Here is a 212,148-nt window from a genome sequence, read left to right on the forward strand (position 1 = left end):
TAATGTAATCTAATGTAATGTAGTATAATGCATCTCAGGGACATACAGTATATGCCCCTAACCTGTTTTAAGATCCATAACACATTTTGGCAGGCTTTGTATGTGTGTGGTTGTGGCGGAAAGGAAAATTAGCATGTAATCTTAACCACAGCTAATATCTGTAATGGTTTGAATATACCACCTGGTGGTGCTCATGAAGAGGCTATCTAACAGAAACAATTTACCCTTGTAAATTGAATATGAATGAAATACAGATGCCTATAATTTTTTAAACACAGCACATTTGATTAGATGCAGGTCTATTCCTAAATGGCAATTGAAAACATCGGTTATTAAAGAGCAATTGTGCAGTGATTCAGTACAGAGTGAAGGTATGTGAGGTGATTTGCAGCAATCACCATGAAAACAAACATATAAATATAAACCATGTTACATTTTGTACAATGTTATTATACACAATAAACCTGTCTGTCCGTTTGTCTGTGAAATTGGAAAAATGAATGATGCATATATATTTTTTATTTTTGGAAATGATGTCAATTGTCAAAAATACATTCCATCATCCATTTGAGCTAAGTAAGAACATGAAGTTATTCTTACATAGCTCATGATATAAATGTTATGATTCACGTGAAATGTTAATTAGTGTAATTGTTTTACCAGCACCTTGTCTTTGGTAGCTGTAAACTTGGAATTTGGACACTAAGAGTATTGGTATTTTACAAGACTCATTACAATCATGTATTCTATGTCTGTTTACGTCCCTTTCTTTTATCAGTTATTTGTCCCAACGGAATAAGACTGCCATCTGCTGAGGGTTCTGTTTCACCACAATACTTAGTACATTAAGAAAGCATTTGACAGCACTGCAATTGTGAAGATATTTGATAACTTTAAAAATTTTAAAGTGGAATTTAACTTGCTGCTGGTTGCTACATTGTAATAGATTTACAAAAAGAAACAGAATTAAAGAAACCAGTGTCTTGACTCTTGCATACAATCAACTTCTTGCATTAGTTAAAACAGGCTTTAAAAAGTAATGAATTAATGTATCAGATTCGTTTGGATTAGTGGTTTTCCTGGCCCCTGCATCACTCTCTCCTTCTCTCTCTCTCTCTCTCTCTCTCTCTCTCTCTCTCTCTCTCGCTCTCCCTCTCTCTCTCTCGAATATATTGAATATAAGTTATACTTGCTTAATAAATTATTAATAACTGTATCATACTTAATTACACTTTCATCAATGTGTTATTAACATAACATTGCCCATGTGGCCCGATAAAATAAAAATTAAACTCTCTGCATAAAATAACAATTGTGAATTTTGTAACCTTGTATAACATATTTCAGACCCTGGCTTTCAATAACACCTAATATTTATTGATGTTGGGCTAAAAACTAAAATGGTTTTCACTTGAAAAAATATACAGGTATTCATAATTTATGAAGCATTATTAATGATTCTGTATTATAATGTGTTACATTAAACTGCATTTTTGGTGCTAGAAAAAGAAAGTACAATTATCTTATGTCTAAAGGTCTTATTTATAAAGGGTATGAAATCATGATACTGTATACTGTATGGAGACCACAAGAACTCCTTTTGCCACAAAATAACTGTAAAAGAACCTGCAGCACTTGGAGGCTATATATAGAACATGGAAGCTATTTACACTTTTTAGACATAGTCCCCCAATTTCAAGGCACCGTAATGTTTGGGACAAATGGCTTCACATGTGTTTGTTATTAATTAGTTGTGTTCAGTTGCTTTCTTAGTGCAGGTATGAGAGACCTTTCATTATCTAGTCTTTATTTGAGGCTTTTGATTGCTTTTGGAGTCTGTTACTGGACATGAGGACCATTGTTGTGCTAGTGAAAGTCAAGGAAGCCATGATGAGGCTGGGAAATATCAGCAAAATAGGACAAATCTTCAATAATGTTACAAAAATCAACAGTTTTGATCATCATTAAGAAGAAAGAGCTCTCTGGGGAGCACTATAATCACAAAAGATGTGATAGGCCAAGGAATACCACTACAGTTGATGACAGAAGTACCCCTATTTGCTAAGACATACCTACAACTGAGAAATGGACATGGTATGCTATTGCAAAGGATGTATTACTGACAATTGTAAAGAGCTCAGCAGTGTGAATTCAAGAGTCTGCTCGCTCAGTCCATCAGCAGACGATAGATGGGCTGTCTCTTGTGACAGGCTGTTGTGTTGGGAGGTGGGTTTAACCTGACGGAGGGGTGTCTCTCCCTGCTATTGCAATAGATCAGAAATACCATGCAAGGCACCACACAGCACTGCAAATGACATCCCTGAACTTTACACTGCATCATTTCCACATAGCAGATCCTTTCATCCAATACAAAAAACAGAGCAGTATTCTTAAATAAAAGAATCAGTAACTACAGGAAACTACACGAGTTTTGTTAAGATTATTAAATAGAGTTTTTAATAATACTAATGTACTATTAGCAAACATAGTCAATTATCCTGATGAATGCATTCAACTAACCTGGCCAATATTATGTCAGCAAATATGACTAACCTGACAAGACTTTTAAAGTTGCTTGCTAGCAAATGTGTTTCTTGTGTTTTATTTGTTATACAGTAAGCCAAAGTGGCCATTACCAAGAATTGTTCTTTGGAAGCATTAAGAACAGAAATAACTTTACTAATTACCCAGGTGTCACTGATTTGGTTTATTATTATTTATTTATTTTTACGAAGGTGGGCAGCGGTTTAAATCAAGCCAATGACGGGAATGAAATTGGGCCTCCCAGTAACTACCCCTGAACATTATAATTCTTTTTTTAGTTATTTTTGTTTTTTAAACAAGGGTTTTTTTTTTTGGGTACAGTACAGTAGTGCTTTTTCGGGGGAATATTTTAAACGACCTCCTCCTCAGCCCATAAAGAATCCTTGATTTTCCTACCGGCGAATGAGGTAATAACGAGGCTCAGATGTGGCTGCGGCTCTAATGAGAAGCACATGTCTCGGCCATCGGGGGGCGGTAAAGGCCACTCGGGAATGCTTGAAGTTATTAATGGCAGTGAAATTTATGCTTCCTCCTGTTTTCCCAATTAGACGTAGGGTTTTTTTTTCTCTTCTTCTTCGGTTTTTTTCTTCCAAGGTCCATTTGCTCACATCTGTTTCCAATCTCCCCACGCGTGATAATTTGGCCCGGGGAGTCTCGGCTCTCTCCGGCGTCGTCCTCCTCCTCTCCAAAAGAAAGGGTTACGTAACGGGTCACTCCGCGCATCTGATAACGGATGGATTTATGGCGGGTTTTTTTTTCGTTTTTTTTCGGAGGGGAGTTTGTTCCTATGTTTAAGTGCGCTTTGTTTCTGTTGTAGGTCAAAATGACCCCCCTCCCCTCACAGCAGCTCAATGAGAAGGATTTGGTTTTTAAAGGACTGGCTGCAGGGCATAAGTGCAATCTTCTTCCTTGGAGAAAATACAAACAAACAATAAACATTTTTCTTGCGTAATGGCTTATTTTTTCATCTCACTGCTATATTAATTTCTTAAATGGCTGAAATGGATCACTTCCATTGGCAACTGTGTTGGATGATGTTGGTGCAACTTTCTGTGTAGGCCAATAATTGGCATGCATTAAAATGGATATTATTCTAATATATCTTTATTTATCTTCCTCCAGTCTAAATTTTTTTGTTCAAAAAAAACTTTTTTTAGTCATTGTAGAATTTAATTTGTAACATTTAAAGACACCTTCTCCATCTGTCCTTTTGATGTGAAAATTGAACTTTTATACGGATGTTTAAAAAAAAAGGTCTTCATCCCCAATCCCCAATAGAAGCTGATGCTTATGCTTATATTTTTCGTTTTTAGCAAAGTCTTAATCTATGAAGCTCGCACGTGAATGGAATTAAAAAGCGACAGTGACAAAATCATCTTTATGACAAAAGAATGGCCATTCATTTTTTAATTTTTCCATTTAAATATTTGACCCCCCCAACCTAAGAGACACACACTGTGATCTGCAAATACATGAACAATTTCAACATATATTAAATATTATATCAGTAATTAAATTCAGAATCCCAGTTTCCTTCAACTCAGGAACCAACTCAGACAACTTGACCTCTGCATAGCCGCTTTGACCTTCATCACTGTCGAGTGACAGAAAACATACCTATTGAACTACACCTTGGCTCATGTAACAGCAAAGACTAAACATTTCACAATACTTTATCAGCTGTACCTATGTTAAATCCTATTTCCCTGAACAAATTTGCTTTCTAATAATGTTACATTTTCCTATTGCACCACTTTTATACAGTAAAATGATGTACTGACTGCTAAATTCTGATGAGACCCTGACACTAAATGTAAAATGCAAATATTTGTCAATGACTATTTCTTTACAGGCTGTCCACAGAGATTCGGCTTCAAAGCATAATGAAACATATTAGCAGAAGCGAGATCCCATCTTCTTTGCTCTCTCAACCAGGAAAATCTGAGTTTCATGATTACAGTATAGCTCAGTCCCGGCCCTGCTCATCCTACATATTGACACTGACAATGAGCTAATGATATAACTGAACCAAAGCCACTCGCCTGATTGGCACCAATTAGGAGCACAAGGTCATGGGGTTAAGAGGGTTTTCCTGGTTGCCCTTTCTGTGAAAACAACTTTGTTCATTGTTTGGATCTTTAAAAAACTTGTCTACTTTGATTAGGTGAAAATGTCATCCAGATGCTAGGGGAAAAAAATAGTATTTTAGCTGCTTAATGACCTGCGCAATGGGGGCGAGAGTGACTGAAGACCCAATTAGATGGGGGAGTGACATGCGGACCACAGCAAGGCCCGAAAGTGAGCAACGGCCCTTTTCGGTCCATACCTGTAGTTCAATGTCCAGAATTCAAGATTTTATAATTCTACAGTTCTAACTAACACTGACAGAAATGAGTGTCAAAAATATGTGGTTTATAGGGGACTAAAAATAAGTGTGAAGTTTTACACAAAAATACAGTTTAAAGGGATGAATAAATGTTAAATTTAAAAGGTCGTATCTGCCTGGAGCCCAATCACTTTTGAATCTTTGAAGCTCAATATCTCGAATCGACTCAGAACGCAGATGGAACCTTATAATTCCAAGGTCATGAGTTCCCAGGGAATGTAAGGTTCCTGGACCCTCCCTAACCCCCCCTCCACCTCTGACTGTGGGATACGGAGGGCAGATGAAATGGACGCACCGGGGAGGAGCCGGTCATGGGGACACATTCCTCCGCTGCGGAGAGGTCCTGCTGTAATCACTCAAAGATGTCGGAGGGTGGAGAGGTGTGCGCTGGGAGGGGGGGACGTGGGTCGGGGTCTCCCGTCGCTGGTAAATAACTAAAATCAGGTGCCAGAGAGTCTAGACGCGGTGATTTCTGGGGCCTGGGACCCTGGTATCTGATACCCAATAAGGGACCTGTCTGATTGCTGGCCGCGGCCTCTTCACAGTCCGCGCGGCCTTTTAATGCCTTCCTGTTTAAGGTTGAATCAGCCGCCGAGCTCGACGGATCTTACTTACAGCCACAGCGGGGCCCCTTGTTTTCAGCTGCACGTTTCCAGCATCACTTTCTGATGTTTCGCCTCTTGCCAGGTAGTGCCTCACTGTCCCAGGGGGGTGAGCAGCCAGGGGACGTCCGTTCTGACGTTTTTGTTCTTCCATGTTGGCTCTTATCCAGCCACATTCACCTTCATATTCTACCCCAACTGTGACAGCGACAGATGCTCTGTTTCAAAGTAATTCTAACACCTCTTTTTTAGTGAAGGACATGACCTGTTAATAGTCTTATTTATAAACCAAATGTGTATGTTATATGCAGTTTAGTCTCATTACCATTGACATTACCAATATTATTACCATTGTTCTCTCCCTCTGCACCTCAGTGCACATTCTGGCACAAAATGGCTGCCGTTGCATCACCCAGGTGGGTGCTACAGATTGGTGGTGGTTGAGCCGAGTTTCCCCCTCATTCCCTGTAAAGTGCAATAAGTACTAGAAAAGCACTATATAAATGCAATAATCTATCTATCTACTACATCTAATTACTTTCGAATTGTTTTGGCTGGGTCCAATATGTAAATATGGGGAAACAGTTCATTTTCAGTAGGTAACATATGTTATGTTGTAACCATGTCATAGATAAAATATTATGTTCTTACATAATTCTTCCGCTGGTTTGGAATGCCTAGTCAAAATTTCAGGCCTGCCCCATCACCAACCTCCATGGTAGAGCAAAGATCAGAAACTAATTCATATCCACACAAACCAGGTGTGGTGAGTTAACTGTTTAATCAAGTGATTTCATTGATAAATAAAGTGCTGAGCAACAACAAAAACCTGCACACCCTGCAGCTCTTCAAGAGTAACAATAAATATCACTGATATTATTTATTTCAAGTGTCAAATCCAGCGCTATACGCCAGATCTGAAATAAGTCTCTGTCTGTTTACATAACTGGGTGACCCCCCCCACCACCCCTTCCTGTTTTTAAGGTGGTGAATGAGATTTTATGTAACACTGTAAAAATAATTGTTTCCTTTTCAAATGTTCAAAGGCTTAACCCTAGTCATTTGATGTATGTTTATTGGCTTATTCGTAAAAAAGTGATATTAATTAACTTTATTCATTTATAAAAAAGATTCCTTGACAAATGCAATATCATTTGGTTTTCAGTTGTATTTACTGTGTGTTTCAGAGCTGGAATTAATATGATTCTTTCTTCAAGGTATTTTAGTAACAAAAACACTCCACGGCCATCCTGTTTTGTGACCTCTTGGAACAGCCAATAAAACATTTCCCTCGAGGGTTCCCCTGGGTGTCTTTCACAGATTCTGTGAAATTTGATTTGTCTGAGACTTTGAAGCAAAGAGGAAAGGTGAAAAGTATTCTGAATAATGTAAAATAAACAAGTTATGGATTAGATTAAATTTGTAATAAATTGTATCTCTTGAACTATTCATTGGGGATGTTCAAAGAATGAGGAGTTGTTTTTGTTTCTTATATGTACAAATAAATGTGGATTTATAATGGATACCCATAGGCAATTTTGGGGATAAAATTCTTCTTGTCTGGTTTGTGTGACCCACCACTGGCTTGTGGCACAGTCCTTCCTCTGCTGGAAAATGCTGAATACTGAATACTGAAAAGAATTCAGCAAAACCTAACTGTTTGCAGAGTATAGGGAATAAGCAAGGAATGCTATCTGGCCACTCAGAAAACACAATAATATCAGAACCAAAACCAATTGAATATGAAAAGACTGACTATTCCCTAGAATGCCATGATATCATCACTCATATCTGTTATATCAAAAGCTAATTTATGGATTGCTTTTTTGTATTAACATTATGATGTCTTTATAGTACATTTTTCTTCTTGAAACAGTGTGATTACTCTACCAGAAACATTATTTGCAGTATGATTGGGCTTTAAAGACATTCTGGATATTAGCTGCAAACTGGCATTTCATTTTTATGGAAAAGTGCCAGTCTTTTGCTGTCCTTTCTTCAGCTGGAAATGATGTCCCAGAGGGAAAGATTAGAATGAGCCAGGAATGGAACTGAGAGGAACTTTTTTTTATTAAAAAAGATGGATGGTTAAAAGTACAGTCTTTCATGGGGCAGAGTTAGGTATATGATTTTAGATTTGTGTAAACCAATACTTTCATGAAATGTAGGCTTCTCACGGCAACTACCTTGAACAAATACCAACCCCCACCAAAAAAACCCTTGACCGCTTCAATATGCTTACTTTTATGGAAAAAGGCATATGGCTGCTGTACTGTGCTGTTCTGTATTTAACTTAACAATAATAAATCATGCCATGTTGTCAGTCTTGTCTTTAATAGGTTATCAACTGTATTTGTTCCCAGTTTACTTGTACTTCAGCAGATAGGTACTGCACATTTGACACAATTACAGTAGCTGAAGAGTGGTCACAATGGTGGTAAAGGTGATGAGATAAGCCCCTGCTACTCCTAACCTTTCACTGGAAACCATTTTGCGATTTGGGGAGGCATCTTTATGTCAATACACAATAATTTCCCAGTAATCAAATGTTTTTGTCCTTTATCGACCCCTGGTGGCTGGGCAAAGACCAGGAGACAAACACCTTGAAGCTCCTCAACCATTAGTGGTATGTTCACCACTATGCAAGCATATGTGCAGTCAGAGAATGGCAAGCGTCTCCAGCTATTTAACTGGTTTCAGCTTAGTGAGCAATTAATGGTAATACAGGCAACACAATATACATAATTGCTGATGAATAATTTCAACTGGGTCCTATGGGGAAAGGTTTAATTTAATATGGCTGCATATTATGTTGTAACCATATGATAGAGAGCAGGTGGGCCTGGTTGTTATCACCACTGGAGGAACAGACGACAGGTCCGCAGCGCGGCTTTAACCTGTAATGCTGCCACAGTCAGACAATCCAATCACAGTCTAACAGGTCTGAGAAATGCATGCTGGGAGATGGCAGGTTTCATTCTTACTGTGCCTAATGGCATGCTCTCTGCACAATAATCATTTCCATGGTGGAATAACATTAGTGTGCATTGGCAGTGTCTTTTGTGTACTGTATGTGGCTGCCCGCTGCTGACTGTCAGGTCCTCTCTCAGGCCTTAACTTCCTGTCCGGATGATTAATCTGTAGTGCTGGCCTCCTGACACGCGGCGGCTCTCAGAAAAGCCTAATCTCCCTGGAGCCTCGGAGTAAAGAAAGCAGGGCCTATTTTCTCAGCCAAGCGCCGTGGCAGGCTGCTGGATGGGCCCGTGTTTGAGTTAGCCGCGGAGCCATGGGTGAGACGTGGGGGTGCCCCGCGGGGCCCTGGGAAGGGGTGCGGGGGTGATTCCCCTCCTGCGGCCGGAGCGGACCTGCCCTCCCCCCTGCCGACATGTCTCCAAACAAAGACTCCCGCGTGGAAACCGCCAAGGTGAACCTCGGCCCACGCTGGCGGACCCCCGAGGCCGGCTTGCTGTCAGTTTGGTCTGGGAGCTGGGATCTGGGATGGGGGTGCGTTATGGGAAAAGGGGAAGAGGAACAGAGAGGGACTGTGTTGGGCCTGTTTGCCTGGGTGTTGATAGCACTGAGGTCCGCAGATGCAGACACAGAGGGATTAATTCATGAAATATAAGCAAGATTTTCTTTGAAGGGAAAATATAATTTTATTTTGCTGGGGACCACCTGGATCTTGGTTAGTTGTGCTCCTGCCATTGCCCTTGACCATGGTACTGGTAACTGAATTTGGTCTCTGGCACTGCACTGTGGCTGCTCACTGCTCCTAAGTAACTAGGATGGGTCAAATGCCATCCCATGGTACTTTCCTTCCCTCAGTGATGCCTGGAATGCAGCAGGTTCAACTCAGCCAACCACAGATGATGTGTACATACTTTTTCGCATTCAGTTTTTATTGAATGTAGTTTTATCAAATCTATCTGTATCCACACTATGTTACTGAGCAAGCTAGTGTGTTAATCTGTTGCTATTGAATTTTCAAGTATTAAAAGTTGGAGCCTTCCAGGATTCCGTGAGATAAGTGCCTTGGGCATCAGATGTGGAGGACAAATTACCCCATGGGGCTCAATAAAGTGTCTTATCTTATCTCAGTGTTTACATTCAATACAGTCATCTGGCCGTTCCATATATCTGTGGTGATCTCATTTCCACTGCAGTAAGTATTGCACTCTAGGCATGAAAGCCAAAATATTGTCACTAATTTTAGTTTAAATTATTTTAAAATTTCCCAGTAAATTATCCCAGCATTTCATTCTAACCTTAAAATTCATCTTAATTTCCGCTATCTTGAACTTGTCAGGTCGTAACACATAGACTGAATTAATTTGCTGTTCTCCTTCATGTGCAACGACACATAATTGGAAATGTAGGTTCAATTTGTCTTATTTATTGTTCAAAATCACTTTTGTGTAGATAAAGGCCTCGCTGAAGAATGTTTGGCAGGCCTGTTTGTTTTGGCAGTGTTTGAGAGCAGATCATGTATGGATGTAGTGTTGCATGTCAAAAGCTCTCTGTAGCTATTTGGGGTTTGGATTGCCAAAGAAAGAGAGAGGGCTTTTTCCCAAGCTCTTTGTAAGTGATACATTTCAAATATACCCAGAGAGCGCAGGGAATTGGGTTCCGAAATGTTTCAGTTTGACTGGTAAATGCCAACCGGCTGGGGTTAAGACAATAATCAGAAAAGAGCCAGATCTTTTCTTTTGATTTGTGTGAAACATGATGTGAACAAGGATCTCTTAAGCTTTCATTCGGAGAAACACAGTTCTTCTCATAAACAGATTGACAGTTATTTCATGAATCACAGTGGTAAGATGATAGACGTTTATAATATAAAAATAAATAGGCTATAACCACTATTTACATTTTTAAAAGATAAGGAATGACAGATTATGTCAGGTCTCTTTTATGCCACGTTGCAAATTATGAACATTTTAATCTCATTTTGATTTCCTGGTTCAGGAAAAATAGCCAAAAGTTTCGTGAAATCAAAATAGAAAGATCTGTAAAGTGATTTCCCCTTAATTCTGCCTACAAACCTTTAATGTAACAGCTGAAAAACAAGAGCAAAGGTCTCAAAAGGTTTTTTTCAAAAGGTCTAAATTTACATAATACAACATATTAACAGTGGGGATTAGGGACCTAACTTTTTCATACACAATCGACACTGAACTCAACACTTCAATACTATACATGAAGGGTCTGCATTACATACAGTCATAACATGCCATGGTCAGAAAAAAGAGAAAGAATATGTTTATTTGATGAACAACTTGGCAAATATTTTTCATTGAAAACCCAATAAATATTTTTAAATGACCATGAAGTGCAAGATGGCTACTCCAAATAGACAGTGATTAAAGATTCCCACCTTGCAAAGATGCCCAACTGTACCCTTTCCCAGGTCTTTTCTGGGTTAGGGGAGATTTAACAGGTAAAAAAAGCAAAGGAATCCATGTGCGTTTTGACAGGCCGTCAGGCTTCGACAGAGGTCCTTGACAGGAGCTGGGCTGCTCACCATGTGTCCAAAGCGAAGGAAAAGAGGGGGCTGAGAAAACACCACAGCGCAATCAGTCAAAAGGGACCGAAAAAAAAACGACTCGCTGTTGATTTAGTGCCGTAAAAGTGGGCCATGTAACCTGAGAGGTGACAGGAAGGGAGATCAAAGCAGTTACGGGTGGGGGGGTAGAGAACAAGGAAAGGCTCAGGCCTCTTTGTGCACTAACGCTTGCTCCACAACATTAAAATGGAGTCCAGTTAAAAGGTATAGTCCGTTTTTTATGGGCTGTTGACCCTCTCTTGTCCCTGTCTGGCTGTGGTGGTAAGCCACCAACACTGGGGTCCCTTTGTCCTTCAACCCCCCTGTGTTTAGTGGTTTTAAGGTGCTCTGGAGGACAAGGTGACAGGCTGACATTTAATGGCTTTGGTCCTAGACTTTTATGTCATGGTGGATGGAGGTGCCGGCAGGATGTTTTCAGACACATAATGAAAACCAGAAAATTGGGCCAAAAATATTTAAAAAAACACCAAGATAGATGGGGGGGCATTATGTCATTACTTCAGATATTGAACTTGTTGATCATTTTTGTGATTACAAAATCCAACCATAAGCATGGGAAAAGCCAAAGAACAATCAATTCAAAAGACAGATGGTAATTGACCATCACAAGTTGGTAATGGGTACACCTCATACCTACTGTGAAATATGGGGGTGGGTCATGCTTTGGAGATGTTTTGCTGCAGTGGTCCAGGAGCACAATTTAAGATCAATGACACAATGAATTCAACAAAGTGCCAGAAAATATGGCAGAGAATCTGGTTGCCTCTGCTAGGAAACTATGTCTTCGTTGTAGGTAGATTGGCGAGTGGCACAATGACTCTAACATACTTCAACTATAATCCACACAGAATTGGTTAAGTAAAAACAACAACCATGATCTGCAATGGCCATCTCAGTCTCAAGACATAAATCCAATGAAAGACCTGCAGTCTGAACTGAATCATCGATATCGATGATTATGAAATATGTTTTTGAAAAACAGTATTATTTTTTTGAAAAACAGACAAATGGTTGAGTCCATTGAAACTTTGAATAAAGCGCACTACTTTAAGCATGTTAGAAAATAAAGCTTATGCCAATAACTGTATTATTTTTTAGTTTACAGCACTTTTTGTGCATATTTATCAAGGGTGCCAATAATTCTGGATTCCACTGTATTGCACTCAAAACAGGCATTGTAGGTATGCTATAAAGTGCCGTGAAAAATGTATATGACCCGTTTCTGATTTTATCTACCATTGCATATTTTTCCACACTGAATGGTTTCAGATCTTTAGACAAAATGTAATATTATGCATTACATGTCCTCTTAGTAATCTTGATGAAGAAAAATGTCAGTTATGTTACAGTACATCTAGCTACATAGCCAGTGAGTTACATATACCGCTAGCCACAATAAGACTATTAGGCTGTCAGTTCCAAACTGTTACTACCAAAATAAAGCAAAATTCTGACAACAGCTGACACCTCCATCTACGAAATTTAGACTTTCTTGACCAAACTGTATATTTCTATAAATGTTGGTAGCTACTTTGTAACATTAGTTTGGCTCAAAAATGGAAAGAAATACTGTAGATAAATCAATAACTGTTTGGTGCAAATTGTGTGTTCCTCTCTGCTTGCATGTGTTTGTTATCTTTACCTAAAGATGTATATTTAGATTCTGTGCCCCTGGAGAGTAGCAACCCTCTTGCTGTGACTGTGTTAGTGTCTGTTCCACATCTGCTGTCCACCAAAGGCCTCGGACCAGAACCAGGGTGCAAGGGCAGGGACCCCAGCAGCCCGTGTGATCTACCAGGGCAATGAAACAGGAGCTTTTTTTAACCTGGAAATGAAAAGTGCTGTGACAGCGTTGGCTGTCCGATAGGAACAATACATATTTCCTGCCCGGGCAAGAGGCACCATTTGAACAAATTCTGGCGGGCGCGTGACGAATAGCTGGAAGTAACTCTGGCTAAAACCAACACTACAGCTGCGTGAGAGCATAGGGGTAAAGCAAACAGCTCATATTTTAGGAACTACAGGCCCTAACCGTTGGAAGCTGCTAAAGAGAGAGCGGTTCGATGAGGTTGAAGTCGGGTGTTGAGAGCATCTGATCTATTGCCTTGGCCACTCTCTACAATTGGGCAGATTCTGGCTCCTGATTTTACAGTCTCATTTAATGATCCCCATTGATTGCCAATACTTGTGGCGGAACTGAAAATCTGACCCCAGTTTACTTTCCGTGGTGTAACTGAAGGGCCACTTGAGATCATTGTGAGGCATCCTCGTTGATGATTGGCAAATGCACGGTTAATAAAAGCCTCATGTGCCTATCTGCAGGATAGCACCAGTGAGAGATATGCCTTTTTTCTTGAGAGATGTGCTTGGTCCCCTGCCATTCTGTGAGGCATGAAATGTGGAAAATACTGTGGTCACTGGTTAGTAGGCGAGTGACTCAGAGAAGTACACCATGTCAGCTTTGCACCTCAGGATGAGGGAGTCCTTTATTTAAGTATAAAAATTAGGCGAGAAATGTATTTGGCAATTCTGCTATGGCGCTGAATGACTGTTGTCATTCATTTACACAGGCAATAAAGCTCCAACCCACGCAATATTCATGTTTTTTTGGTTTTGCTAAACTGATAAATATTAGTGAATCAAACTGAAAATGTGTCCATTTGACATAGGATTTTCAGATATCATCAAATCATTCACAAAAAAGAATTTTCAGATTATACTGATTAAGTCATTTTCCTGTAATAATTACATTTGCTTTAGCTTTACTTTAGTTGATTATCAAAATTCCTCATGAACACTCTGAATACTTCCAAATTGTGCTTGAGTAACTAAACATGTCCATTCAGCAAACACAGATACATTATTAATAAGCTGCATAGTCAATCTTCAAAACATTGTAACAATTCAAATGTACAAAAATGGTTATAAACTATGGTTACTAACTGGATTAGAAAGTTTTTGGTGCTGCATAGGTTTTTCTGGAACATGGTGAACTCCTGGCTCTCCCTTTCCCAGCTAGCATGACATAAAGACACTTGATACCATCATGGATATAAGATGCTCTCATGACTCATAATAGCCTTCTGTTTCCAATGAAATAGTGCATTTCAGGCTAATGCTAATTGTAGTCTTTTGCGGATGACTGTAACTCAGATAGCACTGAACAGTGATCCCATTCAGTAATTTAAAAGCATACAGTACAGGTATACAATGACTCCTTACCAAAATTAATATGTACAACAGTAATACATGCCATCCACTAAAGCTAATATATGGCTGCTTACATGAACTGCTTACATGAAACACTGTTCTAAGAGCCTTACAATTAACTCTGTCATCATAACAATATTCATATGAAATGACACTTCTGTACATACATAATTTGCAGGGCAAAGGTGTGCTGTTTGTCTGAGATTTATATTAGTATTAGTTTAACCCTTGTGTAGTCTTAACATTGTGTATACTCAATGAACCACCTTCACTAAACCCCTAAAATAAAGCAAGTTAATTGAATTTTAAACCCCCAATCTATATTGTATGGAGAAACAACCGGGTTCACTTGTACTTGGCTAAGCAACCTTTTAGTTTATTACTCTACTGTGGAATATACATGTACAGAGTTCAGGCACAGTCTGTAGTTTGCTTGGTCTTGGTGTTCGGCAGCCACTATAGTCTTTCTTTGATTTAAAACGAGCATTCTGTAATCCCTTTGCGATGCTCAGCCCTGGTTTCCACGATCTTCTCATGGGTTGCTGCTGTCCGGGCGGCTGGGCACCAGTTCCTCAACTTCGATAATCTCCACCACCAGGTCTCTGATCTCCCTTATGCAGTCTAAAGACGGCTCCTCCTCCTCGTACTCCTCCTTCACCTCAGGGGGGCGCTCCTCACTCAAGGAGACTGACTCTTGAATCTCCGCAGTAAATTTGGTTTGTTGGTCAAGGGTGCCACCTTCTGGGACTTCGACGGTAGTGCCAGCGCTGAGAGAGGAGGGTGGCTCCTGGACTCCTTCAGTAGGGTGTGTTATGGCGGGAATGATGCATTCTGCAGGGCTGACACTGACGGAGAATGTTCCGGATTGTTCCTCGCTCTCAGTATTTGTGATTATAGGGCTAAGGGATTCACGTCCCTTAAGGTCCTCAGGCAAGGCAGTACTGGCCTCGACGTCAGCAGTGGGGTCAGCAGCTGGACAGGCTGCCTCACTATCCTTCACCACGGCAAGGGAGTCAGGACAGACTACATCGCACTCCTTCTCCTGTGTATGGGAGTCCAGATTGACTGCTCCACAGTCCTTTCCCTCAAAGGAGATGGCACTTTGGACTGTACCACTTCCTTTCTCATCAGCTGTGATATCAAGATGGACTGCACTATTGTCCTTCCCCTCAGTGGGGGAGACAAGTTGGACTGCACCACTGACCGGCACCTCTGAGGAAGGGTTAATGTCGGCCGGCTTATCTGTCACTGGCTCTTCAGCCGAGGTCGCCTCCGTGACAGGAACGGCGTCTGCGCTAGTACCTTCTGGGGCACCACCGGGACCGGGCGACACTGGGCTGCTTTCCGAGGGGTCCTCTTTGGCACCGGTGACCGTCACACTGGGGCTGGGCGGTGGCTGGGCGGTCGGTGGGTCGGTGGGTATGGCCTCCTTCTTTGTGTCCCCGACGGCCGGGCCCTCCAGCAAGCCATTCCCCTGCAGCGGGGCCGTGGGCTGCTGGGATGAGGGCGGCGGGGCCTTGGCGGGGCTGGAGGGGGCCGAGCGGGGCGGGGTGCATCTCTCGCTCAGGCTGGCCTGACTCACGCTCTGTAGGTCTGTGCTGTCCACAAACAGGTTGTGCTTCTTCAGGCTGGCAGCCTCTTTCACCACTAAAAAAAACAAGTGTGTGCCATTATAAATATGTAACACATCCAACCGCTGTGGAAAAGGGATTATGAGTCACAAGCAAGGGAAAGAAAATTTAAATATGTTTTTGCTTCAGCAGTGGGTATTTGTAACTCTAGAGTGCCATCTAGGGAAGGAGCAACAAAGTGGTCTCTACACATAGCAGCTAATATGAAACTGATGTTACAGGTTCATGTCCATTTTTCTCAAATTGCTCTGCTGTTAATATTTCCACTCTTTAGACCAAGCCTGGGTCAAATACATAATTGTTTTGGATTCAACTGAGCTAGTCTGGTGTATTGGAAATGCGCTCAAAAATTGAGAACCCAACCTTCTGGTCCTCCTAATTGACCAGACAAGTCAATTTAACACAAAAGTATTTGAATCCAAAACCATGACGTATTTGACCCCGCTCCATATCAGACTGCTTATGCATCACCTCCAGCCAACACTTTCAGTAAAAGTAAAAGTAACTGGTGGTTTATCTCAACAAACTCACATCTCACAAACCATAGCAATGCACTCCACCAGTATATTCACCTGGATATTATTCACCTCTAATCTGACTGTATCAATTGCCTTACAAAAGTAAATTACATACCTTTGCTGACTTCTGCAGTCAGTATTTTCAACAAGATGCCTTCATAGACATTTTCCACTTCGATGAAGTTTGTGTAATCAGCAAAAATAAACTGATCAAATTTCTGAAGTTCCTAGAAAGAAGAAAACAGAAAGCATTACATACATTTTTGTTTTTTTCCATCATAAGTAGTGGTCCCCTGATCCACAGTGAATTTAAATGGACATTAATTTGACTGGATTTCATTATACTCCATGGTAAGCAGTCAATGCGGTTCCATCTTGCTATGGAATGTGATATGCATCATTGTTTCTTAAAAGAAAAAGACCAAATACATGGATCAAATGCATGATTGTTTTGGATTAAAATACTTGTCTGTGCTCGATTGATCTTGCCTGGTACAATTGAGACAACCAAGAGGACCAGAAGGCGGGATTTGCACTCTTTGAGAGTTTTTCATAGGTTCAAATACACTAGACAAGCTCAGCAAATCAGAGAAAACAATTTGAATCCAAAACAATTACGTATTTGACCCTGGTCTTCCCAGGAGAGGGGCAGGAGCAGAGCTGGTAGTGGTGTTGAAATGCAGGGACCTACCAGTTTGCAGCTGGGAGCCAGGCTCCTCTTGATGGCGGGGAGGGTGATGTCCACCAGTGCCTGCTGAAAGATCCTCTTCCGCACCGTGCTGCTGTCATAGTCATATTGCTGGAGGAAACAGCAGGCACCACTGATAAGCCTTCATAGCATTGCATGTAATGAGGGAGGTTTAACAGAAAGCCCCGGAGATGGAATTATCTATCACTCGGATGCAGTGTCGGCGTCCCAAACTGCTCTCTTGCCCCTTGCCCTCACACTCAGTTGTTGCTAGGTCATGTAGACTCCAAGCGTCTGCCAAATGACTAAAAATGTAAATGTAAAAATGTAAATGTAAATGTAGAGAACTCTCTAGTTATTTGGTAAATGGCGAACCTTGATGGACAGAATGGCCTATTCTTGTTATTTATTCTTATGCTCTTGTGATACCCACAGCAACTTGTAGCTGAGAGGTCAGGAGGTAGGTTTAGGAGCATTTCTGTTTTTATTTTAGCATAGTTAGAGCCATGTAAACTGTTTGTCCATGACTGTAATGAGGGCAGACCAGATGTGAGGTTTTGTGTGCAGGTTAGAGCACTTACTTTCAGGACTCTGAGTTTGGCTTTCTCCATGATAGAGCCTGGTTTGGTCTGGTTCTCCTTCAGCGCCGTTTGGAGAAGTAGCTCAAATGTGTAAACCGCGTTCTCCATCAGCTACAGCCAGAGCAAAACCACAATGACAAGCTTCAGAAATGTTCAGAACAGACCAGAATACCACTGTGCCTAAATAAATGTTGTGGTGTGCAAGACCCACTGCGGCTAAACTAACAACTGGTATTGGTTCTGTACTCAAGAGAAAAGAGTGATTACCAATCTTGACAAACTAGCCTAGAGTTCTAACTTGAGTGCAAAGCTTAATTCAGTTCTCTGATTAGGACCAGAAATGCAAAATGAGGGAATGATGGGTCACAGTCCACAAACTGGTAACAATTGTTACTTCTGGCAAACGCTGCCTGTATTGAAATTATACAGCCAACAGAGGGTGCCAGAGGTACAAATGGGGAGCGCTGGTCATTTTAGGATGTTCTATGACATCATGTGCATCCATGTTTCATGACCTGTGCCCTTTAACCCCTGAACTCAATCCAATGCTGTGCTTAGTCCTGAACCAATGGATCTCTGGACAGCTACAGACACCCAAAATAATATGCAATCATGACAGAAAACCCCCATGTCAGAGTATAGTATGCAAATGTGATGGTTCTGCAAGATGACCAGTAACAAATAATGGGCCTATTCTTTCTTTCAGTCTGTACCGGTGACCCGGTGACGACCATATCTGCATTTGTTTCATTAACATAACTGCCTCCGAGGAGAATTTCACCTGCTGGATGTCAATCTGGGCACTCTGGACCAGCCGTTCGGTGTTGGAGAACTTGAATCGGTTGCGAAGCTCATGAAGCTTTTCCCGCAGGACGTCTACGTGGCGGTAACAGTCCCGTAGGCTCGCCCTCCGCAACTGCCCCAGAGCCTGGGGGGTAGGGGGGGCAGGTCACCAAATTAGAGAGAAAAACCAAGGTGCAAGATTCTTAATTACTGAGCAATTAACCTTCCCCCTCCGCTATTGTAAATCACTGTGCGATTGACTACCTTGCTGTAAAATCTACCTATGTCATGAAGCAGGGCTAGCTGGGTATGAACTGGTCAAACAGCTAGTGCTGGTAGCTGGTCGGTGAACTGATCAACAAACTAAATCATGTTGAGCTGGGAGCTGGTCTGAACTGGTCAACCAGCTTTCAGCTGTTTCAATGCCAAATTGTTTCAGCACAGTATGCAGGTTCACTGTCACTATGACAAATATCAACAGTTTTCTCTGCTGGCATAATTAGCCTAAATCACCGAATTGAGGTGACGGTATGGGCTGGTGCTCACCTCTTTGAGCCCGTCTCTGTTCTCCTGGAAGTCTCGGCACAGCCCGTCAATCCTCCCTTCGCAGACCTGCCGCGTCTCCTGGAAACCAGCACTCACTGGGCCCATCAGCTCCTCCAGGATGGAGGTTAGGTACGGCTGCACATGCTCCGAACAGAACCGCATGGCCGGGTCAGACACCATGGCTGCAGGTTGAGGTCAGAGAGAGAAAGCGCTTATTTTTCACCTCTATTTTATTTTACTTGCTCCTGACCCAAAAATCAATTGGTCCACTGTCTTTAAGGACATTCCAACCCATTAAATGTTCCTTCTAGGAGCTAGACGTAGTTTGGAACACTCAATCAAACCTTTGAGCAAGGAAACAGCAGTGTATCCTCTGTGTACGTATTTTTTTTAGAAAGCCTGACGTATACATGATCGACCCGTGGAACCACTTTGCCACGTCTGTAACTAACGTTTGAAGGAGCAAGGACATTCCATTTGCCTAAATCAGATTTCACTGTCTTCATTTCATTTTCTTGCCACTTCTCCTAGCCTCTCCCGATGGGTGGAGCAGGGAGTAGAAAAAATAGCAAGAAAATAAAGAAGTGGAGAAAAATAAGCGATTGGAATGAGCCCAGAGAGAATAACACACTGACCTGTGGACATTGGGACTTCTGCTCCCGTGAGCAAGAGGGCTCTCCTGTTCAACTCATTACACACACACACACACACACACACACACACACACACACACACACACACACACAATCACACCTAGATCTCCATCTCCTCACCCATAGTCAGGGTTTATGTTTGGGGGCTGAAAAGCGCTCATACCCTGCAGCTTTCCCTCCAGGAAGGCTCGGGAGCTGATGATCTGGTCCATATCGGAGCGGATGAGGGCCTCCTGTTGTTTTGCCGAGGCTGCACACTCCTCTTTCAGAGCGACAAGCCCCTCCCGGAGCTGGTCCTGCACCAGCGCATAGGCCGCCTCTACTGTCTGCGGGCACAGGAGTGGGAAATACAATGCGTGCCTTCATCAGCCCACAATGCCTGGCCTCTCCGAAGCATCCAAACTAAACATGCAGTCTGTGTGCTGCTTCCCCCGGCTAAGAGACATTTAAACACAGATTCTTTAGACCAGGGCTGGCCAACCCTGCTTCTGGTGATTTATTGTCCGGTAGGTTTTCATCGCAACCCTAATTTGGTACATCTGATTCTACTAAATTAGCAGTTGTAAGAGTTATTTCGCTGTTGAACGAGGTGTACCCAGTTAGGGTTGAAGTGAAAACCAACAGGACAGTAGATCTCCAGAAACAGGGTTGGGCAGTTCTGCTATAGACCAACCAAATAAGGAGCTGCAGTGCTCCTTCTGCTCTCTCTACTTAGAATGTAAGACCATCCACGGCTACTGCATTATGTTTTATCCTGAATATTCACAAGATTGCATTGGAATGTTTAAGCTTCAGTAAAAGTTTTTATAACTTGTGATAAGCCTCTACTACATAGCCTGAGGTGGTGAGTCCAAGCTTAGCCAAAGAGTACCTCAGGTCTTCTACAAAGCAAAAAACATCAGGGAATGTGTTTGGTTGGACATCCCAAGTGTTCATGAATCAGACAGCTCATGGCTTTTGCCTTGGTATGTGCAGTATTTAGTTAATCAAACAAAACACTTTCCCTTTTAAAAATATTTTCAGAGATTGTTTATTTTTGTTCACTAGGAGCCATGGAATGCACTTTGGGTTCCCACTAGACCAATGTGAAATACCAAAAACACTTCACATCAGCCTGTTCCTGCAGATTACTAACAATTTAAAAGACAAGTCTAAATTCACACAATTATTCCTCAGGACATCATTATTATTTCCTATAATGGTACATTTTGAATAGGAACAAGTTTCATGAAAAATTTCCATGAAGTTTACATTTCTACCTGCTATTAGAGTGTTTTAAATGCATATTAGACCTACAATTAGCCTACTTCCAACTAAGTATGCATAATTAAAAGTTACTAACAAATCTGAAGAAAATAAAGATAAAAAATGGTCATGAGGTAAAGAATGCAAGAAGGAGACTTCCTAAGCATATGTGGGTCAGACACATTAAGTACTTTAACCCTGTAGGAACTAGAAAAACTGATTCTTGACCATTTTGTACTTTCACACAATTCCATGTTTTGTCAAACAACACGTTTGCAACAACACGTAGATTAATGAAATGTATGTGAAATTATAGCAACTGCCATTTGAGACCAAGCAGTATAATGTTCAATTAATTCAAGTTTGTCCAACAGGCATCACATGTACTCTACCAGGGTTGTTCTAAAATTGAACGGTTGACTGTGTGTCACCAAGGGCAACCCAGAAACATGGGGGATGGAATGATGTCACTAACCGCAAACCACACTCTCTTCCTCTCTGTCTTCTTCCCCTTCAAACGAGGCAGCAGTTCTGTTTGCAGTGAGGGTAACAGCTCCTCCATTACAAGGTTAGCCAGCACCTAGAATCCACCACACAGCATACAGTCACTGAACACACTGCAGAACAGGCACAGAACACAGCACAAACGGTCCTGCCACTGAACATAAAAGCACGGTGTCACTGACTAATCACGGGTGCAGAGCGCTGTTGGTGAACATCTGTAACAATCTGTAACAATCATGAGGGAAGCAAGTTTCCCATGTTTCTCAGTCTCAAGCTACCATTTGGATTTGGATTCACAAAAAAACCAACAAAAAATACGAACATTTGTATTGCAGCGTTTCTTCAAAAAATCAATACATTAATTTTACAGAAACTAGTTATAAATAATTCCATTTCTATAGAATAATGAACCAACTCATCACAATTCGTGCTATTTAGCAGTCAGTACATGTAAATGTTTGTTTCATTGTGTGCAGAACACCCTCACAGCGGTTCAGTGAGGTGTCAAACACAAACAATGGCCAAACTAAAGCAAAGGTGCTTCCTGAGGGACCGACTCTGCTTCCTGTACATAGCTGTTACTTCACAAAAACAGGCTCCAGGGCTTCCAGAGCAGCTTGGGCCATTAAGGTTGTTCCGGTCGCAGGCTTAAGTACTTAAGACTTCACCAGCCGCGTCCAGGGATGTTTTTAGCTGAACTACAATTGTAGAGCCATGGATCCTCTGGTTACAGTGGCACAAGCAACCTCTAGCGGATCACCAGAGGGCTACAGGTTATCAGTTGCTGTAATTGAGAGATTATGGACTGCCCTCTTCAGTTCAAACCACAGATGGGATTTAAATTCAGCGACTGAGATGGCCATGCAGAATATGGATGTTGTTTTTACTTAAACATTTCTGTGTGGATTTTGATGTTTGGGTTATTGTCCTGCTGGAAAGTCCACCCACGACCAAGTATCAGGCTCATAGCAGAGACAACCAGGTTTTTCACCAACATTTCCTGGTACATTGTAAAATTCACTTTGCCATTGATCTTAATTAGTACCCCTGGACCACTGCAGCAAAACATCCCCAAAACGTCAATGACCCACCTTCATATTTGACTGACATTATTATGTATGCATTATACAAGGAGAAGCACCTCATAAGACTTCTGCCACCAAGCATACTAAAGGTCTTTCTTTGCGCTACCAAGTCTTTTTTTGTGTGTACCCATTACCAGACAATGATGGAATGATAAAATGTAGTTCCTTTAGACTGAGATTAATTTCATTAAGTAAAACTTTAAAGTTTATTTAAGTTGGTTTGATTTTTTTTACAATAATTGTTAGGGCTGCCAATCATTTTGATACCAATGGTTTTCAAAACAAAAATGAGATTACTTCATAAAAAAACACTGAAACAAGAGAATACATGTATTGAAATAAGTATATTTTATCAGGTAGACCTGTACATCAGCTTGTTAATCAAAATATTTCATCAGCCAATCATGTGGCAGCAACTAAATGCATAAAATTATGTGGTCAAGAGGTGCAGCTGTTGTTCAGACCAAATGTTAGAATTTGGAAGAAATATGATCTAATTGACTTTGATCATGTGCAGGGGCAAAAAACAAAAAACATCCAGTGAGTAGCAGTTCTGCAGGCAAAAACAGGCTGTTTATAATGAGTAAGGAACCACACATTACAACAGTGGAATGCAGAAGAGCATCTCTGAACACATAACACAGTGGATTGGCCACAGCAGCAGAAGACCAATAAGTAAAAAAAACAGGTCTAATAAATTCTGAATAAAGTGCTCACTGAGTGTAGGGTTTTGCTGGATTAATTCCTTTTTGTGATTTTTTTGGTGAGCCAGTTAAACAGGATGGAACACCAGCCGCCTTACAGAGACAGTTTTCTGTCTATGTGTGATGTGTGACTCTGACTTTCCAAGCAGGGCTTGCCTGGGTAATGTTCATGACAGCAGTGTTGTGAGACCAGGAGCCCACCTGCACATCGCTGCCAATCAGCATGTCCCATGATTCATAGTGGCCCTTCTCCTGTCTGTATGATTGGATGGCTCTCAGGAAGGCCTGCACATCACACGTTGTCTTCTTCAGGAAATCTGGGAGGAAGAAGAGAGTGCTCTTAATTCTGTCAATCACAAAGAACTGCTGGATTGTGCTGAAGGCTAGTCACGCCAGATTGTGCAAGATGTGGGGTTATTCTTGTCTAGTCTTTAGCAATGACATGATAGAAACTATGAGACAATTAGGGAACTTGACACGATCATAATGAAACTTTGAGAGGAGGAGAGGGTGGTGGTGGTGGTGGTGGTGGTGGTAGAGACTTACTAGTTTTGGATCATATCATTTAATTACCCTTGAAATGCATTGTTTGTGTAATACCAATAAAGTAGTACACTAGTTGCAGGGAGTACAAAAATGCTACTGAAGCGAGAAACCAGAGCTAGGTCAAGTATGTATTACTATTAATTAATGTTTTTCATTGAATCGAATGTAGGAAACAGGAAATATAATCTTCCCCTTTCAAAGCTATATTTGACTTCAGAAGGAACGAAGGAACAATGCTTTCAAAGTTTTAATTGTGTATTAAATTAATGTTTTACGAAAGCTGCTAACCACAAACTGTCGACTCTCACATTGCCTTTCCCTCACAGGAAACAGGCTTCACATAGGGGGATATTAATAAAAGGCCACAAAAACAGCAGAAGGCAGTTGCCGGGCAACTAAAGCCCACAGTGTGTGCATCTGCACAGTTGGGGGGATTCTGCAACAGCTTGTAAAATGGGTGAAACCACATTTCAGGCAACGGGGCAACACCTGTGCAATCTGAAACGTGCATATTAACGTGCTCTTACTGTGGATGCAATATCTCTAATCTAGACACATATTGCTACTAGATCAAAATATCAGGTAATCTTCCTTGGGTTCGATAATGTGTGACACCGATGCTACCGTGAGCTGTATCAGAGTACTGTACTGCAAGCGAAATATGTATGCTGTGTATGTTCTTGGTTTGGTATTGTATACCATTAACAATGTGTTATAAATGTAATAGATACATTATTTACTATATCTTAATAAGAAAAGAGGATGCTGAGAGGTTTGGCAGCTGCAGTGTCTTTCTGCAATCATTTTCAGTGGTCGGCTGTACCGTGGTTCTGGTGCCGGATACAGTCAGTCAGTATGGAGATGAACTGGGATTGGCGCTCTTCCTGGGGGAAACAGAAGTAAGCGTCCCGGTGGTAGGGAAGTTGCAGGTAAACGGGGAACTGTCCAGGCATCACCACTATAGGTGGGGCAGCCTCCTCTTTCACACCTGAAGCACAGAGAAACACTGTTTTTTACTTGGGGGAAAAAGGCAGTTGGCCATGTCAGCCATGTTAAGAACCAAGGTATGTAACCTAAAAGGTATGTTACTGCTATTGTGACTTTAACCCTTGTGTAGTCTTACCATTCTGTATACTCCCCTTGTCTTAAGGGTAAAAAATGACCCTCCTTCACTAAAATAAAGTAGCTTAACTGAATTTTAAACCCCAAATCTATTTTGCATAAAGAAACAACCTGTCACTCATCACAAACTTTGTCATCAAATTTCAAGTTGAAAAAATATAATTTAAAGGGTTTTCTCTGCTGTTAAACATAGTGGCGGAACACAGGGGTTAAGAAAGGCAATAAACATTCATTTATTCAGTGATATGTTTACAAATTCATAATGCGCACAGTATTATCAGCCATTTAGGTCGTGAATATAATAATTATGATTAGTACTTGGACCCAGACTTAAAAAAATGTATTGTCACAAGTTGCATATTCGTATTATGATTAATCCTGGAATTAATGTTGGAAATGAAAGGCTAGGCTGTATTATGGAATCACGTCCTTTTTACTTTTAGGTTCAGCGAAGACAGTTACAACCCATCTGGTTTCTTTAAGTACCTTCTCCCTTACTGTATTTGGCAGAGCACCAAGTCAACTCTTGTTTGCCGCTTCAAGTATCAGAAAATGTGTTTCCCAGAGAAGGATTTCAAATGGCATGTCTACTCAAATTTACAACAGTCTTCCCTCCAAGTCAGATTTAGTGAGCTGGGAAAGTAACATGCCACTTTCAGCCCCTTCTAGAGCATTCTTCCAGCACAGCTGTGAGAGTGAGTGTGTCGCATGTAGCGCGCAGTGGCGGCCTAAGGGTGGAATCAAACAAAGAGGGTTCGGGGGCGTACACTGACGCAGATGCGGCTAAGCGGTTTCCCATGCGCAGCACCCTGGGGGTGGGGGGGTCTGGCGGGTTTTTTTTTTAAACGAACGCTTCCATTCCAGCGCTCCGGACGTCCTGAGAAAAGGACACGTCGGTTTCCCGCCAGGAAGAGGCAGCCCCGCCCGCGTGGGGCAGAAGTCGTGGCAGAGCGTGAGGCTGTGGGAGTTCCAAACTCGCTGAAACCAGACCCGGGGGAGGAGGGTAAAATTACCGTTAGGGTCTGGGAAGGTCTTGTCCACCAGGGCTTTGTACTGCTCCTCTGATACCAACACGCTGCCCCCTGTTGGCTGGATCTTATGGCGTGGGGGTACTCCTTTTGTGAAGCTCTGGAACAGAAGAGTGTCTGACATTACAAGGCGTCTATGTTAGGGTGGTTCTCAGAGACAATAACACCCAAGCCGGTTTTCCTTTGCATTCCGGAGAATAAACACAATAAAATACACAAGTGAGCAGCACGGCAGATGTCTGGGATACTGAAAATGTTCCATAATGCAGAGGCTGAGAGGCTCAGTCTGCAAGTGAGCTGACTTTCAACCCCTATAGAAATCCCCCTGAGTGGCCCCTGTTAACAACTATGATGATTATGTTCCATATTATTGACATAAATGACTGGCTGTTTTAACTGAATCAATTCAGGTTTAGGATCTTGCATACTGGGGCAATAGGAGTGGCAGTCAATGCTTCAACACTGTCAACAACCACTTGCTTTAAAGGAATAGTGTACTAGTGTCAGTCTTTCTTGATTTTTGCCAGGTTTTCACATTTTTTGTGTGCAATTATGAATATTTTATGTATTTACAGAAGTTTCTGACAACCAGACATCTTTACAATGACAGCAAAAGGGCATTTTGGGGATTGTAGGCTAAAGCAATACCAACCACTTAAAGTAACTTTTTTGAGTACAATTAGTCCAATTAAGTGAATCATACATAAAATACTACTACACTCAAACAACTAGATATACAATACATGCAACCAGATATACACATCAAATTCTCTGTTGTTCATAGAGAATGGTCATGTTTCCACTTCTGTTAGTCTGTTGGACATTTCAAAACTCACCTCATTGCTGTCATGGCACTCCAGACTGTAGTTGGCTCTCACCACCACAAACCTCTCCTTCCACTTCCTGGAGTCATCCAAATAAAGCACGCTCTCCTCATACAGGATCTCAGCATTCTCTGGGGGTGCCTGCATAGACAGAGCTAATCAATCACAGAGCCATTGCCATGCCGCAGTATCGGCCGATCCATAATGGCTGGTCCACCTGTGGTTATGGTCTGACATGACTGCAGACACTAAGGGGTCCGGTCAGCCTCGTACCCTCTGTTTCAGGAGGTGCGTGTGGCCGGTCCTGTGCTGTTCCACCTCCTCCTGCAGCTGGGAGAAGTAGGCCACTGCATACTGCCTTCGATAATGCGGGCTGAAGTTCTTCAGCTCCGCCTCTGTCCGGCCTGCAACACAAACGCACAGCTGGTAATTACACGTGCAATAACAGTGTGCAAATTAAATTGACAAACACGTTGACTGTGACATCATCTATCAATACAGCCTGGCACCTAATACTGTGGCATCATCAATCGCCACAATTTGCATGTGTTTATTATGACATCAGTGGTCACTGCAACACACACCTGTTCCTGTCACCACCAAACATTGTTACCCATTTACTACGACGTGGCAGCTCATGACAACATACACACCTTCATAACAAGACATTTTTGCTAAATATTGCCTTAATCATCTAACTGTGTTTACAAATTCAGTGCTTCTGTGATTTGGGCCAGATAATGGCCAGAATAACTATTTCAGAAGTTGACAAAAAGAAAGTAAATCATATCATAACTCTATTTTAAGGTGGAATAGATAAGTATACAAAGCCACAAGTGACTCCTGCAATATATTATGGTGCAAGCTGTAACTGACAGCTCAGATTCAGCGCCAAATACAAAGGCCAGGATCAAACAGCTCATTTCATATTCCATTCTTCGCTCCAAACCTCTGCTTGGAGCTGGAGTTTAAAATTTCCACACTTTTTTGGGGTGAATCATTTTACTGACAAGGGTAATGTCTCTGGATATATGCTTAACTAAGGGGAATGCACATCCCAGAACTGGGTCTACACTGGCCATTACCAATCTATTCAGACCTCACAGATCACGTTCCAACAAGTCCTCATTGCTCAAACCCAGGCAAAAATGAAGACTTATCCACGAAGACTGATATAGTGGCAGGAGATGTGTTGTATTAGGGCCCAGTGAGGGTCTGGAGGATAGGAGCTGGTGGATGTTAAGATGAGATATCAGGTTCCTCTCCGGGAAGGGGGTGTTGGGGGTTGGGGGTTTGGGGGTGATGGTGCGGGTGAAGAAGAGGGCAGCATAGAGGAGGACAGGCAGAGGACTCGCAGCTGGTTCATCACCCAATGACTTCTCAAACTGACGTCCATGGAGGAGTCCCAGAGGATTCTCAGCAAAATGAAAACTTAAGTTTATGGTCCCATATTTCAAATGAAATTACATATTATGGATTCTCATAAACCTTGTCAGACATGTTCTTTGTGCTTCAATTTACAATACAGTATGTCATACGAACTCTAAACCTGAATTAATTCATCCCCTTAGGCTTGACTGCAAAATAACTTTTTCAAAGACGATGATGAGAAGATGGATTGTAATTTGATGTAATTGCACCAAGATAACCCCAGTAATTACAGGATGCGTTATTATAGATAAAGAATATGCGTGTGTGTGTGTGTGTGTGTGTTCAGACACTACAGTGGATAGAAGGTAATGAAATTATGTTTTGTCCCTGTCCAAAGAAAAACTTCTCCCCTTTGATTCACAGCAAAGGACAGCACGACCTGCTGCTTCTCCACTTGTTAATCAGCATTAAAGAAGTGGATTATGGGAAATGATCTGGTACCAGACAAAAATCCTGTTCAAAGGTGTATTTCCCATTGGTGTATCACAATGACTTCAATCAACAGAAAGTGGAATAAACACAGATCCTAACCTCCTTCCTTCCATTACACGGCACAGCCAATCCAAGCTACTACGTCCTGCTTACATATTTTATTATTTATATACGAGTATTATAATAATTCCCACACAGAAGGGCCTGCAGTTGCGGCTCCTCCAGTAGCCGCGCGGTGCAGAAGTGGATATCCTGAAGTGTCCGCAGCGGCACTTTGTTCTCCCCTGCAGCCGCAGCTGTGTGGGCAGGAATGCTGGGGCTTCCTATGGAGCAGGACGCTGGGGACACAGCACTTATCTCCCGGCCCATCGCCGCACAGAGACCTGACTCCCTGCCCGCGGGCCAGCGACAGTGTGCTGCTCAACCTGACACAACTCTGCACATATCCAGTCTCAATACAAACTATTATCATTAATATTATTATTATTCGATGAAGTAAGAAGATGCTCTTATCCAGAGTGACTTACGGGTAAGTACATACTGTGTCATACAGTACAGCCTGTATGTATGGACAGTTGGTATAATTTCTGTTCTTTTGGCAGTCCAGCACATTAGATTTGAAATGAAACAATAAATGAGAGGTTAAAGTGCAGACTGCCCCCATTAATTTTAGGGTATTTACATCCATATCGGGTGATGCGTATAGGAATCACATACCTTTTTATACACAGTGCCCCCCATTTTAGGGGACCAAGAGCAATTGGACGGAAAAAGAACAGAAAAGAACATGAATTGTAACCAACTGTCCAAATACATACGGACTGCACAGTAAGTTCTGCTAGAGCAAGGGTAAGGGCATCTACTGTGAAAAAACAGTCTAATGTAACCTGACAACGTATCACTACTGAGAAGCAGAGCTCTTCATGCCAGTGTACAGGCAGCCCAACATGAAACCAGATGAGGTCATTTCCTTTCGCTAATCAAAAGCACAGTGAGGAGAACACAGATGTGAGATCTACAAGAATATACCGTATATGTGCAGAGTGTACACAAACACTCTAGCCCTCATTTAGTGCTTCCTCTCAAGAGGAAGAAAGAAGAAACAATTGAGAAACCCCAACCCTGTAGATCAGAGAAGTTGATTGTTGAGACTGCGTGGAAGGAAATGTGGCACAAATGTTTTTAAAATGCATTGCAATGAGTGTGTACAAAGGATCTTTTTCACACACTTGTTGGTATCTTAACACACAGTTGTCCTTAAATTTGACTTACAAATAAAATGCAAGCATAATACTTTTTCTTCACAAACTTAGTTTGTTAATTCTTAAACTCAACAGGAATTATGAAAAAAACTGTCAAAGATAATAATAAAGGACATGTTGATTGAATCTCATTTGTTGTTTCACTAATTTCTGCTTGGAGTCGAAGGCCGTACGTGGGTACAAAACAAACGGAAACCACTGTCTTTGAGAAGCTTTTCTCTATGTGATGAATCATCTAAGTGGAGTAACAAAGGCCACATTTCTATCAGCAGGTGTGCCTTGGCACATACAGTAAGAGAATCAGTCATTAGAAACATATACCCAGTGGGGACCCAAATCATTCTTACAGTACGCCGTTTGGTCACATTCTGCATTTGCTTTGCAAATACCCTCACTCACGGAAATGTATATAGGTTACACTATACATTCACAAAGGTGTAGGAGAACACAGACCATTGATTTAAACCTCTAACCTTCTGCTTTCAAGCTTGCTCACAAAATAAATGGTAAAGTGAATCATATTTTGGAAGCATTAGATCATCAGCCACATGTGGACCTTCTGTCATTAAAAACATATTTATTCTCTTGCTCCTTAAAAAAATGAATGTGTGTTTGCTTTCATAAAGGCTTGGTTCCATAAGCATCACTCCACCCTGGCTCATTAATCCAGTCCTCCCGAAAATCTATTAAAATGACAATGTGATTCTTCTGCTTGCCTCGTTTCTAAACTGGCATATGACTAATCCCGTTACGCTTGTGTAGTGCATACACAGAGATATAACTTCTTAAACAGAACTAGGCAATGTGAGGACAGAGTGGTTTGGCAGACCTGATTGTCTGAGACTGTTTTTCCATTCCTCCACGGTCTGTGAAAATGAGTTCTTATTTTGAAACACTTTTGGTATTTTCAATCCATACTCTGAATTTGACTCCTGTGATCTGTGTCTTTGCTGCTCAGAAGGTTATTTGCCATAGCTAATGTCTAAAATAACCTTTCTGCATAGCTATCATGCATGCACCCACCAGACAGAAGAGGTACAGTATGCGCACATGACTGCATAAGACATATCTGAAGCAGTTCAATATATTTACTGTTATATATTTATAGTTTATTGCATGGTGTTCTAGATACATACATGCTAATACACCAACATTGTGGAACTGCTGAGGGACAGGAAAAAATATTGTTTGTAAATTTCTCATTTCAGGGGGGCAGACCTCCTAACATATTTCTTAAAGCTATTAATCAAAGTTCTAGGACATACAGCATTTATTTTGTGAGGGAGACATCTGGTTTGGCTTCAGACATGGATTGGTCAGAAGAAGACAGCCTGCGATAGGTCCCTACCTTTTGGACATTCCATATTTGCAGCATAAGCTATTCATATTGGTTGGCCTGTTGTTTTCAAGGGCCAGCTGTTGGAATGTTCAAAATGTAGACTCTACGGGCTACTCATAGTTTCACATGTACGTGTAAAAAATGTTGGTCTAAAGCAGAGACAACCATCACCTTAAAAACACTAGACACTGTGAGCTGTGAGTTTCTCCCATTTTCACTGCTATCTCATTATTTGGCAGCAGGCAGGACAAACTTCACCGACCAATGTACTGCATTGACATACCTCTTTCCACTGAAAGTTCCATGAACTGGATTTTAGCCTTTTTCCCATTTGGCTGAACAGAGTATAACAGACATGCATTTGAAACTAATTTGAATTGATTCCTTCAGGGAGAACAGCTGCTGCAGAAAGGTCAACGCTGACCATGACATCACCACAAGCCGCTGCTCACGGCGACCAGCGCATGGAACTGCGAATGCCATTATCCAAAGCGGAAACATGATATGGTATCATGAGTTCTGTGATACCCATGGCCATTTTATGGTGTGAGATGCTGTAGGCTCATCTTGGCTTCTAACCTTTACTATCATTAAGCTGACCTGGCAGAAAAGTGACAAAAGTGCTTAGAACTGAATTGTCTGGTGATTGCCCAACAGGAGGTGTCACAATTGAACAGATTAATATAGCATTCATAGAATGAAATATTAGGAAATGAGACAGTTAGAGATTTACAGAAGCTGAGTGTTGTACCAGTTTACTTACAGCTCACAGTCTTGTGACTGAAAGCTAGGAGGACATGATGGCCTGATGGCAAATTCTTGGGTTGCTGCCATTTTCGATTTTAGCATGTTTCTATTCACAGTAAAACATTCAGCTATCACATCAATGTTGTCCTGGGGCCACAGTTTAGAAGTGCACCAATTCAGAGTAGTTCACAGAATGACACAGTCAACAAGAATCCAAAGAATGTTAGGTACTATTAACAGTGTGACGGTTTTTACGGTTTTAAGGACTTTGAGCTAGCAGTCCCCCCATCCGAGAAAGCACGATTAGCTTTTGGTCTCTCCATTTAATATTGTATATTTCAGATATTTTCAAGATAAGGTATCATCTGTTTTATAAATATATTTTTGAAGAATCCCTGAAATGTTATTTTTTTTAGTTATTTTGGTCACATTTCTAAAATGGATTGTGGATTTATATTTTTATAAATATGTGAAGTTAGTCACCTAAACTGTTTTGGCAAACAGTGAGTCTTCCTGGTGAGGAATAAAAGGAAGGGAAATTGGTCAGCAAGAACCCACATGCATCCCTTCCTCATAGTCCTTAAAAGGAAGATTAAATCCAGCGGTCCGAGGTTACACACTCTCTAAAAACCCTGATCCCTGAACCAAACAAGCCCGGTACAGGCAGTGCTTTACACTGCTCATACCCAATCCGTCTCTTCCTGAGTGAAGGCTGGCAGCCACATGCCCGGGACACAGGACTTCAACCTGGCAACCACATGAGGAAGGGCCCCTTAAAGACCAAATGGATCCCTCATCTGCACACATTTATAATATAACCATAGTAGTGACGTGAATAAATGAGGTTGTGTAGAAAGAGTGGAGACCTGCCCCAATACAGATGGGTTATAAAAACTCTTATGTGTAGAGGGGAATCATTGGACCGTTCTGCATGATAAAATAAATGTTTGGGTGTGGATATCTTTTTCTAATGTAAATCACTTATGCTGAGAGCAAAATAGAATTATGAGCAGTATTGTATGGCAACGTCCCAGGACAGTTTACAGTAGATAAAAGTGCTCTTGCTTAAAATTCCCATTGCCCTCAGGAATATTTTAGTTCAGTTATGATTTGATGGGTGGAGTCCCTGAAAGACAGTGTTAACATTTCCCACCCTTGTAAACTTCATCAGATTTCTACATCAGATAAATATGTGTGTGCCTGTTTATTATTCAAATAATGTGTGAACTGCTCTTACAAATGCAGAAAGTATCCACTGAATACTGAGGGTAACCTGGTAAATCTAGGCAACCAGGAGAGACAAGATTTTTAGATGGTTATTAAGTTCTACTGGTATCCTAACACACATTAAACTGGCAAGTAAGTATGAGAGGCCTTCAAATCTGATTGAGTTAACATGTTATTTTTAAAAAGCTATTTAAAAAAATTCAATTTCAAATGACTGTTATATTTGGGCTTGCACCAGAGCAGGACCACAAAACAAAATAAAGAAGGAAAAAGATTTTTCACTCAGTCCCTAAGGCAGTGTGTCTCAGCTCCAGCCCTCGGGACCCACTTGCTTGAAGGTTTTTGTTGTAATCAGGATCTTACACACCTGATTTAATGACCGAACCAATCAAACCACCAAAAATACCCTTGATTAGTTACATCATGTGTGTGAGTTCCAGTTTACAACAAAAACTTGCTGGCAGTGGGTCCTGAGGTAGAGAGTCAAGAAACACTGCCCTAAGGTAAACACAGCCAAAGACTGGGAACTGTTTTTAAACACAAGCGACCTGCTTTCCCCATTTCTCAAGAGTATTATATAGTACCTGATATTTCAACCTCAGTAACTTCCCCCACCTGAAGGAACTTTTTAACCAGATGGACATTTTTTGCTGTATTTCAGCATCTGACTTTCATCAGACGTCACTCCGTCGATGACTCAACCGATGCGGCATGTGCTATTTATAGGCTGCCATAGTAGCAAGTTCATATTCCCGCGTGCAGCTCAGCATTGATAAACATAAATCGACCAATATTGCTTCTAAAATTACAAAGTGTAAACTAACTGCTAAAGGATGCCGCATTGTTTATTTGAAGAAATGTTTGTTGACAAATGTTTGTTATTTCTACATGCCTGACTTTGCAGCAATTCTGTCCGAGAAAACCATTATTAATTTGAAGTTATGTAACAAATACAGGAAACAAAAAAGCCCAGAAATGTTCCTGAGCCCAAATAGAAGTTAGTATTGTCTCTAATTTGTCTTCTACATACAGAGGTCCTGAAAGAAATATAAGTTGTACATATCCAGTCAGTGAGCACTTTATTAGGTACCTATTTTTTTACTTATTAAGTCTTCTGCTGCTGTAACCTATCCACATAGAGGTTTTACAAGTTTTGTGTTCAGATGCGCTTCTGCATACCACTGTTATGTAATGGCTCATTATTTGCGTTACTGTCACCTTACTGTCAGCTTTGACCAGTCTGGCCCTTCTCCTCTCATCTCCCACATTAACAATGCGATTCTGCCCACAGAACTGCTGCTCACTGGATTTTTCAAATGGATTCTCTGCAAACTCTAGAGAATGTTGTGTGCAAAAATCCCAGGGGATCAGCAGTTTCTGACATACTTAAACCACCCTGTCTGGCACCAACAATCATTCCACAATCAAAATCACTTTGATTACATTTCTTCCCCATTCTGACATTTGCTCTGAAAAACAGTTGAACCTCTTGACCACATCTGCATGCTTTTATGAATTTAGTTGCTGCCACATGATTGGCTGTTTAAATATTTGCATTAACAAGCTGGTGTACAGGTCTGGAAGTGTACGTGGATAGGCTACAGCAGCAGAAGACCAATAAGTCTAAAGACAAAAGTCTAATAAATACCTGATATAGTGCTCACTGAGTGTACAGTTTGGAAATGTCTGTCACAAATTGTGTAAGGTCACATCTGGGTTAACACAGGGCACATAAAAAGTGAGTTTTGTTCTATGACAAACAGTTTAATTTCTATATGATAGCCCATGAAAGCCTTATTGTCACAGCTAATGGAATTGGGACACAGAACTGAAGTGGACATTGTGTTGGGATCCTCATCCCTCAAAAAGTAGGAGCTAGCAGGAGGGCTGGCAGATGAATGGGCTTCTCGGAAGGGACTCAGGGAATGTTGCACTAATATACACCGAATGATGGGATTCACTCTCCTTTTTGGGGGAATATGGCTCCAATCGCAGCAGGCACCTGGAGCTTCATGTCTGCTTAGCTGCTTGAGAGCACAGGACTTTGCATTCCAATGTGTCTAATGACGAGAGAACTGTGGTGCCCTTCCCATGAACACTAGCTCCTTTTTGTGGCATCCATTTTCGTTCTTCTGCCATTGTTAACTTGGATTTATTTTGGGAAGCAGCAAAAATGTACAAAATATCTGAAACGTCCTTTGATTGATTGTAGTCAGAGTGATACAAGTCATGCAAAAACTGATATCAAAAAATATTTATTAGAAACTTGCTCATCTGAGACCATTCGATTCCACTGACTGAAGAGGCATACAATTACCCAAGAAAAATGTATTTGAAACAAATTCACCAGTTGTTATTTATTATATTTCTGTATGCTTGATGGCAGAGAGAATGTCTTTCATATGATGAAAGACAGGTAGCCCTACCATTTTTTCAAGAATGGATACCACAGAGCTGTGTACATTATTGCCAGGAAAATGTGATTACCTAAAAAGCATATTTCCTAGAGTTCCTAGAAGAAGCACATTCGGAAATCAAAGGTACTGGGCTCACCAAACTCCAGCTGCCCAAGACTAGCCACATTCTGACCTGTCACCAGCAAATTATTCCTTATTTTGCATACAGAATGCATTTAGGTGTGCAGTATTTAATACGTGCACACAATAAATGGATTTGCAATGGATCAGTTCTATTAAGGCTATACATAGACACCAGTTGAATCCAACCTCTTGCATCAGCTTGCTTTTAAAATGTGCATAGGGGCAAGTCTTCTGGCTCTTCTTTTTCTATATTATCACATAAATCACAAGAAGTGACCTAACAGCAATAACTAATATTATCCTGTCTCTTTGCAATAAGAATTCTCTAAAAGCAAAGAAACCATTTCAGTCCTCTGCACTTTCTCATGCATCATTGAGAAAGAAACCCCAGAGGTTTCTACTGAGCCAATTGGACGGTGTAACCAATAAGTTATGACATCATTCGGGAGGGTGGGGAGTTACTATGTCACTGTAATTAGTAACAGATTTATTGGCTTTGCTTGCATTGATGGGTGTTTGAGTTTCTTTATTAAAAATATCGAAATAAATAAATCTTTTAAAAATGACATTTGTTTAGCATTCTGCAATCAAAGTTGAGCCTTGTCGTTTCTGCACAGACATGGAACATGGAACATGGAAACCAAGCCAGTGAATGCACAAAAATGAAAATGAAATCTCGTCTATGTCTGGGTAAGTCAGACAAATGGTATATTTCCCAAAATGTTGGTGAATATAACTGTTGATTATAACTGTCAATTTCTGTTCAGTCACACTCCCTCACTGAGTGGTGATGCAGGCTGGGGTCCAGTCTGACATTTTCCATCCCCAACAGAAGAATCTTTATTTATTTCCTTTTACCAAATGCATGGTGTCTCCTTGTGAGCATGGTGATGTCTTCACCGTAACTTCAACGGAGGGGTTTTTGCCATTCACATTTGGTCAGGCCAATGTAAATATGCCACATCCCAGAAAAGCTGAGTACAAGGGTCTGATTCATCCCAGCACTGAAAGGATTCCTATTCCACAGATCCTCCAGCAAACCTTGAGCTTTGGCCACACCCCTGTATTTTAAATGGTGCCTATAATTGTAGAGATCAACATTTCTGAGCTCCCTCTCTAAAGGTAACAGGATGAAAACATGCTTGGGCTGAGATCATTTTGAAATAATCCATATCTTTCCATTGACGTTGTACAATCTTGCTGTAATGTTAAGCTCTTGTAAGATGCTATATTACATCAGGGAAGAATATGCATAGAGGTTCAAGCCATGCCAGGTCATGTTAAAAGCAGGCTAGAGTACTGATAGCCACATGAAATTTCAAGCATACAGTACCCTTCCGCATTCATGTCCTAATACTAGATTTGGCAAACCACGGCCTCAAACGGCCCCATTTTCAGCAGGAATTACTTCTGTGTACACACAGTAATGGTAAATGGTTGGCATTTATATAGTGCCTTTATCCAAAGCGCTGTACAATTGATGCTTCTCATTCACCCATCCATACACACACCAACAGCGATTGGCTGCCAAGCAAGGCACCAACGGGGGTTAGGTGTCTTGCTCAGGGACACTTCGACACAGCCCGGGCGGGGGTCAGTGTCACCGCATCCTTAAGTAATCATGCTAATTTGCTAATTTGGTACCAGAGAACACAAAAAACGTTTATGTATGTTTAATGAATCTAAAATATATTTTTTCAGTTCTGTTCAATTTCAGTTTAAAAAACGGCCTAAAAGAAACAGCTTTCTCTAGAAACTTGTCAATTGCTGTTTTGAGAGATGAAGGTTATTCAATACAGCCATAAACAAAATAAATAAATACAGGAATTAAAATAATTAAAAAATACAATGAACAATAAAAATATCTATTACAATCATACATACAAGTATGCATCTGGTTGAACTGAATCAAATCGGACAGCGTATAATCCACAAAAAAACATTGATTGGCCTATGAATATGAAATATTGCATGGAAAAGCCCCAGAAATAGAAATCTGCCTTACGATGGGCTGCAAATTAAGCTGTAGATGTGGTCTGAGCAGGCGTGCAGTGAAGGGTGCAATGGGAGACTAGTGTAACTAGAAAATTTCAATAAACTAATGTGAGTCACAAAATTACCATCTTATGCCATCCAATCTTTGTGTTCTTTTGCCCATTTTAACTTTTTCCTCCTGTTTTGTGTTTCAGTAGTGCCTTCTTCTTTTAAACTCTGTCCATAAGACCAGCATCCTGGAGTCCTCCCTTCACTGTTGCAGATGAACCTGGTGTTTGGCAGGTAGTGGGGCGGCCTGTAGCGTAGTGGTTAAGGTACAAGACTGGGAACCGCAAGGTCGGTGGTTCGATCCCCGGTGTAGCCACAATAAGATCCACACAGCCGTTGAGCCCTTGAGCAAGGCCCTTAACCCTGCATTGCTCCAGGGGAGGATTGTCTCCTGCTTAGTCTAAATCAATGGTACGTTGCTCTGGATAAGACCATCTGCCAAATGCCATTCATGTAATGTAATGTGTGTTCAATGAAACTACCAGCAGAGGACCTGTGATTCATCTGATTCTCAGACGAGAGACTCTGATGTACTTGTCTTCTTGGGCATCTGGGCCTTCCACTTTTCTTTCTGTCCTGGCTAGAGCCAGTTGCTGTCTTCTTTCAAGACAGTGGTGCACACCTTTGCATGAAATCTTGGCAATCTCATGCATGGAATAGCCTTCATCTCTCAAAATAGCAATTGACTGATGAGTTTTAGAGAAAGCTATATATTTTTCTCCATTTTAAACCATGACATAACCAAAATCCATCTAAATTTTTGATTGTATAATAAAGCCAGGCAAATTATAGTATACATGTATAGTGGGTAGTGTGTAATGCTTGATTTTGGACACAACCAGTGTGTTGTTAGTTCACTGGAGTAATGGCTGCTGAAATGAAAATGGGGCTTTACATTTGTAAAAATGGGATTAAAAAACACAAACAGTAATAGTAACAGTAATAGTCATTTGTAACATTATCAATGTCTTGGCTGTATTTTTAAAATCAATTTAATGCTAGCTTGTTGAATAAAAGTATCCTTTTTGTTCAGAAAATTATTTTCAAAATACTTCAAACTTCAAAATTATTTAAGCATATATAATAATGAATTTGGGCACTTGTGTTGGATATTGGTATAGAAGGCAGGTGACAGGAAGTATTAAACGTACACATTGATTTGTTTACAATCAATTTTATCAGTAGTACCTACAGTAGTATCTACTGTGTATTGTGTCAGGTATATTTTCTTTATTATATTATTTTCTCAGTCAGAAAGTGAATATAGCTTGGAAAACCAGGTCTCTATTGCACTTTTGATTCATTTATCGCAATTGGGCAACTATGTTAAATAAAGGCTAAGAAATTGCACTGTGAACACAGAAATGTTCATATCTGCAATCTGATTACAATGGTGAAGTCTTCTCCAAAGAAACTTAGATATTAAAATAGCAACAATATATTTAATTTCCATATGTTTCACTGGAAGGAAGTGTTTTTAAATACAGCTCAGCGTTTCTAAGAGGCCGATAAATCTGTATTGCTTCAACAACAAACATAAATTCGAGTTGCAGACATTTAGAAACAGATCATTGATTAGTCCATAATCTGACATCTGAAGCCTTAAAACATTTTAGCTCTAATGATCGTGCCACTTTTTACTCAAATCCCCATTATGGTTAAAATCAAACTGCAAATATTTTCTACTACATTATTTCACTAGGTCTATTGAAAAGAAACCCTAGCGTATCTCCAGTATCAATGTTGATGTCACTGTTGTGTAGATCAGCCTATATTAACTCCGTGGTCCACTCCACCGCAGGGCTTTTCCGATTATGAGATGATACGTCCGTTAGTTCTTTCCCATAAGAACTAAAAAAACACCACTAGGCAATAAAACGGGAAAATTCGGCTACAGTGAACTTCTCCCTCCTCCCTCCGTCACGCGCCATCTGCATTAGACTATTATCCATGATTTCCCTGGTGCAGTCTACGCAGCTAAGAAAGGCATTTCAGAAAAGCTTAGCTATGGTATGCAGAGTAGAACTGAATTTCCAGTTCATCCAGGATAATATGTCGACATCTATTTGACGGAATTTCAAATGCGGTATGTTCCAAGGAATACCACATTTGTCCTTGGGCTACAAAAAGGCGCCTTTCAGTGTCATATTTGCTGAAAAATAGCACGAAATAACACTCAACCAAATAAACACTAAATGCAGGCTATGTAGCCTGTTCAATTCGAAGATTAGGTAGCCTACACGTGAACGATTAGGCGAAACAAATATTGAAATGTTTGACTTGCGCATTGCTTGGTTAAATATTTGTCAGCATCATTCGGTTAATAGAAAAGAACATAACCCATATGAACGGCACACTACCTGCTATTTCCCCGCATGTAGACTATAGCCTACTGACAAATGGTCCGTTACACGTAGCCTAATCACCAGCCTTTCATAAGAGTCCGCTCAAACTTTTTATTAGCTACTATCAATTCTCGCTCTCAACTTAATAACTTTTTGGTTACCTTTTATGTAGTTGGATTTGCTTTCATCAAGAAGACTGGAGGAAGATACTCCCATAGTGCAATAAGGTTCTTCCTTGTTGAATTTTCGTTTCAGGTGCAAATTCCTTTATCTCTCTTGATGCAGCGTGGAGCTTGATCTACTACTGAATCGCCCTGCTTTTCGTGGCTGTCAGAAATGACGGGCGGGGACGCAAGGGTTTCCTCCGAACTCCCCATTTCATTAAAGCAGTGTAAACTTCCTCAAACTGCAGCGCCGCCTGGTAGGCAGCAACTTTTACATTTAGACGATAAAAAAAAAAATCCTAAATAAATAAAATAAATGAAAACATTGAAAACACACCGAAGTCTTTATCCAGACATGGATTTTGGCTTCCCCAGAACAGATTAAAATGATAAACACTTGATGACATATAGGCAGACGGACATGGATGAATCCTATGTATGTATTTATTGTAACCTGTTTTGTATTACCGGAGTGTTTTGCTTGTTCACAGCAGTTTGCTGTTTGATAAACGTTGATAAACTTGACTTAACGTGATCTACTTCACGTGATTTACTTTAATTTAAAGGGCAATTGTTCTGTTTAAAAGTACACTTTCGTATCATTTACATTCAGATATAAATTTGAAAACCTCAAATTTAGCTACAATATGTACCTGTATATTTCTACTACGTTTCCCAGAATACACAGCATTTCTCTAGTCCGCCATATTGAGCATTTGCAAGAACGCGCTGGATACTGTGTATCCACAACACACAAAATGTAAGTAGCTACATAGCATCGTAAACAAACACATTGGGCGATTGTATGCCGTTTTTGGTTGTGAACTAGGGTAAAAGTATACAATATGACTACAAGAAACAATGTTCTGCAAGTGTCGCATTAAAGTTGAAACTACCAAACGTTAGCTAGCTAGCCGTGGGTTCGCTAAAACCTCAATAACGTTAGCATGCGAGAAACCGTCGCAGTCAGCCTGTTTTTTTATGTTTCTTTTCATCGAAGTGACAGGACTGGATTGAAACGCTTATACGCTTTGTTTTGTTTTCTTTCTGTAACATTTCGGTGATGGCCCTTGAACCTAAAGTGAAATTTGAAAGCCACAAGAGATCGGTAGCTTACTAGCTAGCTAGGTGAGCTAGTAATGTATTGTTGACACGACGTGTGCACAGCTGTAGCTAGTAATCAGCATCACACAAAGACGCTTGGAGTGGATAGCCAACCGAGATTGTCTTATAAATATATAGAGTGAGTTTTGACCTTTGGAATTTGTTCGCTTTGAACTTCATAACCTATTCTACATTAAACAGAGAGTAAAGCAGTTTATATGGTATTTAGATCACCACGTTGCGACGGCTTTTTCCTTTAAATGGGGTCATAGCGGAGTAAACGTCGCGCTAACAAACGTGTTGGGTAATGTCAGACGTCGAAATAGCATGCTAGCAGTATGATACTAGACAGATGCTTATAGCGTTCTTACATTTAGATTGACGCCAAGTTACTAACACGTATCCAAATGAAAGTGTAATGACCTATTGTCCGTAACATCTGGGTTGATCGTATCCAAAGTTAAGAGAGAGGTATGGAAGAAACCGTAATGGGTTTCTACGTTTTTTTTGTTTTTGTTTTTTACATTAGTTTTCATCAGGATTTGGTCCTGTTGTGTGTGTCCCATGTCGGCATGTAATTTCCACCATCCACTTAAATCTCTGCTACTTGTTCATGTACTAAGTTACAGCTGCCTTTTGGAATTGTTAGTAACGTTACCGCCCTGCTCAAAGTTTTAAGCTTTCTGGGGACACGCTGTTACCCACAATTTATTTATTTGTGCGGCATGTTGTGTTTGTTTCCAGATTTAGAAGATGACCCAGACAGTGCAGTCCAATGGAGTGCAGCCTCTCAGTAAAACATGGGAGCTGAGTTTGTATGAATTGCAGCGGACCCCCCAGGTAACAGATTATGATTATTTTTGGAAGAACTGAGAACCATTTCATGACATAGCACATCTCAGCCGAGTGCTTGTAATGAAGGCTGTTTCTGCAAGTATCAAGTCTAAGGATTAATCGGGAATGAGAATGAGGATTTTGGGTACAGAGTTGGGGTGGTTTTGTGCTGGCAGGGCTCACCCGGTGCTGTTATGTGGTGTCCCCTGCAGGAGGCGATCACAGACGGGCTGGAGATCGCAGTCTCTCCCCGAAGCCTCCACAGTGAGCTGATGTGTCCCATCTGCCTGGACATGCTGAAGAACACTATGACAACCAAGGAGTGCCTCCACCGTTTCTGTGCTGACTGCATCATCACAGCACTGCGATCTGGGTGGGTGTGCGCGTGTGTGTATGTGTGTATATCTTTCTGCCTGTCTCTGTGTGTGGCACTTTCTGTTGATCTGTGTGTGTGTATTTATGGGAGTTAGCATGATGGTCCACATCTGGTAAAAGATGACCCCTTTAAATTTAGGTGTTTCTTATTGCTTTTAGGGGTGTGAACGGTTAAATGGTTAACCAAAACTGATTTGTAACCGGTTACAAAAAATTGATAACCAATATTTTTTTTTCTGAAGGTGAAATTGTAAGCTCAGATTAAAATAAATGCACGTTCTTCAACATGCATATTATTGCGTTTCTAAACTAGCAGTCGACTAGCTTCAGTAGTTTGAACAAGCAAACTGGCCATTTCAGGGGGTCTAAAATGCAAACACCACAGGGAATTGAATGCTACAGTATTAGTTATCAAATTATTTCTGTGGCTGTTGGTTGACTTATGGCTAATTGTAACGTTATGTCGTTTCCTAAGGTTCACAGAAGATCTGTGTTTATTCGTTGACACGCAAATTCAAACTATGGCAAACTGAATGTAGCTTTTCACTATGCTGTATCTACATAAAAATAAACAAAGCAATACATCATTGCACACAATATTACAATACGCCGTTTACATTGAAGTCCACAAGCTGCAGTAGTACAATCTGCGGCCATTTCAGAGGGTTAAGAATGCAAACACCGTATGGAATTGAATGCTACAGTACTAAAGTTGTCAAATAATTTCTCTGTTTTAAATCTTTAGCTGTTAGTTCACTTATGGCTTATTCTATGGTGTTTGTTCATCCGTGTTTATTTGTTGACACGCAAATTTAAATAAAAATAAATAAAGCAATACATTATCATTAGGCTATTTATCATCGGATGTTGAAAGCGGAAATTCCCTGCTTTCAGTGAAAAATGGACACGTTAGTCTCACCACCATGATTGTCTCATACCATATAAAATGCATTGGCATATGAAATGCAAGTTTACTGTCACATAAGAATATATCAAATTGTACAGAGACCTGCATTGGCATTAAAGTAAAATCATTAGACCAGCCGCCTATGGTAAAATAGACCGGGTGTTATATTATATCAGGCAAATATTGTGAACACGGAATTTTGAGTGCACAACCCCGTAGTTGTTAACAACAGCATATTTACAGATTTCATGCCAATCAAGTCTATCAGGCAGAAGACAGAGAAGAGGGATGAAAACATGAAGAATTATAATTTTAACTGATGCATTTAAAAAAATAACATGATCGACCAGCATGGACGTAAACCACAGGGATTTAACTACAGATTTCTGCAACTGTGTGGTTACACTGCACAATGTCAATGTAAATGTAAATATTTAATTTGGTAATTAGGCTGACTTACTATTATCTGACTTACAATGTTGACATTTAACTATTGAGATGGCCCAAAATAACGTTTGAAAATGCAATTACATTTCTCAGTAAACTAGTTAAAATAAAAAAAAATAAAAGCATACGACCCCTATCGGTTAACCAGTTAACCGTTTATAAAATGGGCTGGTAACCGGTTACAAAAACTGATGATTTGTCACATGCCGAGTTGCTTTTATATTGAGGAGGTTGTTCAATCCAGCTCACTGATGATTTCAATTTGATCCATCAATGTCACATTTTTGGTCATTCCATGTCAATCAAATGTTTCTTTTCAAATTAAAGTTTCTTTCAATTCATATGGCATTTGGTCCCTCTAAGGCAGTGCAAATGAACACTGTACTGACAACATCTTGGGTTTTGTATGGGAAAAAGGAGTATTTCAAAGCTACCATTGTACCTTTTGGGTCACTTGACTGGGTACAGTTATGATTTAGCATCTTAAAGATGGGTCCTTGCAAAAATCTGTATCTCTGAGCAGTTGGTGGAGGTTCTGTTTATATTAGAAATGTTGGTCCAATGACCCACTGACGCCACATCCAGCAGCACCATGATTCTCAATAACACATTCAGGAGTACGTATGGTACATGTTCTTGATTTTCTGCTTAAATGGGGCATTCAAAAAAGCTACAGCAGAGTTAATCGTAGTGTGTGCTTGGCTATACAAAGTGATTACTTCGGTATCTGACAAAGGTTTCCTCTGAGCTTTAAGCAGTGAGGTAAAAATCATGGTGTCTGCTGGATATGGCAATGCAGAAACCATCATTCTCCCCCGTTTCCTTTTGACGTGTGAATGCGAGCAGTCTTGGTTGCCATTTCTGGAGAAACTATCATGCAGCAGGCACACACTGTCAAAGGACCAGCAATGTAGTTTTCTCGGAACCATGTACAACTCTCAGAGAGCACATGTTGAAACAGTCTTGGTGGTTACCAAATGTCGAGGGCAGGGCCATCTGAGGTTTGGCTAGCTAAGCTTTTCACAAGGATTAGTTTCTGCTCAAACTGCGATTCAAACGGCGCTCTAAAATCAGAGACCTGGCGGTGCCTCTTCAAGAGAGATTTAAGAGGCAATAGACAGTGTACAAAGGGGGAAAAACATCTGGATACCTGCTGGATATCCATAAAGAAAAAGTTGAAATATTTGTCTTGACTTGGAGCTCAGTGACATTGTGGTGGTGATTTTATTGAGTTAATTTTTCTGTAAATGTTTCTGACCTGCCCTTTCAGGAACAAGGAGTGCCCAACCTGCCGGAAGAAGCTGGTTTCCAAACGCTCCCTCCGCCCTGACCCAAACTTCGACGCCCTAATCAGCAAGATATACCCCAGCAGAGATGAGTATGAGGCCCATCAAGAGAGAGTCCTGGCCCGCATCAACAAACACAACAACCAGCTAGCTCTCAGCCACAGCATCGAAGAGGGTCTCAAAATCCAGGCCATGAACCGGTCAGAATCAGTCCATTAGCCAATTAACCTGAACAAATGCTACATCTAATACCTTATATGTACTGTGCTGTCTGTAAGTATTTGGACGGTGGTACAATTTCTGTCCTTTTGCCTCTATTGCCGCACATTGAAACAATGAATATGAACTTGCAGACCGTCCTTCTTAATGATCCAGAAGTTCCAATTGTTTGGGTCCTGTCTCTGACTATTTTTCTTTTCATTTCACCGCCCCATAATGGCTTCCTTGACTGTCATTGGCACACCTCTGTTCCTCATGTTGACAAATAGCAATTAAAGCTAGATGCTGAAGGCTCTTATACCTGCATTACCTGATATGATGAATACTGTCAAGTCAAAGGTGACAGTCTGCACTTTAACCTCAAATTCATTGTCTCATTCCAACGTGCTGTAGTACATAAATTGTACCCATGTCCAAATACTTATGGACTGCACTGTATTTCATGTCAAATTAGGGCAAAGCGCTACGGGCGATTTTAAATAGAAGCATGTTAACGCGACCCCGGTGGCGGTGCGCTCTGCAGGTTACCGAGGGGCAAGAAGCACCAGATGGAGAACGGCAGCGGGGCGGAGGACAATGGCGACAGCTCCCACTGCAGCAACGCCTCGGTCCACAGCAACCAGGAGGCCGGGCCCAGCATCAAGCGCACCAAGACCTCCGACGACTCGGGCCTGGACATGGACAACGCCACGGAGAACAGCACGGGCGACGCGGCCCTTGACGGCGCCAGCGAGATCGAGCTGGTCTTCCGGCCGCACCCCACGCTCATGGAGAAGGACGACGCGGCGCAGACCAGGTGAGCACACCTGTGGGAATAGTGAACCTATGTGGAGTGTGCTGGGTTACCGTCCTGAAAGCGGGGCGGCCTTATCGCTGTGAATCGCGGGGCGGCACGGTGGCGTAGTGACCTCTTCACGGTGGCGAGTGCTGTTGCCTGCTGTTTGTTTCCCGACCGGCATTTGCTCCCATGTTTGCGTGGGTTTACTCCTCGTTCTTCAATTTCCTCCCGCACTCAGACATGCATGTCAGGTTAGGTACACTCCTGCCTTTACCCTTTGCCCTTGAACAAGTCACTGGCCTCAGAAGTGGATTTGGTCCTTCGGTCTCAGGATGAATGGTGCCACCTTGCGGTTACTGGCAGGTTTTTTCCCCACAGGTACATCAAGACTTCAGGGAATGCCACAGTGGACCACCTGTCAAAGTACCTGGCGGTTAGGCTGGCCCTGGAGGAGCTCCGTAAGAACGGCGACGCCAGCCCCATCAACGTGGAGGCAGCTAGCGAGAAGCAGTACACCATCTACATCCCCACCGCTAACAGCCAGTTCACCGTATGTATGCGGCTCAGCCGTTCCTTTTCAGAAACGCTAATGATACAGTTAGAATAGTAGCGTTCCCTTCTTAGCTGTTACAATATTAGTATTCCCTACTACGCCGGTACTGATCTGAATGTTGGATGTTCTTATCTATGGTCGGCTACTGCTGCTTTTATGTAATCATTTAATTTTTCTCTGGAGTGAATGAAATTGGAAGGTGCACTCATTCTGCTGTCAGTAGAGTCCTACACAGGCAGTAGAGTCCTGAAGTTGAGCTCCTGTGTGTTTTTGGGCTGCTTCACAGGTCCTGAATGGTTCCTTCTCCCTGGAGCTAGTGAGTGAGAAGTACTGGAAGGTCAACAAGCCCATGGAGTTGTACTTTGCCCCGACCAAGGAGCAGAAATAGTCCCGTTGCTGACCCCACCACGGGGTGGGGCCTGGGCAGGTCTGGGCACGGCTCAGTGACTGACACTTCCTTCATCTCCTCTCTCTGTCAAACTCATCAGTCTCGGAAGTCCTGCTTCTGATTTAACTATGGCTGCTTTCTTTTTGTCTTTTTTTGTTATTTTTATGGCATTTTGTAGGGGTAAACGGTATGGGGGTGGGTTTATCGTGGGCATGTAACAGTGTTTTTTGTTGTCGTTTTGTCTTTTATATCCCTATACACACATTGTTTAAACATCAGGCACTCATAATTTGAACATAACCAATTTCTGGCATCCAGCAGCAGGGAGCAGAGCCTCCTCTTTGTGTTCACTTTCGATCACTCGGAGATCTCGCTGAACTATTCATTTTAAGAAAAATAGGATGCTTTATTAATTATTACGATCCAAAGTTTTTGTCTTTAATACAAGCACGTTTTAAATTTGCCGACTCATCAAAGCCAGTCCCGTTTCTGCCTGCTGCTCTCCATTTTGGTTGCCTGGTCCCACATGTACATTTTCAACCATCGATTTTTGACACCATCACCTTTTCGGACAACAAAGGGATCACGAAGACCGACTGTATCAATGTGGACAATGGGCTTGACCGTTCACTGTAACGTGACCAGACATTTTCCGTGAGTATCCATCACTTCCCTGGGAATAGCTTTCGGTGTGAAATGCCAGTTGGTTATTCCTGCTTAGCCGATGTGCCCACAGATTCTTTTGTGCTTTTCATCACGTATGGGCTTTCTATAACATGTTGTGGCAGCAGCTATACATTAGTCATGCTGTACAGCAGATGCTGAATGTCGGACTTGCATAAACAGATGTTTCTAAGCCTTTGGAAAGCATTTAGAACTGTTGTCATAAGAGTTGTCATAAACAATAAAGGAAGCATTTCATTTCTGTTTGAGAAAGAAGCCAAATAATGATTTCATAAAAAACATTTTGAAAACTTTTTTCAAATTCAGTTCATTGGAAAATATGAAAACATTTATAGCATGTTTAATTTTAGGTTGATGTCTTTGAAAAGGAAAAAAAAAAAGGTTAAATGTTATGTTTTTTGTGGTAAGAGGTGGGAGGGGGTGGGGGAGGGGAGGTATATCAATATCTGTTTGAAAAATAAAAAAGGTACCAACTATAAATTGTTTTCATGAAGTTTGTATCAATTCTCAAAATGGGCAGAAGGTGGGAAGAGTCAGTGGTCAAAAATACTTGCCATAGATACCCATACCTGTGCAGAACAGTGCTTTTGGCTGCATCAGTGTTTTGAAGCTTTGGCTTGGTCCAGGCGCGTACTGGTCTCTTGACCATCTCCAGGGTGTCACGCATGGTTAATGTTAAAGCTCTACAACCGCCTCTTTTGGAGATGGGTGGAAAGTCCAGGAAAGTCCAGGGGTCTGAAAGTCCTGTTGTGTGTTTCTTCCACCCATGAGCTCAACTTGGAAATTCAACTAAATTCTGTTTACTCACAGTGAATTATGCTAATGAGCAAATCCAGGTGATGGGAACAAAATACCGTGGAGGGCTTTTACTTTTAGACTGGATTTTCCATCTCTGGTTGGAGACTAATATTCTGGTTCACCAGCAGATGGCACCAACAGCACACCTCATTGCCTTGCACAGCACAGCCCCCAAGCCCTTTTCTTTATCATGGGCATGGCCTGTAGGAGCAGGACCTGCATTAGTGTGGCTCTTCAATAAACCCATTAATCTACTGCAGAAGCTTGGTCTGATCACTGTAGCCATATTACAGAGCAGGCACCAGTGTTCATGTGTCCAGCGGTGACATGCAAATGCAGGCCCCTGTGTTTGACCTTGACCTGCTCTAGCGTAATCTATGATTACAGAAGCGGTCTTCCTCAGGATTACAACCGTGGACCCTTCATCACCCTCCCATTTCCTTGCTGGTAATCCATGATAAGAAGCCGTTTTAAAAGTCCTAATTTAATCCCTGTGCAGGTTAGGATTATTTCTGTGCTGTAGTGTCTGGTTTGCAAATAGTGGTGGCACTAATTATAACTAAGGAGGGAGCCATCAGGGAATTACTGCTTTAATGCTTAATCTTAATATTTGTATAGTGCTTACTTGTCCAGTAGATATTGTTGGAAGTGATAAGCGGAACTGCAATAACTGACTGCTCTGAACGCAAGTGACCTCTTCAGTCCCTCCTCTACATGCGTAGCCTCTTCTGCTTCCTCTCTCCTAGGCTTAATGCTGAGAGCCAGTTAAATGAGATGCTTAAGCACACTTCCACAGGCAGGAAGTACTACTGCCTCTGCACACACTGAGGAACATTCAAAAACTGGTGCTGTCCGTGCTGTGAAATTGCCTTAAAAATATTATTTAAAAAAGGGATTCCTCTGGAACAGCGAAAATATTCTCATTATGTTATACAGCCAGCTGTTCTGATGCTGAGAATATTTACAGTGTATAAAATTGGATGAGAAAATTCAAGAAATGGGGGGGCTGTATCAGAAAAATCCCAGTGGAATAACCCAATGGAATATTCTATTAGGGAGCGTCCCTCAATCACCCAAGGGTTAACCACATGGACTTCACCCACTCAAAGCGTGTGGGACTGTTTTTGAGCCAGGGTCCTGCAGCACAGCCAGGGGTGCTTTCAGTGAGCCAACCCTGGCAGAGTACCGCGCCCTTCAGAGCAGGAAGTGTGGAACTCTGCCCCAAGTACCAGGTCCAGGGGTGGAAAAGTACAGACCCCCCCCCCCCCCCCCCCATGTGGGGTGGTGGCAGCCCCCCCTCCCCCTGCTCAGAGGGTGGGTGACATCAGGAGCATGGTCTTCCAGGGTACTGGACACAGCCAATTTTAGGCCGTGCACCTGCAAGCCGTGCCAGTCTCTCCCCTTCTTGGTTAACCACTGTACTCCATGACATCATCCTTACAGTTCCAGAAATGAATCATATAAGAGCACCAAACATGGTAAAAAGGTGCCTTTTAACAACATAACGACATCCCAAAGTTGGAGCAAGAGAGAAGGAACAGCTATGTTATGTCATACACATATTTGACAATGATAACAAAATAAAATTTTATGTGTAAAAGCACAGAAGCAAAAAAACCAATGGAAATGGAAATGCAAACAAAACAATCAGTAAAGAAATCTATCCTTTGGCCCTTTTGGCAATCCTGCTCTATAGTATTTCTATAGCTCCCCCTGTGACAGTCAGGACCACGCCTGTCTTAGCTTCACTTAGGCCTATGCTTATGTAGCAGGGTTAGTTTGGCAAGTTCGCAAGAAGTGAAAGCTCGTAGCAGGTTACGTAACGTAACGTAACCCTCAAATTCAAAAGAACGTTGTTGCCCTTGGCTTGGTGCAAGTTCGCCTTTAGCTGACTTGTAATGCACTCATCCAACAAATATTTGGATGAGTAAGAGTAGCTGACTTGTAATGCACTCATCCAACAAATATTTGGATGAGTGAGAGGCTGGAGTTCAAATCCCACCTCGGACTCAGGCAATCTCTCTCTTTTTACACTTAGCATTTATGACAGAGCAAGTATGGCCACAGACTTATCTGAGGTCAGTCTCGTGCTTTGATGATGATGCTTTGTCCTTATGTGATAAGGAATAAATGCACTCTTAATCCAACACAGACACCCAAGATCATAAGCCACACTGTATTTGTGATATAATTTCCCTGCAGCTATGATTATTTCAGCTCATCATGACTCATCATGAACGGTGCATCCGTCCCCATGGGGTCATGCAGAGAGCAAGCCAAGCTTTGTCATCTACACACCCCAGCCACGCTACTTATCTGCATATGCTTTCCTGACACCTTGTTTATGAAAACAAGGAGTCCTCTGTCAAGGCTGTTCCCGGCCTCTGTCTGACAGAAATGCACTTGCAAGCACCAGAGCTGATCAGTTGTGCAGTCTAAAGCCATTGACTTTCTGCTGGTCGTCATGACATCTTGACATAGGTGGCCTCTCCTCTTTTTGTAAATGACAATTTAAAGCTTCCCATTATACTAAAATGTAGTCTATGCAGGAAACAAACAGCTTTTTTAAAAATCTAACAGTTGCTAACAGGGAATAGTTATGCAGTTTAGTTAGTTTAGGAAGTACTGCTTCCTAAAATCAATTCATAATCACGTTTTTAATGGAATGTAAAATAGCTTCCCTTGCAGTTGAGTGGGTGGAGCCATAAGTACTTAAAAGTATTTAGGTGCTGGAAAAAAACTGCTCAAGGTTTTGAAACAGCTGGCAGCTGGTTGACCAGTTAGACCAGCTCCGTACTTTGACCAGCTCGATCTATGTTTTGAAACAGCTGGAAGCTGGTATTTCAAGCTGCTCATGTCTGGATTTTACACCACGGCTCCCTTTGGCCAAGGATTATCCCCTCAATAACGGGGTTAAAACTTCTGACACCATTTTCCAGTTCCCGCTTAAGACTGCTGCAATGACATATTTGTAGTTTAGCCTATATTACGTAAACCTAATCATACAGTTATGTTGAAATAAAAATAAAATGTGTATGTATCTCCGCAAGGAGCCTCTGCATCTGTGTATAATGGCTAGGCCAGTGAAAATAAACACTGGACATAGCCTACCCTTTGCAGTCTGTGACAAAGGCTCTAGGAAGAACTCGTATCACAGTACAGAAACTGCTATGGTGGGGAATTGAAGCCCTTGAATTAAAGTGCTACTAGGTTATTCGTACGTGGATTAAGAGTCAGCCATCCTTCAGATCATGTCACAAGGTCTCCTCTCCCTTAATGCTTTTAATATGATGGATGTTGTTATTATAGAAACTGATAAATGTATGGCATTAAATGCAATTTCAAAAAAACCTCATTATTATTATTATTAAAAGATAAATAAACATGACTTGTTTTGATGGAAGGTGAAAATTCAACAGCAAATTTCTATCTCTGCAGTGCAAGACAGACGGGGAGATTAATGCAAACTGCTTGTAGCAGTTGTTGTAATCTGCGTAAATGAATACTGATGTTGTGTTTGAAACCATGAATTATAACAATGCTTGTACAAGAGCAGATGGTTTCTCTGTGACAGAGAATGTTTCTGGGAGACTTTATGTAAAAATAGTAATTTTCCAAGTAGGCTACAATAGGAGGAGAAGGAATTTCAGGGAGAAACTGAATTTCCTGTGACTTTGCATTGGAAGTGTGTCAGCCATGGGTTTAGTCGGCAGAGGCTATTGCTGAGAGGGTTCCCTGTGTCATCATTGCACACTGTAAGATAGATTTGCAAACAGTACAGTGACCTAGCCAATGAAATTGCTTCCTGTGTTCAGAGCTATAATGGGAGATATATGACACAGCTTTGCATCGATATTGATGTGGATTAATGGCTTACCCCCAGGCTTGGTCATTTGCTTAACCATTTCTGCTGTGCGCTCACACACACAAACACACATGCCCGATGCCCATGACCTATAGGAAATATCGCATCACATGGGGCTTTAACGAGAATGTATTGTAGTCTTTCATGCATTTCCTTACTTCTCTTCCTGCTTAGGCAACACTACATTTTGGAAAGCCATTCAACAAAGCAGAAATTTAAGCCAATCCATTCCAACATTTTTTTCTAGCAAAATCTAGGCAGTTTATTTAGGCCGGATGTGCTGTCAGGTTAGTCTAATATTTTTGTCAGGATAGTTAACTAGCCCAACAAATGACCTCCTTGCTGGAAAAAAACTGCTCAAGGTTTTGAAACAGCTGGCAGCTGGTTGACCAGTTAGACCGTACTTTTACCAGCTCGATCTATGTTTTGAAACAGCTGGTAGCTGGTATTTCAAGCTGCTCATGTCTGGATTTTACACCACGGCTCCCTTTGGCCAAGGATTATCCCCTCAATAACGGGGTTAAAACTTCTGACACCATTTTCCAGTTCCCGCTTAAGACTGCTGCAATGACATATTTGTAGTTTAGTGAATTAGCCTATATTACGTAAACCTAATCATACAGTTATGTTGAAATAAAAATAAAATGTGTATGTATCTCCGCAAGGAGCCTCTGCATCTGTGTATAATGGCTAGGTCAGTGAAAATAAGCTACTCATTTAAACTGATGGTTTTTTTCCCCCCCAAGAAGAACTCAATGTACAAGGGCCCCGCTCCCTCTGTCTGCGGATGTGACAGCTCCATGGCTGTTCCCTTGGAAACGGCTTTAGACTGCAGCAGTGTGTACATCTGCTATTCATGCACAGGGACCATCAGGATGACTAAACAGAGCACACCATTCCCCTAGTATTCACGCGCCAAAAAAAACTGAATTGTGTACAATGCAAGGACAGATTACCCATACCCCTATTTCTTTCTCCCTCCTTATTACCCTCTTTCTCTCTTTCCTTCCACCATATCAAATATCCCTATTACCATTCCTACTGCATGTGAAATAAATGACATATTAAAAAACATAATGGTGGCTATAGCAACACATTTTGAATAAATACCAGATAACAGACTCTCTGTCTGTCTTTTTAGCCCAGTCTGTAAAACTGTCACTACAAATACAGTCAGTCCCAAATTACTCCTTTTTTATGGCAGCATCCAAAGTCCAAATTGTTCATAAGAATCATTAAAAAGCATTTATGGATTTTATATATCCAGTTATATATTTGGCCTTCCACACTGAACCCTTGCGATGTAGTGATGCGTTCCCTGATTAGCGCAAGCACAAGAGTGGGAGTGTTCAGATGTGGTCATTCAAGGTGAATACCATTCCACTGCTTCTGTGGTGAAGGGGGGGTGTACACTCCTTATCAGCACAGCGTTATGACTTACACGTCCACACTAATCTCTTCACCAATTCAGGGTATGATGAGTGCTGCTTAAGTGCTGTTATTTCCCGCCGGCCAACTGAAACACAAACATCTCAAGGATCGCTGGAGTGTTTATCATGTACAACTTTGAACGTAAACAGAATCCCAAGCCTTGACTTCAAATGAAATTATTGTTGTCCTGTTTCATTTTATTTAATATGTGACATCCTACTGCTCGTCAAAAGTGGTTAGCTGCTTCTGCCAGTGTTAAAGTGTCTCCTACCAGAATGCAACTTCATTAAATCTAAGCTTTGCAGCTTTGTTGAATATTCAAACGCAAAACTTCAGACGTCGGTCACTGCGGAATCTTTCCTGGCAGGAAGTTGTGGTACTGATTACTAAACGATTAATCTGTTGTTTTAACACTCTGAAAAACAGCAATAAATCAAGCACCCTTTAACCAATGAGAGCAGAGTACAGGGTGATCTTTTGTGTGATTGGTGCTCCATGGCACATTTCAGCCCCTCCTTATTCAGAGGCTGTGGCCAGATCCTTTGGCAGTCTGTGCAGAGAGCCTGGGCAAGCTGCCATTGTTTGTGCTGTGGGAGTCTAATTTCAGCGCGTTGTGCCTGTTAACCGGGTGTCTCCAGTTGACTGGAGCCCCAGTTGTTGTGCCTTTAAAGACAGAACACTGCGTACCTAGCATAATAAAAAGCAGCTGAATTCTTCACGCAAGCCGTCCCTAAAGTTTTCCATTCCAGCAAACCCAAAAGGATTTCTCCCCCCAGCCGAAGCCCTTCCTTCCTCTTTTTTCCCTATTCTTGCTCTCGCTCCTTCCCTCTTCTCTCTCTCCCCCTCAATCTGTCCTCTCTCTTTCCCCTCACAGGGAACTGCCTGTACAGAGTTGCATATGCACCGTACACAAAAGCCCCTCTAAGGCAGCAGACTGATGGACATGCTGATATATGGTCCACCCACATGCCTGCACGTACACAGATGTAAACACACTAACCCCTTCGCACTTGCCAATTTTACCCTTGCCTGAACTGTATCTGAGACATCTCCACAGCCTTCACCTCAGTTCACAAGCAGACCTGCTTCTCAGACATTGGTGGTTCATGGTTCCATTTATATGTTGGTCAGCTGATATTCTGATTGAATACTATTCAGTCCTTTCAGCTATGGGACTCTCTGAATATTAAAAGACTTTCAACAAAGTTAATAAATAAACCAGCCCCCCTTACTCGCTCTTTGGATCCGAGAATATAAACTTGCATAGAAAAAAAAAAACCCAAACCACTAGGCATTCTTCCTCGAATTGCTCTTGAGTAAAGTCATATTAAAGTGTATGGTGGACATGAGCTTGTGGGCACCATTACAGAACCAGCTGTGGTCCCTCTTTAGCTGAATGTGGAAGAACTGCTGCCTGGAAGAATAAAGACCAGCAGACTCTTCATATCCTCCTGTTAATCCAAATCTCCACTTCTCTATATATTAAATACTTTCTGTTCAGTTGCAACATGCCCGCCTGTGCCCTAGAACGTTCCACAATCAGGGAGATATGAACAGTCGCTCTTCCTCAGAGCTGATTCTTTGTCAGTTAGCAGCAGCTCAAGGCTGCTGTAGTACAGGGCTTGGGTTTTGAATGAATGGGTAACAAAGTGCTGTAAACATGAGGGTCTGCTGGAAAGTCCTTTTTGTGACCGACAGTGATTAGTAGTCCATTTTGTGGGCCGACTTGAACACTTTGGTGAGGTTTGTTTGACAAACAGAAATGCATTGACAATGAAGTACCAGCCCACCCACCACTGTGGCATGGAGACACAGGACAGCACTGTTTCTTCACTCAGATTCATTGCCCAGCACTGCTCCTTCTCCCCACTGTACTTGTTATTCATGTTGAGTCTGTAGAATCTGTTTGCCTTCTGTGTGTGTGGGTGTGGGTGTGTGTGTGCATATTTGAGTGTTCCTGTGTATATGTACATAAATGTGTCTTTGAATTTACGTTAATATTTGGAAATTCATAAAGCCCATTAAAAAGCCAAGCAATTGTATTCACACCAGTGCCACACCACTACTGTACATTTGAAATCAATACCAGCTTTTCAGATAAATTGTGTCTGTATCCACCGACAGAGATCTGAAATGTAGCCACATCATTTCACAATCTCTGTGGGGGAGTTGTGATGGGTATGGACCACAGATTTCCCCACAATACATTCCTGTGCAGAAAGTAACACAATCCTATCTCATTCCTCTTTAGCTATTCCCTGGCACATATTCATTTTGCATAACAGAAGCCTTTACACAGGGAACTGTACACAGGAAACATTTGAGAAAGAATCAGAAGCAAGTTAATTGTCAAAAGATACAACCGCAAGGTTTTGTGAAGGAGGGCAACTTCCAGGAATTCCAAACAGTAATGTGAATTCTGGATGCAGCTATGACAGAGCTTAATGGTTCTGCGCCGATTTCATGACTGTTGTGCGGCATTCAAAGTCTGGAAAAGGTCATGCCATCAGATAAAACTCAGAGGATGGGCTCAGTTTAGAATTGATAATCACAGGATTAAATATACACTATTCAGAATTCCCGTCGTGCTCAGTTCAGTACTTCACAACTTGGGAGAGAGTTGTGGATTTTTCAGGTCTCGTGTCATAGCTCAGAGATGGATGTCATTGACATTTTTACACACGCCTAATGAGCAGTTTTGACAGACATGATTTCATTGAGAGGTGAACCATTGGCAGGGAACCAACATGATTTCTTGAGGGAAATGTTCTGAAGGCTCTGCTGTTGAGTATTCAGCTCTGAAAATGGACAGAGGTAATTACAGGAATTAGCATGCCTTATTGAAAGCTGCTGACCCTCAAACATATTCATTGTTTCATTTCAAATCCAATGTGCTCCACAGAGTGAAAAGAAAATAAATTGTGCCTCTGTCCTGAAAGCCAAGTGAAGGGGCAGTTCCCAATAAGCACAGGTGTGGCATAAAGCAAAAGAGTACTCACCTTAACTTTTAAGCATAATGGAAAAAAATGAAACAAGAAAGAGCAGAGTGCAACACACTTTTTTATCACCTTGAGAGTAATACAGGATTTCACGTCCAATATTAACATCTGCATTGAGTCATGAATGTGACATCTCATACCGTGTTATATAAGTTTCCTAAAACTGTTCAGGGGAGATATGCTGTGCATCATTCTTAATGACACTAGAATAAAGAATGAATGAACGTTTTTAAAGAGACTGAAAGTCATCCATCACTGACTGAAAGATATCAACAAATCGGATGGAACCAAGCCCATGTTATGAAGCTGATTGAACGAAGTCCATTTCATGATATGAATCATGTTTTAGCTCCACTTTGACACAATTCTTACCAAGCAGAAAACATTTATAGGCAGAACATTTCAGCTGTGTGCATAGGTTGCAGCAACAAAAACAGTGTGACTGAACACAAATCTTTCAGACATGAGCAGTCTTCAGTTCAAAACACGCCAAGCACATGTAGGCTGCCAGCCACTATGCATGCCCTGCTTTGTAAAACAGCCCATCAGTATTGTAGGTATGAACCCATAGTATTAATGCGGCCACCAGTTTGTCTCCCCTTGTTTTGTCATATTGTACTACAGTTCACCGCCAGCTATCTCTAGCTATCACCACTATCTCAATAATCAATGGCCACTAATTAAGCACAGATGATGATTGACGGTAACGTTTACATGCGACAATCACATGTTGAAATCAGGGCCACGTTCAGCCCCGTCAATATGTAGCAAAACGTTTATTTAAACAGAAACGGTGGTGTGTTGAAAATCCTGTTGCAAACCGTGGGTAGACTGACTGACGTAGTACGGTTTGCTCCTATGACGTCTGAGAAGGCATTCTCTGGGCTTTAAAGCATAGGCCTACGTCATTATTGATTCAGGCTACACCCTCGATACACCAAGAAAACTGGAGCAAACATATCTCAAAGCCTGTTGCAAAACGTTGGGCAGTGTTGAGTGGAAACATATAGTTCAACACAGAAACCGTAGCAAAACGATTTCCGATTGAATGTTCCCCAGATGATCTGAGTTAATTGTGTAACCAACTGAATTAATTGCTGTGCTACTCAAGTTTTGAGAAACAATGAAAGCCAGCAATCCCTGCAGCTCTTCGTGACCAGGAGTGTGGACCACTGACTCAAAGATATGCTTTTTGTAGCATTTAAACTCCCATCCATGTTCACTTTCCTTCCTGATGCTTTTAAATAATAATAATCACTATTATATTTGTAACTTTTATGTCAACATTGTGGAATGCTGCTTCATTTTATAAATGTAATGCTCATGGTATGCATAAGATTAGGCAAGCATGTATGAAAGCAGCAAAAAGTTTTGTTTTCTAATAAATGTTGAGCATTAACAGGAAGGCTGGGTCACAAATGTTTACCATATACTTGTTCTGTTTTTAATTAAAGAGAGGAAATCAGGGATTATGTATAGACAGTACCCGATGGAGAGCAACTTGCATAAAATGGGGAAAAAAACAGGATGCTGCACAATCACAGCCTATTTTAATACCATTAAATCTGTTGTTAAACAAGTTATTTAATTATATTGTGTTTCCTGTTTTGCTTGTCAAGCAAGATAAGGACAATACTTATTCTGCTCCCCTCCCCAGTATAGTGAATCATTTATTTGTACACCCAAGTGAAGACAGTTCATATAGATTGTTCTATGTGCCCAAACATATACGTAGCCTAAGCCCTTAAAATTCACAGCAGGGAAACTTTCTTGACACACTGCACAAGACAATAAAGACTGTGGTTGTGTAGTGCAGAAGAATATAATTACCAGCAAATGTACTGGGATAATTGGGCATTGTCCACTATCCTGTACTTTTCTCAGTACCACTTCAATTCATTTTGCACAATGAAAATACAACAATTATCCTTATACTACCTTTGCACTTGGAACAAACTTAGGCTTAGGAATCTTTAGCAGTGTCAATGAGATCCCATCAACAGGAGCGCTTCAGTTTAATTTGTGTTTAACAGTTAACAACTGTTAGGTATTTTTATTGCATCAGGTGATAACATGGCCTCTTAAGAGTAACATGAACTTGCACAGATTAACCAGTATCATATCGCCTCCTAAAAATTGCTATCAATATCACAACCATACGTTTCTTATAGCACACCACGTTATGCCGTGGCCTTTGGACTAATGTTTTAATCCAGTGAATGCACATTTTGTTCAAGTTTACAAAAATATTCTAAGTAGTTAACTTTGAATATTTTTGACAGAAACATGTTTTTCCAATTAATGTAAACCCTGTTAATAGGTCATAACCAGCTGGACATCTTCAATGACATCTGTGTAGCAGTGGGAAATACATTGAGTTGATCTGCATAATTGTTCACTCACCTGAAAGTAGTTTAATGAATACAATTCAACCCTGAGCTATTCAGCTGTAAACACTGGAAGTAGAAAAATATGGCAAACTCAAAATTGCATGTTTAGCTATTGGGTCATATGTCAGTCAGAACAAATAACAAAATTCTGAAATAAGCACATATTTCGTATAATATACTGAATCCACAGTAAAGCTATGTATAAAAATATGTACTTCCTACCTGCATGGATGTAAATACCCTGAAATGAAAGGGGACATTCGGCTATTTGACCTCATTTCAAATCCAATGTGCTGGACCATAAATTTAATCACCTGTCCAAATACGTACATACATACATACAAACAGAACTGTACCTCAACTAGTTCTAACACTACTCCTACAAGTGATACATGATTACCCCAAATCTAGTATCACTCATGCATCACTTGTATCTTGATCTTCTAACCCTTTCATGTTGTATTTGTATCTCCATCTAGCACTTTCATTTTGCACTTATTTCTCGATCTTGATGTTGTAGACCATAATTAGTTTCACATGCCATAACTTTACTGACCTATACTTACCATGTGGACTAGACTTGATGTTCTTGGCTATGGATAACTCATGCTTCATGGGAATTGTATCTTATCTGACCGATGTTCTGTAGTTGTTCAATAACCTCCGATATGCATGTATTGCACGTCGCTTTGGATAAAAGTGTCTGCCAAATAAATGTAACGCAATGGCTTGTTTATAATTAATCTTTTTTCACAGTAAGCATCTCTGAATTAGTAAGCTTAAGTAACCTTTGTACTTGATTAGTCTTTTATTGGTTACATACAGTTCTGGAAAAAAAAATAGAAAATAGTACACCCCATATTTATTTTAAGAAGAATCAAGGTTAGTCCACCAGTACCACAGAACCACGTCATTTTCTGTAAATAAATGTTCTGAATGGCAATATTTTGGTTTGAAATTAAAATACAATGTGGTAAATAGTTCATGAAAGAATAACAAAGGTTAGATTTTACAAATAAACTTTAAATATTCGATGTGGTCTCAATAATTACAATGTTTTTAGCCTACAACTCAGACCTTCCTGTCAAACGTGTTGGTCAAAAATGGGACAGAAAGATGTGGGGATTGGTGACGAGAGCAGAGCTCAAAGCTTACAAAGCCTGACAGACCAGCATCTAAATCAGGAAACATGTCCGTGTACTTTTCAATAAGCACCAAGACAGACGTGTTAAGAGGCCACCTGACCCAGAGACAGGCGACTTCAGTGTGACAGTGCAGGTCACAGTGTCACTGGCCCAATGCCCCTTCCCGTCAGCTAGAAGGGAATTTCCTGGCAGCATGTGACAGGGTTTTTAGGTTAATGGGGGACACATGGGGGGGATTTGCTCCATTTTTTTCCTTTTAAGGCGGTTAACAATTATTTAATGCTGTTAAGTTTTACAAAATTCCACGATTCACAGAACGCATGTGAAAGCCCAACTCAACACAGTTGAATAAAAATGCAAAAAGGTAACCGTTTGCTTACATTTCCATACTGTAACACATTTACCAATGAGAACAGGAAGTTTCTTTGAAATTACACTGTGACCAGAGAGCAGCATTGCGACAACACTGTTAATGGTGACAACTTTACATTACGCAATGAGGACATCTGGTCTTTACTGGATTTCTCATTGAGGGTCAGTAGGTTGCATTGCACACAGAAAACGAGATTACCGGCAAGAGGCTGATGCAGACTCAAAGCGTACACCTCCCCCTCCAAAGGTATATTAGCAGGTAGTGGAAGCACCTGCTGATTATATGAGGCACTCTGAAATCTTGCTTCATCTGGACCCAGGGCTAATGGCTAATGGGGTTAATATGTTAACAGAACTGCAAACTAAGAGATATTTGCTCACATGGCTATTTCCTTCAGGTCTAGCACCAATGCATACATGTTAATCGGTCTTGCCTTGTCTTATTAACCCTGGTGACCTTACTTGCAGAATAACCCTCTTGATCAACCCAACCTCATTCATAAAACCCAGGCACAGACAGGATTATTGGGTGAAACCAGACACTGGTCTGACCAGGTCCATTTATAGAGAAGCTTCCATTTACTTGACCAGTTCCCCTTCCTGGTCTACTTAAACGCAACATACTGCTATGCATGAAGCTGAAGAGTGACACGTTTGGCCATGGATTGTTTGTTGCGTGTGGAACGACAGGGGGGGGGGGGGGCGATGTGGACCTTGTTACACCAAGGGGTGTCCAATAAAAGAGAGCAGCGCAGATTGGTTCCCAGGGAAGGATGGGGTCTAGTGTGCGCATACCAACACAACCCAAAAAACGCCTAATGCTGCATATTAAATATTTCCTTCGGTTGAACAAGCTCACCCCTGGTCATGTGAACACAGCAGATGTAGTCTGGTGAATTAAATGGGGAATAAATCCGTCCACTGGGGAGTACAGAAATGTCGGTCCCCACCACCATCTGTGTTTCACCATGGAGCTCCGGGCCACACTGGGATCTTCCAGACGTTTAGTGATATTGACAGTGATGGATGCCTGTCCCTGTCCATACATTTCAGAACCAAGCATTAGAAAATAAAATGCCACTGTAGCCAAATGGGTTGAAATGGTTTATTATTATTATTATTAGTTAAGAAAATTTCAGCTCATCAGCTTGTAACAAAAGTGATAGAACTCCAGCTTCTCCAAATTCATCATAACCAGACAAGGAAAAGAAACTGAAAAGCAAGTTCACAAAAAGCCACCTCAATCAGATGAAGTTAGTAACATGGCAGTACTGAAGGCTTGATTGGCAGACAGAAGCTGTGGCTATTGTGTGCATCTGCATGTCAACCTAACTGGCACAGTTTGTTTACCTTTTAACAGAGGCCAGGTCCTCTGCTTTTCTTAATCAATGACTAATCTGCTCAGCAGTGTATACAAAGTATATTAAAAAGGCAATCATGAAAGATCGCTCTGCCTGCAATGGTAAAGCAATTCAGTTCTCCTTTAAATGACAGAAAAACAGCCAGTCATTACAACCTTCCTTTGAATAAGGCTTTTTTTTTGTCTTTGTCTGTGGAGTCAGAGCTAAGTATTTTAACTAAGCCAGAATATGAAAAACAGTAATCCAGGCGACATTATGTGGAACAATGTCAATCCAAACAAACTCTCTGTACGCTCAAATTGAGCGCTGACATTCCAAAAAACCACCCTACTGTAAATGAGGTACATGACAACCCTAATACGCAAATAATTTTTTTATGCTCTGAAAAACCCTTTCCAAAAGAGAAACAAAAACAACCTCCAAAGATTTATGTTGGCATTCTTAGACAGTGAAAACAATAGAAAATATAATATATATACAGCACTAAATAGTGTATGCAATATGCAAAGGCTTTATGTTGCTCCGTTCAGCAACCCAAATGAAATGCTCTTGCCATCAGCTTAAACTGCGACTTAACCGGTATTCCCTCCCCGCTTCCTCCGCCTGTATCCCGCCCAACCCGCCCGCCCGCCTCACTCACGTGCCCAAACTTCACTAAACACAATGACATCACTAAGCCTGTTAGTCTGAAAGGGGTGCGGCGGGGCCAGCCTCCGCACGCGCGCTCTAGTTGGCCGAGAGCTCGGCGCAGGGGCTCCACACATCCGCACCCGGGCCGTACACCTCCATGGAGTTGAGGAAGTCGTTGCCGTCGAAGCCGCCCACAGCCCAGATGGTGTCTCCCAGCACCTCCACGCCGGCGTTGCTGCGGGCCGAGGTCATGCTTCCCAGCATCCTCCACTCGTTCCTGGCCGGGTCGTACATTTCCACGCAGCGCAGGGCGCGGGAGCCGTCAAACCCGCCCACCACATACAGCTTCCCTGCAGAGGACAAGCAATCACGGTTCAATCACCCAGACCACAGTTAAACAGGTTACAATAAAAAGCCATGTTTTTGTCTTCGACATTGAAAATGTTATTGACTGGTAGGAACGCACGTTGTACAGTCCATTAGTCAGCTTATAGAAGTACTTCTTAATTATATATGGACACACACAGCAAGGCCAAATTGAGCAGCTGCCCACCAGAGCTGAAACAAAACTGTATTGTTCTTTTTCAACTCCAAGTACATACGATAAACTACCAAACATAAAAAATATAATTGCCACAAAGTCTAGACGGCCTTTACTTCTCTTTACATTTCTATTTGTTTTGGTTAGTCAAAACTGACCGGTTTCAAATGCTGAAAGCTATGGTTCTTCTCACAAAGAAATACAAATGCCACAAATGAAAATTGGGTCAACAACATAAGTGGCCATCTACTTCCTTCTATGGAATGGACACAATCTATTAATTAGTTTGCAAGTAAGCACAGTGGACATGTAGTTATGATGTGATGAAAACAGCTTGCTAGACAAGATTACTTTTGATTAGCAGCTTTTGACCAGTTATAGCAATTAGCTCAAACCATGCCAAAGCCATTCATACAGTTGGTAGCTTCATGTAGTCTCCTCACCCACAATGAGTTTAACCAGGTTCCTAATCTATAAGGTTATGTCTGTCCAACTACAGTAGATGTACTGTGCTAATGAACCAATGGTCAGTTACTTCTCACCACATCATGTAGGTTGGGCTACAGTTTGTAGGTGGTGACTCAACTTGGTAGAACCATACAGTGGGGACGATTTCCCTGTACTTCAGCACCTCTTTCCAGACACAGTTATGGAGCATTGTCTAGACGGTCAATGCAGTCTAGTCAATTCTGGAGGCAGTTTCTGGTGTTTGTGAGAATGCAGTCCATCTCATTATTTGGGCTCACCCTCGTGCATGGCCGCGCCCGCCCCTCGCCGGGCCACATTCATGGGGGCAACGAGGGTCCAGGTGTTGTTCTCGGGGTTGTAGCGCTCCACGGAGTTCAGGCAGTTCCAGGACTCGGCCCCTCCAATCACGTACATATAGCCGCCAAGCTCGCACACCGCCGCCTGGTGCCTCCCTGCAGGAAGAGCAAGAACACATCAACCACCACAGGAGCAGGCCTCACGCTCACACACACTTATCTATGGAAAGCAGCAAGCGGATAAACCAGCAAACCATCCACAGTCGCGGGGACGTACTTATGTTGAGGGGGGCGCAGTTGCTCCAGGTCTTGTTCACAGGGTCGAAAGCGTCGCAGTTCTTCAGGCCCTTCTGCCCACACGGGTCCGATCCACCCACCACGTACAGAATGTTCTTCAATGCACAGACACCTGCGGATCGATAAACACCAGGGGTTCTCACACAGCTCATTTCACAAGGAACCGAACATGGTTATGATCCCCATGCAATGTTCGGCCAGTTACCTGCATTGCAGCGATTGGTCCGGAGCTCAGGCACCTGGGTCCATTCGTCCTCGTGCGGGTTGTAGGTCTCACCGCAGCTCAACTCGTCCGAGTGGCCGTTGGAGCCGCCCATCACGTAAAGCTGACCCTGAAGGGGAATAATGCGACGTCGCTTCAGTTTGGTTCCTGTGCACCAAACACCAACCCCACAAATGTACAAATCTCCCTTGTGAATGTAGAACAGATGGACGACAGAGAGAATGAGGTTGAATGTACCTTGTGACGGGTGGCTTTTTGCCCTACACAGTAGAACAGGTAGCCTCACCCATTAAGGGGTATATTAAACCTAGTATTCCCGCCAACAAGACGGACATACCATCAAAACGGCCATCTGGAAGCGGGCCCTCGGCGTCCTCATCGGGGCGATGAACGTCCAGCGGTCAGTCTTTGGGTCGTAGCACTCCACAGTCCTCAGGCACTCCTCCCGGTTGTAGCCTCCTACGGTAAAACACAGCACGTTTCATGAAGGGTTGGGGTTCTTCATCCACGGTCAGAAGGACAAATCAACCCCAGGATCATCTGTGACCGGTCCCTGTAGGACGGGCTCACCTGCGGCGATGAGCTTGCCGTCCAGCTCGGCGGTGCCGAGGCCGGAGCGGGCGTAATGCATGGGGGTCAGCAGGTGCTCCTCGCCGTCCTCGGGGGACTCTTCGAAGCTCATGCTCTTTGCCAGGCGGGGGGTGCTGGTGGGAGAGCTCAGGGGGCTGCTGCGGCCGTGCAGGAAGATCACGCACAGCACCCCGTTCAGGACCGCCAGGCACAGGTAGATGTTGCCTGTGGAGGGGGGCGGGGGTGGGGGCGAAGGATGGAGAGGGTCAAACATCAAGCTGAGGTTCACATGCAGCATTGCTGCTCATTTCCAATCCAGAGGAGTTGATTTTTCCAAGCTTCCTTTAAAACGGACAGCACACGGGGATCCAGAGAGGGAAAGGTCTCTCGGTTAAGTATACTTAGTCATAGTTTCAATTTGGTGCAAGGCTCAGGAGGAAATATTGAAGGTAATGAACGTTTGAGAGCTGTTCACAAAGAGCCGAGTAAGTAGAGGGTGTGACAGTCAAACTTACCAGAGGTCTTCTCTGAGGCAATATACTTCCATTCATGCTTGCAGAGGGTCCCAGCCAAGCCAGGGGAGATGGTTCCCAATGTGTTGCTGCTACTGGTCTGCCTCTGGAGGTTTTCACGTGGGGTCTTCTTCTGCAAAGAACAGGGCAGCTGCAGAGCCAGCCTCCAAACCTGATCCACCTCAAACTACCGTCCATTCTGGCTGTCACCGCTCACCTCTAACCTGGCCACCTTATATTAAAATGTGGTTTGCCCTTGTTACAGCATTTCATCTTAGCTCTTGAACAGTCTGCAGCAAACATGACTTGCATGAAGTTCATAGCTACATGCTAGGTTAGCCACATTACCCACATTCCACCTCACCATTGACCAAAACTGATGATGGTGACATTTCTTTAATGCGGCTTCTTGTACCATCATACTAACGGCTGTAACTGTACAGGCTACTATAGCCAAGAAGGTTGTACAAAGGTCCATGGACACATGAAATGCTAAAGCAGGTAAAGGGAACTGCACAAATCAAAACAGCTCACTTAAAATTGCTGTTTCCAGGTAGGAACATCCTCCAAACAAACTATACAAGGGAGATCCAATTGAAGCACACTAGAATAACAATGACTAGTTGCCCAAATTAAACCAATTTTCCTTATTTTGATACAAAAAAACTAAGATTTACTGGTCATTCCCTGACATTCTGGAACAATATAATATTTAGGCTTCTATACAACAGAGCTGCCTCCATTGATGGTATGTCCCCACAACCACAACCAACGGACACCTCCAACATGTACCACCAGACCTCAGTGCATAGAAGGCAACTGAAAGCTTGCTCAATGACCCCTGGTGTCCTCAAATACTGCCAGAAATCTTGATAAATCAAGATAACTTGCAGTGCATTAGCTGAACCCTGTCTCACAATTGACCCCGCAGGTCCAGCAAGGCTTGAGTTAATCTCCATTGAGATTTCAAAAAAGGTTGAAAATTTGTAGAATTAAGCTTCCTGTCACTGGAGGAGGCAGGCAGCGCTGAAGTGAACCCAAAAAGTGTACCCTGGTTGCATTCTTTTTCTTTTTTTTTAATGGTTCAGCACCTAATATCAGTACCTGCACAAGCTGGATGTGGTCATCCCCACCGCCACACAGCTGAGCCTGTCCCTCGAGCTGACTGCCATCATGGAGTTTGTGATCTGCTGAGTAGTACAGCGTTTGCACCTGCAACACAATAACACAAGACCCATGTCTGCTGTCTCCTTGACAACAAAGAACCCGGGAACACCCAACTTGGTCCTTGGAAAACGTTGTTGGTGCTGTGGACATTGGAGGAAGGGTGGGGTGAGGCGAGCCTGTGGTACAACAGCAAACGGCGGCTTTGGGGTCACATATTTCTGACAGAGGACCAAACTCTTCTCAGGCTATCTCTGCCAAAGCTGAGGTCAGTAGCAGCAAGCATCAAGCTCAGGGCTTCTTTTGCTAAAGGAGTAGTTCTGGTCCAATCCACAGCACCATCATTACAAATCAGCTTCTGGAGATTACTCGGGCATTAATAAACTTCTTGCAACAGCTTCCATTTGCATTCCAGCTTATTGAGAGTCTCTCGGTCACATCAATGAAGGGTAGGGTTGGGTATCATTTGGTTTGATTACGGTTCCGATTCAAATATTGTTAAAAAGGTCATATTTTTAGATCACAAAAAAACTCAAGTGTTTACCCTATAGCCAAGGGCATGGTTTCATTAAAACAACTAAACTCTAGATCATTTTCACCTAATGTTCTCAAAGTAAATGCAAACAAGAAAAAAAACAACTTAATCAATTAAAAATGTTTTTGTTTTTTTGGAGCTATTTTCATCATATATTTACATGCTACTCATTTTTCTCACGCCAATCTGCTTCTTCCTCATTCGCATTATTCTCCTTCTCTGCATTTTCCCTGGTCATCCTTTTTTTTTTTTTTTTACTTTTCACCGCGGTCTATATTATATGGAAATGTAAAATGCGGAATGATGTCGTCGTGCTCGTTGCCAAACAAATCGACGCACTGTTGACGCATGACGTAGCCTGATCTGTCGGTGGCAGATCCTGGGCAGATCTGTATGTTTGCAATAGGGCTGTTACGTTTAAATTGTAACTCGCACATATTAGAAGATGTGCATTAATTGGTATGTTTCAACGCACATTTGAAAATAAATAAATAAATAATCCTAAATCCATCAGGGTTTTCATCCCCCTTGCCAAAAACTCAATTGTTCAAGTTTTTTAAACGCAATAAAAATGTCTAAAATGCCCATAGGATAGGGTAGATTACGTATTTGGTAAAAAGACTTCAGTTGGTAAACCAAGAAATGAAACGTAATTCGTAGCCTACTGTCTACAGACGCACTCACCCAGATTCCGCGCAAGATAACGTCAAAACGATAATGGTAGGTATCCAGCGAACTTATCCAATTGCTTTATCATCGGGCAAAATTGCAATAGCGTTATATGGATGAACACGATGTAGTAGAGCTGGCTAGGACAGTGCTCAAGAATGTGTGCGTGGACACGATTATGTTCATAGTTACGATGCTTACATTTTGATATTCGGTTAACATAACTTGTTAAATTGGGAAATCACACCTCTAATGGACATTATACATATCTGGTGTTGTGCTAGCTAAGTGGTATTTTCTGACGTTATAATGAATGTAAACAAACTAATATGCATTTAAAATGTACATATGCAAAATGCTATTTCTGGTCAAAGTGACAGCCCTAGTTTGCAATAGTACCCTAATCAATGGCGTTTATTCAAAACATGCCTGCGTGAAAATGCGCTTTTAGGAACAAATAAGCAGAACCGAAAGCTAATTTCTCATTGGTTCTTGGAATTTTGGATCTGGTTCTAATTTGGAACCAGTTCTTGGTTCTCAACCCCAGTGAAGGGAGTGGAAAAATGCCTCTGAACTCCAATACGACTGGTCATCTGAGGTTAGCATCTTACTAGTGGAAAAAGGCTTCCGAATGGTCCAATTAAAGAAAAGGCAATCATCTAAGGTTGGAATAATTTCCAAAGTTTGCTGCAGTTGGCTAGCTGGAAGAAAACCCAAACTAATGTAAAACAATTTGCCAGGTTTCCTAAAAGGGTACCAGGCATGTAACCCAGAGACTGGAAGTAATATTTCGACTGTAAAATGAAATAGTAAAATTTAGACTGCAGCATTCCTTGATTGCATCTAAACCGTTTTGGTCATTGACTGGAGATAATATTGTCTCAAACTAAATCTAAATTTTATTTAAATTGGATGTTCATCCTTTTTCATTCCATCAGTACTTGCACCCAATCTGGAAATGCTAAATTTGTGTTTTCATGACATGCAACCTTACAAACGGGCACAAGATCTCTTCTGAACCGATTACATTGAATTTGAACTAGCATTAGCAAAAAACGCAACAAATTAATCTTAATTTTCTAGTTATGGTTGATTGGTAGGGTCTAACAAGAAAGATTGCCTAGAGACAACCATCAACGCTGTCTGATGTAATAGAGCACCATATCAAACCTAACATTAAAGATGCCTTTTGGATTTTAGGTGCTTGCAAGCCCTTTCGCATTCTACATGCACGTTCCTGTGCATGCGTAATCACATTTGAATAGATGGCAGGATTCACGCACCCGATACCACCAGTGAAAACATAGAATATAGGAGAGAAAGCGAGTGCAAGCACTGATATCGCCAGACAAATGTGACTCACTACAAGGAGAACATTCTCAACCGGTTGAAAATAGGAGGATAAATTTAGCCAGTTATCCAGTACATTTTTACCTCTCCACAACTGAAGAACGGACATATTTCGGACATATAACACTTTCATCGTGTTTCTTCAATGCCGTCATGTGCAATTTGCATATAAAAACCTAGCGTGACCAACCACGATGTTACTCCTTTAACAATACATCAATTCAGCTTTTAGTGTAAAAACACAGTTCATACATTAATTGAATGTATCGCTTACAGTAAAGTGCTTTTACAAGAAAAGATTAGATGATAATAACTTAACTTCGTTATCATCTTCCAATTATCATCATTAGTATTATTCCGAACGCTACCGCTCCTACAGTTTTTAAGTTAAATGTAGCAGTAACTTCGCAATAAACGGTCCTCACGTCGATAAGGTTGATATGTCCAAGTCACAGGTTTCATACTTTTTTTGAATTACAAAGCTTTTAAAAACAGCCCTCACTGACATAACATTGGTGGAACGCTCAGTTTACAGCAGAATACCAATGCGGAAGTAAAAACAAGCATTTTTTAACCGAACTGTAACTGCTGGGAGAATTCAAGTAGGGTCAGAGGCTAATAAAATGCAATGAAGTACATTTATGGAATTTGACGGTTAGTCATTGCAAGATTGAGTAATGGAAGAATTAATTATTTAGTTAACATGAACATTACTGCTTTTTGCTGAAACAAATTGATTTGCCAATATGCTTAGATAACTCGCTAGGTTAGCCAGTAACTAAGATCGCTTGCTATCGTTACCAATATAACGTTAGCTAAACAGACTTGCAGCTAATGGCTAAATGGTCAACTAGCAAGGAAACAGTAATAGCGTTATGCTTCTGAGAAGCTAGCTAGCTAGCCAGCTCTTTGCCATCTAAGGAAGTTACATTAATACAAGATGTCAACATTATTAATTACTGCATGAATAAATGTTAGCCAATTAGATTACACTACTACTTGCTATGTAAGCGGTTTATTATTGCTGCTAGATGAGGGTATATCATCCTTTCATGTTGTGTTGCATAAGAAGTTTTAGAGAAATAATCTATTCTCAGAATAATCTACAAGGCCCACGTCCTTATCTTTGTTGTATTCTTTGCACGTATGTCCCTCTAGGGTCTTGTCCCTGGTTATGGGTATGCACTTGTTGTACGTCGCCCTGCCAAATGCCTAGAATGCAATCTATATTTACTAAATTGGTAACGTTACCGCTTTGGCATTGTGACATTCCTGACGAGTTATTTTGTTATGTGAAGTTACTTAAAATGTAAATGGAGCTGTTATACTTGATTTCCCATCCCTGTCAATCTGGGAAGGGGTCAATAGGGCTCATGCATCGATTTTTAGCGGGCCATTTATGGGGGGCCTATGGTGAAATAGCACAGCCTACATTAAACACTGCACTTGCACACCACTTAGACGCCAGAGGAGTCGGGTAGAAACACTTGTGTAGTAAAATGACTACATGCATACATGCGGCCTCGTTTCAAAACTAATGTAAAAGGCAAGTGAGATATGACATGGTTTCTTGGTAAATGTGGAGTGCAAAAAGGGAACCCGCACTAATTTGCGGGGTATAGGTCTGAGCGTAGCTGGGTGCACAGCGTTGTTTCGGTTGAGGACTGTAGCCGCTTCCTTTTGACTCATTACCGCAGAGGACTTGGTATCTCTTCCCATCAGTCTTGGAAATCCTGCTGTAGTTTTGGGTTAATAAACCTAAAGGGAGAGATAAATCAATGGGGAGGAAGAGCCATTAGAATTTACCCACTATGCCCTAAAACTACAAACCTGTGGAGGAAGAGAGCATTAGGGGGCAAAATGAGTTGAACGCAACAAAAACCTGAAACGCCGGCAAGATGCAAACGCAACATTGTAAGCATTTCTTTAAATAAAACAATCATGGATCAAGCCAGGGCTCTTTAAAAGCTCACCTCTAGACAATCCCCTCGGGATGTTCAGTATAGGAGCACATACTGCCCTTTATACATTCTCTAGGCCAAGGCTTTGAAAGAAAGGGGGGGGGGGGGGAAACACACAAAAAAAGGAACAAAGTCCAAAACGAAACCGGCGTGACTGAAATTGACCTTGGAACTGCAGGTGAGATGAAGGGTTAGGGAGAAGGACAGGGAGGGAGAGAGGGCCCACACAGGACCTCTGTACTGACCTCCTCCATCAGTCTCTCCAGAGGATCGCCATTCTCCCACAGGCTGCGCTGGACCCAATTGATCACTTTCGAGTAGAGTTTCCCATTGCTGGGCAGGGAGAGGTTGTCCTCCAGCATCACTTCTAACTGCAAAGCAAAGACATGTTGAGATTAATAGGGAATGGATGGCTGGGAGTTTATAGGAATGCCATGTGATGTTGGGTTAAATGTTGGCAGACAAGCCCACCCCAAGCCCAAAGATTCTTACTCTAAATATCGACAAAAAAAACAATGGGGACAAGATGAGCCAGCCAGCTACCGCTTTCTGAAGGCGTGACGTGGCAAATAAATTTAGACTGGAGGAGCACACACACCTTGAGGCGGGGGAGCTTGAGAAAGTTGTCCTGCTCAGAGATCTCCAGCAGGTGCTCCTGGATGTACCCATCGATCTTGCTCAGGAGGCGGCCATCACCCATGCTGCTGGCAAAGTGCCGGTAGGAGATGGCGCTCTGGTCATCCATCTTCGACAGCAGGTAGTCCCCACAAATCTGTGAAGGACAGACTGCTTTTAGGCAGCCAACTTTGGAAGGAAAACTGGCACCAAGGGAACGTCAGCAGTGAGGGGAACCACTCAGGCAATGTCAACTCTGACAGGTTTAATTTGACTTCACTCTTCAGGGCAAAAGAAAAAACCGAAACAAAACCGAAACTAGCCTAGCCACATGACTCTGTTAGGGGATAAGAGCCAGTAGAAGCCACACCTGTTTTACTCTTTCCATCTTGAGCCGTTTAGCAGCAGAGTAGACATCCTTCACCAGCTCTTTGTCAGCTTTTAACCTGCAGGAGATAAACCAGTTTCACAACGGAACGAAACATTCCTTACACAATGGAATGCATGTCAAAAACAAGATATTGAAAACATACTAGCCATTGGCAATTTTAAGCATCAATTACCAGACCTGTGTAGCATTCATAAAACTAGGTGGCTATAGGTAGGTCAGTTTATTTATTTTTCCTTTTTTTTATTTTAATTTTTTAATAGTGGGTGTAGACAGCAGCCAACCTAAGGACAAATTGAAATAAATGTGGCATACCAGCTGTACCACACAATTTTCTGGTGGTGGCTAAAGGCTGGAGAGAAGTTGGACACTCACTGGGCTGTGTAGGCGTAGTTGAGCAGGATCTCCATTGCGTCAGGGTTCAAGTCCTCAAACTTGACATGTGAGACCCCATTTGGTTCTGTGTCCCCGTTGAAGATCTCAAACAGGAACGGACTGCAGCAGGCCAGGACCGCTCGGTGAGCCATGAGCTCGTGGCCGCAGACCTACAGAGGTGGCACAAAGGGCACGTGAATCAAGTTGGGCCAGGGGTGAGTGGTGAGGTGGGGTCGTGTTGCTTTCTCGCATGAGTGCCCACTCGTTGGACATCTGGAAGAATACGAGACGGGGTGGGTGGGATAGCGTACAACCACAGGAAACATAGCGATACGTCAAACACCTGCTCACATTACACTGGAGGACAGGTTTTACATGTTCTCCTCAGCACGTTCCATGGAAGTTTCCGCAATAAAAAAATAAAAAAATAAAAAAAAACTGGTTATGAATAAACAGACCTGGCAAGGACAAAAACTCGGTCAAGTAATGCAGGAACGCACCTAGACGCACATACATTTACAGCAGTTGCATCATGACTAAGATCATATTCCAAGACAAGGCCACACACACAATTTGTGCCCCTGCTTCGGTTGCTGTGACAACTACCTGGAGTCTGACGTCACAGAACTGGCCACTCTTCCTCAAGGCGTTCATCTTGGCCACGGTGGAATCCATGAAACTCTCGTCTTCAAACATCAAATATCCGTTGGGAATCATTTTTGCAATAAATGTGTCTTGGAGCCTTTGGAAGTAGGGAAAGAAAGAGGTTAGGGGAAATCAAATGTATCTTTAGTTTGAAAATCTCATTTTATGACATTGCTGTTCTTACCAAGTTAGAATACCCAAATCCTTAAAACATCCATGTGCATTAATTTAGGCCATATAATAAAACTGTATACCCAATGCACTATTGATGTGCTTACCTAATAGACAGGGTTATCTGGACAGGACAGTGCAGGCAGGGTCAATGAAAAGGCACCAGAACAGAATAGACAAGGAATTCTTGTCTTCTTGTGCAGAGGGAATCCAAACGATGGGCTAGGAAAGGGGCAGGGGCTGTGCCAACACAAACTATCAGGCTTAGGAATACTAATCAAGTCCTTGGGATCCCGTTGGCTATAGAAACAAGTGTTTTCTGTGATGATCGTGCATTGTAACCTGAAAAACAGAAGGGGAGGGAGAAGATTACTGGAAAATGCATTTTCAGAGGAGTTTTCCATGGAAACTTTTTTTTGAAAGAGGTCTTGGCATGCTCCCATAGGGCCATGAGTCATGCACAAATATAAAGGCGCAAGTGCAGAGCTCTGAATAAATCTAACAAACTGGCATGCACTCAGACCAAGCACAAAGTCATTTCCCCACAGCAGAAAGTCTTATCTGACCATTTCGTTTTTCCATTGTACCTTGTGACTTCCCAATTTACAAACACGCATACTCCCACCCATCCAAATCCACCAGCACCACCACCACCACCACCAACAACTGTGCAACCTCCTGGTGCTGTGACTGTTCTGCACATACACCCGGCTAAAGCCCAACATCTAGGCACGTTCAGCAAATGAAGCCTTCCCCGGCTTCCCAGGGCAACTACCACCGGCCTATTCCAGGCATGGAACTTCACCAGCCCCTCACAACACCCTTTTACAGGCTATGTCCAATTAGCACTGGACAGGACACGGCTGGCACAGGCTGATAAAAAACCACCGCGGTGACTTTCTTCACTCCTTTCCGGGCAGCGAGGGAAGGACGACGATACCGCCTGTTTAAAAGGCCCCTGCCCTTTGTGACTGCTGTGCCGTCGTTCAACATTAAACCGGGACCCGGGAAGGTATTCCGCACAATGCCTGCCTAACAGGACTGCTTTCCACAGGGACATATGGAAGGCACCAGTAAAAGTAGCTAGCTAAAGGCTCTTGCTAAAACCGCAGGGCCACAGGTTAAATGCAGTCAATGTCCAAGCCCTGCTTGCCCGCACGCATCGCAGAATCTATGAGGGGCAAATGATGAGTCGATGCTTTATTTCCCTGTCCAATGGCAGAGATATTGGATTTAACCCAAAAGCTTATTTTATGAAAAGGGCTGTGTAGTTGGGTGCTTTATTAGTTTAGCCTAGCCCAAGACAATTGTCCCATTCATAGCTTGTATTTTCACCAAGAAACCACAATTAACCATTATGTACTGTGGGAGGAGAAAGACATCACGGTGTTCCTTAAAGTCCTTGGAAAAAGAGCTTAAACTGCAAAAGAGCATAACCTGTGATCCGAGTATCAGATTACAGTATTGCGTCACACCAACAACCATTTGCTACACAATGCAAGTGGATAAAGGTCCAAGATGTGATACTTTAGACCCGTTTCTTCATTAAACAAGTAGGCTAATCAAGCAACTGATAAATGTTGTGACCCTTGTTGGCAAAAAGCCATTAAGCCACATAGCTAAACCTTTTAGGCCTAACGCTTTAAAAGCTGAAAAGCTGTGCATGAAAGAAACTTTTGTGCCAGTGGAGACATTTGCCTTCAGCTGCACTAAAATTACATTTGGCAATTTGCCGACAGCTCGCGTGTAATCTGAAATGCAAAAACTGCTGTATGCACTCGTTACAGATGACTGAGAGACAGCATTCAGGAGTCAATCAGATTTTAAAAAAATGTTATCCTTTTTTGAGAAATAGAGGATTCATTGTACGGGTTACAACCTCAAAACTTTAGTCACAAGGCATCTCCGGACGTAAAACTTTAAGGTAGATTCTTAACTGAAGACCAGTTTGGACATGATGTTTCCTTACCTTGCCCCACCGCAGGCGAAACATTCGTATCCAGGTCACGCCACAGACGGCCCCCTGCCTACCTTTGTTTCGTAATTACACAACACTGCAGGAGACATCACTTACCCTGCGATTTCCAACTCCACACACCCACTCACTCATCCACGTGGAGCAAGGCTCGACTGGTTCCACCAGTAAGCATTTATATAGCTTTTATTTAATGAAATATACTAATAACCACTAACTACAATAAGCAGAAAGTACAAATATAACTTCACCAGAACTAAAAGAAAATGTGTTGGTTCACAAACACGAGCACTGAAGAGCGGACTTGATTTTTATGAACGGATTTGTCCAAGATGATAAGAATTGGGAACTTCACACCCCATAAAACTTTTCATAAAGAGGTTAAACTGCATCTGCTGCTTTTTATTTACATAGCACTGAGAGTATTCCCATGGGGTTTGGGTTGTTGGGAAATCACATGCAAAGACATGGAGGAAATTAATAAAAGAAACTGAGGAATTAAAAAAAAAAAATTAACCACAATAAAGACAGAACGCATCGGCGAAGCTGAAATTCTGCGTATGCCTTTTCCATTCCCAACAGGGCATGTTCCTGGGATAGCGTGCAAAACGTCCATGAGAGCGCATAACTGGAACATACCAGTAGTAACTGGAGCATTTGGGGGCAGGGCGGGGATGTGGAGACGGCTTGCGGGAAGCCTAGCACGTTATGTTTCATCTAGTCGTTTCCACTGGTTACGCAACATCTGGTTCGCTCCTCTGTGCGCTTCCGTAACAATGACATCGCCACTACTGCTCCCGCTCATCTCCAGGGGATGAGATTCAGACAAGGGCTCAATAAATAAACAAAATACAACTTCACCTGCCCCCCCCCACACACTGGTCTAGCATTGTCAGTATTATTTGTTCTTACTAGGGAATATGCATTACAATCCAAGAACAGCAAGAAATACAAATATTCCTGCAAAGTGAACCTCATGGAGAACAAGACCTGACATTGTCAGGAATGCCACCCAACTGCTTTGAGACAATTCTGAGCGGTTTTCCTCAATTCCCGCAAACCTTAAGCCTCTGTGTACTGTGGGCAGGGCAACAGGGCCTTGGTTGTGTCCAAAAGGCCACATCTTTTGTCACGCGGTAAGTAAATCAACTGCAGATAAGAAACTGAAATCACAGCCCTGAGGACACAAGTGTCTATGCTACAGGACCTTGTGGAATTACCAATGGTCAGCCACTAGAGTAGATGACCCAGGAACCTGAATAATGTTTCACAGGCCATTTCCACGTATATTTCTATTAATATTTGTCAGACTCAAATACACTGAATGCATATATAGCACCCGTACTCATTTAATCTAAAGAAATCGATTAAAATCGCATTTTTAGCATTTTCTGAGATAAACCATGTACTGTTATAAAACGCCACACCCTAAACTTGGACCACAAAAGACCATGAAAGGTGACCGTTTTTTATCCCGTGTATGCCGCAACTTTGCGGTTGGCTGCCGTGCGACTAATTAATGCATTCCCACCGTTTTACACGTGCTCTTCTAAATACCAAACGTTAGCAAGCCACAATCCGACTGCTAATAATCAATCATTGTAGACAAAAATCCCGAGCCGTCTTCCAGATATGTACACGTCCCCGCTACCTACGTCTCAATTTATTCCAGAGAATTTCCGTAACAACCTGTAAATGAGGCGGCTTACTCATGTATCCACCTCAACGTGCGACGTCATTATGAATAAATGAAATGACTGAATTAGAGAAAACGCATACATATTACAATAATATCATCATTACGTGGTTCATCCACACTAAATTAATTTGTAATGTTTTACCAACAAATCCTAGCAGAAATAGGCCATTCTGTGACGCTCATCGGAAAGGAAATGCAACACGCCTATCACAGAATCAAATGTTACAGCGTCTACGTTACAGTAACTAAATTACAGTAGCTGTTACCAACCCCTTCACCAGATTTTCTATAGGTCAGTCCCCTCTTTTCAATCGTTCCTATTGGTTGGGCAAAATTACGTTGACTCGAATGGATACTCTTGACTTGCATTCATCTATGTACCAATGAATTAGCGGCACATAGCTAATTACATTTCACGTTGACTTTCCTTCAAGATCATTAGTGGTGTTCATCTCAAAGAACACGCCACCACGTTAGCCATTATCATGCCTGTGATACTGGGTCGGTCGTGTGACCAGACAAAATAGCTAACGTTACCGTTCACTAGCCAGCTATTTTCAGTCTAGACAGATTTTGATCTGATCCTGGTTTATCAGACACAAAAAGCTAGCCGAATTGATATGAACTTCTCATGCTATTGCTTTTACATAACGTTAGAACTACATTAAACCACCCATTAAAATTTTTTACTATCTTTACTGGTGAAATTAGGCAAGATAAAATTGGGTAAGTTAACCTGGTTAACCATCGAGCCCAGCAGATGAACATCCAATTAGGTACAATAACTAAGGCTAGTCTACTGGTCAACAACGCTGGCTAGAAACAAATATACGCCAAACCGCCAAATGTAAGTCACTTATGTTAGTCTCGCCTTCTAACCCCTCGTAACGAAAAAACGTTCATGATAGCAAACCATCATACCCAACCATTAGCTAGCTAGCATGCCAACAGCCCGCGTGAGGTCTCACCGAATATAACGTTAGCTAACCGCCACCGAAAACGATAGTAAAACCTTAAGTAAAATAGATAGTAAGCGACATCTACTCACTTTAGCCACCATAGCTACACTAATAGCCAACTAACATATTGCGAGGAAGCCGTGACAGCTTGTAAGCTGGATAACTAGCTAACGTTAGCTAGCCATCAAGACAATGAATGTGTTGTAATACCTTGCCGCCACCAAGCACATGTCATTCATTTTCATAATCACAGTCAAAAAGCTGTTACCTCAGGCAGATAATAACATCCGACCTTACCTGGTTTATTTGACAGCAGACGGTATAAGACATATTTAGAGAATACAATTCAGATTTGCCGGACACGGATACAGCAGCTGCGAGCACAGTGAGTATGATATAGTCTCCTTCGTTAGTAGATTCCTCGTGCCTTCCGACTGAGCTGGAGCAGAGGACGACGCGCGCTCTTAACAAAGCCACGGGAAGCAGCACACCGCAAGTGACGTACGTGGTATAGCGAGGGGAGGGGGTCGAGGCGGAACTGGAGGAGGGACAGGGGGCAGGGCAAAATTTGTTATTAGTAACAACAACAGTTGATCTTACAGAAGAGAAATGTGTCAAATGGGGCCCTGGAAATTTTGGAGGGTTCCAGATTATTCTGACAGAATGTCTCGATGGATTTTCTGTGTGTTACCCGTGTGCATTATGAGGCAATGATTTTAGCAGTCCGTGTCATGAATAGCAGCCTTCAAAATACAATTATGCTAACCTTTCTCATTACCAATCTTTAGTAGCATTTGTAAATCGGACCAAGGTTTAATAGGCTTTCATTCCATACATTCTGTAATCCAGAGCAAAATTTAACAAGAGCAAATTCAGTTGAAATACCTTAAATAAATATGAACTATTCTGGCGTACATTGGTCAATGCGTGCCTCAAAAATTAAATCACTCAATAATTTAGCCTGGTAATTAGTGTCATTAGGTTAAGCAGTACTGTTTTGTGAAAGAGATGTGCTCGGGTGTTAACTGGACATCTCTGCCTGTTCAGGAGTATTCTGGCCTTAGCCCTTATAGTACTTAGTATATAGTTCTTGCTGCTGTGATCCTCTCATGCAGCACAGATGTGGTGTGACAGCAGCTGGATAAATATTTCAAGGTCCTGTGGTCCTATTATTGAGCACGATACAGAGGCCGCTATGGGTATAATTTGAACTAGCCAGGAAAGAAAATGTATGGAAAGTTTGCATTGATGTCGTAATTAATTTGAACCATTTTTCGCCATATGCACTCGATTACAGCACATAAAAACCAGTACAGAGTGTACTGGAGAATGAGCTAAACAGCCTGTTATGCTGACGAGTAGCACTTGATCATTAAACATTTGAATATCCCTATAGACTTTAACATGATTGTTGAGTTGCAAAACAAACATTTTGAAACAACTGTAGGGCATTTTACATAAGTGTGCCTCTCAGCAGACCCCCAAATGTTGTGGGAAATAGTTTGGTGTCATTGGTAGTGTGGTACACTGGGTGCTGAATACAGATAGATAGCGATCGTATAGAGCGGAATATTGGCGGAAATTTGCAGTTCCTTTTGCTGAACTGTTACAAAAGAGGAGCAGTTAGCTTAATCTTTAGGAGTCAGATGAACAAAAACACATTAATTAACCCTGTTCCAGTTGCACCTGGTAAGACTACACACATTCCCATCGCCTCTCAGATACTTCCACTTTTTGGTGTATTTGGATGATTCCTACACAAGAGAAAGCTTCTGGGGCTATTCTGAGTTATTTATGCATTCTGTTAATTTATAACTTTTACTGATAGCCAGGTTTCATACATTGAAGAACTGTGGCAATTGCTAGGTGATTCATTGACCCACATTGCCTTCCCCTTCAAAGCAAATGTTACATAGATAGAATAGCTCATCTCTTCGCAAATCATTGAAACAAAATTAATTGCGGCTTCATTTGTGTTACTGTTGCCACTGATTACCATTTTAAAGTACTTCCAAGTTTAGCCAGAGATGCACTGGATTAAGAATTGTAGCCTTGAAGCGTGAAGTAGTCCTTGCTTACATTCAAATGAAAAATAATTGTCATGTTTGGTATCTGTAAAACCAACATGTGGTTGGTTGTTCACTCATAATTTATGAAACAGATAGTGTTTTTGTTTTTTTAGGCAATTCGTTTAGTATTTTTTTGGGAAATAGAAATAGGACCACATTACATTTTTTGTGCATCATTTTGCAAACATTATTACAATGATCTTCTGCAGCCACAAAAAAGTCATCTGAATTTATCAGTGAGGTAATGCTTATATTCACGCTGGGGAAGAAAATGGTATACTTAAAATGAGGAAGCAAACCTTTTGTGCTTGATGGCTGGAGTGAAAAAGCTTATAACTATACTGTCATCACATAAATATTAAACACTAACAAATCGACCAATTGAAAGGTGTTCCTAAGACTTCTAATACTGTGGATGTCACTGGTTTAAAATGCTCTGGACCAACTCCACATCCTCATCTCCAGCTCAGTAAATATTAAATTTCAGTAATGAAAAGAGCAGGCCGGATATAGTGCAGTGATGTGTACATCCGTAAAAAGGGTCAAGCCACAGGATGACATCTTCACAGGAGAGGCCTGGCCTCCAACCTTGCAGTGAAGAATTACTTCTTGGCTGATTCTAATTGTTTTTGTTCCATGGTGATGTAATGTGACATGTGCCAGGGAGCCATGATGGGTAAAGGGATGAATGTGTAACTTAGGGGTTGCAGATTGGGGTCCCAAGTGCACATTTGAGCAATATTCTTAATCTGAATCTGAGTAAAATATCCAGCTGTGTAAATGGGACAATGTAAAAAAGTAAGCTGTATAACTCATTCTGGGAAATACATCATCTAAGCAAATAAAAAATGTGACCCTTCTCTAATCTTGAGCCTGATTAATGCAAATGAGCAGCATTTAATGGGACACTGGACTGTGCCTGACCATGACAGAGCACCATCTATTTTGGAACTGAAAACTGTGGAACAATGACTACTAAGAGTCATAGCACCTTTCTCCCTTGAGATCTTCTCTGACAGTAATCATTGCCCATGAAGTGCAATTTAACATACTGCATTATCCAAACCCAGCCAAATATGCACACGGTTGAATGAAACCAGTCCTTATTTTCAGGTCCCAATGTCAAATAGAAAAGTCACAGAAGCCCATAAATTCAATTTCGAACATAACACACCGCAGAGCTTACCAGAGCCCCATCTGGATTCTTGGTACCAGACAGGGTGGTTTCAGCACAAGATACATAATTGTATCATACAGGCCAGAGGCACGTCCGAGTCTACACAGATAGCGATTGTATAGAACCACACTATTTGTTGAACTGTTAGAACAGAGGAGCAGTTAAACTTATCTTTTGGAGTCTGATAAACAACAACAAAATTAAATGAACCCTGTTACAGTACCGCCTGGTAAGACTACACATGTTTCCATCGCCTCTCAGATACTTCTGCTTTTTGGCGTGTTTGGGGGGTTCCTATAGTTGTCATGCTTATGAGGCATCCATAGAGACATACTTAACTATGGCAGTGTGAAGCAGAATAATATCAGATCTTTATAACCATCTTTTCTTGTTTCACAGCACCTCTTTGAGGGTATTCTGTAGGGCGCTGATATTACGTAACTGGTTCATCAGCGCAAAACAAGTGTACTCCCCTCCCCTTCTGAGTATTCCCCCTTGATGAGTCTCTGGATGCTAGTAAACACTTTCTCTTTCCCTCTCTTTCTTTCTTTCTTTCTCTGTCTCCCCCCTCTCCCTCTTTCTGCCACTTTCTTTCTTTTACTCATTCTCTTTCTCTCCCCCTTTCTCTAATCCCCTCATTCATTCTTTTTTATCTCATACCTATTTAATTTTTCTTCCTCTCGTACACATGCACAGACAGACACACAGACACAGACAGACACACACACACACACACACACACACACACACACACACACACACACACACACACACACACTCACAAACCTAACTTGTTGGAGGCAGGTTATGTAAAGCATTACAGGAACAGACAGTACTGGAAGTGAGAAACAGGATGACTGAGAGTATGAAAATATTCACTGGACTGACAGGAACGCAGCAGAACCTGCGGTACATATACAGCCTTGAGACTTTTTAAGTTTGAAGCACTTACGAAATGAAGCAGAGAAGTTTCTTCTTTAACCCCCTGTGTTTGGTTTAAATAAAATTCACCAACTCTTAATAAATGCACAATGGCAATTTTGAGAGCGGGTGACTATACCAATGTAGATTTGGTTCATGTTGTTTGTTTTGTGGTTAAAAGTTAAACATGATCTAGCAGAGGCAAATGGCAACCATAAACCATACTGTACTGTCTATAGACAGTGACAGTATAGACAGTGAGCTCAATGAGTCTTGGGCCAAAGACAATTCTTTTCTTCATTTGGCACTGTACTCTGCCATACATACTTAAAACCAGAGCCCCAAGGCAGTGTGTGTACTGATGGTTTCCTCTGCTGCGTTCCAGACAGTCATGAGAGCAGGCTCATATGCCTATAGTTTGGACTATGGCCCTGGAGCACTTAACTGCTTTTCTTTCTCTCATAGCGGCTTCCTTGGCCTGAACTAAGGAAGTGATTGAACACACCTGAGCAATCAGAAACACCTGTGAAGCCATTTGTCCCAAAAAGTATGGAAAAAGATACTTGAACAAAAGTTTTAAATCTGCACTTTAACTGCGTGTGAATTGTTTGATTTCAAATCGAAAATTGTGGAGTATAGACCCAAATCAAGAATATATTTAAACTCTACACCAGCTTTTAATATCAAATCCGCCAATCATGTGGCAGGAACTCAATGCAGAAAATATATGGTTACAGATATGGTGAAGAGGTTCAGCTGTTCAGACCAAACATCATACTGTGTTATGCAGCTGTGGCATATCCCAGTTTTGCATGCATTCTCATGGTAAATGGAATCCACTTTTTAAAAATCATAAACATATAGATACATAAAGACTAGCTGGCCACTTTCCATTTTCACTTGTTGAGCATCAAGGCAGTGAATATGCAAGTGTAAACTGTTGTGAGTTCAAAAAATGCCAGCTTCCATTGTTGTTGCACTGGTTTTCCACATTGACCATGAACCCATGCATGCACACATGCAGGGATACATACACACACACACACACACACACACACACACACACACACACACACACACAGAAACATACAGGCAAGCACATAAAACACACAAACACACACACACAATAATAAGTTAACTTTGGTGACTTTTGCTCTGTTTGTTTGTTTGTTTGTTTGTTCAAAAAAAAAACAAAAAAAAATGGCCCTTGTCCTTATCTTTGTTGTACAGGTAGCAGTTGAAATTGTACTTACCTCTAGGGTCTTTCAGCGAACTTATCCCTGGTTATGGGTATGCACTTTGTTGTACGTCGCTCTGGATAAAAGCGTCTGCCAAATGCCAATAATGTAATGTAATGTAAACATACATGCACACACACACACACACACACACACACACACACATTTTTTTAAGCTGTAAGAAGTTTTAGAGATAACACAAAGAGATGCTATCTTGTACATTTTATTGATTTATGACCATGTGCATGTGTGTACTTGAGTGTAAGGCGGCTTCATTCACTGGATCACATAAAGTAAGGCTTCCTCACTTTTGTACTCATTCACGAGCATTGCCATGGTGCATGAAAAAGTACTGCTCATAAAGTCAAAGTACAGTTTCTTTGGTGGAAAAAAAGATTTCCATTCAGAATTATCCTCTTACCTCTCATGTCAGAGTAAAAAAGGAACAAGCATGTTGTAAAAGTAGCATGCTATTCCCCAAAAATAAGAATTATTATTTGAATTCATTAGTTATCATTAGCCCTGTTCTATTGGCTGGCCTGCTGTGAAAATAATAAATATATGAACTTCTTGAATTACATTATCAAATATTAAGTAATTAACTATTTACAGCAAAATACAGCATGTTTCTTGCCAGATTAGTATTGCAGAATAAGCAATACAATTGTATAATTTGTATAATTGATTGCATAATCGGACATAATACCAATGTAGTAGCACAACATTCAAAAGTGGCAGAACTATTTAAATAACCCATTAAGGATCACCCCTTTTCTTGACACAAGCTTGATTGAGTTCCAGTCTCAGGGCAGTCTCCAGTATCAGAGCAGTTCTCACCCCCTGTGTGATGATCTGTGCTGCATCTCCTTGTGCCATGTAGTGGATCAGCCATGGTTGCTCAAGAGGGCGGCCTTTGTTTGCTCCTACCCTGCTTGCCTCCGGGATCTCTCCCAGCTTCGACAAGACTTGATCATGGCTCCAAACCATACCGGACTTGTGCCAGTGCTGTCTTGCAGCTAGACAGGATGTGCTGTCGGCTTGGCTTTGTGGCATTGCAGAGTTGGCAGTTCTCCTCGGAGCTGCACCACAGGCACAGGTTACCGGGGTTTGGGAGAATGTCATAAGTGGACCTAATGAGGAAACCACACCTTTCAAGGTTGTCCAGCTGTTGCCTGCCCGCTTTGATCTTGTACTGCTCCTCTTCTGTCCTGACAAATTCTGAGATCACAAGGCCTTTCCTTTCCCTTCTTGTGGTTTTGGACCACGTCGTGGCAGCTGTTCCCCACCCTGCCAACAATTTCTTGATGCTTCAGACTGATCAACTGATTTTCAGCCATCCACTTGTGACCGGTTCAAATTAGGGCCTTGGTGTTCAGGACAGACGGCTCTGACGAGTCCTTCATCTTTAACACAAGCCTTGTGTTCTCCTGTATGTAGCCCAGATTGATCAACTTCAGTGGTAGCTGCAGGGTATTCCTTCCGAACAAGCCCACACTTGACATGCACCGAGGTAGGCCCAGCCATTTGTGAATGTACAGTAGTTGTTGGCTTTGGAGTCCATCCTCAGTGCTGTGGTTGTGCTGATCTCACACGTACTCATATCAGACATTGGTATAGGGCAGGGTGCACAACTCCAGTCCTCGAGGCACGGTCTGCATACTGGATTTTCCAACCAACTTCCTTGTTTTTCATTTGCTGACAGCTCTATAAATTACCCTGGTTCAAGCCTGTACTTGAGCACAGTAAAAGCATTAGGATACACTTGCAGGCTGCAGCTGTAGCTGGTAATCGTACACATGTCAGATAAGATATGATTGAGTCAATTAAATAATTAAGACCAGAAGTTGACACAAAATCGAAATCTAAAACGGATCGGCGCTTGATGTGCACCCCGGTATAGGATGAACTGATAGCACCCGACTTTAAACTTCACTTGGAGGTGCAGTAACCATGTGTTTGTCAAACAGATCGCTGTGTACAGCCTCCCTAGGCTTTGGACAGGTTGTTCTACCACAACTTCTTTTCTACAATGGGTTCTTTCTCCTTCCACTGTAAAGGAGATGAGATAATTTCTGGTTCCATTCCAGATAACATGGGCGGCCTGTAGTATAGTGGTTAAGGTACATGACTGGGGTCCGCAAGGTCGGTGGTTCGATCCCCGGTGGTTCAAACCCCTTGAGCAAGGCCCATAACCCTGCATTGCTCCAGGGGAGGATTGTCTCCTGCTTAGTCTAATCAACTGTATGTTGCTCTGGATAAGAGCATCTGCCAAATGCCATTAATGTAATGCAAATGTAATGGATTCAGAGATTGTGAGACTTTGATTTTCATCCTGGCCCATGAGAGGAGTTCCTCAAACCTTTTTTTTATCATAATGATAATAAGATATAATCACAATGGCAAACATAAAGCAATGCACTTTCCCATTTTCACCATGCTCCATGATGATGAATAGGTTATTGTTATCACATGTAATAAGTGTTTAAAATTAAGTCTTACATACAGGCTTGTATTGGAGAATCCATCCATCCAAGTAGCTTTACATTTAATGGTGTATTTTCATACATTGAGATGAAAAGTAATTTCCGTAAAATTCCTCAGCTGATCATAATACTCACCCGCAAAATATTTCTAGAGGCAGAGACATCTGTGGGATCCCTTAGTCAGCAAACTTTCTACATGGATAGTCTCAGCTACAATAAAGATAAATTGCTATAATGTTCAGGCTTGTCCTTGTTACACTGAACTGTGTTGACGGTAAAGATAATGATGTCTATTTATGTTCTTTCTCTCTTTACCTCCACTCCAATCTGTCTGTACTCCTATTGTCATATAACATGCGCCACATTGGATTCTCATAGAAAGTGCACTGTGTCTTACAAACATACAGCTTCAGGTGTTCAGAGAGTCAGTGTAAAAATAATAAACTAAAGAGATATGGATAGGATCAAAAGAGCTCAAAATCGCAGCCCTGCTGTAGCAATGGCCAGGATTTAATTTATCTATCTCGTCTATCTCTCTCAAACATCACAAATTTGAAATCCTCTGGTTACAGTAAGTTTGTGGCTTCAAATCTGTGACATCTAAAACATGTATTTGCCTTACACTTATTAATAAATGACTTATAAAGGAAATTGGCGGCACGGATGGTGCAGTGGATAGCACTGCCGTCTCACAGCAAGGAGGTCCTGGATTCGAATCGGTCAGACGGGGCCTCTCTATGTGGAGTTTGCATGTTCTCCCCGTGTTTGCGTGGGTTTCCTCCCACAGTCCAATGACATGCCGGTTAAGCTGATTAGAGAGTCTAAATTGCTTGTGGGTATGAGTGTGTGAGTGAATGGTGTGTGTGCCCTGTGATGGGCTGGCAACCTGTCCAGGGTGTATTCCTGCCTTTCGCCCAATGTATGCTGGGATAGGCTCCAGCCCCCCTGTGACCCTGTTCAGGATAAGCAGGTTAGGATAATGAATAAATGAATGAATAAAGGTAATTCACTTTATATCTACTACAATTGTATGCGTTTACAGTTTGGCTTTGTTGTTGAAGGTGATCACCACAATCATGCACTGAGCCCTTTGGTCCCTGGTTCAATTCTGCTAACACAATTGCCATAGATTTAAGTCAGCCAGGGTTCCTCAGGCTATGCTAATAGCATAAGGAGGCATATTCCTCAGGTGCAGTTGGTACCCAGTTGAACAGAGGAGTTGCTGAGAGACTGAGGGAGCTCACTGATGTTACAGCCAGTTATTTTCTACAGGCTACCAAATGCCATCAGTGTGAGATATCAAATCTATGCAAGCTCTCTCCAGTAATAGTATGTAAAATAGTCACTGGCTCCAAAGTGCAACTGTTACTTCTTCAACTGCACTAATGTGTGAAGTTTTTGTGTGTGGAATTTTGGTAACTTCGATGGAATTCTACAATGGAAAGAAAAGGGAGAAAAATAAAAAACGGTTTGTTTTATGATGAACAGTCAGGTTGAATTTAACATGCAAAGCTACACTAACCAGGCGGATTTATAAGATATAGCTGATCAAGCTAGATTCCCTAGGATTATGTAACAGAGAACAGCCTCAGGGGCCTGGGCGATGCTGTTAGTTTGCTCCCACACTAAAACCTAGGATCCTCACGTGCAGTGCTATAACTGTTTCTGATGTGTGATGTAAGCTCGCCAAAAGCCGCATCAGAATTCCTGCCCTAGGAGGTGTTCTATACAAAACGACTTCCGTATTGTGCCTGCAGTTGTCCTGCAGGGCAAAGGCACCTGGAATTGGCAGGCATTCTCTGAATTGGCAGACACTCCCTTCCCTACGAACGTTATAGCGGTTACACAAACTTCAACATTATTGCTGAGTGTTTTAGGAATTGCCCCTCCCCACTCTGCAGAATGGGGGTAGGTTTGGAGTGTTTCCCTGAAACATTATTACAAAACATGTGAATCCTGTCTGGTACACCCATTGCTGGTTATGTAATAGGTTTTCATGCTACATAGGACAACATGAATTCTATGGACTTGCTGTAGAACTGGAGAACTTAAAGAACATTACTTTCCTTAGATTAAAACCTAGTAACCTAATCAAGTTGTTTACAGGACAGTTCGGGATTTGGTTGAGATAGACTATGTTCATGGTTCAATGTGCAAGGTAGCTGAAGAGCATTTGCAGGTAGTCAGAGAAAATGGTGCAAGGACTTACATAATCAATGATTCTACAAATTCACATTGATTAAGCTATCAATTTTAATTTGTAGGAAAATCATAACCACTACAGTATGCAGTATAAATGAACTGGTTGAATGCATGGTTAATAAAGAAATTGTAAAGTAAATACTGTAGGTGATCTTTTGAGCAATTTTAGCAAATAAGGCCCATCTATGAACATGCCTAGCAGCATAAATGTTTTTGATTTTCTTAACTGCCTAAGGATATTACAAAACACTCAATGGCAATCTGCTTTGAAAAATCTTTCGGTGAATTTATTTCTCATTTAAACCCACATGCTTTAAATATTGCCAAAACAAATGATATAGTGTGTGAATGCTTGGCTGTTATCACATTCAAGCTCTCTTTGCTGCTGAATTAAAGTCAAATGGAGTCAACCACGAACATACTGAAGCTATGATTATCATTATTACACTCTCTTGACATGAATTTGTCTATACCAACAGATGTGAATGTGGGCCTGAACGTTTAAGCAGCTCATACACTAATCTATTTAGAATCAATTGGTTCAAATGAACTGGCTACTTTTCCTTATCGCTAAAGAAAATCATTCTGTTTATCTCCTTTTAGCTCTAACACCACTACAATTATATTGTTTGCATGGTGAAAATACAATGAGAATTTTAAATGTTTAAGCTCAGCTCTAGAGAAGAGACCACCAACACTGATCTTGTAGAACAGTCTGCAAGTCTTTTTCCTTTTTATCTTAAAATGAGCAAACGATCTGGACCAAAGAAGCCATATAGTTCACTGTTTAGGGGAGATTGGGGTCTGTTGTGACACTGGGTCCATTGTTACGTGATGTTTTTGCTCGATCAGAAGCAAGCTAGCCTGCTGTGAATCACATTGCACTCCCCCATACACAGTCTTTCACTTTAGATTCCAACAGACCAGTTTCATGTCAATTTTGTGATCCTTTCACCAAACGTCATATTTCAGAAGATATTAAAAAATTGCTTGTAGGCTCTGTGTGAGGTACAGCGAAGGCCCGGAGCAAGTTATCAGGACGACGCCCCCCATTGACTCTCAAATTGGAAAGAACGTCGTTGCCCTTGGCTGTGGGCCTTTAGCCTTTTGCTGACTAGTAACACATTCGTCTGGCATTACTAGTCAGCTAAGAGTGAGAGACTGGGGTTCAAATCCCACCGCAGACTCAGGCAAATATCAAACTCCTTACACTTAGCTGTGAGCAAATCATAAACATTTTAAACCACAATATGTGGGCTATCAGAAGCTATTATTATTGACTTGGAAAGTCACACTAGCATGACCCTGCAGAATGTGAGGTAGATTGTTACACATAAGGGGGGTACATTACACATGTTATATATGCTTGACATACATTTGTAGGGGAGATTGGGTTTGTTGTTATGCAATGTTTTCTGAGCACAGAATTGACACAAAATTGGTCCGTTGAAATCTGAGGTGAAAGAGGACGTGGATGGGGGTGTGCTGTGATTTACTGCAGGCTAGCTTGTTTCTTATCGGGCAAAAAACATTTGCTTACAATGGACCCCCTTGTCACAACAAACACCACTCTCCCCTAATCAACCAAAAAGCCACATACAAACTAAAACTATGTAGTTAGGGTACGTACCAGTAAGAAACATTGCATTGGGTGTAGCATTTCCTATTTTTATTGCTTTTACTGATGGAGATGCGCAGGTCAGCCGAGACGGATCCAGCATGACTGGATGACAAACTAAGGTGCTCCTGTGAGCTCAATACTAAGTAAAGTAATTTGTATTAAAACAATTGTTGCATTGCGTATTATTCAAATCTTTATGTGTATTTATGTTTCCTCATGACAATATAATGTAATAAAATGTATAAAAATGTATAAAGTACCTGAATACATACAATTATTTTTTAAATGTATTAATTAATTTCTCAAACTTTTATTTTCATTTTTAGACAGCTGTAACAACCGGCAGGGTCCATTGTTACAATTTACGAGTTTTGTTTGAAGTGAAACTGTACCTACCCTATACAGTTCAATTGAGTACTGAGCAGCACAAAAACCAACAGAACCCTCTCCAGGACAAGAGTTGGGGATGCCTGGTCAAGAATATGGCCAAACTTCATTCCAACAAAGCAGACAAACCTTACCATTTCTGTTATTTCAGTCTGATCTTGCTGAATAAATTGTAGCGACAGCTGTTCAAAGGAAACCGGTTGAGAGGGGATTGCCCTTGAGTGTGGTGAGTGATGTGGAGGTTACTTTCACAAGTCCTGCTAACAGATGTTGCATGAGAAAACAGGCTTCTGGCTCATTTGCATCTGCCGGTACATTATGTCATAAAAATGAGCACATACAAAGCACATCACATATAGCAGTCTGATTGGCACACAGCCCATTTTGCAGAACACGCTTGTTAAAATCCTTAGAATGATCAAAGAAATCAAAGCAACATATATAGCCCAATGGCCCAATGCAATAATTGGTAATAATGGAGAATGATATAAAATGAAAAGAAACTACGAAGGATGATTGCGTAAATACACCATATAAACTATGTAAAATTCCTTAATTCAATCCACCATCAGTCTTTCCGTACTCCAATCATTATGTACTGATCCATCTGTATAAATGTTTACAGTTGGAGGTCACATTCCATTTGTAATAGCATGTTTGTAATTATTACAATTATTAATGTGAAGCTTTAATTTAAAAATCTAACATTTTCTGTAATATATAATGCTAATATGTGTTTGTTGAGCAGACAGTTTGTCTGCACCTTTGTATTCTCTGTCTTTTTGCTTTCGTGTCAGATATGAAGGGGACCACTCCTACCCAGCCATGAAAATAATATTTACACTATAGCCCATTGTATGCCTCCATAATAATCTCCGTTGTTGACACTTTCTAAAAATAGGTCATTCTCTGTTTGCAAAATAATTATGTTATTGTGATGTTAAATGACACCATGAAAATCATTGTATTTTAGAAATAGATTAAATGATCATCACATAAGTTATATATAAAATATATAATCACATATGTTATATATCAATAAATAATACATACATAAGTCCAGCAATAATAATTTAGGGCATATGGCTTATGTTGAATTATGTTGAGATACTACAGAAGAGACAACACAAAATTTTTTTAGATGTAACTGGTCAGGTGTAGTCTACTGTACATCAGCTATAGGCCTACTTTTCAGACCTTTTTTGAGAGTGGCTAATCCTATTGCAACTGCGCTTCCAAAATAATTAATTTTTATAGATTGTTTAATCTTGTTTTCTTTAAGTGTTGATGTTGTCTATACACAGTACTACTATGTAAGTAGAAAAAGTGTATGGGCATTTGAAATCACTTCCAAAAAGTCATGTAAAAAATAAAATAGGTCTATTGAAAAACACTTTTTCTTTTTTTCCCTGTTTTCCTCCATTCCCATGTGTTGCCCTTTAAACACAATGGGTTAAAGTAAAATAAGAATGTTTGCTATTGTTATGATTTGATGGTTGACCTTTCCCTTTTTTGCCAACTACAAAGCAGTTATGCATTTTATGAAGCCACCATGTAGCCACAGTCTTAAGGTTACAGGAGCTTCCAAAACACACCTGAACTAGTATAAACCTGGAAGGCCTGTTTATTATACAGTATCATCACCCCTGCCAAAGAAAGGATATGCCACACAAGCTTATTTGCCTCAGAGTCATATAAGGCCAACCTCCCAACATCAATGTCAAACAGTAAAAAATTAGATAGGGGACAGAGAACAAATATTTACATGAGAACATCAGCTGAAAGAGAAGGAGAAGAGCATCCTGTCCCACCACAGTACCACATTCTCAATTACAATGAAGGGCAATGGGCTACTAAAAACATACATTTAACAATAAAAAGCAGTGCAATCTTAATTGTCACATACTTTGATTATTGTGCATCATAAATCATATAAAGCACTATACGTATACTGTGACACCAGGCTGTGGGTGGCCACTTGTCAAAATAGTCCCAAGAGGGTTAGAGAACTACCGTTTATTAACAAATTAAGTAACAAAACTTCATCAAATAAAAATAAGGCCAATCCCAAAATTGAATAATGGCAAGAAATCATAAAGACACAACAAAAATAACAAATATACCCTCACAAAAAAAAAATACTCCTGCAGTAGTATCCACAAACCAGCCTCCCAAATAACCGTACTCTTTCCACCAAGGTTTTCAGGCCTCTTTTATGTAGACCAATGCTGAGGTAATTGACCATAGCTACAGTACATTACAATGAATCACAGCTATGGCCATACCTGCATGCAGGGGTGGTGCTGCCGCCTGATGGACAGCACCCACATTTCCCTTCCTGGCAATACCAGTACACAATCAACAGAACAAATTTTATAGCATTATTCACTCTATTAACAGGTTCAATAATTGGAAGGAATCTCTTGTCTCTCTAGCCTCACGAATATTCTCGAGTGAATATTCCGAGGAGGACCATGAAAACACCTTTGGCTGCAATATAGAGGGCATTTTCATTGACGTGACGTGACGTGATTTTATATCAGTGCTCATCTAAATACATTTTCAAAATATTTAATTATTATTCACTAATAATAAATAGCATGTGAAATTGTGGAATGTGTTTGACTTGTTGATGGGGGTTGGGTATTTGACAAAAACTTCAATCAATGGACCTCAGTCAATATTTTAGTATACAAGATGTTATTATTGTGATTATTGGACTTATTTTTTGGACTTAATCCTCTTGGCCTGCTGTCTGAGGACAGCACAAGGAGAGGGAGAGGTAGGAGAGTGTGACAGGTGGGGGGAAATGTAAACATTTTTTTTCAGGATAAAAAGTGTTGAAACTTAGTAAGTAAATACAGTATTTATCACATCGTAAGACTCATAATATCATTTAGTTTGTGTTGTGTCATGTGTCCTTTTGGAGTCGTCAAATATCCTTGCCTCAACATTTTTTTGGTGATATTTTGTGTATGTAAATGTTCAAGCTTGTGTTAAGAAAAGGGGTGATACTTAACTATACTATTATTATCTGTCTTATTTACTATCTGTGTTGTGAAACCCTGAAAAGTGTTACTTTTTTTGTGCTCTATATCTAAAAATATATATATAATATACTTTAATAATAATATCAACTTTAATATAACAAAGTACAACAGGGAGATAAGTGCCAGTGTAGATAGAGTGCAACGTCTGTAACATGCGGCCCATTCGGTAACCTTGAAGTTTGCTGTATTTCTGTTAATAGCACCAGTTAAACTTAACCTACAGAAAACCTGTTTTATGATATTTATGCTCAAACTTTCCACAACGACCATGTCTCTCTGAAATGTGTGCACCTTTCCTCATTCCAGGTAAGTGATTTGTTTGTATTTGGTTGCTGCCAATTATGCTGGCCCCTTTTCAGACTTCAGGTCTTAGAAGGATGTTGCATGATGCAATAAAAGAATCAATGAATAACCCGATTCCACAACACAGTAGAAAGGCAAAGTTAAATGCAACATACTTCATCGAAGCCTCTATCCTTTGCCTATGTGTCTTCACATACACATTAATCTGCTCCAAGCTCTCTCCTGCAAATGTGCAACTGCTGCTACACAGTGTGGGCTGCTCAATCAGACATTGTTTTTTCACGAAGGCAAATGAATGTCCCTTCACTCTATCCATTGTTCTTGAATTACATTCCCCCACCACTCCTTCTCAGTGGCTTTTCTTTACAGGCACAATAATCAGATTTTGATATAACAAGGGTTATACTGAAGGTCATGAGGCAAACTGAATGCCATATCTGCATTCTTTTAGCAAGATGAACCTCTCAGTAAGTGTTCTGAGAGAAAGCTGAGATGGCATGCGAGCGATTCTCCAGGACTGTAAAAGTGTTCACGGTCGGGTCACCAGCATCATTCGTATTATCACATATCTTGTGGTGGCAATTCAAATAACATAACATTTGCATATGTTTTAGTGGAGAAATTAAAGAACACAGCCTAAGCTACTTCCTTGCGTCTTTTGCTCCCACTGTGATGCCACCCAAGTGCTGCAAATAAGCCTACTTAGCAGAAATTTATTTTGCTTGGTAAATGTATTGGTTACTGAGCCATTAGCCTAACAAATGCATAGATAATTTAAAATAAGCTACGGTTGCACAAGCTTGCAGTAATAGTCACTGCTAGTAAACTATGATCATTTAAAAAGTAAAGAGGAATAAAATAGTAAGAGGAATACAACAATAACAGTTAAAAGTTTTGAAAGATTAAAAGACCATTTAAATTGCATTTTTGTATATAAAGTGCTCCTGGCGTCTGTCGCACCTGGCGTCTCTTGGGAGAATAATGAGTCTTTATTTGTTTTGTGATGGCTTCCACCCCTCGCTTTCCGTCTCCAATTTCCAACTTTTTCTCTCCCTCTCATTATCTCTGCATTGAACCACTTCTATCTCTCTGTCTCTCTCTCTCTCTGGTGTATTCACTTCAGTTCAGATATGCTTTTCTGGAACAACAGATAAGCTTTTCTGGAAGAAAATTATGGGTAATCTCTTTCTCATCTCTTCAAGAGGTCATAGGTGTTGTATTATTTCTGAGACACTGAAGTTGTCCTGACTGAAACTCAAGAAGTGTGTTAGTAAACTGAATAATTCTCTAATTAAAACACATTTGGGGAGCGAATCTCTAGTGCTAACGAGGAGGGTTTTTTTTTTTTTTGCCTTACGAGGGTCTCACCAGTGGGAGTTTGTTAGAGTGATCATTTCTTGGTTTGTCATTTTTTTGATAGCTGCTGAAGAAATATCAACTTGAATACAATCCACTCTCTCCCTCCTCCCTATTTCTCAAATTCAAAATGCTTTATTGGTAAATGGTTGGCATTTATATAGCGCCTTAATCCAAAGCGCTGTACAATTGATGCTTCTCATTCACCCATCCATACACACACTCACACACCAATGGCAATTGGCTGCAATACAAGGCCAGGAGCATTTGGGGGTTAAGTATCTTGCTCAGGGACACTTCAACATACCCAGGGTGGGATCGAACCAGCAACCCTTCTACTGCCAGACAACCTGACCCACCTGAGCCAATGTTGCCCCATATTGGCATGAAATACATTGGTAAATATAGTCAACGTGTCCACACAGAAGCAGGAATAGGAAGAAGGATATGTTAGAACACAAATACCTTTCCTCCCTCTCTCTCTCTCTCTCTCTCTCTCTCTCTCTCTCTCTCTCTCTCTCTGGTTCCTGCCATTGTGTTTCTCCAGCTGTGTACTATTAAATACGTACCTCTCACACAACCTCCAGTGCAATGGACCAGGTCCCATAGAGTGGGACACAGGAACCTCAGGCTAGTGTGTGCTGTGGACACAAAGGTACCAGTCCAATCAACATCTGACCTCAACTCTGACTTACAAATAGACTGTCATTGTCGCTTTCAAACAAATACAGTTTGACCATAATTCCGGGGATTGCTTAACTTGGAAAATTATATATTTAATTCAGAGAAATCTTGGGTTAAATTTGCTTTTTAAAATACACGTATAATATATGGAAACTGTCATTGAAATGCTCAGGTGCCTTGGGTGGTGAATATAATTTGATAGCTTTGCATTTGGAACGAGGGTCCCCTCCAGGAAGTCGGTTTGTGTAGGACTGGGGTATGTGTGAGGTTCCAGCAGACACAGGATACAGTGAGTATTGCTTATCTCTCTGAAACTGCCGGCCCTCTGTGGCTTCACTTCTGTTTTCAGCCTCCAGCTGCAGCTGCACCACATTCCATGCATTCCTTCCTTTCCACAATGTTCTTATTATTTACAAACAGTGTAATAAAGTTAGACGACGGCTCAAAGAAACTGCTGCGGTCATCAATTCAGCGCTATGTGTGTGTCTGTTAGGACACATCTCTCTCTCGTTCTCGTGCTCTCTATCCCCCCCCCCTCTCTCAACATATAAGTTTCTTTTTAAAATTTTATTTAACCTTAATTTAACCAGGAATGTCCCATTGAGATTTTTTAAAATCTATTTTTCAAGAGATTCTGTTTCTGTTATTTGTTTGTGTTTCTGTCATTGTGTGATTGTGTGTTTATATTTATGTGTGTGCATATGAGTGTGTGTCTGTTTCTGCATGCATGTGTCTCCCTGATTGTCGCTTTGAAAGTGTGAGTAAACGTATCTGTATTGTGCACGCTGCTCTGTGAGTGGATGTGGGTGTCTGTGTGTGTGCTGTATGTTTATGTGGGAGCGAGACCAGTCAGTGAGAGGGAAACAATGGCTATGCTGCTCTCTGGCAGTGGGCCCCAGTGTGCATCTGACTGTTTTCACTGGCCTTGTTTTCAGGTAAGAGAGGGCCTCATATTCAGCTAATGGGCATGAATAGGACTACCAGGCTGTGAAACAGTTCCTAAACACACTTGCTCTCCTGCACACAAAGCTGTTGGCAAAAGGCTTCATACATTGGCAGTTGGACACAAAGGATGTTTTTTGTGGGGATTAGGTCAGTGTTAAATCAGGGGTTTAAGGCACTGAATAGCCAATCTGAGAAGATGCAATACTGTGTAGTATTGGTGTTTTCACAGCAGGGTTCCAACCCTGCAACGCTGATGTCACCCAGAAAGTACTGACCAGCCACATCACGGCAGTACTGGAGAGGTAGAGGCCTGTGACCAAAACAATGCAAAGAATGTAGTGTACTTTAAGTTCAACTTCCAGTCATGAATTTCCCTTGTGAAACTACAAAATAAATGGCCTAAGAGAGTGGAAATAACAAGTTGAGCCTTATTTTTTCCTCTTGTTGGAAATGTCTACTAAACAAAAAGAGGAAGACCTAATCTTTGATTCACATCCAAATGTTGGTGACACAGTAGGCTATTTCAGCGAACTGCAAGGCTTCCGTGGTCAGATTCTGTCCTTTCACATTGCAGTGTGTCCTGAAGTAACCTTGGAAAGGAAATACAAGTACACTGAACTGCCCAATGCAGTTACCGTGTTTGTGAGATGCTTCTTTAAATTCACAATTGAAATTCCAGGACAAAAAAAAAAGTTATGGATAGCATTCAGGCTTGCAGTAGACATTAACTCAGAAAGCACTTTATTAGGTATTCATTAGACTTATTTTTAAGACTTATATTAAGTCTTCTGCTGCGGTAGCCTGTCCACTTAGAGGTTTGACGTGTTGTGCGTTCAGAGATGTTTTTCTGCATACCACTTTTGTAGTGTGTGGCTATTTGCATTACTGTCATTTTCCTGTCAGCTTTGACCAGTCTGGACATTCTCCTTTGACCACTCTAATTAACAAGGTGTTCCTACGAGAAGAACTCACTGGATGTTTTTTGTTTTTCATACCATTCTCTGCAAACTCTAGAGAATGTTGTGTGTGAAAATGACAGGGGATCAGCAGTTTCTAAGATGCTCAAACCACCCTGTCTGGCACCAACAATCATTCCACGGACAAAATCACTTACAACACATTGCTTCACCATTCTGATGGTTGAAGTGAACATTACGTGAAGCTCCTGACCTGTATCTACATGATTTTATTCACTGCACTGCTGCCACACGATTGGCTGATTAGACAATCGCATGAATAAGGTGTACAGGTGTTCCTAATAAAGTGCTCAGTGAGTGTATTCCCAAATCGTAATCACCAGGACTATGGTACCCTTTATCTGTTTTCCATGGAGGGGACATCCAGTACAACAACAACAGCAGGATCTGAGTAGTAGCTAGCACCTTTCAGATGACATCAAAAACAGCCATATCTGGAACCACTAACGCTATTCAACCATTCACAGTATGTCACCATGACGATTGCATGTCTCCATAGCTAGAGAAAGAAGTAGAGGCGGTCATTTGTGAATGTTCTCTGGCAAGGAAGAACAGGAAGGTAATTTCTTCCCATTCCCAAATTCTTTTTTCTGGGGTCTATGATTGACCGTTTGGTCGGTGAGGGAGGGAGGATGGTGGTTTTCAGCCACTTGAGATCGGTTGCGTAACAAAAAACATTATACAACTTGAATCGGTTCAAGTTCAGCAGTGTGGTTTGGAGCCCAGCTCGCTGAGCCATGCCAAAATGCATGCCATGCGCAGTATCTGGGAAGAGCTGGTTTGTGAAGACAATTCATGAGAGGTACTGCCTGTAGCCTGACAATATCATATACTATTCATATTCAGGAAACGAATTTAGATAGTTATATTTTATGCAAGGCTTGCATGTATGCTTTCCTTTGCTTCATAATGAGATACGCATGTAATGCTAGGTCCAACTTCCATCTTACTGCTACCAGTGATATTCAGTTAAATCATGTGTAAAACAAACAAATAACAAATAAATAAATAAAAACAAAAGGTAAAATAAAATAAGTCAGTTCTTTGTTTTTCAACTAATAATACAAATCCGAAACTATTTGTATTATGCAGTGATATACGGCATCTTGTGGCCATACCTCATAACTACATCTATGAGTTTAACGACGCGTGCGCACTGAATTCTTTTTTGTCTGATCTGGTTTCGGAACATCTTGTTCGGTCAGTGCAAATATGATGTTGCCTTTTCGACAGTTTCCTTTGAAAATAGATTTCCGGAGGCTGCTTTGACATATTCAGGATTACATAGAATTGAATAGCAGCAGATAAACACCTGGTTAAGATTAATAAGATCCGGGAAACGGACTCTCGCTTTGTACAATAGAGATGAGTGTACGTGCGTGACTGCATGTCAATACCGACCACCGAAAAAGGGAATGCAAGGAAGAGAACAGTTTCAAATAGGTCGCGCTAAATTTGTTCAAATGTTTATCCTATGTCATTATTATTGTAAGATGAGAGAAGGAAACTAATCAAATTCCATAGAATACCAACAGATCCTGCTAAAGTGGCAGTGTTTAGTTCAGTTTAGGGCTGAAGAGAAATTGCAATTCAAGTAATTTCTTCTCAGCAGGTTGCTTCAGTGTATTTTCAGATTCTGACGGTTTTTGTTTAGGTTGCAATCTTTCTGGTCATGGAATGCGCACACATCTCATGCTTCAGAAAGCTGGCATAATTTTTATTAGTACCAAATATTTTTTTCTTTAAATTATCATTATCAAATTATCATTATCAATTGTTAAAGTAAAAAATAAAAACATTCCACAATGCCTTATTTCCTAGACAATGCTTACCTAGTGTTTGTACTGCACTGCCAGTTTTTATAGCTTTGTGCAGGGCCGACAGGCGGTGTGTTCAAAGCACTGGTCCTGCAGATAAGGGTTATTCAATAACTGCGGGCTATCGGCTTGCTTTAGATATCTAGACTGACTGGGAGGGCAATTAATCTGACACAAGTAGCTACCCGCCCCAATGGCTCCAAATCACACCATTGGTTATCTTTCAAACCACTCTTAATCACTTACTGCCTTTAAGCAACTCATCTAAAACTAATTGGGATTTTTCATCCATTGAAATTGGATGTCATGCTCAGCGGAGTTTGGGGTTGGCCCCAGTTTTGTTTAATGGACCATGTTCATATACACTTACCCCATTGCCTCCATTAAGTCTAACAGCACTTCCCTGTTTTGCCATTTTCCGACAAAGCAGGGTTTATTGCACTGCACAGCTCTAAGTCTCTCTTTAAGTACAGTCATTTTCCACTTTGCACCAGGAATTTACACAAAATAAATTCCCCAAATTTGCTCAACCCTTACAACTTTAGGTAAAATATTTTTTATATTAATAGCCAAGATGTTAGTAATCCCAAATACTCATATTCACATTTACAATCATATTTGCAATTAATATAATAATTTCTGGTATTACTCTCTGGTTGTGTATATGCAGCAGAGCATTAAGAATGTAGCTCCAACCTTGATAAATAATGGAGCATTTGCATATATTTCAACATTTTTAACAGTAACCATGACAATATTATGGATATAACATGCAAACTAATATAAAGCCTTTTCTCTTTCCCCCCCATTTATGAATAGCCATCTGTTTTCCATGCTGTGCGCATGGCGCCACGTCTCAATGAAAGTACACACTGAGCAGCTTGCATCTCTAACTAAGTAGCAAACTGTCACAAAACACCTATATATCACACAAATTATTATTATATATTCTTTCATTTTTCAAATACAGGTTTTATGGAAATACTTTAATTTACCACTACCTCCTTCTGTCAACTTCACTCCATTATTCACAAAATTATGGCTGAACTACTAAACAAAAAGTGACAATATTAATATATAAACTATTTTGTAAGACCAGTGGACTCATGTTAAATATATACTTGGATGTCCTCTCTATGAGTGAGGTTTGGATTTGTCTCAATTTTAAACTGCCACTACCATCCCATTATTTTTCCTTGATATTATGGATTCACAATATGAAAATTCTGTGGCTGACCAATAACCACTATTTGTCTGGCCATATTGGTCAATGTCAATGACATAGTTTTACATTATAGCACTAAAATGAAAATGAAAACTGCAACCAAGGCTTCACAGTTATGGGAGTAAATGAGGACATAGTGTATGTCTACTGATGAATAAACATTTTTAAGAAATGTTATGTATACAACAGAACATTTCTACTTTATAAAAGAAAAGTAGCGCATGAGTATTGAGAGCTAATGAGTGAGATTTGTGAGTTTGACTGGCAAAAATGATGAATTAAAAATGAATGAATATATATATTTTATTCCATTCCAAAATCATATACAAATGTATTTAATAAGGCAGTTTGTAAACTGATTTGGTGCATTCACAATCAGTTAAAAGCAATGTTTCCCAGAATGAATGACATTTCAAAAAATACAAAGCTGACACTATTCTTAATAGCTCATATTCTCAGAGACAAAATGTAAAATGTTCCAAAAATCATAAATCACCTCATAACAGCACAACGTAGTTTCTATTCTGAAGTCTGGTCAGGGGTGTTAAAGGAATATATTAGCCCTTGTGTTTCCTTAAGGTCCAAAATAGCCCAGCACTATGTTTCACAGCAGAGAAAACCCCATAAATGATCCTTTTTCAACTTGAAATTTGATGATAAAGTTTGTGATGAGTGACAAGTTGTTTCTTGCAAGATAGATTTGGGGTTTAAAATTCAATTAAGCTGCTTTATTTTAGGGGTTTAGTGAAGGCGGGTCATTTTTTACCCTTAGGACAAGGGGAATATACCGAAGGGTTAAACAGGATCTGATCAAGTGTGATATCCTGCCAGTCCAACTTTTTAACATACCAATCTCAAATAGAAAAATTATTCTTATTCAAAGCCGTTTTGGTCCAGAAAAACCTACCTGTCTGGCTTATGTAATTGTAGAGGACATGTCATACTTAAAAAAACGAGGTGGATGCAGTTTACTGATAGATTAGCATAAACAATATTCTCGTATAAAATAACTCCTTTGTTAAGATGTCAGTGAGGGAATCCCTCCCAAATATATTTAGCAAAGGCAGGGTCGTGACATTATTAGTTATTATCATGGATGAATAAATGTGACTGACAGGGTTGTGTCATTTAAACTTAGGCTATGAAGCCTAAACCACATACTACAGCAGTGCCCCAGAATGGTCATCCATGACTCTGGTGTTTCCCACTGCAGCACTGTCCAGCAGTGTCTGACAGAGGATTCTCATGGCCTGTGCAGAACTCTAGCAAACTGGCCAGTCAGCTTTCACATTATAAAAAGGGCCAAGATCATTAACAATCATGGAAAATGGCTTTAACTGTCCAAATGGTGATGGCAGTTGCTAGCATTCTGCAACGGTCAAGTAGTCACCTGAAAATTAGTTAATAACCTTTAAAAGTAGCTACTGCTTTTTGGCACTTCCACTTTTAAAGTCTGCCAAGACATTTACAGGCAGGTTCTGACCACCCAGCATAACGGACTCTGCACGTATCGCAACTGGCTTATCCTTGTCATGTGATAACAGGCTATCCAATCAGGGGGAAAGGGGGAGGGGTTTTGTAGCAAGCGGATATAAAGTAATGAGGGCGCATCTGGAGGGAGACCCACACAGAACCAGATCTGGGGCTTTGTACCAGCAAATCCCTTTCTGTGTGTTGGTTGGGTTAGACCGTTTTCCTGGCAGTCAAAACCCGCACGATGGAGCCCACTCCACCAGCAGACAAGGCCTGGAAGACAAAGCATCCACCTTGTTAATCTTCAAGGATAACACCACCATTTTACCCAGAAAACAACGTTTCTCTTTTTAATTATTTTTGTATTTCAAATTGACATGATACCTTGTGTAAATAAGACCACTTCGGAGTTGCTGTAAGGTGTGTATCTCCACTTTGAAGGAGGTAGGCTACTGACTCCTATAGGCTTCAAGTCTTTATGCGAAGCTAACATCTTATGCTAACATGGAAATTGAGCCAGTGAATGCACAAAAATGAACGTCTTGTCTAAGTCCGGGTAAGTCAGAAAAAAGGTGTATTTCCCAAACTGTCTGTGTTTTCCTTTAAGGGCTCCTGCAGTCACTAAGAAATCGCATGAAATCACAAAGGGCAAGGGTCATCTGCACACCAAACAGACAAACTAGCTTTCAAGTTGATTCCCTGATCCCAACTTAAGGTGTGCCTAAGACCCAGAAGCTGTTGTGGGACCCTCAGCGCCCTGGGCACTGGTTGAAGAACGCACATACCTTTTCATGCCACTGCAGGAGGACAGCGCTGCTGTTTTCGGAGGGCTTCTCAAACCCTTTGTAGATGTACTTCATGAGCAGGTCCACGTCGTTCTTTCCCAGCGTCTGCACCGCCTTCTCAATTTCGCTGCTCTTGAAGGAGCTGAGGACACTCAGCACCAGGCTCTCAGCCTGTTCCTGTGCAGGCAGGCAGAAAGAGGGTCACTCTGTGCAACAATGGGAGTACACTGCCCCCTTGAGGTTAACTTTGGTACATCTGTTAAAATAACTGAGTGTACTCAGCCAGCACATTGTACTTGTATTTAAGATAGGCACAGAACATATTTTAATACAAAACACAACAGAGCAGCCTTATGTTACAAAAGCGTTAAAAGAGTTCATCACACTTGCAACAACCAATACTTTTACAAGCCTAATAATATTTTAGATTCTAATGGTTCAAACCATTTTATGAGTGGTATGCTATGTGAGGCTGATACTTAAAATGTAAGAAATGAAGAGGAAATGTACACTACAGCAATAATATATGACTTCCATCCCGCCTATTGAATGCATTATATATTAAAGCTCCAGGGCAGGTCAAAGTCTTAACCCCTCACCTTGACATCCTCATTCTTTGTGTTTATTGGTGGGTTCTTGAGAACAGCCTGCAGGGCATCCATCAAATTCCCCGTGCCAGGAGGAGTTAAGGGAAGCACTACGGTATTACTGTAACTCAAGAGAACATTCCAGAAGTGTGGTACCTCGGGGAACCAGAAACCTAGCATACATCACATCTGGAAAGTGTCTACTAAAACGACTCTCCAAAATGATTGCACAAGCCAAACAAAAACCTTCTCATGTTCATTCGTAAATGTATGGCACTAAGCTAAGTCTCGATTACTCCACAGAAAAAAAAGGGTTTGGGTTTTGAGAAATATAGCAGCAACCAATTACAAAATGTTAAAAAAGAAAAAAACATGTTCGTATGCTTTTTTGAATATCTTCCTTGGACAAACCTGTACATGTCCTATAGAATGCTTGGAATGTGGATGTGTGCATTATCAACAAGTCTCTGCAACTGTCCATGGATTCAACTAACCATTTCTAAATCTAATGGACTAGCCAAAAAATTATAAAAGTGCTTCTCGTATAAAACGTGAATGTATCGGTCCAGACTGCACGAGCTGCTCAAAATTTGCAAGTAGTTACAAATGCGATTTCCTCAAAACGTAATGACATAAACCATATAGCTAGTATGAGGATCAAATGCCATGCAAAAATATGAATATGGCTGGAAGATAACGGTAGTGCCAAAAATCAAGCATGCCATCTAATTCGCTTACAACCAAAAGTTCTACAGATAAGCCAGCCAGCTAAATAACTTGAATGCGTTTCGTCGCTTACTATGTATGTAAAGTGAATGAGAATGAATGGAGAACCCAATTATACCACACCCTGCTATGCGTGAAACCCACATAGACTGCAAGTAAACGTTAGCGAAACAGTATGCTTGACAATCCACATCGGTAAAACTCATAAAACTCAAGCTACCTGTCCAATCATTAAGTAAGTTTATTGAACATAGCTAAATGTTCGGAAGGATATTGTCTGATCAGCGAATTTACTTCTGCTTCATCCGGACCCAGTTGGTTTTCTCCACCGTCCTCCTCGTCGACAAACTTATTCTCGTCGTATTCGTCTACATCTACCTTTCTGAAAAGATTAGATACTGTGTTCTTCGACATTGTACAGCTAATATTTAATCCGCGTATTACCCAAAATGGATTAATAATACGAATCGAGGCGCTTTTTGCTGGATTCTGCTCTCCTCACTTCCTTCCTCTCTCGAAAATTTACTTCCGTGTTTGAGCGCTCCCCAGCGGCGAGTACTAGATGTCGCATGTACAAGTGCGTTTCGGTATGAAGTTACCGTAAATCCTCAAATTGTGGCCGGGGTCTTTTATTTACTTAGGCTGCACAAAGCACAGGCCTTTATTTGGGGCAGGCTTGTATTCGAGGCAGGCCTTTATTTCTTATTAGGCTTCTGTTGTATAATTTTATTCTTAGAACTAAAGTAAAAGGCTACACTTAAAGTGGGCCAACACTGTTCAACACTTCCTGTAACCGTTCAGAAATCAATTAGTGTAGGCTAATCAGGAACACCATAGTGTCAGTCTTAACAGACTTAGTTTATTGCAAATATTCTCAAACACAATAAATCACATGGAAGACCAGAAACCATAAAATAACAACTTGCCAGACACGCCTTCATGAACAATAACAAATTACCGTAGATAACAGCAAGTTAAGGATCTTTTTTTCCTGAAGTCCGTTTTATTGTGAGACATGCGTTTCGTTTGGAGCAGCATACTGGTAGGCTATCAAAAGATTTTCGCTTTGGTTTGGGATTTAATTTACTTTTGGACTGTTTGATGCTATTGCTAAATGTTGGGACTGATGGACACTGAAATCTGGGGGGTATTTGATGGTTCACTGTTAAGTTTTATGTAACGGTGTCTGTTTATTGCGAGCCAAGGCATTCGCTTTCATTCATTCATTGAACGTGCGCTGTGTTGTAAATACATGGACACCTTATTGCGTAGCCATCCATCCATCCATTATCTGAACCCGCTTATCCTGATCAGGGTCGCAGGGGGCTGGAGCCTATCCCAGCATACATTGGGCGAAAGGCAGGAATTCACCCTGGACAGGTCGCCAGTCCATCGCAGGGCACACGCACCATTCACTCACACACTCATGCCTACGGGCAATTTAGACTCTCCAATCGGCCTAACCTGCATGTCTTTGGACTGTGGGAGGAAACCCACGCAGACACGGGGAGAACATGCAAACTCCGCACAGAGAGGCCCCGGCCGACGGGGATTCGAACCCAGGACCTCCTTGCTGTGAGGCGGCAGTGCTACCCACTGCACCATCCGTGCCGCCCCATTCAACCAATGAACAATATAAAATATTAAGAAGCGCTCTTTTATTTCATTGAGTTAAATCGAAACAATGTCTTCTAGTGCTCATGGACTGATAGTCCTACTGGTAGGCAATATTACCCCGGCTTGTATTTGGGGGCCGGCCTTTATTTGTCCGAATCGACCACGCCCCTGGCTATTATCCGAGGCCCGGCTTCAAATAGAATCCCGGACACAATTTGAGGATTTACTGTACGACAATTTTGTAGATATTATTTATTATGACCTATATAAATTATAGGCTAAACCTTATTTTAGCCTATACTTAATACATATATTCATATTTCCGGTCCTTATAATGCAAATAAGATGACCAGACACGTTTTAAGGTGAATTATGTAATTGGATAATTGTGATCATTAATTAATCATCACTCAAAAGCGAGACTATGTTTACACCAAAAAATTAAAAGATAAAATGTCTGACCAGATGGTAACCGGTTAATTTACAGACGTAAATGAATGTGAATTTAATGACATATGTATTTTCTATTTAAATTGTAATATGAATAAACAGCAGGTGGCGCTAAAACACAAGGCATGCTAAAGTAAAAGCAAAAATATTCGTTTCCGCCCAAGTTGCAAATCCTCCTCTCATCGTACTATGTAATTAGATATATACTAATGTTTTAATAACTGGAGATATTGCACAATCAATACGCTAATACTGAAAGCAGAAGTCCTTTTAAATAGATTATTTTACTTGTTTTACGCCTTTTACGGTAACACTGTTGCTTTCCTGATATTTGTTTTCCAGGTTTTGTTGAAATGCTGCAGAATTGGCTTGAATTCTATCACAAAAAAAGCCATAGCTGTATGAGTCTTCCTGTTGATGTATTCCATGTCCATGCAACTTCCAGTTTGATCGTACATTTTCCTGTGGTTCTCCATTTTGACAACAGGGCCAAATTTGACACGTATTGCGCCATTAAGAAAAAATCTGAAGTAGTGCATGCACTCACAGTGTGTTTTATCAGATGAACTCAAGGGTTGGGTGATCACACCATATCTAGCAGCAGGTCACGTAAACTCTTTCTACCATCACAGGGCTCTTAACATGACGACCATAAAAGCCTACAAACATTTATGCAGACTGTGTGTTCAGATGCACTGAACCAATGATGAAGTAGAAATTATATAGTGGCATATAGTACGTACAATATATTCCAAACATTTCCCAGATGCAGCATTTTGTAACAGTTCTGTAGAACATTTGTTTTCCAGGCATTTTCCTCTTTGTTTCTGGAAGTGGTCTCATTTGCATTGAGCCATTCTCCTATGCAAACCTACGCCAGGCCTTGGCTGAAGTGGTGCCCATGCTGCAGTGCCCTGGACTTTACAGGCTTGTGGAGAGTGTGGTGCTTCCTGTTTAATTCTGTTGAGTTGCGCACTCAATGGATTCAGAATCAGCTTGCAGAATTTTTGGAGGGCAAGGAGGTCCAAGACTATGTTGAATATATGTGTATATGCCATGCATTGAATGACAGTATACAATGTTTGAAATACATCCAGTTCACTTGAATGTAAAAAGAGTTGTAATTAGAGGTCCTGGATAATAGAGTTTTCTGGATGTTAATACATCACATTTGGTATGTTACAGAAAGCTCTGACAAAAAACTTTGAAGCCCAATGGTCTACTAAAATTATGAAACAAGTGACCACTCTTCCCTTTTTCTTTAGATGCAATAGATTCCAAACACATTCATTATATGTTTAAAAATGTATGCACCTATATGTAAAATGTATGAATAAAAAGTGCTGCAATTTCTGCACCGTGAAACCGCAGTCTGTAAAAATAGCCTTTATCTCTTTATCTTTATACTGGAGTGAGACCACTGAAACCCAGCCTCTACGTTGAAACTGAAAAAACGACGCAGTTGTGAATTGTTTTTGCATAGTCTACACCACCCAAATTCTCCCTATGACACCCCATTAATGAGTAATGCTTTGCCAGTTTCAAGGAAATGGTGGCTGGTGGAGGCTGGTGTGAAAATTATTGTTACTTGAAAATGAAACTTCCAGAAGAGTTACCATGGGACAGAGTAAAGCTGGCAGACTCATTAAAGTAAAAGAGGATACAGAGAGTCATTCAGGAACTGGCCTTCAACAAAATTAAAAATAAAACTATCAAAGGAACTGAGTAACATTTATGCACATATGTACAGAGTCATTTTAAAAAGTGAAAGCACAGCTTTCAATGAACAGCCAGACTTTAGGAAGTGAAACGTATGGTAATAACAATGACTGTTAAACGTTAATGTTTGGCTGGGTCTGTAGTTGGAATGGAGCTGGAGTGCTTAACAACATCAACAGCAGAGAAAAGGACACTGAACAGGATGCTGGCAATCATGGACAATGACCGCCACCCACTATATAACACACTAAACCAACAGAAGAGCATCTTCAGCAGCAGACTCCTGTCTCTGACATGCTCAACAGACAGGTCAAGAAGGTCCTTTGTTCCATGGGCCATTCATTTATACAATACACAAAACGGGAGGAGATAACTGGACTTTTCACCATGAGTCTCTTTCTGCTCCTTCCACCACATCACGCTGTCTACTGTTTACTTTGTACTTTGTACTTTTTGCACTACCACGATTGCACATTTATTTCATTGCACATTTATTTAATTTAACATAGCACCTTATTTTTATTACCATAGCACCATATTTCTGATTTTTTTACTTTTGATCTTTATGTGTGTGAGATATGTGTGTATATATGTGTATGCTACTGAATGCCTAAAATTTCCCTTGGGATGAATAAAGTATCTATCTATCTATCTATCTATCTATCTATCTATCTATCTATCTATCTATGTAATTCCTAATAAGGAAGAGTTATTTATGTATCGTGTCAGAATTATATCAGAAACCCTTTGGGTGTCCAATGCCTTGCTTGACAGTATCGGGTGCATCTTAGGATATTGGCTAAATGAGTCATAGTTGGGCTGACATGCCTATTGTTATTTATTTTTCGTAAATTTACTTTAATTTTTCTTTCTCGGGCTGATAAGTGTGTCTTATCACTATTGGCCTCCATTTGCTATTGCTCCATCCAGTCAGAGCAATGTATCTGACCAGGAAACAGGCTAGATAAAATTGTGATTAAAATGTCTTCTTGACTAGCAGAGGTTGATGTTATTTTATTCTTATTCAATACGTTATGAAACATGCACTGCAACATGGGCATTTTCTGGCTGAGTAACACCTCAGTGTTAGCACACGGAAATATGTCAACATAATCATAGCATTTCATATCCTGCATATGGCTGCAAAGTTTTAGGTATCCACGCTTTCAGCTGTTCTTTGTAATACCCAGCCTCTGGGTTGAAACTGAAAAACGACTACACCACATGAATTCTCGCCTGAGAAAGTATGACTCCCTATGACACCCCATTGATGAGAAGTGCTTTCCGAATTATATTTATTTTTCGTACATTTACTTAACATTTTTCTGTCTCGGGCTTATAAGTGTGTCTTCTCACTATTGGCCTCAATTTGCTATGGCTCCATCCAGTGAAAGTAATGTATCTGACCAGGAAACAGGCTAGATAAAATTGTGATTTCTTGACTAGCAGAGGTTAATGTAATTTTATTCTTACTCAATACGTGAAATATGCACTGCAACATGGGGATTTTCTGGCTGATCCATGCTTTCAGCTGTTCTTTGTAATACATGTTGGGTTTCTCAACCAGATTCACATACGTTTGTCAGGTCACAGAAGGCCACTGACTGGATGGTAGTGAGTATGCATTTCACAAGTTAATGCCATTTCTCAGTCCATGCAGCACTCTTGAGTCTTGTGCAGATGAAAAATGAAAGTAACTGGAGTGGATGTATCAATGATCAATGGTCACTGCAAGTTTACTAGCCATTCAAAACAAGCTTGTCATTTGCAAGTACAAGAAACCAGCGTCTTTGCATTGACTATGTATCTTTTGGAACAATTTGTACTTAAAGAGACCTGTAGCTGCAAGAAAATTCCTAGAACCCAGATAATTAACTACTAAGTCTCACGCACTGCAGCAGTACCCTTCACACACAGATTGTATTGCATTTAGTATGAAGTTCCACAATTAATGTTAGCATACATTTCAGTAATTTCATTTATACTATCATATAGGCCACCTGAAAAGTGAGGAAAAAAGCATGAGCGGAACCTGACATTGTAATTCAGGACTGGTTTCTGCATTCGGCATTCACTGACTTCAGAGTGATTTAATACTCCAAGCTTTTTGTATGATAGCTGTTTATATAAAAGTTGTGGGAGCAGACTAGTGAAAATCAATATAATGATATGGCCAGACAAACACTTTGAAGTATACTCTTTATTTAGTACATGACAGAGAGATGGAGTAACACAGTTTTTTCTTTAACATATTAAATAGGATACATACAATTTTCACTAAGTCAAATGTTACATTAACATAAATATAACAGTCACCATAATTAAAAAAGGTTAATAGTTTACATTTACATAGCAGATTGCCATTGAGATACTGTATGTTTGGAACCCATTTAAAAACAGCTAAGTGATCTACATTGATGTAAACATTGTTGTTAAATTATTTAATATAGTACAATTAAAAGAACAAAAATGAAAAATATTTTCTACTTTCTATGCACCTTAAATCTACAGTAACATACAAAAACTTACAAAGCTTCATTTTCTAACAAATTACAAAGAGTACTAGGATCAGTGACATTCATGTTCCATTTCAACTGATCCATTTTCTCAATATGCCATGGTATTTGAATCATTGTTTACACAGCTGTGGCACAAGATGGTATGTAGACTGCTATGAGAAATATTGTGAATATCTGCTTTTTGCTCCATAAAGCAAAAATATTTGAAATAAAGGGTTCAGCTTCAATCTCTAATTAATTTTTCATTCTACACAAAAATTATTTGGTGAGCCAACATGAACCCGTTGCAACACAAAAAATTACACACGCCTTTAAACGTGAGGCAAAGTTAAGGACTGAACCCAGACCAATTTGTGACTCTCACAGGGAAATATGCTTCAGCCTCTAGTCTGAAATAAGCTTCAAATCTTCCATATAATAAATCATAGACGAGACAGTAACGGCAAAACAGAAATAAGCGAATAGGTTCTAATTTCCCATCTTACTATGCAGCAGAGGCTTTTTTTTCCAACATTTTTGTCTTCTGGAAAAGTGAGACCCATTCCCATCGGTGGAATTGTGTAAAATTCCATGGCGGGCGGTAAAGCGATACTTGGTCCGTTGCCTGCGTGAGAACCACGGATTTCACTAAGCGCCACGTCAGTGAAAAATCTCCCCCGGAGGGGAGGTGGTGGAGAGAGTCTGGGCTCAGGTTACACCCTCATACCCTCAGGAAAAAAGCGAAGAGGAAATGAATCCAGATTCCAGTGGCTGTGCTTCTATGCACAGGCTGCTGGAATAATACATTCATGAAAAAAGTCTATCGCCCTGGATACTTCAACTACAGTACTTATCCATAGCTGGTTATGTAACTTGGCAACAGTTGATGTTGGATTTAATTTTGAAGGATCAAGGTTGGGGCAAAGTCAATTACATTTTTTTTTGCAGTTCTAATACCTTTTGTGCACATGCAGTATGAAATAAATGGCTTGATAGGTTGATTGGAGGTGAAGACTCTGTGGAAACCGTTGACACACTTGATTTCCTGACCAACGAATAACGGTAACAGAGAATGTAGTGTGGGTCAGCGCAAATTAAATGACAATTCTGTTCCTGCCATTTCACCTCCTTATGACCAGACCTGGGTCAAATACCATTGTTTTGGGTTCAAATACCTTTCAATGCTTTACTGAGATCATCTGGTGCATTGGAACCTATGAAATACTCTCAAAAAGTGTGAATCCCACTTTCAGGTCCTCTGGGTTGGCTCAAATGCACCAGGCAAGATCAATCGAGCACACAAAGTATGTGAATCCAAAACGGTTACGTATTTGACACAGGTATGCTTACAACAGAAGAAAATTTCCCTCTGGGTTCTGCTTGGCAACTGGAGGAGGACAGGTGTCCCAGTCACGTCTTTCAGAGAAACTCTTGCAGGTCTGCCGAAGTAAACTTTAACCTTTCCTCCTATCTCGCAGCGAAGACACACACAGAAGAAGACGTCACAGGGAAGAGGGTATGTGCCATTAAGCTGCAGGGTAATGAGGCAGACTAGCAGTGTCGGTGATACAACATTAGTTTTTAGTGAGGAAACCCCTCCAACCCCACCACCATTTCCAGCCTTGCTCCATCACTTCTTCTGTGGGAGCAGCAGCTTTGGACCAGTGTCTCTCTTCAGAAACTTCTTGTTCTCGATTTCGTTGAGAGACAGGGAGACAGAGCACCGGGACGGGTTCTCTCGTCTATGCAGGACACTGTCCTTGATGGCGTCCTTGATTACCTGGAGGATGACCACAGGGTAACCTTTAGCACCACAGTAATTAACACCATAATACTGATTCATACAGCTTGAACAAGGTAAAGTATATTGGTACAAAGCACAGGCCCTTCTCAGTATACCGGTTTTCACACCAGTTCATTAACACAGCTAAGGTACTAAGGTACTCTATTGCAATGCAAATGGAATTCCAGTGATGAATGTAACACTCCCAATGAATAGCAGTTTGAGCCACAGCAGATCTTCCAAGACGCAGGTAAGTGCACTGAATGGCAGCTTCCATTGAGGAGTCTCACACACAAGTCATTAATAAGACCCAGAATGGCTCAAACTGCCATACATTGGTAGCTCTCTTTCCATCCTTGCATTCTGTCCTTCAAGTCAGTCATCTGCCAGTCCAGCTCAAAGACTGGAACCATTAATGTAAAGTGACTGGCACTGACTTCAATGTTGTTGAGGGTGTTGAATTCCATCAGGTCCTGCAGTTGGGTGAATGCTTTGTTGGAGTACTGGAAATTGAACGTGGAGTATGGCGTCTCGGGGTCATCGAAAATGTCAAAGTCACCGAACTCCCGCTCCATCTCCGTGTCCCGAGGCACTCCTTGAAAGACAGACAGGAGAGATTTTTAGGACCTTATTGAAATTATTTTTCTGCTTTTCTCCTCATTTCTGCCCCAATTGGGAATGGCCAGTCATGTATGGTACTGTACCTCTGTGATCATAATACATTCCCCCATGCTGCCAAAGCGGGAAAGTGCAGTCAAGGACACACTTTCCTCCCAAGCATGTGACGATAAGCCCAGCTTGCACAGACATGAACTGGAGGAAGACATTTCATGTGCAGCTTTAGGAAACAGACCACAGGTACCAGATCGACCAGCAGGGGTGGCTGGAGATGCGGATTCCATCCGACTGAACCCAGTGTGATGCGACTGCTAATTATGCACTACACTCTGGGGCTACTGGTCTCTGCTGGCACAGACATGATCAGGGTTGTATTCTGGACCACTAGATCAGTGCCTTAAAATGATTTCATTTTTACTGTTATAATTGTACCTCATAGTAAGCTGCTAACCATTTATACACAACAAAAATTAGCTGGAAAAAATAACAGCTCTAGCTAGATTTTGAAACAGCTGGTAACTGGTTGACTGGTTCAGACTAGCTCCATACTCAACATGATTTCACAAGCTGAAGCTATGTTTTGAAACAGCTGGTAACTGATCATTTCAAGCTGGACATAACTGGATTTTACACCAGGGCATTCAAAATCGGGCAATGTGAAAATCGGGCAATGCTAGCTTAGCCCCAGAAAATATGAGTGCCTAATCACAGGCAATCTTAGCTTGACTATCTGTATTCTAAATACCAACACACATGTATTCAAATTGAGCTCAAGTTTGATTTTTAGATTACATTCAGAGGAAGTTGAGGGCATCCAGACTGAACTCAACAGGAGAAGGAGAATCAAAAGGTGGGATTTTAACCCAGCGATGCCTGTGGACATTTGTTCATCGAATCTACTGGATCCAACCTGACAACCATTGAGAACATAAAACCAGCAGGAATGTGGCCTGATAAGAAGCACGGTGAAAGATAAGGCGAGAGACCAGGCGAGAGACGAGAGCGTCTTGGTGTGAGAGAGGAGGGTGAGGGCGAGCTTGGAGGTGATATATGATGTGTTTACACAGACAGTTATCGCTGCTCTGAGCGGGAGGCCCGAGGACGGACTCCTAACTCAGCTCTTACATTCACCCTGTAACCCGCACAGCTACGCGGCCCTTCAGAGCAGATTACGCATTCATACAGCGTAGCGTCAAGCCCTCACCCGATAAAAAGACAACGTCATAACACTCTCTTTATCTCGAAGTGACAGCAAAATCAAAATGCCTGCATCTTCTGTTATTGGGGAACTGCGTTGCGTGTGGTTTGTGGAACGTCTAAACACAAGGCAGAAGAGATAAATTGCTGTTGGACCAATGGCAATGGAATCCTGAGAGGAGTTATGAAACCACTTCTACGTTCGTCCGGTGTGGGTTTTTCCTATCACGTCATTGGCCGAAATCCGCCTCATCGTACCAGGTGCTTTGAAGTCCCTGAAGTTGATGTTGGCCAGCACAAAATGGATGACTGTAGGGCAGCTCTTATCTCCCTTCCTGGGCTTGAACACATAGCATTCCTTCAGCCCCTCTCTGTCGAACACTTTGGGGTCAATCTTGGGGAAAGGCAGCTTGTTCATACGCGCCCACTTCTCCGCCAGCAGCAGCTCCTGACACCACAGAACACAATCGCAGATTAAAAGAAGGCTAACACAAAAAAAACAAAAGGATATTTACACATGAATAATTCCCTTTTTGCCTGTCGTACTGTGCAGGGTGACTGGATGACGTAAAAGAATTAGGACCAGGGCTTGGGAGATAGAGAAAGGCTATGTTTTTGTAGTACTGCAGTTTCATGTTTTTAAAATGTAAAAATATCTAGACCGTCTAGACTCACATGGCAACTACTTGTGTTGATAGATTCCTAATGCAGCACAAATTCTCTTAAATTTTCAGATGTGGACCACAACTTCCCTTGTAAAAAATGTTTTTACATAAAAACAAGTCATCAAAAACCATAAAATGAAAACTGAAAACATAAATAAACATCAACATGTATAGCACACACGTCAATATATCAATTATGAGCACAAAATTGTATGTCATTTGCAATATAAAATTAGGGTTGTTACTTTTAATCTTGCATTTCATCCATCCATTATCTTAACCCGCTTATCCTGAACAGGGTTGCAGGGGGGCTGGAGCCTATCCCAGTATACATTAGGCGAAAGGCAGGAATACACGCAAGGAACATCCAAACTCCACACAGAGAGGCCCCAGCCGACCAGGATTCCAACCCAGGACCTCCTTGCTGCGAGGCGGCACACTGCTACCCACTGCACCATCCGTGCCGCCCTTAATAAAGACATGTTCTGGGCTTGTCAAAATCTGCTGTTTGTGCAGGCTATGCAACTTCCTCTTTTGGCAGATGATAGGCTGATAAGGGTATGGTGTGAAGACTGCTTTGACACAGCAGGCTGTGGGTACGGGAGCGGGGCTACTGGGTACCTTGAAGGGCGGGCTGGAGTCGCTGGGACGTGCCGAGAAGTCGAAGGAGATGATGAGGTCCACGCCCCTCTGAGGCCGCAGGATCAGGGGGTACGGGAGGTTGTACGTCAGGCCGCTGTCCACCACGTGGATCTTTTTGCTCTTCACGTCCAGGGGCTCGTAAATGCGGTCAAACTCGTCTGGGTCTGAAGAGTTCAGCCACCATGACACAGGTATTTAAAAAAGGCTTCATTTCACCATGTCTGCTCAACCATAGAATCTCTACAGCAGCGCTACTCTACTCCTCATCCTGTGTGTCTGCAGGCATTTGCTTCAAGCGCGTGCTACACCACCTGATTTAAGTCATTCACTTATTATCTTAACCAAGCAGGTAAAATAATTAGTGAAATCAGGTGGTGTAGCGCACGGTTGGAGCAGACACCTGCAGACACTGCTGCCCGCAGGACAAGGAGTTGAGTAGCCAGATGGTTGCTCTGCATACTGTTGTTAGTGAATAATGATAAATGAGGTGTGCTCAATGACGAAACAAAAGGATTTGGCATAAAGATAATATGCGTGTGAGCTAATAAACCTGGAAAGGAAAACACTTAAAATGTCTTCCTCCCACACATTATGACAGTAAACAAAAGGGAGCTCTGTGTAAATAACAGAAGCCAGTTCTAATGAGACGCTAAGCTAACCCTCAGCGCACTTCACTCATTTAATGCTTCTCTTAGATGAGTAAAGCACTCAAATATGTTTTCTTAGCCACTCCACGCAACTCATTCCTTCCGTCTGTCAAGGCATAAACTATCCCATTGAAGTAATGAGCCCCTTATCTTACTCGCTCACTCCGTGGAGGAAGTCAGCCCTTCGACTTGAGGAAGTGGAGATAGCAGAGCATCAGCCTGTTCTGTTTTCACACTGCGGCCGGCCTCTGTTTGCTTACGGCCAGGTGCCGACACGCCCGGCGTAAAAGCGGGCGTGCGAACGGCTCGAACTCTGACCTGTGACCGCGTCCACTTCCTCCTCCACCGACGTCTGGTACATGAGGCCTCTGAATGGCGAGAAGGGGAGGGAGGTGTTGAGGTTGAGGCCCAGCATGAAGTTGTGCACCTTCCCGGCCCGGCCCTCGCGGGTGTTGAAGAGCGAGGTGTCGCCCACCAGGGAGGTGAACATGCGCTGAGCCCAGCTGGCCTGCGCGTGGCGCTGGAACTCCTCCTCCCCCTCCACGTTCTCTGAGCCTGCTGTGAGAGGAGAGAGAGGAGGGGGCGTCACTCTGCTGTGTCTGTGCACACATAAACACAATACATACACACACCTAGACACACAGGTGCTACCGCGGAAATATTCACACCCATAAGTAGAGACACACGCCGATACTACCGTAGAAATAAACACGCCCGACTGCACGTACTCACACACATACATAAACACAATACATACACACATCTAGACACACACTGGAGTGACCACAGAAATATCCCAACCCACATACAAGACAAAGGCGCCCAGAAGTAGAGGCACATGCCAGTACTACTGTGGAAATACACACGCACGGGTGAAGACATGCACATACTCACATACGCACGCACACACACACACACGCTAACACAAAGGCATACACGCATACACACACACACACACACACACACACACACACACACACACACACACACACACACACACCACGTTCACTGCCAGTGCACTGCACTAGGATGCTGCATACTGACAGATCTCACACAGACCAGAGTATGTTCCTGGGCTCACCTTTGCGCGATGATTGCTCATCATCATTGTCATGGTGATCTTCTCCTACGATGTGCTCTGGTTTTATCTGTTCTGCAACCACAGACACAAGAACATTTCTAAAAATACCCAACAATTGTTTACATATTCTGAATATAAACTGTTATATGATCTATGCCTATGTAAATAGCTAGAGAGCAATGCTAGCTTAGATTAGTTGGTGGATTGCAGAATTTGCTTTGAAAGATGCACGGTAGTTTTTTCTAGGACTGACAAACTGGTAGAAAACCAGTTAAACCTTTTTTAAGACACAAGAAATAAAGCTGAACCCTGCTGAGAAAAACAGCTCAAGCAAGGTTTTGAAACAGCTGGTTGACCAGTTCAGACCAGCTCCGTACTCAACATGGTTTAGCTGGTTGACCAGTTCAGACCAGCTCCGTACTCAACATGGTTCAGCTGGTTGACCAGTTCAGACCAGCTCTGCACTCATCATGGATTCATCAGCTCAACCTTTGTAATTTCAAGCTGGTCAGAGCTGGATTTTACACCAGGGAAGGCACTCAACTGCCCGGCCAGTCTTACCCAGCTCCTCCTCCATGGTGCCACCGCCTGCTCCCGCGCCCGTGTCCTTCACGCCCAGAACTCGGTTGAAAAGGATGGAGAAGGCACTGCCCCACACCCCTGCAAAAAACACCAACCATATCTTATGACCAAAAACCTCTACTCAGATACCAAGGCTTTGGCTCAGCTCTTCATTCATTTACATTGCCCTGGCATGGCTGCCCAACCCTGTTCCTGGAAATGTACTGTCCTGTAGGTTTTCATTTCAACCCTAATTTCAACCCATAATCAGCTGCTCATCAAAATGTCTAGCTATTAAATGAGGGGTGCTTTGTTACGGTTGAATTAAACACCTACAGGATGGTAGATCTCCAGGAACAGGGTTGGGTCGGCCCTGCCCTATGACCATCACTGGCAAAATGAATAACTCTACAAGTACCTCAACATAAAACCTGTTAACACTAATAATACACCTTTTTGTCCTCACAGTTTCCATTTCCTATGACACATCACATTTCTACAGAATAGCTAACATAGTGCAACACCTAGGACCGTGGCTGACTTCAAGTTTACTTTAAAAAAGGACAATGAGAAAGCTTTTCAGAAATTTGTATTACAGTGTTTGTGCTAACACTTATAAACTTGTATCAGTGTGAAGAATAAATGCCTATGGAATATGTAATGCTCTTATCTCATACAAACACGCCCATGGTTCATTTGTGTGTGGTTTCAGAAGAGTGATTTTATATCAGGTTCTTGCAGATGTCTTATCCCATCTGCATAATTTAATCATTGCCTCATCTTGAGGGCCTCGTCTACGTCAAAACGAGCTGCAGGGGAAATGTTGGTGAACTCAGTGAAGAGTGTGGGGAAAAGGAACACACCCTCATTCTACAAACATGAAGGCATACCTGCCACTACAAATACCTGGGGCCATAAAGCACTCCTACGCTCTCCTCAGATTGAGGGGAGGGGCATTTCCTTCACGTTTCCTATCGGCTAATGATAGGCCACATTTCTCGATGCTGCCGTCACCTGATGACTGGAGAATTGCCCACAGGCATCAAGCAAGTTCAGCCAGTCCGCCGATCTTCAAATTACATGGATGCAATAGTCTATTATCTGGGTCTGACCTGCAGAGCACTGCTGGTGAACAAGTAGGTAATGTCCTAGGGTCAGCACCCTTGTGGATATGGGAATGACCTATGAGAAAGTACAGGTGGGCTTGGCTCTTACCCATGAGGAAATGCAGTGGGTTCTCCTCATACTTCTTCACCACGCTACCCATGAAAAACTTGCTCCCAAAGAGGTCAGGGGTCATGAAAGTCCCGTATTTTGCCATTCCTATCTCATATGGGGTGAACTCGACCCAATCTATCATTGACGATGGACAAAACAGAAAAAGAACAAAGCATTAAGCCAGAGGATGCAAACACGACAGTCACTGTGAACAAGTTTTCCCTGCACATGTAATCAATCCATCAGTTATCTAACCTATTCCCACTCTTATTCCCGTTCAATGGCAAATGTTCTGGGTTATGGAGGGGCTGGACAAGTCGCCAATCCATCACAGAGCACTCACATTCCTGCAGGCAACTGGAGTCTCCAATTAGCCTAGCCTGTATGTCTTTGGACCGTGAGAGGAAAGGTGAGAGGGTGCGGGATGTTAAATATGTAGGTACAACACATGGATTTGTGTAGACTCCAAAATAAAGTAACCCTAAATAAAGTAAAATACACATTTGACACAAGCAGATTTAAATACTTCTCAGAGTAATGACAGAGCTACACACATAGCAAAAACCACTGTTTCTTTGGGGAAAAGGAGCTGTCAAGCCCCTCTATAATCACTAAAATGTTACTACGGTATGCTATTTAAGCTTTATTTAGTATGTGTCACATACAAATGTTTTCAGGGAAGGACTGACAAAAATTTTTTTTGGCATATTTTTACCACCAACAGGAAGAAACACACAAAGCTCAATGGCTGGATGGCGAATGGTAAATGGTAAATGGTTGGCATTAATATAGCGCCTTTATCCAAAGCGCTGTACAATTGAAGCTTCTCATTCACCCATTCATACACACACTCACACACTGACGATAATTGGCTGCCATGCAGGGCGCCGACCAGCTCGTCAGGAGCATTTGGGGGTTAGGTGTCTTGCTCAGGGACACTTCGACACAGCCCGGGCAGGGGATCGAACCGGCAACCCTCCGACTGCCAGACGACTGCTCTTACCGCCTGAGCCCAACCAAAATGCCATTGGCCCACAAACGAGGGGAAGCAGATATTTCAACACTGTGAGACCAGCTACTCAGTCTTTCAACTGGCCTATTTACTGTATATTGAATAACAGCACATTTGATTGAAGCACAACACATTTGGTACTTAAATACAGCAATGCACCCTTTGGCCTGACTGAATCCAAACCATGCCAGTGCAGCAAAGCAATGCATAGTTAGCAATACATAACATCAATATTTTCCCTACTCTCTTAATATTCTCTGCGACAAATCAAACTCCATAGATTATAAATACTCTGCAGTGCTTATATTTATAATGATTCATAATTTCAGGCAGCAGCATAAAGCATATTTTTAGCACATTTTTCATACAGCATTCGTTTCGTGAAAACATTCATTACGGAGCCACATCAGAGAGGAAGTCAATCATTCCGCTCCGGGTTTTTGGCAAAGATTTGCCTGTTTTCCAGGTATGCAAATGTACACAAATGCATTCATGAACAGAACGTGTATTTACGTGGGAGGCATGCACAAACTCACACTTACAGTAGCTGATGGGTCAGCTAAAACTGAGGACTGTGACCTACATGTACCAGCCAAAGCACCATGTTTGCCAAAATTTGTCTGCATGTCATCAACTTTCTAGAGAATTGATAAAACGTTTCACCAACCTACACAAATGACTATACAAATAACTGAATTGCACAAGAAGCTTCAATCTAACCTCCCATGTATGGGATTTCCTGTTGTGGGCAGTGATAAATAAATAAGAAAGCAGCAATCTTATTTTAATTTCTCAACATTTCTCAGTGGGAGGTGCTGCCCTATTTGTGGTAGAATGGGGCAGTTCCCCAACTAATGAGCTTAGTCACAGATGAGATCAACCTTTAAATGTCCAAACTGTCCTATGTCATCTTTAACCCTTGTGTTGTCTTAAGGGTAAAACAAGACCAACGCTTTGTTTAACAGCAGAGAAAACCCCCTAAATGATATTTTTTCAACTTGAAATTTGATTACAATGTTTGTGATGAGTGACAGGTTATTTCTTTGTACAAAATAGATTAAATTAAGCAGCTTTACTTCAGGGGTTTAGTGAAGGCGGGTCATTTTTTACCCTTAGGACACGGGGAGTAAACAGAATCTGAAGACAACACAAGGGTTAAACGGTGTCAAGATCTAAGCCTAGCAAGAACTCTCTGCTCAGCATTTGACCTTAAGCCTTCACCCATTTTTCACAGTTGAGATTCATTATTGAGTCTGAAACATGCCACAGGCAGAAAGCCCAGCAAGCATTCTGCACAGCTTGTTGACTGCTTGTCTCTTAGTGTGTTGACAAGGGTCAGTTTCACATTTACCGCCCACAAGTTTCAGGTCCTAGTCAGATAGATAATACATAATAATTCATTTTCAGAAAATGACACAGGTGCCTTTACCATAAAAGGACCAACACAGATAACCAAAGGACAGAGCAAAGAAAAGAGAACAACCCCTGTCCCACACCCCACATACCTGCAAACATCAGCTCAGAGACATCGGGTTTGACGTGGAGACAGGTGAACAGCGGCAATGGACTCTGCCCCTCGCTCACCTTTTCCTGTAACTGGCTCAGCTTGGAGTCCATGCGCTGGAGCGCAAGGAAAAACACAGAAAAACGTAAATAGTTTGGAAAAAAATTTTGGGCAGCAGTGAGGCAGCATTAAGGGTCTTGGGGGCTGATCTACATTAGTATGTGCAAAACCTATTTTATTTTATTTTATTTATAGTCATGTTATTGGTTTGAGTGACAAAGGTCTTCATCAACCAGGCCCTGGGTAGTGCATAGCATCATGAATGTACCTCACAAGAATGCAAGGAAGCTTTGTGAAGAACAAGCTGTTCAGCCAATTTGAGCTCATCGTTTCAACTGCAGAAACATCCAGCACTGCATCAAGTGTGGCCTTGAACACCCAAATGGTCTGAAGGCCTTTTGCTACAGTGTGTGTAAGAGTAATGCTAAGTTATTCCATACATTCATAATTACTTCCCTGTGTGAAAGGGCTCTCTTTAAACCTAGCACAATATCCAAACAGACATTCACTGCAGTGAATACATCATACTACTTACATTGTTGTAACTGAAAATTTGAAAAATCACCACAAACGCAAATAGGTCATTGCAATCATTACAATCAGGGTCTCTATTTCTGCCAGGCCTGCTGATAAGTCTGACAGGCATAAATCCTAAGCCATCCCATAATGGATGTAGGAAAAATACTTCCTCATATCACTGTCACATTTACAAACCTGCAGGAGATCTTATTTCATCTCTCCAGGTGTTCAATGCAAAGCAGTGATGGAGAGAACACAGGCACTGCCGCAGGGACTGAGTTTCAATTTCAGTATTAAATTGTGGGCCGAAACAGCTACAGACAACAGTAAAAGGAAATACCTCAGGATTTGGATATGTCTTCACTTCTTCTTCTTTTTTTTGTTTTTCACATTTAACCATTTTTAGATTACACTGCCATGGCAAAGCAAATATTTTAATGTAATGTTTGCCCCAAATCCAGAGTGACATGAGCATTTTTACCTAAACATATCAGTTTAACTGCAGAAGGTTACAATGGCAGTACCCTACTTTACATTTGAACAAGCAAACTCTTGATTGCAAGTCCAGTGCGCTGACCACAGCACTACTGCTACAAGACCTTGGTTTTCTAACCCCCTCGTCACGGGAAGCAGATGATCCAATCTCTTTCACTAGTAGGCTATTCATATCTACCACAGCTTTAGCATACAGAAACGCACTCTACGTGAAGATTTCCTCAAAGAATGTTTGGCCAAGCCACTTGACCTGACCTCACACCACAACGGTGACCATAGTCTAGCAGCTGTCTGATTAGACAACAACGCAGGAAAGCCACGCGGTGGACAAATAGAGCACAGGCAACCATGTTAGCGCAGTTAACTTAAGCCACAGCAGAGACTCAGAGAATACTCAATCTTGCTGTTCACCACTTCCCAAGTTTATATGTTCCCTCCCATTGGAATCCCAATGCTGCTGGACTGTTACAGGAATGTTGGCCGAATGGGGTAAAGAGGTTGGCCGGCTGGGGGTGTTGGGGAATGTGGGGGGGGAGTTTGGGGCAGGAGAAGGTGGCATCTCTCACCCCAGGGATCAGGGTCTCCCCGATAAGCATGCCGAAGATGTCGGTGAAGGTGACGGGCTGGCCGCCGGCTTTCTTGGTCCACAGAGACTTGATGTAGTGCTTGATGTGCTGGGGCATGAGTAGCCGGAGCGGGTTGCTGCTCACGCTGTTCATCAGCTCCTGGTTTATTTCCCGGGGGCCCTTGGTGGGGAAGTCAGGGTGGGAGTACAGCGTCGACATGTACCTGAAGCCCAGTCCCCCACAGTGACATCATTAGCACCTGGAATTCAGCTTCAGCCCTCCCACCTCCTCATCCCATCTAGGGGAGTTGCAGTATGGTATGTTTAACTTCCCAACAACTCAACTAAGGGCACTGAACTGACCTTGCCACCTCCATTTTGCATACTTGTGTCTTAGGAGACAGCACCACTTCTCATTTTTATGAGCAAGAGCAATCTTACTTGTTCTCCTAGCTTCAACACTTTTGAAAGAAGAATTTGCACTCTTATAAATCAGAATACTCATTTATATAACAGTTTATATAAGGGCTAGCAGGGCTGCTCTCACAATTTAAAAAATATTATCTCTATCATACATATTGCTAATAAGCTAAATTTGCGTGCTTATTAGAGTTCTGAGGTTTAGGTTAATAGTAAATAAATATGCAAGAAAAATAATAATAAATAAATCATCAAAGAAAGAAAATAAACCAGAGAGGACAGTTGTATACATCAAATAAACAATTAGTCAAGGCCCCATGCAAAGCTCCTTCTATGATCAAAATACAGTACTTTTGAGTTGAACTTTCACATAGAAAATCAAACAATATGCTCAAACAATGCTCTTCCCATGGCCTAGATTCAGACCTTGGTCAAATACGTAATTTTTCTGGATTCAAATACTACTACATATTACTGAGCTTGTCTAGTGCATTGGAACCTATGAAACATTCTCAAAAAGTGCAAACACACCTTCTGGTCCTCTTGGTTGGCTCAGTTACACCGAACAAGATCACACAGAACACAGAAAAGTATTTGAATCCAAAACAATGACCTATTTGGCCCAGGTCTGCCTAGATTACAGCAGTCCCATAAGAAAACCAATTAGCACCCAGGATCTGGGACCTGGGGGTCAGACCTTGACCCCAGTGTTACACTCACCAGGTGGACCCTGACAGCCCAGCGACATATGTGGCACAGTCCAGGACTCCAGACTCATACAGAGCCTTCATTACCCCAGAGAAGCCCACCATGGCTCTGAAACCTCCCCCTGATCCTACGATGGCGATTACAGGCACCTGTGTGTACACATAGGGGAGATATGACACATTGTAACACGAACACACATATCCTGCTGAAAAAAGCAACAGCTTTAGCTAGTTGACCAGTTCAAACCAGCTCCCAGCTTGACATGGTCGACCAGTTTTTTTCAGCAGGGATTCACATCCACACAATCACACATAAGGGAGATGTGACACACCGATACACAAACACATGTACATATTCACATGCACACAAACACACACATGAGAGAAGTCAGACAAACACACAAACTGCTTCCATGAGAAGCATATTCCCATGCCCTTTGAAGTCTTCTGAACTGAACAATCACATTGCTCAGAGTAGCCTGGCTGGAGGTTTAGATAACAGTCCGGTGCACCCTAATAACATTCTGCAGGGTTATTATACGGCCGGCTGAATGGCTCTGTTAACATTGTTTACTTTTACATAATTGCGGAATCCAATCCAGCATTTTTCCAGAAGGTCATGGCCAGCCCAGGCTTTTCTTATCCCCAAAACAAGACTGCACAACAACAAAGGCTCATACAGTCGCCCTTCTATCCGGAATGAGCACCAACCAATCACAGTCTAACTAGTGGATCCCAGTTTCACCAAAAAGCTAATGATGAGTCTTTCACTCATGCTGGGCTGCACATACCAGTGTCAGGCCATCTATATACTGTAAGTGGGCAGTGACGTATAAACCAATCAAATCCAATCACCCTCTTGGTTATGACAACGCACCTAATAGCAACTGACAGTAGAGCCAGGCTCTTTAAAATACATATCTCTTTCCTAAATATCCAATATTTATGAAAATACTATGTGAAAAGTACTGAAGGTGTTTCTGTCACTATGGATAACAACTGCTAAGCACAAAATAATAAAGGGGGGAAAATACAGTAACAGTGCCTCCAGTCACTTAAGTCAGCTAAATTATGGACACAAGAAAACTGCGAAGGCCAGTAATAAATGAATAAATAAATACATGCATACACACAAACATACATTGTAGCTACATACATGCATGCATACCTACATACACACATATGTATAGACAGACAAACCTCTGTTAGCTGCTGAGTGGCGGATGGCTAACATACCTCTTGAGGCGAGCTGGGCAGGAAATGGCCTTTCTCCATGTTCAAGAGCTTCTTGATCCCCAACATGGCTCTGTCTCGCCGTTTCTGCCTGTACAGCTTCTCCTTGTCACACAGGGCCATGCTGAAGCGCAGGTCAGTGGAGGAGCTGTGGACACAAGGGATCTGTCAGCCATGACAACGAAAAACAAGACCATAAAAGGTTTTCACTCAGTCCACCTGCTGCAATCAGGAGCCATTCATGGGTTATAAGAGGGGTATAGTCATCCCAACTGAGGAGCTGTTCATGTGTTATAAGAGCGGGATAGTCATGCTGACTGAGACGCTGTTCATGTGGTATTAGAGCGGGATAGTCATGCTGACTGAGGAGCTGTTCATGTGTTATAAAAGGGGGATAGTCATTCAGGCTGAGGAGCTGTGTACACCCATGTTACCTGAAAAGCACGGGTACAGTGTGGCTTTTATAACCACACTACACACACTTGGGAAATACTCGTTCATCTTAGCGCTGTTGGTTCAGTGCCTCACAGTGGAACCAGTACTGGGTTCCATAACATAGCCACTAGATTAATGGAGAGCAGCTTCTAGGTTTGATGTGATCTGGCTGCTGGTCAATGTAATCAGAAATATGAATCAGAAATGCCATGCCCTGCACAGGATATTTCACAATGCTAATTTGAAACATAACAACTCTAAAGCAGGTCCTGGAAATGGCGTGGGGAAAAAAAAGTCATGAACATTCTGTTGAACCAACATTTGCTGAGTAATGATGCAGTGGCTTTTTGTCGCAACTGTGGTTATGAGAACAGGATCTACAACGATAACAAGCCTGCCTTTTAAATGCGCTCTGCCTTTGATGTCATTCCCCCCCATACTTTTTCAAAACAGGGGCTTGTTTTATGATGCGTAATGAAAGTCTTGACATAAGAGTTGATATCTGATAGATATCTCCTACTCTTCCTGGAGTGTTTCATGTAGAAATAACTAATATAAGCCACAAATGTATGTCACAAAGCACGTTCATGAAGGCAATGAGCAAATCAGCAACCATTCTCATTCCCCCGCCTCGTTTTGGTTTTGAATCAAAAGTTTTGCATTTGTGTTTCTCTGCTCCTGGGCTGGCAATATCAGGAGCCAAAGATGCAAGGTGTTTCTGGTGGGTGGAAAAAATCTAACCTAACATATCCTACTTGTAATATCATTGACTCCTAGAAGCCATCCAGCTGTAATGTCACCTATAACAAAGTGGTGACAATCATAGTTGCTCCAAATCTTGTGTTCTCCAAGGTTATTTAACTACAGCATCCAATACTGTAATTGGCATCACATACAACTTGTATGTTTATAGAGTGGTAGTACTCTTTTCTACACACGTGTTCACATTCAGGAGTGCAACCCATCAACTGCATTACACAGTTGGTCTTTTGAAAATACTTTATGTATACTAAAAATGGGAAAAATTGTATTACTAAGTAGTACTAAAAATAAACTTCATTTACTCAAGTATAGCTTAAAACATTTTCACTTTTATGGGTGGGTGCATTTTCAGAAGATTTTGTAGCGCACTTCCATTTCCTCACAATCAAAGGAATGGTGTACTGGCAGGCAAAGCATCAGAATGTGCGAGAACCTGCAAGTGAAAATAGCTTTTGTGAAACTAGGCCCTGCTTTGCGTGCTATGGCAGTAGCCCATACGACAGATAAATATTTGAATTAATCTTTAATCCAGGGCCATGACTTCCACGCTATTGATGCTATCCGGCTTCTACTGACCCAGACTGGCTATGCAATTTTTCTAAACAAACCATTTTTAAACAAACCAGCTTTGAAACAAAAAATATTTAAGTTGCCATACATACCAAACTTCCAGTGTCATCTCAAGGTATACCATGGTTGCCTAGTGAAACAATAAAAATGGTATTTATTGCAAGACTAGTGACACACATACAGTATGTGTGAACAACTGCCAATGATAAAAACAGATATCACACATTCTTTTTGGCAGAGCTAATTGACTACCTGCCTGTCTACTTTTTGTTTTAATACATTTTATTCCCCTTCTTCCCTATCCAATCTGGATTGCCCAGAACCACCACAACTGTCCAATGTCCCATCCCTACAATGTCATCAGTCAGGTTGGAAGCAAATCTGTACCCCACAACCTGCTTGAAAGCTGAGCTGTTGTCTTTATGATACAGGAAGACATTGCCAGGGACACAGAGGGTCAAGCAGAGGAAGCCCACTGACCAAAGATACAGGTGATACCCTACTAGCCAACTGTGACACAATAGCAAGCGAGAAAAATGAAAAATCATACAATCTTACTTTGCCAATCTGTAACGGTATCGTCTCTGGCTGGCCCACTTTGATTTTGGAGATGGAATATGATGCTGTGCCAAGAGTCTCATCCATGACATAGTTTGCATCCATTAGGGTCATCTGCAGGGAAAAAGAATGAAGCTGAACCATCACCAAAAAGGTTTCATGGCAAATGTGTTGAAAGTTTCAGAAAAACATGTAAAAATGTCCCCTGGAATGTGTCTGGTATACTCTTTGTCAAACATTTAAGCCAAGTAAAAATTCACTCTCGTTTTTCTGACACAGACATGTTCATGACTATGCTTTGCCAAAACAACACAACACAAGAACCAGTGACATTCATTCCTGGTCCTGGAGTGCCGCAGGGTAGCTGGTTTTTGTCGTGGCTTGGCAAATGCTTTATCGATTGCAGCAGTGGATTACACACCTCATCTGGTTTCTTGGGTGTGAATTTGTTGCTGATATTAACCCTTGCGTAGTCTTAACATTCTGTATACTCCCCTTGTCCTAAGGGTCAAAAATGACCCACCTTCACTAAACCGGTGGCTTAATTAAACTTTAAACCCCAAATCTATTTTCCGTGAAGAAACAACAAGTTGAAAAAAGATCATTTAGAAGGTTTTCTCTGCTGTTAAACATTACATTACATGGCATTTAGCAGACGCTCTTATCCAGAGCGACGTACAACGAAGTGCAGATCAAACACAAGTATAAGTGCGAAGAGGACCTGAACATAATGGCGGGTCATTTTTGACCCTTAAAACAACACAAGGGTTGAAAACAAAAACCAGGACCATGAATGAAGACGACTAACATAAACTATACTATGGCACACTGATTCAACTGTAAGGGATTTACCTCCAAGACATTTTCCTGATTGGGGTCCAAAATGAAGTCAAAGGTTTCATTCCACTCTGGGTTAACATTATTGTCTATATGGCGTGTCCGTTTTCTGGTCTCTGGGGCAGTCGGGATGAACAGCTCCACATAGGGGTCTGGTGTATCCACTGCACACATGAGCACATATATGCAAATGCAAGCACACACACACACAGGAACACATAAAAACTCCCTGAGCACTTTATAAGGTATTTGTTAGACTAAGGTATTCGTTTTTAGACTTCTACTGCTGTAGCCTATTCACTTAGAATTATGATGCATTGTGTGTTCAGAGATGCTCTTCTGCATACCACTGTTGCAATGTGTGATTATTTGTATTACTGTCACCTTTCCGTCAGCTTTGACCAGTCTGGCCCTTCTCCTCTCTCATTAACAAGGTGTTTCTGTCTGCAGAACTGCTGCGTTTTTTTTGCACCACTCTTTGCAAACTCTAGAGATTAGTGTGCGTGAAAATCCCACCCTGACTGCCACCAACAATCATTCCACGGTCAAAGTCACAATTTTTCCCCACTCCGATGGTTGATGTGAACATTAACTGAAGCTCCTGACCCGTATCTACATGACTGTAGGCATTGCACTGCTGCCACACAATTAGTTGATTAGATAATCACATTAATAAGTAGATACAATAAAGTAAAAATGTTCCTAATAAAGTGCTTGGTGAGTGTACTATGTATACACTGATGCACGGAATTTGATCTATTTTAAGCATTTTTGAAAGGTCACAAGGTCACACCCTTAGCTTTGAAAAACACAAAAAACAGACACCTTGCATCACACGAAATCCCCATGACACACACTGCTATTACAACACAACAGGTTTATCCTGACACTATCTGCTTGAAATTTTGCTGCATATCGGATTACACACAAAGCATTCTTTCCGTTCATTGTATGTTTACACTGCTTATTGTTTGTTATTATGAATTACAATTCAGACTGAAACAAATGTGCAAATGTGCATGAACCCTCATCTATTTCAAGCATCAAAAAATCTAAAAAGACAACGTAGAACAGGCACAGTGGCAAGATCATCAACACACCCAGAGTGCCTTAGATGGCTACACATTTGTGACAAAGCATTTGTGATACTACTACTATAGCACTGTCTGTCCAGGGAAGATGTTAAGACTGTCATTTTGATGTCTGGTATTCCAAAAACCATCTGTCATAATTCACAGTGAGGGAGAAAGATATTTGTATCTTCTTGAGAAATAATATTCTGTCACAGTTTTCACAACAGATGATAAAATACATGAAATGATGAGGTATTTTTAAACATGAATGCTCTCGGACTGATATCTCAAGCAGTATGTCACAAGAATTATAATTCCAGTGAATCTCTACGTGACTGTAACATATTGTGAAAACACCAAACAGATGGAGGTTACGAAAAGGCATTCAACCAACATACTTACATAGGTCACCCAAAGCCCCTTTCGTGACATTCTCAGCACGCACTACGGTCACTTTGAATCTGTGTGAGTACTGGTGCTCCACCTGCAACATACAACATGAAACTATCAGATTTTCTTGTTTTATAAGATGTAATGTACCTGATGTATGTAGCTTGCTGTTTGTAATTTATCTACTTCTTGTACTGTGACTCCTTGATAATACCTAGTGAGATTTGCAAGCAAATGTACAGTATGTGCACATCTGTATGTATGTGTGTGTGTGTGTATGTGTGTGTGTGTGTGTGTGTGTGGGTGTTGTATGTGCATACGTGTGTATGTGCACTCTGAGAACTCCCAGAAGTGTGTTGTAATTTGTATGTAATTTGGAAGTGTGCTGTAATTTGTATAATTTATATGATTGAATCAGGTTTTAAAGTGTCCCTCTGGAGCTGTAACCTGGAAATACACAACAGGGAAAATGTAAATGTATGTAAAACGTACATAGCTTATAGTAATACAATACTTGTATGTTGCATTCCCAAGATCAGTGCTACCAGTTTCACTTTTCCAAAAAGAGAAAACCATTCAGTGCATTAATCAGCAGCCCCCACCCCTTTAAATGGTCATGTCACTTCTCTGCTAATGTGCTTCAGTCATACTGACACAGGATGTGAACACACACACACACACACACACACACACACACACACACACACACACACACACACACTAGTCATGCATGTTGATATGGTGTGAAGGAAGATACACATATCGAGTGGAGGTGGGGTGAGTTCAGGCTATATCGAGCTCTCAGTTGTTTGGGAGCTCTGTATAGAATTCTGATAGCAAATACAAGCAAACCGTAGCTGGAACAAGGACAACAGATTGGCAAAATTCAAGGTGTCATTTCACCATATTACCAATATGAAATGATTCTTTGAAAATTTGAAAAGCACAGTTGATGTATTTTGTGTTTTCACAGTGAATATCAATAATTACTCAATTATGTAAAGTTGCTTTGTGACAATGCCTTTTGTAAAAAGCACTATACAAATAATAGTGAATTGAATAAAGTTAAAAACACAGATAGGTCTTATGGTTTCACATCTATATTCACTTCAGGGTGCTGTCTGCACAAGGCGAGGGTGTGATTCACACAACTATAGATACACACCATATACTGTCGGCTAATTCTTGAATCTGAAAATAGCCATGAAAGTACTCTGATGACAATGGGCCGAAGTTTGACATCAAAAGTGACATCCGGGGGGTTTTACACCTTGGCTGTGGGCCACATAATATTCATAAATATTAGCCGATAAAATATTACAATCTCTCAAGATAAGCCCTTAGACACTGAGTAAATATCTGTTAAATTGTAAAAACAACTGTTATTCACAGGGCAGATGTACTGAGAAGCAATCACATGATCATATGTTAGAATAATTAATCAAATCAAAGCTTTTCCCTGTGGATACATCTGTTTGATGATTGGTATTGTACTTACTATGATGTATTGATAGGGATCTATGGAAGACATTGTCCGTCACTGGGGAGTGGCTCTTCAAGGAGATCTGATAACCGGCAGTTCTTATGCCAGGTAGCAGCATCCAGTGGCCCTGGGAGCAGGCTACAAAAACAGGAAACTTCAAGTAAAGGAGTCAATGTTTAAGCTGGACAAGGCTTAACCCATCTTAACAAGGCTTTTGGGTCAATTTGACCCACATTTAGTGTTTGGCATCTCTTAAAAATCTTGTTTCATATTGATACTGTATGACATGCGATAAGCATACTGCTCTGCAGTATACAAAGTCCTGCATACAAATGTGTTGTGTATGGTTATTTTGAACCTCTGTAACTGTATTGCACTGTACTGAAAATACACAAATATTTTTATCTCAGATGTGGATGATGATGGTGGCTCTTTCTCTTACAGGTGCCAAACATTCACTGACTATCTGTAGCTCTCAAATGAGATGATTCTCACAGATTTTTCATATTAATGGATAAAAGGCTAATCATTTTGGAAACAATAAGAAGGCGACAACCAAAGTGTGAAAATATTTATATTATAATAATCGTGTGTTTATTTAAACTGTTGGGCTAAATTAGACCCCAAACATAAAAGCGGACCTAAAATCTTAACATAATAGGAGGGTTAAAGGAAAAATAAATAGATGTAAAACGAATAAAGACTTTTGCAGCAACTATTTAATTGTTTGCCATTCGACAACATTATGGAATAAATATAGATGTTCAGGGAACATCAAATATAAGAATGAATTGCTTGGACAGGGCAAGAACAAGACATTTTCGAGAATTTGGTCGTACAACTGGTAAGCGATGATCCCTACATCGCACACGTTTTGGCACGTATTGTAACGCTGTGAACACCCAATGACAGCAGATATGATGAACAGCCCATTCCATAACGCGACACGAACAGACATGGAAGAGGTCCCAAGAGACCGCGGCAACCTGCATGTATGTCATGCAGACAAAAATGGCGCATGCGCACCGTTTTTATTCTAGGTTTCTCCAGCAAGTAAGGTTGGTTTTAAGCCATGATTGTGCCTGAAACTCATCAGCCTTGCCTTCTCTGCTCACTTAATTTCGGTAAAATGTAACATGCAAATACACACTTAAACTGTCTACAGTGTAAACAGGAAAACAACTAGAAATTAGACACTGGTGTCGACAAATGCAAACTAGTAGGCAATATTTTAGACAGCGTTCAATGAGCAACATGTTATTACGTGGCTTCTAAGGAGCACACTTCCGTTTTTCCTAAGAACAATATTACTATAAAAATCGCCTAAGTAATTACGATTTAAGCTATAAAACCTATACATGTATCAATAAATACATACATACATTTTTTTTATTTGCACTGTTTTTCGTGTAGCATGGTGGAATGTTGCTTTCAAGTTAAATTCACCGAGAAACAATCAACCACGACTTAATATTACATGGGCAACCTGACTAGTTCTATTGTTGCTGACAATTATTGACACAAGCGGTAGGTTCAAATCCAAAGGGTAAATTACTGGGACTTTTAGTGAGCGGAGTGCTTTTAGTTAGTAGTGTGCTACAGCTATCGCAACAAACAACATTTATCTAAAGTTAGTCAAACGTACATCTAGAAATATACCTCATCAGTTCCTCCAACGTTACATAAGTTAGGCAACCTTAAACTATTTTGTCTATGCTCCTTTCTATCCAACAGAAACGAAAGCATGCGTTTTTGCATTTTAGTTTTTAAAACAGACCCTTGTCTGGTAGTTAGCTATTTACAAACATCTATATTGTTCGTACAATGTCGCTAAATCTCGGCTACCTGTGGTAGACGTCCTACGAGGGGATAGGATACCGACTTAATAATTATTAAACTTCCCAACAGTTTAACAGAATAAAACACTCATGGCTACTCTCCAGTATGTGAAACAGTTAATTAAGATTAATAAAGATCAGCAAACCACATAAACATACCTCGTCCGGTTACTCAAGTCATAAATGTAGCGTAAATCGCGTTCCTTTAGCTTAGAACTTGGCACGAAGCGCCGAAGAAATGAAAGGAGGTGCTATCTTCCTTGATAGCCGTGTACAACCCTCGCTTCAAGTCGACAGCAATCGGAAGTCCATTTTCAGAACGGACAAACACATAGGTAGATAAAAAGACTACGAGGTTGAAAGTATATTAATTAATTAAGTAATTTTTAGTGAGAAACTAGAGGAACATATCTGACTCTTTTATTTCTGAGTAATGTCTAAATGGATTTAACATTTTCTGAGTCTGCGTGTAATGCGCAATAGCCTGAGCGTTTATGCAGAATAGATCTAGTTCAATTTATGTTTGTGTTCTCCACTGTAGGTCCAAGGTCATTGAGAAACAAAAGCACGCATTTTCCGAAGTGCAGGCTTACAAATTTACTTTAGTTTTTACTTTTGACGTCCAAGCAAGACCGTGTCGGCGCTGGAGACCGGGCGCTCAAGTTGCCTACTTGCCTTCTACAATGACGAAATGGTGTGTTTAAATCCACAAGAGGGCGCAAAAAGACAATTTAACAACATGTTCCCAAAAGCAGAGTGGTTTTTTAAATAAAAATTTATTGAAAAACTGATGAATACACAGATTCATATTCGTAGAGTCCATAATTTAGCACATACCGGTTGGCCCATTATTAGCCTTCATACAATTGTAAGGTACTAAGTGACATTTTTTTAAAAATGAGTTAGTGTCATAAATATGTTGTTTATATGGAACTAAATACACGTGTAAGGTTTTATACAAAAATAGCCTACTGTTTACAAGTAGATAGATAGATAGATAGATAGATAGATAGATAGATAGATAGATAGATAGATAGATAGATAGATACTTTATTCATCCCGAGGGACATTTTAGGCACCCAGTAGTTTATACATACACACATATACACACATATCTCACACACATAAAGATCAAAATCACTCACAGAAAAGTAAGAAATAAAGAGCGTGTGAAGTGATTACAAGGGCCTAGTATATGTTATATTCATATATTGATATATATTGATATATATGATATATCGACCATATATGACCAGTATGAAAAATGTCTAGTTTGAAGCCCATTCATCTTTGAAGCTCAATATCTCAAAACTCTCAGAATGCTGATCGAACCTACTAATTCTCAGCTCAGGAACAGTTTCCGTTATAATCATATTATTTCCATTTTAATTTCGGTTGGCAGAGGAACCTGTGGTTTTCGTATACAGACTCTAAACTGAATATACTTGTTGTCGATGCATGTAATTTTAAAACCCCGAGTTATAACTGTTGGAAATACAGTTCTCTTAGAGAAGAAAATAATATATATATTTATTTTTTTTGAAACAGTGCGGTCTACTGTAGGCGGATATTCCAAAAAAAAAAAAAAGAAGGCCGAAATTGATTTCAACTTTCCAGTAATTAATTAAATTGTTCTCCGTTGAAATCATATTCAAGCAGATGTTCAACAGTATGCTAAACTTGGTAAGCCCTGGAAACTCAAATCTCGTATTGACGATCGTGCTAAATAAGTGCAGGGCGTTTTGGATAGCGTCAGCTAAATAACATGTAAACTCCTATTATGTTTAATGCAGTTTACCTCTGGTTTTTTAATTTTATTCACTTCACCTGGCCGTCTGTCTCCCACTTAAATAGGCTACATTAATCAGATGTAATGCAGCATTTGCCATAGTCCCCAAGATATTTACATGTGCTATATAACAGTAGCTGTGTCATAAATATGATTGCTGTTAACAGAAACCAAACTACTAGTATTACTACTACTACTTACACTTATTATTATTATTATTATTATTATTATTATTATTATTATTATTATTATTATTATATTATTATTTATAATTGGTATTATTATTAAACGATTATTATCATATTATTATGGCCCTGAAATATTTGAACTGAAATATTATTACTACTACACCTACTACTACTAATACTACTGCCGCTACTAATAATAGTAATTATCATAATTATTATAATTTTAAAAATCGAATGTTAACTATTGCATTGAATTCACACTTTTAATATATTATAATTGAATTATAATTGAATCACATAAAAGCCAAAGGGAAGTATGAGGAAGAAATGGGACTATATATATAAAATATTACATTTGATTTCGTCATTTCCATTTTCATTGCAATTTCGAAATCTGAGACTTTTTTTGGTCGATTTGACGTCGAGACTCCTCCTGTGATTGGTCCGTGAGTGGTCTCTTCCGGCAAGGAACATATAAAACCAAGTGGTTCAGCGGGAATTATCATTCATAACCACAGAAGTGGTAAAACAGCGTTGGAAAACAGACCTGTAGAAACGGACAGCATACGACCAGGCACTGGAATGAATAAAATATTTTCATTGATATTACTTCTGCAAGTAGCCTTTCTCTGCGAAGCAGGTACGTTTTTGTCGTTGTTTATATATATAAAAAACTTAATTATTAAAAAAAATAATTTATTGCCACATTCACGTAATTATATTGTTGCAATGCATGCGCAAGCTTGGCTGCACAGAGTCTGTAGACCTCGTGAATGAAGAACAAATTAATTTATTTATCATTTTTGGAAGCTATTAACTGATCTTTCCCTCAACCTTTACTCATTTATACTGTTAAAGGTAGTTGATAAATTAATGAGATCACCCTTATATATTTCATATTTTACACGTTTGCATTGGCTCGTTTTGTGATTTGGACGTTGTTTTACTCATTTTTCTTTTACACGTTACTCTTAAATCTATAGCAGGGGACCCATGCTGCGCAGAGCCATGCCAAAACAGAGGCGTGTGTACGTCCAGAGGCGCGTCCTCCTACGAGTGCGACTGCACGAGGACGGGATACTACGGAGAGAACTGCACCACTCGTAAGTTTACGATTGATAAAAAATATATCAAAGAGAACATTTGAAGCGGTCCTCATGTACAATTTTCAATGTGATTGATGCATTTCGCGAATATAAGTTTACATTTCTCTCTTTTTTGACAGCCGAATTCCTCACGTGGCTCAAAACGACATTGAAACCGAGTCCAAATACAGTCCATCACCTGCTGACACATTTCGAAGGATTGTGGAGCATCATAAACAATATTTCCTTTTTAAGGAACGCTATCATGCGCTATGTGTTGACATGTAAGTTCAAATCATGACTTTAAAATCTTTCTATTGACTGTCAAAGTGTGTGTATGTAATAGGAAACAACACAAAATTTGGTATACTCAGACTTATAACCAGGAGCTTGGTATATGTGTAATCAACTTTAATTTAATTTCTTTCTCATTTTTCAGCTCGGTCACATTATATTGATAGCCCACCAACCTACAATGCGGATTACAGCTATAAGAGCTGGGAGGCATACTCAAACCTGTCGTATTATACAAGGACTCTTCCTCCAGTATCTAAGAATTGCCCAACACCTATGGGGGTGGCAGGTGAGTGCATTTCAAACCAGTTTTTTTGGATTCTTTACAAAAACTCAACAATGAAGCATAGTCATTATGTGGTTTAATTGCGCAAACATTAACCACACATTTTTGGTAAACAATGTTTCCCACTGTTTTGGAGTTCAAGTGATTTTGTCTAAGCTATTGCTTGTGACTTGTCTCATAGGGAGGACGACTCTTCCTGATGCTAAGTTGATTGTGGAGAAAATGCTGTTGCGAAAGCACTTCATTCCTGATCCTCAAGGATCCAATATGATGTTCGCCTTCTTTGCTCAACACTTCACCCATCAGTTTTTCAAATCGGACATGAAGAAGGGACCAGCCTTCACCAAAGCCCTGGGGCATGGAGTAAGTGTCACATTTTCTGGGGTTTCGGGGGAAATGTTATATAGTCACTTTTTTTCAAGTGTACTGTAGCCTATGTGAAATGTTGTTGCAGCTTTTGAATGCATGATTGACCTGTTTCTTTATATTTTTTCAGGTTGACCTTACTCACATCTACGGAGATTCTCTGGAGAGACAGCACAAGCTGAGACTCTTAAAAGACGGAAAACTGAAATACCAGGTACAGATATGGGAAATCTAATTTTAAATCAAATGGTTAATGTTCATCAGCGCTATTAGTAGCCTTATTGTAGATTTAGCATGTAGCCTTGAGCTACAGGTGATATTGAGGCATTGGGCAAGCCTGAGAGATGCTACACAAATGTATGTTTGAACTCGAACTGACACAGGACTCTGCTTTGCCTGCAGGTGTTGGACGGGGAGGTTTACCCACCCACAGTGGAACAAGCGCAGGTGGCGATGCACTATCCACCCCATGTCCCAGAGAAACACAAGCTTGCCGTGGGGCACGAGGCCTTTGGTCTGGTTCCCGGACTCATGATGTACGCCACCATCTGGCTGCGTGAGCACAACCGCGTCTGCGACATCTTGAAGACTGAGCACCCCGACTGGGATGACGAGCGTCTCTTTCAGACCACCCGCCTTATCCTGATTGGTGAGTGACAGGTTCTGGAAGTTTCCTGCAAATGAGCAAAAAATCCTGAGCCATGCAATATGTTATATAAAATATTATACTAGTACTTTTCACAAGTAAAATTGCAGGAAATATTCTGTGTGACATCTGTACAAAAGATTCTAAAGGTGAAAAGGGAAATAACTTATATGTACTGATTCTGGTTTTACCCTGCAGGCGAGACCATCAAAATTGTGATCGAGGACTACGTGCAGCACCTGAGTGGCTATCATTTCAAGCTGAAGTTCGACCCGGAGCTGCTGTTCAACCAGCGTTTCCAGTACCAGAACCGCATCGCCTCCGAGTTCAATGCCCTCTACCACTGGCATCCGCTGATGCCTGACACTTTCCACATCCAGGGCCAGGAGTATGGCTACCCACAGTTCATGTTCAACAACTCTGTGGTCTTGGAACATGGCATCAGCAACCTGGTGGAGTCTTTCACCAAGCAGATTGCAGGCAGGGTGAGTGTCCCCAACCAGCTACATTAAAATACATTTAACCATTTAACCTTACTATTTACAATTGGTACAAAGAAGAATGGACCGGCGTCTAAACCTTTGTTCTCGGTTTCTCTTAATGGCAGGTTGCTGGTGGTCGGAACCTTCCTGCAGCAGTTATGAAGGTGGCAGCAAATTCCATTGACCACACACGAGAGATGCGCTACCAGTCACTGAACGCCTACAGGAAACGCTTCTCAATGAGGCCTTACAGCTCTTTCCAGGATATGACTGGTGAGAAACTGCATTTTTACTCTAAATGACCTCCCCCTTTTAAAAAGAAGCTTTGAGTCTAAATGCATGTGCTATATACTATTCAGAGCTCTTATTAGTGGACTGCCCGAAAAAGCAATGAAAGGGTACTTCATTTAAATGCATGATTTCTTTGGGAACCAAATTCCCAGCAGATTTGACAATATAAGTACAGCCAGGCTTTTCACCCATCTATACAATTGTAGTTTTATTGCCATGTTCTTTGCTATGGTTACCGCCTCCCCAGATGAGCAGTGAGGACAAAGGGCAATGCCTTTGGGATCGGATTGGAATTTTGAAATGGAAAAAAACGAATAATATTAAATACTTATTTTTATTTGAAGATTATATTTATTTTTGCTCCCATTATGAAAAGAACATTGGAAAAAAAACTTTGTTTCTCACCACATTTTTTCCCCCTTGTGAACCCTCTGAAGGCGAGACAGAAATGGCAGCTGAGTTGGAGGAGATGTACGGAGACATAGACGCCATGGAGCTGTACCCTGGCCTCCTGGTGGAGAAACCCAGGCCAAACTCTGTTTTCGGAGAGACCATGGTGGAAATGGGAGCCCCTTACTCCCTGAAAGGGCTGATGGGTAATCCCATCTGCTCCCCTGAGTACTGGATGCCAAGCACCTTTGGTGGAACGGTTGGGTTCGAGATCGTCAACACTGCCTCCCTGCGCAATTTGGTGTGCAACAATGTCAAAGGCCCCTGCCCGTTGGTGTCCTTTCAGGTGCCCGACTTAAATGGCATGGAGCAGGCCACCATCAACATGAGCGCAGCACACACAACCAAGCTGAACCCCACTGTATTATTGAAACAAAGGACTTCTGAACTTTGAAAACTAACAGTCTAAAAAAATACCTCTCTTTAATTATTTATTTGCCTTCTATTTATTTTGTATTTATTGATCACAAATTTGTATTATTTATTGTGTATATTTTTTTATAATTATGTTATGTTAGGAATTGTTATTTAAAGCTGTAACTTAAAGGAAAAACATGAAGATGAAGTTTTATGCCTGTACAGGTGACTAAATTACTGTTCTCATTTGTTTTTGTAGAAACTTGAAACTTACCTCTAATACTGGCAGTTCTGTTTGTGATTCGTTCATTAGCTATTGAAAACGTTAGCAAGGCTAACACGTACTTGAGATTTTATATAAAACACGTTTCACTTGAATGGATAAAAATCTGCTTGTCATGAGCTCTGGAGCTTGTCGGCAGTTTATTTTATTCTGTATCATTCAACCAATATTTTGTTACTTGAACTGATCAGCTTCAGGCTTTTTAAATGTTATGGTGTAACAAAAAATAAATACAGATTTTTTTACAAGAAAATAACGTCCCTTTTGTTTATCCTCATGACAAGGTCATCTAACAGCCATGATTCTGATATACTTCAATCAATATGAATTATTCTGTGAAAGTACTGATTCCGGAGAAGGTGTCGACAGAGTATCCGTTCATTCTCAGACCAGTAGACCAGTATTGCAGCACTCCGTGTGACATGACCCTTAAGCTTACCGTTCTTGCACCCCTCCCCTGGCTTGTGGTCTTCCTCTGTTTGCAGACCAATTCCTTTCTGCATTTCCAGATTAATATTATACCTCAGTGCTGGACTCTTTTCATGCTGTAGTAAATCGTATATACATTAACATGATACCAAAAAAAAAAAAAAAAAAAAACTGTAAATGTCTACCTTATAGTGCTCCCTCATATATAATTATTTTGACAGTAGCCTAGTGGTTAAGGTAAATGACTGGTACCCGCAAGGTCGTTGGTTCGATCCCGGTGTAGCCGCAATAAGATCCACACAGCCGTTGGGCCCTTGAGCAAGGCCCTTAACCCTGTATTGATCCATGGGAGGATTGTCTCCTCCTTAGTCTAATCAACTGTACGTCGCTCTGGATAAGAGCGTCTGCCAAATGCCAATAATGTAATGTAAGTTGCTTTGGATAAAAGTGTCAGCTAACTAACTGTAATGTAATGTAAAAAAGGCCGGAAGGATAAGCAGTTTACTTCTTGAATGTTTATGCATTTCCCCATGAGCTAGTGGAAAGTGGCAGAGATGGCTGAGGCCGCCGTGCATGCAGACGATCTTCACTGAGAGGATGCAGTGGAAAATGTTGTGTATGTGCTTGAGACCTGTTATGCAGTGTAATATTACTCAAATAATCCCACTTACATACTTTTTTGAAACGTTAAAAGACAGCAGGCTCAGCAGTAATATACAGTACTACATACTGTATTTTCAGTAGTACTTCACCAAAACACGGCAATACTTTTGCAGGCAGGTCTTACATATAGTGCACATGTACTCATACTTCAAAACTACTATTTTGTAATTTTGCTCATTTTACTACAGTGTGGGAAGGCCTGTTTTGCATCACATCGCTAGTTTTACTGAAAACTACAATAGAAGACTGAACAGAGAATGGAGACTGTTCAAATATTCTTATTTTGAAATTGTGAAAATAACAGTTTTAAGAATTTTAATTATGGATCAGATTAAATCTTCAAATTGATATCATCATTGGTTGATTAACAAAAATCAGACCAGCAGTTTGTCATCATTTTGTTTCTTCTATGTTGGCTATCTCAATGATACCTTAACACCAGACAAAATTACTCTCTTTTCTATTGCCTTCTTTTCATCAAATAATTTGGACTTTTCTTCATTGTTCACTACTAGTCAGAAGTTAATCTGTACAGCCCTGTTAATATATGTTAATACATTCATTCATGTTAACAGCCACATTAGTTATTGCTGAATCATATTGGAATAAAAAAGTCAGTTAATGTATTTGTTAATGGTTAAAGTTTAAAAAGTTAATTTTATGCTTAATAAATATATTTGTCCATCATTCATTCATGTTAACAACTACATTTGTTAATGCTGCAGGCCGTTTACAGTAGGCTAGTTTGCAGCAGTGGGGTGACCTAATTAAGTAAGGCCTAGATTGTATATAAACTGTGATGAATCATGACCCACCATTTGGCAGTTTCTGCTTTTGGCTTCTCATTAACATAAAGTTTCATAATGAATAAACACCTTATCTAGGTCAGTGAAAATACCTCACAACTGGCACCTGTTCCCTAGTAAATTCTAGGATCAACCTAAAGTATGATATACACTCACCAAGCACTTTATTAGGAACATTTTTACTTTATTACACCTACTTATTAATGTGACTATCTAATCAGCCAATTGTGCAGCAGCAGTGCAATGTATAAAATGTATAAAATCATGTAGATACTGGTCAGGAGCTTCAGTTAATGTTCACATCAACCATCGGAATGGGGAAAAAAAGTGATCTAAGTGACTTTGACCATGGAATGATTGTTGGTGGTTTGAGTATCACAGAGACTGCTGATCACCTGGGATTTTCATGCGAACTAGTCTCTAGAGTTTGAAAAGAATGGTACAAAAATCATCAGAGGAGAATGGCCAGACTGATCCAAAACTGGTCGAAGCTGGCAGGAAGGTGACAGTAATGCAAATAACCACACATTATGGTATGCAGAAGAGCATCTCTGACCACACACGCATCATAAATCTAAGTGGATAGGCTACAGCAGTAGAAGTCTAAAAAATAAGTCTAATAAATACCTTATAAAGCGCTTGGTGAGAGTATAACTATGAAACAATAACTTTTTTTATGGAAAGTCTTTAATTTAACTGAAAACCCATTGGGACTATTGAATAGATACATGTATGGACCCCATTTTAGGATCCCCTGCATTAGAGATGTCTTTTTAACTGCAACAGGACACAAATATTTTACTCCACTCCGAAAGTCCAAAGCTACTCCATGAGTAATATCATGGTGTTTACTTGTATTAGAATTGTGAGTCTGAAGCGCTCAGGAAAACTTGCCACTTTTTTGTGGCAAAAATTCAGTATACTATGTCACAAATGCTAACTTGGCACTAATGGCAACATATACCCAAGATGCAGGGCAGCTTATGTAAATCCAGTAAACACTAAATAGTAAAGCTGAAGCTACCTGTTCAATAATGTATTTGAACAAAATTTTATTTTACTTTAATTATGTTCTCTGTTGTTTCCCTCAGTTCAGGAAGTAGTATCTTTTCAGTTTACTATCCCCTCTCTGATCTTATCTTGCACAGTTGATGCAGGTGCATTTTAAGCGCCCATTTGAACCGAGTATTTGCTCTTGTGTTCTGGGGGTTCCAGGCCCACTGAAACCCTCCTTCCCTGTATAACAAAAAAGCTTGTCCTGTGAAAACTGGTTATAGCCAGCACTCACCTGGTCCAGGTATGATTCTGGACTCATCACTGCAATAAACACAAGCTGGATGCACCACCTGTGTGTGTGTGTGTGTGTGTGTGTGTGTGTTTGTGTGCTTTACCAAGAACACTGGGTAAATAATTAAATGTGAACTATGATCTAACTGACTGGAAGCTGCTAGCCACTTGCTTGCCAGATATAAAAACAAAATGTAATCCCAAACCACAACGGGCTTGCAATGTGCATTCCAGGCACTTTCCTTTCAGGTTCACTTCAAAACAAAAGATAGAACATTTGTTGAAATTGCTTTCAAGCTCAAATGGGATAATAGCAAGAATAATGGCTGTGCGGTAAAGCCTCAATCATGTTTCAGAAAATTGTCGCTGGTAATGTACCATCTGAGTACATTTTGTGGGAAGCCCACAGAGGTTGGCTTCTCCGATCCAATGAAAACAGCATGGCTCCAGAGGCCATCACAGGAATGTGGAAGTGTTTCCAAGCACAATACACATTTTAGGAGAGGAAATGTTTGGAGAGGAAAATTCCCACTCCAGTCTATGCAGAGCATGCGTGCCAGGTATCATGTATGACTAGATGTGCAATGACGTCACGATTACAGCCTTTCCCAGAAGCATATCCTTTGAGCGACAGCACAGCGGGAACCGGCACAGCGGGAACCATCATAAAAGTCATTATTATAATAAACACATAAGCTATTATGATTGCCATAATTCAGGAAATAGCAATATCTTGACCAACGTCATACAGTACTGTGCACGAGTCAGAAAACTGTTCATTTCATTATTTTGGAAAGCATCTTTATGGAATTAGTTTTTACATGTGCCGAAGACTTTTGCACAGGACAAAATATAAACTGTTAGTGGGTCATTGTATTCAAAAAGACGAAATCCTGCAATAAGTGATAAAAATTGGTTTAGTAAATGTGCAACATTTTAGCCTTGATTCAATTTAAACTATGAATACATTTTAAATATACACTCAGTGAGCACTTTATTAAGTATTTATTGGACTTATTTTATACTTATTGATCTTCTGTTGCTGTAGCCTATCTACTTGGAGGTTTGATGCGTTATGTGTGAAGAGATTCTCTTCGGCATACCACTGTTATAGGTTGTGTGTGGTTATTTGTACTGTCACTTCCTGTCAGCTTTGACCAGTCTGGCCTTTCTCTTCTGACCTCTCTCATTAACAAGGCATTTTTGCCCGCAGAACTACTGCTCACTGCGATTACCTGATTATACTGATTATTTGCTTTCAAAAGATTCTCAATTCTTTGTGGCATGGATTGCACAACATGTTGAAAACATTCCCTTGAGATTCTGTTCCATGCTGGCATGATTGCATCATGCAATCTGATTTGTTAGCTGCGCATTCATGCCGCAAATCTCCCATTCTACCACATCCCAAAGGTAGATTCGGTGACTAGAAATACCACTGAAGAACATTGAACTCATTGTAAATAAAGTTGTTCAGTCCTGGAATTTAGTAACACATTTAGGAATTGGATATTAGTTTTGTTCTGAAACAACTTAGAGTAAAATTTGTAAGGTTCTGTGGTTTTCAGAATTAAGTCCACAGCATTTTTGTCTTCTTCTATTTTTTGTTTCACCTATGCTCCATTTGTTTTCTCCACCTCCCACTCCTTATATGTACTTCCTTCCTGTCTCTTGTCATTTCACCTGTTCCTTGTCTGTTCCCCAGTTCACACCCCTGATTCTTGTTTCTGCTTATCTGTTGCATATATACCGGTATGTTTTGTTTGCTCAGCGTTAATTTGTCAGACCCTATATCCTGAGTCTTTCCCTGTATTTTCCTGTCCCCGGTTCTAGCCTCCTGTATCCTGTGCCTTCACCCCTCAGTTCTGTCTGGTCTGGTCTGGTCTGGTTTTGGATATTCCTGGCTTGATCTCTGCCTGGTTTTCGACATTGTGTTTTTGGATTTAGTTTTTTTGTGTGCCTTTGTCTGTGTGGGCTGCCTTCCTGTTTTTGAATTCTGCCTGTCATCTGTCATCTCTTCTGTGTGACCTGTATGTACCTGTCTGCCCGGATTTTGACCATTGCGTTTTGGATCTTTGTCTTGGATCCTTGATCTTGTTTATTAAAGCCTGCCTTTATTTCACCTTCTCCATGAGTCAGCTCTTGGTTCCTCTATCCCACAATCCTGACTAAATTTTACATAAGAAGAATAACTGACATTTTTGTTGTGATATTAATATTAATAATTATGTGTAAATTTGGGATTTCTTCAATGAAAATGCAATTTCATGAAGATGAATCCAGAAATATTCAATATAAGTTAATAAATGCTAAACCTAACTGAATTTTTTTTTTTCAGGCTTTTTATTATATGTTCATCATCAACTTTCGCTAAACATTTAATTAGCCAAAGTTAAGAACAAGCAGATGGCAACCAGATCTTTAACTGTCAGCAGAGCTTTTAAATGACAGCAGGTAGAATAAATCACCTTCATTGATGTTACCCATTTTGATGCAAGGATACCAGCAATGACATCACATTTTCATCAACTTTTTATCCACAAACCAGAGAAGAGATTAGATTATCATACAAACACAGATAAGCAAGCAAGTTATATTTTGTTCAAACTATGTAGAACCAACAACAACTACAACATTTATGAGCCTTGCTATTGCTAACCATCATAAAACTTGGACTGAATCATGGACATTTGAGAAAATGCATTTTTTAACATGCACTTTCATTTGCGGGTTGTTTGAAAGGGATTTTGCCTATGGGGATCACACAGTATATTGTGAGTGGAGGCGTGTGGGTTCAGAAAGCTGTGTGTGCACAGATGTGCACGCATGCATACTTCACATTCTTAAGAAAGCCAGCACCAAATACTTCAGATACCTCATAACTGCCATAGCCCAACGATACATCAGCACACTACACCTGCACACCAGTGGAGCCTGAAGGGCCTCAGCTCACAGACTGCAAGAGGAGATAGACGCTTGTAAATCAGCACAAGAGCTTTCACATTAAACCTTCCATACCCACACTTTCCCTTACCGGGAAGGAAAACAGGTGAGCATTGTGGCTCTAGACATGCAACAGCTCCTCTTCTCTCCTGCACCTGAGTGGCAGTGGAGGGGCTGTATACTTATGTTATGTTACTTAAGGATCAAATTTCCCAAATGTACCCTGAAAGTATAGTAATGTTATTTTTGGTATACATTAGTTACTTAGGCAATTGCTGGCTTGGGGTACAATTTCATGCACCTATACGCCCCCAGTGACAAGCATTTGTACCTTTTTACGCACTTTTTGTACCTTTATTTCTGAGAGTGTGGGAGTGCCTCTACCCATGTCAAGAAAGAAAGGAGAGAGAGAGAGGGCTCATTCCAATCCTTTATTTACTTGCTCCTGACCCGCAAATAGATTGAGTTCCGCCATCTTGAAGGACATTCCAACCCATACAATATTCCTTCTAGAAGCTAGAAGTAGAAGTTAAGAACCCTTTGAGCAAAGAAACATCAGTGCATCCTTTGCAGAAGTATTTTTTCAGAAAGCCCGTCGTATAAATGATCGACTTGTGGATCCACCTCTCGACATCTGCCTCATCTGTAACGGGCATGGCTTCGAACTGACTTTCGAAGGAGCAAGAACATTCTATTTTCCTAATTCACATTTTTTTTAATTTCCCCATCTTCATTTATTTTTCTTGCCACTTTTCCTAGCCTCTCCCAATGGGTGGAGGTAGGAGTAGAAACAAATATCAAGAAAAGAAAAAAAGATTTGAAAAGGTAAGTGATTAGATAAGAGATTGGAATGAGCCTCAGGAGAGAGAGAGAGAGAGAGAGAGAGAGAGAGGGCAAAGGAGAGAAGAAGCGAGGCCAAGCCAAATTTAGAAATCACAGTCTTCTCCTCACATGATGGATGGTGAACTGTGGTGAAACAAAGCAGGAGTGCATGGAATGTAGACATTGGCTGACTAAGAGCTATATCACTTCACTATATCACCGCAATGAATGAGTGAATCATGCTCAGACAGACACTGTATAGGTACCTACCATATGCGTAGGCGTTTATGTCTGTGTATGTACTGGGCAGCGGGGTGGGGGTGGCAGTGGGGGGTGGGGGATCATTTTGCTGGACAGTTATATAACATGTTTTTGTTCAATCATCCCGCTGCCTCTCTGAGGGATAAAAGGGGCAGCAGACCAAATGAAACCCATTCAGGAACCCCACTCCCACGCTCGACCGATCGCTCTGATGTTTCATGGGTTGAAGGGGGCAAAAGGTGGGGTGATGATGTAGGGAATGATGACGATCAATGCCCTGTCACGCCCCGTTGGGGAAATTCTGTAAGCTCAGTCTGAGTGAGTAAGTAAGCCCTTATCAGGCATGATTGGGGGCGGTGCAAACCCTGTGAAGGGAGGGTACAGTGCAGTCTGTCAGTACCAATCGCTCACCAACGATGGAGTGCTTCAATATGATGCTTATTTCTGAGTCTCATAATAGATTTATTAACTGTCATTTATTAACTTTATTAACTCCAGTCCTCATGTTGACAAATGCCAATAACTGACTCCAAAGGCTACCAAAAGCCGAGTTCAAGACTAGATACTGAAAGCTTTCTTTTACCTACACTAATACACCCGATTAATCAGAAACAGCTGAGAAGCCAACTGTCCAATTACTTTTGGTCCCCTAAAATGGGGGGACTGTGTATAAAAATGAATGTAATTCCTCCACAGATCACCTGAAATGGATGTAAATACCCTCAATTCATTGTTTCATTACATTTTTTCATTGTTTCATTTCAAACCTAATGTGCTAGAGCAGCGGTCCCCAATCTTTTTTGTGCTATGGACCGGTTTCATGAAAGACAATATTGTCACGGTCCGGCCTTCAAGGGGTGGGGGATAAAAACAAAGTGCTTTAAAAAACCCACCATAACGCTGAATCAGTGGGAGCCCTGAGCTTGTTTCTTTGCAACGAGAAGGTCCCATCATTACATTACATTACATTATTGGCATTTGGCAGACGCTCTTATCCAGAGCGACGTACAACAAAGTGCATACCCATAACCAGGGATAAGTTCGCTGAAAGACCCTAGAGGGAAGTACAATTTCAACTGCTACCTGTACAACGAAGATAAGGACAAGAGCCATTTTTTTTTTTTTTTTTTTTTTGAACAAACAAACAAACAAACAAACAGAACAAAAGTGACCAAAGTTAACTATCCAAACACTGCTTACCTAGCCAACTAAAAATACCAATACACAAAGCAAGTCACAGAGACAACAATTAAGGTTCACAGGGAGGTAGGGAGGGATGGGGAGAGGTGCTGCTTGAAGAGGTGTGTCTTCAGCTTGCGCTTGAAGGTGGGGAGAGATTCTATAGTTCTGACCTCAACGGGGAGTTTGTTCCACCACCGTGGAGCCAGAACAGACAGTAGTCGTGAGCGTGAGGTGGAGGTTCTTTACTAGCTTGTGGGTTTAATTTTGTGGGTATCACGTGTACCGAGACAAGCCTTGACAAGTCTTGGCAAAACGGATGTAATTGGAAGATAATCCGGTCGTTTTTCCAAAATAAAACATCTTTCAGACTGATCAATAAAATAAGGAAATAAAATAATAAATAAATAAAATAAAAATAACTGATAGGAAATAAAAGAAGTTATTTATTCTTTCTGTGCGGACCGGTAGCAAATGACCCACGGACTGGTCCCGGTCCATGGCCCGGTGGTTGGGGTCCGCTGTGCTAGACTACAGAGCCAAAAACAAATGTGAAATTGTACCACTGTCCAAATACTTATGGACTACCCTGTATATGACCTCCAATAGAGACCTCCTAATCTGAGTCATCACTGGCTGAGACCAACTCTACTGCAGCCATCAATACTTTCTGCTCAGCCCAGATATGTGGCGTGCGTGCGTGTGCCCTTGTTTACTTTGTGGCCACGGCATCCTGAGATAAAGATTAACATTAACAAGAAAAAAGATCCTGTTTGGATCCTGGATGGATGCTTCCGGGATGCCATATAAGGCACATATTTCACGTCAGTTCTTGCAACACTCCATGGATGCCATAGCAACGCCAAACAGATAACTCACTCGGCAAGTCCACGTAACTGCTGTAGTGTAGCTATATACAGAGTAAGTGCTTATGGCCACAGGGCATTCATAAATATTTCTTAAACAGTCATTCAGGAGGCACTTTACTCATAACAAACGCGTACTGTCTTGTTATAAATGTACATGTTTTTTAATGGCTGTCAAAATATATTGACATTACACAGAGCTTAAGAATTCTCAATGACACTTTAGGATCCAAACTAGTGTGGGGTGTCTCCATACCCCAACAGCCCTTTGCTGTCATAATTATTTGCTTCATTTGGTACATCAAGACACATTACACATACTGATCACCGATACCATTACATCATTTCTGAAGCAACTGATATGAATCATTCTGTTCAAGGGGACAATAGTATAGCCTATCCCTGCACCATTTGCCTAAGCAAAACACCCCCCACGAGACTCACATAACGCAACACCAGAAGCAGAGGCACGCTACGGTAAATAGGCCCACATATGCATTCTCATCAGACACCATCAACTCACATCACTATATGTAAACAGTATCAACCCTTTTTGGACCAATACGGTGCTCACATTCCAGGGTAATTATAGGTGTCTTTGTGAGAAAGTAATTACTGTAAATAAGCAGTAAAAGCAAAAAGGTGGGATACTGACCATAAATGTTAGCACTGTACCACTGTGGAATTCAAAAGTTTGCGCTTTTGCATTCCACGCCCCATTGCCTACAGGGTACGGATGCTCTCATTGTCTGTGGGGAGGTGTGCTCTCACTGTCTGTTCCCACGGCCACCTAATGCTGGTGTCACCAGACTGTCACAACTACCTCACCAGTCTGGGTTGGTGACATGTTGCATTTCTGGGGAACTGACAGTGGTCGGAAGAAAACTTCAACAAGGAAGCTGCATCCTCTTTTCTCAGTAAAGAACATGGCATGTCAGAGGATGGAACAATTTCTCTCTGATGAGACAGATGCCTATCTACATGCTCATATCAGAAAACCTATCATTCATTTCCTGTTTGTTAGTCCTTATCAAATGAATCTTTGGTATACGGTAAACTAGATGAATATATACACGTATATAGGTCATGCCAAAAAAGAAAATGAATCACCTTGGTAACCCTCAAGGCCAGTAGTGATTTCATTGCTAGTGTCGTTAGTCTTCTACAAGCTAATTAATTGATTAATTAATGTCACTGCTTGGCCAAACCTGCACATCTTTGGATTACAGGCAGAAACGGGAGTGCCAGGTAGAAACACATGTGGGTACAGGGAGAACATGCAAAGTCCACACAGAAAGGCCCCAGGCCTGGATTCGAACCCAGAGCATTCTTGATTTTAGGTGACAGTGCTATCCATTGCACCACTTTGCCGACAATATATTTAAGGAGTGCCATATTATTTTCCCTAGAATGCATAAATAACAGGATGTTACATCACAACAGTGTTTCCTCTAGGCTTGGAGATTATCTGTGGCAGCATAGAGTGTAGCTAGGTTAAATCTGACCAAATTATTTTTCTGGGTCCCATAACTTGAAAACGAGGGCTGTAAGTACAATTTGAAACGGCCCAATCTAAGAAGCAGGTTAGGGATAAGTATATTTCTTTACTCAGGTGGGGAAGAATGGAATAAAATCACAAATTCAATTAAATCTGTTTGTACTTTGAGTAGTTGTGAAAAATTGGCTCCTGAATAAGTTTTTATAGTATGTAATCTGCTGAATATGTGTTGATTTCATATAGTGTAATGAGTAGCTACACCCTAAGCCAAACACACCTTGCCAAAATACATCCCATTTACCCTTTAATGACCAACATTTTACTTTCTAGATGGCGTGTTGGTAGTGGCGGTCCACCACAAGTGAGTCAACGTAGGGCAAACACTGCATCGCAGTATTATTAACGGTAATGAAGGATGCACAATTTATTGTTATCAGTGCTTATAACAGCCCATAGCTGCTGCTGCTACCTGAACCTTAGCCTGTCTGCAATCATGCACAACAAAGCCAAGATATACCTCACCTAACATGTGAATGTCTTCTGGGTTTAAAGTGCGAATTGTGCAGTCACAACAATCACATTAATCATTTTAAAGAACTTTGTGATAATGCCCATGGACAAATTGTATCAATAACCTCTAGAGCAGTGGTTCTTAACCTGGGTTTGATCGAACCCCAGGGGTTTGTTGACACAGTCTCAGGGGTTTGGCAGGACCCCTGAGACTGAGTCTAGAGTCTAGAGACTAGTCTAGAGACTGTATCAACGATGCTCTGATTCAGTTGTAACCAGCTAATTTGGCTAGGTAGCTAGCCCTGGTCTCTCAGAATTACGAGATTACAGACTGTGGTGACGTAGTCGACGTGAATAGCCGCCCACTTCATCATTTGAATGGGGTTAAATGAGAAAAAACAAGCAGAACAACTACATTTCTCTTTAAAATCAATTCACTATGGCAATGAACGCGTCAACCATCGATAAATTAACCTTGGTGATTCTCCAGCTTTGACGCTGCCATCCGACGTGATGCATGGCTGCAATGGAGCCACTGTCATTAATCACAATGGATGGGGTGACATGGCTCAGGCAGTAAGAGCAGTCGTCTAGCAGTTGGAGGGTTGCCGGTTCGATCCCCCGCCCGGGCTGTGTCGAGGTGTCCCTGAGCAAAACACCCAACCCCCAAATGCTCCTGATGAGCTGGTCGGCGCCTTGCCAGTCGCCATCGGTGTGTGAGTGTGTGTATGAATAGGTGAATGAATCGCCATTGGTGTGAGTGTGTGTATGAATGTAAAAAAAAGAAACCTTTTTCACAATGGATTAATTCCCTCAGCTGATGTCCAGGATGGCAAAAAAACAATATCTAGCTAACAAGCTGTATCAAAATCTTGGCTGTGGGTACTTCTTCCAATTAATCCTCCTATAGGTAACCCAGGTTCTATGAATTTTTCCAAGTGCCGCCACGTAGTTCCCCGAATGACCACACTGTGTGACCTTCATTCTTAGAACCTGTGTTACCTACTTAAGCCTTTGTTCTATTTATATCGGTCAACTGTAGAATCTCTCCCCACCTTCAAGCGCAAACTGAAGACGCACCTCTTCAAGCAGCACCTCTCCCCGTCCCTCCCTACCTCCCTGTGAACCTTAATTGTACTTCCCTCTAGGGTCTTTCAGCACACTTATCCCTGGTTATGGGTATGCACTATGTTGTACGTCGCTCTGGATAAGAGCGTCTGCCAAATGCCATCAATGTAACATGCCACCGTACGGGTCAACTTAAGCCCCAAATTAAGTCAGGAGGGGCACGTTGCAGGGGAACCCAAGATAGTCCAGGACTACCATTTCTCCAGAAACAAATAATGCCATACCCTGATCTGAGGGAAAAATCCCACTAATGAATGGCAAAATACCAAACACCAGGTCAGAATGCCCTGACGCCCACAAAAAAGGGGGCTCTGCTGCTTACAGAACCGAGGCTGCCACAGACGATGCCACATTCAGGCGAAAGAACCTGGCAAATGCCTGTAGGCCAACTCTATCTCACTGATCACCCAGCAAGCCTGGCCTCGCATTGAATTCCGAAAACAGACAAAAAGAAGATCCGTCTGTCTAATCAAGCAGGTGCAAGCAATGCAACTCCTTAGTCCCCTAACTGGGCAGAGTAGAAACCACCTTGCTACCTCTGGACACCCGTGAGGAGATGAATGAAAGCGGTCCAAACCAAAGGCTTCATCGCAAGAGTGAGGCAGAACCCTTTGCTGGAATGCCAGGTTATGCAGGAGAAAGATGGCTGAGCCTCCACCTCCAAAACATGCTGGGTGCACCGACAGAACAGGTGGCTCTCTAAGGGCGTTCAAGACAACCTTCAGGTTCCATGAGGGGACCCAAGGAATCTTTGGTGGGCACAGCTTCCGTGCCCCCTCAAGAGGCAGCTAACAAGGGACTGACAGCCCACCGTTAGGCCATTGACCAGCCCACATAATCCCCACTCTCCAGAAGGGACTGAAAAAAGGACAGAATCAATCAGGTGTCCCACAAACCCGGGTCTCTGCCCCTGGATTGGCACTAACAACAGAACTTGCTTCAGCGACCAGCATAGAGCACCCTAGTAGAGGGGGTCCTGGCTGCCTGTAGAGTTGTCATAAACACAGGGGCCAAACACACAGTCTGAATAACCCCGGGTTCGGGTGCCACAGCAGCCTCCGCACCCGAGACAGCATGGTCTGGCTGGGAGAGGCCAGGGGGATCCCCTCAGCATCCTACCAGTTCTGCCATCCAGGACTGATGGGGCCGGTCTGGGCCACAAGCAGCACCCTGGCCCACAGCACCTTCACTTTGGCCAGAACCACTGGCAGAAAAGGGAAGGGGGGGAAAGGCGTACAGAAGGGCCTGAGGCCACGGAACACAAGGGTACCTACCCCCTACATCCCTCTGGGGTCCACCGGAGTCGATAGCCTTAGCTGAGACAATCAGCTTCATCCTGATACAATAAGAGGGTGACACTAGGATTTCTGGTGCAGACTCAAGGGTTTTTTATTTGACTGTTTACTGATTAAATCAATGCTAAAGGTGGACAGACATCCTTCAGGGCATTACTCAGAATACCCCTTCTCCCCATTGCTGGCTAGCATAGGATCTGTGTCTGCTGCCCTGGTAGCTGAACTGTAATTGTGCAGCAGTGGTGGTAGGTCAGGTTTGTGTGGAAAGCATTGTTCATAAAAATGGATGTCCTTTGTACAGTATCATTTAGGTGCCAATATTTCTGAGGCTTACTCATAAATTATGGATATTTACATCAAGATCTAATATAGATAGATTTCATAGATTTTTAATGAAGATATAACTATAAGAGTATAATACATGCTTAATGTATAATAAAATGATATAATAATAAACAAATAGCCTTGTGCTGTCATAGGAGCATTCATATTATAGAATATTTATTTTCTTATGATAGTATATCCATTCCTGAATGATGACGCTTTACATTATAAACAATACAGACTTCCTTGTTCCTCATGCCAGAAGACACGTGAAGTGATTCGGTTGGAGAGGAAGAGAGCCAGCTGGTCCTGATCTTGGAAAACATTTGTTTACTCTGGGTTTTAAAAGGATTATATAAACCAGGCAACATGGTGAATGGACTGTTTGGTTCTGGAAGATTCTGCTGGATGACGTATTAATCCAGAGACGTGGTTCTAATTTTCACTGTAGCTATGCTGGTGTGGGAACGATGTGTTTAATCCCCGGGGAAGAGAGCCTCAAGGGGGAAATCCCGGTAATTCACCTTTTCTCTTTCATAGAGGCACATTGCACAAAATCAGATTAAGTGGTCCATTGTTCACTCAGTGAACACACATTCCTTCTTATATAATCTTTATGCTATATAAACTGTTAAAAGCTAAAAATTTGAAAAGACCTGCAAAATGCAAACTGATCCCCATGTTTTCTTCCACATATATACTGCATATACTTATCCAGCTGAGAGGAGAGCAACAGCGGTTTTAATGGAGGAATACTTCAAATATGCTGCATATTCAATTGGAAATCAATTAATTTTCATATTCTGGAGATGTACAAGGGGATAGCAGAAATGCACAATTTGATCATCCTGTCACAGCACTGGTTTTCAGTGCCATTACACACCAGTACAATTTGGGATCCTTACTATGTTATGACACACATGGTAGAGAAAAGTTGCTTATACTACTCTGGCACGAAGTGTTTGCTATTTGTTCCCCTGGCTGCTCCTGCAGTGCCCCCTGGTGGTGTGTAAAGCCATTTTTGAAAGAGCACAAAGGAAATTTACTGGACTTTTTTTTCACATTTTCCCCTCTTTGATTAGGCTCATGGGTCTCCAGTCATGAAAAGGGGATGCATTCCTCAGCCCTTATGTATGGTTAAAAGATTTAATGTTGTTATGTCAGGCAACAATGGGGGAAAAAATGGGTCTTTCCCCACACGCACACACCACTCATACGCAGGTCTGCTAGCTGTTGTGTAACACATTGTAGTCATCTTCACTTTCTCCCTCACTTTCAACAAATATAAAGAGCTAGCTATGTGTGGTTTATTCATCTGCGACATATCCTGTGACTCCAACTAAACCTTTCTTGCATAAGCTGCAGTTGGCAAGTAGTTCTACCCCAAACCCCCCTGCCAGTGTATAACGGGAAGGTGCCTGGCACCGGCTCAGTGAGCCAATGCCAATGTGCTGTCAGTGAAAACTTAAGGCTGGTTTACACAAGCTTGACTGAAATCCCGGAATGTTCATGAATGTTCTATATCGGCCGACATTGACTATGGTCATTGCTTCATTTCAGTTAATTTATGAAGTATAAACCGAATGTCACTGCGACCAGCAATATTGCTGGTTGCAGTGACAATTGCCCGACGTGAGTCGAAAGCAAACAGGACAATTTCTTCAGGTGCAGAGGTGCTCTTGGTAAAGGTAGTAAAACAAAGCTCTAATAAACAATGAAACAAATAGCAGGATTCAATATTCTAAACCCTTATTTGTGATGAGTCTGAAATGATTTGAAGTTGTGGAATTGAGCTCTTGGTATGCATTTTTCCTTAAAGTCCTTTTGTTTCCGCCCACACCCACAGACAAGCCTGCACAGACTCTGCAGGGCTCCACAGGGATCATTAAACCCGGCCAGTGAGTGCATAAAAGTAATAAAAAAAACTCCTTCCTGGCTCTCTGCCTCAAAAAGGTCATTTGCATCATCACATTAAGCCGTTTTTCACTGCGGAAGGAAATGACAAAGCAATGTCGAACTCCCTGAAATTCCAAGATTACGATTTAGTGCAAGTGTCTGGCTTCCAGGTGGACTGACTCAAATTTTCAATTTTGGAGAGCAACACTCCACTATCCTGTGTTGTATTTTTTTCTGTGACTCGCGGACCAATCACTACCAACTCTCATGAAATAATTGTTCCACGTTGCTAACTGTCTGATGTTCTACGTGACGTCAATTTGTATAACTGGAAACATAGTGATGTGTCCAGCGGTCCAGACTAAATCCCCATTATGACTGGGAGTCAAATAAACCAATACATTATTTGTTGTTTTTCCTCACCCAGGAAGGAGAGAGGGGAGCGGCCAACTTATTCGCAACGGTCTCTTCCTTAACTCCACCTCACACAGTGGCCAGAATGAATATGTCCCTGTCTGGCGGAGGGAAAAGTGTGAGCAAGAAAGTTTTCCTGTCTGGAGCTTCAGTGGCATTTGGAAAAAGGACAAAATCGGTCTTGTTACTTGGCCAGAAGCAAGGATCCAGACATAAAAATTATGTGCTTCCCACGACTCAAATTTCACGCAAGCGTCCAAAGTCTAGGAGTCAAACCAGACAGTGGTAGGTTACCAGTAATCTGAAGAACTACAGCAGACAATCCCATGTGCAAAATGTGCATAGGTGGAAAATACTACACAGAGAGAGAAGCAGCCTTACTGTAAAATAGTTTTCCACCAGTCTGGACTCAGTTCAACCATTACTATCCATAAGTATGAAAAATAAATGATATTTTATGCAATACATATTTTGCTAACGTGTAACATATATTAGGTCATACTTCCCCTGCCTGATTTGAGTACATCTTGCAAACTGTCTTCAGAGAACTTGATACATTTCGCCATTCCAAAAGTTACACATTCAAACAGCGCTTGCAGAAGTGAAATTACGCTTGTTGTGTTGCATTACATACTTCCATGAAACCATGCACATGCAGAGGTCACACAATTCCTCTGTTCTTCAAGTTTCATTTCATTCATAGTGGACAACCTCACACTTTTCCATGCTCTCCTGAATTGTTGGAGGATGCTGCATGTTGAGGCAGGCCTACACATTCCTGGGCCTTCCAAAAGATGAAGAAACACTGGAGGCCATTTTAAAAAAAAATGCTATATTAAGTTATGTATATGATTGGTTTGCTTATTGACAGGAAGGTTGGATTCAGAGAACATCACACAAGGGGACAGAAAGATGTCCTCTATTCCCATTCATCTAAATGCACGCTTCATACAGCAGCTGAACAGAATTAATGGTCGATCGCATTCAGAGTTTCACACACAATCGAGGCATGAACACCCCTATGTGTGCAGTATCCTTACCAGAAAGGAGAAGAGGTAGAAAGAGGGAAGGAAAGAAAAAGAAGAAGAAATATTCTGGGTAACCTCAGGCTTCTCGTTTAAGCAGCCTGCCTTCTTGTAAAAAGAAGAAGCTCACAGTGGTGTTATGCTGTGTGAGTTTAACATGAGAATCTATACTGTAAATTCATAGGATAACTTGAGCATAGGGCTTCCGTGAGAATTATTTCACTCTTCCAAAGATCAACAATAGCTCATGAAATGCTCACATTAACCTGTGATATGGGTGAAAATATGTCTTATTATGCCACGCAAATGGATTATAACCTATTTAATCAGTTCAGGTGATTAGGACTGAGCAAGCCATGAGGAAATGTAAGGCTCCATTATGTTGGAGTGAGTTGTTTTTCATACACTTATTTAAATTAATTATGCTATTTTAAAATCCTTAAAATAAAAATCATGTTGTGTGTGGAACATCAGCTGGTTTTCTGGCAGACAAACATGTGACTGCCATCTAGTGTTGGATTTGGTAGACTTTCCTATGATAGTAGTTTGAAACAAGCCTTGACTTTTCTCTGGATTTAACTGCCAACATGCAGCTATGTTAACGTCGCTGGATTGTCCTACACTCACTGGTTATTTTGAGAAAGTATGGCCTTGTTCTAAAAAAGCATGCTAGCATCCTACCTGTAACATAAATATGGAGGGTCCATGGTAGCCACCAACACAGACTCAAAAGTTAACATGATTAAACCATCCCCAAATATCATTCCAAATATTTCTGTGTCTGTGTGAGAACCAAAAATACCATACATTGTAGTATATGACATACATACTTTACAGTCTCAATGGACATAGCCATATGAATGTATTCATATATGGTCAAATCAGGACAAACAGAGAGAGAACTATTTCAATTTAAAATATGAATCATTAATAAAATAATATAAATATTACAATTCAGGAAGTACTGACAGTCTACATGCAAAATGAATTGCCAGGACTGTGGAATGAAATTATTATTACAACATGTTATTTCCCAAATGATCTTTCTTGAATGATACACTGCATCCTCAGATACAGGAAACAAAAGATACAGCCATAAAGTTACCCAATATACAGTAATACAGTTCACCACAGCATAATGATGGCACATTTTTGTTGTTTTAAGATGATTTATCTTATAACATGTTAAAGATATTCATCAGCACGCAGTCAATATATGCTTATATCTGCACAAATAAACCGCGGAGCACAATCAATCCAACATCCTTCTGTGTTTGTGTTTAAGGCCTCATTAGAAAGTATTGATGTGCAGAGGCTGAGTGGATATTAAAATAGAACCAGGTAAGCCTTTAAGCCAATCCATACACTGCTACAGCATTGAAAGAACACTGCTCACACACTCAATGCTGACATATTGAACACTGCAAAACATACATTATGTTTGAGACCAAATTTTTGGTCGGGTTAAATCAAGAGTGAGAAGCCAAATAAAAAACTAAATTTTATTAAACAACCTTTATTTACATAGGGTAGGTTGACTGAGCACGCACTCATGCTGTTTTACGGCTGTTTCTCATTCACACAGACATCCAAAATCTCAAACACGTAACATTTAATGAAATGTGAAAAAGTAATTGCCCCTTGTCCTTAATAATTGGCTGAAAGCCTTGGACCCTATATTTACTGTATATATACACAAATTATTTGAAATCAAGGAAGAAGAATTAAGTCTGAGAATGGAAAATCTGTGAAATTGAATATTTGAAGTCAGATAATTGTCTGTTGCAACATCAATAACCGCACTTACGTCTTTTTCCCGACCAATGGCGGAGTCATTCCATGTCTGGGAAAGGGGAAGGATGCTAGGGATGTCCCTCTGAATTCCAGAGAAAATTTTTTTAAATTCCCTCAAGGGTGACCAGACCTCAAGGGTGACCAGATAAATTTAACCACTCGATTTTCACAAAACTGTGGGAATTTTAAAAACCATAGGAGGTATAAAATCTAGATCAGACCTAAATTACCAATTCATTCATGAAACTGAATACTGAATTCAGCTGGAATAGAATTTGAGTAAGTCTTCAGGGCCATGTTTAAGAAATAGTGCAGATCATTCCCATTTCAAACAGACATGAAACAAAAAGGTATTTTTAGGAATGATAATGAATATAACAATCAGAAAAAAACATAATCAAAAAAGTATAATTCACTTTGCCAAACAAAGGGAGAAAGTACCATACTTTCAAACATTTGAAGTATGGCCAAGCTGAATCTATAGCTGAAATTGGAACAAAGGCACCTGAAAAACAGAAATTTTGTGCAGTATAAATTCATGTCAATTACACAAAATTCAACAGCAGCTAAACTTTAGCAGTGTGATTGTAGCTAAAACAGTGTGCACAATAGTGAGGGTGCAGAAAGAGTGGAGGAACCTTGGGTTACCACTGGGAAGTATAGTTGTTAGGAAGAACAGTACGCAGAAATAGAAAGAGACAAATGCGTGTCAAAGTCAACTGCAGACATGACCACAAGGACACATAAGGAGGAAATGATACTTCACACATATCTAAGGCATTTAGAGTTCTGCCCTAAGGGGAATTGTGCCGGTTTTAACTTCTTTACTGCTGGCTCCAAGCATTGTCTGCCAATCAAGAAGCTCTGATGAGCTGGTATAAATGGCAGTTAATATGGGCTTCCTGCAGTGATGGTTCAATATGTTTTGAATACACAAGAAAAATATCCATTGTCCTAGGAGTTTTCCAGAAATGTTGTTTGCAACATGCGTGCGGAAAATCTATAAAATCATTCATAGTATATGAGCCCTGTTATATTTAGGCATAAAACATAGAGCTAGAGACACAATATTTACATACTTGGGTTCTAGCTTTCTAATATGATCAGAATCATTTCCCAGCAAATGGTGTGGATTGGCCAGAACAGGGTTACAACATTGAGAAGCACGCACCTTTGATGCTTTGTTGGGAAAACCCCCACTGAATGGAGCAAACACTGAATGGGGCAAAGATGTTGTTTCCAAGTTGTTCGCTGATCTTCAAATACATTCCCCATTCCAATTGCAGATCATATTCTATTCTCCCCTTGGTACTGTTGAAATCATGTTATTGACAATAAAGGCTTTTTTCCCATCCTGGATTCGGCAAGGGAATTGGCCATGAAACCAAGAAAGGCCCATAAAATGGATCCAAACTTTGTCATACTTGGAGCTGAAGGGTAATTGGCTGGAAGAGTACTGATATCATTTAACAATCCTCTTACAACTCTCCCCCCCCCTCTCTCAGTTAATTCTGAGGTAGTCACTGTTATACCCATGGCTAATTCTCAGTGCCCTTGGCCCTGCCCAACCACTGCAAACAAAGCCATTAGCCACAAAGAAAGCTTGCACCAACAAGGTTTTCAATTTTAATACACAGGTAGGGATGCATTTACTTCCATTAATTCTGAATGAAAATGCTTTGATCAAATTTCTTGTGCTCTGTTTGAAAAAGCTATTTAATTTGACCTGTTTGGGGACTTATGTGAAATATGGTATTAGCATGAACCTGTGTTGGTTTGAAATTGTTCTTTTCTAAAAATCTATATATTGATTACCCTACAGTATGCATGTTATGTTACATGTTTCAAAATAAGTGACATTTGATTGTGAGTGAGTGGGCTTTATTTTATTTATTTATATTTACAAGGCAAGTTATTTTAAATAAATGCATCATTCCTGACCTGTTCAAATACATGTTCCAAGGTACTGGGAAGGATGAAAACAAAGGATGAAAATGTAGTGAATTTTTCTTCGTCACCTCCTGCAAGCAATAGTATCTCTTAGAAGAGAGGTGCAGAACAGGGCCTAATCATTTCAGGATTTTGTGCAACTTCTGTTCTGAATCATTAGATTAGTTCTGTAATTTACTTGATATGATGTTCAGCTACAGCTGAAGACAGTACATCAACCCTTGATGAAAAGAGTGTAATCCACAGTAAAGCAGCGTTTAGCCATTTCTAAAATGCTGTTTAGAAAACTAAGCCAGGGTAAATGGTCATAACAAAAATCAGCATACACACAGGACCCCCTGGTATTTGGTGTTGATGAGTCAAAAAAAAAAACTGAAATCCATTCCCAACTGTTTAAGGTCAACGTACAAAAAAAAACAGCTTGAATATATATAATATAATATTATTAATAATTAATTCATATTTTGTACAGAATTCACATGCTGTAGTGTGAAAGGGATGAACATTAGGGGCAGGTAAAACAAGGATGTTCCAGATTAGCTGAGCTTATCCCTGTATCATTTTGCGTAAGTCTCAGCAAGCTCGCCGGCCCAGATACCATTCCGCAGACTCAGCAAATATTCTGGGCTGCAGCAGCTGCTGTTGCCTTGCCTTGCACTCGACGGTTGTGACAATATGCTGAATTTAATTTAGTATGATGATGATTCATTACATTTATCTTGAAGCTTTCATCACAGGATCTCAAAGTGCTTCACACATTGTGCTTTAGTCACCTGAATCAACCCCTACCATATGTGGCACCCACCATTATATCCATGCCATATAGTAATTGCAGTTATGGAAAAATATACTCTTGTGGTGTTTTCCACACCAAGTCAATAAACTCTGGCAAGGCAGCATTAATATAGGCTGTAAAAATATAAAAATGTATGATCAACTGTAAACAGAAGTTGGTATTTATATGGTAATTCTATTACATTCCATTCCATTGCATTGTAGTTCCTTTAATATTGCAGTGTTTGTGAATAACATCCCTGAGTTGACTGCGAACATTCACAGAGAACTATGTTTGCAGCAAACAGATACCATTGAACTATTTTTTATATTTTTAAAGGCAAGAACAAGGCACACTACATTTTCAAACTGTTAGTTAATGCTAGCTAACGTTTGTGGTGAACAGAAAAAACAACAAATGTTAGCTAATGTTTGCCATCTTGAAAGCACGTCTGCAAGGGGACACCTTGAAGGACAGATAGAAAATTGGCACTCATACATGGCAAAGGCATCAGAAATACCGATAATCTCCTTATGACACGTAAGGCTTGGCTGCCTTCAACAGTGCTGTCAGGCTTTGACACTGATACCATTCAAACAAAGTATCCTCCATTACATCACACTTACAAGTGAGATTCACTCTTTCTCCCTCACAAGGATAATGTCTGACAAATACTTTTTTCCAAAACAAACACAAACACAAGCATTGGAAATCAGGGTAACCATGACAACTGTTGTGTGCTGTAATTAAAGTAGCCTACAGGTATGCAGCGTGCAGTCACCACTTAACTAAAGTACAGTTTCAGCTCCATGATTTAAACAAACAGGTAGAAACAGATCTGAGAAACTATCCAAGAGGCCTTATATGCCTTATTCTGTCATCACGTTCATCATGCCCTTCTTTGCTCTTTTCACAGACACCATTGGTCATCATGTCAGACCCAACTCCGGATGAGGAGCTGCCCATGACACACACAGGTGAGAGTTTGTCAATGCCACAATACCACTGCATCTGTGTAAGGAGTTAGAGATGTACCTGAGTCCGGGGTGGGATTTGAATCCCGTCCTCTTACTCGCCCAAAGATTTGCCAGAAGAACGTGTTACCAGTCAGCTAAGGGCAAACAACGACATTGTGTTGAATTTGAGGGTTACATCATTGAGGAGAGTTGTCGTGATAACCTGCTCCAGGCCTTCACTGCACCTCACACAGTGCCTACTGGCAAACTAGCCGAGTTAGCCAAGCTAACCCAGTTACACATGTAAGTTAGAGTGACGCTCAAATTTGAATGCACAGTAAAACATCAGAATAAGAACAGGCTAACTTGCTTAAGCTGGCTTGATAATCATAGTTTTGATTTCATTTTTATTGTTACTGCAAGTGTTAGGTTTAAAGCCTTGGTGCTAGCCTACAGCTCAGCTAATAGAACAGTTCCACAATACCTCCAAATGGTCTTCAAGCCCACCACCCAAGCCAGATCTGTCAGCTCCACAACCATGGGGCGGCTGGCAATCTTCTGCCTCCATAGTCAGTCCTCCCAGTCACTATGCTTGTTTGCACTGGCCTCCAAATGGTGAAAAACCTCCTAAAGTGGCCAGAATCATTGTCTATTTTCAGATGGAAGACCTGCCTCATCAGATTTCTTCTTGGTTCCACTTCCCATCCCTACCTCTTAAGATGTATACCTTTTGTGCTTGTTCATAATATGGTATTTTTTACACTTTAGATTTTTATACTTCGGGCTAGATATTGGTGTTTTCTGTAAGGATTTGTATTTTGGTTCTTGCATGGAATCGCTAGGTTGCAATAGTGCTTTAGTGATGATACACCTTCTCACTGGTCTGGGAATGTTCTTGTAGATATACAAGGGTGTATCTAACCCTTGGTCCTGGAGAGCCGCAGGGTGTGCTGGCTTTTGTTTTCACCATAAAATCAGCAACCGATTCAAAGCCAGGAACCAAGTGAGTCGACTTAACTGTGTAATCAACTGCTTTAATTAATCAATTAACTGCTGAGTAACAATAAAAGGCAGCACACCCTGCGGCTCTCCAGGACCAGGGTTGGCCACCCCTGATATACGTAGTTCGCTTTGTATAATAATGCTAAATGAATGTAATATAGTAGTGATGCCTACTTGGTGTATTTGCAATATACAAAATCTTGAATATTACAGGTGCCAGGCCACTGTTTCTAAAAGTGGCAGACATACTGAGCCATTTTCATTGATTGACATCTTACTCTCCATGCTATTGAACAATATGCCTTGAAAGCATTACGTGGTTTTATCTAAAACAACATTATCCTGATACAACAGGAGCCATCATTCAAGATTTATTCACGGAATTCAGGTAATTTCCTGTGAACAGATTTTTATAGTTGACCTATACACAAATAGCCTCTGTGGTCAGCTACCCTTCTTCATAAGTTTACCAAGCTGTAAACATTTGTTTAAAGGAAAGGGTGCTTTCCATCACATGTCTCACTGGTTCAAATTTTCCGTTTTACGCCACGTCGGACACACCTGATAAACCTCTGTCACCACCCAGACAGAAGGAAAGTGATATGGAGCTGACGTAGATACTCTGTCCATTTCCGTCTGTGGGAGGTAGGCACGACATAGCGTGGAGGTGTTCCCTGGCATAAAATGTCTTGTGGTTAGGTCACATACCACTGCTCTGGGATATAATCAGGCTTGTGTCAAAGCAAGGTATCAACAGAGAATGTATGTTTCTTGCTATAGATTTCATATGAAAAATGACATGATGTGTGGCTTATTTGTGAAATGACCATTTGGGAGAACTCTGTCCCCAAAACAATTTGATACCAAAATCTTTGTACAGCACCTTCTCGGGAGCGAGATATAAGCAGTGTGACAACCATCTCTGGTATGGTAAAAAAAAATCACTTCCAATATTTTTCCTTTATGTTCATAATTCAAGTCTCTTTTTGTAATAAATTACTTTCTTTTAAATATTTGTATCTTTGCTCTCAATTGGAAATGTTTTGCTTGATAATTTTGACAGAAATTTGATTGCACTGTAAGCAGTGTGGCTGCTACACCCTAGTAATGGGCAAACAACCTTCATGTTACCTTGTGACTATGGCCCAATGCAGCTGTGCTGTCAGGGCATTTTTATAGTACATAAAATACCAATGTGAGAATGGTGAAGGTTGCCTGAAAAAAAATATAGAATGGTTGGCGGCCGTCCAGATATCCTGGAGCTAATGCAGCGATACAGGTCTGTAGCTGCACAGAGCTGCACATAACATCAAATCATTGTTATACCCTGGCAAGCACTGTCCTGTGTGGAATCCATATCCGCAAGCAAAAATAAAACCCAGGTAAAGCTTTTGTTTGAACATGCCAGTCCATCATACACTAAAAATGGAATTGACTTGTTAGACAATAGTTGTTCAGCTAACAACCTCCCTGCATGGGGTTCTGGTGTCTGATGCAAATGTCTAGAGCCTCTGTCCAGAATAGATACATTTCAAGCTACTGGCAATGTATGCCAAATGATGTCTGGCTTTCATTGCAGGTTGATGACCTATAGCAGGGGTGCACAGCATGGGTCGATCTACTTCAGGGTTTTGCTGAACTTCTGCTCTTAATTACTTAATTAGCTAAATAATGTCTTGTCAGACATTTGTATATGCCTCAGCTACAGCTGCAGACTGCAAGCGTATCCTAAAGATTTTAATCTGTTCAAGCACAGGAGGGAACAAGCATCATTTCTAGAGCTGTCAGAAAAATAAATTAAGGTAATTGGTCGGAACAAAAACCAGAGGTTCCCATTTGGCTCCATAAATGAAAACAATTCTTACTGCAAACCCCATTATCAGTTTTACAATGCCCTTCCAGGTCCTAAGGGCGTGATCAGCGACTGGAGGAAGTTCAAGCTGGAAAGCGAGGACTACGAGTCCATGCCGCCCAACAAACGCGAGCTCCTACGGCAGATGTCCATTCCCAAAAGCACTGGGGATGAGGAAAGAGTGAATCGCAAGGTTTTGATCTTTTCTTTTTATTTCCATCCATTTTTACTGATGTACATGTCATTTTCCAAGATTACATTACATTACATTATTGGCATTTGGCAGATACTCTTATCCAGAACGACATACATTTGATTAGACTAAACAGGAGACAATCCTCCCCTGGAGCAATGCAGGGTTAAGGGCCCAACGGCTGTGCAGATCTTATTGTGGCTACACCAGGGTTTTAACCGCAGTTTTAAACTTGTCAGTCTCAAGAATCTGTAAGGGGTGTTATCTCATGAATCTGTTAGGGGTTGGTTGGCTCCCAGGCCCTTAACAGCTCCCTGACCTGTGTTTCTCTGCCCTCCCTCCCTACAGATGAGCATGCAGGAGTACGAGTTGATCAAGGAGGAGGACGAGCGGTGCCTGAAGAAGTACCGTAAGCAGTGCATGCAGGATATGCACGAGCGGCTGAGCTTCGGCCCCACGTTCGAATCCGTGCACGATCTGGAGAGCGGCGAGGCCTTCCTGGAGGTGATCGAGAAGGAGCACCAGCTGACGGTGGTGGTGGTGCACATCTACGAGGACCGGATCCAGGGCTGCGAAGCTCTCAACGGCTGCCTGACCTGCCTGTCGGCCGAGTACCCCAGCGTCAAGTTCTGCAAGATCCGGGCGTCTTGCACGGGGGCCGCCGACCGCTTCACCGACGACGTGCTGCCCGCCATCTTGGTCTACAAGGAAGGGGAGCTCCTGGGAAATTTCATGTCCATCACCAAGCACCTCAACGGGGATTTCTTTGCCACTGACGTAGAGGCGTTCTTGAACGAGTACGGCCTGCTGCCAGAGAAGGAGTTCACCGCCTGTCTAGACGACGAGGAGGCTGATGTGGAGTGAGCAGAGGCTTTTTATTTCGCAGGACAGAGAACAAGACTTTCAGTGAACTGCATATGATCTGTCCCTGAAGCTGTAGCTGTAATTTCAGAGTAAAAATATACCCTCCACACAAACGAATTAAAAACCGATAGCTGTAACCCAGCAGTATTTGCTGTACGATATGCCAATTGATACTGTACTGTTTCATTTACATACAAATTATATAATTCAAATTGAGGTTTTCAAAGATATAACACATTGCTTTGTATTAGGTCTGTAGTATGATTGCAGGGTTACTATAGGATGGGATCACAGCAATGTAGGGCACCCCTAAATGTAGATCTAAGTCTCCCTCTTATCATCCTGTCTTCTGTAAAACAACTTAGATAAATAACGATGCGCTCATCAAAGAAGTATACAACAACATTATTGCAGTGAGCTGCTGAGACATTGAAACACTGAGATGAAATTGTGCCATTTAAGGGCCTAAAGCAGGAAGATAACATTGCTAGAATCCTTTGTATCATCTAGTAAAACTAAACGAAGACAATATTTTCAATATTTTTCAAAATGATCATTAAAATTGTACTTGAAAAAGAAGTGTGGGACTGTGTTATAGCTTACAGGCTGTCCCCGGCCTCCTTTTGTCATTCAAGCAATACAGTTTCATATTTAATTTTTAATGTCTAAGTCGATTGTTCACCCTGAAACATGGACAAATCCTTTAAGGAGCAGGTCATAATAATGCTGAGGTAATGTCTCTATACAAGGTATGTTATTTTGCCATGGAACAAATACGTCTGAAGAACTATTTATTCATTATATCTCTCTGTAAGACCTTTCTGAATCAGGTTCTCAATATTTCTTGCAATTCTTAACAAAATGCTGACTTCCAGGGTTGGTTTGAACTAATGCATTAATGAACTAATGGACATGGTATGCATTTAGTAAGGTATGCATTTATTTGAAGGAGAATCATCTCTTCTTAAATTCCCCCCAGCATCAACACTTAATCTTCTTTCAGCATCAGAGTTGACACTCCTTTTAGTGGAAATGAAACAAACAGGACTAGTCAGGTTTGTGGCATTTCAGAGTAATTATATTATTGTGTTTTGCAATGCCACTAAGGTGCATTTTCTATGCAAAACTCAACAAGGCTGAAGACCCATTCATGGGCATGGCAAAAAGCTCTAGTAAAATCTTTGAATAGACACAGTCTATTCCTGGATTTCAGCCATCAATTATTCTATGAAGTATAATTAAAAGAATGCATTCAGTTACTGGAAGGAGGCTTCATGTAGAAAAATCCCCACCACCCCACGACAGAGTCTCAAACACAGTCGTCAAAGAAGGAAGAATCATATATTGAAGCAAATAATTGTGAGAAGAAAGACAACTTAATATTTTAATTACTGATACAGTCATTGTAGTGATACAGTCAGACCATTAAGCAAGTGACAATTTTAAGTCGGATTTCAACAGATTATTTAGCGTCCTTGTTTGACTAAACCCCTAAAATAAAGCTGCTTAATTGAATTTTAAACCCCAAATCTATTTTGCATGAAGAAACAACCTTTCACTCATCACAAACTTTGTCATCAAATTTCAACTGGAAAAAAGATAATTTGGGGGTTTTCTCTGCTGTTAAACAGATAGTGGTGGGCCATTTTTGACCCTTATGACAACACAAGGGCTAAAATCAGATTGAGACTAACTCAAAAAGAGTGAAAACTGAAATCAGATAACACATGTACCCACCTGGTTTTCCAACAATAAACCTGCTTCAAGCTCCGAGCTCACACACCCACAGGCACAAATTATACTGACAAACCCTGTCTCAAATTAATGACAGGATAAGCTGCATCTACAAATTTGCAATGTGTTTTGTTTGGCCAAAACCCAGCTAGTTTCATCGAAAAGGTTTAGAGATTTTATCTAGCATGAAAGAAAGGTTGTGATATGCCAACAGGAAACACCATACAGTTTATAATCATGCAAAATAGGTAGGTAAACTGCCCTTGATTTGAAATCTAAAGCAGTGCAATGAACTGAAACAATTTGCTGATATTCAAATGATATATTAAGTGATATTAAAACTAATATGATTTACCTTATGATTTTATCTGTATCATGTCACTTGAAAACATACTTTTAGGTGGCTAATACAAAGATTACGAACAGTACTTGACCATTTTTACTTTGGCAAACTAACTGATTTCCCACAAAGTTGAGGCCATTGCACACATTGCAGATTAAAATATGGATTGCCCTAAAGGTTTCATGAGCAGTGATTGACAAAAGAACCGATTGCTAACACGCACCACAATGTCAATTTCAGTACTGATGTCACAATCCAGCATCTCCTTGAAGCGCTCCTTTACATCTGCCGTGGCTTCGTTGGGGAACATGTAGTCGCACACGCACAACGCAGTGCCCGGCACCAGGGCAAACACACGCAGTGGCAGGGGCTAAAGCCACTGACAAATTCACCACACACTGCAAAACCCAAAAACTAAGTAAATCTCGGTATTTAAATAACAAGTATTTCAGTCTTATATTTAGACTCATCTTATACATTTTTTTGCAAAATAAGACAAAGATATTGCCAATTAGGTAAAGGTTTGATTCAGGTCAAGATTTGCCAATGGTGTAAGAAAAACTTATAGTAAACTTATATATTTTCTGCTTGAGAGAAAAAAAGTTTTTTGCAGCACAGGTTTTGTTCCGCAAACTATAATGCTACTTTTAATTTCAAAACTATTTTTCACTAGCAGCGGCTAATACCACTGACGATGGTGCTATCATGTGAAGTGGAAGTGGGTGGGGATCATGTGTGTCAGCTAAGAAAAGACAGATGCTAGATAAATGCAGATGAGATAATGGGGAAAGGACAATGCTTACATTCCACATAAGGGCAGGGTGCCTCGCCTTGATGAATACCAACCATCACAAAGGCCGCTGGTTTCAGAAGCACTTGAACTGCAGCGAAATGCACGGGGGTTTAGGTTTATATTGCGGCTTTAGGCGCTTAGCCTTTTTGCATAATAGCGGGACATGTCCTGACAGTATCCACGACAATTACAAGCCTGTGTGCGTGGGTGTGTGTTGCTGCTGGGGGGCCCTCACTTCCCTCGTGCAGCGACACGTCTGCAGCTCTCCTGATTAACGTTTTCACATTCCCCTTGTGTTTCTCAGAGAAAGTGAACATAAAAAAATCCGAGAATTTCACATGCAGTCCATGACAGCAGTTGTTATAATACAAAATTATAATACAGGGTTACGTTTAAAAAGTGATGTAATTCCTACATGTGAAACCAAAATGTATAAAAACAGTATAAGCTGAGAATTTGCACTTCGACCACATTGTTTTTTTGTCATTTCCTTGGTTTGTCATGAATCAGAAAAATCAGAAAAGGGCAAGGTGTGTGCTAAATTTTGACTGGTACTGTATATAATTTTATATGTACATCAATTTGGAAGCTAAATTAAAGTTTCCTTAAAGAAGAATATGAATTAAGTTTAAAATGAAAGGTGTTTCAATGAAAGGCAAAAAAAATGAAGAAAGATTTCAGACAAAACAAAGCCACATAAAAGATCCCTGATGCTGTTGTTGAAAAAAATCCACAAAATTGCATTTAAGAAAATCTTATTTTATTGTATACTGCTCTGTTAACACACGATCAAAACATATTCATCACTGAATTCCTTCTATAACATTACATGTCCTCTCCAGAAGCCATTTTTTCCATGTTAAATTTATGTGGGACATTTTAGTGTTTGCAATGACTTCCATAAGCCACATAAATGCAGCTAATCTAATTCAGCACTTGAGCCAGCTACAACATCTGCATGGGATTAAAAACATTCGGGGAAATGGAGCTGAATTGGCTTGACTTTAAATACTGAACTCTATTTTGGCGTTCTTCTTCGTATGACCACAGCTTTTTGTTTTTCATTTACTGGAAAAATGTTGTTCTTCTCTCAGTCGCCAAGGTAGAGCAGGGACACAGCCATGGCCAGGAGGGCTACTCCAGCTGCCATCGCCACACCTATCCACCAACAAAGAGATACATGAGTAACAGCAAAGAAATGATAAACAGTGGAACAGCTTCAGTGATTGCAAGAAAGAAAACAAATGACAAATCTCTTGTCTTCTGGGGAAAAAAAACTCCAGTGATTATGTTATAGAGCAGTAGCACGCAAGGCAATGACGCAAGATGAGGAAAATAAATCAATTCATGAAAAAATGCTGTGGTCTTCCGAACACTTGACATTTCCAAATCTGCGCTTTATACTAATTTGGTTGTCTTCTCATGAAAATAACTGTTTGCCATAATATGGTGACTTACAATGAAGACAAAAGTGTATGTTGTTCATAATTTTATTATGGCACTTGCAAAGGAAGAAGGCAAAAAATTGCAGGATGAAATCAGCTACAAATTTTGGCGTTCCGATCTAAACAAATATTTGCCACAAGGGCTAATAATATGAAAAACAGATTTGTTTTAATTTACTCATGTTGAGCAAAGCTAGACAGTGTTGTTTTCAAATCTTGCAATGCTACCAACGGCTGCATAATGATGAAAACAAAAACAACTGAAATGTCAGGCACTGAAAGATGATTGGATCAAAGAAACATTTAATTGTAGTTCAAGTCTGGGTCATCACCGTTTTTATCTTTAAAAAAGAAAACTTGGAATCATGTATTTGATTTCCTTCATTTTGGCTCTTTTTCTGTATTAACACAACCACTTGAACATTTTGGAAAACAATGGGGGAATTGTGGTCATTTACTGGCTATAAATTGGTGTTTGGGCTTTGGACTACAAAATGGGTAGTCATATACATGGGCACATGGCAAACCTACCAATGTAAGGCCGAAGGGATTTCTCTCGTTTGGTAGCTTCAGCTGGACTCTCGGGTGTTACATTACCCATGCATTCTTCAGAATGAATGTCTGATTGCTCTGAAAAGAATAGTAGAAGAAGAAATACATACGATATAAGAAGATACCCTTATTTCTACAGTGGAACTGGAGTACTAAAGTTGTCTACCGAAACAGCTCAGGTCACTTTCCCTCTTCCTGAGTCTCACATTTAGAACCAATATAAGACAATAATCTGTGAGCTACAGCCCAAATCGCTTCACCGGCACTAGGGGAGACTGAAAACATTTTTTTATTTTTTTCACTTTACTTTTCCAGTCTGTGTGAGTCTAAACTGGTTTCAGCCGGACATACCAACATACTATGTGTATGACACAGAGGAAAGAGGTGGGAAACCATTCCATCAATTGGTACAGGTCACAAAAGCACAGGCCACAACCTTAGAAACACACCCAAATTTAGGGCAAGATGCCACTTGTATCACTGCTTTGCCACATAAATTCACTGTTATGATTTATTGCTGCAGGCCAACCTATGGACGCGATGTTATGCCATAAACACTGAAATAAACTGCTCAGCCTTTTGGATTTTGACACAATTTTTAGTTGCGCGATTTACTTATTTAGGGCGAGTTAAATTGGGGAATTCAGGGAATGCCTGGTTTGAGCACCCCCATGAAAAGCCTACTTTCAACAGGAGCTTCCTGCGAAGTGTCTATGGAATCCTCCGGAATGTCACAGTCCAGCATCTCCTTGAAGCGCTCCTTTACATCTGCCGTGGCTTCATCAGGAAACATGTAGTCGCACACGCACAACGCAGTGCCCGGCACCGGGGCAAACACACGCAGTGGCAGGGGCTGCTGGCCACTGACAGCTCCTGCCAAAAACACCACACCAAGCTACACGGTTAGCCATGTCTCACACACTAATTCCTAATCACCATACTCTGAACTAGCCCTATCTGTGAATTAGCTCTGTCTCACACCAAAGTACAACATCAAGAGCTAGTCCTATTTCAAACTCTTGGAAAACGCTACCAAAACCTGCTCGTTTTCAAACCTCAGTCCTAAGGCTCATTTAAAGCATCACTTTCAATATTATACTAAATTCCTGTTCAGAAAGGAACAGTGGAATTACTTTTACCCTGAATAAAAGCCAATACCAATTGTAAAAGGCAGGTGTGCATGCAGATTCGCAGCAATGCTGAATCAAAATGTAAGTTGAGAATGGAGAACATAAAAGGACAACAGCGCCATCTAGTGCTCAAAAACAATCAAATATTTCATAATGGTGAACAACCAACGCGTATTACTCAACAATAATAAAGATACTTCTACTTTGCAGTTTGTCAATATTAGTCACACAATAACAAAACATGAATTCAGATTGTTAGACACATATAAAAAGAACTGTGAGTGAATCACCTTTGTTCATAAGGAGGTCTTCAAACAGCATCTCGGTTCTGCATAAAACCGTGTTCATGACATCTCTTTTGATGGCCTAGTTGAGGAGACGAAATGGCTAAGAACATGCTGTTGACTACCACCTCTCACTTCAGCTACAAGTCCACACTTCAAACTGACGATAACATGGCAGATCTTAAAATGCTCAACTCGTATAGCATATAGAGATATTGCAAAACTTGACATGGCTTTGCCCTAGCTATATAGGATTTTCAAGGATCTTGAGAGTGCAGTGCATGGCTATGGCAAGTTTTTTTTTTTTACTTTGAAATGTTTTTGTTTTGTTTAAAGGGCCTTGTTCAAGGACCCGACAGCAGAGTTCTACTTTTTCATTCAGGGACCGGACTTCATTTCTACAGATGCAGAATAGATGCAGAAGTCAGCATCCCTATGTGCCCACCGGGGACAACCTACCTGGGGCGGCCTGTAGCCTAGTGACTAAGGCACATGACTGGGACCCGGAAGGATGGTGGTCCAAGCCCCGGTGCAGCCACAATGAGATCTGCACAGCTGAGGGCCCTTGAGCAAGGCCCTTAACCCTACATTGCTCCCTGGGTTCTGCACTGTGGCTGCTCATAAGTAACTAAGATGGGACAAATGCAGAGGACAAATTACAAGTATACCACAAGTATATCTTATCTTAGCTTATCTAGGCCACCCTGCCCTGTTGGCTGTGGTCAGGACTGCTCTGTGCTGCTGCGGTGTACCTCCACAGCCTGCCGGGCACGGGGTTTGCTGGTGTAGACGTAGGCCCGGCAGTGTACCACCCCCTTCATGGTAAGGACCCCACCGCAGGTCTGCACTGACGCCGTAGACCTCTGCTCCACCCCTGACATCGCCTTCAGGAGAGACACAAACACACACACACACACACACTGTGGCCTCAACCTGATAAACACGGTCATAACTGCCAAGCTTCCAGTGCACATTCATTCCCAACACTCGTTTCATTAGCAAACTCCTGTAGACTTCCAAAAAAAGTATAAAAAGGCTATTAGATATTTGTGTTATATGACAACTGCAAGCTTGATTTGATAATATGTTAAGAGAATAACCCTAAATCGCCTCTTACTTTTATTACTAAAATGAAGTTAAAAAGGTGAAATACTTACAGCTGGGATGAGGATTTGAGCCTGGAGCTTTGGCTGGTTTGCTTTGGCATTCTTTTTCTAAACAATAAATTCACTTTTAGTAAAGGGACTCCACTGTGGGGAAGGCAACCTGTGTCACATTTCATACAATATTCCTTCAACTCCACCTACCAGTCCTGCTGTCACATCCAAGTTATCAGCCAGACATTTGCCGTTGATAAGGCAGAGACTAGTCTCAATTTGTTTGGCCCACCTCTGAAGCCCTTCCTGAAACAAAAAGGCTCTGTGACGTATGAGCCAATTCAGACAAGGTTGCACTGCATGTTTTTCAGTATTTTTAAACCAACACATTGACCTTCACCCAAGGGTGAACTCTTTGGATACAGCACACTTAAGATTATATTATAACACTCTTATCAAATAGACTTAGGAAGTGTGATTCATAAGTGCATTCAGGAAACTAGCAAGAGCAGATGTAACTGTGGAAAAGGAGAGTTCATGCACTTGTAGCCAAAACAATGCAACAAGTGATAATACAGATTGCATAATAAACTATCTGTCAATGACAGTGAACAGTGATCTTGTAAACATATCCAACATAAAACCAAGAGAGAGGTTTGGGGTTCATGTATATACAATACAAAGGACGTACTGCGAAACAGGGGATGACAGTGGGCAAAGTGGCCAAACCCATTGAAACACCCTCAAGTCTATGACAACAAATGTAAAGATAACTAAAGGACAGAAAAAAAGAGCTTGGAGAGATGAAAGCCCTCTTTACTGACAAGGCAGAGTGCAGTAGTACCACTTATTGTTTTTGTTTTGTATAGTTTGTGTAAACCTAGTCGTGAAAGGGCTGATTATTACAATATGTAATTTAAAAAGGGTAGGTATAATAAGCTAAAGCTTCAGCCTACACCTTTTCTGTCAATATTGTTATGCATTATTTCTATGTGCATTAATTCTGTAAAATTGTTAATAAATACCGAAATAAATTACTACTACTACTACTACTAATGCATTTGAAGCAAACATCTGACTTGTAATTGCAAGGTTCAGAGAGAGTGATGGCAAAATAAAAGTGTACTACCTTTGTGCACTTGTCCATATTAGCCGATGTCTCTGAGATGGGGAACTCCAGATCAAGCTCAACGGAGCACTGCAGGGCCTGCCAGGAGCCAGACACTCCAGACTGGTATTTCCAATCCGCAGGCTTAGCCGAGCTCTGAAATCACCATTCAATACACAGAATTCATGGTTCAATCACCACTCAACAAACAGCTGAATTCACATTTTAATCACGATTCAGCGCACATAATAAGCGTTACCCATCAGTCAAAACCCACCAGGATAATTCAAGGTTCCAAATCCCAGTCACCACACAGGAGATGATGGATATAAATGGTAAATGGTTGGCATTTACATAGCGCCTTTATCCAAAGCGCTGTACAATTGATGCTTCTCATTCACCCATTCATACACACACTCACACACTCACACACTCACTCTCAGATATGTATGCTGTAGGATAGATTTAGCTTACCTTTGGGTCCATCACATCAAACGTCCGACAAATGGCTCTGTATTACCTCAGTTAAGAAATACAGCGGAACTCCTTGATGTATAAACCCAACAGTTAACTTGATTCATAGAAAGAGAGAGGCACTGGTAACTACACTTAAAACAAACATTTCCTGCCTGATATTGTCATCACAATGCTGGAAAAAAAATGTAAACAAATGTAAATAATTGAAACAAAGTATCCGTGGTCATGTAGTGAGGAACATGAGTTAAAGCTTTTCAAATTTGTAGCACAAGAAAATTGAGTTTATTTAGTGTCTTTTTTACCTCTCAACAGAAAGTTTTGCGATTATTTTTATATCCTTGCCTGGGGAAGAGAAGGATACTTCCTCGTTTTTGAGCAGATTTGGAGCATGACTCTCTCGGATACATCGTCCTCTGTGATCTTCCATAGTCTTCCTTTCGAAATGAGCTTTTCCACAGCAAAGAGCAACTGTGGAGACACACCAACATACACGCTGAATGACCTTCATTCTTCTGGAAATATATGATACGTGAAAGTAAATATTCAGGTTTTGTATATAAATCTGATTAAAGATAACTCCAAAAATTATTAATGCATACACTGGGGCTGGAATCAAATTGTAACTAGATGACCAAGGTATGACCAGAATAAAACAAACTCTCTGTGAATTCTCTGAACAGGAGCAGAATAAAATGTAACCATGTTACTAGAACATGAACAGATGTGCCAATGTGTGCCTCACCCGTCTTAGCGTGTTTTGGGCTTCTTTTGATAATTCCGGTGGGTGAATAAGAAACACACCAAGTACTGACAAACCTCCAGGTAGCATCTGGGAAACCTTTGAAAAGCATGCATTGAAAGGAAGAGTCATTAAATCCAAGGCAAACCAGTGACATGAGAACAATAAAAAGTCAAGAGACCTGAGAATTTCACAACAGGATAATAGAACGGTTTCTGCAGAGTACAATGTTAATTTAACTCTGAAGGCCCGGACACAGAGAGCTCTCTCATCGACGGCTCCGGGGGCTCCGACGCCGACCGTGTGTACATGTTGAATCGGCGTCGGAGCCCTCCAAAACATGCCGACGGAGTGTCGGCGTGCAGGACACACCGGAAAGACTCGGCCGACAGGGCGCCACCGACGTCCGACGGCCGACCGTCGGTTTGGTGTGTCCGGGCCTTAAGAAACTACATGTAAGTCCAACAGAGACCCTGATAGAGTTGATACACTCAACATTTTACAGTGCAGAAACCATTCTATTTCCGGCCCTTTCAAAAACATAGTCAATGACTGAAGCACCACGATGATGGCTTCGGAAGATCCGAGGCAATGAGGAAGTGACTGAAAAACTCAAGGATAAAAAGTGTGTACTAACAAATTGCTAAAATTTGTCATCAGACTGCCTCTGAAAACCATGTACACTGATGTACTTACAATTAAATCATGTGTCGCTATATTCTTTTGCCCTCAGTTTAAACTATATTTTGTGTAGTGCTACTACACACAAGAACATTCTTGAGCATTCTTGTTTTGCCTGCTGTTCACCTGTTTGGCATGCTCTGAGACCCACTGAATGTCAATGTCATCGAGTGAGCTAGCAGCTGTACTGCGATTGGACACAGTGTTCTCAGCCTCTTTCTCCCGCTGTGGGGTCTGTGCTGCCAGCACCACATAGTCCTTCTGGACTGCAATCTTCAAGAAAACAAAAAGGGACACATAAATTACATGGTCAATTAATGAATCTGTATGCAGGCAGCAGGATACAGTCAACTGTTCTACTTTGTTTTTGACAGATCCACTTTCATTAACAAGGGACCTGAATGCTTGCACGCAGTCACACCAAGGTATGGCTCTGCCTATAAATTAATCAGATTGTTTGCAATTAGTCATAACCGTGGGGATGATCTCTGCTAGTGTGGGTAAAATACTCATCTGATTAGATTCATCCAATGCATGACATTTTCCAGATGCTCTTACCCAGAATGACTTACATGAGGGAATACATAAAGGTGCAAGTGCATTCTTGCAGGTTTATTCTTGGATTGAAGCCATAGCTCCTTTTTCATAAAACAAGGCTGATAACTTTATTGGGTCCACTGAATATGACGTATGAGGAATGGTTTATCAGCAAGAAGGTCAGGAAGTGCACCATGTTGACTTTACCTGCCCAATCAAGAGTCCAGTGACAAATGGCAGATCCACAGACTGAAGAGTGATGAGGTATTTCTCAACCAAATCATCTACTAAATAGCTTCTTCCCATTTTGACATAACACTACACAAAAAAAAAAAGTCAAATATCATGACGATTGTTGGCATTTTTCCACTGTCAGTCACACAATTCATACAAAATACAACATGTAGACAGTATAGTCCTGTCCACATGTTAGTTTACATTTTGAAATTTGTTTTCCCAGTTCAAGCTATGTTTTGAAACAGCTGGTAGCTGGTATTTCTAGCTGGTCTTAGCTGGATTTACACCAGCGTAGCTAATCACCAGTTTGCCTGGCTACATTTTGGTTTCGTTGGTTAAGTTAAGGTCAATATGGCCTGGCTTATTAGCACAGAAACCATGCATATGAAAATAATTCACGTTACTGTTGCCTCCATAACCAGCTAGCTAGCTAGCTATCAAAATAACTTGAGGTTTTAATATGGCTGGTGTAATTATCTTGCTAGTATGGTCCAGCTAACGTTAGAAAACCAAATAAAATTGGTCAGTTGTGATTCCATAGAAGCTCTGAACAAGAACACGTCATCATTGGGGTTTCACTTAATCAATTTCAACGCTTATGCATACGCAATTGACAACCAGCTTACCTATCATTGGCTAACATTAGCTAGATGACATAGCTGTGTTTATCATTACGTTTGCGGCCAGGTTGCCAACTAGCCACTCAGAAGACGTGAATGTATCTTTTCTACTAGCTAGCTAAGGTAACGTTACAGTAAGTTAGTTAATCGGCTAGACTACCTATAATCGCTTTCCATTTCAAAACACTGACAGTATTACGTAGCTTGAGCTCGTCTTTTTAGTTCAAACATATAAAACATCCACTGACAGGTCAAAAACATCCACTGACAGGTCAAGCCCACAACACTAACGTTACCTGTCTCACACAGAGTAGCAATCATCAGCCGATGTGCAACATTACTCTCCCTGCGGTTACTGTACGTAAAGTACTTCAGATACCATCATGCATCACGGCGTAGAATTTCCGTCGCTGAAGATAAGCGTATGTCCGTATCCGGTTCTTGTATTTTTCATGTTGTGTTCTACTGTCTGTGGTTTGGACCAGAGTTCTACAGCTTTCCCATCAACAACCTGCTTCGCTCCGATTTGGAGTGGGAGGCAAAGATGGCGTCAGTTCTGCAGCAGATGTTGGAGCGGTCCGAGATCACCAAACTCCCAAAAGCCGTCCAAAATAAACTCGAGAAATGCTTCTCTGATCAACAGTCTGAAATAGATTCTCTAAAATCTCTTCATGAGCGGTTCAAAGTAGACAGTGGTAAGTCATGCTGCTACAACAGGGGACACACCAGTTACCTGGATAAATTGTTTTTTAATTGTGGTGTGGTTTTTTTGATGTCGTTAGCCTTGCTTGCTTGTTAGCTAGCTGACTATTTGTAAGAACGTGTTTGGAATCGCATGCTTTCCTACGCGGCGACAGTGTAATAGCATGCAATATAACACTAGCTAACGGACCTTATTCAACGACTGCCTAGCTAACTTAGTTGACTTCATAATTAATCAGCTCTTAGAATATGTAGTAGAGCTTTAAGGTAGAACTATTTTACTAGAGAGTAGCTAGATTTTTAATCACGTATTCTACCAATCAGGGTTGCCATACTAATGTCAGAATCCCAGAAACCAATCATAGCTTAAACTGTCTTTTAAGTTTGCACAAAGTGCAAAAAACCCCGCCAAAATACCAATATTTTTACAAATCCGAAACCGTAAAATCTGGCAACTCCTTTACCAGCTCTGATGCTGCTGTCGTGCCAGTATTTAATTGTGGGCTAATAGCTAAACTGCGGTAACTCTTATACCTTGCCTAAAATTTACCATTGTCTACCACCCACAGAACAACAGTACTTTGAACTTGAGAAACGTCTGGCGCACACTCAGGAACAACTTTTGTCGCAATCCCAAGACCACCACAAGCTCAAAGAGGAGAACAGCTCACTCAGTAAGTACTATCCTATAGATTGGTGAAGTTCATTTTCAGCTAATACACCCCTGTGCCACTGTCAGATTCGTTGCAACTAAAAGGTGTCAGTGAAAAATATGCTGTGCTCCTGCAGATGAAGAACTAACCAGTCTCAAAAACAAGAACAAAGCGCATGAAACCTCAGAGGAGAAACTTTCATCACAGCAGGTGAAGACTTGATCATTTCATCTGTTCTTTTGCTCTTAATATGTTAAATATATTGGTAAAGGTTTGCATGAACATGTTCTTTGAACATGCAAGCATTTGAACATTTTTATGTTTTTTTTTCTTCTCGCCTGTATTCTGTTGTAGAGTGATCTGTCCAAAGCCAAGTATGAGCTTGAAGCAGAAAAACGTGAACTTGCCCGAACACTGGAGAAGAAATCACAGGCAGTGGAGCACCTTAGCGGTATGGGAGTATCATAGAAGTGTTCTGCACTGCATCCCATTAAGATGAGGAATGCTGCCAGTGCGGTTACATGATGAACTGGTGTTGCAATAAGATCAAAATGTGGTCAATTTCTGTTGTTTTCCTACTATCACAGAGGACCTGAAACGCATCAGTGACAAGCTGTTAGAGACAAACACGGTGAAGATGGAACTCCAGCTGAAACTGGATGAGATCCAGTCTGCCGAGGTCTCCGTTAAGGTAAGCCTCTTGGAATTTTCTCCAGCTCGTCGGAATGCTGTGGTTCATCCATGATGGAGTTATAGATGGCTTTCCTTCAAAGGAATGTAGTGGAATTCGATTGCATTTCACGTTCCTTATAAATTACAATAAATGTTTTTGGGGGTTGTTTGAACCTGCGTTGCGGCTGTGTTCCAGTATCGTGAGAAGAGGTTGGAGGAAGAGAAGGACCTCCTTCAGAAACAGACAGTCTGGCTGAATGCTGAGCTGAAGGCAAAAACCGAGGAGCTGATTTCTGTTTCCCGGGAGAAGGGCAAAGAGATCCTGGAGCTCAAGTGCAACCTGGAGAACAAGAAGGATGAGGTGCTTATTCATTTGGATATTTATAGGCAGCCAGATACTGTGAATCCCTGTCTTTGTTTATCCGGAATGTGACCCAAGAGGTGGATTTTATACTAGTATTTTGTACTAAGATGTTTCTTGTGTGGAAATGAATGTGATTCACTTTGTACAGGCAACAAGGCTCCAGGACCAAGTCAACAGCCTGACAAAATCCAAGGCGAACTTCCAGAAGCAGGTGGAAGACTCCATGAAGAAGCTGAAAGAGGTCCCTAGAGTTTATTTCATTTTATTTTTTTCAGTGATATATCCTGTAATGTCACTGTAATAATGTAATGTAACGTAATGTCATTGATCAGTAATGTATCTCTTGAACATTATGACTTGAATGATGTGAGTTTACCTAATCTGCATTTTTCTGCCGATTGAGCCCCAAGTGGTGTCACATAAGTACAATGTGTTTGGTGATAAAGTAATTTTGTAGTTTAGGTCTGAACTCTGCTTGTAAATGTATTTTTCCTTTTACTGCTACAGGGGAAAGACCAGCAGTCTGTTATGGAGGAAAAGTTCCGCAATGAACTGAACGCCAATGTAAAGCTCACCAACTTGTACAAGGCAAGTGATTGCTGAAGCGCCATGTGTTACATGTACGTGCATGTGTATGTGTGTGTAGCTCATCATTCTTGGGTCATGGTTCAAAGTCTTGATTTGAGTATGTGTGTCCCATAGGTTGCGGCTGCAGATGCAGAGTCCAAGGTTGTGGAGCTGAACAGGGCCGTGGAGGAACTACACCGACTACTGAAGGAGGCAGGAGAGGGTGAGAAACTATGAGTCTCAGGGTAAACATTTAGAAAAGGGACAGGGGAAGCTCACTGCAAATTTAATGGATGTCTGGCACAGTGCGGCTGTAAATAACTCCCAGGGCAAAGTTATTGTTGCCTTTTCAGTTTTTACTATTAACAGGTTAGTGTTGAATGGAATCAACTTGGTACACTCACCTATTTGTAGTAAGCCCCTTGTGGCTAAGATATCTTGCCTTGCCAGCTCCGTCGACAGCCATCTCTAAAGCTGTAGGATATGTGATCTATCATAACTTTTATCACTTTATGAAGACCTATGCAACTTTTTTGTCCAAAAGCCAACAAAGGCACTGATTCACGACTGGAGGAGATGACCGGCTCAAAGGAGAGGGTAGAGGCAGAGCTGAAGGAGAAACTCCGCACTTTGCAGAAAGAGCTGGATAACGCCAAGGTCTTGCTCTCCGACTCTAATCGCAGAGGTGAGTCGTTACTTCAGAAGCCGCTGTCCAACCTGCATTGTCCTTTTAACCCCTGCTTCTTCTGTGATTGGTCAGTTGGGAGAGGGCGGGAGTAGTTGTCATGTTTGCCTTGCGTTGATTAGGGGTAGCTGTCCTTACGGAGGAAGAGCTGACCAACCTATCCCCGACCGCTGCGGCTGTGGCTAAGATCGTGAAACCGGGGATGAAACTAACTGAGGTATTGAATCGGTTTTATTTATTTATTTTTCTCAAGCTGGATTTGCCCTACTACAACTTGCTTCCCTTTGCATTTTACACTCTTAATTTTTGAAAATTATTTAATTAATCTAAACTATCAGTGACAACATAATCACATTACATTCATATGGAGGTATATACACACAAAGTTCAAAAGTTCAAACCAAAATTAATTGACATTGATCATTAACAAAAGTTAGGTTAATAATCGGGTTAGATGATGGATGGATGGATGGATGATCTTGAACCCTGTACCTCCTTCCCTCCCCTGGTCACCCCCCTACCCCCAGCTGTACAATGCCTTTGTGGAGGCCCAGGACCAACTACAGCTGGAGCGACTGGAGAACAAGCGGGTGAACAGGTACCTGGATGAGATCGTACAGGAGGTGGAGACCATGTCGCCCGTGCTGAAGAGGCAGAGAGAGGAGTACGAGCACATGCAGGCGTCCATGACCAGCCTGTCCACCAAGCTGGAGCAGGCCATGAAGGTGAGGGGCAGCGCGTCCGCTACGGTTTTGGGCGAGGGGAAACCCGTTATGTGGAGCCCTTTGTCCTGACCCCTGCCTGACGGCCTCATTTCAGGAGATGCACCGCCTGCAGAAGGAGGCGGACGAGGCCAACAAGCGTTCCTCGGTCCTGGAGAGGGAGAACCAGAAGTTTGAGCTGCAGCTTTCTGACCAGTCACAACAGGTTGGTGTGCGCAGTGTCGTCTTTAAAGCCGCTTTTGTCGATTCAGAAGTGTGAAAATCCGCTGCAAGAGAAGACGCCAACGACTTGTAGCCTGAATGGAAGCGGCCTGCTTCTTTAGGTTGTGACTTTGGTCTGTAGCATGTCTGCCCAATGCTGTTCTTGAAGATCTACCTTCCTGTGGGTCTTCTCTCCAACCCAAACAAAACACACCTCATTCACCTAGAGATCTTATCCAACAAAAGCTCTTATTGGCTACTACTTGGTTGAATTAGTTGTCCCAAAGTAGGGTTGAAATGAAAACCTATAGGACAGTAGGTCTCCAGCAACAGGGACAGAAGCCCTGGTCTATGGCCTTGGTATCGGTCCAATCATATCTAAATGGTAACTATTGCACCTTTATCCAAAGCGCTGTACAATTGATGCTTCTCATTCACCCATTCATACACACACTCACACTTGCACACCAACCTACCATGCAAGGCACCAACCAGCTCCTCAGTAGCATTTGTGGGTTGGGTGTCTTGCTCAGGGACTTTTCTACACACCCGGCACAGGATCGAACCGGCGTCCAACTGCCAGACAACTGCTCTTCCTGAACCAATGGCGCCTCCAAAGTATCTCTCCAGATGTTCCTTGAACGTCTGATTCCAATTCTGATTGGGGCTGAAAGAATGACGTTGTTGTCCCCACCCTGGCTCAGATCCGTGTCTTGCTGCTGGAGCTGGAGGAGGCCCGGGGGAGCCGTGTGATTCGCGAGGGTGAGGACGTCAGCTCCACCCTCATCAGCAGCAGCTCGGAGGCCGCCGCCCAGCGCCTCGTCACCTTCCGCAGCGTGGAGGAGCTGCAGCAGCAGAACCAGCGCCTCCTGGCCACTCTCAGGGAGCAGAAGGAGGCGCACGAGAAGGAGAAGGCCGAGGCCTCATTGTCCAGGTAACTCGATGGACTATGGACGGTTGAATCCATGTTGTATGGGTATACCCATGGACAAAGATCCTCGGGGGCTGGGGGTGGGGAGTATTGGAGGGCATGTCCCCTGAATATTTGGGAAAGCATCAAATTGTCCCACCCCAATATTATCATGTTGTATAGGGTGGGTACTGTTGGTGTTCCTTCCAGAGAAATTCTAAATAACATTCCCTGTTGCCTGCCCCCCCACACCCTCCCAAAGTTAAAATGAGGTCTTGATGATGTCCTTGGGTATCCAACAGTATTATTTTCCAAATTATAGCTCCAAATTATAAATCCATAATTATTATTATGTAAGGAGAAGAGATGTTATAGTTCTGGCAATGTCGTTATATGTGTGTACAAAATGAATGGTGTGCTTGTGCGCTCTCCCTGTTCACAGTAAAGCAGCGCTGGAGAAGAGCCTGGAGGCAACGCGGGCCGAGCTGACTCAGCTGAGGGACCAGCGCAGTCACCAGGCACAGCTGGCCGAGTCTGCCGCCCGGCAGCGTGACATGTACCGCATCCTGCTGTCCCAGACCACCGGCGTCAGCCTCCCAGGGCAGGGTGAGCAACCGCACCCTGTAACAGAACAGTGCCACCTGCTGGAAGGAGGTCTGCTAGGTCATGTCATGTGGGTTTCAGGTTTTGGTTATGCTGTTACCCTAAGAGTCTTTAGGCTTGGTCTTGCCGATACTGTTGCGAAGTAGGTATGTTGTATTTACATATTTATACAGGTTTTTATTTTTTTGAGATACCCAGTACGTAGGCTGATGCATCTTAATTTGTCTTGTATATCACTATTTTGGTTTGTCTACCTATCCAAGAACCCAATTTTGAATTGTCCAGTTAAGACTCAGTCAGTGACATTTTCTGTTTTTGCAACAATCAGTGCGATTGTTGCAAAAACAGAAAATGTTCTTATGTTCGATTATAGATGCTGCTCTCAGCGCTGTGTGTCGTGACCCGCTGTTATTTTGATCGCTGGTGTTTACGGTCGCCTCTCCTTCCCAGATTGGGCGGGCCCTGTGGGGTCCTCGCCAGGCGCTGCCTCTCGGCAGTCTCCAGGGGCCGTTCCCGCTAGGACCATGCCCCCGCGGGCAGCAGCCGCCGGCTCCAGAGAGGCTGTGGAAGCTCGAGCCGCGCTCAGACAGGTCAGACCCGCTCCCCACCGCTAGGGACAGCAGACCGAGCTTAGCAAGCAGTTCACTGAGTCGCCTTTAAAATAGCCCAAGCCCAATATGAAGCAGTTCCACCAAAATCCCAAGGGGTTTTGGCTTTAGTTGAGAGTGGAGAATTTGGTAGGGCTTGAATAGGGACGCAAAACAATAGTATAGCTGTAATTTTGATTCAAGAGGTATAAGGTGATCTTGGGACTAAAAGGGTAAACCAAAATTATTTCCAGTGAAAGGAGGGAAGCTCCCCTCAGCCATTGATGTGTAGCATTTATAGACGTTATCGTTATAAGCCATAAGCCAGTTGAGTCCCTCTAGGGTATACGGTAAGGTAAGTAAGGCTAGGGTAAGGCTAGGGTAAGTCCAATTGCATCTGGAATTCAAAATCCCCCAGTTTAATTGCCTGAGTAATCCCCACCCTCTCCACCTCGGGCTGTGCGTAGTGAATCATTTTGTGTTGCTTCATGTTTAACATGTTTCTGCTGGATGTGAAGATGGGGCATTGTCATGTTTTTTCAATTGCTTGAAATAGGTTCTGAGGATGAACAGATTGATAATTTGATGTTGCTGGGTTGATTCTAATAGCTGCAAGAGGTCTTCAACACCTATAAGAAGGAGAAGTCAGAGAATGACAAGATTATCAATGAGCAAAACGAGAAGCTCCAGAAGCAGGTCTCTGAATTCCGCTCCCAGAATGCAAAGCTGTCCACTCAACTGGACTTCGCTGGCAAACGGTAAGCAGATGTGCCTTATGCATTTCACTGACAGCTTTATTATGGCCTACTTATGGGGTAAGAAGGCCTTAAAGTTCATCATGCTATTTTTAGAAGGAATTCTCAGTAGAAGCATTTTTTCAAACAAATATTTCAAATTAAGCTCCGTAAAAAGTATTTAGTTGTACCAACGGCACACACAAAGAATATAGCCCATACAAGGGAAATTTGTAATTGATTCAACTAAAAATAATCCTCTATTTCATTTGGTTTCAAATATTCTTCATTGCATACTCTATCCTGGCTAATCGAGACTGAATACATAACACTCACGTTATATCAAGAAAGCCCAGAAACTGAACTATCACATGAAACAAGTTTGTGCTTCAACACAGTGGAGGTTTGAAGGTTAAGTCTTGTTATTGCTGTGTGCAGGTACGCAATGCTGCAGGAAAATATGGAGGGCTACCGGAGGGAGATTGCGTCCCTGAGGGAGAAGAGCCAGAAGATGGCAGCCACTGGTCAGAGGCAAGAGCAAATCATCCACACCATGACACAGGACCTGCGGGCAGCCAATGAGAAGCTGGCTCTGGCCGAGGTGAGCGGTCGGGTGTGTCTGGATGGGGCTCCCACTGGTCCTTGAATACTTTGATTGTGGCAGCCTGTGGCCTAGTGGCTAAGGTCCATGACTGGGCTCATAGATGTTCAAGGTTAGGGAAATCCAGTCAAATTTATTTGCTCATGCAAACCTTTTGTAAATTGATTACATATGCCGGCAGGGTCTGTTTCATTCTTTCTCTCTATCAGGTCCGTGGGGAGAACCTGAAGAAGGAAAGGGACATGCTAAAGATGGCGGAGTCTAGGCTCAACCAGGAGAAGGAGTCCATCTTGTCTGAGCAGCGAAGCCAGAATTTACTGCTGACCAACCTCAAAGCCATACAGGTACACATTGATTTGCTCATTTGAAGACAAATGTGTATGCTGGTGCAGCTCTTGTGTTCAGCAGAGAATGTCATTCTCGATTTGGATGTCGGAAGACATTTTTGTGATCATGTAATTTGCCACCCATCCTAAATGAGCATAGTTTGTACACAAGGGGGAATGTGGTAAATGTACTTGAAGGGGGGTTCTGTGTGGTACAGTGTTGTAGAGCAGCAACACTCCATTCCCGGACATAACGTGTACTGTAATCCCTCTCTATCTGTGACCCTTTCTGTTTTCCACCATCTGTATTCAGTGCAACAAATACATGTGCACTGCCTGCTCCCCTAAAAAAAATTTTTTTATGATAATAAAATAAAAAAAACTTACAAACACAAAAATACCTTTTACGTATGAAAACCTTACACGAATACCTTTTACATATGAAAACGCGATGCTGTCTGCCTCTGGCAGCTGACTCTGGAGCGCTCCGAGGCCGAGACCAAGCAGCGTCTGAGCAGCCAGATCGAGCGGCAGGAGCGGGAGATCATGGCTCTGAAGAAAAAGCTGGAGCAGGAGGTGCTGCAGAGGCACGCGCTGGGACGCAACCAAGACGTAAGCGCCCCTTTCCCCCGCCCGTCTGGGCCTGCGCCTCCCACGCCACGCTGGACCGGTCTCGCTCAGCCCCTCTGCTCTTACCGCAGGTTCAGCTCCTGAATGTCCGGAGGCAGCTGGAGACGCAGAATGCACTGCACCAGAAGACCAAGGACCTGCTGAAGACTGCAGAGCAGCAAAACGCCACCCTGAGGCAGCAGCTCGCCAGCGCAGAGAACCAGACTGTGCCACGGCCCGCTAACGTCCCCGGCCCCAAAGGTGAGTGGGTAGGGTGTGTACTAACGCTAATTTGTAATTTACCTGACGTTTTTTTCAAAAGTGACTTACAGTTCAGTAGACTAAGCAGGGGGCAATCCCCCCCTGGAGCAATGCGGGGTTAAGGGCCTTGCTCAAGGGCCCAGCAGCTGTGCGGATGTTATTGTGGCTACACTGGGGCTTGAAACACCAACCTTCCCAGTCATGTACCATAGCCACTAAGCTACAAGCTGCCCTATCATGTTGTGGCTGTGATTCACGGGTCATGGCAAATCTGATAACCAAATGGGTTCCATTTTTAATACATGGAATGGCTGTTCTTTAATCAGACCTGTGATTTATTTTTAATTCTGGTAGTCATCTCTGAAGGATGCCATTAAACTGTAATTTACACTCCAAATACAGTCTTGGCTCAGTCTTGACTAGTTTTCATTTTTAAGACATTAATTTACTTTGGTTCTCAGAAGTGTCGAATGACCTCCATGTGTTGCTTTTTATTGCTTTTCGGTTATTAAATGAGGTGAGAACAGAATTAAAGTGTGTAGCTATTGAAGCAAAAAGCTAATGAAGTAACTCGCAAGGTTCGAGGGAATGTGGTTATTGAGCAGTCCGCATTATTGGTATTGATTGCGGTAAACTGTTGTGTGTGATATTGTGCTGTGGCTGACCCCCATGTTGCGTTTCCTCAGGGGCGCGGACAGTGGTCGGGGACGACGTGGAGGACCTGCGCTCCCGCCTGCGGCAGGCTGAGGAGCAGAACGGGGACCTCCGTGAGAGGCTCGCCAGCGCCACCAAGAACGTGGAGCAGTACCGCGCCATGGTGCTCACTCTGGAGGAGTCCCTCAGCAAGGAGAAGCAGGTAGGACTCGCACCCCGATAGGGACCCTCGTTTTTACTGGTTTTTTCCCTGCACGTGTATTTCAAATGCACACGATACCTCGTGTAAATAAGACCACTTTGGAGTTGCTGTGACGTGCATTTCTTCACTTTGAAGGAGGTAGGCTACTAACTCCTTTAAGCTTCAAGTCTATGCATTATGCTAGCATGGAAATTGAGCCAGTGAATGCACAAAAATGTAAATCGAACCAATCTCCTCTAAGTTGGAAAAAAGGTATATAGCTCCCACATGGTAGGCTACAGGAAAATGTAGTTAAGCTAGCTAGTAGCTCAGCCCAAGACTGTTATAGAACAGTACAACACACAAAAACAGATTAGATAGTGGTTTGCATGCGATATTATTAAGTAGACATGGATTGACTTAAAGAATAGCTCAAAATTACATTACATTACATTATTGGCATTTGGCAGACGCTCTTATCCAGAGCGACGTACAACAAAGTGCATACCCATAACCAGGGATAAGTGCGCTGAAAGACCAGAGGGAAGTACAATTTCAACTGCTACCTGGACAACAAAGATAAGGACGAGGGCCAATATATATATATTTTTTTGGAACAAAGAAACAAACAAACAGAGCAAAAAAGTGACCAAAGTTAATTATCCAAACACTGCTTACCTAGCCGGCACGGATGGTGCAGTGGTTAGCCCTGCCGCCTCACAGCAAGGAGGTCCTGGGTTCGAATCCCCGTCGGCTGGGGACTCTCTGTGTGGAGTTTGCATGTTCTCCCTGTGTTTGCGTGGGTTTCCTCCGGGTACTCCGGTTTCCTCCCACAGTCCAAAGACATGCAGGTTAGGCTGATTGGAGAGTTTAAATTGCCCATAGGTATGAGTGTGTGAGTGAATGGTGTGTGTGCCCTGCGATGGACTGGCGACCTGTCCAGGGTGTTTTCCTGCCTTTCGCCCAATATATGCTGGGATAGGCTCCAGCCCCCCTGCGACCCTGTTCAGGATAAGCAGGTTCAGATAATGGATGGATGGATGGATGGATGCTTACCTAGCCAACTAAAAATACCGATACACAAAGCAAGTCACAGAGACAACAATTAAGGTTCACAGGGAGGTAGGGAGGGATGGGGAGAGGTGCTGCTTGAAGAGGTGTGTCTTCAGCTTGCGCTTGAAGATGGGGAGAGATTCTTCAGTTCTGACCTCAACGGGCAGTTCGTTCCACCACCGTGGAGCCAGAACAGACAGTAGTCGTGAGGTGGAGGTTCGGAGAGGGGGAGGTGCCAAGCGGCCTGTGGAGGCTGAACGAAGAGGTCTGGCAGGGGTGTAGGGTCTGATGATTTTTTGTAGATAAGCTGGGGAAGACCCTTTAACTGCTTGGAAGGCTAGCACCAATGTTTTGAATTTGATGCGAGCCATGACAGGCAGCCAGTGGAGGGAAGTAAGCAGGGGGGTGATGTGTGAGTATTTGGGAAGGTTTTAGACCAGATGAGCTGCTGCATTCTGGATGAGTTGGAGGGGTCTGATGGCGGACGCTGGGAGGCCAGCCAAGAGGGAATTGCAGTAGTCCAGGCGGGACAGAACCATCGCTTGGACCAGGACCTGGGTCGAGTAGGGGGTGAGAAAGGGGCGGATTCTCCGTATGTTTTATAGGAAGAACCTGCAAGACCGGGTCACCGCCGCAATGTTCTCGGAAAGGGACAGTCTGCAGTCCATCACCACGCCGAGGTTCCGTGCACTGGGTGACGGCGTGAGTGTGGTATCCCCGAGGGAAATGGAGAGATCCAGATGGGGAGAGGTATTAGCAGGGATGAATATCATTTCAGTCTTGCCTGGGTTGAGCTTTAGATGGTGGTTGTCCATCCAGCTCTGGATGTCCCTCAGGCAAGCAGAGATACGGGCTGAAACCTGCGTATCAGACGGCGGGAACGAGACGAAGAGTTGGGTATCGTCCGCGTAGCAGTGGTAGGATAGCCCATGTGCAGTGATCACAGGGCCAAGGGAGCGAGTGTAAAGAGAAAAAAGAAGCGGGCCAAGGACTCAGCCCTGGGGAACTCCTGTGGCGAGGGGCCGAGGTGTCGATACCGAACCAGCCCAGGCAACCTGGAAGGAGCGACCAGAGAGGTAGGACTCAATCCAGTCCTGGGCTGTGCCACAGATGCCTGTTGCTGACAGGGCAGACAGGAGGATGGAGTGATCCACAGTGTTGAAGGCAGCAGAGAGATCTAGAAGAATGAGGACAGAGGAGAGGGAGGCTGCTCGTGCGGCATGGAGTGACTCACTGACGGAGAGGAGCGCAGTCTCTGTCGAGTGGCCCGACCTGAGCCAGACTGATGGGGGTCTAGCAGGTTGTTGTTAGAAAAGAAAGAAGAAAGTTGAGTAGAAGCGGCTCGTTCTATAGTTTTAGAAAGGAAAGGAAGAAGAGATAGCGGGTGGTAGTTCTGGATGATGGAGGGATCCAGAGCAGGCTTTTTTAGCAGCGGAGTGATGTGGGCCCTCTTGAAGGATGCTGGAAAACAGCCGGAAGACAGGGAGGAGTTGACAAGGGAGGTGACAAATGGGAGAATGTCTGGTGTGATAGTCTGGAGAAGAGAAGAGGGGATAGGGTCAAGGGCACAGGTTGTAGGGCGGTGGCAGAGCAGGAGTTGAGAAACATCAGAGTCTGTAAGGGGGGAGAAAGTAGAAAAGGAAGGGATGGGCCTAGAGGGGGGGGAAGGGCACAGTGAGGGGGGGTCAGGGGGTCAGTGGTCACATTGGCGTGTAGAATATTGTAGCCTGCTGTAACTTAGCAACTAACTTGGCCTTTTCTGCTGGTCCATTTTCTCCAGTTACGCTTTTGTGATTCCATCATTCTGAATCATCATTTTAAAAATAGATGCAACATTGGACAAAAACAGTCACAGTTTCTCTGGAAGACCGTTTCTCAGAAATTATGACAATACTGCTTTCAAGGAAATTAGCTTACCACAAATCATTTCAAATAAAGGTTTGTCATTGACGGCAGTGCCCCACCCCCTGATCCGGGCCTGTATGGCAATAATAAAAACACATTCCTCTCATTCACACACTTTGTGTCATTTCAAAGCCAATGTGCTGGAGTGCAGAAAGTACCAAAAGAACATAAATATTTTCACTGTCTTAATATTTAAAGACTGTACTGTTGGTTTTGTTGTTGTTTATATAATAATTCTTTATTATTTTTAACCTTTTATATGGGGGGAACAAATAGAGTGCAAGTACTCGCATCACTCCATACATACACAAATAATTGACAAAGTGGCATCAAACTAAAATTTCTGCTATCTGTAAAATAATTACAATGCCAGTCCAGTTTATGTATTCCAGACCAACTGTAGGGATTTATAAAATCCCAGCTCAACGCTGAAATTATTGTCTGTGAATGTAAAGTTTTTGTGGTGGTACTGCTGTGTACTGTGTTCGCACCTAAAGAATAACATGTGCTATTGCACACAGACTGCATTTGCTGCTTTGATTGGTATAGGGATGAGGCGGGGAATGCCCTTTCCAATAAGACCATCCCTTGCTGAGCCATGCCGTGGTTCAGTCAGTGTAGCACAGAGCCTAATCTTGCACTCTTCTGAAAGGCAACGGAGCAGAACCGCTCCTCCATGGAGGCCAGGCTGAAGGAGGCCCAGGAGTACCACAAGCAGCTGGAGCAGAAGCTGATGGAGGCGGAGAAGGAGAAACAGGGCCTGGAGGAGGAGAAGCGCAAAGCTGTGGAGAGCATTGAGAAGCAGGTAGCCCAGCCAGAAGGGTCTGTTCAACTGGGGTCCCTGAAATCAAATGGAGAAATAGTCTGTATGGCCTTCTAGATGTCTGTGAGAATTACCCTCTGTTTCTTGGGACTAATTCCTGTGTCTCTTGCATGTTTTCATTTTGTGAACCAAAACATTTAATGTTAAACTTGAGTACGTAAATCTGATTAGCCGGGGTGGGCCTATTTTCCCCAGTCCATATGGTTTTAACCATATTACTTGAGTATGACTGGGCTTCAGTTGGACTGCAGGGTGTGGCACCTCATTCTCTCTCCTTGTTAGATGAACGAGCTAAAGAAGAACCTGAGGGACATCCAGACAGAGCTCCAGGATGCCCACCAGAGGGCGACATCTGCAGTGACCCAGGAGCAGCAGGCCACTCAGGACAGCCAGCAGCAGGTGTGTTCTCACTGAAAAACCGGCACTGGGCACTCTGCCGTGTGCACACAGACACCTCCTGCGTTCCTTCTTTAAAGTCTAAATCAGACGAATAGAGTAGAATACCTAACTGCCCATTTCCTTTGGCCAGAGATGCATGCCCTGTATACTGTATTTATACAGTGCTAAGCCCAATTTCTGAGCAAATTGCATATACACTCACTGAGCACTTTATTAGGATAACCTGTACACCTACGTGTACTTTTTTTTTGTCCTGGTGGCTTGTTTTGACGATGGGGGCTGCAGATTAAGCTTGCCGCAGAGGCCCAGAACAAGTACGAGAGGGAGCTGATGCTTCACGCGGCCGATGTGGAGGCCCTGCAGGCCGCTAAGAAGCAGGCGCTCCAGGTCTCCCAGAACCGGCAGCAGCTGGAGGAGAAGGTGCGGAAGGCTGAAGCACAGCTCCTGGAAGGCCGCACCTCCTGGGAGCAGCAGGAGAAGAAGCTAAAGGTAATGGGGCTTGCTTTTAGCAATATAGCCTGCTCAACTGATTAAATAAAAATACCTTGTATAAAAGCTCTTTAAATGACAATACAACCTTGAAAATAAGTGGCCTTCACCCCTCTTCTGCATTCTATCTATTTGAAAAACAGAATTGTATATACAAGGAATTGTGTTTTTTTTTTTTTTGGGCGCACCACTTTTTTGGGGGATCGGTTGTCTGAATGGTCTGTCCTTCCCTTTCCTGGTACACAGGATGAAACCAACAAGCTGAAGGCCCGTGCAGAGGGCCTGCACAGGCAGAACGGCATGCTCCACCAGCAGATCGAGAGTCTCCATAAGAAGATGGCCACGTCCCTGCAGCAGCAGGCCACGAAAGACTGCCCCCCCTGCGCCTCCCTGACTGAGGAGGGCAAATCTCATGAGCAGATACTGGAGATCCTCAGGTAAATGGGCCTCCCTCTAGGCCGGACCTTCCTGGTGACCGCACGGGGGGAGCGTGCTGGTTCGGGTGCAGACCGTTCGGTCTGGACGGGGCCCCGGTAAATTCTTCCCCTCCCTACCCAGGTTTGTTCGGCGGGAAAAGCAGATCGCGGAGACGCAGTTCGAGGTGGCCCAGGTGGAGAGCCAGCGGTACAAGCAGAGGGTGGAGCACCTGGAGAAGGAGCTGAAGGAGATGCAGGAGAGCCTGAACTCCGAGCGTGACAAACTGCAGGTGAAACCAAACAAAATAAATTCCCAAGATACGTTATCTGACGTTGATGAGGACCTTTGAAAAAACATTACACTTTGTTTTGACTGGACCTGCTAACCCTAGGCCAATCTCAACTCTGATTCATCACAGTTGACCACAAAATCCTTGGCCCAGCATGACCAGCTGATGAAGAAGACTGAGAACATGACCGTCCTGACTCAGACCAACAAGATGCTGCGTGAGGAGAAGGAGAGACTGCAGCAGGAGCTGCAGCTGATGCAGGCTAAGGTAAGCTAAGGCCCGTGTGCTGGTGTAGCGCGTGAAGGGCATGTCGCTGAAAACATGCCTTAGGTTCAAATAAATGGCAACAAAGAGGTGTCGCAATTTGGTTAGCTTTTGAGTTGCATATCGTAAACATTTTTGCAAAATCCCAGCTATCTTGAGTTAAGAAGGCTCTCCGTAACGAAGCCGACGGTGTGTAGAGTTCTCAGCCAAACATACATCCCCAGAAAAGAATGATGCTCGGTCAGCGTGGTATCGACCTGTAGGAGTCCTTCCGTGTCCACGTCCTTGAGTTGATGTCCCAATGTCCAGGTGCGAAAACTGGAGGCGGACATCACGCCCCTGCAGGAGTCCAATGCGGAGCTGAGCGAGAAGAGTGGCATGCTTCAGGCGGAGAAGAAGCTCCTGGAGGAGGACATCAAGCGCTGGAAGGCCCGAGCACAGGTCAGCAACCACAGCCGCTGTAATAGTAATAATAATAATTGGCACTTATATAGTGCTTTTCCCACCAGTCGGCGAGTCAAAGCACTTTTCAGTACCCACCTGGCAGATGCAATAGCTGCCATTTTGCGCCAGAATGCTCACTACACATCAGTTGAGGTTGAGAACAATTTTTTTTAGGCAATTAAATCAGGCGATGATGAGGTGGCATGTTGAGTGAGCCACTTTGGAATTTAGCCGGGGCACCAGGGAATCCCATACTCTTTGCGAAGAGCGTCCTGGGATCTTTAATGACCACAGTGAGTCAGGCCCTCAGGTTGAACATCTCATCTGAAACACCTTTTCCCTTTTTCTCCTGCAACTTCCTTCGTCTCCTTTCAAACACGTGCGGACCCGCTACTGTACCTTTTGGGGATTCATCTTTTTTTTCATTCATTTGATTTTACCAGGTCCTCTAACTCCTGAGTTTTGAGTTGTGCGTCTAATGTTGCCGTTGCTCTGTTTTCCCAGCACCTGGTGAGCCAGCAGAAGGACAGCGAGACAGAGGAGCAGAAGAAGCTGGCCTCTGAGAAGGAGGCGCATCTGAAACGCATCCAGCAGCTGACCGAGGAGACGGCCAGGTTGAAGGCTGAGATTGCCAGGTCTGTGTGGCTTTAATGTATTATTAATGTGTGTGTATTTACATCCACGGGCACACAAAGTAGTGGTGTGCACACATGAAGGCTGCTTCTTCCTACTTAGTTCAATTTAAACTGCTTCTGTCCATGTCAATGAAACAATGTTCTGTCATTGTTTTGTTTTTTTGTGTAGCAGAAGCTACCATTTGGCCTCATTTAGCAATGTTTTCGTAAGGGTGTGTGTAAATGTTTTCATTGGGTAAACGGAACGAAAATGTCTCGCCAGATTTACCAAAGTTCCCAGAGTGCTGATTTACATTCACTCGTGTGATGTTGATAAATACCAAACACTCGTAATTTTGCAGGCACATTCATGCACAGCTCATTTACATTATGTAACACCCCTAAAACCCCATAAATAAAAGGCAAAGGATCCGGGTCCTCATCCCACAAAAATGGTATCCAGCACATCTCTGACACAGATGTTGAGGTGATCTTGAATCATGTCCGTTCAAAAATATATATATTGTTTAGCATCAACAAAATTTATATAAAAGAAAAGATTTGCTAAAAAAATATATAAAGATATAAAGTTTTATCATGAATTTCTGGTGGTCAAAATGATATCCACGTTGATAAATAATAGTTTTTCATTTCATTATGCTGCTTTCTTTTTTCCCCTCATGTTTTTCTGTTGGACCCCAATACTGAGTTCTCTGCTTATTTCCAGTCTTATCAATGGGAAGTGTGATTTACTTCTGTTTGCCTTGCATCTGGAATGGTGACGAAGGCTGTCTACGTTATAGGCAATGATAAGGACATTGTTATTATGGCAGCTACTTTTAGGTTCTTTCCCTTAATTGACTGTTGCCAGGTTACTCCCTATTTTCATAAAACATGAAAAGTTGTTTTAGGCAACCTTTTGTGTTTGCCCAGTTCATTGGACTTTCTCCAAATCAAATTTTGGATGGGATTTTGCATTGCATTGCATTTTGCATTGTTTCAGGCATTACACTACTGTCTCTGAAACATAGGCCTCTGGAACTTTGAGTGAACATTGCTGCTGTAGAGGGGTGACTCTTTTCCTGATTTTGGGTCTTTCTCTTTTGCCATCAGGTCCCAGGCCTCCATGACCACAGTGCAGAGCCAGCTGCAGAACCTGCAGGAGAACCTGGGAAAGGTCACCACAGAGAGGGAAACCCTCAAGAAAGATGTGGAGGCCAAAGCCCTGGACATCCAGGAGAAGACCAAGACCATAACGCAAGTCAAGAAGATTGGCCGCCGCTACAAGACCCAGTACGAGGAGCTAAAAGTGCAGCATGACAAGGTCTGTTTGCCAAAATACTGAAATCTCCCCTTGTAGTTAGTGAATAATAATACATTTATTTATATCTTTTTTCCCAAGTATGCAGCAGTGAAAACAAATACCATAAGACTTGATACGAATGTTAACACCATACTTAAGATCAAACAAAATAGTATGAAATTCCAAGAACAAAAAGCAATGTTTACAGACAAATTGGACAGAAAAACATAGATATACAAGATTATACATTTGATTCAATTCAATTTCACAAAGACAACAAAAGGGAAAATGGAAATATTAGCCCTGAGCCCCCTGTCGAATAACACCAATTGTGCTGAAGTCCTTATGATTTCAGGCTTTCATCGCGAGGTCAAGATGCCATGAGATGGAATGAAAATCTAGTGATGGACCTACCTTGGAACTTTCGGCCATGTCCCTTGCCATATATTTGTTTGATCATCTGGCAAAAACAAGTCTTAAACCATCTTTTTTCCAACCAGCTGGTGGCGGAATCCGCCGCCAAGCCTGCTCAGGAGCAGGCGGAACAGCAGGCCTCTGCCCAGGAGATCCAGGCCCTGAAGAGCTCTGTCACCCAGGCCGAGGCCAAGACCAAAGACCTGGAGAGCCAGGTGGAGAACCTACAGAAGGTCAGTTTCCTCCGAGAGAGAGAGAGAGAGACAGGGTTCAAACTGTGCTGATGAGAAGGCTGAACGGTTTGGTCTTCATGGAGTTTTACTTTGTGGTTCAGAAATGTTCAGGTAATTATGTAACCCTCTATAAGAGGATTGTTTCATCATACAGTACTGGCAAGGGTCCATTTGATTGTCTGAAGATCTTTAAAGCTCTGACTAATTCGGAGTTTCTGCAATGTTCCAAAAAGGTTCGATTTAGCAAGTTTATTCCGTTTGTCCGTGCCTGTGTGTCCTAGTCTGTGGGCGAGCGAGAGACCCAGGTGAGGGGTCTCCAGGAGCAGGTGAACAAGGTTCAGCCAGAGCTGACGCGCCTCAGGCAGGAGCTGCAGGAGAAGTCTGCGCAGGAGGAGCAGCTGCGCCAGCAGATGGCCGAGAAGGAGGAGAAGACCAAAAAGGCCTTCATGGGGGCCAAGCAGAAGATCAACCAGCTGAACGGTGGGTGAAGCCCAGCCCCCGGCACCACGCTCCGTTTCCCTGGCTTCCGCTCGTGACTCCCTCCCTCCCTCTTTCCCTCCCGCAGGAGCGAAGGAGCAGCTGTCGCAGGACTGCGAGGAGCTGAAGCAGCAGAGGGAGGAGCTGGAGGTGCGGCTGAGCGCGCTCAAGTCACAGTACGAGGGCCGGCTGTGCAGGCAGGAGCGGGAGCTGCGTGACCTCCGAGAGCAGCAGGAGCGGCACAGTGAGCAGCGGGACGAGCCTCCAGAGCAGGGCCCCAGCAAGGTGACCTGAGATCAGTGTATTTATCACCATCCCCCCAGTCTTAATCGCTGTAAGAAAAGTGGATGCTGATCCAAGATCTGTCTACTGACCTTTAATTAAATTTTATTTTCTTGAATATTCCCATTCCCACCCTTCCCTAGTGGTCCCAGTTACAGAAGAGTATAAGAATTGTAATTACTGTTGAGTATGGCTATAAAAAATTTTCAATTGACCAGGAAAGGGAAAATCATAATATCATATTACGTATATTACAGGTGAGCCAGTCCTACTACCTAGTACTTACAGCAATAGCAAAAAATTGAAATGTGTACAGGCTATAATACAAGGATCCGAATCTCAAGGTTGAGAGTTCATGAGATTGGAGAACTACTGACCGTTCTTAATCTCATTCACAGTTATGGGAAATGGGGATGCTGATCCAAGATCAGTTGTCGTGGGCAGCCTGTCTGAACGTGGGTTGGGCAGTGTCCTGGGTTCAGGGTGTGTCATGCTGGTATTTTGTTCTCTCAGGCTCAGGAGCAGCAGAGACCAGCAGAACAGAGGCAGATCACCATGAAGACCATGCCAGCAGCCGACAGGGGCAGGTAACGCACTGAGAATGAAAGGAGAATGAAACGACATACAAAACAGACCTGGATTCAGTCCACTTTCATTCAAACTTGAATTAGGATTCTGGTTCAGAAACAGTTAGAGCTCTCAGAAAAACTGTCGGCTTTCAGAAAGGGAGCAGAAATGCAAATGCACCTTTCTTAAAATAACTACATTTATATATTTATGTCTGTATTAAATGAAGTTCCTCCACCCATTACCTTCTTATCAAGAGCAATTAATTGAGGGTTATACCTTTTTCATTTTATTGTTGTTCTTATTATTATTCTGATGTCCTGCCTGAAATATGTTGTTTGATTCTGAAATAGTGCAAGCACTTCAGAGCCTCCGACAGCCAACATAAAGCCCACCCCTGTAGCTGCAACACCCAGCAAGCCTCCTGCCATTCCCGGGAATAAGTCCACCCCCAGGGCCAGCATCCGGCCAATGATCACGCCGGCCACCGTCACCACGGCAACGCCCACCGCCACAGTCATGCCCACCACCCAGGCAGAGGCGCAGGAAGGTGCGTCTTTGCCATGGCCAGGTTTCCTCCAATTTAGGAAAATAAAATCATTCTTGAAAACTTAACCGTTGAAGTGGCTCCGCCCAAATCCCAAGGGGTTTAGCTTTGGTTGAGAATTTAGTAGGTTTGAATATAGGGGCTCTAAACAATAGTATAGCAGTCAATTTCATTGGTTGAAAAGGTATAAGGTCAAGTGTGCTGGGATGTTATTGTAGTTACGCTTGAGAGCTATATGGCACTCTTGGGACTGAATGGATTTTTTTAGCAGTAGCCTTGACAAGCTTAATGCCCATGTTGTTTTCTTCAAATTGTGCCCTTGGGAACTAGTCTTGGACCATTGCTCAGAATGTTGGGGACAAGGATTGGGTATGTGTATGTGTATGTGTCCTTGAATTTGGCAGAATGGGTTCTTGAAAGGATCGTTTGAATTGGTGTCTTATGTCAGTGTGAGCATATGTGGACAGGGAAGGGGTTTATCGCTGTGTAAGCTTGCACTAGGCATTTGTAGGCTGTGGAAATTTAAACAAACCCCTCCCCTTATTATATGAGGGCGACATTATTAGAAGGTAAGAATGATCGTCTGGTGGTCGTACAGTTTGCTGGTTTGATCCACCGCCCTAGGTGAGTCACTGTCCCTGGGCAAGACACCAATAGCTCCCGAGTAGCTGGTCTTTACCTTAGCAGCCTCACCCTATTGCCAGTGTGTGTTAGAATGGGTGAGAGGCATTCATTGTAAAGCATTTTGAATAAAAGCACTATATAAATGCAGTCTGTTTACCATTTTTCCATTTAGCTGGACAGTCTGCAGATGGTCCAGTGGAACATGTGATGGTGTTTGGCAGTGCCAGTGGCTCAGTTCGCTCCACCAGCCCCAACGTCCAGACCACACTGTCGCAGCCCATGCTGACCCAGGCCACCGCTTTCGTCCAGCCCACCCAGCAACAGAGCCTGCCCCCCGCTGCCGAGCCAGCAAATCAGGAGCCAGCTCTGGGCACCATGGAGGTAGTGTCCAGCAACCAGGTGGAGAGGCCCTCCACATCTTCAGCGGTCTTCAGCTCAGGTGTGGATCTGTGAGCCCTCTGAATAGTCAAGAATGTGTCCATGATCTGGTTACCTGCAACTATGTGTGCCAACTGTTTTGTGTTTGATCATTTAAATGTGGAGCTTATTTTGGCTGTTTCTGTTGGACACCCTTTCGTCTCTCATCGGGAAATTCGGGGAGAGCTTGGAGAGTTTCAGATGTGTTTGTCACTGATTGTAGTTTTTCCTCATGTGTTCCTCACTACTTGGAGAGTTTCTTGCATCCTTCCAGGTCTAACCAGAGTGTATTGTAGTTTCAGCCACCCCGGGTCCCTCGGTGCCTAAGCGGTCTCGTGAGGAAGAGCAGGAGAGCCCCGGGGAGGCAGAGGCCATAGAGGAGCCCGCTGACGCACCCATTCCAAAAAAGATACGCATCACCCAGAGGACAGTTTTGACTTTGACTTTGGAGGTGAGCTGCCCATACATTCTCACCCTTATTGAAGTCTGAAATTAAGGTATATCTTGGGGCATATACCTAATGAGTTTGACTCATTCCGTAAATGGTGTAGAGCAGTGGTCTCCAACCCTGGTCCTGGAGAGCTACTGGGTCTTTAAGGTGTCTGTTTTCAAAATCAGCACCCTGTTGACTCGAGTAACCAGGGGAAGTGAGTTAACTGTGTAATCAACTGCTCTAATTGATCAATTAAGTGTACAGTAACAACGAACACTAACAGACCCTGTAGCTCTCCAGTTTCAGGGTTAGGAGATCACTGTGTAGAGCCTTAATGCTTCTGTACAAGCCCACTCTGTGTGTACGGTTCTCCAGGAGGATGCTGCTACAGACGATGGTCCTAATGCTGAGGCGGAAGCTCCTCCCATGAGCCAAGAAGCCCCAGAAGCCATCCATGTAAGGGCCCTTTCAGGGGAGGGTTGGGCACATGTTGGGCACTGCCTTTGGGATGGCTCTCTGACCCAGTGTCTCTGTACCCCTGTGAGCAGCTCTCCGACACTGAAGAATACCCGGTCCTGATGGACGGCGAGGAGGTGTCCCAGTCCGGCCCGGCTGAGTCCTCCGAGTCCCGGCTCAGCGAACAGAACTCACCCGAGAGCCAGCAACACAGCGTCATCGTCATAGGGACCGACAGCGAGAGCGAGGAGGAAGAGGAAGAAGAGGAGGACGAGGGAGCCGAACAGGTACACCTTGCTGCAAAGTCCCTGTGACACTGAATAAAAGGCTGTCACTTATTTATTTGGATGCTCTTGTCCAGGGACACTATTTTAAACAGTCTTGTCCCCCTTGCAGGAGTACCAAGAGGAAGAGGAGGAGGATGACGACGACGAAGATGATGACACTGGGATGGGCGACCAGGCGGAGGAGAGCAACGAGGGGAGTGTGAGCGGCGACGCTGACGAGCCGTACGAAAGGGACGCTGCCGAGGTGAGAGGACGCGCCCTGCTCCATCCCACTATTCCCGGGGATGACCACCCGTCCCCTCTCCCTCAGGTGCTGTAGATTGGCTAAAATCAGCATCAGAAGCAGTAGTCCTCTGTCACTTGACGTTGGCTGGTCTGGCAAGAGCACCCCATTCTCCGGTCTACACGTCATTGCCTGGCATATATTCTCTAGATATGATAGTCCTTGAGGTCCGAGAACTGCTGGTTGTCCACCCTCCCTTTTCCTGGGAGTCAGGTGAAGACAGTCTGGCCAATCGGTTGCATTACATTATCAGCCAATTACCTGGGAGAAAAGGACCAGGGCCAGATTTTGATTTGATGATTGCTGCTATAAACTAACCAGATGTGAACTCTATATGTAAAGTTCCATCTCTACCACTGAAGCGCAGGTTTGATGCATGTTTTGAATATTCGTTAAGGGGTGTAGCAAACTGAAATAAGCATGGGTTTTCCTCCCTATGAATATTCAGCGCATTCAGGTCATTTTGCCTTCTGGAATCTCCCTTAGTTAGAAGGGAGAGATTGGGAGGAACATAGGAACATAGGAACTGACTGTCGTGTTGCCATAGTGCTCGAGCATAGTCCTGGTGTGCTATAGCTTCTGCTGGTTTAAATTGGTGCATATAATCACTTTAATCAATTACTATGACTGATAAATTAGTGCTCAATAACAATGGGAGCCAACAGACCTGATGAATCTCTAGGGCCAGAATCGGGGACACCTGCTAACAGTGAGCCAGTTGAGTGCAAAAATGGAAAATGGCACAAGCATCCCAGCAGCCTACAGTTAGTCGTAGGTTTTACTAAGGCCGATGAGGAACGTCTGGCTTTTGTGTCGATTTTCAAGTTCTGACGTGGTGGGGTGGGGAAATGAGTCCCGAACGACGCAGGATGACCATGGACGATGTGTTGGGACACAACCGCATCGAGGTTTAACCTGTTCTGCCCACTTTTACCCTGCAGGGACCTGAGGCTTCTGACCCCAGTGTGGAAAACGAGGGGAGAATGGGGCTCGCCGACTCTGCCCAGAAGCAGCCCGACTCCCTGAGCAGCGGTACGATTGACGTAACAAACCCCAGCACCCCACCATCTCCTTGGGTTTTCTCTTCTCTGACCCCAGTTGTAATTTCAGGAGAAGGGGGTGGAAGCACCGCAGAATCCTCCACCGAACTGCCCAGGGAACTGCCGACTCCCAGCACCACCACCTTCGACCGGCAGGCCCCCCGCCTACCACAGTCCCCACGGAGAAAGCCTCACACCATTCCCCCTGAGCTCAACATCCTGCCCCCAGCCCCGGAGCTGGGGCCCCCACCAACTCATGTACATTGCATTTTTATTTTTATTTTTTATTTTTTTATCCACGACCATGCCACTTAGAAATAATGACCCCGTTCTTAGGAACTGCTTTACGTCGGCCACTGGCAAGCACGGTTAAATACTGCAAATCTTACCGTAAGGTGTGATGTAATACTGTATTTTTGCGTTTGCCCCATAGCGACAGCCTGCACAACGCAGAGGGCCTCAACTCACGCCTGGAATTGGCAGCATGGTGAGCCCATAGCTATCGACCCCCATTCATACTCCATTAAGCCCCATGAATGCTCTAACTCCGCATTTGCTCTACACATCACATCTGTCATTTCCCTGTGAGTGGTCTGTGACACTTGCTTGAACAACATTGCCAGTCATGACCCAGCGCTGACCGCTCCCTCCCTATTGTCATTGTGCCCAACAGCAACACTTTTTCGACGACGATGACAGAATGGTGCCCAGCACACCCACACTGGTGGTGCCGCACCGCACGGACGGCTTCGCTGAGGCCATCCAGTAAGTGCTGTCTGCACGTCACGCAGGTCGACTTGTAATTCTGCTAGGCCATGCTAGTCTACTTTTACAAGCAATCTCAAGATTCTATTTGTTTTAGATTGATCAAAATGTTTTTACGAGTAGCCTCGATTCAGTTAACGTTTTGCCTTTTAATTTTGACAATCATGGCAATTACCAAAAAGCGCTTTCCAAGTTTGTGAAATGCAGACTATTTCTAGCAAAGGGCAGGCCAGTGTTTCTAGTGTGGAGCCATCTAGCCTTTCTGGCGATTGGTTGTAGTCCCTCACCTTGTGCAGCGATTGGCTCTGACCTCTCTGTTTGGTTCGTTTTGCTCAGCTCGCCTCAGGTTGCCGGCGTTCCCCGGTTCCGGTTCGGCCCACCAGAAGACATGCCCCAGGCCAGTTCCTCCCACTCTGACCTGGGCCAGCTGGCATCCCAAGGTGGTACGTACTCTGAGAAATGCGTTCATGTGTGTGTTTTCAGTAGTTTGCTGTTGGGTCTTGTCAACTGTGGGAGCTGTGAAAAACATGTTGTTGCCTAATTAAACATACAAGCCCGATGCTTTGAGGATTTCACTCTGTGGATTGCTGGCTCAAAGGTTTTCCCTTTGTTGAGGTTTTGGCCTCTGAACTTGGCTGTACTTTCCTCTAGATCTGGTAATGTGATAGCTTATTCTTAAATCTCCTCTAGGTCTGGGAATGTAAAAGGGTTATTCCTAAATCTCCTCTGTAGGTCTGGGAATGTACGAGAGTCCACTGTTCCTTGCAGCGCATGAAGAGGAATCTGGAGGACGCAGCGTTCCTACAACACCCCTGCAGATTGCAGCCCCAGGTACATACAAAGTGATTTCATAACACACATGCCCAGACCATTTACACGCATGCAATTAGTCATAGATACACAAGATTCTGGTCACTAGCTGCACTTTATACCTTCCAGATGAGGCGGTAATCGACTATTAATTTTGGATGATGGGAACATTGTACAATGGTCACTCACAGATTGCCCTTTGCATTATTTGTTGGGATGGCCTATAATCCATCCTGCTGTTTTTGCTGTGAGACTATGCGTGGTGTGTGGTGAAGGTCTAAAGTTCTGCTTTGGGTTCATCTGTCTCAGTGACTGTCTTCAGCGAGAGCCACCCCTCTGACATGTCAGAGACTGCCTCCCAGTCCGTTCCTATGGTGTCCACATCCACAGTGGGCTTGTCAGTGCCTGGGGAGGCCGTCCCTGGTGACGATGGGGACGAGGTCTTCATGGAAGCAGAGAGTGACGGGTGAGGCCAGGAGCTTTTCAAAACCGGGCGTCATGGGAGTTGTAGCTCCAAAATCCCATCAGTTCCCATCACCCCACAATGTTGCCTGTGAAACTTTGGTCTTTGCTCACACGCCCAATTTCCCTCCAAAAAGGGCCAGTGCCGAGGCCTCACTCGACAGCCAGCCTGAGGTGGAGTCAGCCCAGCCTTCTGATGAGGCCAGTCTTCCTTCCACTAGCCAGGAACCCACGTCCAGCTCTGCAGGTATGGAGGCTAGCCGAAGAGCCCAAATGCCATGGTGGTGAATGGCCAGATATCCTGTTCCCTCCCTGTCCAAGCTACCTCTTCAACAACATTGACTGTTTTTAAGGTTCAAGTGTTATGCTGTTGCGCTGTTATTTACTTTTGTGTAGTAAAGAACTACACACTTTTAAATTCTTGGGCAAGTATGTTTTTGTGGTCTGTAACCTTTGCATGTGCATCTACGCAGAAACTCAAAAATTGTGTGTACTCTGCATAAGTATAAATACAGCCCCAAGCTAGCCTTAGCACTCTCCACCATGGTATGCTATGTTAGCTGTTGCTTACTGAGTGGGGTAGCTACACAAAGTAGATGTGAGAAGCTCTCCTCACTTGTGGCAAGAACACTAGGCCTATTTTTGTTCATGTTGGGTTCTATTTATATATATTTTTTTGCACAGTAATAACAGTTTTGCGCCAGTAACAGTACTGTCAGTGTATTTTACTGAGATGTATAGTGAAACCAGTAAATGTCTCATCCCTAGTGTGCGTGTATATGTGTATTTGTGCATGTTGTTAACCCCCTCTCCTCACCCTCAGATAGCAGCGGTACACCCAAACCAGCCAGCCGGCCTCTGGCTCAACACCAGCTCCCCATTCGGCCGCCCACCAGGGGTAGACAGATTATCAGGAGAGGTGAGCAAAAACATCACGCAAAAAACATTGTTTTTAGGAATAGTTTAATGACATTACATCAAGCCCAGAGAGAACCAAGAGCCGAGCATTTTTGCAAACCTCAGGGGCAGATTAGATGTATTGCTTGGTGATACGAGTTCTGCAGATTCGCCCTGGTTAACCGGATTGTTCTCCCATTCACAGGTTTTGGCGTCACAAGAGGAGGCCGAGGCCCTTTCGCCCGAGGGAACATGCGTTAAATGAAACCCAACATGTCCAATCGTCCTTTCTACAGCTGGAAAATGTGCTTTAAGCTTTGATTGGTTTTTTTGTTTTTTTGTTTTTTTTGGTAAACAAATTGCCTCATTATGCTTAAGAGATGCTTTTACTGAGTGCTTGTGAGCAACGCTAATGAAGCGGTGTCTCAATTTATTAATAAAAGTTCGGAAACATGGAGGTGTGGTCTGTGCCCGTTTGGTTGTGGACAGGGATCCTGCAAAGGGCACTGGAACCAGGTCCTCATGTAGTGCTCATAAGAGGCAGGGGTTTGAGAGAGGGGCCTACCTACCTAAATTTGGGCTGTAAACTTGCCTGTAGTACGTATATTGTATTCTATGGTGGGGTCCCCAAGCTTTGCACCTGTGGCCGAGTATCCACAATTCAATAAATAAGTTAACGTTTATTTAATTTTGTACCCATTACCTGAAATGGACAACAATGATAATTCATCCCAAGAAATTCGAAGTAAACAATGGACATTCTATTGACATTTCTCAGAGACAATTTTTTGTTTTTAGAATTGCATTATTATGCATTTGGTTTGCTGGACCCTTGCTGTGAAAAGGACACTGACATTACTTTATTTTGTGTAGTATGTGGGTTTCTAAAATGTTGAGAAGACGAGGTCCGCCCATGCTTGTGGGGGGAGGCTAAAGAGGCATTTTTGATTTCCTATAGTTCATTTCCACCCATGTTCCACCTCAGTTTAGGTCATTAGTTAGTGCGGAGAGAAAAATATATTTTTTGAGTTTGTCGCTAATGCTGCCTCAAATTTATATTAACTGGATAACTGGCCCGTATCAGGTCACTGTTAACTCCTGAGGCAGGGGTGGCAGTCTGCTGGTCTGCATGTGTGTGAGGGGTACTTTGGCCTCTGTGAGAAAATAATCATACCAGTAATAATATCAGAGATATCCTTATGTTCTAACTATTTTCTGTGACCTGTTCAAGGGTATGGCAACCATCTTTATCCTGTGGGGCTTGAATATCATGGCACTCCTACCCTACTAAATTATCTTGAGCAGGATACCCTAACCCCAGTTGCTCCTGACGAGCTGGTTGGCACTTTGCATTGCAGCCTTTCACCGTTGGTGTGTGAGTGAATGGCATTAATTGTAAAGTGCTTTCGATAAAAGGGCTATATACGTAAATGCAGTCCATTTCCGATTTTAAACAATAACCATAATTCTTTTTACCCAAGGGCAAACACAGTGACACATTACCAAGGTTTTTGTTTTTGTAGGTTGGTGTAAACCCTGACCAGAGCAAGGCTGAGATGTCACTGAAATTTTGCATTTGTGTTTTAAAGTGGTCTGTCCTCATACCTAAACATCCTCAAGATTACTTTTTAACCCCAAATTGCCCCTTTCCACCCCATTCCACCCCATTTATCATTCACCTCGTAAATCATAATTCTCCCAGACTAAGTCTGACACTCCACATAATTACACTGGCATGCTTGCATTGCCTTTGGCTGAAAGGTTGAAAACCTCTGACTGCCCCCAGGAAAACCCTGGAACTGTTTGGCCCAAACCAAAAGGCAGACCGAACATCTGGGGAGCACATGTTCTACATTTGTTTGCACTTTCAATGACAAAACCCTAACTTTTCATGGAGATTGTGTGTGGGCACATTTTGCTGAGAGTTTGTGCTCACCTTTGAGTGAATGCTTAAGGTTTAAAAGCTTTAAAGCTTGTGCTTTTATGAGTAGTTCTATCTATAGTATTCTATCCTTTGAGTTACAGATCTGAGCATGCTACATGTTTTCACTCACACATGGCATTCAATATTAATTTTAATTCTGAATGTAAATAAATCAGGCTTTTGTGAAAAGTAAGAAAATTGCATACATACCTGGCTTTATTTTTTCACTTCCACTGTTGGGAGGATAATGGGTGGATACAAAGTGCTTCAAATCTGTTTTTTGTATTTTCTTTGACCCCAAATGGGAATTTATTAATTTCAGAATTATTTTATATTTTTCAAGAACACGTCCCCATGCAGGACAAGAGAACATCACCACAAGGGTGATTTCATTAAGCATGATAGTTCAAAACAATATTGTTCAGTGCCAGTGTGTTTAACACTAAAAGATGCCACAATCCCACACAAATTCTTCACTGTGACATCAGCTTTCCAACAACACTGAACGGTCATTTATATAGTGCCTTTATCCAATGTGCTGTACAATTGATGCTTCTCATTCACCAATTCACGCACACAAACACAAACAGCGATCAGCTGCCGTGCTTGTCAGGAGCATTTGTGGATTAGCTAGCTGTCTTGCTCAGGGACACTTTGACAGACCCTGGGCCAGACGACTGCTCTTACTGCCTGAGCCAATGTCACCCCAGTTTTGGAGCTAGTTTTTTAGAATGGTGCAATAGCACTGTCTATTTATCTAACCTTGCTGACTCCTCACAAAGAGACTTCAATCAGGGTTCATAGCTTTATTGCATGATCATGGAGAGAAGTAAAAGCATGTGTAGTTCTCTGAAAATGCTGTTTTCTTCATCAAGCTTTATACCTTTTTAGACAATATGGAAACTCATGAACTCATGAAATTCATTCAATATCCTAACCCGCTTATCCTGAACAGGGTCACAGGGGGGCTGGAGCCTATCCCAGCATTGGGCAAAAGGCAGGAATACACCCTGGACAGGTCGCCAGTCCATCGCAGGGCACACCCACCATTCACTCACACACTCATACGTATGGGCAATTTAGACTTGCCAATCAGCCTAACCTGCATGTCTTTGGACTGTGGGAGGAAACCCACACAAACATGGGGAGAACATGCAAACTCCACACAGAGAGGCCCTGGCCGACGGGGATTCGAACCCAGCACCTTCCTGCAGTGCTACCCACTGCACCATCTGTGCCGCCAGATATATGAAATGTATTGCCTAATATCCTGGATAGTCTTGTTTCTTAAGAAATCTGATTATGCTATTATTCTACTTCGGAAGCATCTGGTATTCTTTTACAGCCTCAAAACAGAGAAAAAAGCATTGTGGGAAAATTTCACATATCTCCAGACACAGGCATGGTATGCGAATAGTTGATTAAAGAAAGCCAGCAACATTTGGTACTATGCCCAGAACCAGAAAAGGCAACCTTTTTCAAAGAAGACACTCAGAAATTCTTTGGCATTTTCCGTTTGTATTTTCTAAGCACAAATGGATTTTTCCTCCACAACCATAAAGATAGCCTGCTCTCCATTACGGGGTCTAATAAGGGGCAAATTACTATAAACCATCCTACAATATTGTGAGTGGTGTGAAGTCCCATTGGACAAAGGTGGACTTGCATCTGGAATATTCTGGAGGCTTGGTTTTTCCATCCTTCTGATTACTGGGAAGTCATTAGGAACATTCCACAAACATATGAGTGCCAATCCCACTGAGAACAATACTCTAAATACAAAGTAGCTTTTTTTTTAGCCTTTGACATGGAAATACCAGCCATCCTTAGAGAGAAATGCAGCATGTATTGTTGTGCTCAAATAAATAGCAGTGTAATTTAAAAAAGTACAAATATTTTTTAATAGCTTTTAGTTCAATATTTAAAATGTAGTAGAAACATTACACATTCAATTCCAAATCAAAGCATTAGCAAATTTTATTTTATTTTTTGTGTTATTCTTTTACAGGAAGCAAAGAAAAGGAATATTAATCTGTTCAAAAAAATGGCAGTGTCAACATTTTCTCTTCAAACTCTCTTCAAACTATAAACTGCAGAAATGTTTCAAGATTTAACTTCACTTTTAATTACTGAACTAATATTTAGTTGCATAACCATTGTTTTTGCTGTGCATCTGTGTTGCATCAAGTCAACCAACTTCTGGCACCTAGAAACAGGTATTTCAGCCCAGGATGAACAAACTACAGTACCAGTCAAAAGTTTGGACACACCTTGCCCTTTTCTGCTTTTTCTGATTGATGACAGAGGAAATAAGACATCAAGTAATTCACATGTGAATTCACATACCTCAGTCCCCTGATGACTAAAAACAATTTAATCCCCAAATGTGTTCCACATTGTATCAGCATAATTTACAGCTGAATCAAGTCCCAACCCCCAATTCCCATAGAGATCCAATTATATGCAAAGTGGTTTTAGTATCACTTGAGATTTGGTGATGTTGATAGATTTCATGGCATACAAATATATGCAACCAAATACAAAACATAACTATTTACTTTGACTTTATGTTAATTTGTCTCAAACATTGAAATGTATAAAAAGTGTTGTAATTTCTACATGGTAAAAATGTATAAATGTATAAAAATACTCTTTAATAAAAGCTGAGAATTTTTGTATTGACCACATCTGAATTGTTTGATGAAATAGAGAAAATAAAACATTAATCTGAAAAATAACAAAAAAGGCTTCAGAAACGGCATTTTTAATGTCACTCCACAAGCTTTCAATGGGGTTGAGGTCAGGGGATTGAGCTGGCCACTCCATTACCTCAATCCTTTTTGTCTGGAACCAAGATGTTGCTCGCTTACTCGTGTGTTTGCGGTCATTGTCTTGTTGAAACACCCATTTTAGGGGTATCTCCTCTTCGGCATACAGCAACATAATCTCTTCAAGTATTTTGATGTATTCAAACTGATCCATGATCCCTGTTATACGAACCCAACACCATAATATGAAAAACATCCCCATACCATGATTTTTGCGCCACCATGCTTCACTGTCTTCACACTGTGGCTTGAATTCAGTACCCGGGGGTCGTCTGACGTACTGTCGATGACCCGATTCACATTCACATTTGCCATTTCTCTTTGGGCCAATCAATTTGTTCTTTGCCAAATTTTAACCAATTCTGCACATGCCCTTTTTTCAACAATGGTACTTCGATCAAACCTCTTCTGGCTGTAACAGCACTTACAGGTCATTGTAGATCATCTTTGATCTTTCTGGAGCAGATGAATGGCTGAATCTTTGCCATTCTGACTATTTTTACACATTTTAACAGTAGTTGCTTGTTTTCTTCCACTAGTCTCAGGTTTTTGTTGCCATTTTAATGCATTTGAGATAATTTTAGCTGAACATCCTATAATTTGCTACACTTCTTTATACGTTTTCCCCTCGCCAATCAACTTTTTAATCAAGTGACGTTGTTCCTCCGAACAATGTTTGGAATGGCCTTTTACTTAGCAATTCAGAAGGAAATATATTTTATAACAATGTCTGAAACATTTGCTTCCCTTCTTCCTTCATAAAGGACAATTAATGACACCTGTTTTTTCACAGAATTAATTAATTCTCTAATTAAACTCCACACTATTATTTTGAACATGCCCCTTTCAATGAATGAGTCAATTACTCAGAACAAGCAGCATGCATGTCATGACAGTTGGGTCTGTTGTTTTTCTATTACACTACTACATCTACAAGTAAAATATTTGCCATGCAGAAACATCACTACTACTAATAACAGTGGTTCATCAGGTTACTGATGTTTTACTGCTATTTTCTTGAACACAACTGTATGTAATATAATGTGGCACACTGTAACACAGGAACACAGGGCTGGCCAGCTATTGTCCATCCACAGGGTTCTGGTTTTCATTGCTACTGTTCCAGGGTTTGACTTTATTGACTCACTAGCCACTGCGGCTAGTGGTTTTTCAAAGTCTCTAGCCACTGAGCATTTAAACCAGCCAACCCACTTTAACCTAGAGATGAGGAATGTTTTATATATCACATGCATTATGCGTATGAATATTAAGGAGCGCATTATATACGGCCACCCTGTCTTTATCTGCCTAACAGGTGACGATAATCTAAGACTGTTTAATATAATTTAATGGTTATGACTGGGTTAAAAATTGAATTAAGTATTAAAAAGACTACCAAATGTCCCTTCTGGGGAATATTACCACAATGTGAATCGAATTTCCCGGACCTTTAAAGGTCAGAGCTCTGAGAATAGACAACTAACGGTTAAGGAAACAAGCAGCAGGGGATATTGCCATCTCTAGGCAGCAATAACCCCACCTCCGGACTCCCTTATCCTTCCTTCCCAGAGACTATGGAGTGTGTGCCATTCATGTTCAGGAAGGGAATGTTTTTGTTGGAATGTTTTTGGAGGAAAGCTGAGTATATTAACCTTTAAGATGGTCTTCCTTTATGCAGAGTTACGATCACGTCACTATTTATTTCTTAATAACAGATCCTGTATTCTGAGAAACTAAACATAAGACTCAACTTACAAAGGGTTTTTGGCTTGATTCCAAAGAGCAACATTTTTTAGTTCTTTATGGAACCCTCCACCATAAAGAAAAACTCCATACAATGAACAATTTTGACAATTGTGACAAAAATCCTTTAACTAGATAGTGTTCTT

The 212,148-nt window shown here is 41.9% G+C and overlaps 9 protein-coding genes across 12 annotated transcripts; 4 read left to right on the top strand and 5 right to left on the bottom strand.

Annotated features, from left to right (window-relative positions):
- Positions 1–13,550: 13,550 nt before the first annotated feature.
- LOC133129693 (protein Niban 1-like) lies at positions 13,551–40,484 on the bottom strand. The gene is made up of 14 exons (XM_061243952.1): positions 40,291–40,484; positions 27,037–27,167; positions 26,776–26,904; positions 25,925–26,039; positions 24,613–24,777; positions 23,445–23,560; positions 21,426–21,530; positions 19,869–20,031; positions 19,053–19,234; positions 18,505–18,651; positions 17,724–17,834; positions 17,146–17,253; positions 16,570–16,681; positions 13,551–15,952 (listed from the first exon to the last, which is right to left on the bottom strand). The coding sequence occupies exons 1-14, from the start codon at positions 40,343–40,345 to the stop codon at positions 14,838–14,840; spliced, it is 2,754 nt and encodes a 917-aa protein (XP_061099936.1). The 5' UTR covers positions 40,346–40,484; the 3' UTR covers positions 13,551–14,837.
- Positions 40,485–40,982: 498 nt separating this feature from the next.
- On the top strand, positions 40,983–48,276 carry LOC133127889 (E3 ubiquitin-protein ligase RING2). Of its 4 annotated transcripts, none has more exons than XM_061240991.1 (7): positions 40,983–41,053; positions 42,142–42,237; positions 42,444–42,604; positions 45,231–45,446; positions 45,989–46,261; positions 46,622–46,793; positions 47,083–48,276. In XM_061240991.1, exons 2-7 carry the CDS (start codon positions 42,151–42,153, stop codon positions 47,182–47,184), a joined length of 1,011 nt encoding a protein of 336 aa, XP_061096975.1. In that variant the 5' UTR covers positions 40,983–41,053; positions 42,142–42,150; the 3' UTR covers positions 47,185–48,276. The 4 variants fall into 4 exon arrangements, with proteins under 4 accessions (XP_061096975.1, XP_061096979.1, XP_061096978.1 ...); XM_061240995.1 differs by lacking the exon at positions 40,983–41,053 and adding an exon at positions 41,432–41,536; XM_061240994.1 differs by lacking the exon at positions 40,983–41,053 and adding an exon at positions 41,584–41,864 and having other exon boundaries at positions 42,140–42,237.
- Positions 48,277–61,959: 13,683 nt separating this feature from the next.
- LOC133128107 (influenza virus NS1A-binding protein homolog A-like) lies at positions 61,960–78,753 on the bottom strand. Its single transcript, XM_061241400.1, has 15 exons — positions 78,570–78,753; positions 73,747–73,981; positions 73,430–73,565; positions 72,824–72,993; positions 72,431–72,506; positions 72,044–72,217; positions 71,691–71,816; positions 66,871–66,978; positions 65,770–65,899; positions 65,255–65,479; positions 65,022–65,143; positions 64,667–64,793; positions 64,442–64,573; positions 64,147–64,320; positions 61,960–63,209 (listed from the first exon to the last, which is right to left on the bottom strand). The coding sequence occupies exons 3-15, from the start codon at positions 73,538–73,540 to the stop codon at positions 62,956–62,958; spliced, it is 1,929 nt and encodes a 642-aa protein (XP_061097384.1). The 5' UTR covers positions 73,541–73,565; positions 73,747–73,981; positions 78,570–78,753; the 3' UTR covers positions 61,960–62,955.
- Positions 78,754–101,016: 22,263 nt separating this feature from the next.
- On the bottom strand, positions 101,017–104,836 carry arpc5a (actin related protein 2/3 complex, subunit 5A). The gene is made up of 4 exons (XM_061242118.1): positions 104,573–104,836; positions 103,585–103,657; positions 102,986–103,162; positions 101,017–102,473 (listed from the first exon to the last, which is right to left on the bottom strand). The coding sequence occupies exons 1-4, from the start codon at positions 104,710–104,712 to the stop codon at positions 102,411–102,413; spliced, it is 453 nt and encodes a 150-aa protein (XP_061098102.1). The 5' UTR covers positions 104,713–104,836; the 3' UTR covers positions 101,017–102,410.
- Positions 104,837–110,269: 5,433 nt separating this feature from the next.
- Positions 110,270–133,726, bottom strand: pla2g4aa (phospholipase A2, group IVAa (cytosolic, calcium-dependent)). Its single transcript, XM_061244009.1, has 18 exons — positions 133,615–133,726; positions 131,633–131,755; positions 130,147–130,228; positions 128,687–128,835; positions 127,835–127,948; positions 127,369–127,406; positions 125,513–125,657; positions 124,290–124,426; positions 123,151–123,373; positions 121,512–121,626; positions 118,992–119,129; positions 117,777–117,875; positions 117,216–117,287; positions 116,453–116,692; positions 115,467–115,651; positions 114,439–114,628; positions 112,803–112,960; positions 110,270–112,362 (listed from the first exon to the last, which is right to left on the bottom strand). The coding sequence occupies exons 2-18, from the start codon at positions 131,663–131,665 to the stop codon at positions 112,213–112,215; spliced, it is 2,268 nt and encodes a 755-aa protein (XP_061099993.1). The 5' UTR covers positions 131,666–131,755; positions 133,615–133,726; the 3' UTR covers positions 110,270–112,212.
- A 2,225-nt stretch (positions 133,727–135,951) lies between these two features.
- Positions 135,952–140,228, top strand: ptgs2a (prostaglandin-endoperoxide synthase 2a). Its single transcript, XM_061241681.1, has 10 exons — positions 135,952–136,072; positions 136,416–136,535; positions 136,658–136,801; positions 136,957–137,100; positions 137,279–137,460; positions 137,594–137,677; positions 137,866–138,112; positions 138,308–138,594; positions 138,717–138,864; positions 139,320–140,228. Exons 1-10 carry the CDS (start codon positions 136,015–136,017, stop codon positions 139,724–139,726), a joined length of 1,821 nt encoding a protein of 606 aa, XP_061097665.1. The 5' UTR covers positions 135,952–136,014; the 3' UTR covers positions 139,727–140,228.
- Positions 140,229–162,768: 22,540 nt separating this feature from the next.
- On the top strand, positions 162,769–166,704 carry pdca (phosducin a). Its single transcript, XM_061241682.1, has 3 exons — positions 162,769–162,814; positions 165,698–165,840; positions 166,189–166,704. The coding sequence occupies exons 1-3, from the start codon at positions 162,769–162,771 to the stop codon at positions 166,702–166,704; spliced, it is 705 nt and encodes a 234-aa protein (XP_061097666.1).
- Positions 166,705–170,317: 3,613 nt separating this feature from the next.
- Positions 170,318–178,929, bottom strand: odr4 (odr-4 GPCR localization factor homolog). Its single transcript, XM_061241259.1, has 14 exons — positions 178,778–178,929; positions 177,832–177,942; positions 177,214–177,360; positions 176,410–176,505; positions 176,029–176,135; positions 175,665–175,701; positions 175,212–175,346; positions 174,293–174,388; positions 174,143–174,199; positions 173,738–173,869; positions 172,992–173,067; positions 172,256–172,444; positions 171,551–171,649; positions 170,318–170,732 (listed from the first exon to the last, which is right to left on the bottom strand). Exons 2-14 carry the CDS (start codon positions 177,928–177,930, stop codon positions 170,665–170,667), a joined length of 1,338 nt encoding a protein of 445 aa, XP_061097243.1. The 5' UTR covers positions 177,931–177,942; positions 178,778–178,929; the 3' UTR covers positions 170,318–170,664.
- Position 178,930: 1 nt separating this feature from the next.
- Positions 178,931–205,962, top strand: tpra (translocated promoter region a, nuclear basket protein). Its single transcript, XM_061241258.1, has 51 exons — positions 178,931–179,176; positions 179,753–179,857; positions 179,973–180,046; positions 180,191–180,287; positions 180,424–180,527; positions 180,705–180,869; positions 181,021–181,113; positions 181,380–181,460; positions 181,575–181,662; positions 181,984–182,124; positions 182,247–182,341; positions 182,652–182,849; positions 182,944–183,051; positions 183,752–183,981; positions 184,400–184,563; positions 185,011–185,150; positions 185,757–185,905; positions 186,320–186,482; positions 186,692–186,826; positions 187,280–187,420; positions 187,510–187,678; positions 188,365–188,534; positions 192,124–192,276; positions 192,577–192,693; positions 192,979–193,182; positions 193,429–193,619; positions 193,741–193,888; positions 194,018–194,155; positions 194,462–194,593; positions 195,101–195,231; positions 196,324–196,534; positions 197,014–197,160; positions 197,442–197,640; positions 197,726–197,922; positions 198,433–198,506; positions 198,840–199,036; positions 199,830–200,096; positions 200,371–200,525; positions 200,883–200,963; positions 201,056–201,250; positions 201,360–201,494; positions 202,475–202,565; positions 202,644–202,831; positions 203,007–203,060; positions 203,247–203,338; positions 203,675–203,781; positions 204,071–204,169; positions 204,458–204,614; positions 204,748–204,857; positions 205,434–205,529; positions 205,713–205,962. The coding sequence occupies exons 1-51, from the start codon at positions 179,026–179,028 to the stop codon at positions 205,766–205,768; spliced, it is 7,083 nt and encodes a 2,360-aa protein (XP_061097242.1). The 5' UTR covers positions 178,931–179,025; the 3' UTR covers positions 205,769–205,962.
- Positions 205,963–212,148: the final 6,186 nt, after the last annotated feature.

This window comes from Conger conger, chromosome 5 (genome assembly GCF_963514075.1).
Source record: "Conger conger chromosome 5, fConCon1.1, whole genome shotgun sequence".
Classification (NCBI taxonomy): domain Eukaryota; kingdom Metazoa; phylum Chordata; class Actinopteri; order Anguilliformes; family Congridae; genus Conger; species Conger conger.

Coding starts and splice junctions, on each gene's coding strand:
- LOC133128107 (XM_061241400.1), bottom strand. CDS start 73,540: ATGATTCCCAACGGATATTTGATGTTTGAAGACGAGAGTTTCATGGAT. Junction 72,507..72,823: donor AACTACGCCTACACAGCCCA/GTGAGTGTCCAA, acceptor TATCTCCTGCAG/GTTAAAAGCTGACAAAGAGC. Junction 65,144..65,254: donor CGGCAAGCTCATCGCCGCAG/GTGAGCCCGTCC, acceptor GTTTTACCGTAG/GAGGCTACAACCGGGAGGAG.
- pla2g4aa (XM_061244009.1), bottom strand. CDS start 131,665: ATGTCTTCCATAGATCCCTATCAATACATCATA. Junction 125,658..127,368: donor GAGATGACACTGGAAGTTTG/GTATGTATGGCA, acceptor TTGTGTCCACAG/CTCCTCCACTGACCTGCGCT. Junction 117,288..117,776: donor CACCATGGAGGAGGAGCTGG/GTAAGACTGGCC, acceptor CTGTGGTTGCAG/AACAGATAAAACCAGAGCAC.
- odr4 (XM_061241259.1), bottom strand. CDS start 177,930: ATGGGAAGAAGCTATTTAGTAGATGATTTGGTTGAGAAATACCTCATC. Junction 173,068..173,737: donor GTGCCCGGCAGGCTGTGGAG/GTACACCGCAGC, acceptor CTCCTCAACTAG/GCCATCAAAAGAGATGTCAT. Junction 170,733..171,550: donor ATCCCTTCGGCCTTACATTG/GTAGGTTTGCCA, acceptor GTTGGTGGATAG/GTGTGGCGATGGCAGCTGGA.
- pdca (XM_061241682.1), top strand. CDS start 162,769: ATGTCAGACCCAACTCCGGATGAGGAGCTGCCCATGACACACACAG. Junction 162,815..165,697: donor GCTGCCCATGACACACACAG/GTGAGAGTTTGT, acceptor ATGCCCTTCCAG/GTCCTAAGGGCGTGATCAGC. Junction 165,841..166,188: donor AGGAAAGAGTGAATCGCAAG/GTTTTGATCTTT, acceptor CCCTCCCTACAG/ATGAGCATGCAGGAGTACGA.
- ptgs2a (XM_061241681.1), top strand. CDS start 136,015: ATGAATAAAATATTTTCATTGATATTACTTCTGCAAGTAGCCTTTCTC. Junction 136,073..136,415: donor AGCCTTTCTCTGCGAAGCAG/GTACGTTTTTGT, acceptor TTAAATCTATAG/CAGGGGACCCATGCTGCGCA. Junction 138,865..139,319: donor CTCTTTCCAGGATATGACTG/GTGAGAAACTGC, acceptor AACCCTCTGAAG/GCGAGACAGAAATGGCAGCT.
- tpra (XM_061241258.1), top strand. CDS start 179,026: ATGGCGTCAGTTCTGCAGCAGATGTTGGAGCGGTCCGAGATCACCAAA. Junction 181,461..181,574: donor AGCTCACCAACTTGTACAAG/GCAAGTGATTGC, acceptor TGTGTCCCATAG/GTTGCGGCTGCAGATGCAGA. Junction 185,151..185,756: donor CTCGAGCCGCGCTCAGACAG/GTCAGACCCGCT, acceptor TGATTCTAATAG/CTGCAAGAGGTCTTCAACAC.
- LOC133129693 (XM_061243952.1), bottom strand. CDS start 40,345: ATGGGAGTATCTTCCTCCAGTCTTCTTGATGAAAGCAAATCCAACTAC. Junction 23,561..24,612: donor TATCCGGCACCAGAACCACG/GTACAGCCGACC, acceptor TCTTCCTCCCAG/ATTTCCTGAAGAAGACAACG. Junction 20,032..21,425: donor GGAAGAGAGTGTGGTTTGCG/GTTAGTGACATC, acceptor CTGTGCCCGCAG/ACAGTAGAGGCGGCCTATGC.
- LOC133127889 (XM_061240991.1), top strand. CDS start 42,151: ATGACCCAGACAGTGCAGTCCAATGGAGTGCAGCCTCTCAGTAAAACA. Junction 45,447..45,988: donor AAAATCCAGGCCATGAACCG/GTCAGAATCAGT, acceptor TGCGCTCTGCAG/GTTACCGAGGGGCAAGAAGC. Junction 46,262..46,621: donor GACGACGCGGCGCAGACCAG/GTGAGCACACCT, acceptor TTTTCCCCACAG/GTACATCAAGACTTCAGGGA.
- arpc5a (XM_061242118.1), bottom strand. CDS start 104,712: ATGTCGAAGAACACAGTATCTAATCTTTTCAGAAAGGTAGATGTAGAC. Junction 103,163..103,584: donor CAAAGAATGAGGATGTCAAG/GTGAGGGGTTAA, acceptor CTGCCTGCACAG/GAACAGGCTGAGAGCCTGGT. Junction 102,474..102,985: donor TCCTGCAGTGGCATGAAAAG/GTATGTGCGTTC, acceptor TTTGTCTTCCAG/GCCTTGTCTGCTGGTGGAGT.